Here is a 243,793-nt window from a genome sequence, read left to right on the forward strand (position 1 = left end):
CCCTACCATTGGTGGTGGGATCCAAGGACCCAGCAGAGAAGGATAACAAGGAAAGCCATATCCTTGTGAAAATAGCTTCTGCTCTCCAAGTTTTCTAGTCCACACCAACTCTGTTTCGGATTTAAGATTGAATTAGCTTCGTTAGTAGTATAAATAAGAATGCTAATAGCTTTGCTTCATTCAGAGTGACTGATGGCATAACTCCCAATGAGCTAATGGCTTTCACCATGTTCCACTCTAGGTCCTCAGCGTCTGATCCAGGAGGCACCTATTTTTGTCGTGGATTTTCCAGAATAATCCTTCCAAAGTTCTCAGATTGTATGTCCTGATTTGGGGGTTCAGAAGCATGTGCACTATTACCTGTGTACCCTTTATCCCTTCCCGTTTGGTAATCAGTCTGATTTCAAAACCCCAAGTGCGCTGGCTTTCTCACGCCTCCAGAGAGATTCTGGAACAGAGAGATTTCCCTGGCAAGAAGGGAGAAGAGGAAGGAACACTAAGTAAGCACCTACTGTGCTCCAGGAGCTTATCTCCCAGGAACCTCAGAGGGTGGCCATTACTATCCCACTTTACAGATGAAGAAACTGAGGTCAGAGATGCAGGAGCCAATAGCTGGCAAAGCTGGGAATTGAACACAGCACCTTCAGACCGCAAAGCTCTCCTCACCAAAACGTGCTGTTTTTCAGCAAAACAGTTGCTTTCTCACTGTCCTGTGAACGTTCCTTCTGGTTCCCTGACCAAAATATACACCCAGTGAGGGCAGCAGCCAAGCCTCTGCTGACCAATTAACTGACTCCTATAAGTTATGAAAGTTAAAAACCAATCAGAGCAGCCACTTTGCTTCTGCGAGGACTTGGTTTCCGACCACTGCTAGCTTCCCGCTCTGACTCCCATCACACCCAGGAAATCTGGGACGTGGCGCCAACAAAAGCTGCCTCTCTCGATACACTCTGCTGTTGTAATAACAAACCATAAAATTAACTAAATTTCACCACGGTGTAATGTGCAGCATAAAAGCGGGAGCAATGTGTCTGCAGGGCAAGGGAACATTCCATTGAAATCAGTTTCTCTTTATTGCATTGCCAACAGTTAACAATTTCTCCACTCTAAAGGCAGGGAGAGTAGCATGAGCAAAAAGAAGGCACAGCTGCAAGTGTGCTGCAGCCACCTGCACACGTATGCAGCCACGGGCGATGTGGAAAGAGAAAGTGACGAGGGTCACATGCACATGTTCACACACACACACACACACACATGCTTTCCATGTTCACACATGTCCCCTAGCTGTGGAAGCACATATGACTGTGCAATGAACGCCCAGATGCACATGCAGAAATACACAGCTGAAACAGTACATATACACCTGTGATGTACACATCATACTTGCTCAACGCAGGTGTACAAATGGACAGCCCTATGCAGAGGGATGAGTTTTATTCTCTTTTCGAAAGGTCACCAGTCACCACCTTGGAGAATTCCGCAATTAGCTGCACCCCAGTAGTAGCAAGTTCAGCCCATTTTCCAAGTAACAATGTTTAAAAGCCGGAATGCTCTCTTCCTGACCTATTGCTAAGAAAAGACAGCCAAGGCAGCTTCCACGGTTTCGGCAGGCTTGGCTTGATCCAAAATGACACAACCAGGGCTGTTTAGCAGAGAGCAGAAAACAATGAGCCTCGGGGATACGAGTTCTGCTTAGAACATATTTCCAGGCGGGGTAAACGTGCCTTTGCTCACTGACGGGGCTTCCCTTGCACTTTGCGGGAAAACAGAAAGCTCTGCCAGCAGCCGCTGAGTCTGCGGCTGATAGGATCTGCCTTTGATGAGTTCACAGGGTCAGGAAGTTCTCCTGGCTATCTGCCCGAAGTCCTTCCTGGCGCAGTTTAAGTCCATTTCCTCTCGTGGGGAGGGAAAACGTCTGCTCATCACACAGTCTATGTATACACTGTAGAAACCTGTTATTTCTCCACCTCTCAAATGGCTAGGTCTTCTCTGAAACTCACAAACACCTTCAGCCTCCACTCGTCTTACATCCCAGCTGGGCACTGTGGCGAGGGCAAGTTCTTAAAACGTACCACGTCTGGTCTGCAAGGACCACAGGATTGAAGGCTACTGTGTGCCTTGGGGAAAGAGCGCTGAACTGGGATTCAGGAGAGCTGGCTCCATGCCAGTTGTGCTACCAGCCCAGGAACCTTGACAGATTCAAATTCCTCCCAGCCTCTAAATGAAGCAGAGAGCCTTTAGTGGGTCAGGGAGGCCCCTTCAAACGCGGTGACCCCCAAATATTTTGAAATCCACTGGCAAAAGGCAGATGTCCATCCCCCTTTTCTGGAAAACAGCATAAAAGAAGAGAGAGAGAGAATACCTTCTGATGGTGTCAAAGCCAGCCAGCTATTAAGTCTGGATGAAATGTAACTGTTAAGAACGACTTGCTCCACGCTTTCAGGACAAATTGTCTTAAAAATGCTGCCAGTGCAGTAATTACTCAGATATCTACACAGTGATTAACATCCTCACCTCCAAATCACATGAGGATGTTCTATAGACAGTCAGATATCCTTTTAGTCTAGCTGTGGAATGTCTTATAATGTTCAACATTCAACAAATAATTCCATAGTGACCACACTGTAAATACTGGGGCGTGGGGGACATTCTGGCTCTGGGAACACAACGCTGAACAAGATCTGCTCTTAGATAAAAACTGCGGAAACTGGTGACCCCAGCTACCCACTTCCCTCATCTGGTACTCAGCTCCCATCCTCTGGACAAGAAAATAGTTCTTTTCTTCCCCAAGAAGACACATTTCTGGGCCCCAAACACCATCCTAAAGTGCCACTTGGATGTTGGGCTGTCCACATGCCAAACGAGGGAGGAAGGATGGCTCACATCACTGTTCTCCGAATGACAGTGACCACGCATTGCTGTTTTCCATTGCTAGGCCACTTCCCGGGGCTGCAATGACTGAAGAGGAGAAATGGAAACCCAGGGATCCTTCCATGATGAGACATGGCTTCTCCCATTTAGAATGTCGAGATGCCCAGGAAAGAGCAGGACCCACACGGGCTCTGTTCTGGTGCAGGTGATTACTCAGCTAGTAAATACAGAGTGAGTGGCATCCTTGCCATGTCATAGACCAGACAAACTGAGACACAGTGAGAGAAAGTGATTAACACCTGGGATCACAGAATGTTAAAGCTGGACTAGAGGCTCGGAATCTCCTACCCACACAATACTTTGTAAGTGTAAATTCTGAGGTCAGAAATATAACTTATTCTCTACTGCCCAATCCCCAATCTGAAGCGTCCTATGTCCAAAAACCATGAACATTTATCTCATGAAATAATTTCTCAGCTTACACTTAATATCAGTTCTCAATCACGTACTCCACGGCTCAACTTTCCATGTTTTGTCCCGTGAAAAGATTTGTTTTACTAAAACCACTGAACTAGAGATTCCTTCCATTCTTCCTTTCACAAACATTTATTGTGTACATACCATATGCAAGGCATTGAAAGAAAAGGGAAAAGTGTTCCATCTTGTGAAAAGCAGCAATTATGAATGTATTTGCTCACATATAAATAAATAAACCTTAATAATATAGCTCTCCTCTCCCTCTCTCTCTCCCCCTTTCTCTCTCCCCTCCACCCCACCCCCACTTTGGATACAATAATTGGAACTGATTAGACCTGAGTTTTCCATCTTTTTAGGTCAGGACAGAACACTCAAGGGCCCCTACACTTGGTCTGGGTGCTGAATTACATTCCATGCCTGCATTCAGGACTTACTGTGACAGGACTGTAGAAGATTAAACTTTCACTGGAAGCTTCTTTGAAAGCACTGAAAAGCGCCTCCAGTGATTCTTATCTGAAAGGACCTAGCATAGAAGCTGAACCTAATAATGAATACTTTTCACCAAAGACCCTGTAGTGTACAAGCACATCATATATGATAAACAATACGGACCAGAACTGGAAATACTCAGCTTCTCTGCCTGGCTATAGCAGCGGAATGGTGATAGAATGGAATTCCGGACCCTACAGATCCCAGGGGATTCTTTCACTCTCTAGGTCTTGTCCACAACTTTTGCTCTTAACCAACTCCACAGTGAGTCTGTAGTACAGCTAAGATTGAGAACTCAGTGGATTCCATTCAGAGCCTTTAGTGGCCTGGTTGACCTTAAAGGGTTGAGTATCCAAGGAAAGTCACACCACACACTTCCCTCACCTATCTTCACTATACTAATGAATCAAAATTGGAGAAAAATGAATTTCATGGACTGGTCTGAAGGGAAGAAAGAAGAAGGAGAGATGATGCTAAGAAGCCCATATGGTAAGAGCAGAGGGCACTGTTGCTAGGCAACCAAACTGGTCCACCAGAGAAGGGATGTAGAAGAGCCTCAGATAGTTCTGAGCATCAGCTGGTGGGACCTCCAGGTTCTTCTTCACTGTCTATCTCCCTGTCCCTGTCTCCACAACAGGTGACCTACTGATTGACTGTACTCCAAGGACAGCTCTGCTCAGTGAAGAGAGGCAGAAAAGAGGGGCATAAAGAAGCATGGGAGGGATATGCATAAAATGGATAACTAATAAGAACCTGCTGTATAAAAAAATAAATAAAATACAATTCAAAAATTAATAATAAAAAAAAAGAAGCATGGGAGGAGACAGAAGAGATGGGAAGGCACACCAAAGAATCGAGAAACTGAAAGCAATAAACTATCTCTTCCATAGCAGCACCCCTTCGGTCCAGTTTTCTGCCCAGGTTCGTAACGCATACTGCAGAATCCACGGTAGTTGCACACAGACAGCGAGATCCAGTCTTGGAGGAAGTGGTAGGACATATCAAGGAGCACGAGGATAAGTCCGTGCGAAGGACAAGACAGCAGGTGTCTGAGTGTTATGTGTAAGTTGTCTTTGGAACATATCACACATTTTCTCAGCAGTTTTGCTGCTTCGCCTGCACTTCTTATTTTCCATGTGTGTCTCTTTGAAGAAAGACAGTTCATATTGGGTAGGGACTCAACCCTAGCCAGGGCCCCTCCGCTGAGACAATGGCTGTTAAGTGTTGGTAGAACCCACATCCCTCATCAGCACCGAATTACATCTGAGCACAACTGGGCATTAATTTACCAGCACTGAACAAGTCACTGGAATGGAAAGGAAACAACAGCAACATGAAGCTCTCTCTAATCAGGCTTTGGGTCCTGCAGCCTTTAACATGCCATATATTTCGCTTAATCTGAGGCATCAAGTGTACGGTACACTGTAATTTTATATATTACTAAGAAAGGAAAGAATGCTGGCTATTAATACTAGGACAACACATTGACTGTAAGATGTACTCTGTTCGGAGATGTTAAAACATGATGGAAAATGTGTGTCTTAAAATTGTTAAAATACAGCAAAATCTAAAGCCCTTGAGATGGCATTCAAGCCCTTTGCAGAATGGTCCCAATCCGCCCAGCTTCGCATGTGCCTGGGCCAGTCCTCACACTTTGATTCATTTTCATTATGGCCCTGACACCATCCCTCACAGCACAGTTCTGGGGATTCCAGGGTCTCGTCCTTTTTCTGGCTTATGAGCTCCTTGAGGAAGATCAACCAACCACAGTTAACATTTACTGAGTATTTACTACGTGCCAGACAATACAAGCATTTACTATACACATTTTATACGCAAGTGGGTGCTGTTGTTATCTAATGAGGGAGACAAGATGTAAATGGTAACACTGCCAAATTCACATAAGCTATCGACTAAATATATCACTTTGTCAAAATGGGATTCTTTGAACCCAGGTCTGGGTGACACCATTGCCCCATGGGTAATCATTTGCCTCTTAGTGGCCTGAGCCTCAGCATCATGTAGGCATGAAGGAATCCTCAGGAGATGCATGTGGCATGAATGAATGAATCCATCCGTCATGGATTTGTTCCTCTGGCATCGATGTGGCTTTGAGGAAACCAGCGAGTCTTGCTCTGCCCCTTACTATCCCTCTTCCCCATAACATCAGAAAAATCGTTCCTGCCGTTCAGGAATTTATGATTATAAATAGGACAAAGGCTTTAAGACGTTACTGAAAGCTAAAGAAAAAGGCAACTCGATGAAAATAATAACACGGATCAAGGTACGAATAACGACGCCGATAATAACAATGGAATTCACAAGCCATCGTAATATACTTAGGCAAACAAAGGTTCTGTGAATATAATGAGTTACAAACAGATTCATCTTGGCTACAAAATAAGAAGCTTCTGTGATTGTTGCTGTTATTATAAATTAAGCTGGGCTTTAAAATTTCATGCTATCTACAAGTGTGGGTTTTAATACACTTGAGAGCACAACCAAAGCAAGACTCCCGCTTCCTATTTCTCAGGTTCAGGGATTTGGGGGCACAGATGCAAGGCCAGCATTCCTGCCGGTCACCTCACAGGCCAGAGTGCCTGTGACCTCTGACTTTTGCAACTGGGCTTAAAGAGAGGGAGCCTGGTTGAGGCTGACAGGTCCAGTATGTGTTTTTCCCTGCGATGTTTACGAGAGGACTGAGGGACCCTGGTGTCTGGCAGAGGTCTCCTGGGAAAGGGGAGGAAGGACAGGATTCAAAGTTCTAGTGTTGAGGATCCGCTGAAAAGAGTAAGATTTTTTTTTAAGGCTAGAAAAAATCATACTATAAAAAGAAGAGAGGAGGCTCTGATAAGGAATAGTCGGGATGAGCTTTTGATGGAAAGTCCTCTTTCAAAATTTTTTGATTGTGGTAAAATCCACAAAATATACCATCTTCATCATTTTTTAAGTGTCCAGTTTGGTCCATTCCCATAGCTGTGCAACCATCACCTCCATCCATCCGCAGGACGCTTCATCTTGCAAAACAAACGCTGGACCCATTAAACCACTTCCCGTTCCTCCCTCCCCGTGGCCCCAGGCACCACCCTTCTCCTTTCTGTCCAGAATGTTCTTCTTCAGTGGACCATTTCACAATCACGATTGCACTGTTCTTCCTGGGAGCCTTCAGTCCTTCTGAAACTTTCGTCCTTTGAAAAGGGAAGGGTCATCCTTCCAGAGTCGCCTGGCTTAAAGAGACACTGGGAAGAGAGCAAGTGGGAAACTGGGGCTTGCCTGAGAGCCCATGGAGAAGAGGTTACGTGCAAAAGCAGGTGCCATCTCTCTGATAACAAACACTGAGCCACACAGTGGTCGTCCTCCCTCACTCCCACTGGAAACCCCCATAACCCCCAACGCCAACTTGACCGCCGTGCCTTATCAGACGCCACAAGGGCAGCTGTGAGGAACAGACCGCATGCCTTCTGGAAAAGTCACCTGAAATGAGCACGTCCCCACGGGGAAGGGGCCACAGGCGTGTCAAGACATGGCTTTTCCCCTCAGCTCTCGGGGAGGCAGCCTCGGCGTGCCCCACAGGAACGATCGCTTCCCGTGGGTGGCACGATGTGATAAAGAACTTTTGAAGTGTGGATCTTCAACAAAAAATTCAGAACTCTGAGCTCTTGGGGGTGGGGAGGTGGGGTGGGGAGACCAGTGCAATAGAGGACGATTTAGAGTCTCAGCTCCTGGAGAGCAAGGACTGTGCTGTGCCTACTTCCTGTACCAGAAATAGTCAGCACAGGCCCCGACAAGTGAGGGTCAGTGTCCAGCCCCCTGGTGCGCTCTCTCAGTGACAGACTTTAGCTTTCTCCTCCCTCTTCCCTCCTTCATGCTGTTCCGTCATCTATATGATTGGATGCAGAGTCCCAATAGCTGTTCATCGGAATGTCTTGTATTTCCACCGCTGCCCTAAAAGTATTGTCACTTTCTATATTGCAATTTACTTATGTTTCAAGGAAGGGTGGAGTTGAGAAGAATTCCCTTTTCAGTGGAACTAGGGGAGAAGAATTTCTCCAAGGCATGTAGGGATCCTGTGTCTAAACACAAAACACTACAGGAGGACCCTTCCCCTAATAAGAGAAATGAGGGGCGCCGTGGATTGGATGTGCCCTCTAGGACACAGGACCTCAGCTGTCTCACTGGATCTTTGTCTATAATAAATATTTCCCCCAACAGAACAGGTACCGGCGATCGATAAATGTTGGTGAAATGAACACATGGAGATGCATACATGTATTTGAATAGATCTTAGATCTTTAAAATAACTCCTTCTGGAAATGGGTGTACGTGTGAGAGCGGGAAATCCCATGGTTGAGCAGAATGTTTTAACTGGTAATCAACAAGGCAGGCATTAAAGTCCAGACTCTTAACACACTAAGACTGGTTACTCTAATTTTAGAGTTCTAAGGGCGCATACAAACATATGGCATTGGTTAACTATTCTGCTAATTTGACACCTCAAAAATCATCATTTATCTCAGCAATGAACGACTCCAAAAAGTTATTTGGACAGTGGCAAGCTACAATAATTTATACATTCCTGGGTACTTGTTACGGATAATGGTAAACTGGTACTAATTTGTACATCCATGGGGGCTTGTTATACAAGCACTGAAGATGAATACTTTGCTCTTGTTTGTCTCTTGAGGGCAAGAAAGCTCAAATTTACCCAGTATGTTGAGCTCTCCTGTAGAAAGACATGTTATATCTCATCTACAATTATAACAACTACCTAGCTTGCCGCTGAATCAATGAATGCATGAGTCAACAGGAGCGTCTGTCAAAACCCCTGGGTAAGGAAATGATATAATCCATGGTTCTGAGCCACTTGAGTGCGGGTCAGTTGGTTGCTCTGGAAACTCCATAGAGTCGTGTCCTCTAAATCTTCTGGGCTCTGCCAGCCAACTCACTCCATCTGGGAACCTCCCTCCAACAGCCATGACTACATTACGCTCCTGGCAGGGCCCCAGGGCTCCAGTGTCTCACCCCAAGAGTAACTCTTCGGGCAGTGCCAGAACAGCCCCGGCCTTGCGAAAGAGCCGAGCTGGACCATAAATTGTAGAGACAAAGATAAAGACGCACATTTTCTCCGGTCTCAAAGGCCTTCAGCATAGCACATTACCCTCCCCTCTTCCAGGCCAGCACAGGAGTTCACATGGCTTCCTCCACTTTTTCTCCTTTCCACGCTGTCCCTTTCTCCTCTTTCCCCATCTGACTCCCCTAATTCCTCATCACCGGAGCTTCAGGTCATTCCAGAGCTGGTACAGTGGGCTGTTTGTTGGCATGACCTTGAAATGACCCTTTCTCTGGGGGCTGAGTCTCAACGCTGGGTTAACCTTGTTCCCACAGACAGCTGTGGGCTGTCAAAAGGCCCTCAAGCTGAAGTCAGCCGATCCTGGTCCAGACACTGCTGCTTGCTACCTGGGCGACTCTGGGCAAGTTGTCTGATCTCTCTGATCCTTAGACAATAATGCCAGCCTCACAGGATGGTGGTGAGCATCAAAGGAGATGTCTTGTAGCTTTAATTAAACGTAGCATTTCTAGCATGCCTTGAAGGTTACAAAGTATCTTCACATCTTTGGATCTCTTAGAGGGAGGCAGGTAGGTATTTTAACTCAGTTTTTTAGGAAAAAAGAAATGTTAAAAACCAGAGTCCAAAAATATTATGTGATTCAGCCACATCAGTAATGGAGAAGGCAGGATTAAACTCAGGTCATCGGGTTCCCCAGCCAGTGCTAATCCAACCCCCTCTCTCTGCAAAGCAAGTCTTGTGGCTAGAATTTTTGCGGTAGGCTTGTTTTCCAAATATGCCCGAAAGGTCACAGGACAACTGGGAAACCTAGACTGTTTTCCCTTTGTGGTCACTAGATGTCAACCTGGTTTATTTCCTGGACTCTCTGAAAAGGCACGCCATCCCTCACTTACAGTTTGTAAGTCAGTTTCCCTCTTCTACTGAAAGGGATTAGTTTATATTGAATATAAGACACTGGCTAGAGTCCTTTGAGATGCTTAGAGATCAGTTCTGGATAAATTACACACACACATATTTTACTAGAAACCTGGACCAATCTAAGCTCCTGGAGGAAGTGCCCTTGCAGAGGTGAAGGTAGATATTATTGATGAGCTGTCTATTCAGAGCCTTGAATGAGAAGGTAGGTATTTTTGATGGCGATATCAATAGGCAGTAAGATCTGCTCAGCAGTAAGAAGATGACATTAAAGGAAGGGTCAGAGAAGGAAAGAAAACTGCATCCCTCTGCTGACCTTGCCAAAGATGATAAAATATAAATAACATGGACGTTACCCTGATTCCATTTTGTTTTTTTCTCTTTTCTCTGATCACCCCTTGGGATAATTAGCTGATACAACAAGGCAAACAGAAAACCTCCTGGGTTTGTTGCCAGCCATTGACCTCTCCCTGGTGGAGAGAGTCAGATTAGGTAGCATCAAAGCACTCTCAGCTGAATCTCCTCCCTGCAAAGAAGGAGAAACAAGAGGGGAATGCCAGATCTTTCTTTTCTAGCCCAGAAAGGTTGCCGGGAAGAGCTCGAGGGCCGATGTGGGGTGGGAAGCTGGGATGAGTCTCCATGGCAACCACCCAGGCCCAAGGCCAGTTTCATCACCTGGAAACGAAACAAGATGCAGACAGAGGGAGTATCCATCAGGAAGTTTGGATTCTCCTAAGCATGAGCCCGTTTGTGCGCGCGCGCGTGTGTGTGTGAGTGTTTGTGCTGGGAAAGGGGAAGGAGAACAAAAGATTCAAGAAGGGACTGGGGAAAAAAATCAATGCCAGCCCAGCAAAGAGGTGTTTCTGGAGAAGAGTTTTGATGCCCAAGATGGCCAAGCAGGAAATGCTGGGTGGGTCACAGAAGCGGAGGCCATCTGAGGGCCTAGTGTTGAGCAGGTCACCCAGGGGGACAGGGGCTTTTGTGCTCCTAGGAGAGTCTGCAAACCATATCCGAGTTCCAGGAGGGAAGGCAGCTGCCTAGGGTCACACAGCGAGTGGCAGAGCCCAGACCCCACGCCAAGCTTCCAACTCTTGTGCCTGGGCCATCCTTGTTTCTTCCACTGGCTTCACCCTCTCCTTCTCCCCTTTTACAGTCTTTCCAGGCAGCATTTGACCTTCAGAGGCACTTCAATGCCACCAGTGTGTTCATCTGAACCAGATTTCCCCTGCACAGAAGCACGGACACAGGATAGCCAGACACTATGATTTGGATGCCTTACCAGGCGTGGCTCTTCTGGGACAGACGTGGGAGAAAGCATGACAGGGAAGGAGGTGGAAGCTTTATTTGCTTTGTGGTTTTTCCTTTAGTTGGTGCTGGAGGAGTGATTTCTGGGGTAGGAGGTGTCAGCTGTAAACCCGCCCTCTCTCTCCCACCTGCCTATCACTCAGCTGGCCCTGCCACTGCTAACTGAGTCACCTTGCCCAGGTAGCCTCTTTGCCTCAGTTTTCACATCTTTAACACAATAACAAGACCCACGTAGGCCTAAGATGTTTCTAGCGGCCCTCCAGCCTCCCCTTGAGCGAAGCTCAGTCCGAGGACACAGCTGAAAAGAATCCCTGAGGACGGGAGGGAAGGGATGAAGGAATTCCCGTCCTCCCTTCTCATCCAAACCTCTTCTCTTTGGCTCAGTTTCCCAACCTTTTCACATCACGACGCCTGCATTAAAGTCATATTTGTAGAAAATGAGGTAAACTGGAGGGTTGCTCACAGGGCGGGAAGATGGTCCCAGGGGTTCTGGCTACCCCAGGCCCCTCCTGATGGCTCCCGGGATTGTGGGGAGCCGTATCTAGGTGCACGGCAGCCAGGAGAAGGGCAAAGAAAGCACAGCCCAAAATATGGGGGTGGAGGGGTGGAGGTGGGTAGGGGGAAGCCTGAACCGCTGGGGCCAGGGAAATTCTGGGCACTTACTGGTTTAGGATTATCTGGACCGAACTCTGCGAGACAAGGCGGAAAGGATCACCCTGATTAGCTCAGGCCAGTGGGAGTCCACCTGTGACCCCGGGGGTGGAGACAATCCTCCTTACATTTCCTGGTCACTGCACTATACGGGAGGAAGGTTGGACGACCGTGGTGGAAGCTACAACTGTGCCCACCGAGAAGAGACAGTGCAGGATTCCTAATGGGAGCAGCACCCAATTCGGAGATGTTCCATGTGTGGTCCTAATGCCACGCCTTCCCCAGCATGTACTTTGATCTGCTCATCCATGAAACAGAAGTCACCAGCCAAACACCCAAACTGCAAAGATATGCCCAGGACAATAACGGCCACGGCGAGCCATCAGTTAAAGGACCAAACATTTGAGCTTGTCTTGAAAGTCTGTGTGCATGTGTGTGTTTTAAATAAAAGGGCTATTTAGCTCTTTTTCTCCCTCTCCCTTCAAAGCACCTTTCAACCCAGGAGCTGCCAAAGTTATAAGCCGGGGCTATGTATAGAAACCACATCACTCACTACTGAGACAGGGCAAGCAGCAAGTCCCCCACAGTTTAGGGTAAGGAGAGAGCAGGCGGATCCAGCCCAAACTTGGGGGAGGTGGGGCGGGAGATGGGGTGAAATGTGGGAGGGATGTGGTGGGGGAACGGAGGGGTCACCACACACTACCCAGTGCATATGGGGGGTTGTACAGGGAGGGCTACCAAGGGTGGGCACGGCCGGGATTTGCAACGTTTGTGTCATGGAAGGACCTGCCTCGGGGCATCTCATTCATGCTCCTGGATGCAGTTTACCATAGTTGGAGAGGCCTTCAGGGACAGGAAATGTGGTAAGTTCCCATTCCAATGTTTCATGACCCTGACAGCAAAGGAGCTCTTTCTAATAACTAAGCTACAGGCTACTTCTCACAGTTTAAATGCATTTTTTCTTCTGATGTCCTTAGTGGAGATGGGGAACAGCTGGTCACCATCCCACATAATAACCTCGCTTATATTGAAGATGGTTATTATATCACTCCTCACCTTTTGATTCTCCTTGTTGAAAAAAAAAAAAAAACTTCAATTTCTTTATCTTGGCATCAAACGCTATTTTTCTTTGTCCCAACTCAATCCGTCATCACCCCTCTTTCTCTTTTTAAAGTTATATTCTTCCTCCTGACCTTGTTGTAAAATTGGTGGAGCATGTATAAATATCATTCCTATTGTACCAGCGTGAAAATGGAGGTAGAAGTACCAGGAGTGGGGGAAGGGAAGGAAGGTGTATTGCGTGCCTACCCTTTGCAAGTTGGTTGCTTCCCCTACATTCTCTGTTAGTCCTCACGACCTGAGGAGGTATCTCAACCTCCAATTCACAGGTCTGGAAACTGAGATTCAGAGAAACTGTTACCTGTTCAAGATTATCTGGTTAATAATCACCACAGCTGAGGTTTGGATTCATCACTCACAGAACAGTTGAGACCAAGAGTCCATTAAATCCGTTCAGGAAAATTCAAATCAAAACTACAATGAGGGCTTCCCTGGTGGCGCACTGGCTGAGAGTCCGCCTGCCGATGCAGGGGACACGGGTTCGTGCCCCGGTCCGGGAAGATCCCACATGCCACAGAGCGGCTGGGCCCGTGAGCCACGGCCGCTGAGCCTGCGCGTCCGGAGCCTGTGCTCCGCAACGGGAGAGGCCACAACAGTGAGAGGCCCGCGTACAGCAAAAAAAAGAAAAAAAAAACTACAATGAGATACCACTTCGCACCCGCTGGGGTGGCTGTAATAAAAGACAATAACAAGTATTGGTGAGGACGTGGAGAAATTGGAACCCTCACACATTGCTGGTGGGAAGGTAAATGATACAGCCACTGTGGAAAACAATCTGACAGTTCCTTAAATGGTTTGGGACATAGATTTACTATATTATCCCAAAATTCCAATTCTAGGTATATATCCAAGACAAGTGAAAACATATATCCATGCAAAAACCTGTACACAAATGTTCATAGCAGTATTATTACCAAAGAGTGAAAGCACTCAAAAGTTCATCAAATGAGGAATGGATAAATAAATTGTGCTATCTTCATATAACAGAATATAATTCAGCAATAAAAAAGGATGAAGTACTGACACATGCTACAACACGGATGAACCTTGAAAACACTATGTTGCATGAAAGAAATCAGTCACAAAGGACCGCATATTGGATGATTCCACTTAGATGAAACGTCTAGAATAGGCAAATCTGTAGAGATGAAGATCAGTGGTTTTCTAAGACTGAAAGGCATGGGAGGGTGATGGCTAAGGGTTGTGGAGTTTCTTTTCAGAATAATAAAAATGTTCCAAAATTGATTGTGGTGATGGTTGCTGAACTCTGTAATTATACTAAAAGCCACTGAATTGTACTTTTTAAATGGGTGAATTGTATGGAATGTGAATTATATCTCAGTAAAGCTGTAAAAAAAAAAAGTGTACACTAAAACTCTGCCTTTTAAATGTTTGGGGATCCTTTGCTCTCCCAAGAATTGGACCACGGGTCTATAAAGCAGGTCCTTGAATCAATTTCTAGACCGTGTTCGCGAGACTTGCCCATAGTTATCCATCCCATCAGCCCCAGCGGTGGGCGTGTGAGACTGGCCACAGGCTGTACTGTCCTGGGAGTGAAGACCCAGGCCTCGGAAGAGGGAGTGACGAGGCCCCTCTGGTCGCCTTGAGAAACCCCACTTCCATCTCCCTCACTGCCAGTGGAAGGTGGCGAAGCAAACAGCGAGCACCTGTCCAGGGGTGGAATGAGTCAAGTGTGTAGGATGGAGGCCCAAGTCCCCGCCAGGCGCCAGGACCGCCTTCCCTCAGGGAGCGGGGCCAGGAGCCTGCCAGCCGGAAGCTCTGAGGGGAAGGACCCCCCCAGGCTCCTGCCTCACTGTCAGTCCACGGAGCTCCAGAGGAAGAGAGAGTGGAGGCCAGGAAAGAAGGGGAGAAGGGAGCATGCAGGGACCAGCTGGAAAATAAAAGGGGGCCAGTTCCCTCTTCTCAAGCCTGTTACTAGGCTGCGAATCAAATTAAACCACAGGGCTTTCCACTTACAGAGTGCTATTTTAAGGCTTATTAGACTATATTAGGATTGGCATACATTTCCAGCGACATGATATCGGCCTTTAATTGGATTTAGGGGTGAGAAGGCTGCTTTCAGCTGGAGTAGGGCCCCCGCAAGAAGGAACCTTGTATTCTCCTCCCAGCACTGCCACTTCCCCTGCCGGCGGCCATCCGGGGGCCTGTAACCCACCCAGACCCCAGACACAGCTGTCCACCGCCTCCTCTTCCTCCGCCCTCGGCCGCTCCCTTGATAAACTGCCCAGAGGCCACCGCAGGCCCCTCGGGTGAGTCTGCGTGCCCATTACTGAGTGGGCTCTTGGGTCTCAGAGCGGCGGGAGCCCCCTGAGGCTGGGGAGACAACAGCTGACGCTGAGACAGGGCCCCAGGGAGGGAGGCGGCCTCACCTTTCGAGACTCCAGGCAGCTGTGGACATGAAGGCTGACCTGACCTTCAGTGGGAGGTGCTGGGGTTTTCCGTGGGTGCTGAGGGACCGGGGGATTGGGGGCTGGACGCCCTGTTGGCCTCGGCCTTCGAATCTCCTCCCATCCCCTCCCCAATGGCTAGACTCTGGGAAATGACTCCCCCTGGTCAATCCTGGACCGCCCCTCTGGGCAGCGGCAGAGTCTGAACGGGGAAGAAGCGTGGGAAGGAGTCCACACACTGGATGGGGAGAGGAATGTTCACGAACATTCACTGAGCAGGTGGTGGGTCCCACCAGAATCACCTTCTTTTCTCCTCGCAAAGCGAAGAGTAGGAGTGTGAAGCAGCAAAGGGTCACGGTTAAGCCCTTGGCTTCTGGAATCAGACCTATCTCTGCCATCTGGCCGTGTGATCAACCTCTCAGAGCTGCCGTTTCCTCCTCTGTAAAAGGAGAAATGGAACCCGTTCCTTCCAATCATGATTGCTTTGAGAATTAGTTGAGGCAATGCAGGTAAATGGTGAGTAAAAGGCTTAACACCATGAGTGTCTTCTCCTCTTCCATGAGCTTTAAAAATTTCAAATACTTCTACTAAAAGGCATCATAACGGAAACAGACCTCACCAGTCGAGTACATTACAAAATAATGTTGGGAAGAGAAATATCTTGGTACAGGGACAAGCATGTATGAAATACCACTTCCCAAAATATTGCTCAAACATGAAAAAAAAATACCAAATTCCTTAAGATTTTCCGCTCCTATATGTGAACATCTCCTACTCCCACTTGCCAAGACGCTTCTTGGCTTTACTTTGATGTCTTCAATCTCCACACTTGTTTTCAGCTCTTCTGCCAGAGCCATGTGCTTGTTTATTTTTACTACATTTTTATGACGTTTCTGCTATAGCAATAAGTTTTGCATTATTAGTTTTATCAAATAACAGAATGTCTGGTTGGCTGGCAGAGATGACTGGCCTGGTTTTCATGGCTCCATCCCAGAATACTTTTGGTGATTACTTTCTAAGTTGTTCTTAGATCCATTCTTAAATATGTGTTTACGCCCTTATTAACTCACACTTAAGGGCTAATTGTTATGCTATCAACTTAGCATCAGTGTGATGCCAATTGCTGTAATCTTATTGTTATTACTTAATCACGTTTGTGTACTCAATTCTGTGCAACGGATGTATGTAGGAAAAGTTGCTTGTAAATGTAATATTTACAAACCGAATTTCTTTTTATATTCATTAGGAAGATTCCCCCTCTAATACATAGTATTACACCTTAAAATATCTGTTTGGCAAGTTCAATGTATATGGGATATTGAATTTCCTGAAACTGGAGGGAAACCTTATTACAAAACAAAGAGAAGCAGACAAGGATGATCTTATCTCTGCAATGTGTAGCTTCCTCTACTGTTCTTATCTGACTGAATAAGTCTATGAATGACTTGGTTCTATCTTTGAGAGGCATAGAAAGCATGTACTCCCTCCATTGATCAAGGGGGGAAACTGAGGCAGAAGGACAGGGAGTATCTTGCCCTGCCCTGCCCTGCCCTGCCGTGGGGTCCCAGATGTCCTGTTCTCTGCAGAGAAGCCCCTCTTGTCCGGCATTAACCAAGTCTGTTGGGCCTCTTGAAGGCTTTGCACCTCCTGAATGCCTGTGCTCTTTTCATGGCAGATCTGTTTCCCTTATGGAGGCCAAACTCAGTTTTTTTTTTTTCTCTTCCCCACCTCAACAAATGTCCTCATTGCTCACTGGCCCCCAGAGAGTTCCACATCCGTAAGAGAGGGGACCTCCTGCAATGTTCCCCCAAGGGAACATCAAAGGAGCAACTGTCCTGGTGGGATTGGATTAATGGCATCTGAATTATTACAGCCAGAACTGTGCATGCCTGTGAGCTGGGGGCACCGGCAGGTTGCTTGTGCGTGTCTGTGTATATGTGTGCGTGCATGAGCGTACACTGAGCATGTGCTCAACAAGAAGTTTAAATCAGGGATGAGCTGAAATTCACAAACATGAATTATATCACTGTAGACTCATGGTCTTCAGAATTAAGGCAGAAAGAGTTTTTATTTGAAACCCACTAGGGCCTCAAATCTTTTTAGGGCTTGGTTATCTGGAGTAGAAGTGCTTTATATTCACATTTTTTACTGTTGTGTCATTACAGCTCTTCTTTTCTCATCAGGGAATAGAATATTCAGAGGGTGGAGGGCGGTAGGCTAGTGTCTTTCATAAAAATAACTTTTAATCAGAAAGCACTGTCATTATCCTCAGTGTTGTTTAGCACTAATATGTGTAGGTAACTGACGTAGGGACAGGCTGCTTCGCGCACGGCTCCATGGGTGTGTTTGTTTGTACACATATTAGTCTGGGCGAGGAAGCTCTTGGAGAGGGATTCTCCTCCTTCAAAAAGGAAGATGTTCTAGCTTCTCCCTCTGCTAGCGTCCAGCACGTACAGATGCGGCAAAGGCAGAGAATTAGAGAAACGGTCTGAAGTTCCACAAAGGCCTCCTGGGAGGCAACTTGCTGACAGCCCCAGGGAAATGTGGAGAAGATGCCCGAGCTCCTTTTCAGCACTGGTGTGGTTCTAGGGTAAATGAGTCTTTGAGTAGCTTTGAAACAATGATCGGTAAACGATCAGGCAAATGCATGCCTTCCTCTACTAGACTTATTCGGGGGGTAGTCCAAGATCCAAACACCCCCTCCTTTGGAGATACCCTCCTTTAAGGGAGGTCTTGGTGGTAGGCAGGGCCAAGTGCCCTTAGTTTGGAAGCAGAAAGAACCAGATACCCTCTTCTCCTGCCTCTGGCAGTGAGGGCCCTGGGCTGGTCAATGGAGTCTTGCTTCCAAGACTCTGGATCTCCAGCAGGCAATGCACAAGAAGGATGGTAGAAATTGTTCAGGATGGCAGTGGTGAGTCACAGCAGGGACAGCACATCCAGCAGACTGTTCTTGCTAAAAGATGACTGTCACACTTGCAGCTGCCAGGGTGCCCAGATTCCTGTACTTCATCCAAGCCTGCTCCTCCAGCTACCCATCAATCTGGGAGGCCCTGATACCCCTCCCCATAAATTCTCTTTTTGATTAAGATAACCCGAGTCGGTCTCCATTAGTTGCAACTGAAACATCCTAACTGATAAATCTCCAAGACAGCTGACGTCAGATTTCATTAGCTGAAGGGCAAGTCCCACTGGCTATGAGCAAGAAACGTACCCAATAGCAATCTCCATTTCCATATAACATCCAGACAAATGAAACCATCAGGAGCTCAGCAGACTCCTTCCTTCATTCATTCAATTACCATTTATCTAGTACTAACCATGTGCCTGGCACTGTTCTAGGTATAAGAGATACGGTGATGAAAAAGAGAAAATCTCTGTTCTCATGTGGCTTGTATCCTGATGGCAGGGAGACAAGCAGTCATAAACATATAAATACCTCCTATGTCAGATGTTTCTAAGTGCTGTGAAAAAGAATAAGCCTGGGAATAAGCCTGGGAAAGGTGGGTAGAGAGTGCCAGAGATGGGGGTATGACTGCTTTACACAGCAGGGTAAAGTGACAGTGGGACTTGAAAGAAGGAAGGGAGTTAGTTATATGGACACATGGGGGAAAGGAATTCCAGGAGGAAGGAATTGAAGATGCAGAGACTCTGTGGCGGGAGTCTTTGGGGCGTGCTGAAGAAATAGCCAAGAGGCCAAACGTGTCTGGAGACTACTGAGCAAGGGAGTGAGTGTGGAGAGAGAGCAGGAGGCCAGCTGGTGAAGGACCTCAAGGACCACCGTAAGAACCGTGGATTTTGCTCTGAGTGAGAAGGGAAACCACTGGAAGATTTTGAGTACAGGAGTGACACAAACCCACTGATGTTTTAAAAGGTCTCCTCTGGTTGCCACACTGAGAATAGACTTTGGGATGGGGGGATGAGAAGAAGCAAGGAAACCATTAAGGAAGCTATTGCCACAGTCCAGGAAAGAGAATACTGTGAGTTGGGTTAAAGTGACAGTGGTAGAGATGTGAGACATGGTTAGAGCCTGCATGTATCTGGAAGACAGATCCAGCAGGTTTTATAGCCAATTGAACACACAGTGGGAGAGAAAGAGAGGAGTCAAGGATAACTCCAAAGTATGGCCTAAGCAACAAGAGTGTAATTGCCATTAACTTACTGGAAAAGACTGGGAGTGGGGCAGGATTTTACAGAGAAATCAAGGGTTTAATGTTGGGCATGTTAAGTCTGAAATCTTTATTAGACTTCCAAGTATAGATATTGAGCAGGCATGTGGGTATTTATATGAGTGTGGAACTCAGGAGAAAGATATGGGACTGGAGATGTGATTTTATAAATCACCAATGTCTAGATGGTGTTTGAAGACAAGGAACTAAATGAGACTCCCCTAGATAGTGAGTTAGAGAAAAGAAGAGGTGCAAGGATAATGGGCCAAGACATTCTAACAAAGGGGTATGAGAAGGAGCCACAGCAAGGTAGACAGGGAGAAAGGAGGGGAGGGAGAGGGAGAGAAAGGAAAACACAGAAAAAGAGAGAGGAGCGGTGGGGGAGGGGGAGGGGAGAGGCAAGAGAGATAGACAGAGAGATAGAAAAAGAGATCCTCTACGGCCAAGAGAAAAGAGTGTTTGAGAAGGATGGGGTAAGATCTCAGAAACACAGCTAACCTTACATCTCAAGGAACTAGAAAAAGAATAAACCAAGCCCAAAGTCAGAAGAAGAAAGGAAATGACAAAGACTAAAGCAAAAAAAAAAACAAAATAGAGAATAGAACAACAATAGGAAAAAATGAAACTAAGAGCTGGTTTTTTGAAAAGGTCAACAAAATTGACAAATCCTTAGCTAGACTAAGAAAAAAAGAGAGAAGACTCAAATAAAATCAGAAATGAAAGGGGAGACATTACAACTGATGCTATAGAAATAAGGATTATAAGTGACTACTTTGAACAATTACATGCCAACAAATTGGATAATCTAGAAGAAATGGATAAATTCCTAGAAACAGACAACCTACCATGACTAATTCATGAAGAAACAGAAAATCTGAACAGACCTATAACTAGTGAGGAGATTGAATAAAAAAATCAAAAACCTTCCAACAAAGAAAAGTCCAGGAACAGATAGTTTCACTGGAGATTTCTACCAAACATTTAAAGAAGAATTAATGTCACTCCTTCTCAAACTCTCCCAAATAACTGAAGAGGAGGGAACACTTCCAAACTCATGAGGCCAGTATTACACTGATACCAAAGCCAGACAAAGACATTACAAGAAAACTATAGCTCAACATTCCTGGACAAATATAGATGCAAAAATCCTCAACAAAATACTAGCAAACCAATTCAACATCACATTAAAGAGACCATACAACATGACCAAGTGGAATTTAATCCCTGGGATGCAAGGATGGTTCAACATACAAAAGTCAATCAATATGACACATCACATTAATATAATGAAGGATAAAAATCTCATGTCATCTCAATAGATGCAGAAAAAGTATTTGACAAAATTCAACATCTTATCACAATAAAAGCATTCAACAAACAAGAAATAGAAGGAAATTGCTTCAATAGAATAGGGGCCAATATATGAAAAGCCCTCAGCTAACATCATATTCAACAGTGAAAAACTGAAAGCTTTTCTGATAAGATCAGGAATGAGGCAAGGATGCCCACTCTTGCCACTTCTACTCAACATAGTACTAGAAGCCCTAGCTAGAGCAATCAGGCAAGAAAAAGAAATAAAAGGCATCCGAATTAGAAAGAATGTTAGCCAAGATGACATTATCTTATATGTAGAAAACCCTGAAGATGCCAAAAAAAAGGTTAAAATTAATAAGCAAATTCAGCAAAGCTGTAGGATACAAATCAATATACAAAAATCACTTGTATTTCTACACACTAATAACAAACAATCTGAAAAGGAATTTAAGAAAACAATCCCATTTACAATAGCATCAAAAAGAATAAAATACTTTAGAATAAATGTAACCAAGGAGGTGAAAGACTTGCATACTGAAAACCATAAAACAATGCTGAAAGAAATTACAGTAGACCCAAATAGATAGCAAGACATCCATGTTCATGGACTGGAAAATTTAATATTGCTAAATGTCCATACTACCCAAAGTGATCTACAAATTCAATGCAATCCCTATCAAAATCCAAATGGCATTTTTTGAAGAAATAGAAAAATCAATCCTAAAATTCACATGCAAACACAAGGAACCCCAAATAGCCAATCTTAAGAAAAAAGAACAAAGCTGGAGGTATTACACTTCCTGACTTTTTTTTCTATTACAAAACAACAGTAATCAAAACAACATGTTACTAGCATATAGACAGACATACAGACCAATGGAACAAAATACAGAGCTCAGAAATAAACTCTTGCATATATGTAGATGATTAAATAATCTTTGACAATGGTGGCAAGACAATTCAGTGGGAAAAGGACAGTCTCTTCATCAAACAGTGTTGGGAATGCTGGATCTCCACAAGCAAAAGAATGAAATTGGACCCTTATCTTACACCATACACAAAAATCAACTGAAGGGACTTCCTTAGTGGCTCAGTGGTTGGGAATCCGTCTGCCAACGCAGGGACACGGGTTCGATCCCTGGTCCGGGAAGATCCCACATGCCATGGAGCAAATAAGCCCGTGCACCATAACTATGGAGCCTGCGCTCTAGAGCCCACACACAACTACTGAAGCCCGCGTGCCTAGAGCCCGTGCTCTGCAACAAGAGAAGCCACTGCAATGAGAAGCCCGTGCACCGCAACGAAGAGCAGCCCCCGCTTTCCGCAACTAGAGAAAGCCCGCACGCAGCAACAAAGACCCAAGGCAGCCAAAAATAAATAAAAATAAATAAAAAATTTAAAAATAATCAGCTGAAAATGGATTAAAGACCTAAATGTTAACCTGAAATTATAAAACACTCGAAGAAAACATAAGGGAAAAACTTCATATCATTGGTCTTGGCAATGACTTCCTGATATGACACCAAAGCACAGGAAACAAAAGCAAAAATAGACAAGTAGGACTATATCAAGCTAAAAGCTTCTGTGCAGTGAAGGAAACAATAAAGTGAAAAGGCAATCTAAAGTATGACAAAAATATTTGCAAACCACATATCTGATAAGGGGTTAATGTATAAGGAACTAATCCAAAATACATAAGGAACTCAGTAACCAAAAAACCCCCCAAATAACCCAATTTAAAAATGGGCAAAGAACTTGAACATACATTTCTCAAAAAAGACATACGAATGGTCAACCAGCATATGAAAAGATGCTCAACGTCACTAATCATCAGGGAAATGCAAATCAAAATCACAATGAGAAAGTCACCTCATACCTGATAGGGTGGCCATTATAAAACAAAACAGAACAAAAAAAAAAAAACAGAAAATAGGGAGTTCCCTGGTGGCCTAGTGGTTAGGATACTGGGATATCACTGCTGTGGTTTGGGTTTAATCTCAGGTCAGTGTAACTGAGATCCCACAAGCTGCGTGGTGCAGCCAAAAAAGAAAAAAAAACAAAAACAAAACATAAAATAACAAGTGTTGGTGATGAGCCCTTGTGCTATGTTGGTTGGACTGTAAACCGGTGCAGCCACTGCTGGAAACAGTACGGAGGTCAAAAATTAAAAACAGAGCTACCCTATGAGCCTGCAATCCATCTTCTGGGGATTTATCCAAATGAATTAAAAACAATATCTTGAAGAGATATTTTCACTCCCATGTTCATTGCAGCATTATTCACAATTTAGGTAGAAACAATCTAAATGTCCGTCAGTGTATGAATGGATAAAGGAAATGTGGTATATACATAGAATGGAATATTATTCAGCTGTAAAAAGGCAGGAAAACCTATCATATGCTACAACATGGAGGAACCCTGAGGACATTCTGCTCAGTGAAATAAATCAGTCACAGGACAAATGCTGCATGAGTCTGCTTATACGACATAGTCAAATTCATAAAAGCAGAAAGTAGAATGGTGGTTGCCAGAAGCAGGGGGGAGGGGAAAATGGGGAGTTGCTGTTCAGTGGGTATAGAACTGCAATTATGCAAGATGAGAAAGTTCTAGAGACCTGCTGGTAACATTGTGCTTGTAGTTAACAATGTACTATACACAAGAATTTCTTAATAGGGTAGATCTCATCTCGTGTTTTTTTACCGCAATAAAGAATTAAATTTAGAAAAAGGGGGGGCAGGTATTCATCTTGTTAAGTGGTAGAATCGCAGACAGGTAAAGACTGAGAAATGACCACAACACAGCAGCAGATAACTGATGGGAGGTTTGAAGGGAGGAGGAAGGAGAGACTCGGGGACAGGAGGGCAAGAAGGGGGATATCTGACATCCCTTTATAAAGCGCTCTCACAGAATCAGGATGTCCCGTTCTCAAAAGAACTGTTTTAGAAAGTGAAAACACTATACTAATAGTGAGTGAAGATGTTTGGAACTGGATCTTCTTAGAAGCTCTGACAGGTAGGTAACAACCTGGGGTTCCTTTTTCTTCCCGACTGCGCCTGCCAGCGGGCCTGTATTCTTGCCCCCGTGCTCCAGTGTGAACATTGGCAGCTCAGATGCAGCTGTTTGTATAAATGGTGAAGTTAGGTTTATGGCAATTTAATCAGCAGCATTAATAATGTCACCTAGGCTTAATGATACCAATTATAACCACGGCAAACATTGCCGAACAGCTTATAAACAGTGATATTAAAGATGAACTTCCTGTGTTTGGTCAATGCTGTTTTTAGAAAACAGAAGTAGAGGGGTTCATATTTTAAATAGTCCTATATTCTCACTTCTACTCTGAACCAAGAACAACACAGAATGGCAGACTCTCGCAAGGGAGCAGCCCTGTTCTTTTCTTTATCACCCGTAGCTGTTTTGGCTGTTTGGCTAGGACAGATCTAAGTCCACTGCTGTTGGCCACCATAATGCAAGTGAGACCCAGGTGGCGGTATCATAGAACCAATCATCCAGGAACAAGGACATGGCTGGAAAATTATTCTGGCTCAGGAAATACTGGGTTCCACATCCTCAGCAAGTCCTGAGAAGTGCAGAGGCAAGCAAAGGGGATTTCTAAAGGTCAAACAGAGAACGTATCAAAGCTTCAACCCAAACAGAAAATTGGAGGCCGGATCAAATTAGGACTGTTCCTCTATGTGTGGGGCTCTCATAGGAATGATAGTAACCAACCTTCTTCTTCCTTCAAACATGTGTTAGAGAGTGAAAAATGCTCCTGGAGGGATTCACATTCAAGAACAAAGAAGACAGGGACATAGGGAAGGAGGATTCCCAAGCAGAGGTTGTGCATCCACCTGTTTCCAAGGGCTTCAACATTATAGCAACATCCCTGCTTACACAGGCGGCAGCATCCAAATGGACAGACTGGTAGCAGGGAAGGGATGTTTCTCAGCCAGAAGTCTCTTCCAGACATAAGAGCCTTGAAATTTTACTTGCGTCCAGAGACACCTCCATCTAAACCCAGCAGAACTCCCCAACATTTTTAAATGCATCCACAGGAAATGATGATCTTTGCAGAGCCCACAGGCGTAAACAGAGGAGGCGGCTGGTAAGTCAGATCTGCTCAGCCAAGGTGTGGCCCACCACGGTGTGCTGAGTGCGAAGCTCTGTGCCTGTGTTTCCCTGTCCTTCTCTGCTCCACATCCTCTCACCTTTGTGATCCTCCTCTGCAAGGGGCTTCCTTCACCTTCCTCTGGTGGTCGGGAGTGTGTGACTCAAGAAAAGCTGCTCATGGCCAGGATTCCAGCCAAATGGGAGTCCCCCCAAGGCTACCATGTGGCATAGCTCTTAGGGACACAAATCATACGTTCTTTGTAAATGATGCCCCCAGGAGCTGTGCAATAGGTAGGCTCTGAATCCATGTCCACCTTGGGGAATCGTAAGATACCAAGACACCAAAATTCATTTGTTGTCTCTCTACCCAGTTTGCCATGATCAGCCAGAGCCTCTGACATTTCATCTCAGGCAGGTGGGGGGCTGACAACGTTTCCCAAGAAAGAATCAAGGGCTTCACATCTCCCTCTTCATTCAATTCGTAGAAAGCCGGCCTTCTCTTCACCTCCAACACAAACCTTTTTAGTCTAAGATCCCCAGTGACGGCGGACTCTTCGGGGGGAGTTTACTGCAGTGTTTGGAAATTGCATCGTGTGTTTTTATAGATTTGTGCGTAGGCCCGGTGGTCTTCGAACTCTGCAGGCAACGCTAATAAATAAATAACAGTGCTGGGCTGAGCCCAAGTTAGAGTGAAGGATTTTGTTAGGCCAAAGGTAGAGAGAGGAATTACAGGGAGACCGCTGCCAGAAAGCAGGTGGTTGGACACAGAGCAGTCCACTCAGAGGGAAGGACAACTCTATATATATTTATTTTCCGAGGCAACGCACCTCAATGGACATGAAGATTTGTGAACAAGATTCAAATTCCACTACCACCCCGAGCTTATTTTTCAGACTCTGAAACAAAGTCTTTCTGTGGCTCCATCTATGTGGCATCAACCGTCTGGAAGGGAACTGAGAAGTTTATTTAATTATCCAGATACTTTGAAATATATGAAACCTTTTAACCCAGATGTTTGTCATCTGTAGAGAGCGTCTACGACTCAGGTTTCTCATCTGAAAACCAGGGGGGCTTCAAGCCCACTGTCTCAAAGGAATGTCCTTTATACGAAAAACTGATCCTGGAGCAATGCACCCTCATGCTTCAGGAAGAAAAAAACTCGAAGAATAGGTACTGTTGGTCTAACTGGATAGCGGCAGGGTCTCTAAATATAGCAGAAATTGGCCAAAGAATTTGGAGGAAGAGTGCTGGTGGAGAAGAAAAACGGAGTGAGGAAATGATTGTGTTTTATTAAATTTTCTGGAAGTAATTAGCTCTACAGGATCTTCAGAGACAGTGATTTCAGAGGTTCCCGGCCATTATTTATTCACAGTTAATTCCTTAACGCACAAGTTCATTCAACAAATATTAATTCGATGCTTGCTATATGACAGCAACTCTGGCAGGTGCTAGAGATAAAGGGGTGAAACACGCTTTTTCTCTCTCTCTCTTTTTTTTTTAACTTTTGCAAATGAGTTGTTACAATTGTGGCAACTTCTGTGAAGAAAACGTGAAAGGGGTACTGAAGTCTTGTTCTCATCGGTGTTGCTCCCGGGGAAGGGGCGGGGTTCTTCCAGGACAGAGCAACGGGGCAACTCAAGGGGGAAGAGGCGCAGGACCAGCAAGGCAGGCCTGGGAGCAGCCGGGACCCCGCAGGCCACATACGCTGCATTTAGTTTTATCATGAATTCAATTAGAATCCACTGGAGGGTAGAGCATCGTGTAGAGGAAAAAATACCAGAATCAGAAGACTTGGGGCTCTGTACTCAGGTTGACATCTTAAAGAGCCAGGTGGCCCTGGGACGGTCATTTGACCTCCCCAGACTCCGTCCTCTCATCTGTGAAAGGACAATATGAATAGGCTCAAGACCAGAGCTGGAGGGCACCTGAGAGATTTGTTTTATTTTGTTTGGTTTTAGTCCAGCCCCCTCCTAATTCAGAAGAAAAAAAAAAAAAATCAAGGTTTCTAAAGAAACCTTGCAGTGATCAAAAGAAACAATGCATGTAAATACATTTTGTAAAACGAAGTATAACACCTAAGGTATTATTATATTAGTTCTGATCTCTTCCACCCTGGCCACAGATTCACACATCTCAGTGTCCCTAAGTGTTAAGGCAGAGACAGAAAAATGGAGCTGTACCTGCATAGGTATATGTCTATGTCTGTGTCTGTGCATCTGTATCTTTATCTCGTTATCTAGATCTAGAAAGAAAGGAGGAAAGAGAGCTGGGAGACGGCTGCCATTCCAGGACATTATTTACAGGGAGGGGGGCAATCCTGAAAACTGCCATATCCCCTTGAGAGCAGTGACCTAATCAAAATGTATAATTATCTGCCTCATCTAAATGAAAGCATCATTTGAGAAACAGTAATGGGCTTCGGTGTGGCTTCAATTGCTATATAGTTCTCAATTGCTATTGAGTTCTCATTTGCCATGGAATTCAGTTGCTGAAGGGTAATTATAATGTTTAACAAATATATTCCCTTTAGGGACCTGCTGTTAAAGACACAACATCCCTTTTCTCATTTTACCAAATTACCCAGCTTTCAGGACCATGGCTACACACCCCAGAAGCATGGGCACGTTCTCCTCCTAAGCTCACCTTTCTGCCAGTTCAGCTGCTCCGAACCGCACAGTCTGCCCCTCACCTCCAAATAGCCTTGAGAGCTCCCACTGCCCCTCAGGCCCCCCTAATGAACTCCAAAACAGCTTGGGAGAATGTGCTTTGTCAATTATTTATTCCCCACCCTCCCACACCGCCCCAGGTCCCAGGCACCAACCCTTCCCCACTACACCAAGATAGACGACTATGAAGATCAGAGCAAAGGAGGGGTTTGCCCTTAAAATACAGATCAAAGATACTCAGCAACTCTGCAGACTAGGGGACTATGAGAAATACGGGCTCTGAGATTTCCTTTCTTTAGCAGGCGTACTGGATATTTTTTACAGGCTTAGCCCTCAGAGCTAAATGAGGCGTCCCTCAACCAAACACACACACAGAGACACACAAACGCACGCGCGCGCGCACACACACACACACACACACATCTGGAAGAGGAAGCCCAAACCCAGGACTGTTGCAGAGAGGCCAGTGCCTCTGTCCACACTGGAGCTTAGACTATGGCACAGAGGTCTGCTTGAAGAAGTAGCTGGTGGGTGTTGCCCTCCTCATTGGCTGATTGAATATGCACAGTCCTGGACGCCCAACCTTGTCTAGCCCCTGCCCCTCTATATCAGTCTACTGAATGCATACGACTTGAAGACATGGGCCACAACTGCCATATGCACCTTTTATCCCTGGTGGCTGGCCCTGTCCTTAACCCTGCAGAGATGCTCAGTAAATTTCTACAGAATGCTAAATGGCGCACAGAGACAGTAAAATGTATTGTATTACCGCAAGCTGCCTGCCAGCCTGTTCCAAGATGCTGGCCTTGATACGGATGGTCCTCAATGCCATCCCCTCTCCCCAAGGAGTCAGCCGTAATGAGCCCGAGGGGCAGGATGCTGCTGCATGCTAGATGTGAACTCACAGAGCACCTTCCAGGGAAAACTGGGAGGAGCTGGGAGAGAGAGGTGTCCCAAGAGGGCACAAGGCAGAGATGGCAACCATGGGGGCCATTCACTGTGCCATCCAGTGACAGAAGCCAACATCTCCAAAGGGTCCCATGGCCCTGAGATGCCTGGTGTCAGACTCACCGCTGTGAGAACAGAAACCCACTGTGTGGCCACTGTAGGTGCCTCATGAGCTCAGAGAAAAAGATGGATTGATTGATTTGTTTATTGGGCCTTTTATTTATTTTGCCCAGAGTGATGGATGAATTCAGCAAAGAGAGAAGGAGAGAAGGGACAATCGGGTTTGCAGGATGATCTGTCAGCTGCAGAGTGGCTGAGCCAGCATCCCGTTATTAGCTTGGAAAATAACATTTCTCTCCAGGCCTCACCTAATCCTTCGTTGGGAGACTATTTTTTCCAACCCACATTAATAAAAAACAATAACAAAAAATGTGGAAGGAGGAAGGGTTAGAGTAAGAAGCCCGAGTGAGGCAAGGAATTTGTTTAACGGAATCATTTCTGTGCCCCTTAAACACTTTGATTAAAGCCATGGGACCTAACTCAAAGCCACTGAAAGGAAAAATAAAAAGATGTCTGAGAACAATTCCACTTGCTGGAATTTTCCCTCCTGTCTTATATTATGATGGGGGGTGGTGGTAAAAAAAAGTTCTCTTTGACCCTCCTTTGATCTTTCAAAGTAAAGAAGAACATTTGAAAAAGAAAAAGAATAGAAGTTGACACCAATCTTGTTTCCTTTCTTTTCTTTACTTGCATCAATAACTCAACTAGATTTGAAGTGAGGTATGACCAGCTATTGAGCCCAGGACACCCACAAATAAAAACCAGGAGTATGTAACTAGAGGGAGTTCAAAAGGCCACTAGGTCACCAGGGACCCACTCCCAGTCACAGATCCTCTACCCTCATAAGGGCTGAGACAATTTAGAGGACTTGGTAGCTTGGTCAAGTAGACCAAGATGGGAGGGAAGTGATGAGAGGCCTTCAATTCATATTTCCATTGTGAGTGGATTTTCTGCAGATCCACTTGCAGTAAGGGGTTCCCTCCATGAGACAGGGCTGCTACACCAACCTCAGAGAGGTGGTAGAGGGCAGCAATATTCAAATAAGACAAGTCTGCAAGCACTTGACTCATTTCTAGGCCGGGAATCTGTGTAACTAGGCTCACTGCTCCCCAAAGAGGGTCATGCCCTTTCTACACCAGTCTCATGAATCTTTGAAATTTCACGAGGAAATAGTGATAAATCAGGGGCACCTAAACTAAAAAACTGATGCCAATGCTAGAAGTGCAGAGATGGGAAGTAACCTGCACCTGGTATGTAATTCTGGCTCACTGACAGCGACTACCTGTGTTAAGAATGATTCTGAGAGGGTTTCCCTGGAGACGTACTGGTTAAGAATCCACCTGCCAATGTGGGGGACACGGGTTCGAGCCCTGGTCCGGGAGGATCCCACATGCCGCGGAGCAACTAGGCCCGTGTGCCACAACTACTGAGCCTGCACTCTAGAGCCCACGAGCCACAACTACTGAGCCCATGCTCCACAACAAGAGAAGCCACCGCAATGAGAAGCCCATGCACTGCAAGAAAGAGTAGCCCCCGCTTGCTACAACTAGAGAAAGCACACGTGCAGCAATGAAGACCCAACACAGCCCCCCACCAAAAAAAAAAAAAAATATATATATATATATATATATATATATATATATAAAAGAATGATTCCGAGGATATGCTTGAATTTCATCAGAAAAAGCGTAATGCTCAATTGACTGATGTCTGCTATAGGGGTAGAAGAAAGCACTAGTACCATATGTCATGTATATGCCATCCCTGGTAACTGAAAAGAGCACTGGATATGAAGTCAAAACACCATGATCTATGACCTTAGAAAAGACCAACCTCTCTGAGTCACGGGTGCTCTATCATCAGGACTAACACTAATGACAGGAAAATTGATATACCTAAATGGACTCTGCAATTTGTGAAACACGTTTATACATGTTATTCCTTTTCTAACATTGTGGTAAAATATATATATAACGCAAAATTGACCATTTTAACAAAACTTTAAGGGTACAGTTCAGTGACATTAAGTACATTCACATTGCTGTGCAACCATCACCACTATTCAGCTCCAGAACTTTTTCATCTTCCCAAACTGAAATTCTACATCCATTAACCAATAACTCCCCGTTCTCCCCTCCTCCGGTCCCTGGCAACCACCACTGCACTTTCTGCGTCTATGAATTTGACTACTCTAGGACCTTATAAAAGTGGAATCACACGGTATTTACTCTTGTAAATATTTCACTTAGCGTGTCTCCAAGGTTCATCCGTGTCATCCATGTTGTAGCATGTATAAGAATCTTCTTCTTCTTTAAGGCTGAACACTATTCCATCGTACGTATAGACCACACTTTGTTTATCCATTCATCTGTCAATGGACACCTGGGCTGTTTTCAACTTTTGGCTAGCGTGAATAATGCTGCTATAAACCTTAGTGGGCAGATATCTGTTCAAGTCCCTGCTTTAAATTCTTTTGGGTATATACCCCAGAAGAGGAATTGCTGAATCATGACAATTCTCTTTAATTTTTTGAGGAACCACTGTACTGTTACCATCTCTTTTAAAATTTCGATTAGTAATGCCTGTTTGGAATACTTCCTGGAGAAGTTAAAGGATCACAAAGAGATCAAGGTTGATGCAACTCAAATTGAAGTCAGCCTGGGACTGGCCAAGAGGAGGTGAGGAATTCCCATCCCTCCTCTGCTGCTTCCCAGGCTGCAGTGGCCGCCATCTTGCTCCAGCAGGGCACCAGGCCGGAGGAGCGACAGCTTGAGCCTGTCTGCTCTGCCACCTGCTGATGTGCAAGGAGCACATGGTCCCTGGGCCAGAACCAGCTCTCTAGTGGGAAAGAACATCCGCTCAGGGGCAGCAATGTTTCCCTTGGCAGGGCGATGGCTCAGATGCTGCCTCCTGGAATGCAGATCCCTCCATGGGAAGGGGGAGGGGGAGGGAACGATGGAGAAGGATGGATGGCCATGGAGGGAGGAAGCCATTAGCATTTTGGTTGTGACATATTTATGCTCAGGCTTTGTCATGTGTTTCAAATAACAGGATATTCTGATAGAGACTCAGCTTTCAAATAACAGGCTGAAAAGAAAGACTGCACTGCCCTTCTTTGTTCCACAAAGGCCTGGCAGCTGGCAAGGCCAGGGCTAGCCTGCCAGAATACGAAGCTTTAGAGTGCTTGTCCTCCCGATGATGGGGCAGTGGGCTAATGCCAGCTCACAGCCATTAAGTGGCTGAGCTCCCTGGACGCCTCCCATGCCAGGGCACCACTGGCATCTGGGAGTGGCAACTAGCCCAGGGGGCTCTTTCTCCATAAAGCTGTCTCCAAGTCACTGGACTTAAGAGGGCCTGCGGGGCTTCCCTGGTGGCGCAGTGGTTGAGAGTCCGCCTGCCGAGGCAGGGGACGCGGGTTCGTGCCCCGGTCCGGGAAGATCCCACATGCCGCGGAGCGGACGGGCCCGTGAGCCATGGCCGCTGAGCCTGCACGTCCGGAGCCTGTGCTCCGCAACGGGAGAGGCCACAACAGTGAGAGGCCCACGTACCGCAAAAAAAAAAAAAAAAAAAGGGCCTGCGGAGGGTCATTCAGCCCATACTCCTGCCTAGAGTGGACACTAGCGAAACCATTCCAAACCAGCAGGAATTTTTCTTACTACCAAAATTCTCATTCTGTGGCCTTGCTCTGGGGATGTGGAGAATGATGGTCCCTTTTCCACACCATCAACAGTCTAACGCTGTTGGTGAGCAGGTAGGCTCTGGGACGTGACACTCAGGCTGCCCCCCGCCCCCCCCCCGGGCACACATTTACTAGTCTGTGAATTTAGGGAAACTACTCCAGTTACTACATTGCTTAATCCTCACATTCTTCATCTGTAAACTGGAGATAAACAAGAACGCCTACCTTATCTCATTGGGGATACAGGGTGCCTGGCACCTAAGAGCACAATGTAAGCTATCAGGGTTACATCTCTACCAGTGGAGGCATCCTCCTTGGGGTATATGCCCAAAGCCCCTTTGACAGATGTCCACCTGGGTGGATGCCCTCCCCACAGCGCTCCCAAGAGCTGGATTTGGGCATTTGCAGGATGGCAACGGCTTCTCACCAAACTTGAAGGTCTAGGAATCAAACCAGAAGCTTCATCTCATCCAGGTTTGCACCTGGCTTGTTTAATTGCTCCATCGATAAGCTGAGAGCACTCAGTAGTGAGTTAATAAAAATGCTAACTTACGATGGCCCCTGGGTGCATAGGGGAAGGAAGACCTCCTTCCAAGTGTTTCCATGTCCTGCCCCTTATCTTTCCAGGGGGCCCTTAGGGGGCTGATGGATTCTGGGCACACCTCTGTCTAGAGGAAGCCACCCCACTTTGAGGCTCAGTTTCCTCATCTCTGAAACAAGGGCTTGCACAAATTCATTTCTAGAATGTTTATACTTTAATGGATCCATGATTCTGGGACTGTGGCTGATGGATAGGAATATAAGGAAAGGAAAGGAAAGGAAGAGGAAGGGATAGGAATGGTAGGGAAGGGAAGGGAAGGGAAGGGAAGGCTACTTACGTGAGGCAGAAGGTAAAGGTGGCCCCAAACCCAGGACTCCTGATACTCAGGCCACAGAGGAGAAGGAGATTCAAAGAGAGAACAGGCATCAGCAAGGAAATAATTACTCTGCCCAGTCCTCCAGATAGAAACCTGTATCCCTAAGGACATTGTGGAAGCTCAGTTCCTCTGAGAACTAAAAACTGAGCTAGCAGAGCACGCTGCAAGGAAGAAAGCTGGGTGGCCCTGCCCCCTCCTTTCACATCACTAACCACAGGACATGGGACGCTGTCACCTCCCAGTCCTCTGGGTACCTCCCCATCTCTCAGGGAGCTTGGTAACTCCTGTCGAGCAGCAGTGAGATTAGCTAAAAGGTGTAAACTTGTCTCTAATGTGACTGGTTACAGGGAGCTGTGCACTGAGAAAAACTGGAAGAAATATGTAATCCGGGAGTGATCCTGGAGGCAATGGCGGGTCTGACCCCTGGACACTCGCTCACTGGGAAGATGAGAAGACATTGTTCAGTACCCGAGGAAGGAGGGGTGGGGATCAGTAATGACCCCCCATCTTCAGGGAATATCACAAATGACTCGGTCCAGATGAAGAACCCATGTGGCTGGGCCAGATGAACACATATGGAGGCAGCTTGTCCATGGAGAACAAATGTCCACGGAACAGCAGAAAGAGGGGAGGATGGAACCAGCAAAGGGCATTGGCAGGAGCTGAATGGCCACTGGGAGCCAGGCTCTTCAGCTGAATAGACTTGAGTGCTCACAACAGACGGGCAGTACGGGTCTGCAGTAGGTAAGAAAGCTGAGAGCTGGAAGGCTGAGTAGCTGGGAAGCGGCCCCCCAGCAGTGAGCGGTAGATCTGCAATCCCCACCCGGGTCCACTGGCCAAAGCCTGCTCTTTCCATCGGGTTACTTTTCTCTTAATGCTCCAGGCTTGATGGAAGCCAGAGACCACAAAAGGGGTGCAGCAAGGAGTTTTCTGTGATAACGTAGAAAACATGCACACAGACTAAGGAGGATGGGCAAGCGGAGGATGACTTGGCAAATGGGCTGTAGAGAGGGATGATGATTGAGCCAAAGTAAATCCTGAGAGCACGATCAAAGGTGGGGCAGGGTCGCCTTGGGAGGAGGGGAGTAAAATGGGAGCATTTTGGGCTATTCTATGCTAGTTAGGCTTTTTTTTTTTTTTTTTTAGTTGAATGTACAAAAACTATTGATCAATTATTAAGATCTGAGAGAAAAGAGCAGCAAGGAGAGAACACTGTAGGGTGGAAAGAGCAGAGGGGAGGGGAGGACGGAGAGAAGAGGCTGGGGCCACACAGCCTTCGCTCCCCTGTCACTCTCCTTCCTGCCAGCAGCTCCGCGGGCCTGTCGGGCATCCAGAGGAGCGTCTGTGTGAGCCCAAGTCCAACTGGTGGGATGCCCCACTGACCTGCGGACCAGAGAGGAGCCAGGGTCCTGCTCTCTCCTGTCATCCCTGCCCCTGCACCAGCTGGCATGTGGAGGGGGCCAGGACTGGGCCCTCAGCAGCTCCTGCCCGGCCGTGAGGGCCCAGACACCTGTGCACAGGTGTGGCTCATCCTGCCTGGCTCAATGACGCCTCACTCCGCTCTGGGCACTGTACCCAGCTGCAGACAAGGCCTGGGCTGAGGGAAGCTGACACACAGGCATCTGCTGAGGAGCCGGGCACAGCCCTAAAAGGTCTTGGCCCAGGACCCCAGATGGCATGGTCTCCAGAGTGGAATTCGCAAGTCGCCAGCCTCGAGCCATGTGGTGACCCTGGACTTCAAGCACTGACCTTGGGCCCTGCCTCCTATCTGCAGCGGTGTCTGCTTCCACCTCACACGTACCCTGTGAATGTCTGCAGCTCACAGCACCACCTGAGGGGCAGTCCCTTCCCCAGCCCTAATTCAGATCATTCCGATTATCCACGTCGAGGACCCGGCTCTTCATCTGGGTGACCTGCTTAGATCTGCCAGCGCCTGATGAGCCTGGAGGCTCAGGGGAGCCTGGAGCCTCCCCCAGCCCTTTAACGTGAGACAAGATCCCCAGCACCTCTGCCATTGGACCAAGACAGACGCTTTCAATTGTCTTCCCCTCGGGCAAAATCAGCAGCAAAGACAGCGCAAAGCTGAGTGCCCTCAGCCCCTTCCTTTGATTCTCAGGCCCCAGGAGCCACCCAGGCACCAGCAACCAGCTAAGACGCAGCCACCAGACCCTCTGCCGGTGTCATACGCGGTTTTCCCCCTTCTCAGAGAAACTGACAGGACGTGGCTTCCAGCCCGGAGTGGGGCAGAGAGCTAGCTCCCTGAGCCCGGCGGGGACAGAGAAACGGGTGGATAGCTCCTACTTCTCAGCCATCATCCCGAGGAGCCTGCCGAGGGGGTCAGGCTAATGAGTCCACTGGCTCTGCTACTGGGAGAAGTCCTGGTGGGTGCAACGTTCACCACCAAGACAGAGCACCGCCACTGGTGTCAACAGGGAAAAGCGTTCCACCGAAGCCTCAGCTGAAAAGCAGGCACTTCGTGTCTGCCCCCAACCATCACCTGGAACAACGAGCTCATCAAAGGAGGGGATTTTTATAGACTCTGTTGATTCTGATGCCTAATATGTCCATTACGGGCCTCCTGAGAAGTAGGTACAAAGAGGTGACTGCAGTGTGGCCCGGAAGCTAGTTTGTGGCGTGGCTCCCTTGCAGGAGAGCCCAAGCTTTTCATACTGAAGCGACAAGGGTCAGCGTGGGTGTCCTTGCTTCCCAACCTCAACCCTGTTTGGGGAAAATCCAGACATGTTCTGCCCAAAGCGCTCTTTTGGTGGGTGGGTTCAGAGAGACCCCATATCTTTCTGTCACAGGCTGTGCCCTGGTGTGAGACTCCAGGGACAGCCAGCTGGGGGGGGGGGGGTCACCCAAGTACCCACAGGCCTCCTCCGAGGCCAGAGACACCATGGGTTCTCAGCTTGGACGCAGCCTCTCAAATACTGAAGGACATCCAGCCCACGGCCTTCAGTGATGCTCCCCGGCCTTAAGTAACTTTTATAAAATCATCCATTTGTTTGAAAAAAAAAAAAGTCTGTATTTAGATAATAAAACTTGTGTTGCTCTGCCTCTCTTTGGCAACGCCAACTGTCCTGGACTCGTGTGTGTGCGTGTGTGTGTGTGTGTGTGTGTGTGTTGCCCATTTCTATTCCTCTCATAACACTAATACAAGAGAACATAAATAAATGCCTGCAGGAAGCAAAGTCACTCAGTGGAGCCGTGAGCAGATGTTTTCCTTGGGTTCTGATGACTCATGTTTAGAGCCTTTCTCCCTACCCGCCCCAGCCCCTGGGTGCTATGACTGAGCTAGGCCATCCCCTGCATTTAGGGAGAAGCACATTCCCAAAAGAACGTAACTGTCCAGGGAGCTGACAGCTCACTTTTGCCCTGAGGGTCCCCAGTGAGAATGCACAATGCCCGTGGCAGGTAGTGAGAGCTGCTGGCTGGTTTGCAGGGGCCCCCTAATGAGTGTCGGCTACGTGTGGACACCGGTGGGCAGAGGGAGGGGTGGGAGTGGATCAGGAGGATGGAGAGGAAATCCCAGGGGAGGAGAACATGGGGTGGGGGAGGGCACGCCTTGGGCTTAGGATTGGGCTGCAAAGGAATGTGCCTCTGGGGTCGGGGCAGAGAGGCAGGCTGGGGTAGAGAGGGAACGGGGGGCTGGGGGACAGGGAACGATGAACCAGGTCATATGTTCCTTGGCTGCATGCTATGTCTACAGTAGGCACAAAGATGAGGGAAGGAAGGGATGCAGGGAAGACAAGAGAAGGAAAGGATGAAGTTAAGACAAGGGCCATCTGAATGGATGAGAAAAACAAATGTACTGAAACCTGCCCCAGGAGCCCCTCAGGGATGGCCCGGGACCCTCAAAGGAAAAGGGGGCCATCATCGTCAGCTGCCGGTTACTAACCTGTGGGGTCTTGAATCACTTCTTGGGACATTTCTCTCTGAAGACCTCAGCACCTCTCAGATGGGCCAGCCTATTTGTGTTGGGATGGGGAGTTAGTCCTCCTTGAGGATTTCATAAAACCAAAGCACTGAGAGCTCTGAAGGCCGGAACCAAAGTGGCGGTGAGGGGAGCGGAGCAGACCCCGGGAGGGAGCCTCAGATCGGGGTGGGGTGGGGGGGTGAGGGATTGTCACAGAGGTCCTTGAAATGGAGGAGTCAAGAGCAGGCACCAGGACAGTGAGCCCTGATCACAGCCCATGGCTGCGGCCTCCTGATCTGCTCCCTCCAACACCCCCCCACGCCCTGACCCCTGCTCGCACAAGGTCTGGGACACACTCAGCCACTGAAGAGTGCTTGAGTCCATGTAAACAGCCTGAGGAATAACCCTGGGGAGACACGATCGGGAAGGTGAAAAGTTCAACCTGGAGCAATTCCAGCAATTCCTTGTGCATTCCGGAGCCAAAAAAGACACCATCTTTTGATTATCCGTGTCACCACTCTGTTTAATTAACGTGGATCGTTGCCGCTAGATTAACACTCATATTATTTTTGCCCCGGCCTGGTTCTTACCTCCTATCCATCAACTCACCGTGAGCCCATGTGACCAGACACAGGCAAACGCTTTGGAAAAAACCTACATCCATGGGCCATGACGCGTGGCACCACGTTAGGGGCTGCAGGGCCAGGCGTTGAGCAAGCACACAGTTCCTGCCAGCCAAGAGCTTAACGTTTCCAGTCCAAGAGAAGCAGAACGGAATGGCTAAGCTGGGTCAGAGATGATCACCTTGAGCGGCTCTGCCATTCTGAGCTGTATGCTTCCCCGTAACACATGGCACTCAGCATCACCACGCTGATCACACAGGCACAGTGTGTGTTTGTGTCTGCAAGCAGTTTCTTCCTCACCGAAGGGGTCTCTTGACACCTGTGCGGCTCCTCTTCCGTGAGCACGTGTAGCTGCTGCTCTTCTGAAAGAGGTGAGACGGGCCCATGGCAGATCCCTCCTCCTAATGACATCAGCTCAGCCACTCCACCCCCGCCTTCAGCAGGCGCAGAAGCTCCTAAGCCTACCTCCGTGTCTTCTCTATCTTTAAATACTTCCTAGGTCGGGAGATGTTACTCATCACCTCCCAGAGCTCACAGACCAGCCTGATGAGTAGGAAAGATGGAGGCTTTTAGAATCAAACCCACAAAGGCTCAAGTCCAAGATCCTACAAGAGTCTCTGACACACAGCAGGCTCTTGATAAATATCTGATAAATGAAATTCTGGCTCTGCTACTCACCAGCGGTACATCTTGTATAAGTTCTTGAAGGCCTGTCTTTCTTATCTATAAATAGGGGAAGTTGGGAGGCTTAAAGAAAATAATCTATGTCTGTGGGCTCAGTAGAGGGCTTGGCATGGAGAGGAGGAAAGTGCTAAGGAAACTGACATTTCATAAGCGTCTACTCATACAATGCTTTGATGCAATGCCATTATAAAATACTAAACACTTACTGAGTACTTACTATTGCTGGGCACTTTTCTACTGGCTCAGCATCCATTATCCCTTTTAATCTCCCACACGCTATGCGGGTGGTTAAGTATCATCATCCCCATTTTAAACGGGCAACAGCAATTCCAAGTTTTGAAAGCGGCTGGGGCATGACGTGCCCTGACAGTGGAAGCAATGAAAAGCCTGTAGGGCAGGTGGACCAGCCCTGGCTACCCGCGAGTCCTGCTGAACTTCACTGCCAACTTCATCCCCAGACCCAGCGACCGGTGACCCAGCCATTGGCCATGCTCAGTCTTATAATGTCCTCCCCAAGGTCTGGAGGAGAAGTCTAGAGGATGGGAAAGAAAAGGCAACCATTCCTTACACACTAGGATTCTATGATTGGAGCCAGGCCACCGAGTTCTAGATGCACTCAGAGTGAGTCGCTGAGACCACGGTGGCAGTTTTGCCGTGTCTGGGTCACGGACACCTCCAGGAGCAAGAGCTCCAGAGGCACACACACCTTTCTGGCTTGTCTTATTTTTCCCTGGAAATCCTGATCACCTTATCGCTCTGAAACTCAGGAGCCTTTTGAAGTCATTGTGTTCAGACTATAAACCACGTACACACAAAACCGCTGGCCTTCACCAGGGGGAGAAAAAGGGTTTGCTGGATGGTTTGGTTACTAACTGCTGTTTGGCATTTTAGCCATGGCTTTAAATAATGAGGCACCCATGGAAATGCAGGGTCGGGGAGAGGCCACACAGCAGCAACAAACGGGAGGAATCTGGGAAAATGGGAAACTTTTCATCTGCGATAAGAAACCCTTACGGCTCTTATTAGGCTTTCGGCTCAGTCAGGGAGGTCCCCTGGCTTTAATAAAATCTCATTTTCCCCTTAAACTCTCCCATGTGGTAGGGGCCCAGAGTTTAATGGGGATATAAGAGATGATTCCAACCTGAGGCTCAGGTGGCTGGGGCCACCCTCCAGCCCAGCAGCTGGGATTGATTGCAGAGCTGCTGGTCCAGCCACATGCGAGCCGCTGCACATCAGACAATAATCACGGGCCATTTGATGCTGACCTGGGCCAAACGAAGATGGCAGCCTGGCTCCTGTGCATTCCTGCTTTGAGGAGGGAGAAGCTCATGCTGGTCTTTATTAAGAAGGGACCCAAAGAGTAAGTCGACCAGTTCCAACATGTGATTCATTAGGGGGCATCTGCATTTGAAAGGCTCCGTGGCTTTAATCTATGCCTGATTCCTTAAGGTTCCCATCAGCGCTGGGTGACTGTGTTCATTCGGACCTGTGCGTGGTGGTGAATTCATCTCTCCTGTCACGTGCAATTCCATCGGGGGGGGTCTCACCCTCAGTTCTGAGGGGCTGATCCATGACGCCTAATACCACCCGACAGACTCCTTCACAAGACAAGCAGGATGCCAACGGTGAAGCTGTTGGGAGATGCCAGGCCTGAGCCAGCAGAGGCTGGAGGGAGGGGAAGCGTGAGCAGCTGGTAATTAGAAGTCACCGGTGGGTATCAGAACGCATCCATCAGAAATCCGCAGAGATGAACACGCCCAGCGTCTCTGTGAGTGATGGGAGCTGCTGTTGGTTCTGGGTTTTTATTCCACTATTGCAAAAGGAGCACTGCTTGTTAAGCACTTGAACCCTAGCCCCAAGACGAACAGAAATATCATGCCTAGCAACACGGTTTTCACTCCTAGACAAATCTGTATGAAGCACTTGCACCAACAAGGAGTATATCACTTCCATCTAGCAATTTTATTATATCCATTCAAATAGGCACGCTTGCTCTTAAATCCACAAAAGTGCTCCAGCTTTCTCCAGGGAAAAAACACATGAGGTGGCAAGGCACCAAGAGTCAGTTCCGGCCATTACCTGACGAGTTAATTTCTGCCCAGAACGAACTCTCTGTCCTTTTCAAGGTATCAGAGAAACACTCCAGAAGCTAACACAACATTGTAAAGCAACTATACTCCAAAAAAAAAAAGAGTTCACGGGAAAAGACCGACAGAGGCAGACGTGCTCCCTGCCCTCCCCATTTCCTTCCTGGACAGCACAAGCTCCCTTTAGCAAGGCCTCTGATGTGGATGCCCCCATCCTGTCTGTGTTCCTTATTCCAAAGCAGAGAGTGTAGCTGGGATTTTGAGTCCTGGTGGAGGCCCGGGTGGGGCCATGGTAGGAAAGGCGCCTGGTCAGGCAGAGACTTCTCTAGGCAGGTGTTGACTAGACTCACTCATCTAGATCCACGTCATCTTGGTCGTTGCCTTTGAGCATCCTCCAGGGACTCAAACACTCCCCAGCTCTGACCTGGCCCAGCCCTAAGAAGGATTTAGGACATCACCGGGACTTCCCTGGTGGTGCAGTGGTTAAGAATCCACCTGCCAATGCAGGGGCCATGGGTTCGATCCCTGGTCCGGGAAGATCCCACATGCCACGGAGCAACTAAGCCCGTGTGCCACAAGTACTGAGCATGCGCTCTAGGGCCTGCGAGCTGCAACTACTGAGCCCACGTGCCACAACTACTGAAGCCCGCGTGCCTAGAGCCCGTGCTCCGCAACGAGAGAAGCCACCGCAATGAGAGGCCCCTGCACCACAATGAAGAGTAGACCCCGCTCGCTGCAACTAGAGAAAGCCCACATGCAGCAACAAAGACCCAACGCCATTAAAAATAAAAATAAAAAAAAAATAAATTTATAGAACAACATCATTAAACTCACAGAGACATCTTCCTGAGGGTTCAGAAGTCTGGTGGTCCCCCAGGAAGTGGTAAAGTCTCTGGAGGCTCGAGAAAAATGCCATGTGGACAGGGCTCCCCAGCCCTCAACTCCATTCACCAAAAACAAATGCTGTGTGCACTCCTGTTGCGTGCACTGGGGACCACACAGGTGTCAATGCCCCTGCCTAACAGCATCTCACACAGGGCCCAGGAAGAAAAGCAGACAGACACTTGATCAAATGACCGTAACAAGGTGAGCTATGAAAACCTGGGAATATTGAGGAGCCCAGCAGCAGTCCATGAAACGGGGTGATTTGTCCTGCTCCAGGGCGACGCGGGAGGGAGGGGCAGATCAGAGAAGGCTTCAGAGAGGAGGCGACATCTGAGCTGCGAAGGAGCTCCCAGAACAGTCAAAAGGGTGGGAAAGATGCTGAAGACAGAAAAGACAAGATGTATTTAGCAGGGAGGCAGGGAAACAGAGCAAAACACAACTTAGAATTGCTGGGATATACGTGTATGCAGTGGGGGGGACCTTGCATGCAATTTAGAAAAGAAAAAGGTTAACAGGAACCAAGGGAGGCAGGGAGCGGTATTTCCTTCCAGTTCATGTGGTAGAAAGGCGTGGATAGCAGGTCTGCAGGCATGACCTCAGACAAGTGCCTGACACTTACAGAACCTCAGCCCAGGGATTGTTCAAAGTCCCTGCAAAAGCCCTTGGGGTTTACAGCCGGGGTCGGGGGGGAAAGGATCCACTGCACCACAAGGCAGAGCACAAGCAAAGGCGGACACAGGGAGGGGAGGGAGGAGGGCATCCCAGGCTCTGCGGCTGCTCTGCGCAGGGCCCTGCCGCGGAGTCCCACGCCCACCGCATCCCAACTTAGTGGCTGTTTCTCCTCATTTACACTCGACTCTGCTCTCCCAAATACCTTCCCGTACGGTACTTTTTTTGAAGGCCCTTCAAACTCCATGACTATCAACAGTGATGTTAGGCAAGGCGCTTTCAGCAAGAAGCAACCATAAGGAAACGAAATTACAGCTGTGAAATCTCCGCTCACAGGAAGCGATTTGCTCAGTGATAAGCATTTGTGAGGAGCCCGGATCAATCTCTGTGCCGGCGTCCAGCCTCCTCACATCTCCATCCTGCAGTGGAGACAGCACCCCTCGCCTCGGAGCTCACCCACTGGTCCCCACCCGTGACTCGGGTCTGGGTTTGGGATCAGAAGACATTGTCCCTGTGACTATCCTAGAAAGAACACAGGCTGACCGTCACCCCAGCCAGGCCCCACCTGCACCCCAGCTTCCTTGCGCCTCTGTTCCCCTAGGTCAACCTTTGGCTTTTGGGTGTGAAGCAGGGTTAATCACCTCCCTGCTTTCGGTGGGGGGAGCTGAATTCCTCCCTGAGCAATGTTTGCTTATGGAGAAACTTATCTTGCCTGCATTGCTCTCTCTTCACCAAACATGAATGCCAGCAAAAACTCCACTCCCGGCCTCATGAATTTTGTAAAAAAAACAAAACACAGGAAAAAAATTCTACACAGTATTCCCCAGATGCTCTGTATGAGACAATGAGAGAATACCTCTCTCTCTCTCTCCCCTGGCTAGGAGAGGCCATTTAGGAAGAGCTGGTGAATATGACATGCTTATGTTATTAAACAGCACCCAGTAGCCTTGCTTACTGGGACCCACTTGGAAAAGAGCCAGGTCCAAAAATACATAAGTTCTCTCCTCTTCTTACCGAAATCGTTTCAAAAACTTTCAGTCCTAAAGATCATTTTTTCCCAAGCTGAACGCCCTCTGCTTCCTGTTTATAGACTCTCATAGGATGGCACTTAAAGAATGCGTTTCTCTGATAAGCACAGAGCTTTTCCAGACACAGGATCAGTCCTGCCCTGCGTAGGGAGGAAAACTGAGGCACAAGATGTGACTTCTTCCCCACCTGTGGTACCCACACAGCACATGAGACAGGGGCGCCAGGCATCTCACCCAAGGCCCAGCACTCCATCCTCATGGCATCCGCAGAGCCAGCCTCTGCGCTCTTTCTGCCCATCACACCCCCCCTCCTCGCCTCAGCGCTTCGCTGCTTGGAGAGACCATTTGATTTACTCATGCCCCTCACGGCCACCAGCACAGAACCAGCAGAGTATGTTCTGCTTTCTGCTTGAAAATCACTCCTCGCTTTCCAGGAGACATCTGTGAGCGGGCTGGTGGTAATGATTAGAATGCGAGAGACCCGGGCCAAGTAGATGGAAGGGCCGAGGTGACTGGCGTGCCGAAGCACTGTTTCTCCCAACACTGTCTGGGAAGACAGAAAAGAAAGGGGAAACACTCAGGCTTCAGGACTGCATGTTGGGTACTGAGAGCAGGGAGCTGAGACCCTGTGAGGGGCTCACGGGGCCTTCAGAGCAATCCACCAACTTTTGCCAACACAGCCCTGCTTGTCTGCATGGCAGGCTGGAAGGTCGGGGCAACACCCAGGTGACTCCATCCCTGGCCCCAACATCATGTGCTCCCGGTACAACCATCTATGCCATGCCTAAAGTTCTCCAATTATCTTGTTTCTGTCAGAAGCACCTAAGTTATTCTCAGGAGTCACGACAGTCTCTGCGTGTAGGCACTAACTGTCAGAGCTCAGCGTCATCTTACCTCGCAGAAGTGATTTTTCTCTTACGTGTCAGAGGTCGAACGCTCTCAAGTCATGGGAATGGTTATTCTTCCCATGTAGGATTGGAGATGTGCTTTAGAGCCAAGAGGAGGAGTACTTAATTCGGAGTTCCAGCTTCTTACCACTTGTGGCATATGGCTGGGGTGTGGCACGTTCTGGGTGATGAGTTCCGACGTCCTGGTTAACGCAAACCCTCTCTAATATAGCGCAACCACTGGACATCAGGGTGGTCTGAGGAGAAGGCATGAAGCATGCAGCGCTGTCGGGCTATCCTGACTCCCCTACACTGGCGGATTGCTGTAGACTCTGCCCATCCCCGACTACCAGCGGCCAGAGCAGTGCCCTTACAAGTTCCCCATTCCCTGAGAAACTACCAGACATTCCAAGAAGTTCCATGAATAGCAACCACGACAAACTGCAATCGTGGGCCAGGCATTTCTCTTCTCCTGGCCCCAGATCTCTCATTTGTAAAATGGGGTTTAAGGAAAGAGAGAATGAGAATGACTTAGAATATTCAAAATTCCCTCCCACCTCTGATTTTCTTGGAGCCACTGAAATTTGGAATTCCACTCAAGGGTATCAGGATATACCTCTAGGTGGACTGAGTCTCCTTTAAACCAACATGGCAGCCGACACAATTCTGAAATGGGTATCTGTCCTCTTGTTTAAAAGTTCTGACATGGCCATTAGTTCTGTTGTTTGTAACAGATGTCCATAAAATTTGGTGCAGATCTTCAAATGTAGGCTGGACAGAAACCTGGCTGAGTGGTTGTGTGTGGGCAAGGAAGGGGGTATATTGCAGGAGGAGGTATGGAAGCATCCAAAGGTGGTTAAACTAGGCAATTTTTCATCTCCCTTCTCACGCTGGGAGCCTGTGATACACAAGACAGAACTTGGACTACACTGATGAGACCTGGCTTTTATAAAATCACTGGAGGAGGAACTTCCCTGGCGGTCCAGTGGCTAGGACTCTGTGCTCCCACTGCAGGCGGTATGGGTTCAATCCCTGGTTGGGGAACTAAGATCCCACATGTCGCTTGGTGTGGCCAAAAAAAAAAAAAAAAAAAATCACTGGAGGAGAGGAAGAAATGGAGGGAGCATCTCAAAGCTTTGTCAGAGAAGCATTCCTCTCTCCAAAAGCACCCATGGCTCTGTCCTCCAGCTTCCCACTGGACTTTGCGAGTACCTCCGTGGAAGCCCTGGCTCTGTAACCCTCCTCAGACCGTGGGCTACTTTTGAAAAGGGATGTACTTTACTCTTTGATGTATCCCCAGGCGACCAGCATAGTGCAAAGAACACAATTAGTGTTAATCCAATGTTGAAGGAACAAATAAAAGAATGAATGAAGAAACAATCTTGCCCAAGGTCACAAACCATCAGTGACAAAGTCAACATTAGAACCCAGGCTTCCTGAAACCTAGGGTATATAGCTCTTCATATTAACTCTGAGAATTTCCCAAGCAATGCAAGATAGCCTCCAGTAGATCGTCCTTCTTAGCCTACACACTGGATCTCAAGGCTTTGGGTTGGAGCCCAGTTTTTAAATTAATTCTTGCCTGACCTTTGCTACTTGCACACATGATCCTGGAGCCAGCCACCACTATCTCCTCTATATACGTACCCCCGAGGCAGGCTCACCACATCATATAAGGTGTTGACTTACTTATGGCTTGAGAATTGGTTGAGAGTTGCTGAAACTGGCCCCATATGGGATTCCAGGAGTAGAAGCAGCCCCTCCCCTTGGGGCTTCTGGGAACGACAGACAACTTTTTTAATGAACAAAAATGCCCAAGAAATAACCCTCTGGACAGTTGTTATCTAGTGCCCAGCTCCCCGCAGACAGCAGCCTGTGGAATTTGCAGCGATGTAGTCACGTGCACAGGGCAGCACCAGGCCCCACAGTAATGACCGGGAGGCACACTCAGCTAGCACTTCTCCCCCGAGAGTTTGTTCTTCCTCCGCTGCAACACTGCGGCCCTCTTGGCTCAACCCACCCAGTCCCTGGCAGGAACGCAGCACTTAGAAGCAGATGGGTGGATCCGAGGACCTGCCCAGAGATGCGGAGGGAGGCGTAGAAGGAGCAGATGAGGTGATGTGGCCCTGCATCCCTTAGTCTGTTGCCTAAGCATAGAGGGTTGCGAGCCTTGAAGAATTTCATAAGCCTGACTTTCAGAAACCTGCCAACATTCCAAGAACCCGGGAAATAGACAGCTGTCCTTTGTGGGGAGGAGACAGGACATAGGGAGATAGGACAGATTTAAAGCATCAGGAGAAGGGCCATGTGGGAGGGAACTCTGAGAGTTCTTGATTAAGTCAATAGAGACAATCCTTTAAGGCAGTGTTTTTCAAAGCTTAGCAAGCATCAGCATCACCTGGAGAGCTTCCTAAAACCCCATGGCTGGTCCTCAACTCCGGAGTCCCTGACTCTGTAAGTCTGGGTCTGGGATGTATATGTCTAACAAGTTCCCAGGTGATGCTAACGCTGCTGGCATGGGAGCCGCTGACACGGGGAAATGGCTTTAATTCCAACTAGCATGAACTAGGCAAGATACCGGGAAGAACTTCCCACAGTGAAGGTTTGGAATAAGGCGGGAGATCAGGTTACTGGGGACAGTGCAGAAGTCTCTTGAGCTGGATACTCATGTTTCCACAACAGATCTGGATCAGCTCTGCTTAGCTACAAGGTAATTTTACCTACCACCAGCTATATTTATATTCAGTTCCGTTACTAGATTACAGAGCATCTCCTACACTCCGAGCACGGTAACAGCACCTATTTTATGTACTGTATGTATGTACAGAAAATAGTACATGAAACTGGGGGCTTGGTTGGTTTTTATCCCTGTTTTAGATGAGGCAACTGAGGCTCAGAGACTCCCGCCAAGCCTCTCAGCTGGTATGAGGCAGAAACAGGATTCAAACGCACAACTCTAGTCCCACCATGTCTCTTAGCAATGAGGTGAGGGCAGAGCTGCACCTACCAGTATTTTCCTAAACTGTATACTACGGGTCAGTGCCTTACAGGATGGTTAAAAAAAAAAGAGCGACCCAAAATGTGATCAAGGTCAAATAAGTTTGGAGAAAGCAAATGCAGACAAAGAATGTACTGCCAGACTTCTAGGGTATTTGAATATACTTACATATATAGTGAATCTCAGAGAGAAGGCTAGAGGGCATTTCCCCAATTTGACCAGAGAATCTTTTTTTTTTTCTTTTTTTTGCGGTACGCGGGCCCCTCACTGTTGTGGCCTCTCCCGTTGCGGAGCACAGGCTCCGAACGCGCAGACTCAGCGGCCATGACTCACGGGCCCAGCCGCTCCGCGGCATGTGGGATCTTCCCGGACCGGGGCTCGAACCCATGTCCCCTGCATCGGCAGGCGGACTCTCAACCACTTGCGCCACCAGGGAAGCCCCGACCAGAGAATCTTTTATTCAAAAACAACTATTGAAATTTCAAGTGATATTACAGTTGTGTAGAACACAGTCTGGTAACATCTGGCGTCAATATTAATAAGGCAAAGAATTTACACCACTAGCCCATATTCTACTTTGCACACACTCACATATTGGAGTAAACATGTAGACCACGCCTGGTGTGATCCAAATCAGATTAGCACAGAGAAGAACTTACCGCGATCCTGCACCTTCCACCCAGTGCACAGGCCTCTATTTGAGGACCCAGACCCAGCCAGGCGGTCACAGGCTCCAGGCGCCCCCTTGCAGAGCCTCCAGGGCAGGAGACAGAGGGGCCTGCTTGTCATTCAGATCACCTCCCCTTGCACCTCCCCAGGCTTCCTGAGAGAGAGGTTCTAACCAGAACTGTTAGTCACTGCAGCTTCTCTCAATCAATTATTCACACTTCTATCTGTTGGCTTGCTTTGAGGGAGAAAAAAGAAAAAAGTCACGGGGATTTGAAAAGACGACGGAGAAGGGGAAAAGGACGCCGGGGTTTCTTTCCTGTGCAGGGTGTAGGGGGAGGACCCCTAGATGCACCTTCTAAGGAGCTGCCTGCATTTGTCCTCTCGGACTGAGCAAACAGGCTGGAGGTTCCTTCATTCCCTAAAGCCCCAAGAAGAGGAAGCAGGAGAGCTCAGACCATGGCCGGATTTCAGGGGTCAGAACAATGCTGTCCTCGGCTTGAGCGATAGCCTCTCGGCGGTTGTTTGCCTGGGTGATATTTGACCAGCTGAGAAGCACAGCACAGAAGCAAAATTCATGTTGCTGCTGGTTCCCGTCTGTCACACAGCCTGCTCCCTGCTCTGGGCCTTCCCCGGGAACCCAAAGAGGGCTGTTCCAACGCACCTGGAGGAACCCAGGTGAGAACCAAACATGAGACACCTGTGTCAGGGTCTCCTAAGCCCACCACGAGCTTTTCACCCTAAGCATGCCTAGTCAGTTTTGGCAAAATGATCAAGATTTTTAAATTGCTATGCGTGGCATTTTGCAAATGCAGATCGCTACAGCATCCGCTCATGAGTAAGAGAGAAGATGGGCATGGTCTGGAATCATTGTCATTGCCACTGAAATGATCTGCAATGATATGCCGTCCTTTGTATTCAGAGACAATGCTACTAACACGGTACAGTAAGTGCTTATTTTCCACCACACAAGTACCATATATTGTCCGAGCTACCAATATATTTGAGAGAGAGTGGTATGTAGGTGTGTGTGAATGTGCATATGTGGGTGTATATTTATATATACACATATACACACACACAAATATATACACAAGCAAATGTAGTTATATGTATATAATATATAATGTAGTATATGTATATAAATGTAGTTACATTCATGAACTGTTTCATGTGTATATGTCTGAGTAGTGTTGTATCCCTAGATAAGAATGCAAGTTCTTTGGGGCAACTTTTTTCTTTTGCACTTCTGTATCATCCTTAGTTCAAAACAGGGTACATCCTTCGTAAGAAGCTCTTAATAAATTCTGGTTTATCCCAGCAGTGAGGGAAGGCTCATGCTGGTCGGTCCCTCCACTCACACGCCATCTCTCTGAGGCCCACTCACAGCATGTGTCATGAGATGGTCCAGCCACCAAGCAAACCCATTAACACACTCGGAGAAAGACCCCCTCACTGCTGAGGTAATTGGTTGGCTGGCTGAAGACCTTGGGGTTGACTACTGGTATTCTCTCTCTGTTCTCAGACCTCAGTGCTATCTAAACAATTCTCTGGGGTTCTTTCTATTTTCAAAAGTTTATTTTTTCCACTATAAAAGCAATGAATGCTCATTTAAAAAATTTAGAAAAAGGTAGCTAAATAGAAAAATAAATAAATTGCATCTAGTCCCTTTTTCCAAGTATGGCTATTATTAGTCTTTTGGTGGATTTCTTTTTTTATGCATTGTAAAAAGTTTCAACGGTATCATGCTTTTTCACTTAATGTTACTGTACGAGAATTGGTTAGAATATTGGCCTTTATACACTAAATTTTATTTCATTATTATTATTTTTTAATTTATTTTGGCTGCCTTGGGTCTTTGTTGCTGTGCGTGGGCTTTCTCTAGTTGCGACGAGTGGGGGCTACTCTTTGTTGCGGTGCGCGGGCTTCTCATTCCGGTGGCTTCTGTTGTTGCGGAGCACGGGCTCTAGGCGTGCGGGCTTCAGTAGTTGTGGGTCATGGACTCTATAGAGCGCAGGCTCAGTAGTTGTGGCACATGGGCTTAGTTGCTCCGCGGCATGTGGGATCTTCCCGGACCAGGGCTCGAACCTGTGTCCACTGCACTGGCAGGCGGATTCTTAACCACTGCACCACCAGGGAAGTCCCATATAAACTAAATTTTAAATGGCTTCATAATATGCCAAATTTATCTCCCTATCCCTCTGCAAATGGGTATTTAAATTAATTCCACTTCAGCTAAATAATGCTGAAATATATAACTTGGTGATTAGCATCATTTTTTGAACTTTGAATTGATTCCTATAAAAAAATTATCTCTAGTTCAAAGGACCTGAATCTTTTAAAGGTTCTTGCTAAATAGTTACAAATTGTCTTCCCAAAGTGTTGTACTAGTTAGAATTCCCAGCAGCCACGCTTCAAATGCAAACAGAGCCAGCTTCATAGCACACTCCTGGGACTCATTTCTGAAGAACTATTTACAATGCGTTTCGACTCTTTCAGAGTCCTTGTTTACCTGTCCCTGTGCAGCTCAGATGGCCCATTACGGACCGCCACCCCGCCCCACCCCCGCCAGATATAGACAGTCTGGCACAGAGCAGGTAGTCCCTTCAATAAAATCTCCAGTTTGGGAACTAATTTCCAGCCCCGACTCTGGAGCAACCACCCAGACCAAGGTTCATAAGCACCCCCCTGGCCCTTCACCTCTCATGGGACAGAAACCTACAGACCACCTTAACAAGAACTGCACCGATGCATATCCCACAGGAATCATCTGAGGGGTCGTAGGTGCAACAGAATGAATGTGGAGCATTTTCACTTGTCTTCAGATAATCAGGTCACTACATCAGTCTCGAACCTTACGCTCTGCCTTCATGCATTCTTTGCCACATTTTATTTCCTAGTGAACTAGTAAAAAATATGGGAGCACATGAGGCCAAGTGTTCTCAACTCCTACCCTGCTACCTTCCTCCTCTCAGGCTTTCCTGTTGAGCATTATGGAATTGGACCAGATACTGGTCATGCAGGAGACACAGCCGCCATGCCCAGCCATCGCCCCTCGTGTTAAGGAAAGAAGGGGGGACAACACTGACTCTTCCTGGAGGGCCTTCCTGCTCAGATGCTAACAGGGCTTTGGCACATATGATCGGCCACAGTGAGCACTTCCAGCTTCCCCTTTCTTTCCTACCGCAGATGCTGCTGTGGTTCTGAGCAGTGAGTTAATTACGTGAGGTTACAATAAGGTGTCCTCTCTGTCCTGTGTACACACACACACACACACAGTGTCCAGGTGACTCTAGCTGCAAAAGTGGACAAATGAGAATTAAATTATCCTACCCTATCAGGGAAGATATGAACCAGGTCTAAGGGACAGCTGTGCTCTGACCGCAGAGTCAATTTTGCTAAACTTCACAAGTGATAACACAATAAGAGTGGACAGGAGTGGATTTCCCTGAAATCCAGTGTCCAGGGGTGCCCACAGGGTGCCTGGGGAAGGGGAAAAAGACCAACTACCCAACCAACCTAAGCGGGGAGACATTCTCGGAAGTCTTTTTTCCCTAGGGACTTGGGGTGGCAAGCTCTGAGCTGTGATGTCCGGCTGCGTCACACTGAGTAGATGCCGGCTCCTCTGTTTCTGTTTTCCAATATCCGAGGCAGACTATATACTAAACAGGTCCCTGCCGCTCTGAAATTTATCTCAGTTTGGCTGTAGCTAGAAAGCAGGACTTGCAGAGTAATTGTGGTTCTAGGCAATCTGGGGGGCCATCTGTGGCTGGTGGGTAGGGAAGAGGCTAGTACCAGGCATCTAATCAAGGTGAATCCTTTTAGTGTCTTAATAGACTTGGACCATGGTACACAGATGTAGCCACAAAAGACCTTCTTTTCCTTCCCATTGTCAGTAAACACCTGTACTCAAGTTCAGTTTCACAAAATGTGTCAAGAGGCCCAACAGCTATGGAACAGGGCTAACAAGGTCAGTCAGGGATCCAAATGCTGGATTGACCAAATAGCTTTGCTTTGGTTCCTTGGCCATGGACACCACCCCCAGCCCCAGACACCTGTCTCGGGAAGGTGTGCGGTGGCCTCTGTCTTAGACAGCAAGGGAGAACAACCAGGGCAGGTTGGCTCATCTCCATCCCTAGAAGAACAACTCCGAAGTCCCGCCTGATCAAGCAGCCCCTTTTACACAAAGGTGAGCACGCACACACTTAGATACATTCTCAATCACAAGTCCTCCTGCAGCCAAACTAGAACCTCGTTAACGAATTACCCCAGTTGAAAGGTAAAGCGGCTTCAGGTCATCCAGTAAATCACAGGCACAAATCAAAATCTAACCACTCAATTAAATCCGGCTTAGCTGAAGTCGTATCCTTTTTGAACACTGGAGTGGCTGATTTCCAAAGGATGTATGAAGATCGTTTAACACACGGTTATTCAATATCAAGCCCTTTTCTCTGTGATTCTTCCAACCTAATTAGCATTTAGTATAGATGACGAGGTGTTCTATAGAGCTTCTATCATTAAGGGAATACCTCTAGCTCAGAACAGGGGACATTTACCATCAACCTGTGAAAAGGCATTGATGGAAGGGGACCCACAGCTGCCCAGTGTTGGACCAGGCACCAAGGGCAGGGGGTAGAAGAAAGAAGGCAAGATTTGAAATGGGTCCTGCCACACTGCATGCCCAGGGTCATCCCCACCAGCCCTGTCCAGCATGTGTGACAGCCCTCCGGGGGCCAAGAACAACAGAGACCGCCACTGCAGGGGGAAGGCTGGACTTGTTTTCATCTCTGACCACTCCCCCAGCAGTCTGGGTCCTGCCAAACTACTGTGGGTCAAACGTGGGCGGGCTCCAGCTGGCCCCATTCCTGTTGTGACTGCACTTGGTTCATTATCACCCAGCCCTCCCCCGTGGGGCACGCGAGGCAGGAAGCCTTCTCACTGGCCTGTTTTGCAGCCTGGCTTATTCCTTCTCAGCAGTGGGACAGGTGGCTGCCTCAGTGGAGTCAAATCCTGCTCAGGGACCAGGGACGGAGGGACATGGCTGCCTAGACCCGGTGTGGACGCCTTCGAGGCTGTGCGCTCAAAGGCTCTCCGTCTGGCAATCTCTCTTGTTAGTTGGCACTTCCTGGCATCAGCAGAGGCTGAACTCCCTCTGATACGTTCAACCTTTGTCTGAAATACCCAGAATGCTGCCTGGGAAAGAAACACTGCGCTGAGCTTGGAAAACAGGCGACATGAGGAAATGCCAAGGACCTGGCCGGGATCCTCCGCAGGGATCACATGCCACACCACCAGGGTCTGTCCTCCACGGACAGGACACCTCTGTACTTGAGTTTCAGAGAATCAGAGAATCTCAGAGCCTGCAAAGCATGCCGGAAGTCACCTAGTCCCTCGCTGCTCACTCTATCCGTGGGGAAGAGCCATTTTGTAAAAGTTGCAGTCCGTTGTAGATGGACGCTTCTGTCAAATACCACAAAAACAAATTACTAGGAAAGTGAAATTTAAAAAAAAAAAATGCAAATTCACCAACCAGGCTCTGCGATGTTGCAGCAATGTCAAATTACTATACAAATTTCTAAAAGCTCATTCTCGGTGTCTGTACGACGTATCTTGTTGCAGACCGTTAACAAACAATTCACAGACCACATTTTGAACAGCAGTGACCTAGACCTTGCTACTCAAATTACGGTTCAAGGACCCAGAGTATCAGCCTCACCTGGAAACTCATTAGAAACGCAGGGTATCGAGCCCCTCCCCAGACCGCTTGAATTGCAACCTGCATTTGCATAAAATCCTCAAACGATTTGTGTGCACGGTCAAGTTTGAGAAGCGCTGGGACCGACCAGACTCGCACGTTAACAGATCAGGAACGTTTTCTCCATATTCAACCCTTACAATGCCTCTGAATAAAGCAGATACTCAATGTTGATGCGTCTCGACCATGCAGGAGAGTGGGAGGGGGGTGAAACACTCAACAGAGTCTTCAGGCTGAAATACTTCACGGGAGCTGAGCCGCCCATCTGTGGCTGGGTAGCTCTCGATGGCTCAGAAGCCACCTAAGGAGGACGGCACGCGTTCGCCAGATCTAAAGCGAGCCCAGAGTGAGCACAGAGGAGGAGAGAGGTTTGTGCATCTGCTGTCGGGAGATCTGGCACTTCACCAGGGTCAAGCAGGGAGTCCAAGGTCAGGATGTCGGAGCAGACAACCTGATTCCACCACCGACAGGGGGGCCCGCCCGACTGGAGACAGAAGCGTGTTTATTTAGATCTTGTCTGCTTAGCTGCTTGAGTGGCTGCAAGGAGTTTGATTTTCATTCTCCAGGGCTCCGTGCCCTCAGCCGGAACCGTGTTCCTGATCTGCGTGACCATTAAGGGCTCTCTGTGCCCTGCTCTGTCTGCCGCAGAGTGCCAGAGAGGCTGGCAGCCTCTGCTCCCTGTACCCCTCCTCCAGCGTGGCTAAGCCTCTATCTGGGGCTGCAGACCTCTTTCCATCAATTCTCACTGAGAAGCAGCCTGGGTCCTTAATTAAAACAGCGAACCTGCACACGAGGGCGGGAGAAGCCACAGCCCTATTAGTCCAGCCCAAGGAAATCGCAAGGGATAAGCACTGACTCACCGGGGACCCCATCTCTGGGCGCAGACTGGGTTTCCTTTCCTGAGTGCCACCCTACCCCTCTGTGGCCCACCTGCACTGTGACTCTCCTTCTATATGACCCTCATAAGTTTTCTCCTCCTCCAGCAAAAATCATCAACACATGGAGCTGGGAGACCCTCGAAACCGAGGTCCCAAGTGGCTAAGTGTCTTGCCCAGAGTTACCCAGCTAGTTTGTGTTGCTGCCTAAGATAATGTAAGAAAATCGGTGATCTGTGAGTCAATCACTCATATTAATCCCAGCCCCCAGATATTCCACCACAGTGACAATTTTTGTACTCAATATTATGTCATAATAATCCACCCCAACCTTCAATTTGGGTTCAGAAAAAATGGTATCCTCATTCACGTGTCTCCTCTGGTCCTGACCATTTATTTTTCACCTACCCAACTAAAGGGTACAGCCATCCAACCCTTTGGAGAATATTTCACAAGGAGTTTCACCCAATTACTTCTCTAAGGGGCTCCCCAGAGGCCTCAGGGCCCAAGCTGGCGCCACGCTGGCTTTAAGGGCGGCCAAAGCAGGAACGGTGTGGAGCTCTGGGCTGTGGGATTTAGGACCCGCTCAAGCCAGATCACTCCCCCTTCCCTCATCCCTTCCAGTTCTGCGAGATTCTAGGGAGCATCAGCCTTATTATTACATGCTTCAAAGCCAGGTTTCTTCCTGTCAAGTCTTATAAGAGGAACCAGAGTCACAGAAGCAGTGACAAGCAGCTCGGAGCAGAGGTAATGGCTTTCCCCGAGCTCGGGCTGCAAGTGACAGTATTTGCAGAAGGAAAGGGCAGCTGTAAATGCGGCTATCGCTAACTTTTCCCTTCGATAGAGTGCGCTGCAGGACATGCCGCAGCTCGACCCCAGCGTTTTGCCCCATGCGGTCTCACCCCCTTTCTCGCCAGCAACACGCCATCCTCAGCGTCTTCTGAGAAATGCCTGTCCACACCCAGCATGTCAGCATGTGCCTGGGATTCCTCGAAAGTTGAGTTCAGCTTTTACTCCCTCACATTGGTTGGGCATGAGACTGGCAAAGCCTCGCTCTTTCTCCTTCTGTGCTTTGAATCTTGGAAAACGATGCTTATAATAAGAAGGGAGATTCTTTTCTGATGACTTAAAAGCCAGGGAAAAGAGAAGGCCTTGGAGTGGGAAGGAACGTGGAGAGTGGGGCTGAGTCGTTTGTTCCAAGAATCACCGGTCAGCCTTAGGTGACCGGTTTCCCTTTTGCCCTAGCCTCCTTCTGACCCAAGCAAGGGGATGACAGGTCTTGTTTCTGCTCCCATTCAAAACAGAGTCAGCATCCCAGAAAGGTGAGTCTGTCCGCAGCCAGGAACATGGGAGGACTCTCTCTCTCTTCCACCCCAGTCTCCTTCCTCTGGTCCTTACTGTCCAAAATGCAACCGGAAGTCAGAGGCAAAGGAGCCACAGAGGTATCCCTACAGTTCATAGAGGATGCAGGGGATGGAGCATGAACAAAAGACAGGGGACAGGGACACACCACAGGACACGGGGGAGTTACGTTCTTACATTTCTGTCTTCCTTTTAGACCCCAGGTTCCTTGAGGGCAGGGTCTATGTGCCCAGGGCACGATGAACACTCAGTAAATATTTATTACACTAACAAGTAGATGTATGAGGGCAGGAAGGAATGGCACCAAGGGTGGAAACAAACCGGACCAGCCCTCATACAGCATCTAAATGTGAACCTGGTTGTCATTAGGGTACAACCTCTCCCGTACATGGATGAAGCTGTTTCTCCCGGCCTTTCTTGAGACTCCTCCCAGGGAAAACACTCCCTGAGCCTCCCAGGTCTCTCGCAGAGCAGAGTTATGATACTCCAAGCTGGAAAGAGCCTCACCTGGGAAGCCGACGCGCCGGACAGGCGGCAGGTGCCCCAGAGGCCCAGGCAGCCACTGTCCGGCCTCAGCGCCCTTCTGCGGGGAGGTGGGGAGCCAGGCGGCGCGTGTTGCCATGTGCCCTGCTCGGCAGTTACTGTGGCCACAGCCAGCACTCAGCCTCCTCTAGACTGTCCCACGGAGCCCTGCTGGCAGAGGCTGCGGTGATCCTGTAAACCAGGGTCGTAGGACCTCACCTACGGCAGAGGTCCAGGTGCCTCAAACCAGGGCGTGGACCCAGACGCTAGCCTCCCGCTGAGCCCGGACTGGTCAGCAGGCGAGACACAGTCATTCCCCAAACCCTACAGCCCGGGGACACGCTGCCTCTCTGCATCTGTCCGAGCACGCAGCCCAGCGGTCAGGTCCGGGGAAGGCGCTCCTGCTGGGCTGGCACGGAGCCACTTCACGAGCCCCTCTCCAGCCCGGCCCTGAGACCCATCCCTCCTGAGCCCACACGCCAGCCAAATAAAGCCATTAGAGCTCCCCGCACAGGCTGTCCCTTTACTCTCCTACTTGCCTTGGGCTGCTCCCCGCCCGTCCCCCACTTTTCATTTGGAAAGTTTCACTTACCCTTCCGGGTCTGGATCACGGCCCCCCTTCTCTCTCAGCACCCCTTTCCATCACCACTGACCCCAGAGCCTCACGCAGCGCCCCCTCCCCAGAAAAAGCTTCATTCCCCATTCCAGGCGCCCACAGCAGGTGGTGAGTCCCTCCATTGTAGCTTTGTGGTTTCTGTGCTGTACTCCCCACTAGACTGTGATCCCCTCAAGGTCAGGAAAAACATCTTTTTCATCTCATTATCAGCCCAGCACCTGAGACGGCACCTGGCACTTAGGAGTTTATTGGATGGGTTTTAGCCTCAGGGGCCCACAGGTCAGAGGTGGTGTATTTGTTTTTTTTTTTTTAAACATCTTTATTGGAGTATAATTGCTTTACAGTGGTGTGTTAGTTTCTGCTGTGTAACAAAGTGAATCAGCTATACGTACACATATATCCCCATAACCCCGCCCTCTTGCGTCTCCCTCCCACTCTCCCTATCCCATCCCTCTAGGTGGTCACAAAGCACCGAGCCGATCTCCCTGTGCTATGCGGCTGCTTCGAGGTGGTGTATTTGCCTCTGCCCCGGATGTCAGCCCAACATGTGGAGAGCACACAGTACCACATATCAGCTGGGACAGGGCTGCTTGCTGCTGGAGGCCCCAACTAGCTCATCTCTCAGGACCGGGTCTTGTTAGCTAGACACTCACTCATCCATCCAGCTGAGAAATGTTTATTGAGCATCTGCTATGTGTGCTCAGCGCGAGGAGTTCAGAGGGGAACAAGGTACAGCCTTGATCCTCTGAGACCCTGAGACCAGGGGGAGAGACGGAAAAGGAAACAGACGTGGTAGGGGAAGCAGAGGGGCTGTCAGATCCACAGAAGAGGCACCTGGCTGCCTGTGGGAGCAGAGAGCGCCTGGAGGCAGTAGAGGCTACAGCAAGCTCAGTACGGATAAATCTGGGAGGGCGGGTGGACGCTGAGCCATGCTGTCTTCAGCGTGCGTGAGGCAGCACAGACAGGCTCGCGTCGGAAGGAGGGCTGCGTTAGGAACCAGAGTCCCCAGCCAACGTGTGGGGAGGCCCGTTACAGATTCCAGACACAGAGCTGTTGAGACACAGGCCACTAATTTACACCCACCCTTTTTTTTCTTTTCCTTCATGCTAACTGGCATCCCTGTCTGACCTTCCCCAGTCCCCTGACAACCTGGGTGTCTGCCTGGCTAGCCGCCATCCAGAATTTATTTTTTTCCAAGTCCTGGCTGACACCCACAACACATGGGGGCGGGGCAGGGGAGGAGGGGGACCAAGCAGTTTGTGCTTGTGCAAAGCCGATTCTTCCATTCAATCCCTGTGCCGGGATGGGGCCGGCTTCCCTCTGAAGTGTTGCCCAGGCACCAGGGCTGCCTCTGTCCTAGTCCCTTGAGACACCCAGGCCGATTTCTGTGCAGATGGTACCAGCAGATGCCAGTCCCTGGGAGAACCTCTCCTCCCTAGCTAATGAGGGGAGCAGGCGAAGAGACCGGAGAAAGTGATCAGGGGTGGGAAGTGGAACAAACACTAGATTAAGAATTAGGAAGCCTGGGTTCTAGTCCTAACTGCCACTAATGAGCTGTGTGACACTGGGCAAGTCGCTTCACCTCTCTGAGCCTCGGTGTTCCTGTTGTCTGAATCCGAGATTCTAGCCATCAGGACGGCGGCATATGCTGTTCTGAAAGAAAAGAGAACTGGGTCCTCATTTCTCCTCCACCGTTAACCTACCGTATGATGTTGGGTAAATTCCCTCATTTCTCTGTGCTCAAGACAGCCATGAGCCACATGGCATACAGCATGGGATTAAAACTGAGCTGGCATAAAGCAAGGGTCCCACTGAACCCAGGAAGAGACCATGCGGATCCGTGAAGTGCTTTTCCCCACCTTCTGCCACCGCCCCTGCCCTGGGCTTCCAGTCACAAGGAAGGAGCTGGTCCACCTGCCGCGTTTTCGGTCCTGCTCTGAACCCCCGCCCTTCCTCGCCACTTACACATCTCCCTCCACTTAGCCAGCAACCTCTGTGGCCATCTGTGGCTCAGATGTGCCGGCCCAGGGAGCTCTGGGACCAGCTCTGGGAAGTCTCACCTTCAGGGACCCGAGTTCTCACCCCGCGCAAAGAGGGTCCCGCCTTTGAGGGGCAGGCGGAGCTGGCTGCACACTCGGTAGAGGTGAAGCTGGGCCTGTCCCCAGCCCCACAACACATGGATAACAGCCACAGGGGCTCAGAAGCATCCACGAGGGCTAATGATCAGATGACCCCACTTTTCACTCACGGAAAGAGCAGAGAAACAGCAATTAGGCATTCAGGTCTGGACTTGAGGTCAGGCTGGCCACAGCAGCCCCTCCAGCCTCTTAGCAAATGCACAGGTGTGTCTGCTGCCAGAGGACTGGGCAGTGGGGTCCGTGGAGGCTAGTGGGCATGGCTGAGAGCTGGGGCTGGTGGGTGGCCATCCAGGCAGAGGGGGATATGGGGTGAGGGGCAAGATGGATGGGAAGTTTCTTCAGACTCTGAGGCCCTATGAAAGGGGGGAATAAATAAAAACCTTGGAAGAGAAGACCCCAGAGAGAGTCCCGCTGATGAAGTGGGTGGGCCATGAGAAATCTGAGGAACGCAGCAGTGGGCTGGGGGCACGGGGTCGTTTACACAGTACTGCAGGCGGCCAGGCATTTCCAACCTATACAGTTCATGTCTGGTTATGCGGCCCCTGCTATGCTCCTGGGGCAGCAGAGTGCCTTGAAATTTGGAGATCCCATAAAGGAATGGGGAGACCCAGGGGTTCCCTAGATATCCATGGAAGTTTCTGGAATAATAATGATAACCAACGTTTACGTAGCACTCACATGCATTAACTCTAGTTTTTGCAACAGCACTGTAAGATAAGCACTATTATTTTCCACACTTTATAGATAAGGGAAGGAAGGCACAGAGAGGTTAAGTAACATGTTCAAGGGCAAACAGCTGATTAGTGCCAGAGCCAGACTTTGAATCACGGAAGTCTCCTTCCAAAGCCTGTGTTCTTAACTGCTACGCAGCACAGCCTCTCCACAGAGAAGTAGGCTGCTGCCTTCTTCAGGGCAGGGGCCTGCCTCTGTCGGGGTGAACCTGCTAGAAAGACTAGGGACTCCAGGGCTAGCCCTGGCCCACACCCGCCTGGGGCCTGGGGGAATCAACCCCAAGACCCAGCACCTGCCACTCAGACAGCTGGCCAGGGCTGGGGGCTGGGATCTCACACCACCACGTTCTCCACAGGGCTACGCAGCCATCAGTTTTTGGCTGAAACTCCCATCTGTAGCCCAGTCTTCCTGAAAATTTTACAAATACTGGAAGATAAAAGCACAGGGACCGTCATGAATGGAGTGGGTTTTTAAGAGACACTGCATCACATCCAGATCCCTCTGATGTGAGTAATTTGAATGCGGACGCGTTTCTGGATTGTTTGCTGAATTATGCATCAGCAGCTTCTGGTGCCGTAAAAAAAAAAAAAAAAAAAAAAAAAATGAAAAAAACAAAACAACCCACCGTCACACAGCTGCTCTGAAACCTGCAGCAATGGAGACAGTTGGGTTCACAGTCTGGAAACTGAGATCCGTCTTTGATGATCGTGAACCAGCAGAACAAGAGAGAGGCCAGGAGAAGGGAGACAAGGTAGCAGGAAGAACTGGGGGGACAGGAGTGAGATAAGACGCCTTCCATCCAACACGCTCAGGAAAGCCACTCCCAGAGGGAGAGACCCAGAGGGAAGGTGGGCACACGGGAGCTTCCTGGAAGCCTGGCCACATCACAGCACTCGGAAGAGAAGGAAGACAGATGGGGGGATTTGCCCAGGGGAAGGATGAGACAGCATTACCACGGAAGTGCGCTGCCCTGCTCCAAGTAGGGGTTCCCGATGGTGGGGCCCTTCCTGCTGGGCCAAGGATGGTTACTGCTGCCATTATTAACTTCTTTTCCAAGTGTTTTCACATGTATTGCACCCTGGGATCTTTATTTAAAAACAACAAATAATGACAGCGTGCCTGACGGCACTGAGCAGAGAAATAACACACCTAAGTCAAACGGTAGCTGAGTGGCTGGAGTGAAGGTGGCATCCCAGTTTCCTGACTCCCAGCCACCTTCCCTTCCATCGGCCCAGGCTTCGCATCTCATGGCGGAGGCTCCCAGCATCTCTGACACCCATCAGACCCATTGCTTAGGCTTAGGTGGCAATGCCAAGTCCTGTGCCAAGTCCTGTGCAACAGAAGGCAGAGGCACCAAATCCCTGAGCCAGGCCACCTGGTCCAGAGCTGAGCTCGGCCTCTTCTAAGGGGTGTCCTTGAGCAGGTTATTTAACCTTCTGTGCTTCAGTTTCCTCATCTGCAAAATAGGCCTGATAACGGTTCTTACACCTCATTGAATGAGACAGTACATTTGAAGCCTTTCGCTCAAGGCTAAGGAGATAGTAGGCAGTCAATACGTATCACGTGATGTTTTCTTTATCGTTATTTTCCTGCAAAACTCTTGTGAGTTCAGAAGGCTGATCCCAAAGTCGGCCTGTGAAGACCCTGACGGGTGTCCTGCCCTCCTGAGGGGACCAGGGCAGGTTCTGTTAAGTTTCCCAAACAAGGACCCTCAAACCAGGAGGCCCCAGGGTGTGCTGGAATCTGCTCTGCTGGTCTGGCAGGACCCTGTCTTGGTCCTTTGCCTGAAACCAATGAGCACAAACCACCCTCCTGGACTGGCCCAGCTGGGGAGCTTGGGCTCCAGGGACGCAGGGGGCCCTCAGCCCAATTATAAATCAGTCTAGCAGCCCTCGTCAGCCCATTGTCATAAATGGCTCTAAAAGCCCAGCCTTGTCCGCCCTCCAGGCTCGGGGCTCCAGGATTAATGAGCATCAGCTGCAGGCAGGCCGATGGGGACAGATGCCGACCTAACGGGCAGGGTGGCCCAGCCCTCGCAGACTCCAGGTGAGCGGGGCTGATGAGCAGGTGTCATTGTCATGCTGCCCCTTTGCTGAGTGTCATTTTGAAAGGCAGGACTGTTGTCATCAAGTGGCATCTCATTACCCCACCCTGGGGTGCCATGGGAGACTCAAGTGACCATCCACAAAGAGCAGGTACTCTGAGGCCACACCCTCTGCCCCTGGGCTGTGTTGGGGACCTGGCCTTTTTTTTTTTTTTCAAGGTTTCTCAACCTTGGAGCTGGAGAGAGGTTTGAGAATCCTGGCATGCCCTCCCTCCCCACACCACCTGGTTGGTGCTGCATCTAAGTGTAGAAGTCTGCTAGAAAGTTCCTCAGTCACGTCTCTGGTATAGTCAGATTTCCCAAATACATGGGCTTGGAGTTTGCCCGGAGTTCACATACATCTGTGCAGGTTTCAATGAGCACGAGCGCCCAGCATCGTGCTGACCACCCAGGAGACACAGTCCAGCCCCCGCAGGACTTGTCTGTCACTCAGGAGCACAGGCCCTAGGGAGATGGTTCAGAAGCATAAAATATAACAACAACAACAGTAATGGTGATCATTTATTGAGAACCTATTATGTGCCAGGCACTGTTCTAAGCTCCTTAAATGTACTAACTTAGTAACTAAAAATGAAAGACACTGAGTAATCAATGTCGAATTACATTAAGGCAGTCAATGCAGGTGAAACAGAAATGGGAAAGATCACTTAAACTGGCTGGAGAGATGGAGAAAGGCTTCATGGGGGAGGCAGGACCAACCTGGCCCTGCTGGAGTGTGGGAGGAATGTTCCAGAAGCAGCAGCAGGCACACCTGGGCCGAGGTAGAGTGAGTCCCCTGAAGAGCGCGTGTCTGCGCTTCAGCTGGCAGAGGTTGGGGCCACGATGTGCAGTGGACTCCTGCCTCTGAAAATGTTATTAGGGTGACATTTCAAAAGCAGGGTTTTATTCCTCAAGAAAGTTGTCTTCTCTTAACTGTGGCTTCACTGCTTCCTTTCCATTTCTTTCTAGAATGTGATTTTTTTTTGATTTTTTTTAAGGTAAAATTTACACACGGGGAAATGTATAGATCTTAAGTGTACACTTCGATGAGCTTTTTTTTAAAAAAATAAATGTATTTATTTATTTTTGGCTGCATTGCGTCTTCGTTGCTGTGCGTGGGCTCCTCTTTGTTGTGGTGCACGGACTTCTCGTTGCAGTGGCTTCTCTTGTTGCAGAGCATGGGCTCTAGGCACACAAGCTCAGTAGTTGTGGCTTGTGGGCTTACTTGTTCCGTGGCATGTGGGATCTTCCTGGACCAGGGCTCGAACCTGTGTCCCCTGCACTGGCAGGAGGATTCTTAATCACTGTGCCACCAGGAAAGCCCCTCGATGAGCTTTTGACAAATGCATTCACTGGTGTAACTAACATCCTAATCAAGATCTGGACACTTCCATGGGGCCTGAAGAATAAGGAATTTAACATTAAATTGTTCTGTTCCTACATCTTCTGGGCATTTGTGGATGGGAAGAACTCAAAATGATCAACTTCCTCTCATGCCCAACTCTGATCCACTCTCCCATCCCAGGAGAAAAAATAAAATTAAACCATATCTAGAGAGACAAATGCCTGGTGAGGGTTTGTGTTACTCATCTTCATATCCCCAGAACCAAGCCTGTTACATGGCGCAGAGCAGATGTCCATTCGTGTTTCTTAAATTAGGGAAAGAACGAACACACTCAGACTAATGTCTCATGGAAATGATGAACTCCGCTTTCCCTAAGCTCCCATATGACACTGACAATCATGAAAACTTCCTGTCCCCTCTCTTGGGACTGGAGGGGAGGCCCCAGCAAAATGCAAAAGAGCATTTTCCTGTTATCCGCCCCCAGCCCTGAACTCAACTGCGTTTTCCACAGCCAGGCCATCGCAGGCTTCAAATTCCAGGGTCTTGAGAAAAGCAGACTTGGGGCACAAAGAATGTCCATCTGTCCCCTAAGCTATTCAGGCGACAACGTCTGAGACAAAATGTGCTCCCACCTCAGACACCCTCACGCTTTTTTCCCAGATCCTTCCCCGTGTGGAAGAGCCAGGCCACTCCTTAATAGCTTTCAGGCAAAAGCATAACAAGGCTTCCAGGGCAAAGAGAAGCTTCAGGAAGGACCATCCATATGCATGTGGCCCATTTACTTCCTGGCCTAATCAGTACCTGGATGGGGCCCGGAGCTGACTACTTGCCAATACGCTCACCGTCAGGGTCCCTGGGAAAGCTCCCTCTGCACAGCTTGCTGGAGACTGCGGGCTTCGAAACAGCATAAGCCAGCATTCCAATCAGATTATTTCTTACTTGAAGTATTGCACAAAAGAGAAAAAAATAATGCTGAACATTCTGTTCATGGGAGAAAAAATAGCAGCAGAAAACTGTCACATTGTTTGCTCTATTTTCAATTTCATTCCCGAGCCCTGGAAATAGCTATCCACGCGAGGAGGCCAGAGGAGGACTCTGGCAACCTGACACACGGATCCCAGCTCGGGGTCTGGGTGCAGAGGTAAAGGGTGCAGTTGGGAGGGTGGGAGCAGCCTGACGGGCCACAGAGGGTCGGGTGAGTCCGCTGAGGAGAAGAAACACCGAATCAAAAATGATGGAGAGCGTCAGCTGCTGGGCACTGTCGGATGCAGACGGGGTGTAGCTCACAGAGCCGTGGTTCTCAACCTCGGTCACACACTGAGATCATCACCTGGGAGTTTTGAAACATAATGCTATCAAAAGGTAGTTACACGCATCTACGCGTGGATAAAATTGCGTAGAACTGAGTATGTGCGCACACATAAACACACACACGAGTATACACAGCGACCGGCAAAATCCGAATGGGGAATTCTGGTGGATGGCACCTTGTGTCGATTTCCTGCTTGTGATGTTGTACCACAGTTACCTAAAAATGTTATTGTGGGGGGAAACTGAATGGAGGGTATGAGGGACCTCTGTATAATTTCTTGCAAGTGCGTGCAAATTCACAATTATTTCAAAATAGAAAGTTTTTAGAACGTGCTGCTGGGGTCTGATTTAATGAGTCTAGGGTGCAGCCTCTGCTCCAGAGTTCTCAAAGCTCTCCAGGCGATTCCGTGTGCCGCCAAGGTTGAGAACCGCTGCTCCAGAAGTGGAGATGCTGACTGGGAAGGTAAGACGAACACGTGAAATTGGGAAACCATCCACATGTGCTTCTGTACCGAAGCCTTCACGGATACCTGCTGAATAAATAAATGAACTGCTCAACAGCTGCGTAAAGTGTTACAGGCGTTCAGAGAAAGAGCGAGGTGCAGTATGAGGGAAGGCTTTGCGGAGCCGTGGGATTCAACCAGGATTTGACAGAGGTGGAGAATTCAGATGGAGGACCCGGGCAAGGGCACTGCGGGTGGGCAAGGAAAGGCTTGGAGATGGCGTGAGGGGAGGGGGAGGCAGAGGAAGAGGGGGAGGGGGATTGAATCTGGCACAGGGAGGAGTGAGGGTGGATGAAGGTGGTAATAATAAGCTGGCTCTCTCCCTGCCTTCGGACAGGTGGCTCTCTCGACCACTTGAACCAGCTTTAAGTCCTTGCAAATTGCCAAGAGCAACTGTCAGCAGAGACAATTCTCCAGAAGACACACAGCCTCTCTTGGGTAACCGCAACGTAGAGAACCTGGAGGGGCTTCGGAATGTAGTACCAATGGGTGGAAACGTAAGCAGTCCTCATCGTGGCTCAAAACACCTTATCTACCTGCCCTTCAGCTGGCCTTAGATATCCCCAGCACAGAACACAGCCGAGTGCCAGGAAATACCAGAGATGGCCTGAGAGTGGCTAAAATAAACACCTCAGTGCCTACACACCAAAGCTAACGCGCTTGACACAGCAGGTCCCTGGAGTACTCACTCAGTGCCTTTTTATTCTTATTTTGCAAACAAGTCTAAATTTGATGATCTCTTTCCAAGTGCACAGAAAATTTCAAAACAAAATTAAACGGGTAACACATGAGCAATCACTGGCAACTGTGACAAGTGATAAGTGACAGACACCCCAACAGCAGAGGGGAGACAGAAATTTAGATAAAGTAACCTGAGGTGCTCATCTGACAGAGGAAGGCCACCTCAGCAAGGCTGAGGGGCTCTGTTTGTAGAGGTAAAGAAAGAGCTTTAAGATGCTCAAGCCCAAGTTCTAAAAGCCCTGTAGAGCCTCTCCTTGCTTTTTCCTTGTGCCCGTTATTCATCTGTCCAGTGTATATACAGAGGTGACTGACTGTGTCCTGCCTGCAGGATGCCAGTTGGTGAGGGGCAGCTGGCTAGCCTTCCTGATTCTAGAGAACGCCCTCTGCCCAAAATACTAGTGCCCACCCTGAAGCTTGTTTTCTTCCCTGGAGCACCCACTGCTGCCCTCCCAGGGCACGCCGAGCAAAGGGCAGGCTGCTCGCAAACTGTTCAGTCTATTAGGTCAATTGGGCTCAACAGGAAGGCATCAGAGGGCCAGGAGGAGCCCCTCTCACATCATGACTGGGGAACCGTCCCTTTGCATGAGATGGTCTGGCTGTGAACTCCAACGCCGGCTTGGTCGGAAACACTGTGTCCTAGCTGCTTCCTTTCTTGTGCTGCACACTGCCGCCCACTGACCCACCATCCGGGGACTAGTATAGACGAGCTTGTTAGCAAAACACAAACCACTTGGTTGACCCAGTGCCACCACGCCAACGTGCAGATGTGTAACCAGCACTCTCCTCCCCTCGGTGCTGATGCTGAGTATCTCCTAGGTTAGCGGCATCACCTTTGCTCTTCGTGTGAGGCAAGGCAGGCTGGGCAGTGCCCCCTTCACATCCCCATCCCAGAAAGTAGCACTCAGAGTGGAGACAGAAGAGAAGACGGGTCTTTCCTGCCAAACTGCCTTGGACTGCGAGGCCTGGACGCAAGCACATAGCCCCAGGGGTGGCAGGGAAGGGGTACGGAGGCTCCAGACGCAGGCAACGCATTGTCCTCCTCCAGAGCCCAGCCCCCAGTCACGTGCGCTCTCAGGATGCCATGTCCTGCTTTCATCCAAAGGTGCAAGTTGAGAAAGAGAAATCAGGTGGGGACGAGAGGCTTTTAGAAGCCCCGTGCACACAGGAGTAGGCGAAAATATTAGCCTAAAACCAGGCAGCGGCTAAGGCGAGGGGGCCCAGGCACAGTCTGCAGCTCTAATTGCTGCTAAAGATCGCCAGGCAGCCTGGGTGACACCTGGAAGTCTTCCGTGGATCCTCAGGCGCAAACATAAATCATCTCCCCTCACTTGTTACTAATCTTGCTCTCCTGCTGTGTCAGCCGGATTCCCGCACTGGCCCGGGGTTAAACGGGGACTTCGGTTCCCTCCTAGGTTTTTCTCTTCTTTCTCTCCGACCTCCTCCCCCACCCACATCCCTACCGAAAGCGATGACAGAGGAGAGCAAACTCCAAAAGATAGGTTTCTAGCTTCACTCTGCAGGCGGGGGGCGGGTGTGTGCAGAGAGAAAAGGAAGAGGGTGTTTGGGCGCCGACGTAGGGGGACAGAAGCTGAGTGACCAGGAGGGAGAAGGTGGCCACCTGGACCCACCCTGCAGACTCTCACTGGCCAGTGTCCCTTCCAAGGCAAACCCCCTCTCAGTTCCTGGGGCGGCCAAGTGAGTGTGCTTCAGAGACACTTCCTTTCCCGCGGGGCTGGCCTCAAGCAGCGCGATGGGGAGAACAGATCTCACGCCCCCGATAAGCTGGCAGAGGGGCCCGGAGTCATCCCTGTCACTCCTTGGGGCGAGGATGGCCCGGGCTCTGAGGGCGGCTGGGAGAGAAGATCTTTCACTTCTTTTGTGTCCACGGGTCCCCAAGCACCTCTGTGACGCAGTATGGGTCAGATCTCCTCGGGGAATTCACCTGGAGGCCTGACCCTAAATAGTTCCCCAGGAAGCCATGCCTTACGTAACCCTCCCGCAGGCTGACGGATGCTGCATGTGATGTCCTGCTCCAGAAAACCCCAGGTAACGTCCCTGAAACCCTTCTGAAAGTTCTCCCTTGAGCCATGAGACAGGCATCCCAGTGACCTCGCCACTGAACCCCTGGGGGACGAGGTGCTGGCCCCCCAGCCTCCTGGCGCAGAGGAAGAGGCTGGATGGGAGCAGCGCGCTTGCATCCAGTCCACTCCCCGTTTGCTGCAAACCCACTCTCACAGGCCTCCAAGCCAGGGAGGCGCTGGGCAGGTGTCACTGGCCGGGTGACAGAACTAGGATGCTGCCTGGCCAGCGTGGCTTGTGCGTGGGTTCAGCTGAGGCCGCTTAGGCCCTGTCACGCTGCATCCGGCGTGAACCTGGCAACAGGGAGGCCACATGATATAGGGCAATGGCTACGGATGGGGCTGCAGAGCCAGTCCGCTGGGTTGGGATCCAACGAGCTGTGTGACAGCGACTTCTTTAACGTCCCTGTGCCCTGTTTCGTCTACTGTTCAAAGGGTGAGAGCAAAAGCACCACATCATAGAGGTACAAGATTAATTGATATAATTCATGTAAAGTGCTTGGAACAGCGCCAAGCCTGGGGAGTGCCTGGTGTGGGCTATGATTACTATTCCGATCGCCACAATTGTTGTTGTTATTCATTATCATTATTATTATCCTCTCTTGTGTCTGAGACTAGAAGCTTGGAGGCATGGGATGATGGGGCTCCAGAGTCTGTGTGAGGGAGCAATGCACGTGGAGGGATGCTAGAGGCCTTCCTGTCACCCTCGCTCTCCCCCACTGGCTACCCCGGTGCTGGGCCCCTCCTTGTTGGGGTGGGAGCTCATTCTGCTCTGAGAACCTCAGAAGGTAGATGTTTCTGGAAAAGGTAAGAGTAGGGCAGCTGGAGGCGCACGTGCGTGTGTGTGGGGGGGGTGGTGTTACATTCCCCTCCGAGGGGTGTATGTTTCACCCCAAAGCTCTCAGAAGCCATTTGCAAAAATGTGGGCTTTCCAGCCAGGATGAGGACAGCACACAGAGGGGACAGAGTGTGAGCTTTGCTGATTGAAAACCCGGGTTTTAAACTGCCTACTACACGTTGCTTGCCCACAGCTTCATTGAGTATCAGGTTCCTTTGCAAAAGGATGGGCAGAACCAGGCTGTTTCTGCGGCTCCTTCCTGCCACATTTGACTCACCGTGAGATGCCCGGCTCACTCCTTTTTCTCTCTGACTTTACTCCTGCTTCATTCAACCTCCTTAGTCTTGAAAGCAGCCAGAGGAGCAGGGACAAAGGGAGATGGAGAGCTCCCTGCCCGCCTGAAAGGACTGGTGACAGGTGTTTGTCCTTCCGGGAGAGGAGGCAGGTCTCCAGGGTCCAGAGCCCAGGCCACAAAGCCAGGAGCCAATGGGCTGAGTGGAGGCACCCAGGCGGCACACAGCCCACCCCTAGCACAGCCCGGGTGCGATTCTGGATTCTAGCCACACATGCCCACTTGGCATGAAATATACACTATGAGGATGTACAGAGAGCCTCTGAATTCCTTATTCCTCAGATTCCCCATTCTTTAGAGCAGTTTTACCGGTTTTGATTGAGACCTACTCAGGAGATCTCACTCACATCGAAACCCAGGATCAAACAATACTTTTCTGGAAAACAAGTCTTACTCTTGCCTCCCGCAATGCACTCTGATATTTTCTAATCCCATTCCGTTTTTAAGAATATCAGTCCCAGCCCACGGAATTGACTTAATGGCCCACTAAGAGGTTGTGACCCTGGTTTGGAAAGCACTGTTTCAGAGGCAGGAACGTGATTCCGCATGGCCGCAGTGTAGGCCACCACGACCCCATTTTTTTGGAAGCACAGAATGCCTGACAAATTCAGTGACTGAATAGCCCCAGGGCTAAACTGCAGGGTGACAAGGACTTTCCGGAGGCCTGGGCCACTTTGGAGAAGGACTTCCGTATCACCCCAATGACTAGCTCTGAGCACAGACCTCAGCTGGCTCATTCGGAAAGGACGGCACATTCCTCCTGCCATGGGGCTCCACGCGCTGTCCTCGTGGGCCGTGAAGGAAGCTGCGTTAGGTAAGTCACGCGCTCTCCAAGAACTTCTTAGAAATTGCAGTTACTAAGCTACTCCACCTGAGGCTTTCCCTTGCTTCTGAGACTTTCAGGAATGCAGTATCTCAGGCCCTTTCTAATTCACCCGCTGTTCACCTTTAATTCTTCTTTCTGCCTTTTGATGTTAAAGGACCCCCAGGAGCCACCTGACCACATGAGATGGGGCAAAGGACTGCTCCTCTGGCCTCTTCGATTCACAGCTGCTGCTTCCTTCTTGCCAAGATGTCACTTATTTAGGCACACTCGATTTTTTATCATATGACAAACTCATGAAACTTTCCAAAAGGCCCAGACTCCTATTTTCAGGCGAGAAGGGCGTGACGCAGAGAAGGTGGTGACCTGCCTGGAGTCACATGGATGACTGGAGTCAGGGCTAGAGTTCAGATGATCTGTCCCCCGGCCCCAGCACCCCACACAGCTCTCCACGAACGGAAGTAAGAAGGGCCAAGTCTCCGATACTCCTGGGTTTACCCTCTGCTGTATTAGCAGAGAGGGCTGAGGGCGTCTCAAGAGAACTGAAATGGAGTGGGTGATGATTTGCGGGGGAAACCCAACCTTCCAGGCCTCATTTCCCCCTTTTCTAAAGAGAAGGAAAGCACGCCCAAGTGGGATATCTGCTTCTGTAAGGACCAATCAGCTCAGCATCCTTATGTTTCATGTGAAGTTGGGGGGCTGGGCGCTCTAGCCATACCCGCGCTAACAGACCTGGGTTTGTGGATCTAGAGAGACAGATATTGACACTCTCGTTTGTTCTGAGTGGTCCCTCCCCGTCAGACCTCCCTGCGATGAGCAGGGGCTCACTATCTCAGCCGGCCTTCCCCTCCCCGAGCCTGGCTGAGGTGGCCTGACCCTTGCTGGGATACCCCACCCCCAGGACTGGGCCGTTCTCTGAACAGCAGGGCTGAGATGGACTGGCGTGGATCACAGCCGCCCTGGTGATTTCCACAGGACAGCGCATCAATCCAGTTTTCTATTGTGAGACATGTTTACGAGCCCGTTGGTCCAGCTCTCTGGTTTCTTTCAGGAATGGAGATGCTTCTTGGTGGTGCACACGCACACACACACTCACACGCATGCACACAGGCACGCGGACTGTTCAGGTCCTATGTTCCAGCATGTCTCCTAGGGACCAATCTACTTTAAAAAAAATTCCTGGGGCTATATCAATACCTCTCTCCTGGTCTGAGGTGCAGGCCTCTGTTTGTGGGGCAGGTCATAGCCAACTGAGCTAAGTGGGGCCAATTCTTTGCTTTCTAGGGTGGATCCAGGGCTTTGTTGAATTTTCAAAAATGCTCAATGAAACAGTTTATTCATATCACAATCCCTGGCTGTCTCACAGCCACCCTTAAACTTAGAACACTGAGATTTTTCACATCGGAAATGAGGACTGTCTACCACATTAGCAAAGATTTAATAAATTTCATAGCTTTCTAGTGAGAACATAAATTGGAACAATACTTTTAGAAAACAATTTAGTAATAGATAGCCAAACTTGAACGTGTTTATACCTCTGACCTAGAAACACCACTTCTGGGAATCTAGCCAAAGGAAATAGCCTGAAATACAGAGATTAAAAAAAAGCAAGGCAAAACCTTTATGCACAATCATTTTCATATTAGCATTATTTATCACTTGAAAATGAGAAATAACTTAAATTTTATAAACAGTAAGGGAGTGGGTAAGTAAATTATGATATATGCACGTAATAGAATATTAAGCACATGTTTAAAATTACGTTTATGAAGGGTTTACAAGTGGGGAAATTACTAGAGTTACAAGGTTTCATGTATCTATCTATATATGATTTCCTTTCCAGCCCATTCAGTGAATATATATATATATATATAGACATATATACATAAGAACCTTAATTATGGAAAATAATTGACATAAAAATGGGAAGGAAATATCAATATTAACCATGGCTATGGAGGTAGCACTCTGGGTATGTATTTCCTTTTATCTTTCTTATCCACTTCTGTATTTTCCAAAGAAAACTAAAACTTTTCATTTTAAATTCATTCTTTTTAAAACTTTGAACAGAAAAGTACGTTATAGAGGGAAAAGACCAGTCACATCTCTGCCACCACATGTGCAGGTGACCTCAGGGAAGTTACGTGACCTTTTTGCCTCCCTCCCTCCCCCACCCATCACCCCTCCCTCCAATCTCTGTAATGAGTGTGTAGGATCACATGATCTCTAGAATCCATCCTGCTCTCACATTCTGTGTCTCAAAATATCATCCCCCTGTGTTTGAGAGTGGAATCTCAAAAAGGGGCCCAAGAGGCGTAACCAGCTTACGAGTAAAATACTATAATCATCCTAACGAGCGATGGACTTGGAAGGGTCTTCTAGAAGATGCAGCTGTTCTTTTACAGTCAGCAGAGAAACATGCTGACACGATGTCCTTGGGTTTGGACATCTGGAGCCAAACACCCGAAAGAAGGGGTTTGCTGGCAGCTGTGCTGTGAAGCCAGGAATGGCGGTTGGGGGAGGTGGAGCCTCAGCCCCGAGTCTCCATCCACCAGCCCGGCTATAGCTAATCTCCTGGGCCCAGGGCAGACGGCATAATGACGCATGCTGGGACAGCAGGACAAATCTCACATCCTACAACCTCCTCTGGTGGCTCCAGCCCCCAGCATCCCCCCTTGACCAAACACCAGGGATGTTTTTGTCTGTTTTGAGCATGGGGCACCTCCTCACAGTGTGTGACTGTCTCATGTCTCTGAGTCCCAGTTCCTCAGTGGTCTTATCTGGCATCCCTTGAGGTCTGCCCCTCTCTTGATAATCCCACTTCACCTGGATGGTTCACAGGGGAGGAGAAATGAGGAGAATCCACATACTAAACTAGCCTCCTACCCTGGACAAGAGGATGAATGAATCTCTCATGTCTCTTCCAAGGTGCAATTCCACAATTGGATAATTTCATGTGATTGTACAGTCGTCCCCTGGGATTTGCAAGGGGTTGGTTCCAGGACCCCCATAGGTACCAAAATCCATGGACGCTCAAGTCCCTTATATACAATGGCATAGTACAGTGGACCTCCTGTATCCACAGGTCCACATCCACAGATACAGAGGGCCGGGAGACTGCATCTCTCCTCTGGACCTTGGCCATCTTCCTCACAGTTCAAAGAAAATAAGGACCTGCTTCTAGACCTGATACCTGACCAGTATGTACCAGGAAGGGTGGAAGATAAAATAGTGAAATATTTCCACACTGGTTGTTAAGTAGCCACTGCCTTCTGACACTCCCTGTTGCCCCAGAAGCCCAGCCTCTTCTCCTAGGATACTGCTCAAGGACCTCCCTAAGGAGGCCTGCCTGGCCCTGCAGGGGACCTCTGGGATCTTGACCCAGCAGTAAGCTTTATGCCCTTGGTGGTGAAATGTTCTGAGTCTCGCCTCTCCAGCTCCCTCTTCCTGAATTGAGTCTATTGGGTTGAGAGAAGCTAAGACTGTAAGTCCTTGAGGGGAGAGTTGTATGTGATAACCGGGATGGTTTAAAAGTAGTAAGGACAAGTTTTGGTTTGGATCGCCTAGCTGTCCCTACTGCTTGTGGGAGCTGGGGAAGGGGGCACAGTGGTAGGCAAACAGGTGAGGGAACGTGGGCTGTGTTCATCTGCCCCGCGCTCCTGCTTGCTTTGTAGGGCTCACATTTCCTCCTTACAGACAGGGTTGAAGGTCCTACTGAGTGAGGAGACACTGTAGTATCACATGGGCATCACGGTCCTCCCTCCTGGGCTCTTCAGGCAGCTACTGAGCCGTCCCTGCCTTTCCCACCTGGCACCTTGAGAAGGCAGAAGGAAGCAGAGATGCTTTTCCTGGCTCTAAAGGGAGGGGAAGCATGGAGATGCTGAGCAGGTGGCCTCAGGTCACCTCGTCTATCATACGGACAGTTGGGAACAGACCCAGCCTAGCCCTTTCCCCTCCACAGGAGGATCGTGGGATTACCACCTCCATTCCGATCGGCAGAGGAGATCTCTGGTGGGACTGCATTCTGTTCTCTATAAGTGGGAGAGGTGGTTACGAGATGGAGGCCAGAGGGACTGGTTTCATGGAGGGAGGAGGGGCCAAAGTGCTGCCTTTTGATAATAAAGCCTTTGTCTTTCTGGGCTGCCCTCCCCCAGCACTCACCCCACCCCCAGGTCCTGGTGGGAAAGGCCACCATCATGTTATACTTTCACAGAATCTCCACTGGGAGATGTAGAAGATGCCAGGGACCTCTCTGAACTGCAGGTATTGCCCTTTCTGCCCGTCCGTCCATTCCCTCACTGCAGGTTAGCATCCCTCCTGGGCAGGGATGCCACTGACAGCCAAAACCTCAGATGTGAGCCCCAGGAGATAACAGCCCCGAGGCAAACCCCAGTCCTCAGCAGTGTCTTGTAGAAGAAGTTCTGGTGTCTTGGCCGTCATCCCAATTATGTTCGTCCCATGCTATGATCTGGCTGTCAAGGATGAAAGGAACTTGGGGGGGTTTAATGCAAGGAAATGTTTAGAAACAGAGAGAATGAAAGGAACAAGCTTGTGCTCATATGTTTTCACTTGAATGTATTGCGATCTGGCAGAGGAAGAGGGACGTTTAACTTCTAATTAATGAGCTGCTCCATTTGTCCAAACAGCTCTCCCTTCTCTCCCCTCCCCGCAGATGAAGGCCCTGTCACCTCGAGCGGGTGATGCTCTGCACAGGTTCTATTTCCCTGGTCTCCGTTAGGCAACTCTCACCAATCGAATCGTGTGCGGGCGTCTCCCTGCCCTGCTTGAGCCTCAGCCCTGAAATCCCTCATCAACAACTAGTTCTGATGCTTAACTGACAAGACCAGAACCTGTGAAGGGTATTTTACGGGCTTTGCCTCTTGCCACCAAATCTTTCTCAAACTGGAACTGCTTTCAAGTTACTGACACCAAAGGGCCCGGAAGGTAAGAACGGGCTGTTACTGCCATTGCTACATTCATAGGTATTTCTGGAAATTTGGGTCTTGTCAACTCATCACAAGGCTTTAGCGAGGCCCTGCTTTCAAGTTCTGTTCCAATCTAAGCAAGAGCCACGTGAGTCCAGACGTGCTGTTTAGAGTTACACGATCTTTATAAACACAGAGGAACGGAAGACACAGGCAAACAATGTGTCCATTGAAGTGTGAGCAGAAAAGGAGACCCAGAAGTTCTGGCATCCAACCCACTGCCGAGCAGCACCCCTTGTTCAAAGCACACCCCTCACCACCTCCACTTCTCAGTTGCACACCCCAGACTTCCCAGGGCCCTCTTCTCTAGATCATGTAGGTCCTTATGCTTAGAGTGTGAGGGATTCCAAATTCCTCCACCAGTCACATCCCTGAGTGTCTTGACCACCCCAGACATTTCTGAAATGGTCTAGCTCCTCCTGACCTCCCCAAATCCAATAAACAACTTCTTTTACAAAGTTCTATCCTCAGGGGGCCTCTCCCAAGCCTTCAGAGTTGCTCAGCTTTCCCCCCACCTAATACCCCCAATAGAGCTGCTCCGGCTGCTTAGAAAGCGCTTCCCTCTGCTCTGCTCATGGCTGGCTCCTTGTCATCCTGTAGATCTCAGGGTGGGTGTTTCTTCCTGTCATTCAGAGTAGAGCCCCCCACCTGATTATCCTCTATTTCAACACCCTATTTGTTTCTCTCAAAGCCCTTATTACTTATTATTTTATTGTTTGTTTTTTGTCTTGTCTCCCTCTCTAGACCTTGGCTCCAACTGTTGAATGAACAAATGAATGAATGAATTGGATGGATGGATGAAACTGCACGCCTGCCACATGCCAGGCACTCTTCCTACACTGGTGATGCAGCATTCAACGAGACAGATGCCCTCATGGAGCTTATCATCTTGCACACAGAGGCCCTGTGGGAAACTGAAATTGTGGGAGGCTTATGCAAAAACGAAGAGGCTTAGAGGCAGAAGGAAGGGAATGGCATCTCGTAAGCTGAAAGCTAAATCCAGTCTAAATATCACAGAAAATCTATTAGTGCTGCCAGCTTGGAGGGCAATTGCTTTCTAATATAATAAGATCTTCCTTGGAGGCGATTATGAGGCCCTGATAGGGATCAGGTGACATGTTGAGGTTTTGCAGATGGATTAATTTCTGTTTACATCTAGTTGCTTGTGGCATGGAGTTCTTGGTTTTCAGGGAGAAGGTGGGAGAGAGGGCCTCTGGAGAAAGCAGCCCGGACAGAATCCTTTAGGTGATATTCTAGGGAGCACATCACCTGCTGTTGGTCATAGGGTGAGCCAGAAAGAAAACCAGGGGCACTGGGGAGGGACCTCCACTTGGGAAACACTGGCCCAAATTTGGGTGGAGCTCCCCTCTCCTTCCCTCCCAAACCTCAAGGGTGCCATTGCTGAGGTGGAGAAACTCCCTGGAACAAAACTCTGGGGTTTTAGAGGCAAAGTCACCTGACACACAAAAGAATCGCAGGGCTGAGGGGTAGGGAAAGAAGGAAGGAGGGAAACAGAGAAGGGTGTTTTTCTCTTACACAGCTCGTCTTAAAGGCTGTCTCAAACATCAGTACTCTTGTTAATAGATATTCTTCTTCCCTGAGTTTCACACGGAGATAAACTGAGGCCCAGGCACAGTCAAGGACAGACCCAACCACAATAGAGCAGAGTCTGGTTCCTGGCTCACAGCACCGTGACCCAGGGCACACACGGCGAACCCCCAGATCATGACTCTGAAGAGTCCCCGGACAGGGGCTGGTTCACTTTCTCCCAGAGCAGTGAGGTTGCAGCTCACAGGCTCACCGGCCGTGCTTTCCATGTCGAGTGAATCAGGGGTCCTAGAGTGTGTGCCAAAGTCCGTCAGGTATCAAGACCTGGGCACCCCACCAGGACATCTGTGAAACAGGAGCAGTGAGCCTGGGAAGGGTCCAGGGGGCTGTTTTTCCCGCCATACGGCAGAAATCAGGGCAGATGCCACCAAGAGGCAACCCTCTGCCCATGCCTCTAAGTTCTAACTTGGCCAGACTCACCCTCAGCATAAACTCACCCTCAATGTAAACTCAAACACAATGGAAAAAAACATCTAAGCCAGTCAATGGTGGCTTATAAGTGGAGTTCCCACACGTCTCTGGTAGCCTGGAACAACCCTGGTTTACGTGAGTCGTCTAGGCTGGAAACCCAAATGTTATGGAATCCCCATAGAGATGATGCTATTTTAGAGTATATACACCCACTACTGTTAAAATGCCTCATTCCCACCCCCATATTGACGACCCACCACACAGAACTCTCGCTACCCCATACACAACATGCAACCATTAACCTGCCACGGTTGCATTATACATACACATAAATATTACGCACACATAAGAGTATGCACCAGCCACCAGCTATGCTCTTATACTCCTAACTCACCACCTGAGTCTCCCAATCACAGCAAATGGAGCTTCCTCCCCTCCACTGTTCGGGCTTAGACACAACCACACGTATCTTAAAATTTGGGGGAGCACCAGGACAAATGCACACACTCGGATATCCATCCCAGTCAACTAAGCCTTCAGGGATTTGAAACCAAAAGGCCCTGGTTGCTATAATGGCTACAACCTTGTAAGGACATGGGTCCAAGTTCGTTAAGAAGCTCTGTGCAGATGAGCCCTGTTGCCTTTGTGATTAATAATCATAATAGACAGTCAGCTGGAGGGCTTCCCAGCTGTGCCTCCCGGGACCGGTTCTGGGATCCCCTCTCTATCCACCAGTGAGTAATGCTTTGGTTTATTGGAGACTCTCCTTTCATTTTTTATGGCTTCAATTAAGTGATGGGGAGAATCCATCATGTAACCTTCTTGCCGCACTGCTAAAGACTTCCGGAGGGGAAAATATTTATCGAACCCCAAACCATCAGAGGAGAGTCTGTGGTAAACCTAACAGGAAGCTGGGGTAGCAGGGAGGTGACCAAGGTGGTGGGAAGAGTGGAAGAGAATATCCACACAGAGGTTTCCTGCCTGGACAAGAGCCGCACTGACTAAAATATCTGCTCAGTTCACAAACATCAGGCTGCTCTCCCCTCGTCGCATCGAATCCCACACCCCCAGGAAGCCTTCCACCGAATAACCCAGTCACGTGGACTCCTGGAGCCCAACAGGTTCAAGGTGGCCACAAGGACACAGATCCTGGCGAGAGGTGGTCCTCGACGTGAGGGGCACCGGATGCTCATCCAATGGGCAGTCCCTGGCCTTATAATACCCACGGAAACATGGCACCCAGCTGAAAACTGCCCACACTCGTGAAACCCACAATCGCCGGGTTGATAAGAAGGCCAAAGGACCCATTTTCTGGTTGTAACTACAAATTCCTCCCAACGCCAACGACAAGAAATCCTCTCCCAGGTCAATTCATTAGAATCCACAACCTCCTATCCTTGGCCCAGAGATGGCCCTTTCCCTCTCCCTGACCTCTGCCCAGGCAGCCCCGTTGGTAAATGGAGCTGGCTCTTATTCTGCCCTTTAAATTATTCACACCCCAATCTTGGCCACTGGCATTAATCTTTCATTTGCTATTTAGACATCTGATTCCTGGGGCAGGACTGAGAGATGTCACTTGGGAGATCAAGTTGGCCAGAGGGAAGGTCTGAAGGGGGTTGGGGACCTGCAGAGCGACAAGGGCCTGCCTGGAATTAATGGGTTTATCACCCTGTTCCCCATCGCCCAGAGGAGAGGAGCGAGGCACAGGAGACACATATGTGTCTGAAGGAATGAAATCCTAGGTCCACCTGCTTTCTGAGAAGTTTGAGTGTGTGTGCACATGCATGCATGTGTGAGGACAGGGTGACAGTCACTCAGCTCACATCAGGGTGGGCACTGTAGTAGGCTTGTATCTGCCCTGGTGCAGAGCACAGAGGTACCTGGGCATCTACCCAGGAGAGCTGGTAGCTGAGCAAAGAGAATGGGAATCAAATAAAAAGGACACCTATGTGAGCCCCAGGAGACAGTATGGTCTCCATATGCTAATTGGTAATAAATAAAGGTTATGCTGTCTTGGTCCCCAAGACTTCACTCTAACAGAAGAGAAAAGATGAAATATATCCCTTCTCCTCCCCCTTCTCCTCCATGCTCTACGTTCATTATCCTGGTTAATACCCACAACGATCCCAGCAGGTAGGATTATTAGTATCAATACGTTCATTTTACAGGTGAGGAAACTGACGCTTGGAAAGGTTAAGTAAGTTGCCCAAGGTCCCGCGGCTAATGAGAGGTCATACGGGGCTCAAGCTAAGGAAGTGTGACTACAGATACAGAGCTCTCAACCAGTGACTTCAGAAGAAATAAATAGATAAACACAATAACTACCAAAGAGCATTGGGAAACGAGGTTAGAGCTGTGCTGTGTGTACTAGATACATGTATCAAAATTAAATAAAATTTGAGGTCCAGGTCACACCAGCCACATTTCGAGCCCTCATCGTCAATGTGGCTTGTGGATACTGTGATGGCCAGTGCAGATATGACTACGGCCACCATGACTGGAAGTTCTACTGGACAATAGAGGGTGAGAGGGTAATTCAAGATGTTGGTGGAATGGAATGCCCTGCAGGAAAAACATCTGGAGAAAGGATTACATCGACTTGTGAGCTGGTCAGATCCAGAAAGGACAAGAAACAGGGCAACAGGAAAGAAGAGAGCAGAGGGAGTGAGACACAGATCAACAGACTTCATTCAACATCACAGAAGGAAGGGATCTCGAGGATTCACATGCCCAACCCCTTCCCATTACAAATAAGCCCAGTGACCACTCGGGAAGCCACTCCCCTGGGGCACACAGTCTATTAAGTCCAGGGCTCTTCCCATCCCACCCAGCCTGTTACCCCGGATCCTTTCCATCGTCCTCATTCTTGATCCCTCTGGAGACATGTACACAAGAGGCGATTTTCATAACGATCTCACACTATTCTGACTCCCAACAGGTAAGTTTTTGTTTTTTTGTTTTTTTTTGCGGTACGTGGGCCTCTCACTGTTGTGGCCTCTCCCGTTGCGGAGCACAGGCTCCGGACGCGCAGGCTCAGCAGCCATGGCTCACGGGCCCAGCCGCTCCACGGCACGTGGGATCTTCCCGGACCGGGGCACGAACCCGTGTCCCCTGCATCGGCAGGCGGACTCTCAACCACTGCGCCACCAGGGAAGCCCCCAACAGGTCAGTTTTGTTTGGGAGCAATAACTGCCATTATCCCTATGGCTGCACCTTCCCTTCTTGTGATGACACAGGGCTGTTCAAGAATGAAAAAGTTGGGCCTTTGTAAAAGGGAAGCCATTGGAAAGATAAACGGCAAACCTGGAGCTTGGGGAGCTGCCAAGCAGGACTCTGTTCTCTGCTCTGTCCCTAGGGTGTGGATCAGGGCGCATTGGGAGAAGTCAGTAAACACTTCTCAAGTAAACCAGTGGCTGGCGGGGTGGGTAGATGAATGGATGGACGACACCTGTGTAAAAGTCCTTTGGCCACTTTATAGGCCGGCGCCATAGCCCCCCCCACCGCACCCCACCGCTATTCATCCAAGCACGGGTCCTTCTCCACAAGCCTCAGAACGTAGAACAAATGCAACTGCAACGCCGAGCCCAATATTAAACAGTGGGTGTAATCCTACTGATGATATCAGGACAAAGAAGGGGTTTATGTCTCTGCAAAGGAATGCTGCTGGATGCCGTTTTGCCTGCACTAGGAATCCACAGACTCTCTCCAGGCTAAGTGCATGACCACTCTACGGGGACCCCTGCTTCCCTTCCGGCCTCGAAGATCATTACCTATCTCACTGTGGGAGGCCAATCCATCCTCCTGACACCTCACTTACCGACCAGGTCTGTCGGGGAGCCTCTGACAGCCAGAGATGAAGTGGCAGAAGGGGCCCCTCGCCTGAAGGCTCTTGGGCACTGTTTTCTCCACTCCTCAGAGAAGCGCATTTGATCCCCTCTTCACAGGGCCTGCGCTCGGGATCAGGGCTGCCTCCTTTGTCTCTCCAGACCCACGTTCCATGGTGTTCCCTCAAACTACATATTCAGCCATTTAAATGAGTAAACTGTTTTGAAACAAAATGAGAAATCTCAGGATACAGACTCTGTCTGGTAGATAAGGAATGAGGTAATGCTTTAGCTCACAAATTCCTTGAGGGCAGAGATTTTATTTCTGTATCTTTTAAATCTGCATTCCCAACATGCAGGAAAATGCTTGGCATATAATAAACCACCAATATAATGGATGAATGAATAAATGAGAGACAGGGAGAGAGGCTGAGAGAGACCCCAATCAGCACTGACCCTGGTCCTCTGGCTGGTACCCGGTCAGCTACTGTTCCATCCCCAGCAAGGCTAGCCTGCTCCTTGGTCGTTGTCTCTTGCTGGGTCCCCTATCTACCTCCTTCAGTTCTGTGGTGAAGCTGCTTTCTCTGTAATTGCCTGATTCTCATCCTCTAAAGTCTCTCTTCCTAGGTCATTTTGGTTTACTGGGATCAAATTCCCCTAATCCAGTGTCCCTTGTGTTTAAGACTTTTTGAGCTGATTTATGAGAGATTCTGGGCACTGAAAGGGTCTTGGTGATCATCCGTCATCAAGCACCCAGCCAACTCTGCCCTCTGGTTGGCTGGGTCCTCCTGGACTCCTCTGCAGCCCCGTCACCCATACAGAACCATCCTGCTGCCGTCGGTTTTCTTTTATTATTTTTATTTTACTTTATTTTACTATCTTATTTTATTTTATGATCACACCTGTTCTCAGGTCCTAAAGTGACTTGAACCTAAGAAAGGTTCTCCTCACAGTCTATCAAGGTTCGTTCATCCTGCCCCAGGGTTCTCCATCCTAGGTGTCTACCCCAGTCCCTTGGACTGCAAAGGCATATTCACCTCAAATTCTTGGAATCCTTACCTAGGAACTGCTCTTCCTTACAGGATCGTGCAATCTGTTCTCTACTATGATGTGAGGGTCAAAGCTTCCTGCTGAACATGCCCCCTTGACCTTCCCAAAGTTCCAGAACCAAGATGGACAAAACTCAGCTTAGCCCTTAACACCTGGAATAGTCTGCTTCCAACAAAGCACATTGTACCGTAATGGCTTTTCTTTTTTTTTTTTTTTTTTTGCGGTACGCGGGCCTCTCACTGTTGTGGCCTCTCCCGTTGCGGAGCACAGGTTCCAGACGCGCAGGCTCAGCGGCCATGGCTCACGGGCCCAGCCGCTCCGCGGCATGTGGGATCCTCCCGGACCGGGGCACGAACCCGCGTCCCCTGCATCAGCAGGCGGACTCTCAACCACTGCGCCACCAGGGAAGCCCACCGTAATGGCTTTTGTTGTCTGATTGTTTAAGGCCTTTATGGAGGATGCTGATGATAAACGGCTTTGAGAATATGAAGCTTGGCTCAGCACCAGTTCATAGACTCACTATTTTAAAGTCAACAGACACACTGGGCACAGTTGGGAGAAAAGAGGGGGAAAGCAGGTAGCCCTGCTCTAATTCTGCCTCGAAGACACAGGCAAATGCTCTTGGACAAATCAATGCTTTTCCTTCCATTGCATAAAGAAAAACGGGTGATGACGAGCAGGTGGAGGAACAGAGGGAAAGGAAAAAGGAGGAAGAGCAAGGTCGGGAAGCGGACGGGGAGAAGCAAGGGGGAGGTTTTCTATCCTCTGTGTTTCTATCCTCTGTACATGCTTCCCCTTCGTTTCCTCCACGCCTGATTTCTGCTCTGTTTTAATGGCTGGGGCCAGTAATCTGTTCCCATCGATTGCTACTGATGTTTTTCAATTATATCTGTGACACTTCTGGCAATATGTTTGTAAACACAAAGCCTTCTCAGATCTTGCCTCTTGTCACCTTGCACAAGAGCCATCCTTCGTCACTCTCATATCAGCTGTCATTCGAAGGGGTCAGGAAGGGAGCTCCGCGTCCTTGGTCCTGGACCTTGCCTGTTCTTCTCTTTATGCCAAAGAGCAAACATTCCTCGTTCATTGCCCTCTGGGAAAATGGAAACCTCCCTCTTCAAGTGGGAGAAATAATGGGCGGAAACAAGGAAACAGCCCTACCTGGGGTCGGGCATCGCATCTTGGCCATCTTGGACCACAGTGTTCTGGGGGAGGGAGATGTAGCAGGGAATCCTGCACCCACCTTGCTTGAACCTGGGCTTCGGGAACAGACAACCACACCCTGAGCAGACATAGCTCAGAGACACTCATCCAAATTTTATCCCCAATATCCAGGTGAACAGCAGTAAATTTCCTAAGTTCACCTAGACCGGTAGCTTTCTTACATTGTGAACAAAGACCCATAAATAAGAGAAACAGTTCCCATCGTGACTGAGTGCACACATGCCTACTTAACTGAAATAAAAGCTTAAGGAAACAAAAAAATGTTTCACGAGAAAAATCGCCTTACAACAAGTGATGCACTCTGATATTTTCTGCCCGTTCTTCTAGTCTTTTTTTTAATCTTTAATGCTGACCACCATGTTCCACTAAGCTGACTCATGACTGAGTTGTGGGTTGTGATCCCACAACACACAACTAGTCTAGTTTGAAAAAATATTGGACTAGACCGGGGTCAACAAACTTCTCGGTAAAAGCCAGGTGAGAAATACTTTCAGCTTTGCAGGCCATATTATCTGCCACAACTCCTCAGTTTTGCTGTTGCAGCAGAAAAGCAGCCACAGACAATGAGTAAACAAACAAGTGTGCCTGTGTTCCAACACCACTTTCCTTATGTACACTATAATTCAAATTTCATAGAATTTTCACGTGTCATGAAATATCGTTCTTCTTTTGATTTTTTAAAAACCATTAACTAATGTAAAAACCATTCTTAGCTTGCGGGCTGTACAAAATGAGGGGGTGGTCCAGATTTGGCCTGTGGGCCGTAGCTTGCCAGCCCCCAGCGCACACGATGTCCACCAGCGCTTGGGGTGAGTCTGCCAGTCCTTCTCTCCAAGGGTTCAGGCTTCCATGCAACACCACGCCACAGCCGCCCTTAGTCAGGGTCAAGCCCATGTTGATCTTGTGCCTCTGTGTGAGAATCTGAGCTCTAACATATTCAATGAATGGTCACGGTTCCCCTGAACAGTTTTCTCAGAGAGAGAGTGTGTTTCCTCCGTCACGGGTTTCTCACACTGTCTTGAAACATCTCTTTGCTTGCTTATCTTCTCCGTGAGACTGTGAGCCGGTAGACCCCAGAAGCTGCGGGTCCAGGGGAGGGCAGGAAAGCCTCTGTTCTTCCCGAGCCTTTTCTTGGCTCATGGAGGCAACCCACTCAGGAACTCATTCCCAGCTTCTCCACTCTCGGGCTTCAGCGGACCTCAGCCCCACCAGCTAATCTAAAGCCACAAGGGCCCCAGGCGCCCCCCAGATGCCCCAGCACAACAAAAGGCTCTTCACTTCCACGTACCTGAGTAGGAATGAGAACATTCCCTCTTTTTTTACATTATGGTAAAATGCACGTAACATTAAAATTTACCACCTTAACCTTTTTTAAGTGTAGAGTTCACTAGCAATAAGCACACTCACACTGTTGTACAACCAATCTCTAGAACTTTTTTCATCTTGCAGAACTGAAACTGTGGACCCATTAAACAATTCCGCATTCTCCCCCACCGCACCGCCCACCATCTCCTGGAAACCACCATTCTGACTCCTGTCTCCCTGGATTGACTACTCTAGGTGTCATGTAAGTGGAATCATACAGTATTTGGTCGTTTATGACTGGCTTATTTCACTTAGCGTAATGTCCTCAAGGTTCATCCGTGTCACAGCGCATGTCAGAGTTTCCTTCCTTCTTAAAGTTGAATAAGAGAACACTTGATTTTAAAACATGGATCTCCAAATTTTCCTAGGAAGTGAGAGCATAGCTGGGCCTTTCCCAGATTTAATACAAATTTCAAGACAAACTCTCTTTATATTTCCCCCCAGAAATAGCGAGGTTGGATGCCACGCCATATCTCACGTCATTACTCTGTTCTTAGAACACTCCCTGGTCTGATTCACCCTCTCACTCATATTTAGTGTGCTGGCAGGGAGAGCAGCCTTTATTTGGGGCTGAAATTCCCAGATTTAAATCTCAGCTGCTTCTTCGCCATATTAGCTAAACGTTTTGACCAGAACTTCATCTGTAAAATGGAAACACCCACCTTATATGTGATGCTGTTGTAAAACAATGAGATGAAAAGCAAATTATCTAACACAAAGCTTAGAACTTAGTACTCAAAACTATAACTATTATTAGCCCAATTAATCATTTCCAGGGTCACAGTCTGGTTCCTAATATCCTAAATGAACCCTGGAGATCCCCCAGGAAAATCCCAGAACCTCTTTTTTTGTGTGTGTGGTACGCGGACCTCTCACTGTTGTGGCCTCTTGTTGCGGAGCACAGGCTCCGGAGGCGCAGGCCCAGCGGCCATGGCTCACAGGCCCAGCCGCTCCACGGCATGTGGGATCCTCCCGGACCGGGGCACGAACCCGCATCCCCTGCATCAGCAGGCGGACTCTCAACCACTGTGCCACCAGGGAAGCCCAGAACCTCTTTTTTGAGATGCCAAGTGAGTTGCTACAAAAAGTACCACAGTCGGAGCCTGGGACTCAGATGTCAAATACGCCACTGCTTTCCTGTGACCTGGGCAAGCCATCGTCTTTCTATCCCCCAGCCTCCTTCTCTGTGAAGTTTAACAAATAAAGCCTCTAAAATCTTGCTCACAATGAGGCAATGTCTTCAAAGGGCTCTGAGCTTTTCCTAGGGAGGTCATTGCCAAATGTATACCTGTGGTTACAACAGATGCTAATACTTTGGGAACTAATTCACCCAGTTGGTCCCTGAATGCTTTGAGTCTTCACTCTATGCCACGACCCATCCAAGGGGCTGGGAAACAAGGATGAACTAGTGACCCCAGTACCCGTCGACATGCATGGCTGTGCACGTGTGTGATCCAGAGACTGTGACTTATGTAGAACAACGGGTGCCTTATCCAGACCAAACTGATCACCCACCTCAGAGAGGAGGAAGGGGAGAAAGTTAACATCTCTTGGGGATCTATTGTGTTCTACCAGGTATTCTACACCCACAATGACATTTAATCCTTCTCATCTATGAGCACATAGAAAGAAGCACAGTGAGGATATGCAATTAGCCCAAATTCACACATCTGGTATCTCGTAAAGCTGAGATCAAAAACAGGTTTGTCTGCCTCCAAAATCTATAAAGTTTCCACTCTTCCAAGCAGCCATTCTAATGAGAACCAATCCTAAATGTCCATCATAAATCCATCCAGAGATGGATTCACACTGGTGCTATCTAATGGCCTGGCTCTTGTTCCCTTTCTGTCTCCTTTATGGCTCAAGCTAATTGGTGATGTGCTCAGTCCAACATCCAGTGGCCAATTTATGGGCCACTGGGTTCGCAGAGGGAAGGGAAGTAGCATTCATTGAGTGCTTTCCAAGACCCCGGCCCTGTTCCAGGAACTCCTGGCCACACATTAGCTCTCTTAATCTTCATAATAACCCTGTAAAGTGGGTAATTACCCCACTGGACAGAGGGTCAGAAAGGTTAAGTAACTCTAGACAACCCAGAAGGTGGACGGACAGACAAGGTGGTCCAGCACCGCGGGAAATCTCTGAAGGTGAGACCCTCAGGCAAACCCTCCCATAGCCGAGGGCACCAAGCCTGCCTGCCTCGTCAGCCTCGGAGACGCAGGGAAAAGGAAAGTGGGTCATTTATCATTCCTGTCCCTCCAGCCCCTTGAGGGGGCTCGGATTGGTTACACAAGGCCTGAGCTGCGCTCATCCTCTCTAGCCTCCCAAGTGGGCATGACAGAATTATCCAAGAAGGGTAAGTCAGATGGTAGAAGCTGCCCTCCAGAGGGCTGCACATTTCCAGCACTGTACTAGATACTTTGCATCCATGATCTCAATTGTTTTTTTTGGTTTTTTTTGCGGTACGCGGGCCTCTCACTGTTGTGGCCTCTCCCGCTGCGGAGCACAGGCTCTGGACGCACAGGCTCAGCGGCCATGGTTCACGGGCCCAGCCGCTCCGCGGCATGTGGGATCTTCCCGGACCGGGGCACGAACCCGTGTCCCCTTCATCGGCAGGCGGACTCTCAACCACTGCACCACCAGGGAAGCCCTCAAATCATTTTTATAGCAGTAATACCAAGTCTTTATTTCCACTTTGCACAATTTGTGTATTATTTCATTTGATTGCTGCCAACAGACCAAAGCTTATAAAGCGATCCTCCCAAGCTCACCCAGTTGGGAAGTGTAAAGCCAGGATTCAGACCCTGCTCACCCACCCTATCCAATCTGTCCTCTGCCACAAACATACTGCAGGGGCAGCCCCACCTTCCATTTGACTGATGGGTAAAACTGAGTCCATCAGCAGAGCAGGGCAGTGGTTGCAGACTCGGGGCTAGACAGTCCCAGTCACACTTCTATCTGGCTTTCCTAGAGATGGTAATGGAGCCAAAGAGAGGAGGTGAGCTGGGAGAAAGCCTTGATAAAAGCTAATGCTGAAAAATAAAACTGAGTAATCTATTTAATTGTTCATCACTCCTCCCTTCTGCAATAGCACAGCATTTTAAACAATTCTACTCCTCCCTGAAATGATCCAGTAACAAAATATCTGATTGTGACGGGTCCCCCCTCCCGCCTTCTCGGCTGCTGGATGTTTTCTGTTTATCCCGGTTCTGTGTCTTCGTAATTGTGTTATTCACATAGCAACGCACGGGGATGGAAGGACTAGAGCCAGCAGCGCCTGCACCAAGGGGATAACGGGACGTCCCCCCAGGAGGGTGCACCGCTCTCCCCTGGACCCCCCAGGCCACGGGGAGCAACACCCACGGCGACCCCCTGGGCTGCACTGACCCGGACCGTCTCCTGAGCACACCCTTTAGCCAAGGAGCCAAGCGTTTGTGAGGACACCACACGCCTGGGCTCTGCCCCCTTTAGGTTCAACTTGGAATTGTTCTTGGAATAAACAGCCTACCCGCAAATGGCGCATCCTGCCGGCGTGTGGTTGCCAAGCTCTGTGCTGGGGCTGTGGCCTGGCCAGGGTGCGAGTCCTGCTCGGGGTTAGCCCTCCACGTACCCGCCCCACCCATCCATCCTCCTTGGAAGCCACTGTGAAGGCATCTCTCAGGCCCACCTTAGGGCCCGGTGTCTTGCACCAGATGAGTGAACCACTACGGCCCCTGCCCTTCCCTGGCCACCCTCTCCAGACGCGCTGTGCCACATCCCCTTCCCAAGGGAGCCGTCCGGAACACAGAAAACCTTTCTCCCCGACCCCCCCGCCCCTCGCTGCCAAACCCATAAACGGGCCGGCGCCGGGCCCCTGTCCTTGGAGGCTGCGCAAACGCTCGGGTTGTGTTGGTCTCTTCTGTGCCTCCCCAGTGCCAAGATAATAAAGTGGGAGAGTTCTTCTCCTCCTTCCAAAGCGCAGACCAATTCGCATTTTTTAAAATTACCATTGGGGAACTACACCTAATTAGCCACTTTAAAGGAAAACTTTTTTTAAAAAAAAAAAAGTCATAAATTTCTAACTGGCCACAGCTTGGAGCCATACTTTTAAAGCTAATTGTGTGTTTCTGGTACTAACAGGGGAACTGGTAAGTTAGAAGCGGATTTTATGACCTGGGTGGGAAAGAGGAGGGACACAGAGGTCTGACCCGGGCCGGGAGGGTTAATTTCTATTTATTGGAATGCGTGGGCCTCTCTTCATTCCCCCTCTCCCTCCTCCTCAACATCCCCACCTCAAGTCCTGCCTTGGTCAGGGCTACCTGCCTTTCAGCTGAATGACAGGCAGGCCAGCAGGCGGACACCTAGCCAGGCATGGATACAAGGAGGTACAAAGGGAAGAGAAAAAGGGAGAGGAGAGGGATGCTGGAAGGAACAGAAAAGACAGGAGGCATGGGCAGGTTCCAGGAGCCTGTTTCTCACTTGCGCCCTCCCATTAAACACCGCATCGTGTGCCGGGTGGGACCCGGGCAGCACGTGAACGTGGTGACCTGCTCAGCCTGTTCCAAACTGAAGGCCGATGGGCTTCTGCAGCCCTTTGGCTCCCTGCAGGCAAATCCTGCCCGGTGGCCCCCAACTGCCTGGCCCTGAATCTGAGAACACGCTTCATAACATGCAGGCGAGAGGTTCTGAGGTGCCTCTTTCAGGCGGAAGGCAGGACAATGGGGTTCTGGTTCCTGGGGGAGGGGCAAGAAGGCCTCCCCACCAGAGGGGAGGCCGTGTACAAACGGGGTTGAAGAAAGAAGGGAGGCCGAGAAGAGTGACCCCCCCAGTGTCCCCAATTCTCCTGCAGCGCCACCCGCCAGCGCCAGCCCATCGCCAGCCTTCCGCTGTCCCGCAGTGACACCCAGGAGAGCTGCCAGCCAAGGGGGTGAGAGCGGGGCCCCCCTCGCCCGGGGCACCGCTCCTTGGGCTGGGCCGTGGGGCAGAAGCTAAGGGAAGAATGGGGCTCCCCGACCCCTGACCCCACGGTGAGGTCCACACGTGTGGCCAGTGTCATGTGTGCCTGACCCTGGGTGTGACCTCCTCGCTGGTGGAGCAGAAGCAGGTGTCTGAGTTTTATTAATGGAAAAAGTGAGGCTCAGACATGAGAAACCATTTGCTCCAGTGGCAGATCTGTACGTCTGCCTCAGTCCTTGAAACGCTATTCTTCCCTCGTGAGCCCCCTTGCTTCTATATGTTAAAGGAGATCACAGAGAAATGACACCCAGCTTGGAACTGTGTTCTGGAAAGCCTACAGCATGCGTTCCCAAGGGGGCAAGAGCGTCCCCAGGAGGGTGAAAATGGAGGGCAAACAACCCTCTTGGATAGTACAACCGTCTGTGGCCCTCCGAAGCTCAAATTCTCACACCTTAGCATACGTTCGCATTTGGAAGAATTTTAAATGAGTTTACTTTTTCTCCTAGTGGAGGAAGGTGATAAGGAGAAAAAGGTTGAGAAATGCTGGCCTAGGCAGGGGCCACCCAGGCTGGATCCACCGATGCCCACCCAGCCCCCCGGGGATCAATCTCAGCTGGCTGAACGAGAAATGGGGCACAGGAGCGGGCTCTGCTCGGAGACACATCAGGGAACCCTAGATGTCCCGACAAAGGCAATCCCAAGCTTTAGAGGTGCCAGCAGTCTTGGGGATTGAAGCAGTACCAGGTGGGCCAACTGTGGGAGATGCCGCAACGCTACGTGTTCTGCCAGGTCAGAGGAAAGAGCTTCCAGAACACAGAACACCCTGGGGCCTCTTCCCACCCCTCGCCCCAGACCTTAAGCCTTAAGAGAGATGGGGTAGTAGCTGGACTGGCCAGGTGGCCTGCTGGGGCAGGAATGGAGCGTGGGGCTAAGAGGATTCGGGGCCTTGAACATGGCCAGTGGAGCCTAGGTGCTCGGGGTGAAGGACTGAGGGGGAGGGAGGGACTTTGGGTTCCCAGCACTCCATGGGAACCGCTCACACACCCCCTTTCTCCTCTCTCTGGCTCCAGAGGCTGGAAAAGAAGGGGGGGGAGAGAGAGAGAGAGAGTGTCAGCCAAAGGAAGGACACCTGTGCCTCCCACCCCCGCCTCACACGCACCAGTGACGGTTCCTCGGGTCCCAACCCCACCTGAAGTGACCCTGGGCTGAATCCTCCAAGCAAGTGGTGCAGCTTCCGCCTGACCGGTCTCCGCCTCAGTGGGCAGCTTCGGTCTGGTGGGAAGAGCTTGGAAACAGACATACGTGGCTTCAAGCATGGTGTCGACATCATGGCACCTGGCAAGTCAGGGTCCCGGGGATGGGCTCTACCTGTCTCCATCTTCTGTGCCCAACGCCTCCTCTAGTACCTGTCACACATGGGTGCTTCGACCGCTTGTGACATCATTTACTCCTTCTTTTCCCAATAGGAAAAGGGGCATTGCATCGCAGTCTCCCCTCGCTCAGAGGGGCTCTGTGAACGTTAACAGACATGGCGCTGATGACCTGCCAGGGCGGGCGTCTCTTCAAGCACCAGGCAGGGCAGGTGGCTCTGCCGCATCCAGCTCATCTGCCCTTTCTAGAAACTCAGCACTTTTACTGGAAGCAGTCTCATTCTGTTTCTGCAGGCAGGGGAGGAGAGGAATCGGGGAGGGGAGGAGGTCACGGTCGCAGACTAGGTCGCACACCTTAAGGAAGACCAGGGGGTGGAGAGATGCCCCAGATGCTCCCCCACCAATATGTGCTGTTCTCTGCCTGGTCCCACAAGGCGCTGTGCCCCCAGGGAACACATTCCTAACAGCAGGTCCTGCAGGAAGCATTTATTTGGGTCCCTTTCCTGGGGTTCTGGCCCAAAGAAGGGGGCACCCCGGCTGCTCCCCCCAGCAGACACTACCAAGAGCCCCAACTCACCCACCCGGGCCCAAATCAGCAGGAAGCCCCCCATTCTCCCTCCACAGGCCCTCGCTGGCTTTCTGGGGGTGATGGATGGCTCAAGTTGCTTTATTTTTTTTTTGTCAATAAAGCACAAACAATTCGAAGCCGCAAGGGAAGGGCCCTGCTCCCTGCTGACTGGCAGAATCCCCACGGAGCCCTACCAGCATCACAGAGGCAGCTGAGAAAGGGCAAACAGCCGGTCTGTGGAGCCGGGAGCAGCAGGGAGGGTTGTCATTTGTGAATGATTAAACCAAAGCTCCCAGCCCCTCAGCGAACGCTTCTTCTTGCCACTCCCACCCCCAGACACAGGGGCTCGTGAGGGGCGGCCCTCTCTGCCCCCACCCTGGGCCCACCCCTTCAGATGAGGCCTCCAGCGCACAGCCTGGCCCCGGCCAGCCGCCAGCTCCTTGCCTGCTTCCCCACTCCATTCCGGTCTGCAATTGTTTCCAGCCAGTTTAGGAAACAGCTTCAGAGAACAATTAGAAAAGATAACGAGGATGAATTACATAATTACAGTCCGCCTAGATCTCGGGTGCTTCACAAAAAGGCTACACTGAGTCCAAACAGGGATCAATGTGAGGAAAAAGATGGTGGTCCTGGTGAGCGGTGGGCGTGCAAGGACTGGGACCCTGGGCGGGGGAGCAGCCAGGGAGCTCCTGTGTCCGCCCGCTGGCCAAGCTGGGGCCCTTATGGCTCCCCAGGCTAAAGCCTCAGAAGACAAGTCTGGGAGGCTCAGAGCCACCCTCATGCAGTGCGGACCACTGCACAGAAAAGGGCCCGTAGACCAAAGAAGTATAACCACCTGTGAGGACGATGGGCCCTTAGAGAACATGCAGCCCAAACTTTTTTTTTTTTTTACATGTTTATGGGAGTATAATCGCTTTACAATGTTGTGTTAATTTCTGCTGTATAACAAAGTGAATCAGCTATATGCATATGTATATCCCCATATCCCCTCCCTCTTGTGTCTCCCTCCCACCCTCCCTATCCCACCCCTCTAGGTGGGCACAAAGCACTGAGCTGATCTCCCTGTGCTATGCGGCTGCTTCCCACTAGCTATCTGTTTTACATTTGGTAGTGTATATGTGTCAGTGCTACTCTCTCACTTTGTCCCAGCTTACCCTTCCCCCTCCCCATGTCCTCAAGTCCATTCTCTACGTGTGTCTTTATTCCCGTCCTGCCCCTAGGTTCATCAGAACCTTTTAAGATTCCATATATATATATGTGTTAGCATACGGTATTTGTTTTTCTCTTTCCGACTTACTTCACTCTGTATGACAGACTCTAGGTCCATCCACCTCACTACAAATAACTCAATTTCGTTTCCTTTTTACGCCTGAGTGATATTCCATTGTATATATGTGCCACATCTTCTTTATCCATTCATCTGTCGATGGGCACTTAGGTTGCTTCCGTGTCCTGGCTATTGTAAATAGTGCTGCAGTGAACATTGTGGTACATGAGTCTTTTTGAATTACGATTTTCTCAGGGTATATGCCCAGTAGTGGGATTGCTAGGTCTTATAGTAGCTCTATTTTTAGCTTTTTAAGGAACCTCCCTACTGTTCTCCATAGTGCCATGCAGCCCAAACTTATGAGGACCAAAGACCTAGAGAAGAAAAGGTCTCACCCCCAAGAACTCAAGATACCAAACCCCAAGCCAAGGCTTTGTCCATCTGCAGGACCGTGAACACCTGCCTTTGATCCCCAGGCCAGCAGTTGACTGGCCCTGCAGACCGGGAAGTCCTTTATTCTTAACCAAAGAGGATGGGTATAGAAAGAACTTCATCCTCTAGCATAAGGCTCATAAACTTATCCTGTAAAGGGCCAGAGAATAAATATTTAGGCTTTGTGGGCGAAGTCATCTCTGTTGTAACTCCTCGACTCTGCCGTTACAGCACATAAGCAACCACAGACAAGATATAAACAAATGAGCAGGGCTGTGTTCCAGCAAAACTTTATTTATGGACACGGCAATTTGAATTTCATATCATTTTCACATGGCATGAAATATTATTCTTCTTTTGATATTTTTCCCCAACCATTTAAAAATGGAAGAACCACTCTTCACTTGAGGCCTATACAAAAACAGGTGGCCGGCCAGATTGTGGACTGGAGTCTGCTGACCCCTGCTCCAAAACATTGCTAGAAAAGTTGGTATTGCTCTAATTGCTCCACACCCAGAGCCTAAACATGACTCTGTGGACTCAGCACGGCGTCTGGAAGGTCATGGTGGTCAGTCTTTGTTGGGTCACACTGACATGTTAACCACAGGAAGCCCTCAGGAAATCACCCTACTAGTCTTGGTCAAGACATCCCTGCCATCTGTGAACACCTGGTCCCCAGGAGTAAGCTGGGCAAGCGGAGGAGAGGTTTCCCTTGCCAGACAAGCAGTTCCTCCTCAGAAGAGGACCGAAGAGGGGCTGTGTTCCAATTTGCCCCTCTCTAGATAAGACAGAGAAGGTCTCCTGGCATATAAGATCTTTAAGGACCAACCTCCTGGCTTTCTATGCAGCACATCCCAACCTAACACTGTGTCCTCCTGCCGCCTCTCCTTTTAGCATCAGAGAGTATCAAGCACCTTCATTCATTCCAAGCAATTGTGTTGAATGTCCTCCACGGTACTATGCCAGGTGAAAATCGGGCACAGGATGTCAGGCACACACTGGTACCAAGTCTCCATGCACTTAGTACCTTAAGGGCTGGGACCTATTATTCCTCTTTCATCCCCAGCACCCAGCACTGCATGGGAGAGGCTCAGAAAAAGTTGAACGAATGAGTAAATGAATGGATGCGCAAGAGGGAAATGGTGAGTGGCGTAAGACACGTCGAACCCTATGCCAGTTGAGAGGAGGGAGAATTTGTGCCCAGCTGAGGAAATCAAGAAAGGCCCAATGACAATGGAGGCAGCTGAGCTAAGCCTGACAAGATGGGTGAGATCTGGGTGTGTACAGTTGGGGCCTAGAGAGAGAGGAGAGAAGAAATTCCAGCCAGAAGGAATAACCAGCAAGGGCCTCAGGCGTGCTGGCATCTAAGAGTCCCAACAGTTCAGCCTGCTGATTCCTGCATGCAGCGAGAGGAATGACAGTGAGGGTTAGGAGCCCAGAGGTGAGCTTTCTCTAGATCGCCGGAGGCCCCAGAATGGCAGGCAAAGGAGCTTAAACTTGTACAGGTGTTAAGTCTTCCTAACAGAGGTGGTTGGGTGGCAATGAGATTAGGAAAATTAATATGGCAGCCAAGTACATAAGGACGGGAATAAACAAAGGAGACAGAAGAAGCAGGCGGGTTGGGCCACTCGTGGGAGGAGGAGAAGAGTGGCCTGGGATGACGGGGCGGGGGGGGGGGCGGGGGGGGGCGGTGCTCGTAACGTGATTAGTGGTTACGAGTACACACCCCGGAGTCAGAGAAGCTGGGCTCAAGTCCAGCACCAGCGCTGACTCACTGTAAATGGTCAGTCCTCACTGGGACCCAGCTTCCGCATCTGTAAAATGGAATAAATGTAAGAAAATGGGGCAGTCACCTCGTAGGATCGTTGTGACGTGTAGATGAAGTTACACACGTGAAGTGCTTACATACGCTCAGTACTCGTTAGCTGCCTGCTACTTTTACACCAGAATGACTCCACAACGCTAGGTAAATTCATGACCCATAAACATGCTCTCTGAGGGCTGCGATATGTACTACATACTCCTATGTGACCCGCGGTCAAACTGTGCCCATTGTTCAGGAGTCACATTTGGACCAGGGCAGCTTCTTTTCAGCAGAGGGGCGGGTAGCCGAGAGCGTTCTACAGTCCCCACTGCTTCTCTCTCACCCTCCAAACCCTGGACCGTGGGGCTCTCACCACACCCTCAGGAAGCTGACACACCTCCCTGGTCACCCCCCAGAGTCAGCTAGTGGCAGCCAGCAGCCAGAAAGGTACGGCCCCTCACAGGACTTGGGTCAGGAAAGTCGTGCTCGACAGAAAGCTCCCAGACCCCACCACTGGGGGAGGGAGGGAGTCTTGACCCACAGGCCACAGGCCTTTTGTCTTAGGACACAGAGCCAAAGCCTCTGGCTAGCAGGCGCGTCTAGGGGCTCTCTCATATGCCAGGCCTGTCTTTCGGATGCCTCAAGATTAGTGATCAGCTACTTGTTAGGCTCCGAGCTGCTGGGAAAATGACCGGCATCATGGCAGACAGAGCACAGGTGTGCACGACGCTGGCGGCCGCAGCCGGGATCTGGATGTCACCACTCCCTGCCGTGTAAACTATATAAACAAGGACAGCCGTTAAGTGAGGGTCCGTGAGGTGACACGCGTTCAGCACACACTGTAGTCCAGCACTGGGACCTCTGGCATAAAGGCAGAGGAGTCTGGAATTCAGGGCCAAGACTGAGGATTTGCTCACCACCTGAGACGGGGATGAGGCCTCTCCTCCCTCAGAGAACACATGCCTCAGACCAAGCCTCCCCGCACCGTACCCAACCCAGGGCCTCAGTTGTGGGTTCCACCCCACCCACTCTCAGATGGCCCCTTATCCTCCTGGGGGCTCTGTGTTTCTGCACATGGTCCAGCCTCTTCTCTGCCCTGGTCCAATTTCTGTCCACCCCCCTCCCTTCCAACTAGCTGGATCTCCCATCTCTGCATCTGAAGGAAACGTAACTCTGACGGAAGACTCGCCTGCCAGCCACTCGTGAGCCGTTCCCAGAGATGCCCGGAGTCAGCCCCCTTTGCCACTCCCTTCAAATCCCATTGACGACTGACCACGTCTCCTAAGACCAGGAATGCCAGACCAAGGCAGGAGGAATGGGGATTTTTAAAAAAGAGAAGGAAAAAAACATCCTTCAGTTCCCAGGGCACCTCTCCACACAGCCCAGCTCAGCAGCACTGCCAGCCGGTTGCCACTGGCAACCAGGCAATCCTACTTTTCTGGTCCCAGATATAATCATCTTAATCAATACAGAGTATTTATCCCACTCTTTGGTTTCAAGGAACTCAAAGCTTTTCACATATATTATTCTTTCTTCACTAACATGGGGGAGACGTGGGGAGGAAGTGTGCATGCAGGGGGAGGGGTGGGCAAGGACTAAACTGCTGCCTCTATTTAACAGATGGAAAAACTGAGGGAAGGCATAAGAAGCGGCAGGCTGTAAAGTACTGCCCATGAGCAGAGAGTATTGTCAACAGTGATCGGCAGGTGATGGTGCTTTCACGTATCTGCTGCATCTGCTTCTCACACCATCCATCCCTGGGAGGCAGGCTCATTTCATCCTCTTACAGATGAGGCCGGGAAGATTAAACGATTTGTCCAAAGTCATACAGCTAGAAATGGCATTGCTGAAACTCGAATTGGGGCTTTTGAGTTCCGTGTCAGTGTTTTTTTTTTTTTTTTCCCCATAACATCTCTGCAAAGAATTATAATACGCTCTTAAGAGTTATCATGTCTCTTCTACGTGTTGCCATCATACCACTGTAAATGCTAATCGTTCTACTTGCTCTTACGTAGGTAATTCTCTCGAGCTCTGGTTGATACCAGTACTCGATCGGCAACAGGGACAAAACGACAAGGTTAAAGTATTCGACTGGGTTGACAAATTTAGGAGCTACATTTCATTTCCGAAGTTCTACGGATATCCCCTTACCAAAGTAAAATTTTTGAAAAAAGAATCAATATTTTTGACTGTGAAAATCATTCATCACTTTTGACAACTATGTGATGTTGCCTGTTACTACAGCAACTGGTTTGATGTCACCCTTTTATCATCATGGCCGAAGTGATGCTGGAAACATGCCTTTGGGTCCCTAAAGTGGGCGAGGCACATCCTCCAACACCCTCCATCCTAAAACAAACACCAGCAAAGGCTTCGGTGCCTATCTTGCTAGTTAGTGCTAAGCAGGCAGCTTGAGGTAAAAGGACAGCAAATAAAACACACCTGAGAGAGGACACGTGACCATGAGCAGAGCCATTCGAAACAGGATGTTTTTCTGGGTTTTATGTGTAGTATGGACACCACCAAAAGAGGAGAGTGGCTGGCTTGCATCTGAAGCTGCCACTCTGTTCTCAGAACAAAGAATCAGCTGGATACCACCTCACCTCTTACCATCTTCCTTAAAGCGAGGCTCGTTTTACTGCTTGGAAGGAGAGGCCCCCAGACAGAAGAGCCCACCTGGGACACCCCAGACCTCCTGAGAAGTGAGATGAAGGGATTCAGGCCATCCCTTGTCCTCCTAATATCTCATCTGCATCTCCCTGGATTCTGGAAAGAACTGCCACACTGGCGAAGTCCCTCTGTACCCTCATTATACTCACTTGAGAAGGCAGAGGAGGAAAATTAGAAACAAAATGCTCCCCATGTCAGAACCCAGGCTAAGGATACACAGAGAGAAACATTGGGGATCCAGATCCCTAGGGACTGACAACGGCCCGTGCCAATGAATCAACGAAGGTTCGGCACCTGTTAGTGCAATGACGGTAACCGCCGTTAACCCCAGCTGGCCGCCCACCTCACGGCCCCTCCCGACTCCAGGACACTGTCTGCCTTTGGTCTCTCCTCGCCTTGCTCCCACGTTTCCTCGGCTCCTGACGTTGTGCCCTTGTCTCCCGGTCCTCAACCCCAGCCCCCTCACTGGCACCAGACCTGGCACTTCCAGCGTCGAATTTCAATGCTCCCTTTGGCCACAGTGTGCACCCAACCCCTAGCTGCATGGTTTTCTGGCACAGTTGGGTGCCCACCTCACTTGTAGCTGGGGCCCAGCCCACATTAACCAGCCTGGTGGCTTGCCTGCCATGCCCATGCCTGCTGCCCACGGTGGGGAGGCAAAGAGGGAGGACAGGTGGGTGAACGTGCTGTAGGCACTGTGCAGTGTCTCTCCCAGAAATTTAGCAAAACTCAAACTTAGACATGCAGGTTCTCCAAGACAAAGGCCAGCCTGGGGCTCTCGGTTAAGTCCTGTGGTTCCAAGGCCATCTCACGGTAAATTCCCGACAACGATGACTTCTTTACTTTGTATAAGACTTGTTCCTCTCCAAAGAGCTTGCCCTCTGCTGTCTCTTTTTAGATTGATACCATCCTTGGATGGATGCGGTCAGACCTAAGGACGTGATCCTCATTTTGCTGTCTGGAGACACTGAGGCACACAGGTTTGAATGATGATGTGCTGAGTCAGAATGTCACACTTTGCTCCGCTCTCACCACCCTTGGCTACGCGAGCGTGACCCTGGGTGGGTGTAGGTATGGAGGAGTTAGAGGATGAGCCCCCCGTGCAGGCGGAACACTTGAGCCATGCCTGAATTCTGGCCCGCGTGATAACCCAAGTCCACACTCTGGTTTTTCACCTGCAACGTGCACCCCATGCCCGCCTCCTCCTCCCAGCTTCTCTCCTCTGGGGCCACACTGCGGGGCAGTGGAGCTGGGGTCCACCTTCCCAGCCCTCCCCACCTCTCCCCCGCCCCTCTCCACGCACAGAGGGCACATCTCAGGGCCTCAGACTCTGCTTCTGGCATCCGCATACGCCAGCTGTATCTTCAGGATCACGGCAGGAAGTACGTGGGCCCTGCCTCAGGCTTCCTGGCCACGCAGGGCCACGTCCCCATTTAGAAGGGCAGCTTTGTGGCAGAGGCTGGCTGACATCCGAGGTCCTCATCCGAGGAGGCTGTGGGCCCACAAACTCCTGCCAAACATGTAGCCATAGCCTTGCGGTAAAAACCAAGGTGGGGAGAGGAGAGAGATTCTGAAATCTGGACAACATCAAGAGCTGGTTTCCATGACAACGCTCCATCTTACCGCAGCCTGTTCTAATCAGTGCTCTTGATGGAGCCATCAATCCCATCCGTGGTGGCCCCCACTCGGGCCGGCTCTTCCCCCGCAAGAGGACCACTAACACCCTCCCATTACCCCAAATCCTATAAGGGAAGGGAGGCTGGAGCTTACAGGGTGAGGTTTGTTGTTGGCGGAAGGAAGATGAGGGGCATCCAAGAAAGTGGAAAGTGGCAGGAAGACTTAAGAGTCACAGTCTGACAGAAGTGTGGGAGTCATCTGTGTCCGAGTGTGTGCTGGGACTGCCCGTGTCAGGAATGCTTATCTGGGATCTGGTCACCCAACCCCCGGGCGCCCACGGGACACGTGAGGGCACTGGCCAGTGTACCAGCATGGCTGCCTGTGGGCACGTCAGCTGAGCCTGCGCACACCCCCCTCCCCCTTTCCGGTGCCCTGGGATATTCTCTTCTCTCTTCTCTCTCGTCTCTCGCAAAGCCCCGAAGTCCAGGGATAAGTCCTGTGACGCAGAGGCGAGGGTTGGGTCGGTGCCCAGCAGGAAACAGGCACTGCAGCCTCCAACCCTAGCTCCATGGTGTTGGGGATGGAAACAGCAGTGGCCCCGACGTTCTCCAGAGCTACACTGCAGTGAAGTGTTTATGGCTTAGGGACTCCGCACAGACTCCAGGCTCCTCAAGTTCCCAGAAAATGACCGGTGACTTACAGGTTTCCCTCTGATCCACAGATGGGGCCTCAGAGGCAAACAGCTCACTGAAGTCACCCACTGGGCCTGGTGCCCCAGAAAAACTGAATTCCCTTCCCTCTGCACGCTCCGAGCCGCCCTCTCCCTCCCCCGTGCCCATCTGGCATCATCACCCAAACACGCTGCAAATCAGAGGACATATGACACACTGCACTCCGTCCCGCTCTGAAGGGAGTCGGACTCGGGGGACAAGGGATCTGGTTTATATTTTAAGCAGCTAGAGGGAAAAACAGGGGACTGATGAGGTAAGGCCATGGCAATGAACACGGTTCAGCTGTCCAAGATAATTATGCCGCCTTGCCGTCCTGGAGCCGGGGGAGAGGGACACAGGGAAAGGCCTGTCCCATAGATTATGAGCAATGGGGACAGAGCCAGCCGCTCCAGGAGTGCCAGCTCTCCACCTGCACCTTAGCTGCAAGGGCTGCCACCACCACTGGAAACACAGCAGAAGGAGCCAGAGGGGTGGAAGGTCCCAGTCAAAGCAAGGCTGTCTTCCCCTAAATTTCCAATCCTAGGAGAGTCCCAGAGAAAAGTTCCCATTCCGACCTTCTCCAAGTTGCTACAAGGAGAATCGGGGCACTGGATTTTAGTTGATGGCTGACCATCCAAAGACATTGGGAGATCTGAAATCGGTACAAGGACAGAAATTAGTGAGAAGGTTACTGAACAGGAGAGAGAAGGGAGAGGCTAAAGGGTGTCTGCCACACACTAGGAATGACTGTTGAAATCCCGCCCCCCCCCCAGCCGCAAGCTGGGATGGGGTCCATGCAGTGGCTTCCCAGACGCCATACTCCACCGAAGGAGACAGGCATTTCAGGGCTTGAGGACACCTGGACTCCACCACTGCAGGTGCTGTGCGGGGCCACCGGGCTTGGATTTGACTGGGCTTCCTGGCTCCAGTGCCCCAGGGACGTTCCACGTCACACAAGCATGACTTGTTCTTGACTTTGGACCTGACGTTATGGGTACCGAAGACCAAGCTTGGGGAATTCCATTCTAGGTCCCCTTCCTGGGTTCCCTGAATCCTCAGATGAGGAAGGCTACCAGTTGACTCTGTGGAGGAGAGAATCCAATCCAGGGGACCCACTGACTAGCATTGGGTGTCTGTTTCACTCTCAAAAGAGCCTCTCCAGAAACACAACGGTCAGGACACAGAGCATCTAAAGTCAGGTCCTAAAACATCCAGGTCTTTGCCAACTGTCAGAAGGCGGCTCCCTGCCCCTCCCCTTCACGGTCCGGAGCTGAAGTTGTTAAAGGCCCTGATGAAACTGGATCTCGAGGGGCAGAAGTCTAGCAGGGAGGGATGTGGCCACAGTGCGTGTGTGGGAGAACACAGACGCACAATTTCTTACAAATGAAGCCGCAAGAATCGGTGGTGTGTGGGTGTCAGAGTTGTGACCGTGCATAGCTCAGGATCAGGAATGAGAGGAGAGCTGCACCTGATGCAAAACAAAGCTGCCGGATCTGAACCACGAGATCCTTTGCCCCCTGCGCCCTGATTGATTCCTCCAGCTCCTCCCTCTGTTGGCTCACCCAGTGCAAAGTAAGCAGAGATCTCCCTCATTTCTCCCTCCCCAGGTTGACGCAAACCACTAAGTGCCCACAACCTGAAAATACAGGAAGACCCAGAGGTGGGGACCACGATGATGAGGGTGCACACCGTCACCCGAGCAGTGTCAGCAGGCTGAGGACAGGAGTTGAAGGACAGGGTGGGAGTGAGAAGTGGCAGGAGCCGCGTTCAGCACGTGGTTGGAGTGGTAGGAGGATGGCTCCCATCTCTTTGACAAAGAGTCCGTCCTGACTCTGGTGGAAACTGGCCGTGGCTTTGAGAAGCTTGTCTTGGGTACACTCCCTGCGGGAAAGTCTCAGCACAACTTACGGATATGAAAGCACGTAAACGGGTTTGCACACAATATGCCAAAAGCACATGCTGGTAACGTGAGGTTAAAGGGTGAGACTCTGGTTGAAATGCGATCACTTGGAGCTTCAATTTCCTCATCTATGAGACGTAGATAATATTAAGTGATGGTCGGTTGCTTTTATCACATAATCCACGGATAAAGCACTGGGCACAGTGCCTGGCATGTCGTAGGCACTCAATAAACATTCATCTCTTTTATTGCTACTTTCTAGGCTTCCATTGTCAAAGGTCCAAGATGACACAGCAAAAATAAAGGGGTGTTAGATGCATAATGGTGTTATTTGCAGCACAGCTACTGTTCTCGTTACCCACATGGAACGGCTCACCTCCTAACCACACAGTGAATATTAGCCTAAGATGATAATTCTAGCCAGATAATCTCAGTATTAGCCTAACACATTTAAAGATGTCATATAGCATCATGGTAAAGCAAGGACTCTGATAGGAGACTGTGGTAGTATCCCATATTTACCACTTGCTAGCAATTGGCCTGGCTTAGCCCATTTTCCAGCACCTACTAAGAGCCCAATAGATTTTTTTTTTTTTTTTTGGTACACGGGCCTCTCACTGTTGTGGCCTCTCCCGTTGCGGAGCACAGGCTCCGGACGCGCAGGCTCAGCGGCCATGGCTCACAGGCCCAGCCGCTCCGTGGCATGTGGGAACTTCCCGGACTGGGGCACGAACCCGTGTCCCCTGCATTGGCAGGCAGACTCTCAACCACTGAGCCACCAGGGAAGCCCCCAATAGATGTTTTAAAAAATTATAATTTCGCATGGTTTTAAATGTGTTTTATATTGACAATTCTCTTCTTGACCTCATGGTTTTTTTTTTTTTTCAATCTCCTTCATGACTAACTGTCAGCATATCAAGACAAAAAGTTTTGTTCAAATCAACTGGTTATTGCTGGAAAATAAGTTGTTAAAAGGCTTTTACATGATGGTGTCAAAGGTTTAACAGGCCATGACTCTATGAAGCACGTGGATGTATTAATTCTTCAACCAGCATTGAGACAAACTGTCATGCCCCTTTTAAACCTTCTATCCCAGGCAGCAAGTATCAACTCACTGTTATTACCACGTATAATGTATAACGTGCTATACTATCAGCCAGAACGTTAAACATCCCTGGTTCATTCAGAAACTGCACTTCTTGTTTTATCTCTGGCCTGGAGGGAACTGAGAAGCAGAAAATAGTCTCTGCCAGATCCAGCTGCCCTGACACTTGCACCTCAGCTGGCAGATGCCGGGGCTTCAGACACATGGACCACAGATGCTGCAGCCCACCTCGCCCGGGCTCGGCAGTCATGGAGGCCAGCCCTGGAGAAAGAAATCATCTCTGGGAGCCTCACAAAATGCTCCAGGCTGTCTGCAGACAGGTACCCCAGAAGGGGTGACCATCTGCACTTGAGAATACATGAATAAGTGGGTATCCATATAATATGTGTATACACACACACACATATACACGTCCAAACACATACATACATATATGAACATAATACATACATATATAATACGTATACATACATATGCATAAATCCATGCATATGCATATATCAGTGCATAACTACACTTCCTATTCACCTCAGGTGACACAGTTGCCAGGGATGTTTGTGGGAGAAGGAAAGGCATTTTCTGCAGCTCAAACAGCTTCTGGAACCAAAACATTTGCAAACCACTGGTTAAGGGGGCAAGCCCTGAACTCAGATCAGGTGATAGATGATCGACCAAAGTCCGTGGTAGTAATTCTTTCTGCTCTCTCCTCCCTTCCCCTTCCCTAAAGCCACTAGCAAATGTTTTAATACAGTTGCCTTTTTTACCTGTGATCCTAGAGGCCCTGCTGGCCGGGGGATTACCAGGGTGAAAAGCATCTGGTTCTTGACCCCAGAAAATGTCCTAAAATTAAGTAAACAGTACGTACTTTCTGAAGCTTTATGGGATTAGGATAACACGCTCTGGCTAGCTACTTGGAAAACCTTATTCTGTGTGTGTGTGTGTGTGTGTGTGTGTGTGTGTGTGTGCGCCCACACATGCATGCAGGTGTGCATGGGTCTGTGTGGGGTTGTGCATTGCTGCCACAGAACACACTTTTATTTTTACAGGAGTCAGTTAGTTTACATCCTCCCATTTCCCCACAACAAGGCCACTCTAAAAGTTTTGAGCTTCAAACTGCAGGAAAGTGCCAGGATCCCTATGTTTAAAAAAGGGAGCCTTGGTTTACCTTCTCCACTGCCTTCCACAGATGTAAGGTGTGCAAACAGCTGGCAGGCAGTTCGCAAGTCTTTGAGGTTCTGCCTCTCACGTGCAGCTGTCACATCACACCAGATCAACACGACACAGCAAATAACACTATGACACGCAACCGGCAACTTTTGAAAGTAAGCTCTCCCCACCCCGAGCCCCACCTGCCTTCCCCGGCGTGTGCTGCTGTCTTCAAACTAACCATCCTGAAACTACTTAAAAGAGCCTGACAGGTAATTTATTCTGTGGCAGAGGATAGCAATTTCACTGTCCAGAGGCAAGATACCCCACTGCATCAGAAAATCCATCCACTCATGGAACACAGGTTTAATATGGTAACAATTCCAGGGGTGTGTGGTCATAATGCTCTCTGCTCCTTCCTCCCTGTCCCTGAAGCTCCTAGTAAATGTTATTACACAATTTCCTCTTCGAAAGGCCCTCCAGTGAACCTCCATCGAATAAATCAAATATTTCACCATGAAGGGTGATTATCAGGAACTTGTTTGTAGAAAGAGCCAACTCTGCATAGGTTAGGGCCCAGATGCTGCTAAGGGATTTTTGCCCATAAGTAGAATGTTTTTAACAATTGTATCTGACTCTCTTTGCTGCAACCGTGCTGGGCAGGGTTTCACTAGGGCACCTGGTAGAAAAGGGAAAGAAGAGCAAAGAAGGTTGCTAAGCAGGATGACGCTTGCTTCTAGAGGCAGAATCCAGATGCCTTACGGACTTCTTATTTTTCAAATATATTCTGACAGCTGTTTTCACATTTTATTTCCTAAAACCCATGTAAGGGAGCATGGAAGGTAAGTATCCCATTATTATTTCTATTTTATACAGTATACAGAAAAATCTAAGGCTTGGAGCAGTAAAGACTCACTCAGCCTCCTTAAACATATCCTAGGAATAGTGGACCCTGGGTTCCTTCCAATGTAAATCACAACACTGTGGCTTGCCTACAATCATGTGGTGAGTTTCCATCAGGGACAGAGCTCCTGACTTGGTCCCAGACGCTCTCCCCGGCTAGCTTCTGCCCCGTGAGACTGCATCTCGCCTGAATTGCAACAAAATGCAAATTCCAGAAGTGATTTCTAAACTTGGCTGTCACTGAACTTGATAGGAGATCTTGGACAAGATGCTTCCTTTTACAGCATTTTGGAAGACTGAGCTGTAAGTGGGGCTGGGAGCTCCTCAGGCCATGGTTAATTCTTTCAGGGTCTGCAGTACCCAGCACAGTGCCTGGGCTAGACTGCATCCTCCATACCTACTCACTGAACTGAATTGAGGACAGTAGAATTTGCTTATCTCTCACTGATGTCTCCAAGCACGGGACACTGCCCGCGGATCCCAAGGCTATAAAACGACAGTGTGTCCATGTGCTTATTCTACTAAGCTCTACCTTTCTAGGTAGTAATGAATGGAATTACTTTTTAAGCTCTCTCTCTCTCTCTCTCTATATATATATATAAAGATAAAGATATCCTGAATCTACCACATTTAAACAACCTATTCAGTCATATAATAATACTATTGCTAGGCCACCAGTTGGGAAAATGAAGGTCTCTCAAAGAATGATTTATTTGCCCCAGGCCAGCAAAGGTTGAATGTCAGAGGTGGGAGATCCCAAAGGTAGACCCAGCTTAATGAGGCTAGAGGTTTAACGGGGCTGTGTTTGGAAAGGGGACCTTCAGGGCAAGGAGGGCCAATCATTTTGCAAAGTAGCACGTCACCAAAACTCTCGGTGAAAATCGCACACAAGAATGACATTCCTGGCCTCAAGTCACTACTCCGTCAGCTGAAAGGAGGCCCCAGATCTGCCGAGGCTCGGGGACCATCAGCTCATCCTGTCTGGGGAGGAGCTCCAGCCCTGAATGATCGCACTTGCCTTCGGGGTTGGCCTGGGAGACCCAGGGGCAAAAGCAAGGGCACGTCCAAGACACATCTGAAGAGGTGGAGAAAAGTTATCGGTCGGGAGCAAAGAGTTGGTGATGAAAGGAACATGTTTGGTGTCACCAGCCTGGATCTTGGGGCCACAGAGGTCCCAGATGCCAGCAGCTGGGGTGAGCCTGCAGGTTGTACGTAAGATTGCAGGTAAGTAAGCAGAGAAACAGGAAACAAAGGGGAAAAAACCTGGAAAGATTGAAACGAAGCATCCTCCCAGCACCCAACCCATATTCAGAAGTTCTAGCAGATGTCCTTCCCGCCCCCTCTCTCTTGGGAATGCCTCAAGACCTTACTTCTCCCCAGTGGGCAGCTTTCCCCACTACCTACGCTTGCTTTCTGGATTCCACCCTGCTGCTTCTCCAGAGGACTCGTCCTGCTGTTTTCCATTTTTCTTTTAGATGCTGAACTTTGTCCTCCCCAAGTTGTCACTCAGAGAAGCTCGCCCTCTGCAAACTCATTGCATGCACTTAATTAGCACTTATGAAGCACACACTGTGCCCCAGGCCCTGGGCTAAGCATCAGGTGTGCGTGGAAGAGTGGCTAAGACAAAAAGTGGTCCCAGGCTTCCCGGAGCTTACAATTTAGTATGAAAGAGGGTGTTAAGCAAGGAATCAGGTTGTCCCCAAAAGCAATGCCTTCTGCCTCCTGACTTTCTGTATGGCTTCTTCTTGGAGTCCCTTTGCCTCCCCTTGCCCTGGTCTGACAGACATAAGGTTATGGGTTGTTGGGACTCGCATGGCTCTAAGAAGTCAAACCCCTACGTGAGCCCAAGGCTGGCAACACCGAGCGGGGTGGCACTAGTAGGGTCCGATGGGCTGTTTGCAAGCAGTGTTGGTTCTGACTGGCAGGGTCTATGCTGTCCCAGCTGTGCACCTGACTGCCAACCTGGGCTTCATCACACAGGAGGCCGAGGTCCCGAGGGAAGCGGGCCTCTCCACTGCATTTCACACGCCTGGCACCCCCCGAGGCCCAGCGCCCTCAAGTTCTGTGCAGGAACCGGACGTTTTGCCCGACTGGAAGATAGTCCTTCACTGATGCTCAGAGCCTCTCCCTTCTCTGTAGCTTTCTTCCTACGGCAAAGGCAAATCCCATCAGTGACATCATCCTTTTTTTTACACCCTGTTCTCTTTGGAGGGAGTCTTCCGTCTTCTGGGCTGCTCGCAATTGCATCTTCAAGTCCCAAGACTTAGCAAAGAGGAGTCGTGCTCCCTGGAGGTAAAGTCAACCAAGGCGTTTTCTTCCCAGGACGCAGTTCTGCTGACACCCTGCATACTGTTTCTTCCCTCTGAACGATGATAAGAGAAACTGGTGGTTTCATGACCTGCTTCCAGGCCCTCTCACCCTGCACATTTCTAGAGTCAATGAGCAGCTGCCAGTGGGCCCTCGGTCTGTCTCCATGCACGTCCTGAGTCGATAGGGATCAAGGGCAGTGACGACGATGCCGCGGGTGGTCACGGCCGCGTTCCCCCTGGATTGCTCTGCACTCAGCTCTCCTTTAGATACATCCCTCTTAATTAACCTCATGTCTGTATCCTTTCTTTGTTACATGTAAGGGAAAATATGGTCACAGAAGGACTCAGCGGAGAAAACTTCCCAAGACTGGTATCTCCAGGGTTCCCCTACATTTTCTAAACTGGCCCTTCTCTCAAACTAAAACGTCTCTGGCATGGCTTCTTTTTAAAAATGTGGGCTTCCAATCCAGGAAACACGATAATAGGTCGATCCTATCAATAAGCAGAGAGGACCAGGGAACCGATCGGCTTCAGTATAGGTCAGCATACTAAATCAGGTGCCAACGGGGCCACGCACCGCTCTGTGACCTTGGGGGTACTTTGTTCTTCCTCTCCAAACACCCCGCTTATACGCTGAGCCAGACCTAAAACATTTAGATGACCTTAAGAGCATCATCTTGCTAAATTTAAGCCTTACTATTCATTTTCTTTTTTTAGACTTACTATTCTTAATAGTCTTTTCTAGAATCTGACAGTTTTGTTTTGAAATCCTCTCCCCCATTTACTTCTCTCCTTCAAATTAGGCAACCAAACCAAACACACCCCTTCTCACCCCCTTAACCATGCCTTTTCCTCCGGTGTTGTCATCAGGAATCACCTCCCTTCTGGACACAGCGGACCACGTTCTGTGCTTGGAGTATGCTGACGAGCGGTGGCAACTACAGGGCTGTAAGTTCCAGCCCCGCCCCCACCAACGGGCAGCCTGGTGCACAGCTGTGCTGAGGTGGGTGTTGGTGTGGGGTGGGAGGGACTGGGCGGTCTGAGGGCGTGCCTATCCAGGGGTGTGCAGCCCCCAGCCACACACATCGAGGACTCCGCCGACCACACCTGCAGCGCACACACGCTACCTCATTTTTCTGGAAGTGCAGAAGCAGCTGACAGTGGCCATTCCCACTCCCACAGGGCGAACAGCAGCACCACTGGGCCCTTCCAGAAGTATCTCCTTAAGCTGGGTTCCCATTAACTTCCTGATCTGGCCAGAAAAACCACCTCCCCACTGCCACCCTTACACCGGCAGCCACTCTCCCACACCTGCCACCTGTTCCTTCTTCCACAGCATCTACGAAGCAGAAGAGCAGAGTTTTGTCTCAGGTAACTCCCATCCGTAGCATCCTGATGTCTTCACAGCCTTCTCACTGGAGCTGGGTGGGCGTGCCTGGTGTGGTGTCCACTCATTCAACCCTTGTCGGTGCCACTGTGGGGTCGTGCCCACAGACCGCACGTCACAGACACACAGACGCACCCAGCTGCCTAGGGGGATGGTGCACGAGCGACTATCTCCTTGGTGCAGACCAGAAATTATTGCATTTTCTTCATCCTCTGGGTTGCAGTGACAGAATACCACAGACTGGCTGGCTTGTAAACAACAGCAATTTATTTCTCACAGCCCTGGAGGCCGAGAAGTCCAAAATCAAGGTGCCGGCAGATTCCGTGTCTGGTGAGAGCCCTCTTCCTGGTTCACAGACGGCCGTCTTCTCACTGTGGCCTCACATGGCAGCAGAGGAGAGGGAACTCTCTGGGGTCTCTTTTATAAGGACACTAATCCCATTCATGGGGGCTCCACCCTAGTGACCTAAGTACCTCCCAAAGGCCCCACCTCCTAATACCATCACACTGGGGATTAGGTTTCAACATATGAATTTAGGGGGACACCCACATTCAGTCTATAGCACACGGTCACCCCTGCACGACTGTGACACTCACTTCTGAATAGATAATGGCATTTTTCACACCCACATTTTTCACAGCCTCTCGGGCTCACATGACAGATGGTAAAATCAAGGCCACAGTTAAAGGGTAAAACTCATAAGTTCTTGATGAAGGGGATCATTTGCCCCACTCTAAAAGCTGAGCTGACGTCTCCCTGACAGGCCCAGCTCAGCTCTGCATCATGTTAGCGAGAGCTCAGATGGAGGCAGGGAGGCCAGTGGGCTGAGGCCGAGGTAGCCAGGTGTGGTCTTGGGCGTAATCAGTCAGACGGACTTCCCCTCTCCCTAAGCCGTAAATGAATAACAGGACTAGGTGCTTACAGCTGTTGTGGTTAAATGAGATACTACATGTAGCATCCTTGGACCAGAGACTGCGCTTCATGCTCAGCAGTAAAGGTGAGGTAAGAACAACCAACATCCCCTGCATCTCAGCCTCACAGCAGCCCAGACAGCTGGGCACTGTAACCGTCACTTCACACATGAGGAAGGGCAGACCCCGTGCCATTAAAATCTGCCCCGCGTTGCACAGCTAGAAAAAGATCTGAAAGCAGAGCTAGGGAAGCGTGGGATTTGCCAGTTCCACCAGAGGGGCCCAGGCAGGAAACCTGGTGAAGGCCTTCAAACTGCCTCCAGAAGGGAAAGGAAATTAACTTTATGCCCAGTCACTATGTGTTTTAAATAAGAAAAAAGTATGTGTTTTAAAAACAGAAAAAAGCTGTTTCCATAAAGCAGGGATCGGCTATCCTGGTTATCTCCTTTCATCCTCACAAAACCCCTACATGGTCTGTGTTTTATAGAAATGGAGGACCAAGAAGGTGAGGTACCGGGCCCAAGGCCACACAATGAATAAGTGGCAGACTTAGGATTCCAGCCCAAGGCTAGCTGGTCTGGGCACCCTTGCCCTTGGCAGCAGGACTGCCATGGTCACAATACCTTTGAATTCCTCAGCAGGCCCCGTGCCTGGACTTTCCATCCCTCCCTTCCTGTCTCTGCCTGCCCACATCCACCATGTGCATTTTCATTAGGCATCTTTGCCCAGTGATCTGTTGATTTGTTATATTAGAATTGCAAACAAATGCTCTCATTCTGTCCTCTCGTCCCCCCTCTCCTGCCCTCCTGGCATCTGGAGTTCAGCATTGATTTTTCTAGCCCCGCTCCACTGCCTGACTGACATTTCTGGTTGATTTCGCCTTAGAGACCTTCAGCTGGCTCGCCAGGTTCCCACGGGAGCCTGGATGGAACGGCACATCACCTGGAGAAGCTGACGTGAACCTCCTCTCCCCCCACCCACTTCCCTGCTCACAGGCACCAAGACTCAGCGCCGCCTGGACTCTGTTCCCATCGTTCCTAGTGGATGGGCACACACTCCTCTCAGACCCCATTAGGGATCCCATCAGGGATCTCAACGTGGAGGGGAGGCGGGGGGAAACTGTAGGAAGTGCACATCCCTGAGACGTAGGACCAGGTAAGCCTTGACCTCTTAAGTACTGATGTTTTCAACCAGACCTGGGTAATCTGACATCTTGTCGATGATGAAGGGGATTACCCTGGAGCAAAATGGATCAGAAGGTATGAGGAAGATGGGCTCAGTGAAAAGGGTGCAAAGGTGACGGGATACCATCTTGAAAACAGAGGGGTCCTGGGCTTCCCTGGTGGCTCAGTGGTTGAGAGTCTGCCTGCCGGTGCAGGGGACACGGGTTCGTGTCCCGGTCCGGGAGGATCCCACATGCCACGGAGCGGCCGGGCTCGTGAGCCATGGCCGCTGAGCCTGCACATCCGGAGCCTGTGCTCCGCAACGGGAGAGGCCACGACAGTGAGAGGCCCGCGTACCGCAAAAACCAACCAACCAACCAAACACACACACACACAAAACAGAGGGGTCCTGATCCCTAACCCATCAGAAGGCTTCATGTAAGCTTTCTACAAATGGATTTAATAATCTTCAGAGGTCATCTAAGTCAGTCTTCCTTCCAGGCCACACAGCATAGCTCAGAAAGATGAGCTTCTCTCCTAAGTTTAAGAACTCCAACAGCCACAAAGACTCTCTCTCTCTCTCTCTCTCTCTCTCTGTCTCTCTCAACTTTCAGTTTCTATCTCTGATCATTCTGTTGGGATACTAGGTACTAAATGGAGCTACATTTTCTTTCTTGAAATTCCCATCCCCAGGGGATGCTACCCAGTGGGTACCCAACCTGGTATTTTATGGAAGCCACCACTCTGCCAATAAGATCTGGACCCAGTGCTCTGTGAAGTGGTCAGTGGTGAGCAGCTCAACAGGGAGGGGACTCGCAGTGGTGCACAAGCTCAGGACAGCCGACTGTTAAATTTTAGGGATTCTGTGTTCTGGTTGTTAAACCATTGGTGGCTTGAGCTCATCATGGTGGGAACAGTTACATCACAGAAATTGGCATATGCTATAAATCAGGGCATTTTTCCCCCTGAAGAACTAGGAGTTTATTGAACAGAGTGCCCAGTCATGTGGTCAGCTTACACAGAGGCCGAAGTCAAAGAAAGGGTGAGTAGGATGGAAGGGATGGAGGCAAGTCAAGGAATCCATACTCCCTCTTGGAAAGAACAACCTTTAATCTAACAATCATCCCTCCTTCTCATCTCCTAACCAGGTACAAGCTCATTCCCTCTGCATCGATGTTACTTCTTCCCAGGAAAACTATCACTGGTCAAGCTCTCAGACCTAAAATGGGAAAAGCGGAAGAGACAGATGAGACCCTGGATTCTATCATTTCTCAAAAGCCACGAGCTGGAGATACAAGAACCAGCAAACAGCACTTGACCAGAGACGGAATTCTAGATGCACGTTTATACGAAGCCTAGCCGTGGTTCTCTCCAGCTCTTCTTGTATAAATGTTTATTCTACCCAGCGAACTGATGAGCTCATCGAAAGCAGAGACTGTGTCTTTTATTTCTTACATGTCCTTGACGGTGCCTGGTAAGGTACTAAAGACACAACAGGTAACTCACAAATATTTGGTTTATTAACTGAATTGCTTTGAATTGAACTGAGTTCGTGACAAACCACTCACTGGCTTATTATCGGAGCCCTTTTTTCTAATGAGGTGAAAATTAGCTGCTGGCTAGACAGACAGACACTAGGTCATACATGATCTTGAACTTGGAGCTTCACTTGAGCCCATGCCTGGGGCTCCACCTCATTTCCATTTTCCCAGTTGACTGTCTTCCTTCTTCACCATTTCCTGGGCTTCTGGTCTCTTGTTAAGAGCCATTCAGTTTGAGGTTGTGGTTCTCAGTAAGCTACCACCTTGGTCCCGGATAATATTCAACTAGGTACCGGGAACATCCCCAGATAAGAGCAACCCAAAGTCCAGTCAGGCCAAGGGAACAAAGGTCCACATCCAAAGTGGTTCAGAAGCTAGAGAAGCCATTTCCCGAAAACGTCCTGCTTGATCAGTGTTTTTCCCACAGTTGATGCATTTCAGGGAAATGAGTGCCCAGGGATCTGAAGGGACATATCCTGGTCTCCAAGCCCCAGCTCTGTACCCACAAAGGGTGTGGATGCACCTCGCTGGGAATCTGTCCTTCTCTGACTCCCCTGTCACACCTGAGGGCCTCCACTTCTCATGCTTCTCTGCCTTTCCCAAACTTCACCCAGAATCAGGAGCAAGGTGAACCTCGGTCCCCAGGACAAGGGGCTAAGTTGCTGATCAAGACGCTGCCTCTAAGGGGAGGCCCATCCCTCCCACCTAGTGGCTGCTGCCACCCACAGCTGCCAGTGGGTGTTCACCCTGTGGGTGCCAAGAGTGCTCTGAGAATCTTCTCAAAGGCTCTGATAAGTGCTCACTCACTCACTGTGCTCACAGATGACTTCAGAGGGTGCATAAGCCTCCAGAAGCTCGGCTGGGGGCCCCAGGCCAGTGACTGCAGGTTGAGGACACCAGGTGAAATGGCTCTCCTACTCACATCGTCCATTTCCTTCCTGGACACCAGCTCCTCTTTTTCATCTCTCAAATCCCTTGCCCCCTCCAGGAAGGAAGAGGACTGTTTCATGAGATCCCTCCAAATTACAGATGAACATGTTGACATCATAGAGGCTACGGAAGAGGCCCGGGCTCACACCGTAAGTTACTAAGAGGGATGGGACTGGGACGCAGGTCCGAGAGGCTCTCCCTGGTGCTCAAAGCAGCTACATGATGCTGTTATGTAATACAGTGTCCGTAGATCTCAGAAACAACCACATCAAAACCCGGGCCTTCTGTATACTTCTCCTTATCTAGGAGTTCCCACCAAAGGGTTTCAAAAAGGAAGGAAGTGCCCCTCCTGGGGAGCAGGTAGGTCTCCGCACAGACTAGGCGGGACAAGAGAGCAGCTCTGTCCGTCCTGGGCTGACATCTAGAGGACTGAAACCGGACACACCGCCGATGCCAGCATCAATGGGGGAGCAATAAGAGCCCATTAATTTCAGTCCTGCTCCATCAGCAACAAGTGGACACGTTCACCTCACTCCCCCTCCCCAACTCTTCCAACCACTTGGCTCCTGAGGAGGGCTGTTCCCCACCAGCAGCTGCAGGAATGGGAGTCGACTGGGGAGGCCAGAAAGGCTAGGACCCTTCCCGCCCCTCCAGAGTACTCTCGCACGTCCATGAGTAAGGACTCTGTTCCATTCTGACCTGGAGCTGCTCTGGGCAATTTGGAGTTCCAAAGAGGCCCAAGTGGGTAAATGTGTCCCTGGGCCTCTTGTTTCATGGCTCAGGACCCCAGCAGGAGCCAAATCTTAGAGGCCTCAGACAGAAGATGATTCAAGCCTGAGGACTATTCCTGGATTACACTCTCTTCTGTATCCATCCCTCCAAGTAGGGATTGTACAAACTCAAAGGTCCTGGTTGCTAATTCAGGGCAGGCCCTTATTAGCAAGACCCATCCCCTTCCTTTTTTTTTTTTTTTTTTTTTTTTTTTGCGTTATGCGGGCCTCTCACTGTTGTGGCCTCTCCCATTGCGGAGCACAGGCTCCGGACGCGCAGGCTCAGCAGCCATGGCTCACGGGCCCAGCCGCTCTGCGGCATGTGGGAACTTCCTAGACCGGGGCACAAACCCGTGTCCCCTGCATTGGCAGGCCGACTCTCAACCACGGCGCCACCAGGGAAGCCCCCACCCCCTTCCTTTTAAATGGTGATTGGCTCCTATACCTACAGGAGACCATGTACAGAAGGAAAGTGACAGGCCAGGTGGAGGAAGCCCAGACCACAGGGAATCAGGGCTGACCCTTCACAGCCAGCGCCTTACCCACACTGGCCCGGAAGTGCTCGCCTGGTGAGCAGCGAGGAGGACAGCTGTCTCCTACCTCCGCGTCCTTCGGCTGAGGTCTGCTTGGGCTCCTTGTGTCCCCACCCTGAGGTTTCCGGGGGTTTCCACAGGGAGGGAGTTGGATGCAGTGGCAGTGCTTTCCCCGTTAGCATCACCTCCACCAACCTGAACTGACGTGCTAAACAGCTCAGGAGGTGGCTGAAGTGGAGAGTCTAAAAAGGCAGACCGTTCCGGTCCTCCGACAGGTGGGGGATCTACCGACACATGGGAGTAGACATTAAACACAAACATTAAGCCACAGAGAAGCCTACCCCCAAGCAAAAATTTTTAAAGAGGGCTCTCTTGCACTGATCTCCAGCAAGTAAAGGACGTTCCTTTTTTGGGCCCCCTTGCATTTTGTTGTTAACTGTGCCTGATGTGTCCAGCGGGGAAAGGGCAGTGGGCTGTGAGCTGTCAAGAACACATCTTTGCCCGTGGAGAGCTTTCTAGGAGGAGAAGGAGCCGAGAGCTTGATTCCTGGGCCCAATGGGATGCCAGGAAGGGAAGGCCATGCCAGGCCCACTCAGAGAGAGCCATCTTGCACCCCTCAGCTGCCTCAGTGGCCCGGAACTGACCAGGCATACCAGGCTGGGGTCCACACAGGCACGGGGGTAGAACGTGTGGGCTGTGCAAGTTTACTGCAGCAATGACCTTCCTAGAGATGACGGCCAATGAGCCTCCTTTTCTTAAATCAGTAAAATTTCTGCTTCCCTCAGGGTTAGACTGGACCTTCTTCCAAAATGAGGCTCCAGGCATCAGACACCAAAACATTACATAACATTGACTGCCCTCTTTCTTCCCCAGTAGTTCCCCCCTGCCATTCCAAAAAAGGCACGCTGGAAGGACACACAAGTGATTCTTGGCCTTTCTCTTGGAGTCGTCATGGGTTTATTTTTGTCTCAAATCTGGTTAAGCTTTAGGAATCAGCGTAAAGGCAAGAAAATGTTTTCTTCCCCTGCTTTGACCAGGGGGAATGTTTCCAAAAGAAGTCAAAAGCAGTTATCTGTCATCATCTCCCCCAACAAAGCACGCAGGCACCACGCATTTAAGACAAAGGGAAATCAGTATGGATCGAGAGATGGAAGAGGCACGAGCGAAAGGCAAGGCTTCTGCCTCCCATGTTAGGGTCCCACCCACCGTGACACATTCCAAGTCCTTCAGGCCTTCTCAACCCAGGGCAGCTCACCCAGGCCCATCCACAGCAAGCACGAATTAGCAGGGCTCCAGACACAAGCGGAAAATGTCATCAGATGGTCTAACGCTGGAAAAGCAATGGTGGCCATGTGGTGCCGAGGAGTCCAGAAAGATGCGGCACAGAGCAAGTTTCTGGGCTCAGATCCCTCCCGGAAACGGTCATGAAAGAGCACGCACACACTATGAGGTGTCGCGTGAGAGGCTGTGCTCCCAGCCCCCGGGAAGAGGATGTTCTGCCCTCTCCCTCCGTGCGAGGGAGGACACAAAGGAAGGCAACACCTGCATCTGCACATGAGCAACTCTATTCCAACCCAAGCTCTCTGGCCTCAGAAGGGGAAGGGTCGGGAGGATACAAGCACCAGCGCAGGGGACCAGAGGAACAAGTATCAGCTGGGAGACAGCTCCCAAGATGGTCGGAAATGAAGGCCTTAATTACATTCCTCCGTTGGCTATGACCTGGGGTCACCACACACCAGCAATTATTTACTCTGGCAAAGTGATTAGGGAATTGGGGCCAGGGAATTGGTGTGCTGGGGTAGGGGCACACGGGGGTACAGAAGATGAGGAATGGCGATGGGAATGATGCTCTTTTTGCATCTGACTCCTCCTAACTGGGGTCAGCACAGGCATCACTGAGGGAGCTGTACCCCGGGTCAGGTCTACTCTTTGGTCATGATGACATACCTGGAGGCCCAAATACAAAAAGAGAGTAAAAGAGGAAAAAAGAGAAGAAGGCCAAAGAAACAGTTGCCCACTAACAGGTAAATCAGACAGAGGATGGAGCAGTTGCAACGAACCTGCCCTATGCCCAGGATAAGAGCAGGAAACTCAGATCAGGCAGATAGGACGACAGCAAAGACAGGACAGGCTGGAGGGAAAAAGGTAATACAGACCTTAACAGGGACTAATGCTGTGGGGTGCTGCTCCTCTGCATGCAGTCCCCAGACCAGCAGCGTCAGCATTTCCTGGACACTTGCTAGAAATTCAACTTCTCAGGCCCTACTCTGGGTCTATTGAATCAGAAACTGGGGCCCGGCAATCTGTGTGTTGACCAGCCTCCCGGGTGATTCTGAATTACATTCAAGTTTAAGAACCACTCTGGGCTTCCCTGGTGGCGCAGTGGTTGAGAGTCCGCCTGCCGATGCAGGGGACACGGGTTCGTGCCCCAGTCCAGGAAGATCCCACATGCCGTGGAGCGGCTGGGCCCATGAGCCATGGCCGCTGAGCCTGCGTGTTTTTGGGTTCCATCCTTTGCCCCCATGAGTTTTTTTCAAAGTTTGTGTTCAAACCACCCCTTGAGGCTGGACATTGCTTTCAATGAAAATATAACCACTTTATGTACAGAGATTTTTGTCTTTGACCGCATCTGCAGAAATGACATTCGAGTGTGGTTTTTTCAGAAGCAGCAGAATTTGGTTTGCCCCGAGCACTCAGCAGACCCTTGTCCCAGCTCCTTTGTGTGAACAGCAGGTATGTGACAAGTAGCCCACTGGGTGCAGGGTGTCTGCCATCACCACACTGTCCTGTCTGCAGGGTGGCAGTGGCATCAGTACTGAAACTGAAAGTGAAGGAAGCAGGTGTTGAGCACCTACTGTGTGCCTGGGTATTTCACACACAGCATCCTACTTAATCCTCACACAGCCCCGTGGTGTGGATGGGAAAACATGCACAGAGGGGCGAAGTTATTTGATCGAGGCCACACGACTACTGTCTCCTCCCAAAGTTCCTATTCGTGCCACTACGTTGCATTGCCTTCTCCTCCTCCAAAATTATTAAAAGCATAGCCCCCCTCCAAACCCTCCATTTTCTCTGCAATGAATTTGCAAGCCACAAAACCAAAAGCTCTCTCATCTGCCATGCAAGAGAAAGAGCTCGGGTTCTGTGAAGGGCATGTCCTGGCTCTAGCCAGAGCCGCTGGGAAACGGCCCTACAGAGATCAGGCAGAGAGGACCTTGTTATGGGCCGAACGGTGTCCCCTAAAATTCGTATGTTGACATCCTCACCACAGCACCTCAGGCTGTATTTGGAGATAAGGTCTTTAAAAGGTAATTAAATTAAAATGAGGTCATTAGGGTGGGCCTTAATCCAGTATGGCTGACATCCCTATAAGAAGAGGAAATATGGTCACAGACAGGTGCGTAGGGAAGGCCATGAGAAGACAGACAGACATCCACCAGCCAAGGAGACAAGTCTCAGAAGGATCCAACCCTGCCGACCCCTTAATCTTGGACTTCCAGCCTCCAGAATCATGCGACAATAAACCTCCATTGTGTAAGCCATGGAGTTTATGGTCCTGTGTCATGGCCACCCCCTTCTGTCCCCACCGTGAGCTGTCCGCCTTCCCACAGCGCCTGCCGCAGCCCTGCTGGGCCTGATGCTGGCCGGCAGAGCGGGGGCCCCGCACCCTGGCCCTGGGCGGGGGCTGGAGGCTGCAGGGGTGCCACCTCCCAACCACGGAGGGGCCACGACCGCAGGGGGACAGGGGGCTCCGAGGGGCAGCACCGCCTCCAGTCTCCGGCCTCACCTGGGCTCCCCGTGCCTGCGTGGCTGGGACCTACTCCGGTCGTTCTGGTGTTTACCTCCTGCCCGGCAGGTGCCCGAAGAGAGAGCACGAAGCCCTGACGGCTGAGGAAGGAGACGTCCAGAGATAAAGGGAGACTCACAGAGAACAGGGTCGCGTCAGGAGCCGGGAGGGGCAGCTGGCTCCCAGGATGGCGCGGAGGGAGCGGAAGGGAGGCAGGTGGCAGCTGTGCGGCAAAGCAGAGCTGGAGAGAAGAGAGAAAGGGCCAGCGCAGAGCCAAGCGTGCCGGTGTGTACACCACACACACACACACACACAGCTGAGGGGGGTGGCCGTTTGCATGGACACTTAGAGTCGCGGCAAATCCCAGCGCACTCCCGCAGACACCTGCACACCCGCACCAGTCACAGTCTGTACAGCTTTGGCGGGCACCGTAAGCTAGCTGCTGAGTGAAGGTGCGCCTCGGAGGAGCCCCCCTTTGCATTCTCCACATACTCTCTCTTTCTGGGCTTCTGGGCTGTGCATCAAGCACGCAGCTGTGGACAGAGTTACACAGTCACAGGAGCCCTGCTAGGACACTCCACGGAGCCTGGCGGGGGGGGACGGGGTGTGGCCCAGACAGTCCACAGCCAGTGTGCACGCAGCTGTGCAGAGAGTTATACAGTCACAGGAGCCTGCTAGGACACTCCGCGGAGCCTGGCGGAGGAGGCGGGAGTGTGGCCCAGACAGTCCACAGCCAGTGTGCACGCAGCTGTGGAGAGAGTTATACGGTCACAGGAGCCCTTGCTAGGACACTCCGTGGAGTCTGGCGGAGGGGGCGGGGGTATGGCCCAGACAGTCCACAGCCAGTGTGCACGCAGCTGTGGAGAGAGTTACACAGTCACAGGAGCCCCTGCTAGGACACTCCGTGGAGCCTGGCGGAGGGGATGGGGGTGTGGCCCAGACAGTCCACAGCCAGTGTGCACGCAGCTGTGGAGAGAGTTACACAGTCACAGGAGCCCCTGCTAGGACACTCCGCGGAGCCTGGCGGAGGGGATGGGAGTGTGGCCCAGACAGTCCACAGCCAGTGTGGGGTGTGGTGGCATGGCTCCCAGGAAGCGGACGAGAAGCTTCCGCCTCCGCCCCGCCTCATCATCCCCTCTCCCCATCTCAGGAGACGGAGGACGAGTGCGGGCAGCACGCGGAGCGGTCAGGAGCGCGGAGGCGAGGCCAGTCTGCAGCTTCCGGCACCACGAGAGAAGGCAGCCCCTCTCCCGCTTCTGGCCCTGGCGGCCTGAAGTAGGGCTGACCGGGTGGCAGGAACAGGGCTGAGCCATTTGTATCTAATTATTGTAGAAGTAGTTGGTGGCCCTGGTTTGCTTCTTCTCTGTTCTCTTTTTATAGGGCCAAGAGCTCTCTCTGAAATCCTCTCTCTGCCAGCTTCCTCGGAAGAGGCTGGAGGTGCAGAGCAAAGCCAAAACAACCAGAGGGGCTAATCAACCGGGTCTGGACAGTGATGGGATTACAGTCAGTGACAAATTTTATTAGGAAGCTCTAACCGTGCCCAGATAAGTGTGTGACGGCAAGATAACAACTCAGCTGTGAGGCGGCTGGCCACTGGGGAGCCCTTAGACTGAGCTCGTGATGGGGCCAGGAAGAGAGGGGAGAAGGGCCGGGGGGAGGGCCGAGAGGAGCTGATGAATCAATCAGAGACCGAGGGCAGGACTTCCTCTCCATTCACACCCGAGGACCATCCTCAGCCCCGCTCCCCCAGGGAGCCCTGGGTGGGACTGGAGATGACCCATGTGCTCCCACCAGAATAACAAATGCACCTTATTCGTCGCACACCCTGCCGATCTCCATTTACATGTAAATGGTTATATATGTTTTAAACTTCATCACTACTGTTTGGATCTCTACATTCATTCGCCAACAATGGCCCCTGTCTCTCATGTCACATAAACAGATGGAATCTGGAGCTTTTCCACTGGTACCTGAGTGCCCCCCATTTTTTTTTTAAACTTTCTACTTTGAAGTCATTCTAGATTTACAGAAGAGCTGTAAAGATCATGCAGAGAGTTCCTGTATATCCTTCACCTTGCTTCCCCTAACGTTAATATCTTACAGAACCACGGCACAATTCCTAAGACAAAATTGGCTAAACTATAGGCTTATATTTGGATTTCACCAGTTTTTCTATGAATGTGCATTTTCTGTTCCAGGACCCGATCCAAGATCCCACATTGCACTTCGGGTGTCTTGTATTTTGATATTTTCCTTCCTATCCGTTTGACAGTCTTTGTTACCACTGGAGATAAATTAACAATCTGATGAAACAAATCATCGTCTATCCTTTAAATACACTTCTCTGGTCCCATCCAGTGATCTTTTCCCACAACACAACAAGAATCACAGAGAGCAGCAGAACAATTCGGCAACCCTGTGAGGTAGGGTGACGATGCTTTATGAAGGTGGGGGTTATGGATGACATGGTGAAAATCAAGAGACAAGGCTGAGTCACGGCTCCCAAAAACATCCAGGCCCTTATCCCTGGAACCTGGGACTTACCTTACATAGCAGAAGAGACTTTGCAGACGTGATTAAGTTAAGGGTCTTGAGATGGGGAGACTCTCCTGGGTTATGTGGGTGGGTGGGTCCTAAATGCAATAACAAGTGTCCTTATAAGAGGCTGGTGGAGGGAGCTTTGGCTACAGAGAGGAGCAGGCAATGTGAAGACAGAACAGAGATTTAAAGCTGCTACACTGCTGGCCTTGAAGGTGGAGGGAGGAGCTGTGAGCCAAGAAATGCAGCTCTAGAACCCGGAAAAGGCAAGGAGATGGAAATGGACTCTCCTTTAGAGCCTCTGGAGGGAGCACAGTCTTGCTGACACCTTGATTTCTACTCACTGAGACCCATTTTGGACTTCTGACCTCCAGAACTGCAAGAGAATAAGTCTGTGTTGTTTTAAGCACCAACTTTGCGGTAACTTGTTACAGCAGCCCTCGGAAACTAATACAGACTGTCACTTAACACAGTGGACACTCAATGTTGAACTGATATACCCAGGTATATCTCCCTCCAAAACCACTACACTGTGCCGTCTGAAAAAGCAAAGCTAGCTCCTTTCTGCCATTTTCTGGTGAGGATGTTAACCAGCCTCCCACAACTAAAAAGCCCTTTAAAAATATCTAGTCTATCTTTGGCATTTTCTACTAAAGTTGAATTCATACAGGCAATGGCCCAGCAATTTCCCTCCCAGGTACATCAGCAGAAGTGTGGATGTATGGTTTCCAGAAGACATACACAAGAGCTTTAAGAACAGCACTCTTCATAAAAGGCAAAAATGGGAAACCATTCAAATGCTCATCAATGATAAAACAGAAAAATAAATTTTAGTATAGTCCCACAAAGGAATGCTATACAAACACAAAAATGAACAAACTGCAACTGCATGCAGTGATAGAGATCAATGTCATAAACACGAAAGAGAGCAAAATGAACAGACACGAGACAGTGGGTGCCGCGTGATTCCATTTGTATAAAGTACAAAACCAGAGAAGCTAATCTGCGCTGTGAGAGGTTCAGAGGGTAGCTGCCCTCGAGAGGGTAGGGGTGGTGACCGGAATGGGGTTAGGGGGTTATGGGAAATGGGGACTGTTTTGTTTCTTGATTTGGGTACATGGAGGAGTCCTGTGAGTGAAAGCTCATCGAGGCATACACTTAGGAGGTTTGCCCTTTCCTGTATGAATATGACAGTTCAGTAAAAAGTCACCCAAGAAACCCAAGTTGGGAAATGGTTCCCCCACCAAGCCCCTCCACTCCCCAGGCTGCTGCAGCAGAGAGCTGGGTTAAATGCCGAACAGGACACACAGCCAACAAGGTCTGCTTATTACCATAATTACATCTCTGCAACGTGCAAAGCCCTCATTTTCCTTTCATGTCCATATATTGTGGGGACATGGGATGCACTTACAGCCCCAAAACATGCAGCTTAGTAAGCATGAACGCATACGTCTCCGTGGGCCTGGGGGAGGCAGGTCCACTCACACAGTATAACCAAGCCAGAGCACAGCCCAGCTTCTACCTGCCTCCTGCCATCCAGCCACGAGGCTCTTGGACCCTTTGGGCTGTTCATCTGAACAAAGATAGTGACTTTGGGAGCAAATTCCCAGCCTTCTGGGACAGAATCCCGAATTTAAACATTGCATGGAAAAGCACAGGGCAAGAATTTAACTTAAGATCTTGTTTTTAACACCAATATGACTTTTTGTTTAGGAAGAGATTCCCCACCTTCTTTTCCTATTTGAAATTCAACCTCCTTGGTTATAATCTATCATTCAAGAGACACTAGGGGCTTCCCTGGTGGCGCAGTGGTTGAGAGTCCACCTACCGATGCAGGGGACGCGGGTTCGTGCCCCAGTCCGGGAGGATCCCACATGCCATGGAGTGGCTGGGCCCGTGAGCCATGGCCGCTGAGCCTACACGCCCGGAGCCTGTGCTCCACAACGGGAGAGGCCACAACAGTGAGAGGCCCATGTACCGCAAAAAAAAAAAAAAAAAAGAGAGACACTGGAAACAAACTGAAGGGCAGCAAATGTGAAGTGGACCAATCATATTTCCTTGGCAGTACGGAGAGGAAAGCCAGGGACAGAGTAAAGAGCAGTAAGTGGGCTATAGTAAATTTGATTTTGTAAGATTCTTTCAGGTGAGGCCCAAGAGGGTGTTAGTGATGCCACGGGAAGAAGATGGATGGGGGTCCAGTCCCGAGGTTTTGTGTGGCCTTATTCCCCTTGGCAATTTTCAATTCATAGTTCCACTCCCCCCAGACATTCGGGCCAATGGTCAGCGTGTTGGAAAATCTGGGCTTGTTTTACCACCAGCCCAAGCTAGCACAGAACAGAGGGTAGACCCGTGGGAGTAGGGTGGTGGGGAGCCTGACATGACGTGGGAGGCTCCTCCACAGTTAATATAAACTATCCCAGAACAAAGTGGGAATCATTTTTCAATTATTTGCTGGCTGCAGTTATCCGCATCACGTCTCCCTTCCAGAAGTACAGAGAATTAGAGTTGACTAAATTGCAAATATGCCTGGTTTTCAAACTCACGTTTGTACAAAGAAGTGCGCCCACACCCTGCCCCTTCTCTGCCCCCTTCCCCCTCTGAGGGTCACACACGCACGCAATACAGTCACTCTGCCAGCCTCTGAGGATACGCACGGTGGAGGGGTACCACTCTCACACAATATTTTATGTTAGTTAGCAAATATACCCAGCTTTGTGCAGGTAAACATTCTCACCTTCTGCTTCTGAAAGTCCAGGTGTGGGACTTCCAAGATGGCAGCCAATGGCAAGAATACTTATGACTATGTACAGTTCATGTACAACATAAAAAGAATTCAAATCGTGAATTGGCCAAATATTTTCAAAAATAGCTGCATGGCCACCCCGCCCTCCTGGGTCTCCATCAAGTCCACCCCTGGCATGACAGCTTTGTAGCCTTCGAGAGCTTCAGGTGTCAAAGGGCCCTGGGTGAGGTTTCACCAAGGTGGAGCCAAATGAAGTCAGGACACCTGGAGGTGGGCTGCCACCTTAGCAGTAGATTGGGGGCTTCAAAGCAAGAAGGCAGTGTTTAAACTCAAAATTGTATATATCTTGTCAAAGCTTCCCTGTGCCTGGGTTTCTCTCTTTCCTTCCTTTACTGCATAAAATGGGAAGAATGAATCCTACCCTCTGCTAATCTCACATATCACTCACTATGAGGGTGAATTTGGTTTTTCAGCGAAAAACAAACACAGAGAGAGAGAGATTGAGAAAGAGAGAGAGAGGTATTGGAAACCTAAACATTTCAGAACAAAGCCTACATCGCTCTCTTGTAGACCCATCATACCTGCCCACACAACCTCCCTTTGTAAGGCTGGACAAACAGAAAAAATACACAGAAAGGATATAAAATAAAAATAAAAAACAATGACTGATAAGAAATATCTTCCTATGAGAGAGATTTGCTATGAGAGAAAAGAGAGAAAGAGAATGCTTGGGAAATTTTCTTATTTGATTTTCAGGAAGATTCAAGAGGACTTTGGTCTGAAAAAAATCAAAGTAAGTAGTATCTAGAGCAGGGGTCAGCAAACTTTTCCTTTAAAGGATCAGAGAGTAAATAGTGATGGCTTTGAGGGCCACACGGTCTCCTTGGCAACCATCCAACTTCCGCAACTACTCAAGCTGGCTCCCAAAACCAGTAGACAATATGCAGGGCACAGATCTAGACTTCAGCTGTACTTTGTCCTCCACTTCTGGTCTAGAAGGGAAGAGCTCAGGTCAGGCAAGTTTAGATGCAGGGCCCAAGTTAAAACCTCACTGAAAGCAGCAGAAGGCATATTGCAAACAATCAAGTTAAAGAAGTAGAGACACACTTGAAAAGCTTTCCCGGAACCTGGATGATAGTAAGGGGAAAAAAATGATACCTGGACAACACAACCAGGAGACCTAACATATATATGCAGACAATTATCATTACCAACTTTCCTGAGCTGAAAATTTAAGGCTGCAAGTTGAAAGAGTATATTGAAATATAAGGCAAAAGAAATCAGATCAACACGTATACACATCCTGAAACACTTCTTTGGTATCTAGAGAACATTCTATAAACCTTTAGACAAGTAAAAGGAAAAAACCTACAAAGCAATCAAAATCCAATTGGCCTTGGGCTTCTCTCCTGTGTTCATTGCTCAGAGACAATGAAGTAATTTCAACAACTTTGAGGAAAGAAAAATACTCAACCAAGTTGCCATTTACACGTAAGGTCAACAGAATGACACTCTCAGACATTCAAGGGCTTAAAAATCACATTACCAGTATTTCCTTCATGAAAAAAAAACATGTCTTAAAGGCTAATGCTGATCTACCAAAAGACCTATCAAAATTAAGAACCCATAGGTGGGGAATTTGCAGGGTGACACACCCTTGAGCAATGAGTAGCTGTTCAAGTTAGCTAAATACTTAGTGTAATTTCAATGATTCAATAGTGGAAATGCCAAAAACAATGTTTGAAAGGGATGAATGAATACTGACATGATCATAATGTAAAAATATTAGTATGAGTCTCAAAACCTAGGTCATATTAGTGAAAACTGGAAAGTTGGGGGAGGGGAAGGACATAAAACCATACTGTTTAATTCTTAACTTTGATGCTTATGGGCTTTAAATACGCTTTCAAAAGCCTAAGGGTAATCGCTATTAAGTTCAAATAGGGTGAATATTTTCCAAATCACCAGAGGGAAGGAAGGCGGAGAAAATCCAATCCACAGAGCAAAAATTAACAGATAAAAAGGAAACAGGAAATAAATGCATTAAAAAGGAAGCCAGAAAGCCTAAAGATACAGAACAGAAGAGCAAAGACTGCATTACAAAATATTAGGCTGTCATTAAAAATCACGTTTGAAAGATATTTAATCACCTGGGGATATCTTCACAATGAAAAGTGGGGAAAAAGCACGATATAAAAATGTGTATGTATTATATATGTTATGCTATCTCAACTATGCGTATATTTAAGGTACATGTTTACAGAAAAAAACACACAAGAATCCACTCTTGTGTCAGTAGTCATTTTCTGAAGGTGGTAAGATTTCAGGTGATTTTTCATTTTTCTTGTTTATTCTTTTTCTACATTTTCCACAAACAATATAGACTGCTGTAATAATTTTTAAAAAGCAATGAGAACTATAAAAAGTAAGTTTTAGGGTACCATGAAATCAAACTGATTATTCTTCCCACCGCAGAGAAGGGGGGGGCCAAGAGGAGTTGGAAGATATTATCCACGTGGGTGGGTTTGAGCAATCAGCGGACACCACTGGGCTCGAATCTGGGTTTTCCATCTCCCACTGCCTTCCTGCACTCTTAGCCCTCAGGAGTTTCAGGGCACCTGAGAAAAAAATTCACCATGAAAGCTTTACTTTTCAGAGTCCTTACTATGTGTTTTGTGCCATGTGCTTTAATCCCACAGCAGCCCAGCGGGGCACACTTCACTAGCGCCCCCCCCCCCCTTTTACAGATGAGAAAACTGAGGCCAGAAAGGAGGAGAGACTCGCTTGAGGATATATGGCTGGGAAGGAAAGCTGTCAGGGTTTGAACCCTGGCAGCTGGCGGACAGCCTGTTTTTTGAATGCCCTTTCTTTCCTTTCTTCTGGAAGCTGAGCAAAACTTGTCTGACTTCATTGCCATTCTTTTCTAATCGGTTCCTTCTTCGCTTCGGCTTAGGAGGACACAACTTACATTCAGCTGGACCTCGAATACAAATGTCCCGGATTCTTGCCCCCAGACCCTGCAAGCCACACCCCACGAGAGCTTCCTGAGCAAACAGACTATCCCTCCAGTCTAGTTTCGGGGGACAAAACAGAACCAAATTCATCACAACTCCACCCACCCTCGAGTCCTTCCCGCATAAACTAACCACACCGCGGAGGCCCGGCAGCCTGGCCGATAGATGCCAGAGTCCTGAATCCGTCCCCACACAAGCTCAGCAGCAGCTACAGAAACCATGCTGGCTGTTAGCCAAATGAATAAAATCCCCTATCTTTGCCCAAAAGGCAGGGGAGGGGAGGGGAGAGCTTACCTCTGAATTGCGATGTTACTAGGACACAGTTTGCTGTAATAGTACCAATTAACATTTCTCCCCCACTCGATAGTTTCTAGTACAGGATAAAAATAGCAATACACGTGGTGTGAGATGCGGAAAATAACAATGGGGATGTGCTTGGGAAGAGCCCAGGTCCGTCTCACCTAGGAAGGAGGGGGAGGCAGGCAGGAATATGAGGGGAGATGTTGGAGGGGATTGCAGAGAACCTGCTAGAATTCCTTAATTCATCTCGCCTTTCTGCACCTTGCTCCTCTTCTGACCTGAGCCGCCAGGTGTGCCCACTGAAGGCACGTGTGGAAGAGTGAAAATGGCATTGGACTCGGAATCGGAGATGTGATGGTTGAGTCCCCACCCTGCCGCTAACAGGTATGTGTGCACCACTTAAATGTGGTAACATATGAAAGGGCTTTGCAAATTATAACACGGGACACAAATTTTAGAGGAGGTCCCTAAGTATCTGGTGGTGGTAGTGATGCAGGTGACACTTGCCAACACAACTCTTACTGCTTACCAAAATGAAAATTGCCCCGAGTTAGCCCCACCGTTCTCAACAGGGTTAAAAGAACACTAGTAGCTCAGACACCATTCCTGACCTGGCATGCGGGCCAGCACCTGTCTTCAAGGATGTTTCTCAGATGGAAACATCTCATCCTCAAGACAAAGGTGGCCTGGCCAACAGCCATTGTCCTCATAACCCTGAGGTATGCAGCTGAGAGAGACGATGCCCAATCACATTCAAGACATTTCTCGAGGGCTGGCTTCCCTGTAAGTCACTCAGAGCCTGATGCAGCCCCAGGGAGCCCAGGTACCATCTACTGTGAGGGTGTGACAGTGAATCAGTGGAAGTTCTCCTCCCTCTTTTCATCCCCTCGCACACATGCCTCCCCCATTCTCCGGAGGTCCACCCAGGGGACACAGGACACAGCCCAGACACCAGGACAATTTCATCATTCAGTCCAGACCACCCACAAGGCAACTGTGTAGGATGGGGGTGCCCTGTTGTACTCCGTAGGGCTTCCTGCAATCCATGAGGTATCCTAGGAGTCTTGGGGGCCAGTGGGAAGACAAAGAGGCAAGCTCTGAATGCATGTCCCCCTTCCCCTCACCTACCCTGCCAACTTCAACCTGACCTGACTTTTATATTTTATGTTTGACTTCCTTATGAGGTTTTATTCAAAGAAAAAGTTCTGGGCTTCCCTGGTGGTGCAGTGGTTGGGAGTCCGCCTGCCGATGCAGGGGACACGGGTTCGTGTCCCGGTCCGGGAGGATCCCACATGCCGTGCAGCGGCTGGGCCCGTGAGCCATGGCCGCTGAGCCTGTGCGTCCGGAGCCTGTGCTCCGCAACGGGAGAGGCCACAACAGTGAGGGGCCCGCGTACCGCAAAAAAACAAACAACAACAAAAAAAGTTCTCTAAAATGCTTCAAAACCTTTGCTCTAAAGTCTCGTAAGAAGTCTAGGAAAGAGGATCTTGGTGCTTGGACTGGAGCAAAGTCACCTAAGGGCCTCTTTCCCCACCCAAATAATGACAATGTTTTCTAAGTGAGAAAATGTAGTCCAACAGTAACACCATCCAGAATTTCCCTGGACCTGTGGCTACTGAGCCTGAGGACAAGGAATTGTCTCATTCACAGAAAAAGCCCTTCTTCCTCTCTCCTGTGCTGTGGTACCAGGACCATGGCCACCGGGGGTGTCAGCTCAGGCCAATGAGCCCAAATGAGCAAAGTGCTCTCACAGACTTGAAAGGGACATGGGCAGAAGGTTTGGGGGAAGGAAAGAAAGCAGAAAAACCAGGAGGAGAAAACTCCCTGTGGAGCTGGAGGAGAGAGGGGCTGGAAGAGCCCCCGTAAGCCCATCTGCTTCCTTAGAAATGCACATTTTTGGAAAAAGAGGAGGCTCGGGAAGCAAAGATGCCAGCTTAGAGCCAGAGAGCATCCCTTTCAAAGGGAGTAGAAAGCACACGAGCAATGACAGGCCACCGTCCCGGGTGCCCCCACGGCCGGGGGCTGGGCTTCAACTTGGGAAACATCAGGAGGTCAGCCAGTGGGAGCCACATGGCTCCGCCCCTCTCCCTGGGACATGGAAATACTGAAGCCATCAACCAGATAGGCAGGGAGAAGTCATCCATCACTGCTTAGCTACCAAAGATCTCAGGGCAAGGAGGATGCAAGAGAGAGGGCCTGTTTCAGTCTGAGGGACAGATACGAAGCAGAGGGTACCATCTGATGTTTCTGGGAGGCTGCAGGCAGCATGGATGACCACGGTGTGCTCAGCCTGAGATCAATAAGCGTGATGGGCACGAGCATGGGCTCTGAGGAGTCTGCATTGGGATCCTGCCTCCACGGCTTTAATCGCGTTGTCTTGGGTTAGCCACTGAGCCTCTCTGGGCCTCAGTTTCCTCATGTCCTTGGCAATAACAAGCATGTCTGCTCTGTAGGGCAGTCCTGAGGACTGAATTAATGAATAGGTGCACGTTACCAGAGCAATGTCCACGCTTAGCAAGCACGCACTAAATGTTGGCCAGACGATAAATCCCCCCTGTGCTGGGTTCAGCCCCACTAACTGAGGAGCATGGGGTGCGTAACTCAGGCTCCCAGCATGGCAGCAGGATGTGAACAGCACCCGAACGGCAATCTTCTCTAGGCGCAACGCCCTCCTGTGGGGCATTCACCCCACTGCCATCTCTTCCATCTTTTCCTTTCCCCGACCCCTCCATTTCCCTCCTTCAGTAGTTTCGTAAACATTTTCTGTACTCTTTTCATAAAGTCAAACTGCCAAGCCAATTCTCAAGAAGCCTAAGAGTATGGTCCTGGATGCCGTCATCTGCTCACAAATTCTCAGTTTTCTGAGTAGGAGACTTCCGGGGAGGGCGGGGATGTCACCTGCCTGGAATGCGTTGTAGCCTCTTAGAGAAACTTGCACTGTCACCCCCGGCCCCCTGAGCTGGCCATAGTAGCCATTAGCAACTCCCTAAAGAGCCCCATCAGGTAATACCACCTACCACTTGTTTCACACATGGGAAAGCTGCAAGACAGCCCGAGAAGTTCCTGGTGGGGGAAGATCCTCGTGGGGAAAGGGTCGGGGTCCCACAGGCCCTGATTCTCCTGCCTGCTCGCTTGTCTCCTGATTCATAAGTAACCACACAAGAGAAGGAGCTCCCAGCCTCACTCCCTGAAGCCGTTCCCCTAGCTTTGCAGAGTGGCTGGTCTTGGGCCAAAAGAGGTGTGAGGCTCACGGCCTACAATGGGGAGGGCATGGGGCTTGCATTATTTTTCCAGAGCTGCATCAGTCACACACTTTTGTGGTCAAGGTGACCCATTAGGCAAGAGCTCAGGGTTCTGCCTGAGGCCACCAGCCAGAGTTGTTTGCTGTCCCCCTGTAGGGGGGCACGTGAAAGACCTTGGCCTCATTACTACCCTGCTTTGGCCAACCTGGCCCACCAATCCTGGGCTCGGAAAACTGGTCCACTCCCAGGCTGCTCTCATCGAGGGCTTCCTCAAAGGTCTGCTTCACTAGCTCGTTTTCTGGCTTTCAAAAGACACTGGGGAAATTAACACACACGGAGGCCAAGGTTACTGCCCAAGATCACAGAATGTCAAAGCGGTGAACCAGGGACCAGACTTCCAGTCTATTCCCGTGACGGCCCACAGGAGCATTCATAAGTGGTGGGGGCGTATATTGTTTCCGAGTCTTTCTAATATTTTAAATAAGCTCATCATCTAGGACAGTGGTGTCCAAGTGGCCAAATATGCCATCCCTGGATGACAGCGCTGCTGAGAAACACAGCTTCTTGGCAGTGGGATCCTTGCTAGCTCACTTTGGAATGCCAGCATCCCACCACGGTAGGGTTAAAATGTTCCAAATCTCTCAAACTTAATGAAACACCTGTCCCCTCTAACGCCATCAGAGGTAATTACACACGGCTCTCACATGCTCATATACACCCAGCCTCCAACTGGCTCTCTGGCTGCCTCCCTGGGTATACCTGGGTGTGCTCCCCAATCAACCCTGGCGGGACTGAGTTGGAAGAGCCCCTCCTTCTAAATTCTCTGGAAGGACTGGCACAAAACTCTGTAGTCTGGTATCAACCGGGCTTAGATAAGTTTGAAGTAATTACGACAGAGTTAGGAAAATTTTTACTTTCAAACTGTAAGGCTTTATTTATTTATTTTAAATTTTATTGGAGTATAGTTGCTTTATAATGTTGTGTTAGTTTCTACCGTACAGCAAAGTGAATCAGCTATACCTATACATATATCCCCTCTCTTTTGGATTTCCTTCCCATTTAGGTCACCACAGAGCATCAAACTGTAAGGCTTTAAATGACTGATACACACACCCACACACAGGGTATTGTTGAAAACTTATAATTCACATTAACAAGACTCTATTTAGAAACAGTCCCCATTAATCATTTTGTAAATGAATGTTTATGCATACTCCCCACATACTCTACACAAATAGTTTTTCCTAACAGTGTTATTAGCTGGCATACTCAGTCCCAGTGAACTGTGAAGGGAAAAAAAGCCTCATTTCAGGAACCCAAAGAGCAGAGGTCAGACAGGGAAGTCCTGGCCTCGTGGTGAGAAAGTAGAAGTGGCAGTCACAGGCCCACACAATGTTCCAGGGTCCCTTTCTATGCCTGCTGTCCTATTACTTCTCTCCCTCTTCCTGCAGGACTAGGTGAAGCAGAATGAGAAGTAAGGCCGAGCCAAGCTTTAGAATAAATCATCAAAAATGGCAAACAGGTCCTCTTCCGCTTTTCCAGGAACACACACACACACTATATTTATGTACGTACTGTTACACACACATATGAAGAGAAAAGGAATTATATAACGCATCAGCTGTTCATTTTCACAAACCCAGTTGAGATCAGTCCTGCAATATAGAAGCCTGTGGTGAGAGTCCAGGGACTTCTACAGGCAGTGAGAGAAAAGGCCCACTCTCTCTGAGGCTCAGAACTCACGCCCTGGAATGCCTAGAGGCTTCCAGCATGGAGAGCTACCCGGAAATGTTAGTACCAAGTGTTACTTTCTGGAGCCTCAAACTCCCCACATGCCCCTGCCTCACCCCTACACAGAACTGGATACTTGACGGGGAAGCCAAATTGAGCTCTAAAATGCACACAGGCAAAAGGAACAAAAGAAGTCATTTATATCCATAAAGGCGGAGATAACAATGTATTATAAGGGCATGGGTTTGGGAGTCTATGTGCCGACAAGCACCCTACCTTTCTGAATACGAGTTTCTTCATGGGTAAAATTGCAGCAAAAATCCCCACCATGCAGGGTTGCTGTGAGAGCCCTAGACGTTCACTGTAAGGTATGGGTAGCAAAGGACACAGCACACAGTAGCTGCTCACTTTTTTCTCATCTTCCAGCCTCTGTCTTCCCTCCCCAACCCTGACTGATGAAGCAGTGGTTTCCACCTTCGAAGCAGAACCAGCTTTCACTGACGATTCACCCAGTGGCTGGAAGTTAGTTCTATTTTGTACACACAAGATTGAAGACGAACTTCAGTCTGTTCTAACGAATCCATTAGCCCACTCTAACTTGCTCTGCCCACCTAAAATCACCAAGGACATAAAGGCCCTTTTCTTCTTTTGTTTGATCATCTCATAATGCCAAAATCATATCTTGTTCAACAATAAACCTTAGTAGAAGCTGGCCGTGGTGCTGGGAAATTACAGGAAGGACACAAAAACAGACACACAAACATGGGCCTGGCCAATCACGGTTTCCCAACCAGTAAATAATCAAGGTCGATGGTGACTCCCCCTGGGGGCGGGGACGCTGTTCGCAGCTGTTACAACTGGGCCTGCGTGCTGACAGGTTTCGTTCCAGATCTTCCCACTGGGCTTTGGTAGCTGCTGCACATGCTGCAGGAGACAAAGGCTTCTTTACCTCGTAAAGTTAAGACACAGATGAGCTTTCCAGAAGCTTCCTTTTTTTTTTTTTCCCAAAAGCTCTTCTGAAACCAAGGGAAAGCAAACCTACACATAATGAGACCCCAAATAAAGTCACTGAAACTGATAAGTTCACAGAGGGCCCCTCTCATTCCAATGTCCAAGAGGGAAAGCCCAAAGCTGTCTTGACCAGTGGGGCTTCCCGGGCTCAGGAACATGGAGGACTGTCCTCACCCCATCTGGCTGGGATGGGAGAAGCTGAAGTACTCTGCCTGGGAGCCATGGCAAAGTCTGATGGGATTTTCAATCTTTTTAAATACTTTCCCTATCTTCTCTTTGGATATGGGCCTCCCATTGGTCCTATCTGGTCCCAGTATGCTTCCCTAACTTTTCAACCTCACACTTCTTTCCCCAACAATCTTGCAGATGTGTTAGAGCTATCTCTACTGTGGTAGACAGAATCATAGCCCCTCCAAAGACATCCACATCTTAATCTCCAGGATTAGAGACTATGTTACTTCTCATGGAAAAGGGGATTTGGCAGGTCTCATGAAGTTAAGGACCTGGGGAGATTATCCGGGAGTATCCACACGGACCCAATCCAATCACACGGATTCTTAAGAGTAGAGACCCTTTCCCAGCTGTGGTCAGTAGGAGATGCACTAGAGGAAAGGTCAGAGAGATGCCACATTGCTGACTTTGAACATGGAGGAAGGGGGCCGTGAGCCAAGGAATATGGGCAGCCGCTGGAAGCTGGAAAGGGTGAGGGAACTGCTTCTCCCCTAGAACTTCCAGAAAGGAGCAAAGCCCTGCTGGCATCATGATTTTAGCCCAGTGAGTGTGGGACTTCTGAGCTACAGAATTGTAAGACAATAAGTCTGTGTTGTTTCTAATACCTGGTGACGTATCTGCTGCTCCCTCCCCTACATTCCCCCAGGGCTTGATTCCTCTGAAGGTGCTGCTGACTGAGTCCTCCCAGCAGGGAAGCTTGTGTGTCTCCTGTTACTTCTGTGGAGCTCTGGCCCAGACCCCTCGCCAGGAGAGCAGTAGTCTGTCCTCTCCTCCAATTTCAGATGGGCCTGCTTCCTTAACGGGACTCCCAAGTCTTGTTTCTAAACAATAGTCCCTGGGACCCTTCGAGTTCCAAGCTCATTTGTCAGAACGATAGATCACAGACGTGCGGGAGGGTGAGGATGCTCTGGTACCCAATTCGGCTCACGTCCCCAGAGGTGGACTTGGAAAACATCAACCATCAGTGCTTGCGATGCAAGACAACTGTCCACACACGAGGACAAACAAGGAAGCGGCATGCCATCGCTCCTGAGTCTGGGCACACTCTCTAAGCTGGTTTTTATGCAGGATCGTTCAGCTCAGGACAAAGGTGGGGTCATACGCACAAAAGCAAATCTTTAGAACAGGGAATCCGGAAAAGCAGAGGTGAGAACTGTCAGAGGAGAAGGAAGCACCTCTCACCAGACAGAGGTGGTGGCGGGAGCCGGGGCACATGTGGGACTCGCCCGCAGCCGACTACCTCGAAGCCTGCCAGGGGCCCTAGAACCAGGTTCTGGGCTGTCAGCAAAGACAGATTTAGCACCAATGATCTCATCTTGCAGAACACCCCCAGGGCCTCCAAGTGCTCTGGGAAACATCACTTTGACAAGCTGGAAAGTGGACGTCACTGCTGGTCCCATAACGTAGGTGGAGGGCACAAGGGTCCCTCCCTCGGTTCACCCAAGAGGAGCAGGAGCAGATGACGCCAGGGCGTGGGAGCAGAGGGCAGGCTGGGTGAGGCCTAGAGCACTGCCACCCTGCTCCACCCCAGCCTGGACAGCCCAGGTGCTGTGAGCTGGTGCTTTACGGTGAGTCCACAAATACCAGGCGCTTTGTGGTGAGCAGCGAGCAGTAAGAGACATCCTGACTGTAAGCCGGTGGCTCACATCCCTGCAAACCTCCACTCGTGCTTATACCAGGACATGCTGTGATAGGGGATTCATAAATGCAGCAGCGGCAGAAGGTGGGGGAGGGCTGGAGCTCATTCCCTCTGTTGTTTGCTGCAAATAAGACCAAAGCCCTGCAAAGGGCCAGGTGGGGCAGGGGGTGCAGGGATGACTGTCCCGTGTCCCTCGAAGTGAGCCAGCAGCAGAAGGATGAGAATCTGTCACTGAGGGCAAACCCAAATTTCTCCCTCTCTGTGGTCCCCCAGTTGGTTTCCTAGCTTATCTTAGCTGGGGACTTCCGCTGGTCCGTTCTCCTGAGGTTTTTCAGTGTGTTTCACAGGCAGATTCTCCCTCGAGAGCAGAGAAGCCACAGTGGCTCCTCTCCAATGCTGCCCCAAAAGTCCCAGGAGGGCAGTGGTGGGCAGGCCCTTTGTCTGGGATGAGGACCCCTGGTTCCTGCTTCTGCAGCCACGGGACAGGGCTCCACGGTCCTTCCTGATGAAGGGAGGTATGAAAATTCTAAGAGAATGGTCTGGATACCTCGCAAATAGAAAGAAATACATTTCTAAATATCAAATAAACGTTGGTACTTCTAGAAGGTAGGACACACAGAAGACAGTGGTCCCTCTCACACTGCTAAAGGTGATGGATAGTGATAGAAAATAAAAGCTGTCAGATAAGAAAGGCCAGGTTTATATCCAAACCCACCAGAGGTGAGTTCCACGTCGGATTTAGTCATATTAGAGACCATCAACTCCCAGAGAAGAAGGGCTGTGAGTCTGATAAATTCCATATTGGGAAGTGCCAATGGGATGTAATGAGGGTCTGTCAGAGAAATAAATCAAAACATACTGAGAATTCGGGGTGACCACCAAAATAAAATTCCTTCCGCCAAACACAGCATAGACACCATTGTGGTTGAAGGAAGGAAAGTTCTACAAGCAATTTAAAATGGAACTGACAGCATCTCTTCAAGTAAAGACGTCAGAAAAAGCTGCAAAGAGAAACTGTGATACAGGGCAAGAAGCCGGCGTTGGGGCTACATAGCAAGACCCAGAGGGTAGAGGCAGGGTCCGCCGCAGGAGCAAAGAATCCTTAGAGAGGGTCTGACCCAGAGCACCAGGCCAGCATCCCATCACACACACGTATGCACACACACACACAGGCACACGCCCCTACAGCACAGGGGCGTTCGGAGAAGGAACAAAATTAGTTCAGACTGTGAACCATTTATCCTGTAGAGGAAAAATGAGATTTTTTTCCTGCTGTTCTTTTAATTAAAAGTTAGCTCATAAATCAAATACCTTGTTTCCAGGCTGCAGGAGGTGGTAGGAGGAATCCCAAGCTTTTCAGATCTGAGCATGCCCTGTGCCCCCTTCCCTCACCCGCATTAGGCACCCCGCCCGTTACAGCACTTCAGTGTAGTAGCAGCCCAGGGAGGAGCCAGGGGTGGCTTCCTGAAGTTCTTCCAAAGAGATCTTGAGCGTATACGTGCACACACACACCAGACACACACACACACACACACACACACACACACACAATTAAATCCCACAAGGACTGGTTAGTGCATCTATATGGAGCCTCCGAGGTTCCCCTGGAGATCTTCTACCCTCTGCTCTTCTACCATGCCTGGGTTCACAGGAGTGACATCCACGGAGTTTGAAGACTCTCCTTAGAAGTTTACTAAGCACAGAAAATCATTTGGTCCTCACCATCTTTTCTACTTGTTTTTTCATCCTACTGAATCAAGTAATGCTCTCCAGATGTGAAGTACTATTATCCTCAGCTCATTCATACGAGAGATGGTGGGTGCATACATTAATATGCTAGTTGCTCAGAAGGTGAAATATGTGTAGGCAAACAATTTGTCCAAAACCAGGAGTGCAGCCAGCAACAAAGTCGAGATTTCCCAGCTGTCGCTTCCAACTCTTCATGTGACATGCCGGTCTGGTTTTAGCAGTTAAGAGGCATGGACAACCCCTGATACAGACCTGGGCAGATGCTTGGGCACAAAGCCTGTGGGGATGCCTGGGAGCGAACGTGGGAGGCAGTAGGGTAGCATCCAATGGCACCTTCTGCCGCTTCTTGCCTTCCTCTGGCTTAAGAGAATGGCTGCCATGACCACGGAGGGAGTTTATCACTTTTTCATTTTCAAGCTACTCCTCACCAAAGCATCTTAAAGCATTTGTGCACCCTCACTCACATGCCTTCATATTCTGGGGAGAAATGAGGACAAAGAAAGGGGACCCCTTATAAGAAAGGGAATGAAGAGAGAGTTTTGTTTTAGCTTCCTTTCTAGAATCTACCCATAATGCCATGAGCCTTTCTCTCCCTGTGTCCCCTCACCCAACCCAGCTATTTCCCTCTGATCCTGCCCTGGTCAGAGAAAGAGTCCAGACAAAAACAAAGGTCAAACAAGGAGCAATGTTCCCCTTTCCCCTGTCCTCAGACCCAAGTCCCTCAAAAACAATCAGATTTAAAGCATGGAGATTAAATTATCACTAAGCTAATTATGGGAATCACACTTAGGCTGGGGCTGGCTGCCGGGAAGCGAGGTCAGCAGGCAAGAGGCATTAAAATTAAAGGCAGATGCATGAAGCACTTCAAAAAGCAACTGGGAGACTCATTACCCACCCATCCCCCAACCACACACACACACACACACACACACACACACACACACACACACGGGGGAGAATGAAACCACTCTGATATTTGAGGCGCTGTCCATCTGGGCGATAGTCACAGCATTTGACAGCTAAATAGCTCCACTCTGTCATCATCTCGAAGCCAAAGTGGGCGAGTCAGAGGTAAACTGATTAGATGGCGTGCTGCTAATTTCCCAGAGAGAACGTGAGGGAGGTGGGTGGGGCTCAGTCCAAGAGAGCAGATCCCAGGGAGGACCAGCCCCGGGCTTGAGCGCAAAGAGAAGGGTCTGGAATCTGAACTATGGCACAGAGGAAAGTACCTACAAAACAAAAACAGACTCACAGACATAGAGACTTGCGGTTGCCAGGTGGGTGGGCCGGGGGGTTAGGGAGTGGGATGGGCTGGGAGTTTGGGGTTAGTCGATGCAAAGTATTACATTTAGAATCGATAAACAATAAGGTCCTACTGTGTAGTACAGGGAACTGTAGCCAATCTCCTGGGATAGACCAGAATGGAAAAAAATATAAGAAAAAGAATGTATATATGTGTATAACTGAGTCACTGTGCTGTACAGCAGAAATTAGCACAACACTGTAAATCAACTGTAATTCAATAAAAAAATGTTTTTTAAAAGAGAAGGGTCTGGTTCCTAAGCGTGTGTGCACACATCAGCATGCATGGGATTAAGTACATGTGCATGTTGATGACATGAATGTATATGCATGTGTGGGAGAGGGCTCACAGTCACGCATATGTGGGTGTATCTCTTACCCACCTGAAAATAGAAGGTGAAGAGCTGGGAAAGGATCAGAGGGCTCCTCCTGGCATATCTGCAGCAGGGCAACTGCTTTCTGTGATTGCCAAGGCCCTTCCAATCGCTGTCACTAGCTCAGCCAGGAAAATACATATCATTTTACCCAGTTACGGATGCTCAATGACTCCTCAGACATCATCAGTGTGATGTAAATTTAAGACATGTCAGCCAAAAAACTGGCAATCTACAGAATGAGGTTGAGGGCTAAAAATCAATGTTTTTCAAACCAATCTGCAGGACGGCTTCCTCCATTCAGGATTCCAGCTCTGCACTTCTGCCTTTTCCAGAGAGGAGCAGATGGCGGGGAACCCTGACAAGGAGGTCTGTGAGCTGGTCCTGAGTCAGTAGTCAGCTTTGGAACCGGAATTCCCAGATTGGGTTTCTTGCCTGGAGGATGAATTTCAAGGGCCAGAGGTCCTGCCTATGTCCAGAGTGAATGTTTTGGAATTCACAGTCAGAAAAGCAGAATTCAGAGGGGAAGTAGGAGAATTTTGGGGGGTTAAATTAATTTGGAAGAAATGGGGAAAATTCATTTGGGAGGCTCCATTTAATTGTAGTTAAGAGAAATGATGTAATAAATTTGGATAATTTAATTATCCCAAGAGACATCTGCTGAACACAATCTAATCTTTGTATTTAAGTAGAAAAGTACCCTCACTCTGTAGGAAAACTGGATGCAGGGAAACACAAACATCCAGAGCCTGACGAATGGAACGATCTGAACAATTCTAATTTCAGTTTCAGAAGAAAAAGCAAATCACAGGAAAACAAGCTGATAGAGGATTTCATTTTTTAAAAAATCTCCAACACTATGTCTGGGCTTGATGACGTAAAATCAGCCATATCCTGTAGTTTTCATACCTCTTCTCCAATATTAAGTAAGAAGACACCATGTGCTCATTAACTCAAGAAACACCTAACACATTACGGATGGGCCAAGTCGATATGTCTGGATTCAGTGCGATGTTCACAATAAGAATCCTTAGAGTAAACTGTATTATTGACAAAATATTCTCTGCCCCTCCCTCCCATCTCCCCACACATATATGCACCAGGCCTCTTCCTGTGGCGAGGATACACTCTCCACACCATTCCCTTTGGCTTAGCCAATAAAATGTGAGGGACAATAACATGTGCCACTTCCAAGCAGCAGCATTAACAGCCATCTCTCTTTTCCTTCTGCCAGGAAGGAGATTGGCATGTCTTCAGCTTCTGTCCCAAATAAATGACATAGAGCATAGCTGCTGCCAAACCAGAGTGGACATGGACATGAGCTGGAAACGAGCTCATGCTGTTGTTGTAGCCACTTAAATTTGGGGGTCATTTGTTACTGCAGCATGACTTAGCCTAAGCTAGCTGATACACCTACACTTATACACACACACACACACACACACACACACACACACACACGTACTATAAGACCCTTAGACCCAAGAGTCAATCTTCAAATACATTTTTTACTTAGCGTTTGTTACCTTCAGGAAAGCGCTGTGCTGGGCACCTATCTCTAACTGGAAAAGGCTTAGACACGCTGGGGGAAAGATCCAGATGTGTTAATAAATGTATTTTTTATGCGAAGAAAATGAACAAATTCCTCTCAGGAAGAATTCTCAGATTTTGAAAGCTTCTATTGCCTATGATTTCTGGGTAATCAAAATGTGACTGAATAAAAACTCAAGTTGGTAAAATAGATACATTCGGAGGCTATTAATTTTAGAAAAGATTCTTCAGTTTAGAAAAGGATTTATTGGTTCCTTTGATGAACTCGTATCTCTTAAGCCCGTGACCTTTCCATCGGGTTAAGAAGCCCACAACCTAGTTGAGGCAATGAAGCAGTCAGTCTACCTGCATCAAGGTGGCCTTGACCCTGCCCAGCTCATGGAGGAGTCTAGCACCCCAGCTGCCACAGCGGCACTTGAGGCCAACAGCGTGCAAGTTCAGGTCCATACAGGGCCTCAGCTGATCTTGCCTGATTAAACCTCATGGGATCTAAGAAAGATGGATTCTGTGAATGAGGTTTAAAATGTTAATTTCCTCTCCCAAGCCTGGTATGTCTGGGGGAAGACCCAGAAGAGCTTTAATCATAAAGATTATATAAGACATTCTATGCATGCTCATCTAAAGCATTTAAAATATGGTTATGAGTACATACAACTTCTCAAAAAGCCTGTGCACCCATCATGGAAAATATCTGTAAAGGGATCCTGTATCTGGTAGAAAAGCATGGATAAATGCTGTGCTCTTTGGGGGAAGGTAGGACGAAAGGGAAGGAGCTGAGTGAACACTGCGGGGAATGCTGGCAAGTTAGCAGAAGGACCAAGTTAAAGAATTTATCCACTCACAGATCTTTAAGAATGAACCAAACGTATCTAACCACCTTCACTGTTACCAGAAACCACCAAGCCTGTAAGATACCCATGAGATCTTAGGTATAATCCTGCCTGAAACAACACTTGGCAACTGAGATTCCCACGGGGAAGACCTGGAAAGCAGCAAGATTTGGTGTAACTTGTGGATGCAGTGATGAGAGCGGGTCAGAAGGTGGCTTCAGCATCGTTCTGGTCTCTCAAGTCCAACCATTCATTGAGGGCACTCTCAAGTTCGGCTCCCCCAGCCCCGGCACACTCTCAATCTGGTGGGAGAAGTGAGTGGTTAAGCAGAAAGACAGTCCATCTCCCTGGCGAGAGTGGAATGGGGGAGCCTCTTCCTGTATGTCTTCCCTTCCACTCTGCTTGCTTCCAAGGCCTCTTGAGTCTTGGGGGAGAGGGGGGAGGAACCTTCTGGAAGGGGCTCAAAGGAGGTCCCAGCAGAAAAACTAGGATGAGGGGAGGCACTGGGGATGCCAGAGAGTGGTCCTAAGGAAGGGAGAGCCTGTGGAGGTGGGAGAACCCCTGAGCCAACACCCACTGCTCATGGATCCACTCGTTGGCCCACTTTTCCTAATGAGACTCACACGGGCACCAACAGGGCAAAGCAGGTCAACAGAGTAAACCATCTGATCACAGTGTCCCTCAAGCCACCAAATCTATAAAGAAATCATGGAGCCAGAGCTGCCTCGTGACTTACTACCCCACAGTCATCCGGGGTAATTGGTCAAGATAACATCTGAGAGTGGACCTGCCTGTGTTAAGAGTCCAATGCTGCACAGCGACAGGCAGCAAAGGTTAAGAGCTGAGAGAGTAAATGTGGGATGAGTAGGTCCAGGACAGAGAAAAGCCAGGAGGCTCGGGTGGAGACCGGCATTTAGAAAGAAAAGGAAGGTTGGAGGGGCTGGTGGAGGTAGGTGCTACAATGACCAGGGGTCCAAGGAGACGGTATAATTAGGTCCTCAGCTGCAGAGGACTTGCCAAGCAGTTATGGGATATGACTCAGTTTGCAGCTGTCTAGCAAATGAGAAGAGACAGGGATGTTGGCCGAGCAGCAACAGGAAAAGGAATCAAGAACCACTACACATAGTCCCACAGGCTGTTCGGAGAGAGAATTCTAGTGAGAACCCCAAAGACAAACACCCCAAATGAGTCCTGGGTGGCAGGTCAGTGGTAAGTGGAAAAGCACAGCTTGTTTCCCGGAAAACTTCGGGCCCTTCCCCAAGGTCACTGCCCCCTCTGCTGCGGGATGGGCTCCAGCATAATTGCCCCTCAAGAGGGAAGTTGTCCTTGGAGGGAGGTTGGTGACGCGAGAGCTGCTGTGTAGATGGGAACCCCACAGTCTCTCAGGTGGGAGCCTCTTCCTTAGTATTTCAATTTAGCCGGGACCCTTGAGACTCAAAATGTGAGGTGTGGGACTTCCTTGGTGGCGCAGTAGTTAAGAATCCACCTGCCAATGCAGGGGACATGGGTTTGATCCCTGGTCTGGGAAGATCCCACATGCTGCGGAGCAACTAAGCCCATGTGCCACAGCTACTGAGCCTGTGCTCTAGAGCCCGTGAGCCACAACTACTGAGCCCACGTGCCACAACTACAGAGCCTGCACTCTAGAGCCCGCGAGCCACAACCTCTGAAGCCCACGTGCCTAGAGCCCGTGCTCTGCAACAAGAGAAGAGTTCCCTTCTCATCCTCTTTCCTGCCAGCTCTAATTCACAGGAAAATGACCCTTTCCTAAATAGGTGATCCTTCAAAGAGATCAGTCAGGAGGCATGGATTCTCCATGCACACAGAGCTCTCATCAGTTCCCGACTTGAAACGTAAGTCTCTCTCATCCACCCTTATAAACCACCACTGTTTCCATAAGATCAGCAGAGCCCCCAGGACGGTCCCCGCGTGCTCCCAGACCTCCTGCTGAGGATGGTGCGGCGCCCTCTCTGGCCCTGTGGGAGTGGCAGGCCACTTCACTCCTTCCTGCTCATCCTCTGGGTTCTCTACTATGTCAACCAAAACCTCTGGGAGCCAGCAGTCAGGATTCAGTGCTGGGGCCACTTTGGCTCCTGAGCAGAGCTGTGCCCCTTCCTATATCACTAAAACTCAACTTGAACTTTAAAAATATTGGTTCCGGTATCCCTGATGGTCCAGAAACAAAGCCCTCGTGTGGCAGGCAGCCTCTAAGATGACCTCAATGACCTCTGCCTCCTGGTATTCCTGCTTTGTGGACGCCCCTCCCCTGAGTGTGGGCTGGACCATGTGACTAGCTTCTAGTGAACAGGATGATGCAAAAGTGATAGGATGACACTTCTGAAATTAGCAAGAAGACTGGCTGTCATCATGCTCGCCATCTCTTGGTTCTCTCTCTGTCAGCTGCCATGTGGTGCGAGCGGCCGTCACGACGGAGAGGCCCACATGGCAAGGGACTGATGTCTCCAGTGAGGACCTGAGGCCTTGTACTGCCACGTGCTTGATCTTGGAAGAGGATCCTCTCCCAGTCCGTCCTTGAGCCTGGAGATGGTGGCTGCCCCAGCCAACACCTTGACTATAGTCTGTGCGCAACCCTGAGCCAGAGGACCTAGCTAAGCCGGGCCTGGAATCCTGCCCCACAGACCCTGTGAGGTAAGTGTTGTTTTAAGCCTCTAGGTTTCAGAGTCATCTGTTACACATCAATCCATAACCAATACATTTGTGTCCCCTGGGGACAGGATAGAAGGCATGGAGTGAATGCAGGAGACTCGAGGAGCTCTTTTAGAAGTCACTGTGAACGCCTCTATGAGAAACCAAAGCTGCCGGAAAGAGCACCAGGACACCACCAGGAAGTAAGCCCAGTGGCCACATTCACAGGAAGTCACTTGAGAACAAGTAGGAACTATAAGAAGACCCCTAATCAGAGCTTCAGCTGGTGGGCTCTGAGTCAATCTGGCTACCACTGCCTTCCCCATCTGTGGTCCTGTCCTTGCTGAGAGCTGCCACTGGTATCACCATCTGGATTCTATTCTCTTCCCATCCAGAGTCTATCAGCTATGAGCCCAACAGTGAGGGGACCATTTACAGCTGGGGGCCCACCTCCTCCTCTTGCTTTCTGCTTCCTCCCTCTTCCTCTGGTACATCATGTCTTTTATCCTTTCCCATATTTGTTGTCTTGGTTACATGGCCAGACTCCTGATATGCCGCTAGTTTTCATTTTAATGATACGTTCTTGTAAAGCACAATATTTTACTTCAGTCGCATGTGTGACTGGATGAATTCCTCCAGCGCGTCTGGCATTTGAGCATCAGCTGACTGAGTGTGCTCTATGATTTGTGGTGTTCCTGCAGCACCTTCTTCAATTTTCATGTCTGCATTTTAATTTATGATCAGGATCATTCTACACAAATGTATATATATATATACACACGCACATATGATTCAAAAAAAATGGCACACATGTATCAATTAATCTTGAACTGGCAAAGCTCACCTAAAACCATCTCCTTAAATCATGTGCAGTAGCAATGATCGTTTGGAAAATAGGATGACAAATGTTCCCAGGGTAGCATTTTCTGGGGATCTCAAAGTGTGTCTCAAGAGGACACCAGGAGGAGAATGAGTCTAAGCCCCAGCTCTTGGCATCGAACTGCCTTGGGAGGGTCTGCAGCAGATGTGGAATTGGGAGGACACCACCCCAACCCCACTCAGGTCAGCACTGGTGACCACTTGGGATCCCTACCAGGGACCTGCAGGGACAGTGGGTGAGCCTCAGGGCCAAGTAGTGAAAAGTAGGATAGGATAAGAAAATAGTGCCAGTGAGGACACATTTACGCAAAAAGGATGGTTGAGTGAGGGCTTGACATTGTTCAAGAATATAAGATATACCCAAGAGGATACTGTCAAGCTTAGCTGGTTTCCGTATCTCCTGGGTACAACACGGACAAAAAGGCCTACGACCTAGCGGAGGAGATTGAAACGAGGTGGGAGGAGGACCGTGAGATGTGGACGGGTAGGCACAAGGTGAAGCTGGTCTGAAGGCCAGTCCCAGGATCCCCAGGCTTGAAGGACTGAGGACCCAACAGCTGTCTCTCTGTCCCTGCTCAGATGTGAAGTCAGAGGAAGGAGGGGGGCCCCCTGGAACATCTGCTCTGCTCTTCTGTCTACGACACCCTCAGCCTCAGCTGAGGCTTAACTCACTTAACTCTCAGGTTAAGATCTATACAGGCTTACTACTTGCAAAACCAGGGGTGGGAAATGCAAAAACAGAACACGATGAAAATAATCAAAAAAAAAAAAAAAGAAAAGAAAAAGAAGCTTTGATGGACTCCTCCCATAATGGAAATTGTCCAGCATTGATTCTTCCATATTTCTCTTCTGCTTGGGTATCTAAACACATGCAAACTGGCCAGCAGCTCTGGTTTGAGAAACTCCTAACATGTCAGAGCAAACTGACCAAACCCTACACCAGGTACACTCGGCCTCTGCTCTGATGGCAGGGCCCTGGGCAAGCTGGAGTTCCAGCTGTATCTCTATTGGGTTTTGTGATGCCTCCAGCCATCTGGAGAGCCTTATGGGGCATGAATTTCTTTTTAGTTAAAGTTGATTTAAATTTCCAGGTGAATGTTAAGGAGAATTCTCAGATACACTGAGGACGTTGCAGGGCAGGGGCCACGCATCTCTGATCTGGTATTGCTCTGTGACTCAAGCATTACAGAGACACATACACACAGCACCCATTCCTGAGAACTTATGTTCAGAACGACACAGCTTCAGGTGGGTCTCCCTCCACCTCTGGCTGGTTGCCTTTCTGGACCCACAGTCAGGGCCTACAGAACATGAGCAGATCCATTTCAAACAGGCTCAGACAGAGAAAGACAAATATCATATGTATCACTTATGTGTGGAATCTTTTAAAAACAGGATACAAATGAACTTATATACAAAACAGAAATAGACCCACAGACATAGACAACTTATTATTACCAAAGGGGAAAGGCGGGGGAGGAATAAATTAAGAGTTTGAGATTAGTGTATACATACGTCTATATATAAAATAGATAACCAATAAGGAGCTACTTACTGGCATAGCACAGGGAACTACGCTCAATGTTTTGTAATAATCTGTAAGGGAAAAGAATCTGAAAAAAGAAAAGATAGATAGATATGTATAACTGAATCACTTTGCTGTACACCTGAAGCTAACACAACACTGTAAATCCACTATATTTAAATAAAATAAAGTAAAACAAAACGTAAAAATAATTCAAAGAGGCTCAAGAGAAAAAAATTAGGAAGACTGAATTAATCTGCATGACAAGTCCCAAGAAGAATGACTTTGTGTCATCTACTGCTGTTGACCCTCCATGCTGACACACACCCAATTCCTATCCAGAGGGGCTGGTATGGCGTGGTTTGCCCATGTGTGTGCTCACATGTGCACACACGCGCATCCTACGACAAGCCACTAGCAGGGCCAGCCAGGGTTCCGCTTAACCAACACCCATCAAGCGTTCTGCCCCTTCGTGTGAGCAGTTCAACCTAACCAAACACCCAGGAAAGACGCAATCACAAAATGAAAGGAGCAAGCACACCTCAAGTAGAAGTTTATGATGTTTTGGTTCACAATGAACATTACTCTCCCCCTAACGTCAGGCAGTAATTCACTGCTGAACAGCAGCCATAAAATATGATCACTTAGTGGTAAAAATGTAACAGAGACAGAGAAAGCAGGGTGGACTTCTGGCTGGAATATTCAAGCAAAGAGGTCTTGTCCTTCTGAGGCAACACTGACCTCGTTAGCCCAAGCCGGTTCAAAGTTTTCCAGATTTAAATGGACATCTTAAAGCAAATCAGGATGGTGTTTGCCTTAAGAGTTTTCCCTATAGTTGAAATTGCAATAGTCTGTGACTTATTCCTAACTTCCTAGGCACCTCCTGATGACTGGAGCATTTATGTGCCACATTTCTTAACAGCCCATGGAAAAGGATGCCAATGCCAGCTGCGGCACACACACATCAGAAAAAATAAGACGTCCAAATTGGTACTTTCCTCACCTCCTTTCCCCCTGCCTCATGTGATGTGTGCACTAAAGGAGTGAAATTATGGTCATCAGAGACAAGGTCGCAAACGATGGGGACCCACACCTTTCAAACAAAATGAAAAGGCAGTAATTTTGAAGGCAGCCCATGGATAGCTACAGTCTAGCTCCCGGACCCCTGAAACTCACAGCAAACTCCCTTACTCTTAGCAAACCTCCCAACCCCCTCCCACCCAGCCTTCCCACCTTGAGTCCCTTGTCATTTTGCAGAGAACTTCCGCGAGGCCCTTGATACACACGGGAGATTATTACAGGGCTCAGAGAAACCAGCTCTGTAATTACGGCGACAGTGTGATTTCCATTATTCTCGCCCCCTGGTTTCAGCAGCTCACAAAACTTCCTGCTAAGTCCTCCTGCAGTCCCAGAGCTTTTCATGGCTGGGCCTCTGCCCAAAAGGTGAATGGGGTCCTGATAACCTCTTGGAAAAGCAAGGCAGAGTTATTACAAGGAAAGGGGAGTGGTGCTCAGCGAGCAAGGGTGCTGGGAAATTCTATTGTTTAGAAAAAATAAATAAACTGGCCAGTTTCGCTTTTTATTATTTCAAACAACAGACTCGGCGGCCCGGCTTTCCTTTACCAACTCAGACTGTCCCCCTGGGCCAGCTGTGCTGAGTCTGCAGGAGGGTAGCTGAGCTTCAGCTAAACTATTAAAAAGGCTCCCGCTCAGAGCTCGTGGAGCAGAAAGTTTGGCTGCCCTGATGGCCTGGCTTTCCCCGGGAGGGCCACTGGCTCATTCCGCCCCCACGTGACCCTCTGGTCTTACCTCTCAAATGTTTATGCTTCACCACTCCCACTATAGTTCTGGAAATTAAATGTAATGTCCCAGGTGGCTGAAACAGAACTGTTCTTATATAAGCCCTCCCACCCCCGCGAAGTAAAAGATGAGAAAGGCCAGCCCACGGTTTATAAAGTCCCAAGGCTCCCGCTCAGGGGTTGCCTGTCATTGCTGGCCTGGCTGACCTCTGGGGACACTTCAAGGCAAGGCTTTGCCCACAGCCTGCCCCATGAGGGATGTCTGTGTGCACTTGGCCTGCCCAAGCTCCCAGAGGTGTCCTCAGCCCACACTCATGGAGATGGGCTGCACTCTCACCTCCCATCAGGAGGCCGGCTTCCACAGGGGAGAGGGAGCCAGCCCCCATGAGCCTCTGTCCACCCTCTGACCAAGAGCACACATTTGCCAGTCGACCGTCTTGGGTTTACGATGCAGCCACGGCCAAGAAACATCTTCCCCCCCGTCGCCAAGAGAAAACAACTTTCTGTTCTGTTGTGTGCACTGAATTTTCAAAGTTTATTTCACTGACACCATATACCAACCTGCTCAGACAATAGCAGGGAAAAAAAAAAAAAAAACCTACAGGGTCTACTCGGTCTGGCCAGAAAGTGAAGGATCCTCTGCACCTGGTAGGAAGTTTAGGGGGTGGGCATGTTTCAGCACATTGCAGGAAGTCACCTCTCCCTTGCACTGAGATTGGGCTCCGTAGAGACAAGAGCTAAAGCACCCCAAATTTCCTTCTTACGTATTTACCCTCAACAGGACTTATTCACCCATCGGGGCAAGCAAAGCAGGTCAAGACATTTCACTGTGTGAACTGCATGTGGGAAGGCTGTCGGTATTCAGACTTCGCTTTGCCAGCAAATCAAATTCCTTGACTCTTAGTGAAGAATGAAGTCATCTGAGCAGCTAACGGAAACGTCCCCGCGGTCCCTGCTCTACAGCCCGTGGACTTCCCTCCTCGATTTATACTGAGGCTTATCAGACACAATTTCAGCAAGCTTGGTTATCTGATTTCCTAGCTCACTGAAAGCTGGAAGCCGCAGACTGAGGGAGGAAGAAAGGCGCTGATGTGGACCAGTACTTCCTGGCAGCATCTGGAAGTGCTGAGTGACACGGTACGCTAGAAGAAGAGCCGGGAAGGCTACAGCGATCAAACACAACACACCTACACCTCCCAGCATCTTCCCCGGGCGTCCGCGAACCCCGTTCAACATGTGAGTAATAATCTAAACGAGAAGATCAAGGCGGCAAGAAAACATTCAATTGTGTTTAATATATTCTTCACAGAAGGCAGACCATAAAATGTAATTCTTAAAGCTATGTGGATGATGGTTAAATTGTTTGTTAACTTGACACAGAAGGCAGCACACTACGATGAGGTGGGCAATCCCAGACACGTGGCATGTTGCCTGCATCACCCTTGCAGCGTGCCACGGCGTTTCCCCAACACATGTTTCTTCTTCCAGCTGCTATGCATGTAACTGTTCCACGCACATTCCCAACCCCCACACCCTCTGCTCCCCACCTCTCCCCATCCAGCCCCACTGCCTGTTCCACAGAGACGTACACTCTAAAGAAAAAAACAAGTGCTGAAATGGGCTGTCACACAGTAGGATGGGAGAACAGGCACAGTCCCTAGATTTGCAGAGAGCACTTCCCCTTGACCATCCAGCGAACACCCACAAATACAGCAAAGAGAAGAGCAGCCATCAAACTTCAGTCTCGGATCAGGCAGCGCCCCTTTATCCATGTGAATCACACAATGTCCAGTGAATTCCAAGGGAAGCCCAATTAAAACAAGCAGGACCTCCACACGGAGTCATCAATATTTCCCAGGGAAAAGACTCAGGTATGATTATCAGCCAACAGAAAACAGGACCTACTGCCTAGAGTCTTGGAAAGGCTTTTGTTCCAACAAGGAGGGCACCCTATGGGGCCAGCACCAACTCACTGAGACGAGAACCCAAGCAGAGGTGGGCGAGAAAATAGTTCTGGATAGGTAGGGGCCCCCAACACGGCGGACGGGCCAAGGCCACCCAGTGCCCCTGAAGCCAGCAAGCTTCTGGAGAACGAGGAGGAAAACTCACGTCCCCAGGTCACACGGTTCTACTCCCCCAAGGGCAGTTCTGTGCCCCCAAAACATCCAGGGTCTCCCCGTCCCGTGACTTGGCTCTTAGCCCTAACAGCGACTCCAGCAGGAACGACACTTTCCTCTGTCAGTTTCCCTGAATGGATTCCAGACGGACGCACCAGCCAGAAAGGCTGAAGCAGGAGGAACAGGCATATCCCTTGCCCCTGTCCATCCTCCACAACCACCCAGGCCTCATAAAGCTATTGCCTTGGGGCATGAGCCCAAGTTGGACAGAATACACCATATTTAGAATGGCCTGGCAACCTGGAGACGCGCACCTCTCAGGAGCACACCAGCCCAACGCAAGAGATGGGTCCACACACTCACCCGCTGTGAGTCCCACAACAACCCTGCACGTGAAGGACAAGAGTAGCATTGACGACCTCAACAGCAACACAGCCCTTAGCTCAAACCTGTATCATTGCCAACCAGGCCCAAGGTAGTAAAAGAATGCAAGAGAACATCCATCCTGGCGGGGACAGGCTGTCACCACAAGAACCAAAGTGACTACACCTTGTCCTACCTTCTTCAGCTTGCCACTCTTGGTGCCCACGAAGGCCAGAGAATGATTCTTGTAGACGTATGCGATGACAGAAGTCATGCGGTCCCTGTCCTCCGTGAAGACAGGGATGCCACGCACCATCTCAGACACACCCAGGGGGGCATTCATATCCAGGCCACAGAAGTTGTCATCAATGGTTAGGAGCTGAAAATGAAGGAGGAGAAAAATTAGAAGCGAGCACCAGGGCAATGGGTGGAGGTACTGAGTCAGAGAACTCTGGAGCTAGAAGAATCCTTACAGATGGATCACCTGTTATAAATCCCTCCTTTATTACATGAGAAACTCAGCTCCAGAGAAACTAGGTAACCTGTCAACAGTCATCTAAGTAGGTTGCAGGACCATGGCAAAAAGTCACAGATCCCTGGAGTCTCTTTACACCATGCGCCGTGGTCTCTCTGCCCCTCCTTCAACCCCTCCAGGCACCATCTTGGTAGTTTAGATGGCCCATCATCACCATCCCTTGGGAAAGCACTGGGCCAGCACCCATGAGCATGCGCTCCAGACAGCCTTGCTGGGGAGTGAGAGGGGCGAGGTCTTCACATCCACACACTTACTGTTGAGCAGACACACAGACGAGGACTCGAACGTGTGGAACAGAGAACTAGAAATGTTAACACATGTGCGACAACACCATGGCAGAGACACGTACAGACAATCGGTTGGGGAAAGGAGGAGTGGAAGGTTTGTGGATGAACTCAGCAGGCCGCAGGTGCCTCACTGTGTCCCATTTCAGGCTCTCTGCTTCTTTTAGAACACGGCAAAGGAGGGCAGGCAGCCTGACCTTGTCATACCTTCACTAGCATTTCCCAAAGTGTCTTCCACCGGAACCCCAGTCCCACAAGATATTCTACCATAAACGGGCTCTTTGGGCAAATAACTTTGGGAGACGTAGTGAAACGCAGTGCATTCTAACACCATGTAAGACATTCCTAATTGTTACAAGAAGGGTCTGTAAAGTCTTTTTAGGAAGAAATGTGTTTAAAGTTCTCTCAGCATTTTATTCCCTAAACCACTTTTTTGACCGGAACACCTCTTAGCATCCCTTAAAGAGACTGTTTTCCCAGGTACCCTGTGGGACACACTGACCCAACTCTTGCTTCTGACTCTGGGACAATTTCAGCAGTCAGGGAAGAAACAAGAAAAACCTCTGGCCCATTTCCCTGCCCACCCCCACCCCCCCAGTGTTTTAGCTGAAATTCTCCCTGTTTTATTCCAGGCTCCCGGACCCCCATGTAAGCAGAGGGTCACAGCTAGGGAGTCCTACTGGGGAGTGTAGAAGACCTTGACAATGGCTGGGGAGGGGCCTCCAGAGCCCTCCACTGAGCAGCTTTGGGTGGGCACAGATCTCCCCGAGGTGCTAGGATCCTGCACTGGGTTTCCCCTTTTTTCTCAGAAGAACTGTGTGCTCTTAGAAGACTCATTCCATCTCCCTGGGCTTTTATTTTCCACTCTATAAAGATGAAGGAAACAACCTCTGCCTTTTGATGAGCTTCCATAAAGCCTATAGAGCTCATGCCTGTAAACGTCTTAGGACTTTGCAGAGAAAGGAGTGAAATAAAATACAAGGTGTCATTTTTTAAAGGCTTCAATCCAGCCAAAGGAAGAGGCATCTGGAGAACCAGCACGCAGGCTCTTGCCAGTGGAGCTGCGTGAAACCGGCCAACTCTGCGCTTTCCAGGGATGCGGGGGTTCCCTCAGCTCTCTCCCAGCAGTGCTGTCCATCTCAGGGAAGACAATGTGTTGAGCACCGACACCCTCCCTCTTATCGTGGTGGGAGCAGCCAGGGCAGGGAGGGAGAGAGCATGGGCGGGCTCGTGCAGGCCACGTGCAGAGCAGACGACTGCGCCACGGCTGGCACTGCCTCTGGCCTCTATTGCAGGGTCTGGCCCCACAACCCGGACCAAACACACCCCACCCCTTCAAAAACAACTATAGGAGTCAAAGGTGGGAGGAAACTTTCAAGGTCTAGTCTGATCTTTACGGTTCTTTCCTAAACTGAGGAAATGGGGCTAGGGGGAGACAGAGTGGAGAGAGAAAGAGATGGACAGAAGAGAGGAAGGAAAAATCCAGATCAAGGGCAGACAGTGTTTTCTCCCGTGTTTTCTCCCTGTTGGATGTAACTGCCGTGACCTGCCAAGCATTCAGACGGCAGCTGAGGAATCTTCATGGCCTTGCATGTTCCTGCCTCTGGTTCAGAAGGAGTCCTCATTCTGGACTTTCTGGGCCCTAAACTGTGCTGCTGGGACTTCTGCCATTAGCAAAAGGACCTCACCCATTACAACCCATTTTCCAAGTAGGTGAGACCAAATGATTGTTTGCTCCGCACAAGGGGATACTGAGGCAGGGAGCGAGGCACAAATACACGCCTCATTGACCTGATAAGGCTCAGGCCGCTCAGCCCCCCGAAACTACATTTCTGAGTGGTCAGTTTCCAAATACCATTCTTCTTCACTGAGCAGAACACGAGATAAAACCCAACTACGTACAAAAAGAGAGTGTGCATTCAGCCAGTTGCCACATTAAATCCCTGCTTGCTCAGAGGCAGAAAGTCAGGGACTTGCAAGTCTCTGCCACTGGGGCATCTTGCATGTCAAAGGGCCAAGTAAGGAATGTTTTCATCGTTAGGAAGTGAGGACAGCTCAGCCTGGTGGCCTGGCAGCTAGGGCTCGGCTGGTTTCAGCTCATGACAGCTCCCTGCGAGGCCCCATCAGGAGGCAGGTCTCGGGTTCCTCACCTGTACCTGACAGGTACACCCCGCATTGCCTACCTCGTGGTATTGTCATCAGGCTCAGATGAGGCAAAGGGGACAACTGGGGCTCCTACCATGGGGCCGAGATTCCAGGGACGATGGCTTCTCGCCCAGCCTCATCTGTACCTCATTTTCTCCCTCTGAGCGGGGCCCCAGGTGATGAAGGCGTGATGGAGGCCTTTGACCAGGAGCAGCCCGGGTCTGCGTGGATGCTGAGGTCCCCTGGCTATGGCGTGGGGTGGGAAGGGGCTTACTCCTCGTTTCCTCAAAGCGGGGGTCATAGGGGAGGGAGTTTTAACACTGAAGTCGGGGAAAGCACAGGTCTCGCGTTCACAGGCAGCTGAGCTGCTTCCCAGCCGCACATCTTGGCACAAGCTGCTCCTGTCCTCTGGGCCTCACCTTCCTTGACGGTAAAATAGCAAGACGGGCCCATCCCGAGGCCTAGGTGAGATATCAGGTGTGAAGACACCGGCTGAACCGGAGAGCCCTTCATTAAGGTAAGGTGGGATTTCATGTTAATTTTTTTAATGGAAATCCTGCCCAGAACAGAAGTAGGATGGCGGCAGGGAGTGGCCCTTGCACACCCCCCCGGCCAGAGCCCAGCTCTCTAAGGACACCACCCGCTGAGTTTGAGCTGAAGCCACAGAGTAATAACCGCACTGGGAGCAGAGGAGAGAGGAGGGAGAGTCCCGCAGGGCCCGCAGACCTCGGGGGCTGGGGTGTAGGGAGCAGATGCCAGGCCCCTGGAAGGGAAGGCTAATGGACGAAAGCCTTCCACGGGTAAGGGTTGGTGCAGATTCCTGACCACCCTGGGCAACGGGGGAGTCTGGCCCTGGCCGAGCCCTCCCCTGGGCCCCTTAACGGCAAGATTAGAGCGGCAGCCAGAGGAGCCAGGAGCTGCTCCGCTGTAAGCAGGGGCCCACCAGGCCCACAGGCCCAGATTGCACCTCTCCCCTGCCACTCCACAAATGCCCACGGATGAGCTATGGCCACTGTTACAGTGCTTACTCATTAGACAGCAGCTTCATTCTTACCAAGGAAAGAAATTAGGGTCTGCTGCATGGGAATATATGTGGTAGGCAACCCTGTGAATAGACCTCAAGGCCTTAGACAGGGCCACACCCTCTGGGGTCCCTTCTGCCCCATTGAGAAGATCCCAAATCTGCTTTCCATAAATGTCCTCATGGGGAACCTGGCTCATAAATTAAGATTGGTGATCCACTGGATTCCAGGGACCATAAGCTCAAGGATGGGACTATGTTTTACCCATGTCTGAATCCTTAGCTTGGTTCCTAGTTCACAGTAGGTTAAGACATACACGTTAAATGGATAATGGATGGATGGATGGATGGATGGATGGATGGATGACTAAATAAAGGCTTGAGTCCCACAGTGGCTAGCACTGTGGAACTAGAGTCAGAATGCCTAGGTTGGAATTCCAGCTCCACCATTTAATGCTGTGTGACCTTGGGCAAGGTATTTAACTTCTCTGTGCCCCAGTTTATCATGGGTAATATAGGGATAATAATAATAGCATATACTTCCTGGTGCTGTGGTGAGGAGCAAATGACTAATACATGTAGAACAATGTCTGGCACTTAGTAAGTGCTAAGAGAGTGTTAGCTCTTATTACTGTTGGTCACATCCTTAGACAATTCAGATAACTTTTGTGAGTCTTAGCGTCTTTGGGGAAATTCATGATATCCACCTCGTAGAGGTGTGATCAAGATTAAAGGGGCTAATGTTACCAAGATGAAATAGCAAAGGTGGTACTTCCTAGAGATCTATCAGGCCAATGAGGCTGAATGAAGGAGCAGAGAAATACTCTTAAGATCCAGAAGAGTTGCGCTACTCATCAGAAATGCGAATTCTCGGGCCCCGCCCCAGATCTACTGGATCAGAAACTCTGGATGTGGGGCTCAGAGATCTGTACCTTAACCCCTTCCCAGCGCTTTAGTAAGAAGCACCCTCCTAGATCACCACAGGCGTCCCTTCCTTGCTGAGGGTGCCACAGACCGGCCCAGGAGAGAACGGCACGTGACAAGCGTAACCACTGGAGCAGGACCCACTGGATCTGGGGGGAGGAGCCCACGGCAGCCCCCCGAGCCAAGCAGTCGTGGTGGAGGTGGCGTGGGGAGCCGGAGCTGACACCCCGGATTACGATCTCACAGCTCACCGTGCTTCCCTCGCGGCAAAGGTTACCATGCAATTACGTGTCGCTACATTCAAATGACAGAGCAGTTACGGTTACTTTACCAATTACAGGGAAATTGCTCCCACTCTGCAGAGAGACTGGCACTCTGAAAAGCTCTATCATCTCCACGGAAAGGGGATTTTAAATGCTGCCAGCATCCTTCCTCCGCAGTCTCCACGGGCTCCAGGGCAGAGCTGCAAAGCAGCCACCCGAGGGCCCCCGCAGTGTCTGGTGGTCTCTGTGGAGACCCTCTGAGAAGGGCTGAAGAAGGGGGCAGACCTGGGAGACAATGAGGGCACCACCCTCCGACCCTGTGCCAACCCATCCTGTAGGCCTTGGGTGATGAGGTGGGGCAGGAAACTGATTCTGAGATTACTCCTCCTCCCATCTAGCGTGGCCCCCAGCCTGGTTCCTGATGCACCCGCCGTGCCAGGTGGAGCTGTTGTAGCCCTGCCCTTCATTGCCCCACCTTTGCAGAAACCCCACATGGAGTCCTTATTATGGAAAGATCAGAACTTGGCCAGAGCTCAGTGGTCCAAGAGCAGCGCTAATGAGGTAAAGGTCACCAGGTCCATCCCCCTGTGGGCCAATTAGCTCAGCTCCGGGACCCGGTCTCTTCCATAGCCACAGGCTGCCCCTCTCACCCACGGCATCCACTGTTTTGCAAATATCCCAAACTGATCCAAAGGAGGCTAACCAGATGAGCCTGCAGGGATGGACAAGTGCAGCCGACTCCTCCAACAGGGGTTGCAGCCGCCGACTGCTCTGGGCCGGCAGCTGCAGCCTCTGAGCCCAGGATGGAAAATACGAAGTCAGACCTGGTCCTCCCACTGCTCATGGGCAGCTCCTGAAGAGAGAGGAGTCCTTCCATCAGGGAGCAAACAGGCTCTCCAGCCCTCCCTGAAGGCAAAAGTGGCATCCAGCCTCATGCAGAGGAGTCCTGAGCACCCCTGCGCCCACCCCTGAAGCTGGGAGGTCATACCATTATGGGGGGAGAAGGCATCAGAGACCTTCCGAGCTCACCCACTGTGGGGCCTTCAGTTGGGCCTTTTTCCATCAAACTTTTGGTCTCTTAGGCTACTGGAACTCCCTGCTTCCATCAGGGGAAACTGAAGCACTAAATGAAGACAACGCTACTTACTGTTCTTCATTTATTACTTCGCTTAAGAATGTTTAGAAAGACCTACTAGGTACCAAGCACCAGGTGAGAACCCAACAGTATAAAGATGAAAACATCTCCGTTTCTGTCCCTTTCTCAGTGGGGGAGACAGACCGGGTCCATGACGAGACGAGGCCGTGTATGCCCAGCTTCAGTTATGCACCTGGCGCTGTGGGGACAGAGGGCAGGGCCACAGCTGCAGAGGGGAGCAGCAGGGTTTTGAGGAAGAAGTGACACTGGGGCTCAATTCTGGGTTCTCTGTCCAGGACAGTGCATGGCCAAGCTTTCACACATTGTGCTATTTCAGAGGAAAATGACTTAAGATCTTAGAATTCAACAGCCCCATTTTACAGAAGAGAAAAATTGAGGCTTAGAGAGTGAAATGACCCCTCATGACCTATCACATTCCCAGACTAGATGGAAAAACTGGCATTACATGGAGGCTTCCTCCAAGTTGCTAGAGGGTGGCCCCAAAGGAACCAATTCCAGGATCAGGGAACCTACTGTCAGGATGAGAGGCTGCTCTGGGACAGTGCCTGCTTCCTTTTCTTCTGTCCAGGATAAGCCCTCCACCCTTCTGTGATCTCTGGGAGGAACTACCTCTCCCATCCCGAGGAGGCCCTTGGCTAGTCATCAGAGTGGGATTCCTCCTTTCCTGGGCTGACCTATCCCAAAGCAAAGTGAGAGCTGAAGTTTAGAAAAGAAATACAAGCTAGGTGAAAAAGAAGGTGGAAGCCCATGAGGTGCCTGCTGACGTGGAAAAGAAAATGTCTTTAGATTCACACACACACACACACACACACACACACACACACACACACACACACACACACACACACACACACACACACCCCCGGGAGCTGACCAGAGCAGACCTCCGCAGTGAATTTCACATATGGGATTTCTTTATAAAGGGAGATATTGATCAGGTAAGTGTAGTAGCTCATGTCTACATACAGACCCCAGATGTAAATCTCTGCGGTACAGGAAGATAATGATCTCCCACTTATTGGGGCCAGATGTCAAATAGAACCGCTGACCCCAAGGTGTTCATCAACGCACCAGGGTCTGATGCCCACTGTGTATGGCTCTGTGTGCCGTCTGACGGCAGGGCAGGAGGGAAGCAGAGAGAGCCTTCAGGGAGGGAGGAACCCCGTGGGGAGGCCCTGGTTGGCTTGAGGTTACTCTCATCAGAAAGCCTGTTACTCCATAAAATAGTCCCACGTGCCTGAGTGCTCGTTTCTGTAACAGAGAAAGAGATCCCAAAACTTGGACGGTACCACCCTCTGACTGCTTCACTGTCCTGCATAAACTTTCCTCCCGCTCTTATGATTTCTAACCCTCCCCGAAGCTCTGCCCATGGCCCGTGCTGACCCCAGGTGGTTGAACTCTCTTCAAAGATGGAGAAGCCCCGACAGAGGTGAAGGTCGGCCCTACACCTCGGCTGTGAGCCCAGACGTCAGGAAATGAGCGGGAAGGAGGCCTCCTCCACTTAATCACTAATGCATTATCTCCGAACGGTTCTTTATTGTGTCTTTTTCAATGAGATTGTAGGGGGAATGAGTGTGCAGAGACAGAGAGGGGAAGCCAGCAGACCACAGCCACAGTAACCTAGTTAGACCAACATGTTATTGAAGGGGCTTCATGAAAATTGCCTCGGGGTTGGAGAAAGAACGCGACAAATCGCACCCAAGATTCCCAAGAGCCACGCGCCCTGTTTCTAAGCAACTCAAAAGGGTGGGTACCAAAATACAGGTCATCTACGTGGTCACTCACTCATCATGATAACAACCTATCCTTCTAATAGGAAACTAATGCCACTAATTTGAGCTGTTTTCCCAAGAGACGGGCATTAAGCCCAGCACCCTCTCTGCAGTCCAGAGTGTAACCAGTAGCGAGCCGTAGCCATGCACCGTTCCTAGGAGATGCTGAGCATAGCGGGCACAGGATCCCAGGGACTGAACCCCTGACCTGCTCCTCATTAGCTCAGCTGCCGAGAGCCCTGCGTTCCTCCCTCTGGTGAGGACTGAGGGCCACGACACCATGACTGGAGATACAGGCAGGCCAAGCAAAAGAAACAGGAATGAAAATTCCCTAGCCCAGTTCTGCAGGTGACCTCCATGATGGGACTAGTCCAGAAGCCAAAGCTGGGCCCCTGGAAAAGACCAGGGAAGGCCTTGGAATGGTTCCAAGCAAAACCCACTCGGGTGCCGTCCCTTTCCTTTTGTACCTTAAGCTTCAGAGGTCCCCAGTGGCTGCCTGTCAAGGGCAAAGAAATCCCACCCAGCCCATCAATCCCACGTTCCCACTTCTCTCCCTGTCTACTGCAGACAAACTCAGCTGCCACCAGGACTGTAATTGGAGCAGGGCACACCACAATGATTAAGTCTGTGTGTTTTCTAGCGGGCACTGGGAAACAGTGGTCCCGATGGCCAGGCTGAATTATGGGGTAGGTCATTCCCTTGTTAGCAGGAATAAATTTTATTAGCCCCACTCTCGTTGCTGTGCATCTTCCCCTCTTTGCTCCTCAGGCCCGAGTGTGGGTCTGGATAATGTTGCCTGCACGCAGGATAAATCAGCTGAACAAATCCCATTATATTTTGGAACGCTGACAGAGACACAGTAATGATACCGAGACTGGGAAAAGATGTGGGCTTTCTTCTCCCCCGCTGATCCCGTTTCAAACACATGGACAGCATGCGGGGCCCCATCCACCAGGAAAAAAATGTAAATTGAGAGGCCGAGTGGAGAACTCCGCGAGTTGTCTTTTTTCCTGCTCTCCACTAACTCTGTTAATGAAATGAAGCAAGCGCCGTGTGCCAACGTGTAGTCATTCCCTTCTGTCTCACAAAAACTAAGGGGCACGTGAAGGTGACAGCAGGGAGGATCTGGCTGGAGATGTATCCTCTCCTTCAAAGGCCTTAACTTAGCATTCATAACACGTGCTGGATGGCAGGGAAGGCGGATGGGGCACGCTCCAGGCCTGGGATTCTGAACATAACATCTGGGTTAGGTACAGCCCAAATCTCTCAAAAGCAGGTATTGGTGAAGAAAAAATATCAGTATGAAATCACAGCAATATTATTAAGTCTCTTTCTGTCTCATCAGGTGGTTACTGTAACCAAAGGAGACCACATTGATGATGCTATGAGATGTTTCAGTGTTCAACAAATATAAGGTGCTCTGTGACAATCATCATTTATTAATGTCTCTGCATTTCTCTTTCCCTAGGAGTCTCAGCAGACTTTATTAAAGGGATATTGTTTTATCACCTCCTTCTAGAAGGTGAAATGTATAATTTAAAGCAAAAAGGAAACCGCTCACCAGCTCAGTGATCTCTCACGAGCTGGACCTGGCTGAGACTCAGAGGCCCAAGCTCCCAGGCCAGCATCCCAGCCAAGACGCCACCCTGTGAGGATGACGGGAATTAAAGGAAAGGCCCAGAAATGAAGATCTGGATGGATAAGTCAGGCCAGTCTGTGTGCTGACTGAATGAGAGGCCTGGCTGCCAATCTGGGCTGGGCTGTCGCACACCATCTGGGGCGGGGGGGGGCGGGGGCGGGATGTGTGTGTGTGTGCGCGAGCGTGTGTGTACACGGGAGAGAAATCTCGCTGTGTTAGCTGCTGTGTGTAGTGAGGGAGGATAAATCACAGAAAGAGGGAGCCTCAGGGATGACTGTGCACAGAGTGTGAGTGTAAGTGAGAGAGTGAAACACAGCAGAGAGAGCGACAGACAGACAGAAATGACAGGGAACAGACACCATGAGAAAATGATTCATATATCCAGAGCAGAGAGGATGCGTGTGCACACGTGGGTGCGTGTATAGGGGTGCACGCCTCTGTGCAGGGCTTCATGAAGTTGTTCTCTCGGTGTTAGGACACGGCATCACCGGCCTCACATCCTAAGCGCTGCTTGGTAAACCCCGCTCTGAGGTCGTGGCAGCTGTCTGTGTTAATGGTCTGCAGATGTGATTCCTGGGTCTCGTCACCCTCCCTGCTGGCCCAGTGGGCTCCAGGGTGGTGTCCTGGGAGGTCACGCCCAGCCTAGGAGGCCAGCCTCAAGCCCTTCCTCTCATCAGGCCCAGCACATCACCCAGGGCTCAGCCACCATCCTGGACCCCAAAGCACCACGTGTGGCTGAGATGCAACTTTAATCGCAAATTCTGCGGGCCAAAGAGAAAGAGGTGGGTGTCCTTTCCACCTGAATACCTGGAACAGGAGCCGTCTCAAGGGGAGGGGGGAACTTGAATAAAGATAGGGTCTGTGATACGGCAGCACCTCCCAACCCACCGCTAAAACACAAGTCTGGAGTGTGGGGTCAATGGGCTGTGAGGGGTGAGGGCTTGGGCTGATGTGGAAGGAGATTTGTGATGTGTGCTGTCACTGGGACTTGAGTGTGGTGTATGCGGTGCATGTTTAATGGCCGCCGTGTGTGTGTGTGTGTGTGTGTGTGTGTGTGTGTGTGTGTGCGCGCGTGTGTGTGTGCGCGCGCGCGTGTGTGCGTGGTGCGTGAAGTGAACTGGAGTTGAGGAAGGAGGGATGGGGGAGACAGGAGCAGAAGTTCCTGGTCCGAGAGAGGACTGCCGCTGAGCAGAAAGAGAAAGGCCTGCCTCGCGCCACAAACAACAGGACATACCCATCCAGTCAGAGCTGCACTTCCTGCTGACAGGAAAAGAAAACAGCCCGAGCAGACGGGCAGAAACCGGCACCCGGAGCCTGGGGTGGCTGCCTGGCCATTCCGGATACGCACTCTGGTGGAGTTTCAGGATCCCAGGCGCCAGACCGAACGGCGTGACCATCCAGGCTGGGCTGGGAGGCCAGCCCGCGTCCAGGGGGTGACCCTGTCTCCTCCCAGGGCTGCCCTGCCGGAGAGCCATGGGTATGAGTCACAGCAACAGCACACACAAACGGGGTTCTCCTTTCCCACTCCCCGACAAAAAGCTCGGTCCCGGGTGCCTCTGTGAACCCTGCGAGACTGAGCAGGGCCGGTGAGTAAACCCTGAACTCAGGCAGGCCCCTGGCCTGGCAATGGCTCTCCGTCAGGGGCTTCTGGAAATGTGAGGGGTTTCCTAGTTCCCGCAGTGACTGCGGAGCCCAGTGCCACTGGTACTTCGTGCTGCAGGGCCCAGCAAGGCAAACGCCCTGCAATGCCAGACGGCCCCGCGCCGTGAGTCATCCCAGCCCAGGTGCCACCGCTGCGTCATGCAGAAACACCAGCGGGAAGAGCACCTGGCTGAGAATTAGGATGCAGAGAAGGCTCTAGTCCACCAACTACATGACCTTCAGTGAAATACCTGACTTTTCCGTTTCTCCACCTCCTCAACTGGACAGGATGTCTGCCTTTCCTATTATCCTGAGAACTGCTGAGAGAAGAGGAGGCAATGAAGCCCTTTGTCAACTGTCAGGCACCACACGGACTCCCCAGGGGGACTGTGGGGCGGCTCGGAGGCCACCACCCTCTGTCCCCGCTACCGAGGCTGGACAGGTGTGAGGCGGTCACTCAGGTGACAGTCTCCGTCCCACGGACCGACATCTTCTAAGTTCCAAGTTCGAGTCTTGAGGGGGCGATTAAGCAGCTGATTTTTGCTCATCCAGGCTTCTCAGCACTAAAGCTGATGCTGCCTGACTCCTACATCCGTTTCTCAACTGGTTCCAAACTTAGGGAAGACTTAAGTGGCGTGAGTGACAGCCACTCTCATGGCCACAGCCCTCGTTCCCGTCACACAGGCTGTAATGACCCGCTTGGATGCGTCCCTCTCCTGGACTCCTAGGCTCCTGGAGACTGATGTCATGTCATGATTCTTGGCACCAACCAGGAGAGGGTACATTGCCAAGGGCCTAATGAGAGTTTCATCCATTCATTAACTCATTTGGAGGCAGAAGGGCTAGTGTCCTGTGAGGTGACCCCAAAGGCTGAAGAAAGGGTGAGGAGATATAGATAGCCATGCCCGGGGGCCTCCAGGACACCGGGCCTCTCAGCCCGCATAGAACACAAGAGCCTTGGGCCTCAACAGCACAGCCTCCAGCCCAGCAGTCCCACTGCAGGTCAGGAGTGTCGGGGCTCCCAGAAGGGGGCTGAGAGCTGTCGCCCTGGCCTGCTCAGGGCCGTGGCACACGACAAGAGCCTCAGGCTGTGAGCTCCTTGTCTCAATTGTCACTGCTCTGCAGACAGAGGGTTTGGGGACCCCGGATAGCAGCCTTCCAAGGCACCAAAGATAGAGACCATCTCAGGGTGGAGCAGCAGAAACAAAGAAATTACATCATTATTCTTATGCCCACCCTGGATGCTCACCAGCAAAAGGCCTTAGGTTGATCTACAGTCTCCCAAGTCCTAAGACACACTTGGAGGAGCCCTGGCTGATCCCTCTAGGACCCTCCTTCTGCACAGGCCCTCCTGAGGTCCTTAGAGTAATTTTCAGACGCCAGCCCATTTGTTCTTGGATACCTCTTTCCATCCAAGCTGGGAAAAAACAGAACACAAGAAAGAATGGTAGGGCTTCCCTGGTGGCGCAGTGGTTGAGAGTCCACCTGCAGGTGCAGGGAACACGGGTTCGTGCCCTGGTCCGGGAAGATCCCACATGCCGCGGAGTGGCTGGGCCCGTGAGCCATGGCTGCTGAGCCTGCGCGTCCGGAGCCTGTGCTCCGCAACGGCAGAGGCCCAGAAGGCAAAACTAGAAGTTGCTTCCATCCCCCCCTCCCCCAAGCACCAGCAAACACCTGGGCTGCTTCCCCAGCCTCTACCCCCAACGCCCACTCCAGGATTTTCCTTTGCAACATGCGCTGATGTTCACAGGGACACAGTCCCAAGAGGAAGACACTCCTGGCCGGCTGGCCCTTATCTGTGATAGGGGCTCAGCCAGCCTCTCTGGTTCTCCTGGAATAAAGACAACAGGTTGCTCCCTGGGGGCCTGCAGACCGAGGCTCCAGGTTCCCAGCCCAAAGCTTCTCCCCGCAGCTGGTCACCAGGCTGTGGGCCACCACGTGGCTCCACCAACGCCCCATGCATGGCAGGCTCCGACCCCATTTTCCCTGAACACAGCCAAACACAGCTGGGACCTGGTGAGGGGGTGGAGCCTCAGGGCTCATACTACTACCTGCTCGGAGTCCTGGAGGCATGAGTTCAGGGGAAGGAATGTGAATCCCAGGAAATGAAGAGACCAGAAAGGCCTGAAGAGCACCATGGAACAAGCATTCTAGCTTAGGGAACTAGGACAACAGGAGCACAATAAAAATGAGTCACTGGGCAAAAGGTACAAACTACCGGATACAAAATAAGTCCTGGAGATGTAATGTACAGCATGGTGACATAGTTGATAGTACTGTATTGTATATTTGAAAGTTGCTAAGGGAGTAGATCTCGAAAGTTCCGATCATAAGCAAAAGAATGTGTTACTATGTATGGTGATGGATGTTAAGTACAGGCTCTTCTGGTGATCATTTTGCAATATATACAAATACTGAACCATTATGCCGTCCACCTGAAACTAATATAGTGCTACATGTCAATTATATCTCAGTTTTAAAACGAACCACTTTTCAAGCTCTTTGGGTTGTAACTACGACAAAACCCACAAGGGACACCCAACCCTACAAAAAACAAGTCCTAAAGTCAGCCTCCTGGGCCTCATGCTCCCCTCCCCCACTCTCCTGCAGCTGAAACGCCGCAGGACAGAGGCCACCTGAGAATCGGTTCCCCTTCCCAGGCCTCAAGGGAATCCTGGACTCAGAGGCAGAAAAGAACTCTAGAATTCATCTCACCCCTCCCTGCCTCAAGGTAAGAAGGCAAGAAGGAAAGGAAACCTACGGTCTTGTGAATGAGTGAGTGCAGGAAAAGCTGGGTTTGCAAACACTGTGCCTGTGAGGGCTCCTCAACGGGGACACCCAGGAGCCTGGCCTGCGTGGTCTGAGCTGAGGCCAAAAGAACCGTAGCCAAGCCCCAGAGCAAACTAACTCGAGTGTGGGCTGAATCAAAGGAAACTGATACTGTGCATTAAAAGCTGGTGTGGCCTTTTAGACTGGCTGGGGAGACAGCCCCAGCCCTGTGCGGAGTTTCTGGCCTCCTCCTTTCTGCTCTCAGCCCTGAACTTGCCTCGAACTTGAAAAGGCTAATTAAAGCCCAAAGAAAAATCAAAAGCTTGTTATCTGGCTCCATTACTCCCAGTCCTGGCATTAGCCTGTCTTGCAAAGCTGCCTTCCCTCTGTTCTCTCCAAGGCCGCCAGGCGGATGTTAGGACCTGCAGCTCTGCAGACTCCCGTGATGAACTTTGCTTTTTGTACTGTGGCAGGGAGCAAATGCTTGCCCATGGGCAGCCAGGCTGATCTCCGCAGCTGATTTTACTCCCAAAAGCATTGCCCGAAAAGACAGGATTGGAGCAAGTTTTCTGCAGCAAAAATAGCCAATCTCTCTGGTCTCAAAAGAACTAGCTGTTTAGTAAGCACACAGCATCAACTTGCTATTTTCTAACACAGGTGTGTATGTGAGTGCTTGTGAGGGTATTTCTTGTGTACGTGCACATGCATGTGTGTAGGAGTGTGTATGTATGTGCATGTGTGCAAGCGTGGTGCTGAGAGGCAAGGGGGGGGGTGGTTCTCTTCAAATGCGGTCTCTGCTCTTCACTCACAAATTCTATGACCTGGGGCAACTCATTCAAGTTGTTGGGCCTCAGAATGAAGGTAAAGACCAAGGGATCTCTGGGCACCTTCCCCATGCCAACACGCTTAGGGCATCTCCCCAGGGACCTACGTCTGAGTGTGTAATATACATACACAAAGCACAGCACCTGGCCTGTCATTCACTGCCTTCATGTGGGAGCAGTGCACGACCCCCAAGTTCATAAACTAGTCTCACAGACTCTCCTGAGTGGATCACCTACTGCCCAAACCAAAGCCTCCAAAAGATATGTCACCTGCTAGGGCTCAGCAGAATCAGGGGACTCCCCTCAATTCCCTGGCCTGGAAATGATGGTCAACGTGTTGCTTCCTTCTTTGGCGCCTGGTGCCTCTCCCATTTCCTTTGTGACACTAGGGGTCTCCTGGCTTTCCAGAACCCCCAAGAAGAAATGGCATCTTTTAGTATCAGCCCAGGTAACTGGAAAACTCATCACTAGAAAACAGCCTGAGCCTAAATGCTAGGGCACCAAAGAGAAACCTTGGGGCACAAGTGAGTTCCTTCTTTCTCCTCCCTCTCCCCTCCCCCAAATCCCACTGCCCGGAGGAATGGCCTCACCGCGTGCTGGAGGTGTGGGCGCCAGTGCCCTCTGAGGTCTGCTTGGCATGAAAAGAAACTTGCACTGCTTAAATCAATCCAAGTACATTTTCCTAATATGGAATTCCACCAAAGTTTGACTAGGAGTCAAGAATCACATCCATGCACGTGCATACTTCTACCTGATGACTGAATTGTCCTTTCTTCTCCCTACATTGAGACTATAGGATAGATTTTCTCCAACTAGGTTCATAATTTTTCAACTGGACAATAAAAAAGAAAAAGGGAAAGGAAAGTGACACAGGGCATAGAAGATGCCAAGAGCTGAACCTTCCAAGTCACGTTAAGAATGGTTGAGAAAAAAACAATGAAGATGAACAGAAGTCAAGCCACAGAAAGGCAGGTGCTTTTCACATTGGGTCACAAGTGAGTTATGTTGGGAGAGGCAGGAGGCTGTGTCTCCCGTGGCACTGGTGGTTGCCCAGCAGTTCTGAGGTCCGGTCTGTCCCTCAGGGCTCACGGGCCCTGGGCAGGCCTCCTAAACCAACCCTTCATTCTCCCCGCCCCCTGGTTTCCTTCAGCCCTCTGTCACCCAGCACTGCTCCATGGCTGCTCTGGACACGTTTCTTCCATGAGACTGTGCACACAGAAGATACTTGATAAATAGTTTTCTAAGCAAGCTTAGAAAACTGTTTTCCCCTCTCTGTTCACTGGACTCTCACCCTACTTCTTCTGATCTTATTTTCCCATTACCTAAGGATACGCAAGGGGCCAAAAACGTACCTCTCCTGAAGTTCTACATCTACCCCAAATGTAAAATGACTGCCTCCCTACTCCCAGTACTGGTTTTACTCTAAGCTCTGCCTCCACCACCTATTGTTTTTATTCTAAGCTCCCAGGAGAGTGACTTGCAGCATGGTTGGTAAGCAGGTGGGTGCACCTCTCAAGTCACCGCATACGACAGCGCAGCCTTCAAGAACGGCTGGTGCACGCGGCATCTACGGCACACAGTTCCGCCTATTCCAGCCCCTCCTCTTACAGCCAGTGAGCCAACCAGAATAGAGGAAAGTGCCGACAGGAAACGTACATTTAGCTCCAGCTCTGACTCTTATAAGCTCAGTGCCATGGTCACAGCATGCTTGAGCTGGTGATCATCCGAGTCCAGTGAGACCCAGAGGTGGGATATACTTGGCTCATCTACAAAATGGGACAGATGATTCACACCCCATGGAGGCCACAGCCTAGGTCTCGACACCGTGCCACCCCGGCCCACAGGCCCTCCCCGGACTCACCGCGCTGCTGCAGGGAATGTCCTTCACCTTGAGCCAGGCCAGGTCCAGCGTGCCCTCGCCCCGATAGCAGGACTGCAGCCGTTCCTTAATGCGGTCATTGATCTGCTTCAGGACGAAGATGCACAGGGCCGACTCGTCCAGGGATTTCATTTTCCGCTTCTGGCCTTTGGAGAAGACGGTGAAGAGGAGGTCGTCCTCTGGGCGAACCCCGAGGGTCCGGGCGAGCACGGCCCCAGCTTTGGACAGGTAGGCGGCCTGCAGCAGGCGGTACTCCACCCCACCATGCTCACAGCCAATGGGGACCTCCACGTAGGAGTTGAAGGCCGTGTCCTCCTTACAAAGCCTCACGAGCTTGGACGTATAAACCTGCTCCTTTGTGGTGGAGCCAGGGGGAGACACCATCTCAGGCTGAAGCGTCAAAAAGTAGACAAAGTTGCCGCTGCTGAAGCCGTAGACGTAGTAGATATCAAAGTCGGGGATGACGGTGAAAGTGTCCGAAGGAATCTTGATCATCGAGGCCACAAACTCATCGTGGAAGACATATGCGAACATGCCATCTGCCTCTGAGTTCTTGGTCAGTTTCCGGCTGGAGATGGTGGGGAAATACTCCGGCTTCCCGTCCACAGCCGTGGCAATGAAGAGCTTGTCATCCAGGTTGTTGTAGGAGACGATCACCCCAAAGACAGAGCCACTCTCGTTGACCCCCGACAGGTAGTGCTCCTTCTTGTGAAAAGGCTCCCCCAGCTTGAAGAGGTCCTCCAGCCTGAGGAGCTTGCAGATGCCTTGGTACAGGCTCCCGCAAGCAATCAGCCTGTTCTCCTTGTAGTCTATCAGGAGCATCTTGTTGACATTGTTGGTGGTGGTCAGGGGCTCATTGCACGTCTGGACAATGCGGGGAGGGTAGCACTTGGGGTTGTCCTCGTCCGGCCCAGTCTGGTGGGTCACCAGGACCTTCAAGTCGCTGGAGAGCTTGTAGATCCGATTGACGGCCCCCACATAAATGTGCCCTGTCCTCTCGTCCACCACCAGGTGGTTGAAGCTCTCGGCGGGCTCCCCGCGGAACGTGACAAAAGACCGCTTCTGGGGCAGCAGGGGTGGCTGCTGGGGGAGTAGAGTGGAGGAGCCCATCCCCACCATTAGGAGGTGGGAGAGCAGGCAGGTCCAATTCCAAGGCATGGCTTTCATTTCAGAGATGTGTCCTCGGGTCACAGTCACACTCAGCACAGCAGTGTCGAGGGAGGAGTGCAGGCTCCCTACGGGGGGAGAAAGGAAAGACGTGATGCTGGTTGACAAAGGCAGAGGCTTAGTTTCACCCCACAGCTTGTCTAGCTGGGCCCTCAAAGCATCCTGCATACGCTGAAACAGACCTGCAAGGGGGACGCTGGAGCCAAGGGAGCCAGTTCCCAGTGTGTGGGTATGAGTGCCCAAGCTGGGGGGCAGCAGGAGGGCACTTCAGTAATAGTACTAGTAATAATATTAGCAACAGTAACGACAATGGTAACGGTGATGATGATGATGATGCCCCCAGAATGGCTGACTTTGCATCAGCCGCTGTCCAGCACCTCCCAGAGACCCTCATTTCATCTCAACAAACCCTTCAGTGCGGGGCATCTTCCACCTGCCCCTCCAGATCTGCTCTTCACCCTTCTCCATGCCCAGGAGGCTGACCTGTAGGGACTATACCTCTGCAGGCTCCTTGCCCTGGGGCCTGGTTAGGTGCAGCCAGTGGGGAGAATCAGCCGAAGCCCAGTGGGACTGGGAGAGGCTAGGAGGAGGGGAGGGGGGCTGCAGGTGAACCACCTCCTGCCTGCCTCCCTTTGGTCCTAGGGGAGGGAACGGGCCTCAACGTTCTCGCCCCCAAACACTGCCCTGCCTCTAAGGAGGCACGTGTCAAGACCCCCTCTATTAACCTTTGCGCAAATGACCTGATTTGTATGTACAATGCTTCCTGCTGGGACCCTGACTAGCAGCCTCGCGATATAAGTACTACTGACACTCCCACCTTCCAGCTGAGGGGAGTAATCCAGTTTGCACAGCTAAAAGCCCTAGAGACCAACTGAAACCAGGACCAGGACTGTCCAAGTCCATGGCAGACTCTCATGCCGTCCTGCTAAAACATCTCAGTTTACCCCAGCCAGGCACAGACGGGGACGTCCACCAGTGACTGTTTACGCACAGAAGACTAGTTCAAACAACCCTTTTTTGGGGGCTGTCCATTACGGCCCTGGCCCTCTGGGTCTGCACCTACTGCAGGGGAAGCTTCTCCTTTGCACCTCCCCGCTGCTGGACGGCACATGAGGCCAAATTAACAACCCACATCCCGGATCCCTTTACTCGGAGGCAGCCACCAGGTCCTCTGGGTGCACTGCCCAGGTCTGAGCCCTGATGTCATTTTGGGTTTTTTTGTTTTGTTTTGTTTGTTTGTTTTGTTTTGTTTTCCAGTACGCGGGCCTCTCACTGTTGTGGCCTCTCCCATTGCGGAGCACAGGCTCCGGACGCGCAGGCTCAGAGGCCATGGCTCACGGGCCCAGCTGCTCCGCGGCATGTGGGATCTTCCCGGACTGGGGCACGAACCCGTGTCCCCTGCATCAGCAGGCGGACTCCCAACCACTGCGCCACCAGGGAAGCCCCATTTTGTTTTTTTTTCATTTTTTTAAAGTCTTTATTGAATTTATTACAATATTGCTCTTGGTTTTTTTTATGTTTTGGTTTTTTGGCTGTGAGGCATGTGGGATCTTAGTTCCCCGACCAGGGATCAAACCCGCACCCCCCGCATCGGAAGGCAAAGTCTTAACCACTGGACCACCAGGGAAGTCCCCCAACATCATTTGAATGAGGCAGGTCTTGGCCGCTGCCCAGGGTGAGGCCTCCTCTGAGAGGTTTTCATTAAAGGCAAAGAACAAATGCTTTAAGAAAAGTGGTCAAGTAAATAAATACATAAATAAATAACTCCCCGTGGAACAAAATAGCTTTCCATCCTAATGGTCTCATTCATTTCTATGCAAGATGCTTTTCTGCGTGTGTTTCCAGAGGATGGCTTCATATTTCTTCCAGTTTGGCAGAAATCTGGGCAGGAATGGCCTACATCTTATTCGGAGACATCTCAGCTCTGTGGAATTTCTCTCATTTCCCCCTCCCAAACAACTCAGAAACAAGGTGATGGAAAGAGGCAGATGGCTGAGTCAAAGAAACCTATCTGCCCCTCCCACAAGCAGAGAGAGTACAAAGTTAGATGGAAACCAAGAGAAGAAAGAAGGAGGAAAGCAAAACAAACACTTGACATTGTCAGCTAACAATGACATTGACATTGACGTTTTCATTCCCAATGAAAACCACAAACGTTCTCAAGAAGACATCAGAGGAGGGAAACTGGCACACCCACGGACCGACAGCAGTCTTGTGAGCGGAGGGCCTTCATCTCTTCCCCGACATGGCAAACGTAGGCTTAGGGCACATTCCAAATGAGCAACACACCATGGATCCAAGGATGGCCGAGGCTGGACCAGGCCCTTGAAAAACCCAGAGTCAGGGGGGCAGACACTGCCAGAACCTAATTACTCAGACGGTGAAACGTTACATGACGGCCTTCGAGAGCTCGGGTGAAGACAGCTGACCTCTAACCCCGGGCTAGGGAGCAAGGAGAAGGCTGTGGGAGGCCTTGGAGAGGCGATGGCACTTGGGCTGAGCCGTGAACTTCGAGAGGACCCGCAGAGCTGGAAAGGAAGGGCAGGGGTCCATGGAGCCACAGCAAGGGCATTTCAACCAGGGTGCACGCCAGGAAGACTCTGTCTGGAAAGCAGGAGGAGACAGGGCTGGAGAGGGAGCCAGGACCTCGTCAGGGTGCCCCTGGGAGGTCGAGACTAAAATGCACAGTGCTGAGGGAAGAAACTTAAAGGCAAAGAGCTCAGCCCCCGCTCCCAGGGAGGAGCCTCCGCGCTCCTGTCGATTTAGCCTTTGCCTAAAGAGCTGAGTTTGGAGCTGAGGCCTGTGAGCTCCGTGGGGGTAGTGGGGGGGCTGCCTTGCCTGCTAGTGTGTCCACAGTGCTAGACCCACACCTGACATGGAGGAGAGACTCAAGAACTCTTTCCTGAGTGGCAGGAAGAGGGGCTGGAGGCGAGGAGAAGCATCGGCACCTGTGCATCACTCGGGACCCCGGGCCCCAAGGCAAATGCTGGCACACCCATTACCTCACTCCTCAGACAACTGTTCGCTGGGGTCAGGAGTGTCTGACCTGCTTTTCAGGTGAGGAAACTAGCTCTGCAAGAGCATATGGCTCGTAAGTGGCAGAGCTGGGGTTGAAACCCAGCTTTGTATCATTGCAAAGCCCGTCCTATTTCTAGGAAAGCACAATTCCAGAGCCCTCAGAAGTCCAGTTTAACCCATGTAAGTTCCCACACACAGAAATCCCGGGACATCACCCGGCAATACCAGCTCTACAGGAGGACAGCAAAGCCCCTGGGGACTCCCAGGGCATAACCTCACAGGTCATGCCCATCACAACGGGCACAACTATTTCCCTCTGAAAGCATAAAGGGCTGGAAAGTGCCTGGCACAGGGCTTCTCCTGGCCTGAAGTAAGCACTTCTTAAGTGAGAGCTGTTGGTGTTGACAAGAGTGAAAGAAGATGAAAGGATTAGGATCAAAAAATGCCCAATGGGGCTTCCCTGGTGGCGCAGTGGTTGAGAGTCTGCCTGCCGATGCAGGGGACGCGGGTTCGTGCCCCGGTCTGGGAAGATCCCACATGCCGCGGAGCGGCTGGGCCCGTGAGCCATGGCCACTGAGCCTGTGCGTCTGGAGCCTGTGCTCCACAACGGGAGAGGCCGCAACAGTGAGAGGCCCGTGTACCGCAAAAAAAAAAAAAAAAAAAAGTGCCCAATGGCATCATCTCCATTAGAGTGATGAGGGGTCAGGAGGTCGGGCTGGTTCATCATGAATTGCCTGTGCAAATCTAAATATCAGAGAAGAATCTAGAAGTTTTTGAGCTGAAAGAGATGGTCCAGTTTGATGATTCCCAGTCCCTGATTTTAGTGACGAGGGAGCTGTGATCCACAGAAGTTAAAGGACTTGCAGGAGGTCGCAGAGTGAGTTCATGGTGGGGATGGGATTAAGCTCAGGTCCCTGGACTCCTAATCCAGGGCTCTTCCCATGTCTCCTGACTTTACCTGAACCCGCTTCAGCACCTGCTCCCTGGCCTTTGTCGGGAGGAGCCGGCTCTTTGGGTGCCATACTCTCTGCTGCCTAACACAGCTCTCAGAACACCACTGCCAGCAACCGCACTCCAGCAGGGCTGGTCATCCTCACTCCAGACAGGCAGGTGCGGGTCAGGCCTCAGCCACCGACCCTCTGGAGGGAACTTACGGCCGTCCCTGTACTGGAACCTGCCGAGCCCCGGGAAAGTGTGCCTGCCACACCCCGCCTCGCTGTACACACTCACGGACCCACAAGCCAATCAACAGCTCTCTGCTTTGCAAGAGGCGAGACGAGGAAGCCTGTAATTATAAATTTACTGAGCAGAAAGGTGCCAGGCCTCATTCTCCATCCTGTACTAGGCACTGAAAGGAGACACAGTTATGCATCTCAAACACTCGTCACCCTCATCTGGGGACGGCGAAATTACTGTGCCTGGAGAGGGGGGAGCCCACAGAAAACGATGACATGTGATAGGAATAACCAGCCTCTCATTCTACACACCACGAGAGAGACGGATTAGCAAACAAACAAGAGAAATGGAAGAGAAGGGGGAGCTAGCAGGGATGTGGGATTCAGCTTGCCTCACCAGAGACCCCACCGGGCACTGCCACAATGGTGAGCCGGCTGCAGCCCTCCTACCCCAGCACGGGACCCACAGGTGAGCAGAGCTGCCTGCCCCTGCCCTCCAGGGCGGCCTGAGGCTCTCCGTCCTGGCAAAGCTGGACTTCTCCAGTGGTGTCCGTTCCATCTATCCATGTAAGTGATGACTCAACCTAGGAAACCCTCACTGAGATTCCAGATCCCATCCACCATCTCTCTCTCAGGTCATCATTCAGCTGTTTTTGTGTTTTGTTTCTTTTTTTAAGATTTTTTTGATGTGGACTATTTTTAAAGTCCTTATCGAATTTGTTACAATACTGCTTCTGTTTTATGTTTTGGTATTTTGGCCGCGAGGCATGTGGGATCTTAACCCGCCGACCAGGGATCGAACCCGCACACCCTGCACTGGAAGACAAAGTCTTAACCACTGTACCGCCAGGGAAGTCCCTCAACTGGGTTTTAAAACAAAAGTATCAGAGGTAGCATTCAGCCCAATTCTGACTCTTCAAGGCAAATAATGTAACCGAGTCACCCCAAGGGGGCCCGGAAGGACTCACTGAACTAGGTAGGGTGGGAAAGGGACGGGAAGACAGAACTGAAAGTCTCTGAATCAAACCCAAACCCTCTTTGAAATCAAATTTTAATTCTGAATCATCTCAGGGGAGATGGGACTCATTTTTAGAAGCTGATCATCATTTTGATTAGAGAAATTGGGGCTTTGTTTTGTGTGGCAAGTGGTGAAGAGCTCAAACTAATTTTCGTGAAATAGCATCATCTTCTCAGACTCCTGAGTGGCAGAGAAGAAAGTTATTATACAGTAGTTTAAAAATAGCAATGACCTCACGAAATTACTTTAGAGTTTACAAAGTGTTTTCATATATATTATCTCATTCTGACTGTACTGTACGTGGCAATGCTGTTAGGTAGAAGAGGCATTTGTAAGTATACGGCCTCTACAGATAAGGAAACGGAGGCATGAGCAGGGACAGGTCCTGGCTGGGGTCACATCCAGTGAGAGCGTGACTTGGCAATCTGTTCGGGTCTCCCTCGGTGGCACACGGTACCTTCCCTGACCCTCTGGACAGAATCCTGTTTTCCTCAGGACGTTTGCCATGGGATGATAGAACACCCAGAAAATGTCTTCTAGGATGATGTTTCAAAAGACAAGTCATAATCCAGCATCAGTCTAGTAACCTGCGCAGGTTACAGGTACTTTTTTAATGAAATAAAATAGAAGAGAAAAATGAGAGTAGGTCACATTTAGGAAGGATGAGACTTTTGTGAGGCTTTTGTTTCAGCCACGTATGTGTATGCACGAGTGTGATGTCAGTGTACTTCTTACTGTCGGTCACTGTGATGGTGAATTTGATGTGTCCACTTGGCTGGGCCATCGTGCCCAGATATGTGGTCAAATATTATTCTGGATGTTTCTGTGAGGGTGTTTTTGGATGAGATTAACATTTAAATCAGTGGACTTTGAGTGAAGCAGACTCTCCCCTAAAATATAAGTGTGTGGCTACCAGATCAGGTGAAGACTGCATAGAACAAAAGCCTGACCTCCCCAAGGGAGAGGGAATTCTGTAGCAGAAGCCCTTGGACTTGAACTATGACATGGGATCTCCTCTGAGTCTCAAGTCTGCGGTCCTACTCTGATTTTGGACTTGGAGCCTCCATAATTGCATGACCTAATTCCTTAAAATCAATCTCTCTCTCTCTCTCTCAATATATATGTGTAGTTTCTGCTTCTCTGGAAAACTCTAATACAGTCATGATTTAAAAAAAAAAAAATGGGGGCTTTCCTGGTGGCGCAGTGGTTGAGAGTCTGCCTGCCGATGCAGGGGACACGGGTTCGTGCCCCGGTCTGGGAAGATCCCACATGCCGCGGAGCGGCTGGGCCCGTGAGCCATGGCCGCTGAGCCTGCGCATCCGGAGCCTGTGCTCCACAACAGGAGAGGCCACAACAGTGAGAGGCCCGCGCACCGCAAAAAAAAAAAATTTTTTTTTTAAAAAGGAAGACACTGTTAGAGATAGTAGACACCTGTTGTTTTTGATGTTGTTTTTGCTACCATCCATTTATCCTCTGGAATCCACCCTTTCACCCCCTTTCAGCCCAAAAGCGTCTGGGGAAATTGACTCCACCCCTGGTTCAAGGGAGGACACATGACCCGGGCCCAAACCAATCAGCACAGAGCAAGTGCAGGTCACAGTGACTAGTTTAGGGATGGGTACCTGGTTGGATCAGAATCTCTGGGAGGCAACAGACTTTGGATGAGTGCTGAGGAAAAAGTCTTAGGTCTTCCATTGGCTGTGGCCTTGGAGAGGGGTGGGCTTAAGAACTGCGGACACCGTCTTGCAACCAGGGGAGTGGGAGTGGGGGAGGGGAGCCTGAAGAGAAGGAAGTTAAGTACGAAGAGAGCAGAGCTGAGCCAAGGCATAGAAAGTCCTGAGTCCCAGGTCCTGGTGACATCACACAGATGTCTAGATCACGTGCACTGAAGCCACCTCTCTGCTTATACTTCCTGGCTACGTGAGCCAAAAATTCCCCTTTTGCATAAGCCAGTGAGGGCTCTGGCATGTGTTAATGAAAGAATCCTGACCCATACACAGAAAAATCCAGCCTTCCAGCCAAAAGAGTAAGGTGTCTCTCACCACATCCTCCCTAATAGACTTTTCTTTCACAAGAAGCAGCATGCCAAAGAGATCTCAGTGTCCCACTGCCCCAGAGATAAACTAGAATTTTGCAAATAGTGCGGCTTTTTCCAGGTGAGTTTGGGTGTGTGTGCGTGCGCACGTGTGTGTGTGTGTGTACGTGTGCATGCTGACTTTCATAATCCATCACGATGCTCCCCTGTCTGCTGGGCCTTTGCCTTGAGGGCTGTGCTGCCAAGTCTCCCGGGATGCTCTCCACCTGGCCATGCCTCCGTGTCCTCGGCACAGGTGGTTTCCCCTGCCCACGATGACCACCCCACTCCCTCACCTAGGGCCTCACCCTTCCAATGAAGCATGTCTGACCCTGGCCCTGGTCTAGGACAGCCCCCACTGCGTGTCAGTCCAGGAACTCGAGTTAGTACAACCACAAGCGTCTCACATTCCACAAACGCTGCTATATTTGCCCACTGATGCTCCCTGCCATCTAAAAAAATGTGAGCTTCTGGAGGTCAGAAATTACTATGTATTTTTCACCACTATTCTCTTCAGTTCCAAGCCCAGAGCTTGATCTATGGTCGGTATGTTGGGACTACGTGAAGGAACGAATGGATGAATTATGAATGAATGAATGAAGAATGACTAAACGAGGAACGGATGACGACCTCACAGAAGAGTGGATGAGGTGGCAGCTGGGATCACCCACAGCTGAAGTACCAAGTAAACCTTGGTGCTGAGCCACTGAGCCCAAGCACACAATGCTGATTTTACCCTATTCTAATCAGGGCTTGTAGCTACTTAAAATACCCACTTTTGCCCATTAAAAGCATGACTTCAAAGGCAACTGGGAAACTACATCTTTCAGACACAATTTACAATGAGAACTGCCGGTCCTCCAGCTGGAATAGCATAACAGGTTGCCTTGCATCCACAAATTAGACTTGAGAACCACGGCCCTACTCAGCAGAGCACATCAGCGCAGCCTACGTTGAGGAGAAGAAGGTGGGCCTGGAAACAAAACTGCAGCAAGGAAAACAGCGCAGGAGACCCAGTTGCTGGAAGTCAGGATGCATTTGTTCATCCGGCCAATGAGTGTTGATGGATCACGTACCACGAGAGGGGTTCTCAGCTGGGTGCAAGGGCTACAGACACTCCAAAGCAGAGGACAGTAGCCCTGCCCTCCAATGGCTGAGGTCTCTTACTGGGTCCTGTAGCTTCCCCTCTGAGGTCAGCCATAGTCACTGGCAAGCTCTTCCGAGCTCCACCTCCCAACCCCTCCTGGTTTCCTAGAAACCAGGAGCCTCATTCCCCTTAGTCCCCCTGACTGGGCTGCACTAGAGGTAATTCATTTCTTACGCAGGTGAGGCCAGGGGACAGGAAGCTAGCTATCCACCAAAACTGTGTGCTTCCCCACCCATGCAGCTGCTGGTGTAAAGCTGTTGATAAGAGATGGCTACCAGCTATGGCCTATGCTTCTCGGCCTCTCCGTTTCCACACAGTCTCCAGGTGTGACCGCATGACTGGTGAAGGAGTGTCATGGTGACGCTTCCATCCCAAAGCAGGTAAGAAATAGATATGTCTTCTCTACAGATCCTTTTACCAGCTGGATAAACAGAATTCTGAGGCCCTGCAAGATGGTAGAGCCTCAAGATGGAAGGACCCACCCACTAACCACAGACATCCAGGTCAGACAAGAAATAAACCAGTCCTGGGACAAGGCTCTGAAATGGTGAACTTGTGTGTCCCAGCAGTTGGCACCACCCTAACGAACACAGGCAGAAACGCAGCCAGCACGCCGCCTATCAGAGCCGGATTCTAACCCGAGGCCGGGCACAGTGGGGCTCCACTCCTGCAGTGCCTCAGGCTGACCCCAGGGAAAGTCCTCTTCAGGTGTCAGTAGCTCCCTCCTTGTTCCCAAAGCCAGACCGCAAGTTGCCAAGCCCAGAGAGGTGGGAGGTGGCCATGCCGATGTCTGCAGGGGAGAAATATCTTCATGTTCCTCCGAAGGGGTCCTTCTGAAGTTTGGAACCAGGGAGGCACTGTGTGTGTGCAGCTAAGGGCAGTGAGGGGACTGGGGACACAGCCCAGGTCTCCATTCTATTTCATCCAGGAAACGCCAGCCAGCTATTGATCCAAGCCGGCAAAATGGAGAGAGGCCTCTGTGGGCTCCTACTCCAATGGGAAATCTACGTATTCAGAAGAGCACCCTCCGCAAGTAACCAGTATTTCTTCTTGTCTGCATTTCTCACTTGAAACTCTTGGTTTCTAGAAGTAGGAGCCATGAATTCTTTCTTTTCCTGGAGGATTATATTTACACGGAACATCTGTGCCTGCCTTCTGAAGCCACGACGGGCATGCAGCCCCACGTGTGCTTCACTACCTAGTCCTGGCCTTGGCTGCCACCCTCCTCCCTGTTGAGGTCTCAGAAATGACTGCCACATTCATAAGAGGAAAAGTGCCCCAGGGTGTGGGTGTCACAGTGCCACCCATCGCTACCACTAGGGCAAACATCAAGTCAAAGTAACTGTCCTCCCAAGAGGAGGCCACAGCACTGTGACTGGACAGTCTTGTGTGCAGGAGCGGGGACCCAGAAGGGTCAGCCTGGCCGTAACCCAGCACAAAAGCAGAAGGCGGCCACAGCCGGGGCAGGTCCATAAGCCCAGGAGTCAATCCCTCCAGTCTGCTTTCCCTCTGCTTCTGCTCTTTTGAGCAATGAGAAATGTGACACTGGTGGTCGGAGGAAGGGCTGGAGAAGGGCATAAAGGATGGGGAAAAGGGAGCCGTGGGGAGCCGGGCACAGGCTTAGCGTCCAGCCGCCAGGCAACCAGCCTGGGCCCTGGGAAACTCAGCACCAAGCTCAGCTACTTAATCCTTACCTTCCAGTTTATTAGAGAGGGCTGGGGGGACGTGATTACCATGGACAGAGCTTTTGCAACCAGCCTGCAAGGAGCTTCTGCAGGAGGGTGAGTCAGTGAGCCACTGCCATTCAGAGATTAGGTCCAGGCCGGACCCCTGAGGCCCCCATCTATGGTTTCCCCTCCCCCAGGCCTCCCTACCCTTGGCCTTGAGGGAGCCCCCCAGGGTGCAGAACCACCTTTCCCTGGCCAAGTCTGCTGTTCCCAGCAGAGACCGAGTGGGAGCTCCAGCGAGCCCAGGAAGCGCAGGAAGGAACTCTATTATTACACTGCGGCAGCCCTTTATACTCCAGGCACTGTGCTCGGGCAGGGGAGTCGCTAAGCCTCCAAGTCTGGCTGTGAGGCTTTGAAAACACAACGCTCTCAATAGCAGCCTGGGCTGGGAGGACAGAATCGTCAGCTTCCTTCCAGCGTCTCATTTAAAGAAACCAGCCAGCCAGGAACCGGGGGGCAGATGTACCAGCCGTCTTGGCGTCAGTGTGGTCACTCTCTTCCACCCTAGCCCTTGGCCCGGCCGGTGAGAAATGCCCTATCCAGGGGATTGGCTCCCAGTATCTTCTGAGGGTCCCCACTGGCCTCTGCAGGTGCGGAAATGGAGGCACATCATGGGAAGACGCTCAAGACATCCCAAAGCTGTGGCAAAGGCAGCATCTGTTGTCACTTTTGCTGCCCCAAGACCTGGGTGGACATTCGCGTCACAGAGAAGGGGCTTGGGGTCCACCGTGTGCTGGGACAGTCATCTATCCGTGCAGCCCCGTCTCAGGCGTATGGCCCAGGGTGAAGTGGATGGAAGACTTGCTTTGCTAACTGATCTTCATATGGAAAGGAGGCCCTCTGCCGCTCTCCCAGCCACCCAATCCACCACTCCCCTGGGCCTTTCCATCTTCTCTCCCTGGACTCCCAGCATGGCACCAGAAAGCAAAGCCACGTCACGTGGGCTTCAGGCTAATGAGCTCCTCTCTCTCGAGGCCCTTCTCTCCTGCCACGGTCGTGGGAAGAGGGAGGATATCCTTCGTGCACAGTGGTTAACGTGTCGGCCACAGGCACCCATAAGAGCCTCCCCTCTCTGAATCACAGCAGCAAGGATGCTACGGGTATCAGGAAGGGTCCTGCTTGCTTGATGCCTCAGTTTCCCCATCTGTAAAATGGCATTTCTGGAAATAGGGTGATGAGTCAAGGGAGATCATTATGTTTCTATTTGGGCTTAAATCTAGGAGGAGTGAGAGTGAAGCATTTCAGGCTTCATGGAGCACAGGCTGACACTGGTGTGGGGAGGGTTCCACTAATGGCCTTTGCCATGAAATGGTGAGGATGACAACACCCGGGGAGGGTGTGTTCACTGCAAAACACAAGGCTGGTGCTGAAGCCTCTCTTTCCAGTCTCTTTGCATCCTCCCCTCAACTGGCTTTGTAGCGGCTGAAATCTAAGTTGTGAAGAGCCTCGGGAGAGCCCACTGCGGTCTAGTTCCACGACCTGCCCCCAGAGAACGTGGGGCATGCAGCTGTTAAGCGAGCCTCCACCACATTCCTTGGACCTGTTTTCTCTCTCTCAGCAAGGACTGCTGGAGCACGACACACTTGGTCCGCTCAGGCGTTGGCCCATTCACTGAGTCAGAGCCTGGGGAGCAAGTTAACGTTTCAAGGAGGGGCCCTCGCTGCTTCCGGCCTCTGAGGGCCCCAACACTCGACAGTTGAGTGAAGAATCAGCAGGAGGCCTCCAAGCTCTGAAGCCATCCCACCCACTGAAGGGCTTAACTGATAACCCATGATAAGGTGATCCTGCCTATTCCACCTCCTATCTTTAGCAGGAGAAGGAATTTTAAAAGGAATGGAAATTCCCTTCTTTAGATTGGTAGAAATCTCTAAGTAAACTTTTCTGACTAAAAAAGGTCAACAGGTTTGGAAAGGATGCTAGAAGCAGGTTGATAGGGGGACCCAGCTGGGAGCCCACTGCACTCAGATCCTTGTACTCAGCATCTCTCCCGGGTACCACTCTGCTCCCAAAATGCCTCCCCACCCCAGGCCATCACTGCCACCCCCAGCAGAGCAGACCTGCTTCCCACAGCCCGGCCTCCTGCCTTCCAGCCCACAGGGTCTTCCTGAGGGAAGCTGGTGATGCCACCAAATGGCAACACCATGAGGGAACAGGCTATCTGGGGCACGTCTGGGCCAAATAATCGCACTTCTGCAGTCATCTGATGTGCGGTGGGAAGGCTCTTCCTCTCCCCTGTCCCCTACTTGTCCTCTACCCCCTCCCTTTCGTTTTCAATTCCTGGGAAAATCAGGAAGTGAACAGTTGTCTCCCTTGCTGGTCTATATTCATGCAATTAGTGCTATTTAATTCCACGATGAGCCAAAGCTCAGAAAATACAAAACATATTTCAGCTGCGTGCCGCGAATCTTGGCAGAAATCTTCCCTGCAGCCGGAAGCAGAACAGAGCTATATTCACTCCTTTAAAAAAAAGGTTCAGAATCGACTGCAACAAAGTTTGGGGGCCAGGCACTACTACCTGGAAATATGCAAGGAGCTAGCAGAATAGGGTATTTTATATCTTAAAGTTTGGAAATAATCTCCATCACCGTGGCAACACTGAATTTTAAAAACACTTAGTATTGATCAAGTAACACTAGTATAACGCGTCATTCCTCCTAAGGAGGTGGTTCTAGGCTCCCCATCCCCTCCTTATTCCCATGGGCTTTAAGTGTTTGGGTCCCTACCAGTGGGGACCTGTGCTACCCTGTCATCCTACCTTTCCCACCTGCTGGGCACACACCTATGAATCAAAGGACCAAGGAGACGTGTGGTTTCTGGCAATGAATCTCGATTAACTAACACATTCCAATCTCCCAACTCCTTTGCCCCTGCCCAACCCACTCCATTCTGCTGAGACCTCACTCTATTTCCGTATTTGTGCCAGCAACATACGAGCAGGGAGCAGGAAATCTTAACCCCCATCCTGCCACCATTTCTCAAGTGAGGCACAGGATGGTGAAGGCCCTCCAAGACCATTCTCCAAGGTGCCCGTCACTGTAAAGAGACCACACAGCACAGTCCTCAACAAGACAACCTCTGCCCCACATCAATGCCGGGGCCTCTCGCCAGCACTCCTGCCGGGACTAAGTCCCTCCTATAGCAACCCTATGAATTGGCCATGCCGTCCTCCTTCTCCAGGTGACAAGAATACAGAGCCGGTGCTAATGCTGGAGGGCCCGGGGCAAGGCCAGGCAGAGGAAGGAATCCTGTTGGACGCTGCTGACACCTCCTTTCAGGACCTGCTCAGAAGCTGTGTCACTGGGGGCACAAGAGTCCAAGAGATGAATCTCAGGCGTGACAGAGTGTCGAATCCATTGCGAGACCCAGGAGACGTTGAAGTAGATTCTGCAGCTCTTATGAGTCTGCTCTGCACATTACTCAGTGGACGGAAACACGCAATGCTCCACACAGAGGGGAAAACACCTGCCAACTCTGGCCACCTCAGCCTCTTACACGGCCTGAAATTCCACTACCACCACCTCTTGTTTGTGGGTTATATCTTGCCTTCCACGTGCTCCTTCATATGCAGTCAACACTCATGACTCCAAAAATATATCTATCCCCATCCAACCCATTATTATTACTGTTCAGATGGGGACACCAAGACTCAAGAGAATTTCATTAAGTTGTCCAAAGCTCTGCTCTTCATATGTCCACAACTCAGGTCTTCTGATGAACCCAACACTTTCTTGTAAACCACAAGGCCACCCATCAGAGTCATCACTGAAGATCGTATGTCAAAGCGGGATGGGGGATAAGTCTAGAAGACCCCATGACCAATGCAGTGGTTAACTGGGAGGAAAGGAAGGCCTCCTAGCCTATTACAGTATAAAAACTAAACAATTTTGGACTGTCATCACCTCCATTTACCTTGATGTTTTGCATGTGTTGGGAGAGGACCCTTTCCTTCAGCCCAAGGAGGCGGCACAACTGGACGAGTTCTTGGTGGCCAAGGGATGACATAAGGGGCAAAGTAGCAAGCGGGGAGGGTGACCCAAGTTCATCCCTTCATTCGTTCAACAGCACGTGTTCAGCTCCTACAATATCAGGAACCCATGTTCCAAGGGTGCACAGTGACTAAGACAAAAAGATTTTGATGTCACAGAGCTTACATTTAATAGGGAGAAGACAGACAGTAAACAGGAAAAAGTTATTTTCAGATAGGGTAAGTCCTTTTAAAAAAAAAAAAAAAGGATATTCATTTCATACAGAGTAACTGCGGGGACAGGGCACTCCCTAGCTGTAGTGGCCAGTAGAGGTGTCTTGAGGCTCGCAGGGAGGCTAAACAAGGAGGAAGCCAACTACGCAGCGATTTGGGGAAAGAGCATTCTAGGGCAAAGGCAGAGTGAGTGCAGAAACTCTGAGGAGGGGGCAGACTTGGCACGGAAAAGGCAGAAGGCTGAGCAGCCGGAAGACACTGGGCGAGCAGGGAAGTGTGAATAATGGGGTCTGAGGGAAAGGTGGGGGGTAGATGACAGAGGGCGTTCAAATCCAGGGGAAGGAACGGGAATTTCATTCCAAACGGTATGGGAAGCCATGAAAAGGTTTTAAGCAAGGAAGTAACACGATCAGTTTATCATTGACAAACTCAGTGTGGTTCCAGGTGGAGAATGATTTGTGGGTGGAACAGGAGACCTGCAGGAGTTCCTTGAGGGGTGATGGCGGCCTGGCTCACGTGACGCAGGTGAAAACAGGTCATCACTGCTCTAGTAGGGCTTGCTGGTGAATATGGAAATGAGAGGAACATTCATAACACCTCCTTGATTTTGGCTTGAGCACCTGGGTGGATGGTCGTGTCATTTTACTGATATGGGGGAGGCTAGGGAGGAACAGGGCAGGGGAACAAAGAAGTCAAGAGTCCAGTTTGGGACATCAAGGGCAGGGCTGTCTGCAGAGTCTGCCAGGGTTGGTACGGGAGGGAATCATGGAGGGAAGTGGCTCACAGAGAAGCTAGCTGTGTGGTCTGCAGAAAGCATCTCATTTAAATGCTCCAAGAGGATGCTGATGGTATCCTTACTTTCTAGATGAGAAACTGATTCTCAGTACCTAACATGAAGTGAAGCTAAGATCTGAACCTAAGCCTGCAGAAAGCCCCAGAGGCATCAGGGCCCTCTGCTTGTGCCAGCCCTCGGGAGAGGCAGAGGCTGCACCAGGGGACCTTGGCTGGAGGAAGGGGACGCCAACTAAAATATTTTCCTAAGGGACCCAGCATTTTACACTTATTTTTTGCGAAAGCAAAACTATCACATCGAAGTTTCAATTTTACTAAAGGGAAATTGCAAATGCTTATGAAGTACAGGCTAGTTTGTAAACCTCATAAATGTAGAGCCAAAATTAATAATACTAAAAGAGCGGAAATGGCAAAGGATATTCAGCATCAGTTATTTAGTTCTCAGCAAGGAGCCCTCTCTTCACTCAGATTACAAAGAGAATCTTGGGCACCCAGTTATGCAAACCAGTGAAGGTCTAAAAGTAAGCGTCTGAAAGAAATTAGACCAAAATCAAAAGAACTCAGGCTAAGGACAAGACTTTTTAACTTTTAAGAAAATTGTGGTAAAATCTATATAAGGTAAAAATTTACCATCTTAACCATTTTTCTTCTTTTTTAATTGAACTATAGTTGATTTACAATATTATGTTAGATTTAGGTGTACAGCAAAGTGATTCAGTTTTTTATATATACATATATATATACATACATACATACATATGTATATTCTTTTTCATATTCTTTTCCATTATAGGTTATTACAAGATATTGAATATAGTTCCCTGTGCTGTTCAGTAAACCCTTGTTGTTTATCTATTTTACATATAGTAGTTTGTATCTGTTAATCCCAAACTCCTAATCTATCCCTACCACTTCCCTTTTGGTAACCATAAATTTGTTTTCTATGTCTGTGAGTCTGTTTCTGTTTTGTAAACAAGTTCATTTGCATCATTTTTTGGGTTCCACATATAAGTGATATAACCATTTTAACCATTTTTAAGTGTCCAGTTCAATACCACTAAGCACACATTTGTATCGTTGTACAGCCATCACTGTCATCCATCACCAGAACTCTTCCATCATCCCAAACTGAAACACTAATTCCCCAAACCTCTCTCCCCCCAGGTCCCTGGCCACTAACATTCTACTCTCTGTCTCTATGAATTTGACTAGGGACCTCATATAAGTGGAATCATACAGTACTTGTCCTTGTGGGTCCAGCTTATCTCACTTAGCATGATGTCTCTAAGGTTCATGCATGCTGTAGAATGTAGAGTAAGACAGTATTTAATTTTGAAAAGTGGACTCCCTCCCCCCCAAACTGTTCTGGATTCTAAGGAACTCCTGCTCACAGTTGCCATGGCATGGATGCTGGTGAGAAGGGGAAGAAATGTTGAAATGAGAAAAGGTGATGGACAGATGCCTATCAAAGCTTACTGAATGAAAGCACACCCCTTTCTACCACCTGCAACTTCAACCCACACAATTATAACGTCAGAGCACGGAGAAGAACATCAGTGCCTCCCAAAGCTGTATCCGAAAAGGGTTCCTGATGAAGCAAGTTTGGGAAACACCAGTCACCCTCCTGGACAGCCAAGATGCACATTAGCTTATTATTAAAAGTCCTGGAACTTCCCTGGTGGCGCAGTGGTTAAGAATCCACCTGCCAACGAAGGGGTCACAGGTTCGAGCCCTGGTCCGGGAAGATCCCACATGCCATGGAGCAACTAAGCCTGTGCACTGCAACTACTGAGCCTGCACTCTAGAACCTGTGCGCCGCAACTACTGAGCCTGAGTGCCACTACTACTGAAGCCCACACGTCTAGAGCCCGTGCTCCACAACAAGAGAAGCCACCTCAATAAGAAGCCTGCGCACCGCAACGAAGGGTGGCCCCCGCTCACCGCAACTAGAGAAAGCCTGCTCACAGCAACAAAGACCCAATGCAGCCAAAAATAAATAAATTTAAAAAAAATAAAAAATGGAAGTCCAGAGAATTCTTTTGATAAAGACACCTGTTGAAGGATTATTAACAAGGGTTTCTCAAACATGTTTGACTAAAGAACCCTTCCACTGCTTAACACCTATTAATATCTCTAGGAACACTGTTCCATGATACACACTTTGGGAAATGTTGGTATGCTGGCTTTCATTCCTCAAAATTCTTTTACATCTATTTTCTCAGTCTTTATAAAAATTCTGTCAAGTAGATTGAGAAATTTAAGGTAATTTGCTTCACTTACTAAAACAAACAAACAAACAAACAAAAAACCCCAAAGCTATCAAGATTTATGTTTGGAAGGAGAATCTCCAGGTGAGAGAAGCATCTGCAACAAGTGGTCTAAACTTTGTCCCCCTGATGTCCTCTTTCTGCTAAAGACCCACTCACGTAACACATTTTGTCCACCATCGCCACAGCCCCAGAACACACAGCATCCCTCCTTTTAACCTCCTGGCAGAAGACTGCCCGCCTGTTGTAACCCCCTTCTCCTGCTTCCTCTTACCATAGCTGAGAGAGGCTGCAATTTTCTCTATGATTATATGAAATCTGACGGGAAAACCGAATAAACATAGACAAAGGAAGATGCATAAAATGTGCCTCTCTGAACAAACAGGGGTTTCTGCTTCATCCACTCCTAACTCAATCCCAGGCTCAAAGGCCCCTCCACCCTCACACCCAAAGAGCGGGTTCAACTTCAAGGCACCTTGCCCGGCTGTCTCATTTCCTCACTGTCTGTAATGCAGGTGTTTCTGGTGCCCCGTGGGAGCTGCTGCTTTATTGAGGGATAATGAGCCTCCGTCCTGGTCTACGGTGTAAGGCTATGCTCACAAAGGGGTGACCATCATTGCGTCAGTCATCTGGGTAACAGGTGGCCCCCCAAACAGGTCGACAGATGACACAATTTCACAGGTGGGAGGGGGGACTCCCATCACTCTCTGGGCCTCAGTCTTTATGCCTAAACTTTAAAGGGTCTCTAGAGTCTAGCCAGGGGTCAAAAAAGGACAGTGGTCCTGGCAGCACAGCTGGTGTTAAACTGGAGCTTCATCTATAGATGAAGTGAAATAAACTATAACTTGGACATCACACTGACTTGTTATAGTAACTCTATTTATTTTCCTTTTATGACCTCCAGGCCCCAGGCAAAGTCCTACTAAAATGTCCAGCTTTGTCTCAACTGTGCTATTAGATATTAATGGGCAGTTGTAAACGCACTCTCGGGCTGAGGTTCTAAGGAAGATGCATTCCGTCCTCGGGAGCCAATGTGGCCGAAGCTGCAGTTATTAGCAGGAGAAATCCCAATCTCTGGGTGAGGGTTGAGGCTGCAGGATCTCAGCGCCCCTCCTCAAGTGGAGGGTCTTCCTCCAGTGCCAAGTCTGAGCAAGGCCATCGTTCCCTGACCAAGCAAACCCTGCCGTCACCTCTCAGGAGCTACTCTCCCGGACACCCACATGCCTGCCTCCCCGACTTCTAGATGCTTCGGGCAAGAATTATCATCTCCATTTAGCAGATGAGGAAACAGAGTTCAGAGGGGTTAAAGGCCTTTCCCAAGGTCACAGAGATTGTTCCAGGAAAGGGGTGATCAGCAGCCACATCGAGGAAGGATAGCGCAATGTGGTAAAGTGTCAAACGGGCACAGAAAAATGAATTGAAAAGAAATGAAGCAATCTCTAAGTGAACAATGAACAAGATTCAGTCTACAGTGAAAAATCAATGAGGCAAAATGCTCAGCCTGTAAAGATCGATGAAGCAACCGACCAGTGACCCGTATTCCCACCTGAATTGACACCCGACCACATCACAGTCATGTCTGTATTTGCCCAAACCAACCCCCATGCCACCTGCCAGCGTATTGCCTGGGTACCAGATTTAACTTCCACCTAGGCACCTCCCCTGCACTGATCTGAACAGCATCTTCAAACAGCCCTTGAATGGTAGCTGATGGAGTCTGCACACACAGGCTACAGAAAGAAGCCCCTGAAACAAGGAAGTAAGGTCACCTTCTGAGAGTTAATTTAGTACCAATCAAGACATCCTCACGGAAGCACCAGATATCTGCAGAAGCCACCTTACAAGGGCAAAGTGTCCCCAAATCACTACTGAAAGAGCAGGGAACCAAAGCCTACTCAGGGTGACATGGTTTCTTCCACTAGACGAGAATGTAAGTCAAGTAGGCTGTAATCTAAACAGTCTGAATAAAAAAGGCATTAGCCAACTCGGGGTGGTTGGCCTGGAGCAAAACAGCAGCAACAGCTGAGTCTTAATCTCACCCCAACCAGGGAGACAGAGAGCACGGTGGTGGCTGCCAGACATGAGTATGCGGCTCGCCCACCAGGAGGCGTGCTCAGAGGAGGGACAGCAGTTGGTCACCAGGCTTCTCCACGGCACAGATGACGTGGTTCTCAAAACCACCAGACTCTCGGTTGCAATTCCACGTTCCCCCAGTGAGCCAGCTGACACCCCCTCCGATTCTTTCTTGCTGGGATATCCCCCAACTTTATTCAGGAGGACAGCCTCCATATGCAGCCCCACCTCAGAAGGGGGCCAATCACAACTGGAATAAGCCAGTGAATCCCAGCCCCAGTGGGTAATCATGATTGGATTAAGCCAATCATGGGGGTCTCCTTCCCCCTGCCAGTGGTAAGTTTTGGAACAGCCATGAGACTCAAGCCTGGCCCACTGGACCAAATGGGAAGCCTGCTGGGGACTTCATGTGGAGGAGTACCACTCTGCCTCACTTGCCCACTACCCTTCATGTCATCAACTGTTGCAGGCTCCTCCTGACCATGAGGAGACATTACCAACACAGCCACCATGGCTGAGCAGAGAGAAGAAGGCCCCTGGGGGATGAGGATGCTGTTGAGTGACTGAACGATCCAATCCTGGAGGCACCAACCTGTGGTCTTCTCATGTGAGACGACCATTCACTTACTGTTCACATTATTCTTGGGTTCTGTAACAGCAGCTGAAGGCATCTCATTGACTCACCCAGTAAACCTTCAGGTTACAAAGGTGATCTCCAGATACCCTGCTACCATGAAGCCAAGAAGGGTGTCTAGGAGAGCAAGCACCATTCTTCCACTAACTAGATAGGAACAGACTCCACTACAATCAATAAATGGCGTTTTACATTCAATATCAATATCCCAGAGAATTAGAGTGAGTTAGTCCTGAGAATCTGTCCATCTCTGGATACACAGGCAAGGCAGACCCTGGTCCATGGTAACCCCACCCTGGGAGACCCTACCTGGAAGCCATTGGCTGCCTGCATGTTGGCGTCACCTTGTTTAATGGCAATTGAAGGGAATGATGGGAAACACATGCTTCCTTCCAGCCCCACCTACCTCACATCCACTCAAGTCCTTTATCCACTCGATGTATTTGTGTCCTTGTCTTTCAACAAGCTACATCTTACCTACCTCACGGTGTTTTTTAGAGTAAAATGAAATCAACATGAAAACAAAGTGATATATAAACCATGGTACTTTGGATAAGAAGGCTGTGTGGGAAATCAGCTCAACTTCCTGTATATCAGAATCACTAGGGGAGATTTTTATAAAGCACAGACACCAGGATCCCACCTCCAGAAACTATCATCCAAAAGATGTGGGATAAGCCTTCCGGGAAGATGGCGGAGGAGTAGGACGTGGAGATCGCCTTCCTCCCCACAGATACACCAGAAATACATCTACACGTGGATCAACTCCTACAGAACACCTACTGAACGCTGGCAGACCTCAGACCTCCCTAAAGGCAAGAAACCCCCCACGTACCTAGGTAGGGCAAAAGAAAAAATAAAAAGAGACAAAAGGATAGGGACGGGACCTGCACTTCTAGGAGGCAGCCGTGAAAGAGGAAAGATTTCCACACACTAGGAAGCCCCTTCGCGGGCGGAGACTGCGGGTGGCTGAGGGGGGAAGCTTCGGAGCCGCGGAGGAGAGCACAGACACAGGGGTGCGGGGAGCAAAGCGGAGAGATTCCCGCACAGAGGATCAGGGCCGACCGGTACTCACCAGGCTGAGAGGCTTGTCTGCTCACCTGCCGGGCCGGGCGGGGCTGGGAGCTGAGGCTCGGGCTTCGGTCGGAGGCAGGGAGAGGACTGGGGTTGGCGGCGTGAACACAGCCTGAGGGGGTTAGTGCACCACAGCTAGCCGGGAGGGAGTCCTGGGAAAAGTCTGGACCTGCCGAAGAGGCAGGAGACATTTTCTTCCCTCTTTGTTTCCTGGTGCGCGAGGAGAGGGGATTAAGAACGCTGCTTAAAGGAGCTCCAGAAACGGGCGCGAGCCGCGGCTAACAGCGCGGACCCCAGAGACGGGCATGAGACGCTAAGGCTACTGCTGCCGCCACCAAGAAGCCTGTGTACGAGCACAGGTCACTCTCCACACCTCCCTTCTGGGGAGCCTGTGCAGGCCGCCACTGCCAGGGTCCCGGGATCCAGGGACAGCTTCCCCGGGAAAACGCACGGCGCGCCTCAGGCTGGTGCAACGTCACGCCTGCGTCTGCCGCCACAGGCCCGCCCCGCGCTCCGTGCCCCTCCCCCCCGCCCCCCGCGCTCCGTGCCCCTCCCCCCCCCCGCGCTCCGTGCCCCTCCCCCCCCCTCCCCGGCCTGAGTGAGCCAGAGCCCCCGAATCAGCTGCTCCTTTAACCCCGTCCTGTCTGAGCGAAAAACAGACGCCCTCCGGCGACCTACACGCAGAGGCGGGGCCAAATCCAAAGCTGAGACCCTGGGAGCTGAGAGAACAAAGAAGAGAAAGAGAAATCTCTCCCAGCAGCCTCAGGAGCAGCGCATTAAAGCTCCACAATCAACTTGATATATCCTGCATCTGTGGAATACCTGAATCGACAAGGAATTATCCCAAATTGAGGAGGTGGACTTGGAGAGCAAGATTTATGATTTTTTCCCCTTTTCCTCTTTTTGTGAGTGTGTATGTGTATGCTTCTGTGTGAGATTTTGACTGTATAGCTTTGCTTCCACCATTTGTCCGAGGGTTCTATCCGTCCGTTTTTGTTTTTTTTTAATTTTTTCTTAACCATTACTTTTTATTTTAATAACTTTATTTTATTTTACTTTATCTTCATTCTTCCTTTCCTTCCTTCCCTTCTTTAGACAACGAATCATCCCAAATTGAGGAGGTGGCCTTTGAGAGCAAGATTTATGATTTTTTCCCCCTTTTCCTCTTTTTGTGATTGTGTATGCTTCTGTGTGAGATTTTGTCTGTATAGCTTTGCTTCCACAATTTGTCCTAGGGTTCTATCTGTCCATTTTTTTCTCTTAATAATTATTTTTATATTTTAATAACTTTATTATATTTTATCTTAATTTATTTTACTTTATCTTCTTTCTTTCTTTTTTCCTTCCTTCCCTCCTTCCTTCCTTCCTTCCTCCCTCCCTCCCTCCATCCCTTCCTTCTTTCTTTCTTTCTACTTCTACTAATTCTTACTTTCTACTTTTTCTCCCTTTTATTCTGAGCCGTGTGGATGAAAGGCTCTTGGTGCTGCAGCCATGAGTCAGTGCTGTGCCTCTGAGGTGGGAGAGCCAACTTCAGGACACTGGTCCACAAAAGACCTCCCAGCTCCACATAATATCAAACGGCGAAAATCTCCCAGAGATCTCCATCTCAACACCAGCACCCAGCTTCACTCAACGACCAGCAAGCTATAGTGCTGGACATCCTATGCCAAACAACTAGCAAGACAGGAACACAACCCCACCCATAAGCAGAGAGGCTGCCTAAAATCATAATAAGTCCGAAGACACCCCAAAACACACCACCAGACGTGGACCTGCCCACCAGAAAGACAAGATCCAGCCTCATCCACCTGAACACAGGCACTAGTCCCCTCCACCAGGAAGCCTACACAACCCACTGAACCAACCTTAGCCACTGGGGACAGACACCAAAAACAACAGGAACTACGAACCTGCAGCCTGCAAAAAGGAGACCCCAAACACAGTAAGATAAGCAAAATGAGAAGACAGAGAAACACACAGCAGATGAAGGAGCAAGATAAAAACCCACCAGACCTAACAAATGAAGAGGAAATAGGCAGTCTACCTGAAAAAGAATTCAGAATAATGATAGTAAAGATGATCCAAAATGTTGGAAATAGAATAGACAAAATGCAAGAAACATTTAACAAGGACCTAGAAGAACTAAAGATGAAACAAACAATGATGAACAACACAATAAAGGAAATTAAAAATACTCTAGATGGGGTCGATAGCAGAATAACTGAGGCAGAAGAATGGATAAGTGACCTGGAAGATAAAATAGTGGAAATAACTACTGCAGCGCAGAATAAAGAAAAAAGAATGAAAAGAACTGAGGACAGTCTCAGAGACCTCTGGGACAACATTAAATGCACCAACATTCAAATTATAGGGGTTCCAGAAGAAGAGAAAAAGAAAGGGACTGAGAAAATATTTGAAGAGATTATAGTTGAAAACTTCCCTAATATGGGAAATGAAATAGTTAATCAAGTCCAGGAAACACAGAGAGTCCCATACAGGATAAATCCAAGGAGAAACAGGCCAAGACACATATTAATCAAACTGTCAAAAATTAAATACAAAGAAAACATATTAAAAGCAGCAAGGGAAAAACAACACACAAGGGAATCCCCATAAGGTTAACAGCTGATCTTTCAGCAGAAACTCTGCAAGCCAGAAGGGACTGGCAGGACATATTTAAAGTGATGAAGGAGAAAAACCTGCAACCAAGATTACTCTACCCAGCAAGGATCTCATTCAGATTTGATGCAGAAATTAAAACATTTACAGACAAGCAAAAGCTGAGAGAGTTCAGCACCACCAAACCAGCTCTACAACAACTGCTAAAGGAACTTCTCTAGGCAAGAAACACAAGAGAAGGAAAAGACCTACAATAATGAACCCAAAACAATTAAGAAAATGGGAATAGGAACATACATATTGATAATTACCTTAAATGTAAATGGACTAAATGCTCCCACCAAAAGACACAGACTGGCTGAATGGATACAAAAAGAAGACGCATATATTTGCTGTCTACAAGAGACCCACTTCAGAGCTAGAGACACATACAGACTGAAAGTAAGGGAATGGAAAAAGATATTTCATGCAAATGGAAACCAAAAGAAAGCTGGAGTAGCAATTCTCATATCAGACAAAATAGACATTAAAATGAAGACTATTAGAAGAGACAAAGAAGGACACTACATAATGATCAAGGGATCGATCCAAGAAGAAGATATAACAATTGTAAATATTTATGCACCCAACATAGGAGCACCTCAATACATAAGGCAAATACTAACAGCCATAAAAGGGGAAATCGACAGTAACACATTCATAGTAGGGGACTTTAACACCCCACTTTCACCAATGCACAGATAATCCAAAATGAAAATAAATAAGGAAACACAAGCTTTAAGTGATACATTAAACAAGATGGACTTCATTGATATTTGTAGGACATTCCATCCAAGAACAACAGAATACACATTTTTCTCAAGTGCTCACGGAACACTCTCCAGGATAGATCATATCTTGGGTCACAAATCAAGCCTTGGTAAATTTAAGAAAATTGAAATTGTATCAAGTATCTTTTCTGACCACAATGCTATGAGACTAGATATCAATTACAGGAAAAGATCTGTAAAAAATACAAACACATGGAGGCTAAACAATACACTACTTAATAACGAAGCGATCACTGAAGAAATCAAAGAGGAAATCAAAAAATACCTAGAAACAAATGACAATGGAGACACGACAACCCAAAATCTATGGGATGCAGCAAAAGCAGTTCTAAGAGGGAAGTTTATAGCAATACAATCCTACCTTAAGAAACAGGAAACATCTTGAATAAACCACCTAACCTTGCACCTAAAGCAATTAGAGAAAGAAGAACAAAAAAAACCCAAAGTTAGCAGAAGGAAAGAAATCATAAAAATCAGATCAGAAATAAATGGAAAAGAAATGAAGGAAACGATAGCAAAGTTCAATAAAACCAAAAGCTGGTTTTTTGAGAAGATAAACAAAATTGATAAACCATTAGCCAGACTCATCAAGAAAAAAAGGGAGAAGACTCAAATCAACAGAATTAGAAATGAAAAAAGAGAAGTAACAACTGACACTGCAGAAATACAAAAGATCATGAGAGATTACTACAAGCAACTCTATGCCAATAAAATGGACAACCTGGAAGAAATGGACAAATTCTTAGAAATGCACAACCTGCCAAGACTGAATCAGGAAGAAATAGAAAATATGAACAGGCCAATCACAAGCACTGAAATTGAAACTGTGATTAAAAATCTTCCAACAAACAAAATCCCAGGACCAGATGGCTTCACAGGCGAATTCTATCAAACATTTAGAGAACAGCTAACACCTATCCTTCTCAAACTCTTCCAAAATATAGCAGAGGGTAGAACACTCCCAAACTCATCCTACGAGGCCACCATCACCTTGATACCAAAACCAGACAAGGATGTCACAAAGAAAGCAAACTACAGGCCAATATCACTGAGGAACATAGATGCAAAAATCCTCAACAAAATACTAGCAAACAGAATCCAACAGCACATTAAACGGATCATACACCATGATCAAGTGGGGTTTATTCCAGGAATGCAAGGATTCTTCAATATACGCAAATCAATCAACGTGATACACCATATTAACAAATTGAAGGAGAAAAACCATATGATCATCTCAATAGATGCAGAGAAAGCTTTCGACAAAATTCAACACCCATTTATGATAAAAACTCTGCAGAAAGTAGGCATAGAGGGAACTTTCCTCAACATAATAAAGGCCATATATGACAAACCTACAGCCAACATCGTCCTCAATGGTGAAAAACTGAAAGCATTTCCACTAAGATCAGGAACAAGACAAGGTTGCCCACTCTCACCACTCTTATTCAACATAGTTTTGGAAGTTTTAGCCACAGCAATCAGAGAAGAAAAGGAAGTAAAAGGAATCCAAATCGGAAAAGAAGAAGTAAAGCTGTCACTGTTTGCAGATGACATGATACTATACATAGAGAATCCTAAAGATGCTACCAGAAAAATACTAGAGCTAATCAATGAATTTGGTAAAGTAGTAGTATACAAAATTAATGCACAGAAATCTCTGGCATTCCTATGCACTAATGATGAAAATTCTGACAGTGAAATCAAGAAAACACTCCCATTTACCATTGCAACAAAAAGAATAAAATATGTAGGAATAAACCTACCTAAGGAGACAAAAGACCTGTATGCAGAAAATTGTAAGACACTGATGAAAGAAATTACAGATGATACAAGTAGATGGAGAGATATACCATGTTCTTGGATTGGAAGAATCAACATTGTGAAAATGACTCTACTACCCAAAGCAATCTACAGATTCAATGCAATCCCTATCAAGCTACCACTGGCATTTTTCACAGAACTACAACAAAAAATTTCACAATTTGTATGGAAACACAAAAGACCCCGAATAGCCAAAGCAATCTTGAGAACGAAAACCGGAGCTGGAGGAATCAGGCTCCCTGACTTCAGACTATACTACAAAGCTACAGTAATCAAGACAGTATGGTACTGGCACAAAAACAGAAAGATAGATCAATGGAACAGGATAGAAAGCCCAGAGATAAACCCACGCACATATGGTCACCTTATATTTGATAAAGGAGGCAGGAATGTACAGTAGAGAAAAGACAGCCTCTTCAATAAGTGGTGCTGGGAAAACTGGACAGGTACATGTAAAAGTATGAGATTAGATCACTCCCTAACACCATACACAAAAATAAGCTCAAAATGGATTAAAGACCTAAATGTAAGGCCAGAAACTATCAAACTCTTAGAGGAAAACATAGGGAGGACACTCTATGACATAAATCACAGCAAGATCCTTTTTGACCCACCTCCTAGAGAAATGGAAATAAAAATAAACTAATGGGACCCAATGAAACTTCAAAGCTTTTGCACAGCAAAGGAAACCATAAACAAGATAAAAAGACAACCCTCAGAATGGGACAAAATATTTGCAAATGAAGCAACTGACAAAGGGTTAATCTCCAAAATTTATAAGCAGCTCATGCAGCTTAATAACAAAGAACCCAATCCAAAAATGGGCAGAAGACCTAAATAGACATTTCTCCAAAGAAGATATACAGACTGCCAACAAACACATGAAAGAATGCTCAACATCACTAATCATTAGAGCAATGCAAATCAAAACTACAATGAGATATCATCTCACACCAGTCAGAATGGCCATCATCAAAAAATCTAGAAACAATAAATGCTGGAGAGGGTGTGGAGAAAAGGGAACCCTCTTGCACTGTTGGTGGGAATGTAAATTGATACAGCCACTGTGGAGAACAGTATGGAGTTTCCTTAAAAAACTACAAATAGAACTACCATATGACCCAGCAATCCCACTACTGGGCATATACCCTGAGAAAACCATAATTCAAAAAGAGTCATGTACCAAAATGTTCATTGCAGCTCTAGTTACAATAGCCTGGAGATGGAAACAACCTAAGTGTCCATCATCAGATGAATGGATAAAGAAGATGTGGCACATATATACAATGGAATATTACTCAGCCATAAAAGGAAATGAAATTGAGCTATTTGTAATGATGCTGATAGACCTAGAGTCTGTCATACAGAGTGAAGTAAGTCAGAAGGAGAGAGACAAATACCATATGCTAACACATATATATGGAGTTTAAGAAAAAAAAAAAACTGTCATGAAGAACCTAGGGGTAAGACAGGAATAAAGACTGTGTCCTACTAGACCTACTAGAGAACGGACTTGAGGATATGGGGAGGGGGAAGGGTAAGGTGTGACAAAGCGAGAGAGAGGCGTGGACATATATACACTACCAAACGTAAGGTAGATAGCTAGTGGGAAGCAGCCGCATAGCACAGGGAGATCAGCTCGGTGCTTTGTGACCGCCTGGTGGGGTGGGATAGGGAGGGTGGGAGGGAGGGAGACACAATAGGGAAGAGATATGGGAACATATGTATATGTATAACTGATTCACTTTGTTATAAAGCAGAAACTAACACACCATTGTAAAGCAATTATACTCCAATAAAGATGTTAAAAAAAAAAAGAAACAAAAGATGTGGGGTAGACATCGGTATTTTTTAAATAGCAACAATTATTTAAAATTAATTATAAAATTATTATTAAAATATTGTTTTTTTAAAAAAGCAATAATCACTTGCTTCCCAAGTGATTATTTTAATATGCAGCCAGAATGGATGAGAACTGCTGACAGCTGATCCTGTGCAGGTGAGGAAGCAAGCCCAAGGAATGGAACGGGCCACTGGACATCACCGTCCACCACCCACAGAGCCAGAACACAAGCAGTCTGGACTCCTGAATCCCAGATTAGGTATCTTCCCATTATGCTTCAGTGTCAACAGCAGGGTATTTAGAGCACTATTATTAACAGAGAAAGCAAAGGCAGGAAGAAGGAATTATAAAGGGTCATTAGGAAACTTTTGGGGGTGATAGGTATGTTTATTATTGAATATATTGTTTGTGAATATATGGTTTCACAAGTGTTTACCTATGGCAAAACTCATTACATTGTATACTTTAAATATGCAGTTTATGCTATAGCAATTATACCTCAATAAACTGAATTTTTAAACAAATAGACTAAAAAAGACAACCTACAATGTGGGAGAAAATATTTGCAATTATCATACTTCTGGTAAGTCTAGAAAATATCGAGAAGTTCAACAACTCAACAACAAAAAGACAAACCACCCAATTTAAAAAATGGACAAATGACTTGCTGAGACATGTCTCCAAAGAAGATATACAGATTACCAAGAAGCCCATGAAAAGACGTCATGAGGGAAATGCAAATCAAAACCACAATGCGTTACCACTTCACACCTACTGGGATGGCTAAAATCAAATGTAAAATAACAAGTGTTGTCAATAGTGTGAAAAAACTGGAATCCTTGAATACTGTTGGTAAGAATGTAAAATGGTGTAGCTGCTGTGGAAAACGGGTGGGTCCTCAAAAAGCTAAAAATAGAATTACCATGCAATCCGGCAATTCCACTCCTAGGTATATACCCAAAAGAACTGAAAACAGGGACCTGAGCAGATATACATACACCAATGTTCATTTTAGCCAGTGTTCAAGGGCCAAAAGGTGGGAACAGCCCAAGTGAAACTTGACTCCACATCACAGGATCCCCTGGAGAAGACACGCCGAGCTTCTGATTGGGTGGGTCTGGGGCAGGGCTCAGTAACATGCATTTCTAACAAGTTCCCAGGTGACAATGCAGCTGCTGCCTGGAGACCACACTTTGAGGACCACCGATACACAGACTCTGGTTTCCCTCACCACCATCTCACGTTTCTCACTTGCTTCGGTATTATAATCCCCATCTTGCAGCTATAGAAACTCAAAATCAAAGATCACACATCCTAGAACCACACAAGGAGTTACTGGCTGGACCTAGAACCTGAGTTCAGTGCTCTTTGCAGTCACCTACCAGCTCCCTCAAAGTCAATAAGTGTCTGAAGGCATAAAAGATGTTTGGATTCATTCCAATAAAATGGTGTAAGGGGGATCTAGAAAATAACTGGCACTGGTATCAAAGAAATCCAGTAAGGAGACAGAAAGAGGATGGAGCAGTAATGACTAGAGTCTAGTTTGGGGGTCAAGGTAATAGGCACAAACGTGTAGATGGAGTTGGAAAGAATTGAAATACGGACCATTTTTCCTTCATTCTTATGAAATGAATTACCTCTTAACAAAATGAAAAGAAATGTTCTCTCCTTGCATTGTCCAAAGTAATATGCCTCTGGGCACAGTGAATCACCTGTCACACGTTCTATAAGAGTCACTGCTTAATGCTCTACACATCTGATTCTCTTCTTTCCTAAAAGCTTATCTGCTCTGACGATGACACTCTCCTACTCAGGAAATTTCAGTGGCTCCCTATTGACTACAGAAAGAAGGATAGACTCAGCTTTGTATTCAAAGACCTCCTCCATCTGGCTTTCATCATTTCCACTCAAACAGAACTCCTCTTCACTGCCCATACGTGTCCTGTGCTTTCCTGCTTTCATGTCTTCATCAAGTTGTTCCCTTTGCCTGAGATTCCCCTCTCCTCCTCCCTCCTCTAGCACTACACTTAACAAATTCGACCTTGGACAAATTACTTATTCCCTTTAGGCTTCAGTTTCCTCAACCATAAAATGGGGATGAGAGTAGGAAAAAACGAAGCAGTCTGTGCAACTGGTTAGAACCATCACAAACCCCTCTTAACCTCCAAGCCAAAGGAATCTCTCGCCTTCCCTGAATTTCCAGAACAATGGGTGCAAATATCAGAACTTATCACTTTCTACTTTGCATTTGCCGTGACGTTTATCCTGTATTCACCCGGCAGCTAAATAAGCCCTACTGAGGTGAAGATATGCTTCTTATGTATAGCTCAACGCACAGGGCTCAGCACTCAGCCCAGTGCAAGTGCCCTCAGGAGTTGGAAGGACATACGATCAGTTTCATGAGACCTTAAATGGACCCTAGAATGCCCCTCCCAGTGCTCTCAGCCCCATCAGAGGTAGTCAAATCCTTGGGCAGGACATAACTTCAGGAATCAGATGGGTGCAAGGCCTCCAACATGAAAAGATTTAACTTGTCCTGTGAACCAGTCGCTGAGCTTTGGAGAAGAGTCTCCAGACACCCCTGTTCAAAGAGTTCCCCCAACTCCACAGAGGCCAGCCTCAGCCCAGTTTTCTACCCCCAAAGCATCTTCCAATAATTCAAAGATTCCCTTCCACATCAGGAGTCCCTCGTGCTTACTTAATACAAAAAACCCTTGGCTTCACAAGAAAACCATTGTTCTCTCATTTGATGCTTCTCGGCCTCTGTTCTCCCTGTGCTCTGCTAGTCTATGAAGCTGCAGCTGCCCTGCCCACCTAGGGGGGTTCAGACTCAGTGGAGTCTGCGAGCTTCCTCTGCACACAGGTGGCAGGCCCAGCAGGCTCCCTTCCCCGCCCGCTGCCAGTACCTCGCCTCTCCTCCGCTCGCTGCCTGCCTCACAGCCCTGGTACCAACACCCCAGAGCAACCAGCTCCTTGAACAAAGCCACATCATCTTGGGACCCCAGAACTCTGATTTGGTCCCACTGCCTGCAGAACCAAACCCCTGTGGGGTTGTTCTAAAGGACAGATTGAGGGGACCTGTTTGTTTTGGCAACTCACCAAACAACAGAAGCAATGAGACTGAAGGACATTCCTTTGCTGGGGGAGGGGAAAGGTTGAAGAAAGGGAGCCTGGGAAACAAAATGGCCACTCAGTGGTGACTCCCAGGGCTGAGCTGACTCAGAAGACATGGCCGGTAAAGAGGAAGCCACAGCGTGATGTGTGTTTCGGGGGGGTGGGCGGTGTGTAAAGGAAAGGAGAGCAGGCGCTCACGATGAAATGGATAACTGGGCAGCATAAACAAAGAAAGGAGGCAATACTTCTCTCTGCTTGGCTGGAACAGGGACACCTAGCGAGATCCATCAGCAAGCTTATTCCTCCCTGACCCTAACCTAGGGCTCCTCAGCTGACCTGCCACAGGGTCACCTGTCCTACTAATTCCTCCCACCATTAGACTCACTCCTGCTGTAGGGGTCCCAGTAAGGAAGGAGCATCTCATCTTCCAGGAGAGTCAGGAGTCAGAGCAAATGGGACAGATACCGGGTTGGCTGGCGTGGGAGGTCTTTTATTTTAGTGGTCTCTAAAATAAGGAGATATGGGAAGAAAATACTAGAATTTCTATTTAAATATATTTTTATCTCAAAAGAATGAAAGTTAAGGGCTCTACTACTAATATTCGATATATAGAACCGGCATGACCCTGGGGTTGATATATCAACAGGCCTGTGTCCTGCAGGGGACAGCAGGTGTCCTGAGGGCAGAGTAGGTCCCTCATAATGCCAAAGGACTGAGGTGGTCCCGTCACACTTTAATTTGCCAGCAGTATGTGCAAGATGCTGCAGCTTATCTGTGCTAACTAAGGGGTTTTATGATGTACTGCATTATTTCTTTTTAACCATCCAGTGTTTTTTAAAATGGGCAAGTGACTTTAAAAGATTCCTATAAGAAGAATATAGCTAGAAAATAATGCAAATAATGCAAGTGCTAGCAAGCAATAAGAGAATGAAGAGATGATCCTTCTACTCCCAGCACCAACCCTTCGTCATCCACATTATAAGCCACAGGGTCAACTAACCAGACTGGAAGTCATTCTCTTCTCAAAAAAAAAAAAAAAAAATCAAAATTATTAGGAAGACTATTTTGATACCTGGGTTTATATTCACCGTCATGAATGCATCATGAACGCTAACCCTCCCCATAAGTGCTGATTTACTTTGAGATACTGCATTATGGATGACAACGTGTGCCGAAACATGGCAGACCATAGTCCATGCCCCGCTCTGCAGAGGGGGGCCCTGGGTGGGCCAGGGCAGGGAGGGCCCGTGATCTGGCTGGTGGGCTTCAGTGGGAGAATGAGGAAGGAGTGGGGTTACACTCTCATGGATCTCAAGAGCCAGCTCTTTGTAAAGGCCTTTGGGCTGAGACCAACGAGCTGACTCACTTCTCCTCCCACCCTCTTCCTCATATCATCCGCAGAGCTGGGGCCGTGAAGGAAAAGGGAAGGGGTCCCTTCCTACTCAAGCACTTCATTCATCTCATTTACCTTCATGGCAGCTACCCTGTGGCCCACACCCCACTGTGCCAGCGGTTCACCCAAGAGAGCCAAAAGAAGTGTGATGCTGAGAATGAGGACCCAGGTCCCTTTGCTCCCTGCCTCTGCTTTATTACTTGATGGAAGCCTCTCTGAAGGCCTCACAGCCAGGAGATTTTCTCTGTGATTGAAAATCAAAGCATCTTCCCCTTCATATTAAGAGAAAATTACCGAGCCCTCGCCATATGCCCAGCACTGGGCTGTATGCTTGACCCTGTCACCTCTGGTAGGCCTCACCACAGCCCCTCGAGGTAGGTCTTACTCTTGCCCTTTGACAAGGGGAGAAACTGGGGTTCACAGAAGACAGGCAGTTTTCAGCACTGGAGCCCAGACTCCACCCCAGGCTCGGAACCTCTGCTCCCCACCTGTCCCTGCTTCTCAAGATCAGGAGTGCCAAGCCTGGAGAAAAACTTGCATCTGTCTTGTGACCTTGGACAAGTCGCTCTCTGAGCCTCAGGCTCCCATGTATAGAACGGGGTCCTAATAGCACATACCACATGGGGCTTTTGTGAGGATTAAATGAGTGAATAGGTATAAATGCCTTGAAAAGTGCTGGGCACACACAGCTGTCGTATCCGTGTTCACCATTATTACCGCCATAATTCTTGGGTTATATTGCTCTCCCAGGAAGCTCAGTCCCTCCTCTTTTCATTCCCAATGAGAAACTAATCCTTAGCATTTTATCCCACTCCTGACTCCTGCGCCAGGCCTGAGGAGCAGCTGCAGATCACAGAGGGGAAAGACCAAACCACCACTCTCCCCTCCTACCTTCACCCCTCACACACCCCCTGCCACAGCCAGGTCTTGACCAAAGGAACCAGGATGTGGACAGAGCAGAAGAAAGAAGGAGAGGGCTTCTGGACCAGGCCTCCTTCAGCCCCTGCAGGGTCCCCACCTGGCATGGCCAGCCTTCTCCTCCGAGAAAGTCCACCCAATACAGGCTGCTGCACCGGGGCTCTAGCCACCAGACTAATTAGGCAGCCAGTCCTTGGGCAAATCAGCCCAGAGGACCCAACATGAGGCAGATGCTGAAAGATGCTGGAAGGCTGCAATCCCAGAGCCTTTCCAAGGAGTGGCCTCGTCCAGCAGCTGTGGCGGCAGCACCAGGACTCATAAGCCATCCCCCAAATGAGGAGAAGCCGCCCTACGGAGATGGGGGACTTTGACGCGTCGGAGGTCCTAGTTCCAAGAAGTTAGCCAGGGGGGCGGGGGGCTGCGGGTGGAAGATACTCATGAGAGGAGTGTTTCCGAAGAAAAGCATGTTTTTTGAGAATGAACTGCAGAGTTCCCACTCTGTGTCTCAGACACTGCTTCTTGCAAAGGAGAGTTACTAAGTTGACTGTACTCTCAGAGGTATCAGGCTGCTTAAAAAGATGAAAAGGAAAACAAGCAGCTACAGAGGACCAGGAAGTCTTGAAGGGACTGGGGATGTTTCAGCTGAACTTGGGGGCTGCCACTGGGAGGAGAGAGTGAGCTTTCAGGATGACTCCAAAGGGCAGAAATAGGACCTTGGGAGCAGAGGTCGTAAGGCAGAGCGAGATTTCGATCCTCTCTGAGTCCAAGGGACCAGTCCAGCAATGGACTGGCCACCCAGACATGCTCAGGCAGAAGCCAGGTGTCCATTTGGCAGGGATGTTGTGCACAGAGGCAGAAGGTTGGACAAAGTGATGCTGAAACGAGCACTTAGCAGCATCCAGCACCTGCTAAGCACTCAGCCTAGGAGAGCTTTTATAGTAATTGTGAATCCAGTGATAAGATGTTATGGTTCTTTTCGGCCAAAGCTAATAAAATCAGCCTTTCTGGAAGGGATCTTAACCCTTCAAGTCCACTATTGCCCTGAATGAGACCATTTTCAGCACCCAAAGTACTATTTCAAGAAAGTTAAGACCCTTTTTAAGGATTTTCACTGAGATTCCCCAGTTTGGGACAGACGGCTTGGAAGAGAATGCCAGGGTACCCGAGGACCAAGGGGCACGTGTGGGAGGGGGAGGCACATTGGGGAAGAAAGAAACAAGGGCCCAAGGCCCTCGGAGAGTGAGGCGTCAAGTCCATAATGACAGGAAAACCTCTGGAAAGAATGGTAGCTTAAGAAAAAAATAAGAGTCTTTATCTTGATCAAGCCAGGAGCTTCTGTTGTCAATTTCATGGGGAGGTGCACGGGCAGTAGGGGCCACCACGACCCACATGCTCGGCCTGGACACCCAACCCTGGATCATTTATCAAATCAGCAGAGGGGAAAATCCCCCAGCACAGAGCAACTCCTCTGCGGGATCCCGCCCTGACCCTGGACCTGCTTGCATTTCAATTCCTCCTAGAAAAGACATCAGACAGTCTCGTCCCCTCTCACTTCCTTTCTCCAGCTCTCCCAGTGCGATTGTCACACGGAGAAGCAGGCAATGTGTGGGAGGCTGGTGGCCACGAGTGGCAGCCGGAGCCCCCTGGGACAGACAGCCCCTGCACAGCTGTGGATGGAGGACACCGCCACCACCTCTCCTCCCAGCAGCCCGGACGTATCAGCCATCCATCCAGCAGCCCCACGAGAGAGGAGAGGGGCCCTGCCACTCACAAAGGGGAGACACTCAGGCCAGTGAGGTTGTAGGACCAGCTCAGGTTCACAGGCAGGACCTGGTCTGAAGCCCGAGGCATCACCAGCTCCACAAGACTTACGGAGTACGTGCTTCTGGGTAGGGTGAGTGGAACAGAAGCGTCCCTGCAGTGAGGGAAGTCTTCCCTAATTCAGACAAAGCAAGTGCCGGGGTTTTAACTGAGCATCGGTGTGAAGGGGTTAAGGGCATGGGCTTTACCTCGGGCAGCCCTGGGCCCCAGGTCTTACTCTGCTTCTTGCTCATTATGCGAACCTAAGCAAACTTCTGAATCTGCAAACTTACTTTCTTTATCCACACAATGAAGTCGAAAATAGGATCCAACACCACAGTTATTATAAAGTGCTCAGCATAAGCTCTGGCACACAGTAAACAGTCAGCAACGATGAGTGGTGGTTATAATATTATTATTGGAAGGATCCCCAGATAGGGAGGGCAAGCCTGGATGCTGCTGGCAGCTGCCCCGCCAGTGTCCGCCTCTCTTCGGGTTTCCCTCGCTTTGCCACCATCATGACCGGCCACGGGGAGATGCTGCTCCCCTCCTAACACCCTGGCCTAAGGGTGGAGGAAAGAAAATCGCTTTCCTTGTTTCCTCTGTGCACAGGTTGACATTGTGAGGAGAGGAGAATAAAGATCAAATAGTCAGGACTTCCCTGGTGGCGCAGTGGTTAAGAATCCGCCTGCCAATGCAGGGGACACGGGTTCGAGCCCTGGTCCAGGAAGATCCCACATACCACGGACCAACTAACCCTGTGTGCCATACTACTGAGGGCCACAACTACTGAAGCCCACGCGCCTAGAGCCCGTGCACCGCAACAAAGAGTAGCCCCCGCTCGCCGCAACTAGAGAAAGCCCGCGTGCAGCAACGAAGACCCAACGTGGCCAAAAATAAAAATTAAAAAAAAAAAAATTTATTTTAAAAATAAATAAAAAGAACACTCCCTCTTTCTAATCTTTAAAAAAAAAAAAAAAAAAAAACAACCCAAGAGTCACAGAAAACACAAGCACAATAGAAATAATTAAGGTTCCTGAGCACAGGTCTCAGAATCTGCAGTGACACATCCTAGAGGGCTTCCCAAGCTCCTAGCCCCTGCCTGTCTCCGCTGTCACCCCATCACCCACTTTCCCCTTCTCTCTCCTACTGCAAGGCTCAAGGACTCCATTACAGCCTTCTTAGGACCCTGCCTCTCCATCCAGGGCTCAGGGACACGTGGGGCCTCAGTAGGTTGACAGTGAAGACACAACCCAAGTGAGATTCTGTCTCCTGCCCTAGGGACTGAGCCCTTCCAAGGCTGCATGGAACATACAAAATCCCTTGATATGTGGATGGGTGTTCTGTGTGTGCATGGGGGTAGGGGACATACTCTCCACCCGCCTTCTCAGAGCTTACAATACACTGCAAATTATTGGGAGTTATAAACTGAAAGACTTAAGTCAGTGGTTCTCAGCATGTGGTCCCCGGAGCAGTAGAACCAGCAGTTCCTCAGGCCCATCCCAGACCTACTGAATCAGAAACTCAGGTGGTAGGTCCCCAGCATCTGTGATTTTCACAAGCCCTCCAAGAGATTCTGAAGCACGCTGAGGTTTCAGAACCACTGGCCGAAGTTATAGTCTATCTAGCTGCATAATCTTGAGTCTTTGCATCTCTAAGGTGGGACTAAAGACAGTTTCATCATCTGTAAAATGGGAATACTAAGGGTACCACTTCATTGGGCTGTTGGTTACAAAGATTAGATGGGATCCTGTATGTAACATACTTAGCAAATTGCCTAGCACATTGTAAGCACCCCTAAATGTTCATTAATATTGATTTTCCTCCCAAATCTTAAGAGATGGGTTCTGCTATGATCACTCTCTGGGGTCTCAGAGAGTTTCTGAAGTGATGTGCTCAAGGTCCCTCAGCTGTCAGATATCTTAAGAGCCCGTCTCCCGGGCAAGAGGCACAGGTGTCAAGTGCAGGTACGGTATGAACCGTGCACGCTCTTCTTCCTCTCAGACTTGCAGAAGTTCTCAGTCTGGAGTGGCGCCCCCTCCCCAGGGGCATCCAGAAATGCATAGAGGCTTTTTTGGCTGACTGAGTACTCCTGGCTTTTAGCACCCAGAGGGACAGGGACGCTCACCCTGCACTTTGCAAGATGGTCCTCCATAACGAAGAACTGTCCTGACCAAAGGCCCGTCGGCACCTCCATCAAGAAACATCGGCTGCCCCAGGGGTTCAGAGCTACACAGAGCAGGACTCAGTGTCAGAGGCTGCCTGGAGAACCCAGCGATGAAATCCCAGTCATTGCAGTGAAGGGCTGGAAGGTTCAGGGGACGTGACTCCTGTTGGAGCCCCCAGGACTCCCACCTCGGGTGTGGTGAGAGCTCGGTTTTACTCTCTGACATTTTGTTCTCACTTTGACACGCAATAATCAAAGCCTCCCACCGAACCTCCATGAGCCTCTACCTCCAGGACCCAGGCAGACACTGTCCAGCGCTGGGGCACTGCAGATTCTCCAGAAGCTCGTACCGGAAACAGATGTTGAGTCCAGAGACTAGATGGTATGGGGGGGACTTGTCTTAAAAACTTTGTGCTATTTAGTATTTGCCGCAAAGGAAGGGAGAAGGAGGAGAGAAAGGGAGTAGAATGTCTGTAAAAAATCCTGGCTGTCAAAAACGCAAGCAGTGGATTTAATCAGTAGAATCAATAAAGGTTTATTTTAAAGGATGCCCAGTGAACAGGTGCTCAGACAGAGGGCGGGGGAGGGAAAGGGTAGCAGCAGCAGCGCGCACAAATCACTGGTTTGCCTGAAGCAGGAACAGTGTGTGACTCTCATGAAGTGGGCCGCTGCCCCTAACTTAGCACCGCTTTTCCCCTACACCGCCCCCTTCCTTGAGAGGCTTCACCCAGTGCTTTCACCAGTTACCCCTCCCCCCAAGGGGCAGAGACTGATTGTACTAAAACGTTTCTTCTCCCGCAAACCATTAAGCTGTCAAGCCAGGTGGCGAGCAAATCCAGAGAGAACTAGAGCTGGAATGCTAAGAGCAAACACTGCAATTTCTCTTCCTGCTCTGGACAATTCCTGCTTCAACTTTAGTGGCCCCGGGTCACATTTTGTGATCTCTGGATGCTGACGGAAGAGACATGACTTGATGTAGAAAATAACCAGGGAGATGCTGTCTTGATAGAGATGAAGGTAACAAGTAGAGGAGTTTGGGGGCTTTTTTTCATTATTTTCCTTTTGACATCCACATAGATATCCTATCCTATAATGGCTTCTGGTTACAAACCCTCCTTCCTATACAAAGGAAAAACAACCTCTCCATAAATACCTTGCCCACGTCAGTGAAATAGCTGTGTTACACACTTGAGTACCATTTTTGAGGACACTTTAAATAGAGCATCGGTCACTGCTTTCAATTTAACATGTGAACGGCAGCCGCTGAGGCAGGCAGAGATGATAAGGTGTGGGGACAGGCTCACAGCTTCCATTGGTGCATCTGCTCAGACTTCTAACAAATCTACAGGCACTTAAGGCATTTCCGGGACAAGCCAAATGCAAGACTCATTCAACGAGTAAATGGGCACTTGCTATGCACGTGCAAAGCTAGGTGCTAGGCACGGTGGGAGACACGAAAAGAAGAGGAGAATCCTCCCCTAGATGAGATGGGCTTTGCATAGAAATTACAGTAGTTCAAGGAAAAATGGTATAGGTAAAATGCTATCGGCTCAGAGGAGGGCTGGGTGGCCTCAGTTTTTTCTTGTGTAGAAACCCCTGGTGAGTTTTAGGAGGATTAAATGAGCTCGTGTATGATGGGCACCAAGAACAGTGCCTGGAACAGTGCCATAATGACAGCAGTCGTCAAGAAAGTAGAAGTGACATTGCTGACATTAAATAATTTTTTATAATTTTAATCTGTTGGGTGGTAAGAAAAGGAGGATTATCAGATAAAGCTTGATAAATAATAGGTAACATGTGGACAGACAAAGATGAAGGAGTAGGGAACAGTATGTACAATAAGGTACAGGTACAAGAAAGTTGGAGACTTGCTTGGGAAATCATAAATAAAACAATGTGTCTTCAATATTTTGCACATATGTTATGACATGTCTGTATGTACATTTCTTTTTATTCGTCCTGATTGGAGTTTGTAGGTCTCCTTGAATCTGTGTTTTCCCATTCTATCTCTTTCTTTGTAGAAATCCAATTAAATAGGTAAGACCTTCTCATTGAATCCACTATGTCTCTTACCCCCTTTTCTGTACTTTTTATCTTTCATTTTGGATAGTTTCTTTTTCCCCGTCCCCTACTTCATAAATTATCTCTTCAGCTGTGTCTAAGTTCTTTAAAAACCCATCCGTTGAGTTCTTAATTTCAGTTGCTGTATTTTGCAGCTCTGGAATATCTTTTTGGTTCTTGTTTCAAATCTACTATATATGCTTTATAGTTTCTAGCTTGCTGCCAGGTTTTTTAATCTTGTCTTATTTCTACTTGAAAATAGTAAGCAAGGTTATTTTAAAGCTAGCGCCTGATAATTGCAGTATCCAGAAAACCTGTAAGTCTGCTGTTTCTGCTGGCTCTTGTTCATGTTTACACATTTCCTTGTGTGCTAGCTTATCTTTGATTGTATGCTGAACATTGTACTCAAAGATTTGTTTGTAGGAATAATTTGATAACTAGGATAATGTTATCTTCCTTGAGACAGTATTCTAATGCTTTGCCAGGTGACTATCTTGCAATACAGTATAACATTAATCCCATTTCCGGAACTGAGATTCTTCTCAGCTACTCAAGTGCTTCAAAGCTGGACTTCAGAACTTGCAAGAGCTGGTTTACTTATAGTCTCAACCCCAAATACTCCCACCTTGATAGGCCTTAAACTCCAGCTTTTGTCCCCTAATCCCATGAGGCTATGAAATAAAATTTTTAGACCCCCAGCTGCCTCTCTAGAAACCAGCAAAAAGTATTACCCCTGCTGGTAACTCACCTCCTGATTTCCATCTTCTTCTAAAATTTGACCCTGTAAAAATTCATCACTGTGTTAGCTTTTGTATGTCTTCAAGGACACTTTTGAAAATATCTTTCCTACTTTGTAAATTTTCCTCAGTAGGTGGGTCAGTATGCATTACCTAGTCTGCCATTACTAGAAGCAAAGTTCCCATAAATAGTACGTGATTTGGCTAGAACATTGGATTTATGTTAGGATGGAAGTAAAAGATACAGCCAAATCATAGGCTGATTCCAAAACACGGATAACCCTGAGTGCTAGGTTTAAGAGGAAAAATACTCAATACTAAGGAGCCACTGAAGATTCTTGAGCAGAGGAGGGGGAACCTGAAAGCTATACTTGAAGAAGATAGATTGGGCACTTAAGTGCCAAACAGATCGGAGGGAATGAGACCAAAATCAGGAAAGAAAGTGAACGGGCTTTATCAAACTCGTAGAGAAGAGGTAAACATATCTGCACAGGGTTGAGGTGGTGAGACTTGGAAGAGAGGGCAGGTGGAAAGCCCGTGTGAGTGGGGCACACCGACCAGAAGCCACAGATAGGAATTAGAATATGCAGAACACATCAGATGAAAGAAATTAGGAGGAACATAGAATATGATTAGTCATTAACTGAGACTGGGGTTAAAGGAGAAGGAAGAACCAAAGATGCCACTGGGGTTTTGAACACAAGAACTCAAATATAATGGAATAGTTAAACTGGTACAGCCACTATGGAGAACAGTATGGAGGTTCCTTAAGAAAACTAAGAATAGAACTACCATATGACCCAGCAATCCTACTCCTGGGCATATACCCAGAGGAAAGCATAATTCGAAAAGATACATGCACCCCAATGTTCACAGCAGCACTATTTACAATAGCCAGGACATGGAAGCAGCCCAATTGTCCATCAACAGAGGAATGCATAAAGAAGATGTGGCATATATACAATGGAGTATTACTCGGCCATAAAAAAGAACAAAATAATGCCATTCGCAGCAACATGGCTGGACCTAGAGACTGTTATACTGAGTGAAGTAAGTCAGACACAGAAAGACAAATATCATATGATATCACTTATATGCGGAATCTAAAAAAAAAGGTACAAATGAACTTATTTACAAAACAGAGTCATGGATTTAGAAAACAAACTTATGGTTACCAGAGGATAAGGGGAGGAGGGATAAATTGGGAGACTGAGATTGACATATACACACTACTGTATATAAAATAGGTAACTGATAAGAACCTGCTGTATAGCACAGGGAACTCGACCCCATACTCTGTAATGGCCTATATGGGAAAAGAATCTTAAAAAAAAAAAAAAAAAAAAAACAGTGGTTATATGTATATGTATAACTGATTCACTTTGCTATACACCTGAAACTAATACAACAATGTAAATCAACTCTACTCCAATAAAAATTTTAAAAGAAAACAAATATAGAGGAATAGAGAATAGGGGGATCTAAGCCACAACTCTCCCATCCTCCCTGTAGTCCTGAGACAGCTCCAAGAAAGATTTTTGAAGTTAGTGACGGTGGCCACCCTCCAGCCCAGAAAACTCCCAGAGGAGAGAGAACTTCAGGTGAGACTACAGAACCTGCCACTGGAGTACATCCACTCAGGGCAGCATGTGATCAGGCAGGGGGGACAAGCTTGTGGCAAGAGGGAGGTCACCCCATTTTGTGATTTCAGAGATTCTCTAAGTGATGTTAGGTGACAGCACAATTCTTGTTTGGGGCAAGGAGAAAGCTCTCAGGGCCCTTTGTTAACAGGGACATCGGAACACAAGCCAGGGAGTTCCGTAGTAAATAAACAGCACAGAAATGGATTTACGTGTGCAGAGGGTGAGAGGTGCAGACCTATCACTATGTGACAGGTGGTCCTCAGAGACTCCCAGGACTGTCATCATTGGTTCCACTGAGTGATAAAAAGTGCCCACTAGGGTTAACTTCCCAGGTTCCCAGGTAGAGACTGAATCCAATGGAAATGTTAACCTTTAAACTATCATCATGTCTTTCTTGGCCTACATGTCTGCCACGTACTACAGATACTTTTCCTCATCTTCCCTTCCATTTATATGAATGAGTGTCAAAAAGGTAGCCATCTGTGAGGAAATAACTTCTGCTTCCACTGTGGGGATCTGGGAGATAAAATAAAAATAAAATGTTACTTCAGGAAGGGCTATATAATTTCATAAATAAGTGACCGAGCTTGGCATCCATCTAAGCTGAACTTGGGCTACAGATGGAGGAGAGCAGGACAGCCACGTAGGCAAAGCTCACCACGCATACGTAACCTGTCTGTTCTGCCTTTTTTATTAATTGTCTGAATCAAATCAATGAGACCTGCAGAAAGCAAATGTACTTTCCTCTTCCTGTCCTGGCCCAGGATTCCTTTCCCTCTTCAGATCTGGGAGTTAAGAGCATGCTGATCTCTCTCCCAATATCCTCTGGGCTCAAAAAATTCCCACTAATTCTCCCAAAAGGACCCTACCTCCTGCAATCACAACTTTGGCTCCTGTGGGCAGCTTCAACTTAACCCAGTGAAAGTCAGAATGTAGGTGTGCTAGAGTGTTGGAAAACCGACTGAGGCAGAGTGAGGCCTGAGCAAAGATGCCCCAGGGATGGACCATAAGCTCCCCGAGGTTGGGGCCATATTTGCTGACTCGCCACTGAACCCCAGCCCCTGGCACCATACCTGGCTTATAAGGGACACTCAATAAATACCAGAATTGTTGAACTGAGATTGCTGGGATGAGGAAAGCAAGCCAGGCATCATTTCTCTTCAAATAATTCTTGAATATTTTGCCAACTGAGAGCAAGGCAATGGATTGACACAATGTTTTTCTAACTCCTTCGTTACATAGTTCCAAGGAGGGTCTCCCTCCCCCTGCAAATGTGTTCTTTTTCCTCTCAAAGGTCTCATTCCATTAGAAAGCAAAAAAGCAGTTGGATTTCCAGACTCCTGAGAAAGGGAGGGTTACGTGACTTTCCTGTGTTTTTTTGCAGGAAAGGAAAGAAGGTGAGGATAAGATTAAGTTGGGATGAAGGTGCTAAGAAGTGTAACAGGACAGACTAGGCTAAGAAAAGTCAAGAGTGTGGCTGCGGTGGGGAAACGCTGGCTGAGTGGCTGACACCATCCACCACAAAGCTATCAGCACTTGTGGGTAAGGACCCAGCAGGAGGTAGCTGGGTATATTCCTGCTAACTGATGGAATAACTTTGCCTATTCAGAGCTAAGGTGGGAGACATGGGAAGGAGGCCACCAGTAACCCAGCAACCCTGGAAACTGAATAGTGTTGAGTGGCCAATCATCTCTAATAACCCCAGTCATCACTAGCTAGTCCAACGGTGGCTTTAACAACTGTCCCCAGTAGACAAGGCCCTCCAGAAGGGTTCACCTGGCTGAGCCAGAACTATGTCCAGTTTCCCTGTGATGTTCTGGCCACCACCCAAGGACCGGGGTGCCTGTCCTCTATAGCTACAACTCTAGGACTAGTACCTTGCCTACTTCCAAAGCTGATCTTTGGAATAAAAAGCAATGGTGGCACAGCAAAGAAAAGGTTTGAAGGCAGATATGTGGAAACGGATGCTTCCAGGACCACAAAAATTATAGCATCCAGGAGCGCGTAAGCATTAGAGAGCCCCATAGTACGGTTTATTCTCTCAGCTCCTCCCACCTCTGGGCCCTGAAATTCTCTCTATTTTCATCCGTCTACCCCAGACAGAGTTTAGGATTTCCTCTGGAAGTTCCTGGCCAATGAAGGAAGCAGTGAATCTCTATGTGTTGTTCAACCCTCCATTGCTTGCTTCTGGTCCAAGCTGGACTACATTCCGGATTCACCTCTCGGGTTCTTCAGAAATCACTCTCCAGCTGTCTGGGAAGCTGGGCTTCCATTTTGAACAGTTAGTGGGGAATGAGTGGCTGTTCTGTTTCTCCTAGAAGCCTCAGTGAGGCAAGTTCTGTTTACTAAGCAGAGCCACAAGAAGGCAGCCGTCTCAAGCCCACACCTACAGGTGCAAAAACAGAACTCAGCTGTGTGACAGATGCTCCATCCCCACCCAAGACCCCTGGGATCCAGGGGAGAAAAAGGGATGAAATGCCTTTGCATCTGCTTCTAACTTTGAATAGATGGGGAGATTTGAGGCCACCTTCCTTGGTGGGATTTGCCTGGATTTCTCTGTGGTCACCACTCAGCCTCATGGGAAATTGTGCCTTGAACTCTAGGCCAGTGTTTCTCCAAGTGTAGTTTCCTGCAGCAGAATCACACCCATGGAATCAGAACCTCCGAGGGTGCAGGGAACCAGAAATGTACATAATAGATCTTTAGGTGGTTCTTAAGGCACTGGCAGGGCTCCCAAACTCAAGCGACAACCTGAGCCCCAGGAAAGTGAGGCAAATAACACAAAGACTATAGTGAGCTGGGCCTCCGCCACAGCTCTGCAAGCTGGAGAGTGTGTCCTCTAGGAAGCAGCCTCTAGCCACCTCCCATGGTTGCCATGTGGGAAGAGAGGCTCTGTGTTCTCAGATATGCCTGTATTTCTACAGACGCGTAAAAACTATATTTTACGTGAAATCTCTCGATCTTTAAATGTTGGCCACAGCAAAATATTCCATGCACGTAAATGGAACACAAATGTGCTTTGGCTCACGGGTTTCCTGTTAACAGTCACAGTTGAGAACCACTGGTCTAGAACCAATCTGAGAATCACTAAACTTTAGGACGTTTCTCAGCCATGCCTAGAAAGACCCTCCGCTTCCTATCTTAATCGACCCTCAGATGCAGAAGGAGCTGGTGGCCATCTAGTCCACTAGAGTGTATCCTCTGGTCCCTTCCAGGGAGGAGGAAGAAGATCCCCATTTCCAAGACCCTTCAAGGGGACGCAGTCTCACTTTCCCACCGTCACGCCTGGGGCAGCTTCACAGCTCCCATCACAGGAGGCACACCTCCTGGCTCAGAGCACTCACTGCCTCGTTGAGGTCCTCCCTGTTCTGCCAGAGGCCATCAGATCCTTGGAAATTCACAGATTTCAGGCTCCTAGATCCCTCCCTTGAGCTCCCAGACTCTATAAGAGGAATAAAACTGACATGATTCTGAAATATGGTCCCTCACAATACCTAAAACCCATCCTTGAGAAGCAGGAAAGGTAATAGGAACAAAATAACCCAGTGTATTTCCTAGAGTTCATCCTCCCTGCAGCGGCTCTGAGAGGCATCAGTGAAACCCTCCAGAAGCGTCTTCCTGGGAGGATCAGCTGAGAGCAATTGCTCTGGCTTTAGCGGGAGACCTGGGCACCAGGGCCCGAGCAGAACAATGAAGAGAAGCGAGGAAGGGTCAAGGTGGGACACCCACACCCGCACCCAATCTCGTGCTTTTCTTCCTCTTCCCCTCACACCTCCCCGGGGCCACAGCTGGGGAGGGTCCTTACAAGGAGGTCTGAAGACAAGAGAGAGGGAGGGAAGAGGAAACAGGACACCACACTGACATGGATTTGCTTGAGGTGGTCTTAATCTTTCATCCCCCTCTGTCAGCCCGAGTGGGTTCATCACACAACGCTGCTGGGTGTAGGAACAGAAAGAGAAAGGAATCCAACACGTAGGTCAGATTCAAATGCCCAAATGAAAGCCCAACGCCAGTGGAAGCCGTTTGTAAGCTTATCTCCAGAATTTGGTATCACTGTCACCCAAAAGGGCAACTGTTGATTCAGGGCCAGTCACTCACCTAGATTCAGGAACAGAAGCAGGCAGACACTGATAACGCCTTGAGTGCTGAGCTGTCTAAGGAGACACGGGAGAGCAGAGGGGAGAGGGAACCCCGTCGAAGGGAATGGCTACAGCACATCCCCCTCCAGTGCCTGCACTCCAGGGACAGTGATCTCACCTTGGGCCTCCTAAACTGACTGATCATCAGGTCCTTCTCGAAACCCTTTCCAGAAGGTTCTCCATCCTCACCCTCTCGCTCCCAACACGCTTGGATGCTCTGATTCAATCAGCCTGGGATTAGGCCAGGGAATCTATAATCTTTCAAAACTCCTTAGGTGAATGCTAGGATAAGCAGGGCTTGGGAACCAAGGGGTCAACCCACGAGATTCACAAAATGAATATACGCAGCTCAACTACCACACCAGCCATCTGGCTCTACTATTCAAGGAAAGGGACTCCCCAACTTGCCAACTCCTTACAAGGGGCCTGAAAAATACTTTTTTTTTTTTTGCGGTACGCGGGCCTCTCACCGTTGTGGCCTCTCCCGTTGTGGAGCACAGGCTCCAGACGCGCAGGCCCAGCAGCCATGGCTCACGGGCCCAGCCGCTCCTCGGCATGTGGGATCTTCCCGGACCGGGGCACGAACCCGTGTCCCCTGCATCAGCAGGCGGACTCTCAACCACTGCGCCACCAGGGAAGCCCCAGGCCACGTTCTTGGACGTTGCTTGCTCTGGGACAGGCATTGGTGCTGAGCACTTTACGTGCATCATCTCACTTAACCCTGTAAGGAAATGATCATGACCCCATTTTACAGATGAAGAGGTGGCCTCAGAGAGGCTTAAGTACCTTGCCCAAGCTAGGAAGTGGGAAGACTGAATTGTACCTACATCTGACCCCAGAGCCTTTACCTTTAAGTCTGCAAGCTGTTCCTTCCTTCATCCTTCCCACATCTACATCTCTGCTTGTTCCTAGATCTTTGAACGTCACTTAACAAACATCCCCTCCACGCCAATACAGTTCCTTCAGTCGCTTTGTCAGGGCCCTCCTGAAGGCAGGCCGTCACGGTTGCAGGCGCAGCGGGTGACAGAGGTCAAGAGGAGAGGCTGGGAGCTATATATAGGGCTCCTCCTGGGATTGCTTGATGAGCTGTTTCGGGGATTCTGACTCATGTGTCTACCCTGCAGAAGAACCAAAGGACAGGCATTCTTGAACCACAGAGGAGACAGGGAAGGGGTAAAAGCCATCAGGACCCTACAGACACCCACCAGGAGCATCAAATCAGAGGTGAGGATAACAAGAGAGTCTGTTGGTCGCCTGGATTTCTATTCTTTGGGCTGCTCTGTATCTCAGCCTATGCAGTGGCTTGCAAATGAGCCCTGGGGATGACAAGAAACTGGAGAGCGCCTCTCTCTGTAGCCACAAGTACAGATCCCAAGATCGCCATGACCAAATGAGGACAGAAAGCCGTCACTGACGCACACAGGGGCCCCAGGGAGTCTGAGCGTGAACACGTCTAATGCTGTCGAACAAAACGTGAAACCGAAGAAAACACCCAGCCAAACAGAGCCCTTTGAATTGGTGGCTTCGCTCCAGAATCGTGGATGGGAAGAGCGTGAAGACAAAGCCTCGCTTTGGAAAGGCTCAGAAGAGTTTCTAGGAATGCCACGTCCCAAATCCGGTGGGGTTTACGAGGGGTTTGGAGAGCCCCAGGCGTTGAACAGCACTTCGTTGTCAGAGTAGAAAGTGGAGTTCTAGGCTCGTCTGGCCCTCGTCTTTCATCAAATTAAAGCCTAATGCAAAATTAACTCAGGGTAGAGTGTAATTCTAACTTCAAGATGACTGAGAAAGGATTTTTTGATAAGCTGATGAACCTAGGGCCATGTCAAGGGCATGGGAGGTTCTTATTTATTTGTTTTTGTAATGTCCCATCATTTTGTATACCTTTGGGGGTTTTGCTTAACGGGGAGAGTCCAGAAGAGAGGGGACAGACTGGAAATAGACAACATTGCCAACAGTGGGCGAGCCTGAAGGTGAAGGGACGCTGGGCAGTCTGGGCTCTGTTCCCACCACCCATCCCAGAAACGCCTATTCTGACTCAGCGTTGGGCGTGCTCTCGCCAAACACCAAGACCAAGAATCCTACAGTGCTTTCCAATAAATACCCAACCTAGCTTTGTTCCAAGCTAGATATGGGGCGCAAAACCACCCATCTGTTTCTCCCTAATTTGCATGAGTAAAATGCACCCTCCTCACTACCACACCCAGGAAAAGTGGAATCTCAGAAAACCTAATCTTCCCTTTCACCAACTATTTAGTAACTACCTACTCCCTCCGTCTCAGGCAGAGCAGAACTCAGTTCAGCCACTGGAAATGGCTCTAAACTTGCATGCACATGAGAATCACCTGGGGAACTTTAAAACACGGGATGCCTGGGTCCCAGCCCCAGTGACTCTGGTACATTTGGTCCCTCCTAAGATTTGGAAACCTGGAACCACAGACTCTTAAAAAACCTTAAAAGTGAGTGCCCCTGGGGGCCGATTTCCTTGATTCTGGGAGGAATTTGCCTGAACCAATACCCCCTTCGGCGTTCTGGAAAATGGTAAAGGACGTTAACTGCAGGAAAATGGTAAAGGACGTTAACAACTGTAAAGGTGTCCTGAGCAGGCACGTAAACTGCAATTTGGGTTGAGTTCCTGCTACAGCTCTAACATACCCTGGCTTTCTGTTTGTTTGTTTGTTGAGCAGCATGGGGGCTGGGATTTTCTTCCTAAAATGATTTTTGAACGCTCGGCTCATTTTCGTGGCGAAGCATGTGAGTTACAGCTTAAGCGTTAGGCGGAGAAAGGAGGAGCAAGGGAAGACAGAACAGGTAGGCAGCTGAGTCCGGATCCAGGTGCAGCTTGAAGCACTGACCCAGACTCTGGGAACCAGACCGATGCTAGACAACCTTGCTCTTCTCTTGTGGCCCTGTTGGTGCTTTTAGGCCACACCCCACCCCTGTACCCAAGGGGGTGTCCCCTGAAGGGAGTGCACATTCCCTAGAATGTGAGGGTGGGTCTTCCACTGGCGCTCCGAGTACCCGATCCCACAGCATAAGGAGACCCTGCCCTTCTTTTGGCGGCGGGGGCAGGGCGGGGTGGGTGTCAGGCTGCCCGGGAATGAGGCCTGAGGCACCTCGTAAGTAAGGGGTCCACCCTTCCACTGAGAAACAGTGTAAGTTCCTCTCTGTGTTACTTTCCTGTTCCCATCATTAACCTTGACCCATCAGACAGGTTTCACTCAGAGTTCCGGCCTCATCTCTCCTCGCGGGAGGGGCTGGGGGACAGGCCTCGTCCGGGCCTGATTCACGGGGGGCGCACAGCAATGAGAAGTCAGCTGGCATTTCCTGAGCTGCAGGAGGCAACTAGTGGACACTTAAAGGAGACCTGAGTGCAGCTGACTAGTTTCAAAAACATCATAGTTTGGGTTTTATCCAGAATGTGACTTTATTTTGTATCGAAAGGCACCGAGTTCTGCTGTGCACAATTACTTCCTCCTGCCCCCAGTGTTTCTGTCTGAGACTCACTGAGAGGAGGAAGGAGATGGGACCCCAGCAATCCACCTCGGCCCAAGGCTCAAATTCACACACTCCTGCTGGGCGGCAAGGACCACATCTTTGACCCCAGCCCCTCATCCCATCTCTCATCTGGACCTCAGTCCTCTTCCCCACTGGCCTCCAGGTCACCTGCACACCACATCACCTGCACACCACATCCTGTACGTCTCCATTCAGTGTGTCACAGGCACCTCAAACTCAGCTCATCAAGAGCCAGCCCCTTCGTTTCTTCTAAACCTACTCCTTCTCCTGCCTTTGAGGGAGGAGTGCCACCCAGGTGGTCCTCCAAGCCCCTCAGCTGCCTCATCCAATGACCATCAAGGCCTGCTCATTAACCTCTGACCCACTTCTGCCCCCCCCACCCTCCCATTGACCCTCAGCCCAGTGCCCTCATCACCTCTTCCCCAGAAGGCAGGAATAGCCCCTAACTGACTCCCCGATTCCAGATTCATCCACCTCCAGGCCACCCGCCATACCCCTAAGACGGACCTTTCTAAAAAAAATTGAATTAGGCTTCTTCCCTGTCCAACCCCTTCCATAGCTATCCACATCCTAGAGCAAGAAAGAAGTCGAAACTCCTATTTTATTTTGGCTTCCCCCTTCCCCTTTCCCCCACTTCTCCCACCTCCCTTCTCCAGGAGAATGCTGACATCCAAGTATTCATCCATGAGTCTCTCCACACTCATAGAATCAAACACACTCTCGGAGCTATATTACACATGCTTTTCTCCCTCCCTTGGAAACCCTCCAAGTCACCTGGTTTAGCTGCGATTTAATTTTGGGACGGCTGTTATTCCATGGTGTGGAGGTACCATAATTTATTCAGCCCTTCTCCTATCAATGGGCATTCTCTAGCCCTTCCCCCCACTTTTGGCACAAAGATTGATGCCATTATAAACATCCTTGTACATACGTCTTTACATATTAGTACTGTTATTTCCAAGAGGTATATTCTCAGAAGCAGGAATTGCTTGTTTTATTAGATGTTGGCAGATCACAGGGTGCATTTTTGTAGCCTTCTTCATGGAAGTCCAGTTGACTCCCAGCACAATTAGTGCCACCTTCCTAAGTGGCCTGAACCCTTGACAGTGGTCCAGTAGGTATGCCCTCTTACTAAGGGAGGCTATCAGAGGCAGCCAGGGTGTATACGGCATGTATGACCTGGGAGTGAGACAGAGGACGCCAGAACTATATACTGAGCTGCCACGGGCTATGGAGAAAAGTAGAAGGACGAGGTCACTGGAGAAAAGCAGAAGGGAGGGCCCCCATGCCATAAAAATGGTGCCCTTGGCCAAGCCTCAGTCCTTAACATCAGGGGCATGAAAAATGAATGATGCTGAATCTTCTCAAAATTCCTCTCTTTCCAAACCAATCCATCCCATAATAACGAGCTTTCCCAGCAGCTCCCAGCATCCCATATGCATCACTCTGCTTTCCTCTCTGTAACATAAAGACTCCATTTAGCCTCAGTGCAAGAAGCCCAGCACCTGCCAACCAAAGGGAAAAATGTCTCCCCAGAGGCTTCTGAAACACAGGTCAGCTCCCTTTGGGAATCTCATGAACTTCTCTTCGGCTTGCTTTCTTTTTTCCTTTTTTCAATTTCCAACTCCTTTTTGTTGTCCACCCAGTTTAGAAAAGATTTCTTAAGAAAAGTCCATCTTGATCTAAAGTACGTCACATTGCACACGCTCTCTCTTGGATGGGCAGTGTCCTGAGGCTCTCTTAGCCCTGCTTTGTTTCTGGGCTGGTCTGCTTGGCTCCTGTACATAGAGAGATGCTCTCAGTGCCAGTCCCAGTACTGCTGGTCTTGAAGACCGTAGCCCGGGTGCCTCCGGGTTCCCGTACCAGCTCGGTGACTTCCTCTTTCCTCCTCTCCTCAGCAGAAGTGCCAGGGGGAACTGAGAAGCCCTAGGGATGGTGGAGCCACAAGATGGAAGGAACCTGGGTCTCTGAATGACTGCACAGAGCAAAATTCCCCCCACGTACAAACGAATGTTGGACTGCCATGTGTAAACCCATTGATCTTTGGGGTTGTTTGTTACAGAAATCACCGACCCTAACTAATATACCATTCACGAGCAACTCAGGAACAAACAGAACAAGCCTACAATAGAAAAACAATGTCCATCCGTTCATCACCTTGAATTACAAAATTCCTGACAGCCCTACAGGCAGAGCAGTGGGTGTGACTCACCCTTGTGATGTGCCAGCCATCCTCATACACAATCAGAGCCTCCTGTGAAAGACTGTGTACAGCCAGCCCCGCACCCTCACGGCCACCCTCGAGTTTCCCTACCCGAGTAGTGGAGAGAGCCTGTGATCACCTAAGGAAAGTGCAATATGATTCTAGGTGTCACCTTTCAAAGACTGTCAGCAAAAGTGATTTAAGCCCTGGAAAAACCTCCGTGTCCTTTTAACATCCAAAACTAATCCTCTTCACACCAGACGTCAATGTTAAATAAACAGAAATTTCCATTAACCTGCACCTCTGTACACTTATTTTTAAAAAGCGGTGTCACTCTCCCTTAAATGAACATACTAATTAGTGTATTAATAAATAGCTGAACGGAATCAATGAGACATGTAATCAAGGTCTGACCAGGAGTTGGGCCAGGTTGAAAGGGGTTGGAGGGAGGGAGAGGGAGGGAAAGGAATCTTATTGGCAGGTTTGCTGAGGAGGGGAACGTGTAAAATCAATGTCCCACATGCAACTGAGATGCAGCCCAAGTGGCCGGTGTGCGTAAAGCTAAGTGCTTGCCCGCCTCCCCGCTTTGACAAGAAAGCTCCTGGTGAGAGTTAATGGGACTAGCAGGGTGGACGTTAATCGGAGCTGGAAAAGCCATTCAGAGATCATGTCCAGATCACAGCTGGCAAAGTTACCCAGAACCTCAGGGCTGGAGATCTGACTCTTAGACCCTTATTTAAAATACTGAAAAATAACAAGCTAGGAGGGTTGATTTTGTCTCAGCAAACACTTGCTCTAAAAAAGAAGCCATGATGGGCGTGATCTTGCTCCCCTTCCAAATTCCTGGTCCATAAGGAGGAGCTAGAAGTACCTCGGCCCCTGGAGATGGGCACTGGGAGGCCAAGGGTCTGGAGGGCTCGAGACAGCCTTGGGGGTGGAATGGGGCAGACCCTGCCCCTTCGTCAGCCCTCAATTTCCTGGAGCACACCTCAGAGCAGGAAGGCTCAGGAAGGTGAGAAGGGGAAATTCTTTCACAGGTATGAGGTTTCCAGCTGACGTGGTGATCTGATTACCTACAAACCCCACCCCACCTCGTTGGAGCTCCAGTTAGCACCGATACCCTAGTTGCATTCCCTCCATCTGGAGACACATATCTTTGGGCCCCCAAACTCTGAAATAAAGAAAGCCAGGTTTTCATTTCCCTGGAGGTTAATAACAGGAGTCAGACCCTTCTGTACAAAATCACTTCAGCGCCTGAAGCTCCTTCCCCAACACCGACTAAGGGATACTAGGTGAAGCGGAAATTGTGTTCAGATGAAAGAGACTCAAAAAGAAGAAATCTTGCCTTGGGTCTGGCGTGGCCCACGACAAGCCCCCTAGAGGTGGTGACAAGAGTCGGGGGTCGGCTTGTTAGCCCTGGATGGAGTGCGTGGCCCAGGATTCCGGGGCGCCACAGGGCCCCCCCATGCCGTGAAGATGAGGAGCCTCCTGATTCTGGTTCCTGAAGAAGCCCATCCCTCTGAGCTACCTCACAGGCAGAAATCCTGCGGCTCTGAACACCTATCTCTAGCACCCACATCCACACCCGACAATCTAGAAGCAGAGGCTACATCCTGAGGTCTGTTTCTGCCAGCCCCAGGTGTGGCCCGTGACCTGCTCACCCTGAGGTCAGCATTTCCTGGAGTGACAGAGAGGAGACAGATAAAAAGGAAGTGTGGGGACATGGGGGGAAGGCAGCTCGCAGCCGTTCTTAAGCTATTTTCCACATGACTACTCATGGTGTTTCGTCACAGGAGGCTCATAACACTGCTGGAAGGATCTCCTCCCCAGACCCATCAGAAAAGCCAAAGGGTGACAGCCATCAGCTCAGGGGCAGCGCTTCCCGACAGGGCCACGAAAATGCAGAAGGAGGGGCCAGAGACAACTGTCCCCAGGCCCGATCTCAAACACAGACACCTAAAGCTGGTGGTCAGGGGCCTCTCTGTCTGGTATGAGAGGTTCTAGAAAGGTTCCCCTGTGCCAACCAGCATCTTACCCCCTCCACTGAAATGCCTGAAATGCCTCCATTGGAACTTTGTTTCTTTGGGTCAAGCACTACATTCTCTCTTCCCACAATCCACTCCTTACCGTGGCTCCTCCGTCATCTCCCTTTCCCTGTGGCCAAGCGGACTCAGGACTAGGCAGAAGAGGGGAGTGGAGAGGGTTCACACAGCAGGGTCCCACTGGTCTATAAGGCTACTTGGTGAGAATGAGGGAAAGCATCCTCTCTGGTCAGCCCCAGCTTGGTGGGCGGACGGCATCTTGGTGGAAGAAAAAGACAAGTCTTTCCTGAGCAAGGAGATGCAACAAAGCTTGGCCGGTGGGACATGGGCAAAATGGCAGCTCTCACTCACCCCTGAGTCATGGGTACACGAGAGCCCCAGAGGCCCTGTCTGAAGAAAGAGAAGGACAGGCAGAAAGGAAGCAGCTTCACTCGGACTGGAGTTCTGAGGGAAAAATGCAATTACTTCCCAGTTTTGTCCAAGGATACCCTTTGGAGATATAGGGATAGACAAATAGACATATGTATGTGTGTGTGTGTGTGTGTGTGTGTGTGTGTGTGTGTGTACATACAGATATACCCATATCCCACACCTATATCTGTATCTGTATCTATATCTACATACTGACTATTTTCAAACCAAAAATACCAGGACACAAGCTCTGGCAATGGTATAGAATATCTGAAGTGAAGTCTGTTTCTAGTAAATCTGGGGCCCGTGGTCACTACTGATAGGCTAAAGAGCGGAGCATGGCTGTGACAAGGTTCCTGGGGTGACACTGTGCCAGTGGGTGCCTCCTTTCCTTCAGGGACACAGGAGAAGTGACAGGACTTTCCGTGGTGTGTTTGCAGTAGAAGGACTGTCTCATTCAGAGCTGGCCTCTGTTCACAGAGGCCCCACATCTTTAAAATCCACCAACACACTGAAAGTTCCCAGACTCCCCAAGCGTTTGTTCCCTCTCCACAGTGGCTAATCACCTTTCTCCACAGTCAACCAGTGGCTCCTTCCTCCCTCAGCTACAGTGTTGCTGGGAATAATGCAATGTTTCAAGCTTAATAGTTCGTCAACACGCAGAGGTTCTACTGCTCTCAGAGCTGAGGGGCCGGGAGGAATTGGGTGCGCTCTGGCAACCAGGGTGTCACAGGGCAATGGATTCTGACTGGATCATTGGACACACGCAGTGAAAACCATGCAGGAAAATCCCAGAGGCCCTTACTGTCTAGTTTAAGGCTATCTTACCAGGAAATCAGGGCCTGGAACTGAAGACAACTGAGATGGGCTGTTTCCGTAAGTATCTCCCATTGGACGCAGGTGAATATATCCAGGTATGCCAATTCCATGTACACTGGACCCACCTCTCTGGTCTCCAATGGACCATGTCAGCTTTATGACTTTGTAGCAGGCAGACGTTAGCAGATGCCCCATCCTGCAGTGCTTGACGTAATTATCAGGTAGGCTCCAGGCAATAATTACCCATTAACGGTTAGTCACTGCCTTGAGTTAAAGCCAAGAGTCTCCTACTTGCTCTCCCTTAAACCAAATCTAGGGGCCTGGGTGGTAAACCTGAAAAAAGAGCAACCATCGCCACCGCCTGGCAAGAAAAGCACATTATCTAAGATACCACTAAAGGTAAAACATACATAAAAACAACGTGTGTTTACAGGTGTGCATTGGCAAAACGGATGGCTGAACTGAGCACAGATTGAATATATACACATGGGTGTTAAATTTAAACTCCAGGCAAATGCTGGATCTTCCAAAAACGAAGGAATCCCTACATATGCTTTTAAATCTTTTTTTAAGAGGCCATACTTAGAAGGAGAGCCAGGATCCATGGGACCAGCCACCCGCCCCTCTGTTCTTCCCATGTGCACGCGGAACCTCAAGGCGGCAGGCACACTGGAGCCCAGTGTTAGAAACAGACGTGAGTATCTATAAACCAAGAAAATTGAGGTGCTTTAACCCAGCAGAGTAGCAAGAAGCATAACTAGCAAGTTTTAGGTATCTGAAGAGGAGGCAATAATTTTCAGCAACATTGTGAGCATTTAATATGTGCTGAGCAGTGTGTATTATGTCACTTGATTGTCCCAGTAATCCTGTCATGTATTACTTTACCTTTTTAATGATAAGAAACCTGAACATCAGAAAGGATAGGTAACATGCCCAATGTCACATAGCCAAGGAGCTAGGCTTTGATGACGTCTGTAACTTACTTTAAATAAAACAGTAAACAGTGTGGTATAATGTACGGAAGTTAGTTTTAATCTACGCCCAAGGATGGTTAGTCAACATCTGAAGTACTGACATGAAAAATGCATACACTCTCCAGGGCTGCTGACTTGGCTTTTGAAAGACTCACATCAGAGTCTACCCTGAGTCTTTCAACTACACTATCTTGATCAGCACCATTGGGTTTGTTAAAAAGCATAAGAGATGTTAGAAACAATTTTGCAGTGGGAAATTAAGCGGTGTCAAAGACAGACGACTGGATAGAATACTGTCCAGGGACCTCCGCCCTATGGTACAAGAATCTGGCAAGCCCGGAGCATTTGCGTCTTGGCTCAGGGCTCCCATTATGTTTCATCTTTCAAAAGATTCTGTCCTCTGATCCCACTAGAAGGTGTGCTGAAACCTACAACCAAAACATTGTTGCATCTGCCTCAAGTAAACCTTCCTTTAAATAAACCTCTCAGAGTCACGTTAGGGACTAAATGTTTGTGTCCTCCCAAAACTCCTATGTTGAGATCCTAATCCCCAATGTGATGGTATTAGGAGGTGGGGCCTTTAAAGGTAATTAGGTCATGAGGGTGGAGCCCTCCTGAGTAGGATTAGAAGAGAACAAGTGCCCCCCACTTCTCTCATACAAGGAGAAGACAGTCATCTGTACACCAGAAAGAAAATCTTCACCAAGAGCTGAACCATACTGGCACCCTAATCTTGGACTGCCAGTCTCCAGAACTGTGAGAAATGTCTGCTGCTTCAGCTACCCTGTCTATGGTATGGTGTTATAGCAGCCTAAACTGACCAAGACAGTCACTAAGTCAGCGCTTCCCAAACTCTCTCACTTCCTGACACACACACAGAAAATGATAATATTTGTACTACAGCCTGGAGCTAGAGAGGCTGGCTTGGGTGCTCTGCCAGCTGCACACTCCATGCATCCGCCAGCAGGGCTGAAGGAACTCGCCATCCCTGGCATACTAGCTGGGAAGAATGCAGGGTCTTCCCTGCGCTTCAAGAACAGGTGACTGCTTTTGTGTCTCCTCACCAACAAAGATGGGCACGTGTGGTGGAAACCAGTCTGATACCTGCTTTGTTGGGAGGTTGTAGGGGGAGGAGGCCTACAGCTCTCATCTATTTGTAATCATTGGAAACTGAACCCCCAAATAATCTGTTCATTGGGAATGGCCAAGTTGGCGTAAGCCGGGTTGCAACGCCAGGTCTGTCTGCTTCCAAAGTCTTTGCTGGGTCCTCGTGGCTCCATTGTTTCTCAGGCCCGAAGAAGCTTAATCAATGGTTATTTGTCAAACCTACAAGGGGAGCTCTCCAGGGAACGCCATGCCAAAGGGTTCTGTCCTTGGTGCTCTGCAGTTTCGCATTTTTATAAGTAATTTGAATGAAGACACTTATCAGATTTGCAGATGACAAACTCGAGGACTTGTGAAGGTCAAATGAGATACTACGGGAGAAGTCATGTGGTCCCTATTGGTGATAATGACACACAATTCAAAACTATCTTATCAGGCTGGAACAGGGTCCAAACTGGACTCCGAAATGAAATGGAATGTGATAACCATAACCATTTCAAAAAAATATGCCTGGATGAAGTACCAGATGGCAGAATTTGACATAAAGTACGAGTGTGGGAGGCGTATACAGATCCACCGGTTATGGACCAGCAGTGGGATGGAGCTGCCCCTAGATTGTAAGGAAGCCTTTGGCAAACAACCCTGCCACAGGGGAGTCCTGACACTGGGATCTGGCGCCCCGCCTCCCAGACTCCCACCTTCTCCACACATCAGTCTCAAAGTCAGACGTGGAGTCAGACCTAACCACGCATGGCGGCAATGAGCTCTCAATCTGCCTGGCAAGGTCATTAGAAGAGAAAGAACCCATTGTGTGCCACCAAAACGGGGTTGCTTGCATCCCCCGCAAAGACGTCCAACTTGCCAGCACAGCCTAGATGTGTGGCTCAGAGAAAAGAGTGGAAGGAGAGTTGATAAGAGCCTGGAATTTAAGATCTTCTTCACACAAGATGGAAGGAATAGGGGGAAAGGGGGAACATAAAAGCAGGCAATTAACTACCAAGGGGCAATCATTTGTCCCCTGAATAAAAATCTCTTTATTTCCTTGAATTTCACTTTGATGTCATCTTTTTTCTTTTTTCACTTTTGTGAAACCTCAGAACCTTCTGGCCTAAGACCACAGGAAGGCAGCCAAGTTTAATGGGGTCTTCATTTCAGAAAGGAAGTAACAGCAGTTCCTATGTCCTCCCAGGCAATACAGTAAGTCTGTGATCAAGACTCCAACTCAGTAGATGCTTTATTCACAACCACTGCGCAATGACGATTAAATAGAAGACTACACACCAGCACACAGCCACCACTGCGTGCTGACTTTCCTGTGACGCTACTTCCCACTTCCTGTGGACTCGCAGTGGTTTCATTACGTGTGATGCCCTCTACCGTCCGACCATTCTAGCACCCCTCTTTTTAAGCTCAGGATATCAAGAAAAAAACTAAGCCACCCTATTATTGGAGGCAAACAGAACTGCAAATAGGTATGAGACAGTTGCCTGCTTTCAAGAAGCTTTCAATTAAGGGGAAATATGAGAGGTAAATGCTAAAAATACAAGTCAATAGATCGTATATTACAAATAAATTCTTGGCAGCTTGAATCTGCAGAGAGTTTCTAGCTATACGGCTGCTATCTTGACACAAAATTCCTGGGGCTGGCTCACATCTGGAACGCAGACAAGGCTACGTGCAAAATTTGTTAGCTGGGAAAAACTCTTCCAGGCCTAATGATTTTTTAAAATTTGCAAATATAAATGCCATTCTTTCAAAACAATATGTGCTGGGGAAATGTTGCTTGATATTTTTAGGAGTTACTTTTCTCTCTCTGGCCACATGATATTCCTCAAGCTTTACACTCAAGCTCTCTGGAACACTCCAAACATGGGCATCTTCAAATTAAAGCAAGAGAACTTCTATTGCATCCCCAATCCTAGATGCCAAGATACCATTTCGCCTAATAAGGGCAGCCACACATATAATTACAGGTTTTAAAAAATACTTAATTCATCTGTTTTGAAGTATTTGCCGCGAAGCATTGGGTCTTGCTAGTATCGAGTCCTAAAAGAAGGAATGAGGAGGTTAGAATGAACAGCAGCAACGTCCTCGTGAAATCGGGCCTGGGTTTAGCAAAGCTCTCTCTCCCCCACTGCCCCTAGCACCCAGCCCAGGGCCCAGCCACACCCAGACCCGCTGTCCGATTCGACACTGCACACACAGTCGGCAGCTCAAGTATGTGCACCTTTCTTGGATCTTCTCATCTGACCACAGAACCAGAAGCCGCTTTGACATCTGATAAGCACAGGTCAGTGGGAAGTCTCTACAGTGACACTTAGGGGGCAGCGAGGTAGAAAGGCAGGAGCAGTGGGGATTCCCTGCCTCTATCCCAGACTCAGAGGCAGCCTTGGAGAGGAATGGGCTCAGCAATCCGCCCCCCACCCCATCTCCCAGCATGCAGAGTCAGGCGTAGAGGATGCCACCAGCACAGCCCCGGCTGATGTCAACTGGTCTATTTTGGTCCTAACCACACATCACTGTGGTTAAATTACTTCCCTTCTTAGGACCCCGGGCCCTGCCCTCTGCCCCCTACTAGGGAAACAAGTTGCCACCAGATAAACTGGGAAAACTACTGAGCTCCCTGAGACCAGCAGCACAGCTACATAAATACATTATGTACTGAGTGCAGCTGATAACATGTACAAGGGCTGGGTACAGAGGCGTGGCGCCGGAAGAGCAGAAACCCTGTCATCTCTGTACCGCTCTGAGAAGGTTAGAGCTCAAAAATACCTACCCTGGGGGATTCCCTGGTGGCGCAGTGGTTGAGAATCTGCCTGCCAATGCAGGGGACATGGGTTCATGCCCTGGTCTGGGAGGATCCCACATGCCGCGGAGCAGCTGGGCCCGTGAGCCACAACTGCTGGGCCTGCGTGTCCAGAGCCTGTGCTCCGCAACGGGAGAGGCCACGACAGTGAGAGGCCCGCGCAAAATAAATAAATAAATAAAGAAAGAAAGAAAGAAAGAAAGAAAGAATACCTACCCTGCCCACTGTTCCCCCTCCACAAGAGAGACCACAGTACAAGCCATTTTGATTAGCTGCTCTGAGACACCCAGGAGCAACCCAGAGAAGAGAGTAGCCCCATTGTTTCCCTTGAGATTGAACTGCAATTTTGCAGCTGAAGAGACCCTTTGGGGCTGAACTACCAGAATCCCTCATTCGAGAGGGCCGCTGTGAGCTGCGTCCATGCCAGCTGGATACCTCGGCCCGTCGGCAGACCCCCAGCCCCACGTGAGCCTGGTGACCTTCTGCAGCAGCACAGCGGGGCTGGGGGTGGACTTGAAGGAGTTAGATATTTTTCTCTCCAAACTCTGCTCAAGACAAATGGCCTATTTTCTAAAGTTCCCACAGTATAAGCACAAGAGGCTAAAAGTTTTGCCACCAGCCACTTCTACATCTCCTGGGCTTAACGGGGACCACCACATGACAAAGCGTCCCTGCAGAATGCAAAGCACTGGACACTGAGATGCTGACTCATTTTTTCCCCACATATTGCAAAGAGGGGGGAAGGAACCCTGCTTGAGTAGCTACTAGGTGCTAGGCTGCTCGTATTTTAATTCAAATACTTTCACCATAAATGTGTGAAGCAAAGTGTGATTACAGCGAATGGAACCTGCGGCCCCCTGGAGACGGACTGTCTCACCACGTCCCATCATGGGAATCATACAGATTTTTCTTGAAGGCTCTCTGGACCAAGCAAAACCTCCCAAGTGGCCAGATCCTACCTGCAGGCCCGGACTGCACAGACTGGCCCCTACTCCAGGACACAAAATTAGACAAACGAGATGTTATATTTCTAAAGGGCGAGATCAAAATGTTAATCCCCATCTCTCAGCTCAGGGTGGAGCTCGTTTCCCCAAACCACACCGTTTTGAGTGTGTCCACATTGAAAATGGGGTGAACACACCATGAAAGGGAACAAGCTAATGCCCAGAACGAAGACCTGGTCACTCTCCTTTGCTGAATTCTATTCTGCCTTTATTCCAGTCTTACTCTGTAATCGTCTGTGAATGACTCAACCTTCCGGAACCACGCTCTTTCCATTGGAAAATAACAGAGATCTCCTAAGGCAAGGTGAATGTCTGGATGTTTTCAGAATAATCTCAAGCAAAATGTTCAAGATAGTATGTTTAATTCAAAACATGAAGCACTTGAAAAATGTAAAATCTATATGTGGGTTTTCTTGCTTCTTTACCAAGCTTCTGCCAGATCCCAAAAGGAGCTCCTCTGTCTACCAGCGGGGCCAGAAGTAAACAGCAGAGTAAAAGCACAGAGACGCTGCTGCCAACAGCACAAGCGCCCCATGTGCGCTGGCCTCACCTCCACCCACACATCTTCCCACGTGCACCTCAATTCACCACGTCCAGAAAGACCACATCCCCGCCCCTCAACCCAGTCTCGGTCTAGAAATCTACAGCTCAGTGAAGGGTGTCGCCTTCCACCAGCTGCCCAAGCTGGACACCTGCAAGACATCCCCAAGTCCCCCGCCCCTCCCTCCTACCACCTTCCCCACCATATCCACCATCTGTCAGCTCTAACTCCCAGGGACCTGTCAAATCTGTCCCTTTCTCTGCTTTGCGACCACTTTGGGCAGCCCTCGTCCATGTCTCCTGGATTACCATAATAGCCTCACTTCTGATTCTTCCTCCACAATGCAAAGCTGGTCTCATTGATTCCTCATTTGGAGATCCCCAGGCCTCGCCACTGCCTGCCGAATGAAACCCTTATCTGGACGCTTCTCCTGGTCCTGGTCCTGGCCCAGCCTCCAGGGGTGTTTGCGCCTGGTCCCACTTCCCACCTCTGCTGTGGGCGCTCACCTCTCCATGCCTTGCCTATGCCGCTTCCTCCCCCAGGCACCTCTTTCCCATGTGTCCACAAGGCCAGTCCCACTCACCCTTCAAAACACCATTCAAACCTCCGAGTGATGGCCCCTCCTCCTCCAGAAGACCTTCGCCACATCCTGCCTTTCGTATCTGGACAGGCGCCCCTTCTTACACCTTCTCAGGAGGCCCTCTGCCTGCACAGAGCCCATGTCTTACCACCCTGTGTTTCATTATCTATAAACGTGTGCGCTGTGGCCACACCAAGCTGTGGGCTCTCCCATGGCAGGAACTGGGGCTTTCATCCCTGTACAGCCAAACTCTTGCATCGTGCCTAGCACATAGTAGGCCCTCAATAACTACTGACTAATTGATGGATCGATCAATTCATTGGCTAAATATTCCTTAGCTCACATCTACCTAACTAAACTATGTAAAATATATATGTATGGAGCAAAGTGAATGGTAGATACGGAAGGAAATCAAGACCTTTTTCCTTTCCCCGCAGGCCCCCATTAACCTACTACTGCCAGGATCGGGACTCCCCCTCCTGCCCCGGCCTCTGGACTCCTGCACTCACCATTTCCTCCAACGGTTTCCTGCTATCCCATGTGCATTCTCCCTTCTGACCCTCCGCAAGCTGCTTTTATCACTTACAGCTCTTCACCAGATCAGCAAACACAGGAGCTGGTAAAGGTGCAATGGTGAGAGGCCTAAGCTGAAACATTATTCTCTCTTACTTGATTTTCTCTAACCTTGCGTGTAAATAGAACCTTCCTTCTGACGCTCACCTGGTCCTTTAATATGCATAGCTACGTTCATCCTCACCTCCTGAGCTTCAGGTCAGGAACAGCAAGGGCTTATTCTGACTTGAAAGAAAGAGAAATTGAGGCCTAGCCCAGAGAAGGAACTTGGCTGAAAGAGATTCAGCAAACCTAGGATTAGAAGCCGGGTCTCCTGATTCCCTGGCCAGCACATAATACTTCTTCAATTGCTCCGAAAATGAAAACCTCAGGATTATTTTGCAGGAGAGAAAAAAATAAGCCTCAAGAAGCTGTTGCCACATTTCTGACAAGCTCCACTCAGAGGGCACCATAACTTACATAAATGATTTCCTATTACACCGCCATTGTCACTGCAACATGACAGTGCTGCAGCCTTCTTCAAGTGTTCTCTTTGTTGTTTTTCTGTACAGATCCCCCGGAAAGAAGAATCAAATATGGTCCGATGAGGAAAACAAACCACACGGCACCTGCAGACCCAGATTCCCCTTCTGCATGACTCCTCCTGAGGGGGACCAAAGAAAAGGCTCTGAATGGTCCCCCCCCTCAGAGGGCCTGAGCCCTCTCCCACCTGCCCTGTTCCCAGAGTTCTGCTGTGTCCCCGCAAATAGGATTCTTTTTTTTTTTTTTTAAATGAAAGCCAACAGTTTATGAAGAAGAAATGAAGTGGCAATTTCCCAGCATGCCTAGGAACCATACAAGCTGTTGTCAGGGTCTTCCTTTCAAAGGGTGACCGCTACACTCCACCAGAGTCAAGAGTGACAGAGCTCCAGTGCTTGACTTACAACTGCTTCATCATAGCAAGATATTTTAAATTTAAAACTCACTGCAGTTGGGTTCAAACTCAGCCGGGACTTGATTTACTGCTAATTCATGTCTCCGATTCCTATAATTCTAAACTCAGTCGCCAAACAGTTTAATGCTGCTAGAATCACCAGTGCTATGCTTTATGAATGGGCGTCAGGGGAACTTTCTTAGTAAGTGTGTGTTAGCAACTGTTATTCACTTTGGAAAAGGAACGCAGGGCTTGGGCAAAGCATGGTGAGGCGCTATAATTAGGCACGTGGGTCCCCAGGTGATCCAAATCCAAGTACTATGGGGGTGATACCCCACCCCAGCTCACACACACACACACACACACACACACACGCGCACACACACACACACACACACACACACGTGCATGCCCACACACATCATTACCTAGGCAGGAGGAACACCGGGCAGTGAAAAGCTTCCCATGGGAAATGCCTAGCTCTGCTCTCTGGATCACTACCCAATGGTAGAAACCATGAATTTACAGTCTAATTAGAAACGTTTGACCTCTCTAGGGTAGCAAAGTTTCTTCCCTGAGAGAAAATTTGTTTAAACCATCCAACATTTGGGGAGCTGTATCTTAATAACTCACGCCTTTTTTGTTAATTCAGAACATTTATCTTTGCCAGTTACACTGAAGTCTCTTATTCAGTAAGTGTAGCTGAAAAAATATATTGAGAAGGTGAATGTCATTACTCACGTATCTTGCAAACATCCATCTCGATCTATTACGTGCGACCGAAAAGTGCTATACTTGTTGGAAACGTTTCCACAAACCTGTCAGAACTGCAATCACACTCCTTAAAATGGTCCCTTTAGAAAATACACATCTGAAGGCACCAGGGTCGCCAACATCTCATAGCAATTCACAGCCATTTCTGAGATTCCCTAAAGCAAATGACAAGGACAAGAGGAAGCTGAGCTCCTCTGGAAGCTGCACCTCACCAGTCCCTATTTTAAGAGCACAGCACATTTGTTCTCCTGTTTTCTTCTCCTCCAAACTACATTCAAACCTGAAAGCTTCCAGATGAAGGCCAGCATCTCCTAAAATGCTTTCTGGGGAACACTTGTTCCAAGAAATGTCAACAGGTTTAAATACACCCACACAAAGGGATCCCTCCACTGAAAAAAATGGTTTGCTAAAAATAATTAACCAGAATTCTCTGTAGCCAAACTTCTTTGCCTTTAATGTGCATCTTGAATCTCCAAAGGAGGACACGGCATAAAGTGTTTGCAAGACTTACTTAGCCACAAACGCCTTTTCTGTGTGGGGGGGGGGCTCATCTTTGGGATCCTCTGGGAAATGCAGTTTGGTCATCCCTCCCAATCTATCGGCATCTAAACCCATAGTGAGCTTTACATGAAGAGCAAGAATTCATTTCCGTGTGCATCAGCATGAAGAGACCACGGCCCCTACCTGCCCCCCAACCACCATCACCCAGGACACTCTAGGATGATTGATGGGTTCAGCCTGCGCTTGTCTTGGTTCATCTTAATCCTCTGAAACAGCCACAGCCTTGATGTGGTTCGAAGCCAGCCCCTGCCAGACAGCTGGTTCACTCTTTCCTAGTTCTCTCCTTTACAGACTGTTCATCTCCTCTCCTTCTCCTCCACTCATTCATTCTTTTTACTCAGCACATATTTACTGATTGCTTCCAGTAAGACAGGCCCTACGCTGGGTACCAAGGATACAAGAGAAGGAAGAAACGGTCCCTGTCGTCTAAAGACATAAATAAATAAGTAATTTCAATGCTATTGGCATCATGGCCAGCAGCAGCTTCTTTAGCACCATTAAAAAGTATGAATTAAGTTCCTGATTACACAATAGACTGCTTCAAGCAGGGGCTGGTCCCTGACCCTCTGGGAGCAGGAAACCTTAGGCAGCCCTGCTAATGCAGACACGTCTCAAAGTCAGTGAGTGGCTGGCAACAATCACCAGTTAAGGGCAAGTGCATTTAGGGGAAGAAGACAGGGGTCAGTATCTAATGACAAAGAGAGCAGGGAAAGGGGTCACAAGCAGAGTGGGACCATCAGTCCTTTGCCCCACCTGACCCTAGAGGAGCTTCAAAGTACAAGAGTTGTTTAAAAAAAAAAAAAAAAAGGAGGGGTGCTGACTCCAGGCAATGACCTATGGGAAATATTTTATGCAGAAATGTCCCCTGTTGCCTTGTATTTCAACGCTTACAATAATTTTTTAAAACTGAAAGGGGCAAAGGTCATTTGCATCTGTCCCCAGCTTCCCAGCAGCTGTGCCCCTCTGCCATCACAAACAGAAGTGTTTGAGATGTTCACATACCACCACGTGGAAGGCATGCCTTTAGTCAATGAGCCCTACAAGATAGGAAACCTGGCTGGAACGCATGCTTCACGTGGTTCCTCTGGGGTTTAAACTGGGCGATCCATAGTGTAGTTGGCTATTTTGGCCAGAGTCGTGAATGCTGGGGGCTGAAGGAGGCCTTACTGGAGCATCCTGCTGTGGTTCGCTGACTCTGTTCTGAAGAACCATATCTTCCTTATATGGAACCCATTATCACAGACCCTCAATTTACGTACCTGCCCAGATCGCTCAACCCCACCAAACATCCCACCCCACCCCCAATTCTGGGCTTCAACCCCCTGCCCTGCTCCCAGCTGGAGCGGCCCCTGGGACACCGCACCCCATTCATTCCTCTGCTCCTAAAGTTCCTGCTCCCTTTCTTCCCTCAGGGGCAAAGGTCAGGGTCCTGCAGGTGCAACACCTTCAGGCCCACTCGGGGGGAGCCCCACGGAAGCCCCAGCCCCCGGGCCTGACCCCATAGGCTCTAGTTTGACCTGGCATCACGACCCCAAGGGGCGGGGGAGTTTCTGCCTCGTGGGGTAAAAGGTGCCCAGGGAGCTGCAGCAGGAAGAACCCAGCAGGAGGATGGATGCCGGCCATACCCATCCTCCAGACTTTTCTGAGACCGTGTTCCCATCAGGCTTCTCCCGGTACGTCCTGAGCACCTGAGCGACCAGCTGTGTTTCCTCGGGAAGCTGTGGCTAGCTTGGTGATACGTCATTCTTTGTGCCTTCCTTCCCTCCCTCTCCTCCCTCCTTCCTGCAGTCTTGCTGCCCTGGGATTCCACCGCTCAACAAAGTGCTACCACATCAGCTTTTGCCTTGGGCTCTGCTTTCTAGGAAACCCAGGCCAAGACTGGGGGTGAGGGGACAGGCAAGGGTGTCAGGCCCTGGGCTCCTCCATCACTTTCACCAGAACAGTCCATCTTGCTTCTGTTCTGTGTATTAGAATTCCACGTAAAATTGAATTTGAATAGAGAATTCCACTGCATAAATATTTTTGAAATCACTCATCTTGACCAATCCCCTCATTTTATAAATGGTAATACTGAAACATAAGGTGATTTTTTTCCCAAGACCCCTTTGCTGGTAAGTGACAGAGCTGGAATCATCTACATCTGTCTCCAAAAGCTAGCTTTTCCCACAACACCAGTGCTGTTTAACCAGGGGGACATACCAGCATCATGTAGGAACCTGAGAAAATATACACCTCCTGGATCTCATTCCTGTCTGAGAACCTCTCGGCTGCCTTGGAAGGACAAGGGGCAAACACTGAATGTGGAGTTGAACTGTCTACCCACCTGGCAAAATTCTGCTTGGAACGCCAGTATCTATATAATCACCAGAACCTAGTACGTAGTGTGAAAATTCAACTGAAACTTTTATTATAGACTCCACCCCTTCACTCACAGTCGGGAGCAGGCAAATGAAAGTGCTTGTTTTAGTCCAGCATTTCTTGGGGGGTTCCCAGGGCCACTGCACAGTATATCTACTTCTTGTAGTTTTAACCAATCCACATTCTAGTGCTTAAAGGCTCTGAGAAGTCCTGCAACAAAGAACCTCTTTCTCTCTGGTTTACACTCAGGATTTCTCAAACTTCTTTTTTTTTTTGTGGTACGAGGGCCTCTCACTGTTGTGGCCTCTCCCGTTGCGGAGCACAGGCTCCGGACGCGCAGGCTCAGCCGCCATGGCTCACGGGCCCAGCTGCTCCGCGGCATGTGGGATCTTCCCGGACCGGAGCACGAACCCGCGCCCCCCGTATCGGCAGGCGGACTCTCAACCACTGCGCCACCAGGGAAGCCCTCTCAAACTTCTCTGACCGTGAAAACTGTGTATGTGTACCACCTATTCACAGAATATGCTCTGTGAAATTCTGCTCTACTGTAGGTATCACCTTCGGGCAGCAGGACTGAGATGGAGAGGAAGAAAATCCACGCTAACCTTCTCTGCAAAGTTAGCTGACGTTCCACGCAGGCTGGTTCAATCACACATCCCAGGGGCTGCCGCCCTGCCAGGCCCTCCTCTCATTGTCTATTCCCTCCACGAGAGGAGAAGCGATCGTCCAGCTCTCCTCGGCTTCCTGTCCCTCCTCTTGACCTCTGGGCCAAAGCCAAAGAATGGTTTGTTCACGCCCTGGTGCCCGACCCCACTCTACCCAGAAGGAAATCCATGAGTTGGGCTCGTAGCAGACAAGTTCAATGAGGATGTGAAGTGGGAACCCGATCTTGAGTGAAGACCAGGAAAGCCTTTGACCAGCTCCGGTTTTCCTTTCCTCTGGTTCCACTGACCTCTTCCTCCACAGCTCCTCTCCTCATGGCTCCTAATGAAAATCCTTGTCCCTGGAAGACCTTGGGAATTGATTCGGCTAGTCTGAGTTCAGCACATCGACTGCAGAGACGATATCCTCTTAGCTAGTGATCTGTTTTGTGTTGGATTGACAAAACATTCCAAAATCCAATTTGCTGTTGCGAATCCTGGTTCACGGAGAACGCGCCGTGGAGAGGGCGGGGGGTAGCCAAGCTTAGCTGGCAAAGAGAGGATGCCTGAGGTCTCGCACACACCTGTTGGCACGAGTCTGAGCAGGCCAACGGTGGCAGCCATTCCTGCTGCTGCCCAGAGGGGTGGTGATGAAATCCGAGTGCACCCTTTCAGCCACCTCAAGTTTGGCAGAAGCTTCATTCACTTCAGCGTAGAGGAGAAGCCAAATAAATAACGTGCAGAATAAAAGGTTGTGGTCCAGAGGGAAAAACCAAACCAACTGCAGCACCTGCCGATGCTCCCTGACGTGTTCAGGCCCAGAGAGGTCAGGTCAGGCAGCTCAGTAGGCCCGACGTTCAGGTGGGACAGCACCCATCCAGGCGCACGGGCTCCAGCAGGGCCTCACTGCCCATACCTCTCAGAATCGGGATGTCATTCCTAACTAAGCGCTACGCTTGCACTAAGTGTGCACAAAGACCTTCCTCACCCACAGCCCGTTTCCACCGATTTCCACTGAATCTCTGCTCCAACACCATATGGTCCAGGCACCCAGCACAGCATGACATCCACAGACAAAGATTCCTTCCCTGCCTCTGTCTTCCAAAATCTGGAACCCTAGGGCTAATCAATGAATGAGCCAGCAAGTATTGAGCACCTACTATGAGCATCTTTCCCCAAGAACGAAGAGACTAGGTACCGCGTAGCAGCCCGGGGCATTCATTCCATCTTTGTTCCCAGACCAGCAAAATGAGAATAAACAATCCCCACCTTACAGGGTGATTTGAAGGATTAAGTGAGAGAGTGCCGTTTCTACAGCGCCAGCAAATTGGAAGTAGCCACTGGGAGAACTAGACTCCTACCAGCACAAGACTCAGAGCCTCACAGGATGAAAAGCAGAGAGCGGGACACACTCATTCACTCCTCCTCCGTTTTTTCCCAGGATGAAACAGGAGCTGACAAATGAGGCGAGAGTCACCCTCAGAAACCGAGCACTCTGCCAGAATGATCCTCGCAATTTCACAACCAACGACAGTCAAGGATAAGGCTCGGCCCCATGTGATGAAGGGGGAAGTCGAGGTTCAAAACATGAATAGATTTGCCTGGCGTCACAGAGGCGGTCCAAGGGAGAAACCAGATCTTCTAAACTTCACCCCAGCCCACTCTCCCACATACCTCCCCAGGGTTTGCTAAGGATGCAAACTGCATAGTAACAAGGAGGGAGGTCCGTCTGCCTAGGCTGAGACCTGGCTCCACCCGCTACCAGCTGTGTGACCTTGGACAATATCCTCACCTACCCCCCACCTCCCCCCATCTCAGTTTCCTCGCCAGGAAATGGGGATAGTAACAGTGAGCGCCTCTCTGGGCTGTTACAAGGAAGACATGGGGCCAACCTGTGCAAACCCTTAAATGATGCCTCCCCCAAGTAAGTGCTCAATAAATACTAGCCAGCGTCGTCATCATTAATTATTATTATTTTCCACTCTCTTATTTTCACAAGGACAAATACCAACGTCCTCACCACCTCTTCCCTGGGGAGGCTGATGCCACCTGACCATAAGCACGGGGATCCTGGGGCTCACGCAGACTCACCCTGGGACTCGGGAAGCTTTTCTTCCAAGCTGCTTCACACCAAGCAGGGAAGCAGCCTCCTCCTTCTGGAACAAGGCCTCTGTTCTGGGAATCAGGACCCCCTGCCTTTCTCCGCTTTCAAGATCCATCTCTTACCACTTCGCAGCAGAGTCCCCTTCCGTCTCCCTGCTGACTCCACGTTCCTGCCACAACTAAAAGGCTCCAGTCTGGACAGTAAGGAGGGAAGAAGGAAGAGGGGGTCAAGTCCAGACCAAGGGAGGGGATCAGGTGGCGGTGCATGGTAGGGAGCAGTGGGACTCACAGCTACTAAACAGGAAGCTAGTGTCCGCAGGGCTGCACGTGGACCCAGCCTCGATCACCAGAACCTATCGGGCAATTACCCTAATCACGTGCATCTCCCCAACAGTCGTTTGATTTATTAGTGCGCCATCTTTTTAAAATGCCGCTTTTAAATATAAATAACACTTAATCATCCAGCTGTCGTTAAATTCATGTTATATTGATTTCTTGGAGTGCCACAAATTTGAGGGCGAATGGGCCGGTGGATGTATGCACAAGGCCACGAGGTGGATTAGCAAGGGGGTGGGGGAGGGATGGGAGGAAAGGGAGGTGGGAAGGAGGAGGGGATGTCAAGGGAGAGAAATGAGCCCTGCTCAACTGCCGGAGGGTCTGAGCCAGTTTCACATTGGGCAGCGCTGGACACAAATAAGAAGAGGAGAAGAGAGCCCAGAAGGACTGGCGCATCTGTTGCACAGACTCATCACAGCCTAGAGCGCGGGTCGGTTTTCTGTTGTCACAGCCCATTGCTGAAGCCACCGCAACAGGTCTCCGAGGTGGCATTCTCTGTGCAGTGGTTTCTCCGGGTGAGCAGGGGGGAGAAACGACTGAAAAAATGCCCCCTCGCTGGCTAGGAGGAGAGCGATCGGCAGCCGTTTCTTTGCATCAAAGCTTGGTGATAACTAGGAGTTAAGCGGGGGTGATTTCCCCACCCCCTTAGCTCTCTCTCCACTTCAGGACTGCTGCCTCCCTAGAAAGCCCCCACTTAATTCCCAGCAGCCCTCATTGTGATTAAAAGGATCCGAGGCCAGGTGTAGGCAGACTCTGCCCTGCAGATTTCCCTGTCTGCGGGGAGCAGCGGCTGCGGCAGAAGCAGCGGGTGAGGGAGAGGTGCAGAGAAGCAAAAAGGAAACAAGTTGATGGCCTCAGATTCCTCCGGAAACGTTTGCAGAGTGTGTCGGTGGGCATCCAGAATGAAGTGCTGGGAGGACAGAGGAGAGCACGGGAGTACCAAATAGGGCAAAAAGAACGGCTCGCGGGCAACCCAGGCCGCGCTCTCACAGCAGAGGCGCCTGGAGCACAGCCCGGCAGCAGCGAGGGTCTGCTGAAAAGAAGCTTTCGCGGTTGGGGCTTTTCCAGTTTGATTCCCTTCCGAGCAGTGAGGAAGACCCCAGAGAACTTAAAAGGAAGGTCACAGAGGAGTGGTGGAGAGGGAGAGTGGCAACGTGACATGCTCCGGGGCTGGGCCAGAGAACCCGGAAAAAATGAGATGTACAGCCAGCTTTACATATGTTAATTAACGCCTGCTTTGTCCTAGAAACCAAACTGGTACCTAACACTAAGTTCGGAAAGTGTGGGGATTTTTTGACCCACGCTAAAAAACGTTTAGCTTATCACCGGCATAATGACTGCTGGCTTAGCGTGAATGTGATGGGTCCTGAGCCTGCAAACATCCGAGAAAGGAAAGAAGGTGGGGAAGGAAGCAGAGAAAGGGGCAGAGGTCTACGAGGAAGACGCACAGCCACTTCAGGCAGCTCTGGACCGCACCTTTTTGCCCCTTCAAGGTCCCGTGAGGAAACGTCTACCTGGGAGCCACCCACTGTCGCTGGAGTTCCCTATTTCTGTAGAAAACCGTGTGCTGCCCCACGCGTATGTGGAATCTCCCTGGCCACTCACCCAAAGGGCATGCGAGCAAAGTGTTCCGGTTCTTCCACAGCCCGAAAGACAGAGCTGGGTCCTGTTGTCACATGTGGATGGACGAGCTGACCACATACAGCAAGGCTCTTTGAGAAGGCGTGTGCATATCTGGGTATGTGTACACACAACCACCATTCTTAAAAAGAAAATAATGTCTGTTCCCCTGACTGGGTTCTCCCCATTGTGAGAGCTTTGCTTTATTCCATCTACCCTTTTTCAATCAATCAAAGGGCAGCTCACACAGCACACAGCAGGGAACACAATCTCCCTCCCGGGGACGTCTGGTTCTTTCCTCCCCAGCCTAGCCGAAGACCTTTTCAGGAGCTGAAAAAAGTTTGGAAATAGCAGAGATGGGGGTACGAAGAGGGCCCTTTAGTTCAGCACCCATCTTCAGGATTTACAGAATTAACCAAATCCTGTGCCCAGCACTGAGGCCCACTTGTTCAAAAGAATGTTGCCTCCTTTCTCCTCATGTTCTGGAAAACTCCCAACATATTTTTCCCACTGGTGGGTTTGTAGGACACTCTGAACACATGATCTTGTATAGAGAGCACAAGCTGATTCCATTTCTTGCCAAGCTGCCCAACAAGCTACGCCAAAAGGGACAGCTATAGAAACGCAGAACTTGGCTATATCTATATTCAACTCCAAAATAATGCTGTACCTGGGTCTCACATTGTCCTCCCTACAATTGAGCCCTGAATGAACTGGCCTTTGGCCACCCCCCCGCAAAGTGGGAACTATGAAAAACCCCTTTTGGAACCCCACCCCCTCCCACCTCCTCCAGAAAAAGTTTGAAAATGAGCAGCCTGTGAAACTCCAGCCGGGGAGAAAAAGAAAGGACGAGCTTTAGGGAAATAGAACCTTGAACCACAGGCTTCTGGAGAGTGATTCTCCACGTCAAGAGCAGCCTGGCTCTGGGAGATGCTGCCAGACCCAGGAATGCCTGGCCTTCTTGTAGGGTGGACACTGCTGAGGTGGTCATGGGGGGGGGACCCTCCTCCCTTCCTGCACTGCACCCCCCTCCATCCCCCTTCTAGTTCTGTTTCTCAGACACACCGCTCGGAAAGGCATGTGGCAGGTGTTAGGCGCGGGCACAGGGGAAGCAGCCCCACGCTTCCCTGCACAGTGCAGAGAGGCTAGGGACACCCAAGTGCGTGTAAGATTGCTGCTGTCCACAGACTGGAGACGTGAGTAGGTTAGACGTTTTATGGAGGATCCGACCCCACACACTCTCCCTAGACAAACAACACACCCAAAGCCATGCTTAAGCCCCTTCCTGCCTGAAATCCAGGCGCATTGCCGGGAAAGCAGTGCCTTGCTTCAGAAAGGCGTTTGTGCTGCCTCTTACTGGGGAAACGCAGTGTCTGTTCCATATGCACCGCCCTACAGAACTGCCGCCCCATCCGCCTCTGTGGCCTCCTCCCCGCGCGCTGGGCCACCACGCTCTCCAAAGATCTGTCTGAGTATCTGTCGGTCTGTCTCGCGTTAAAATCCCACGGTGCGCAAAGGCCACGGAGCAGAGATTACATTGGGCGGGTCTCCCAAGACCATTACTTCTCCTGTTTTTTAAACCAGCCAGGGATGCCAGCGGCTGGGAACTGAAAAAAATCGCTCCCTCAACGTAGCCAGGTGGGAGGGAGAGGCAGTAATACACAGAATCCCACCCCGAAAGTCCTGGTTAGAGAAGTCTGAGTCCGGGAGCGTCAGAGGAGAAAGAACATGGGAAATACCTGATCCGGCCGCGCGGCACCTACGTGGGTGTCCAGGTGGGACGTGGGCAGGTGCGTGTGCATGGCGTGTGCCCGTGTGTATATGTGTGTGCGCCCGTGTGTGTGTGCGTGCGTGCAGGGGGCTGGCTCCGGGGCATTCGAGGACTCCGGACCGAGCCGGCATCTCCTCCCGCGCTGCCCTCGCCCGCCCGCCCGGCCGCCCGGCCGGCTCCTTACCTGCAAGCGCCGCTTTGCCTGCTTCAGCGGGAGCGCCGCATTGACACTGCAGATGGTGCCGGTGCCGCTGCCTCTCGCCCTCCTCTGAACGTGTGCGTGTGCGCGCGTGTGGCTGCCTCCTCCAGCCCCAGCCCCGAACCAACGAACGCGAATACTCCACCGAGGCACGGGGAACCCGGGGGGAGGCCAGGGAAACGGAGGGCGAAATCAGAGCCTACGGGGCTTGACAGCTCCTCTGGCGGCGTCCAAGGTGGGCAGAATGTCCAACAAAAAGGTCGGGAAATGCGGCTCGCTTCCAAGCACCCCTTTCCCCACCCACCCAGCCCTGGAGCCCGAGCAGTAGCGGCGGCTCTCGGGGGCTGCGGTGGCGACGCGGGGCCGCCCCCTTCGTCCCCACCCCCGCGGGCTGAATGTCCTTGATGCCAAGCGGGCACGGCGGCGTCACTCCGCGCCGCCCATGCTCGCCAGGTCGGGCCGCTGCCCGGGCGAGGCGAGTGCGCGGGGGACCCGCCGGGGAGCGCTGTTGGCGCCTCGGCGCGCCTCCCTGGGTAGCGGCGGCCGCCCCCCGGCCACACGCGGCCGGCCGCGCCGCAGCTGCCCCCGCCTCCACCCGGGGCCGGGCCGGGCCGGGCCGAGGGGCCGGAGCTGGGGGGCCGCTGGAGCCGCCGGCTGCTCCCCGGGGAGGCGCGGGGCGGCGGCGGCCGCCGGCGCTGCGGCAGCGGAGAGCGCGGCCGCGGGCCGAGCCGGGCCTCCCGGGCGCGTCCCCCGGCCCCCCGGGCGGGCTGCTTGCAAAGTTTGCAGGGGGCAGGGAGCGGGGCCGCCGCTGGCTCGGCCGCCGCCGGAGCTCCCGGGCTGCCTGCTGCCGCCGCGGCTCGCTGCTGCTGTGCATTGAAGCCCGGCCAAGCGCTGCAAAAACTCCAGCTGCCTGGCGCTCTCTGGGTCCTCCTCTCCTCCCTCCCGCCCTCCCCGCTTCCCAGCCTCCCTCCCTCCCTCGCCTCGCCCCCGCCCCTCCCCGCCGCCCGCCGCCCGCCAACCGCCGCCGCTCTCTCCCTGGCTCGTGCTGGCTGGCTTGGAGCTCGGCTGACAGCTAGACCGCCCGAGAGCTGCCGGCAGAGGGGGCAGGGGGCAGGGGACGCCTCCCCGCACCCCGCGCCCGCCGCCGCCCGCCTAGCCCCCGCTCTCCGCTCCCACGTTTGCGGACACCCGCCGGGCGACCCTGCCTGCGGCTGTGTGAGGCACACAGCCGCCTCGGAAGGTCCGGATGTGGGCGCCGACGGTCGGAGGGACCCGCAGGTGCTCAGAGCCGACACCGACACAGGCACCCATGCCGAATCAGAACCCCGCCCCAGAACCCTCACACAGGACCTGAGGACGGGGAGGCTGGGTGAGATAGCATGGGTGGCCAAGGGCGCTAGAGCTCGCTGGGTAACCTGACTCGTCTAGTCCTGTTTCTACTAAGAGGCCGACCGGCTCCTCTCTTCTCCAAAACCCTAGATCCTAGGCAGCACTGTGCCCATCCTCCAAGAGAAACTGAAGGGATTCCCACACTTATTTAGCCCCAGACTTCCACGGATTCCTCACTCATCCCCGCAACACCACAGCCCCCCAAAATGGCACCATCAACTGTGCCCACCCCATGGGCAACCACCAAGGATGACCCTCGAAAGGAGCCCATGGTTTCTGGCTTCCTCCCTCATGGCTGTCCACTTTCCTTTTTCCCCACAGCCAGCAACTTCCTGTCCATTCCTGTCCTCCCATCAAGACACCTTAAGGGAATCTTATTAGGTGGAAATGACTGACAACAGCATACATTTCTATGCCTTCCTGTAGGGCTTCTATTTTCAGAGATCAGAGTTGTAAACCAGGGAGACTGAAACCAGCTGTGTGCTGACAGGGTATACAAGCCCCAAGGTGGACGGCACACTCGGGTCAGGCCGGGCCCACCTAGACAGGCCTTGCTGAAGCTTTGCTTTGGAGAGGTGGCTGCCTGGACGAGAAGGAGAGAGCCACGCCAGACTGAGGATGAAACCAGACGTTGGGTTGTTTGGCGGAAGGGTATTCCAGGAGACAGAGTGGAGCCTTGAGAGCCTCTGGTCCTCTGCTGAGTATCGCAGGGCACAGAAAGAAGCAAGGAGTGATCTTATTAGCTTGCGTTAATACATTGATCCG

At 49.7% G+C, this 243,793-nt stretch overlaps 1 protein-coding gene across 2 annotated transcripts; it reads right to left on the reverse strand.

Moving 5' to 3' along the window:
- Positions 1-41,020: 41,020 nt before the first annotated feature.
- On the reverse strand, positions 41,021-241,923 carry PLXNA4 (plexin A4). 2 transcript variants are annotated; one of them, XM_060020913.1, is made up of 4 exons: positions 241,625-241,923; positions 166,321-167,573; positions 149,683-149,865; positions 41,021-41,736 (listed from the first exon to the last, which is right to left on the reverse strand). In XM_060020913.1, exons 2-4 carry the CDS (start codon positions 167,503-167,505, stop codon positions 41,671-41,673), a joined length of 1,434 nt encoding a protein of 477 aa, XP_059876896.1. In that variant the 5' UTR covers positions 167,506-167,573; positions 241,625-241,923; the 3' UTR covers positions 41,021-41,670. The 2 variants fall into 2 exon arrangements, with proteins under 2 accessions (XP_059876896.1, XP_059876895.1); XM_060020912.1 differs by lacking the exon at positions 41,021-41,736 and having other exon boundaries at positions 148,623-149,865.
- Positions 241,924-243,793: the final 1,870 nt, after the last annotated feature.

The sequence above is a fragment of the Delphinus delphis genome, chromosome 9, assembly GCF_949987515.2.
Source record: "Delphinus delphis chromosome 9, mDelDel1.2, whole genome shotgun sequence".
Classification (NCBI taxonomy): Eukaryota; Metazoa; Chordata; class Mammalia; order Artiodactyla; family Delphinidae; genus Delphinus; species Delphinus delphis.

Coding starts and splice junctions, on each gene's coding strand:
- PLXNA4 (XM_060020912.1), bottom strand. CDS start 167,505: ATGAAAGCCATGCCTTGGAATTGGACCTGCCTGCTCTCCCACCTCCTA. Junction 149,866..166,320: donor ACATTCCCTGCAGCAGCGCG/GTGAGTCCGGGG, acceptor CTTCATTTTCAG/CTCCTAACCATTGATGACAA.